Genomic DNA, 288,358 nt, shown 5'->3' with positions numbered 1-288,358 from the left:
GGTAACACGGATTCGGTGGCATGCCTGTGGGAGATCCACCGGTCCCGCACCTTCAGCGTACTCTCCACTGAATTGCTGCCAAAACCGCAGGGCCAGTGGACCTCCTGCAGCATGGCAGGCTGCCCCGTGCGGCTTGCAGCTCCAGGCACGTGCTTGCTGTGCTGGTGCCTGGAGCCACCCATGCTATTCATAAACCCAGTTGTGAAACTCTTGCTCACACTGAGTCGTACACTGACTCCATGAGCATTCCCCTTGCAATTAATAAGCCAGATCTGCCATGAGACCTCCATAGAGTTATGCCCATTTATGACCGCTGAGAATCAGGCCACTATGAGAGAGGAAGGCAGAATTAAGCCCAAAGTAAGGAGTTATTTTCCACCTTTTTAAAAATTATATATAAATGAATGTGACTCTGGGGGAAAATTGGACAGAGGAGCCTGCCAAAGACCCCAGCCAGCAGGAACAGAAAGTGAGGGGGTAAAATGGGGCCCATATATAGCCCCTTCCACTCCCAGCACCCTTTGGACCCAGAATTGTGCAAGGTAGACACCACACACACACTCTGGGGGCACAATGATCCAGGAGAGATACCTCACCACATGGACTTGGTGGAAAATTAGATATAGCCAGAGATGCCAGGCAGAAGGAACAGAAGCAGCCAAAGCAGGGACCTCTTTACTGTCAAACAATCCAGTCAAAGCTATAGAAAGTTCTGATTTTCTCTGCCCTGGGTTGACTGGCTGTTTTCTCCATCCCTTCCCCACACTTTCCCTCGCAGTCTCTTTACTTCAGTTATACTGAACACCTAACCCTCACCTGTCCTGTCACTTCCCTTTTCTTTCCAACTGATCCCATTCTAAACCAACCCCCCCCCCCAACACACATTAAAAATATTGTGGAACATACATGTTTGCTGACATCACATTGTTCATTCATGCTTCTTCTCCCACCCTGTCTGATCTGTGGATTTAGACAATTTTTCTCATTTCCTAGTACTTCTCTGTGGCAGTATCCATCTGTCTTTTATCTTCTACTTAGATAATAAACTCATTGGGGGAAGGGACTTTCTTTGTCTTCTGTTTCTACAGTGCCTAGCACAATCAGGTCCTGGTCTGTGACTGGGGCCTTAGGCACTATGGTCATACAAATAATAATAAATTAAAAACATCTTTCTCACCTTCTTCTTTCAGGATACATTGTGGAGATGGTTGGACTAATAGCTTAGATTTCTCAGGATATGTTTTGAAGCACTTGGATGTGAAACTATTTACAGAGCTTAGTCTTTCAGGTGGCTGTTTTAATCCTTCTTCTAAAAAAGGGATTCTGAGAAAATTCTTTTTAAGATTTGTTGTCTGAATAGGAATACAGTTATAAGTAGTGGTATTTTTTTCTAAAATAGGAGGGGCACTAGCAGAAGTCCTTGTTGGTTCCCATGAGGAAGACGGTACAGGTCTATCATATTCCTGTTGACAAAATAAATACATTATTAAACTGTCCACAACTAAAATCTGTCAACTGTTGTTTCTGCTGAGTTGAACCTAACTTCAGACCATGCTTCTACTATATTTTAAAAAATAAGAATCTGGGGTTAGTGAGAGATAATTGCATGGCTATGAATGTAACACAGTTATTTCAGAAGTTCCAGAAACCCTCGAGGATGTTATTCTTTTTATAAGATGAAACTTTTGGCATTTCCCAATGTTTGAGTACCTGACTACACAATGTTAATGCCCATTTAAGATAAGCAAATTCCAAGCAATAAACTGTTTGTTTTTAAAAAATAAGAGGTGGGGGAACCACAGATGAGCAAGGTCTTCATGGCTTCAAAACTCTGCTGGCTTACAAAAACTTGCAAATAGGTTGTGCAAATCCCATAAAATTAAACTATTTGGCCAGATATCACCAGATCCTTGCCAGTCTTGACCAAGGTCTCAGTCAGAGCTTAGAATTTCATATTTAATAGCCAGACACTTACTACCAGTAAACTATTCTACACTTGCCTATTTTATGCTAATACTTTCCCTGTTAAGCCAAGTCATTTCCATTTACCATCATTAGACTCATTCAGTTCCCTCAGGACATACTAATAATATAGCTTTCTCAATATGCTGTGAACCAGTCTAGTATATTATTTTATAAAAATATTTTAAAGGTATATGTTATTACTATGTACTATTTTATAGCATCCATGAGTCCGTTAGGTGGCTCACATCTAGCTTAGGAGAGACAGGTCCATTACCCAAAGAACTGGAAGAATTGATTCTTGCAATTGGATCTGTACTAGTATAGCTTGTGATGTCCATGCAGATCCAAGTACAGGGGCCATAAATTAAGAAAAGTTACAGACAAACTCCTCACTAAGTAATAAAATATTTTTAAAAATTGATTTGACCCCATATTTAATTCACATTTTATTGAACCTTGACCCTATGCTAAGCATCCATCATTTGGCTGTATCCTTAAGACACCTTTACACATTGGGCCAAGTTTATCCCCTAGGTTGCTCAACTCAATATCAGCTTTGCACAGCTGTCAATTGCACTGTTTCTCAAACTGGGGTCGCCACTTGTGTAGAGAAAGCCCCTGGCGGCCGGGCCGGTTTGTTTACCTGCCCTGTCTGCAGGTCCAGCTGATCGCAGCTCCCACTGGCTGCAGTTCACCACTGCAGGCCAATGGGGGCTGCTGGAAGTGGCAACCAGTATGTCCCTCAGCCCGCGCCGCCTCCCACAGCTCCCATTGGCCTGGAGCAATGAACCGTGGCCAGTGGGAGCCGTGATCGGCCGGACCTGCAGACAGGGCAGGTAAACAAACTGGCCCGGCACGCCAGGGGCTTTCCCTACGCAAGCGGCGACCCCAGTTTGAGAAACACTGGTCTATTGGCTGCTCTACAACTCAGAACAGCTGCAGAACAAAGCACTCCAACCACTTCCACAACCCACCCATTCCTGCACTCCTATCCTGGCACACTACCACCTCAACAACAGTGTAGGGCTACACCAGCTCTAAACTACTCCAGCACTGGGGCCATTCCCCAAGCGTTTGTTACAGACCATTAGCCCTGCAAGAGCAGAGCAGTGTAAAGGGGCTGCAGAGGTAACCAGAATCTAGCCCATGGAATAAATACAGCTTCATGGAACTGCAGCAGCCTTTAAGGAGGAAGGCAGCAGCCAACCAGCACAGATGAAAGGGAACAACAATAATGGGAAGAAACACTGGGAAGAAACAAGTACATGTCTCTCATGTTCTCTTTAGTGTTCACACAACTACCAGAGCACCAGAGTTTGATTCTGTTCTGAAAATAATCTACCTAGCAAACATTATGGTATTCACCATATCTATCTTGAGGAAGAAAACTTACGCCAAGCCTGACTAGAGCTGAACCCATGGCTAATAACATCAAACTCATCTTTAGACAATAATCCATCCCTGTTAGCAAAGCTCTCTAACTCCAGTGTTACTATCTCACTCTCATTTTCTTTAAAATCAAATTCTCTCTGCAAAAACACTCATATCAAACAATGCTTGACTCCAATGCCCTCTCTACTATGTCCTGAGAATCCCCCTGTGGGCTTGTATAGGCCAGCAGACCTACAGATAGGAGTGTTTGTAATGCTCCCACAGTGCTTTATGCTCCTCCAAGCTGCAGGAAGCAGATGATGAGCTGTAGCTCTTCAAATAACTGTACAAAAACTCTGGATTAATATACACAGGATTCCCCTCCACCTCCATTCTCCAGCCTGGAAAGGCAGATAAATATTAATATTTATCAAAACTTAGGGGACAGATCATAATCTGGTATAAACTAACAAAGCTGCAAGACAGTCAATGGAGCTACAACAACTGACACCAACTGAGGGTCTGTCATAAACAGATAGCTAAGGGTTAATGCCTCTTTTACCTGTAAAGGGTTAAGAAGTTCACCTAGCCTAGGTGACACCTGACCAGAGGAACCAATGGGGGAACAAGATGTTTCAAAAGGAAGGAGGGAAGTTTCCTTTGTTTAGTCAGTTTTCAGTTTCAGCCGGAGTGAAAAAGATCAAGGAACCAGCCTCTTATCAGAGTAGTAAGTTTTAGAAAGGAATAAATAGGTTTATGTTTATTTTCATTTATACTTGTCTTGGTGCAAATTAAGGGAATTAACAAATTTGGGTATTCTTGTGTGTATTAAGATTTTTGTCCAGGAGAACATCCTGTGTTTTCAAGTTATTGTCTGTGAGATTAGCTGATATGCTGTCTCCCAGAGTTTCTTTTTCCTTTCTTTTACCTTTCTTTTCTTTAATTAAAAGCCATCTTTTTAAGAACCTGATTGATTTTTCCTTGTTTTAAGATCCAGGGGGATTGGATCTGGACTCACCAGAAATTGGTGGGGGAAAGAAGGTGGGATGGTTAAATTCTCCTTGTGTTAAGACCCAAGGGATTGGATCTGGACTCACCAGGAATTGGTGGGGGAAAGAAGGTGGGATGGTTAAATTCTCCTTGTGTTAAGACCCAAGGGATTGGATCTGGACTCACCAGGAATTGGTGAAGGAGTCTCTCAAGGGTACCCAGGGAGGGAGGTTTTGAGGGGAAAGTAGACACTTTCCTTTATCCTTCTCTTGTTCCTAACATATTTAAATAGCCTCTTTTTACTGTCTTTTTATGTCTTTTGCTAATTGTAACTAATTTTGTGCTTTAGCTATTTTGATTTTGTCACTACATGCTCGTGCTATTCTTTTGTATTTGTCTTTAGCAAATCTGTCCATGTTTCCATTTTTTGTAAGATTCCTTTTTAATATTCAGGTCATTAAAGAGTGCCTACTGCAGCCATAATGGCTTTTACTATTCTTTCTAGCTTTCCTTTGCACTGCGATAGTTTGCTTTGTGCCTTTAGTATTCTCTCTTGAGAAACTGCCAGTTCTCCTAAACATATTTCGCCTTTGATTTTCTTCCCATGAGTCTCTTCCGACTAGTTCTCTGAGTTTGTTAAAGTTTGCTTTTTAAAGTCCATTTTCCTTCTTCTCTTGTTATCACTCTTTTTTTCCCCTTAGAAGCATGAAATCTATCATTTCATTATCACTTTCTTCCAAGTTGTCTTCCACCTTCACAGTCACAACCAATGACCCTGTTAGTCAGAATCAAGACCAAACTGGCTGCCTCCTGGTTACTTCCTTATCTTCTGAAACAAGAAGCTATCCCCAACACATTCTAAGAACTTACTGCATATTTTGCCATACTACTTTTCCAACAGATATCTCGGTAAACTCCTCCGTCACTACCAGGTCTCACTAAAAAGTAAATAGTTGAAGTAATATGAATGGATGAGATCACTCAGGGAGAGGGTTTAAAGAGGGACAGGAAAAAAAAGACGGGGGCCCAATGTGCTCGGGGAAACCAAAGGGAGTGGAAGAGAGCCCACTGAAAGAGGTGCTGAAGGCATAATCAGAAAAATAGCTAGAGAATCAGGAGAGTGTCAGGAGAGTGTCAGAAAGGAGGTCTGATTCCAGATGTCTATAGCAGCAAGAAGGACAGGGATTAATAAACAGAGGCTCTAAGATTTGGCCAGGTGAGAGCAGTTTCTGTGGAGTGCAGAGGATGGCAGCCCACCAGAGATTATACAGGATGGAGCTGTAGGAGAAGAACTGAAGGCAACATTTACAAAGCTTACATTCCATGAGTTTAGAGGTAAAAAGATATGGAGCAGCAGAAAGTAGAGGAGGACTTAGCACGTATGTCTACACAGCTCGCAGACGCAAGCTCATATTCCAAACCAGCAGGGCTCACACTAGTGCTCTTAAAAACAGCTGCATAGACACTTTGAAATTGCAGCTCAGGCTGCAGCTCGGGCTCTGAAGCCTAGGCTTCAGAGCTAGCATGCAAACTTTATTCCACCAAGTCTGTTGATCCAGGCTGGGAGGCTCACTTCCCCAGTATGTCTACATAGCCCACAACCATCTGAACATGCTACAGGATAAAGTAATGTAAAGATAATTACAGGGGCCACAACATCACAGTTGTTTGTTCTGGTCTGAGTATCCTTTTCACAGCCTATTCACAGGGAAACCGGCTCTTAACTAAGTTTCAGTCATTTATCTTGATTAAGAATTCCCTCTAAATACCTGTCTCTATGCTCCATAAATACCTGAATGATATATTACACTTCTCTGCGTGTTTATTTTATATCTTTATTCATGTAACAGTTTTGTAATTATATATATAAAAAAGGAATCACCACCTAATCAGGTACTACATGGTAAGAATGAACATATTGTAATGAAAGAACCATTCATTTCTCTTTTTTCCCTTTGACTAATCAATTGGAATTTTTTTTTTAAATGAGCTTTACAGAGGCCATTATAATTCAGTAGAACTGATGTGTTTTAAACATTTTCTGGGAGAAAGCACACTGGGCCAAATCCAGCCTTGACAGGAGTACAACTCCAGCTGACTTCAGTGGAAACAGAGTTAAGCCAACGATAAGCACTTTTGAAGATCCCAGCCTTAAGAGTCAGCAAAATTCAGCTAAGTAACACATACCCCAAATCCCACTTCCAGAAAGACTGGGTGAATCTCCCTAAACACTATAACTGTCCTCAGGTCTTGCAAGTATTAAGATACAGGGAGCACAAAGATACCTTCAAATACCTGTTGTGATGGTCATAGGGCTGCTCTGAAATACTTTATGAATAATATATGCGAGTAGGTTTATTGGGATGTTTACTCTATGAATACGTTGGTTTAGTTTAATAGGCTGTAAGGAAAACAAAAAGAATAACTCAACATAAACCACCTCCCAGTAAACACTGCAGAGTTATTAAGAAACAAAGGCCTGAGCTATTAACTGTGAAGATTCTATTTCTGTGTGCCATCCAACTTACATAATGTATTTTGCCACCAAGGGGCCAATTCTGGGAGTCAGCAGAGTAAAAGATCCATAAACAGTTTAAAAGACTCTCTATCCAGAGGAAAGGCACTTACTACTGAGGACCTGTTAAGATTAAATACATTGAAGAAGGCTGTCTGGTCACTATATTCAACACTTATCCCACACTCCTGAAGAGAAGAAATGGACGTGCTGAGCCCAATTGGACTTGCTGGGTAAGCATAGTTGTTAGACTGGGTACTGTAAGCCAGGGCCTGGTTTATGAGTGGGAAAACTGTATGATTCCACCCCAGTAGAGATAAAGCCACATCGCCTGACACCTGAGCTGATGGCTTCAGAGAGAACAGAGAGGGGACAGTGGAGTAGCTAGTCCTGCAACAGCAACACCTGTTCCCATCCTCCAGCATCAAGTCTCTGGCTTCCCACTGAGGACAGCAGGACTCAGCAACTCCCACCCCTCAACCCTACCAGCTCAGGCTGATGTGGTATTTTTAAATTTGAAAAGCACTTTGGAGCTTAAACCTGAGTACACAGGGGAATTGCAGAATACAGCTTCCTTACCTTCACCATCAGATTAGTTGATTTTGTGGAAATGGAAGGTTGGATTTTGAGCACTGACTGTAAGCTTCAGAGGTTATTTTCTGAAGAGGAGAAATTTGGTTAAGATAACCATGCTAACATAATATACTTACACTTCTGTAAAGTATTTGACTCATTACCACATAACAATTTGATTTTTAAAAATGTAGCATGTAATAAATTTATTAAAAAGCCAGCTAACTGAGACACCTCAAACTAATGATAAAATTGGGAAGTACCATCCAACAGAGTTGTTTCTAATAGGGTCATGTAAGGCTGCATTGTGGCACAATACTATTCAAAGTTTGTCAGTGATATGGAAGAAAGTAAAGAATTATTGTTGGTAAAGTTTGCAGATAGCAAAAAAATCAGTGTAATGGCAAATAATAAGGACATGTTGGTTCTACAGAGCAATGTGTAAGGTAGCTTCATTTGAACAAAATGAGTTTTAATACAGCTAAATGCAAGGTCAAATCTAGAAACAAAAAGTAGGTCACACAAGATGAAGGACTATTCTTTAAAGTGATTCTGAAAATAATTGAGGAATCACAGTGGATAACAAACTGTAAATGAGCTCCCAGTGTGAAGCTGTGGCTAAGAGGACTAATGCAGTCCTTGCACATATAAGCTGGGGAATATAGAAGTATGATACGTTGTATTACTTCCATATAGAACACCAGTGAGACCATTATTGGAACACTATAAAGGATGCTAAAGAACTAAAGAGAGGGTTCAGAAGAGCAAACAGAATGATTCAAGGTCTGAGAAAATAGTATCTTACTGTAAGGTAGTTTTCAAAGAACGTCAATCTATTTGATTTATTCAAGAGAAGGTTAAAGTTGACTTAATCACAGTCTATAAGTACCTACATGGGGAGAAAATTTCAAATAGCAATGGTTTTTTAGTGTAGCAGAGAGAGGTATACTGAAATCCAATGGGTAGAAGCTGAAGTTATACTAATTCAAAATAGAAATAATGCTCAATTTATTTATTTTAACAGTGAGGGCAGTTATCATTGGAGCAACTTACTTAGGGAAGTGGCAAAGTCTTTAAGATTGGATGTCGTTCTAAAAATATATGTTCTATCTAATCCAAACATTTGGGGCTTGATTCAAAAATGACATGAAATTCTCTAGCCTATGTTTTTGCAGGTCAGATATTCATAATAATCCCAGCTGACCATAAATGCTATGTAACTATGAAGCAACACATCTGTTGAGATGAGAGGTATTACTGGGCATTACAAGAGGGCAAGAGTAAGCTGCAGCAGATAATAAAACCAAATGCTAGAAGAGATCAAATGCCAACATAAGGGAGAAAACTGTCTGAATTAATCCTATTCTGGCAGAGAGGAGTGTGTTGCTCAGGTCTGTTGGGGAGGTAGCAGGCTATTGGGTCTCCTGAAAAAGACAACTAGTAGAGAGGAAATGGGAAAGGGAGGCTCACAGGGTGAATGAAGAGAGGCTCAGATTCAGAAAAACATTCCCATATCTGCATGTTTCTACAAACTGCATTTAAGTACGATACAAGGATATGGCAGCTCATAGTGCTGTACACACATTAAGTAATAATCTAGAAATAATTCCCATCTGATAGGGTTTCAACATCATCTCCATTTCTGAAGGCTATGAAGCATGAATATTTTTTAAGTTTTAAAAGATAAAAAAGTCTGCTACTTATTAGTGTGAGAGAGAACCAAAAGATTTTTTTCCATTTACTAAGTGCTATTGCAATATATGGAACAATATGCAAGGATATTTTGCGTCCTAGGCGAAACTTCCACCTTGTGCCCCCCTCCCACTCCTCTCCTCCCCGAGCATCGCTTATTATAAACTTTCAAAAATGAATATTGCATAAAGTGGCATTGTTCATTAGAATTAATACAGAGAGGGCGGATTTGGCCCATGAAACAATAACTCTATTAAGATGCGGCCTGTGAAAAAGTTTGAGAAACCTTGACTTAAATTTCTTTGGTGACATGATGTAATATTCAGTATTGCCAACCTCAAACATTCAGAGCTCATGATCTGAGCCCCCACAAAATCATTTGATATCTGATCTATCAGTCCTTTTCCTCAAAGGAAACCTGCAAAACACTTTTCAAAAGATGAGCCTGGGAGCTTGAAAGGGCCACCCAGAGGATTCAGGGAGCCTGGGGTCTTCGGTGGCAGGGGGCCCCCGCCGCTGAATTGCTGCCAAAGACCTGGCACTTTGGCGGCGGGTTCTGTGGCAGAAGGACCCCCCCGCCCCGGGTCTTCAGGGCACTTCAGCGGCAGGTCCTGGAATGGAAGGACCCCCCGCCACCAAAGACCTGGAGCAGAAGCAGCTCTGGGAGCCCCTGGAGCGAGTGAAGGACCCTGCTCCAGGGCCCCCAAAAAACTCTCATGGGGGCCCCTGCGGGGCCCAGGACCTGGAGCAAATTGCCCCACTTGTCCCCCCCTCTGGGCAGCCCTGAGCTTGAATTCAAAACGCTGCTAGATCTTCATAAAGATACTGGATTTATGGTTAATTACAGCAACTTACAACCCATTAATCTCCCCTTTTTGTCCTGGGATTACAAGGGAGTTAATGGGCTATTTCACCTTAAATCAGGCCTGCACAACTCGTAAAGCAGCAAGGGCCACATTACTCCAAAGAAAACAGCTGGGGGCTGAAACCCCCCAGCCCCGCGGAAACACCCCTGCCCCCAGGATCTCCCGGCCCACGGAAACATCCCGCCCCAGCACCATCCAGCCCTGCAGAAACAAACCCTTTTTCCCCAGCACCGCCCCACCAAAACAGCTGTGGGCCAAAAAGGAAGGTTGGGGGTGGGGAGGTGATACTTGATTTTAAATCAGTCAGGGGCTCCCAGCTGAAGAGGTGGCTGAGAGCTGTCAGGGGCAAATTAAAGGGCCTGGGGCTCCGGCAGCTGGGGGAAACCGGAGCTTTGCAGAGCAGGGCAGGGATTTAAAGGGTCCAGAGCTCCTGCTGCTGAGGGGAGCCAGAGCCCTTTAAATCCCAGCCCCAGCCCATCCACTGGAGCTGCCGCCGGGATTCAAAGGTCTCTGGGCTGCCTGCAGCCGCCGGGGAGCCCTGAGCCCTTTAAATCTCAGCCACGGCCGGGAATCTCTGCAGGCAATCCAGAGCCCTTTGAAACCCAGCTGTGGCTGAGATTTAAAGAGCTCTGACCTCCCTGCCGCTGCAGACAGCTCAGAGCCTTTTGAATCCCTGCCGTGGCTGGGATTTAAAGGGCTCTGGGCTCCCTGCCGCAGCCGGCAGCCCAGGGCCCTTTGAATCTCCGTCACGAGCAGCACTGTGAGCCACCGCGGGCCGCATGTTGTGCAGGCCTGCCTTAAATGGTCCCCTTGAATATGTGCTCACTACTTGTTCTAAACTATCTGTTAGATCTAGTGTTTAGCTGTGACACTGTTAGTACTTTTTCAGATCTGAAGAAGAACTCTGTGTAGCTCAAAAACTTGCCCCTCTCACTAACAGAACTTGGTCCAATAAAAGATATCACCTCATCCACTTTGTCCCTTTTAAATAATGTGACAGTACAAGGGATTGTGAAAAAATCATATGTTCCTGTAGCTAAACCCCATCACCCTAGTCTTTTTCAAATGTTCATAGCAATAAGTTCAGTAACTGATTTGCAGACCTTTGATATCTCTACTTAAAAATGACCTGACAACTTTCCAACAACTGATGAAAAGTGCTTTTTTGAAACGTTCTTTATAAAATAGGCCCCTCCCATTTGATTTCTTATTGTAAAGTTTGTCTTTAAGTTTAAACTAATATTTACGGAAACGTCTGTTTCTATTTGACATTGACTCCGCTTATGCATAATGTGTTTCTTACTTTACTGATCACTTCCTTTTCTGGGAAGCGTGAAATCAACTGTTTTGGCATGATTTTCCTAGTTTTGTGGCTGTGTTTTATAATCAGTTGAATTACTTTTTAAAATGTTAGCTACATTAATTTCTTTGTATGCTGTGGCTTTCTGAACAGTTTAAAGAGCAGGATACATCATTGCAACTGGAATTGTTTTCTTGATTTAAACACTGCAAATAAAAAAAGTTGGGGCATATTTTTGAAAGGTTAATGCAAATATCCAGTATTTAATCTTGTAACTTTTTAAATAGGTTGTTTTCTCATAGAAATCCCAGATTAATCCATACAGGGAAATACAACTAGAAAGTCCAGTGTTTTTTTTTAACAGTGGGGGGAAGGGGACCCCGAGGGGCTGCAACTTACAACTCCCAGGTTCAGGTCGGCGCTGCCAAGGTTTCCTGCCAAGCCAGTCAGATGGTGATGGTCAGGAACATTTCCCGGGAACCCCCACTCTGCCAGGTGGCCACGGTCCACAGTAGCATCCCTTCTAGTCCTGCGCCGCCTCCCGCTGACGCTCCCAAGGCAGGAGCCAACGCCAGGCTCCGGAGATCTGCAGGGGACAGCGGCGGCAGGCACCATCCGAGCGCGCAGCTGCCTCCTCGCTGGGCTCCAACTTTCCCGGCTCCCTGAACCACGGGGCCCAAAGCAACTTCCCGCCCCCCCACCACCCCCCGCTCCGGCTGCTGCTGTGCTGGGGAAGTGCCTGGCCAGGGGCACACGGGCTGAAGAGCGGCAGGAGTTGGAAAAGTTGGAGCCTCTGTCCCCCGCAGATCGCCAGAGCCATCCAGTAGGGGCAGTGGCGGCAGCTCACATGCCAGGGAGCTGCAGAACCCGAGTGCGGTGAGGAGGGGAACGGGGGGTGCGCCTGACTGGGCTGCAGCCCGGTGCCCCCCTGGGGGGGTCCTGCAGGGCATGGATGTGAGTGGAAGCCCTGTGCGACCCCCCCCCCCCAGCTCCCGCCTCGCCATGCTCAGGCTCTGCGGCTCACAGGAGCAGGCTCGGGGTCCCGTGCTCACATGCCCGGGAGCTGCAGAGCCTGAGCATGGCGAGGGATGAGCCGAGGGGGCACTTGGGGGCTGTCGCCCACATGCATCTGCTGCTACCTGCAGGAGCGGCGGCGGGGGAAGCTGGGCTGCAGCCTGAGCAGGAGCAGCAGGGGGGTGCAGTTGCTTCCTGCAAGTGGCTCCACTGCCTTTGCAGGGCTGCTGCCCACCCTGTGCTGCGCCAGCTTCTCCATGGCTGAAGTTTGCCGCTTTTTAGCGCCCCAGGCGACCGCCTAGTTTGCCTAGTGGTTGCACCAGCCCTGACAATATGAAATATTAAGTTGTAATAAAAGATTATGCAGATTTGGAAAACACATTTTTCTCTAAGCAATGTTTTGTCAATAGTGTAACAGTGCATTAATGGAAATTACTTCGTGTAAGTTTTATTGTAACAGTTCAAGACACTTGTTCCGCTGAATCCAGTAGCGGATTCTCAATTTTTGAACAGAATAATGTGTATGGAGAAGAAATCCTCAGCTTTGTAAAAGGAGATGTCTTTCATGTTTTCATCAAGGTGGGTACAGTGATGTATGGCTCAATGGTAGCCAGACTGAAGGGAGTCGAAGAAGAAGTTGGAGGAGAAACTGTCAGGACACTTGAACTGTGCAAGTACTTCCTTATGAGTATGAACTACTATTTGTTTTTTCAAATACAAGATTTGATTACTTTTTTCCTGAAACTTAAGCTTCCCAAGCATAAATGTTTTTTTCCTTAAAAAGTCATCTCAGAATTATAGCCCAGTGAAAACATGAAAGGAATGTGGAGTATTAAAAGTGAACTCTCTAACCCTTTTTAACTCACCACACTATGTAAGGCTAGCCAAAACCAATACTGCATTATCTCAAGGTAAATTTTGCAGAGCCTTTATTTCTCCTTTCTCAAAGATGTCCAGAAATATAATTTATTCCTTTATCTGAACAAAAAAAGTAATCCTGTTTCCTTAAGACATCAATTTTTCACCTCTTTCATGATGATTTATAAGGTTGCAGGTTTCCTTTTATTCTATCAGAGGCTTCTGTATTCTCATTGCAGCTGACCTCTGAATGCACCATAGGAAGTAGAAAAGTTTGATACATCACTGCAGGGCTATTTCTTGTGATTGAAACAACGACTAGTGGAGCCGCAGGATACTCAGCAAGAAGCCTCTTAATTCTAATCATTGAAAATATTTCTTCCTCATCAAAATGACACTGGAGCTCCTAATCCAATTCTTGAAAATGACTATGTTCAAGTAGCTACAGTCAGTCAGGGGAGCATTTTCATACTACACAAAATAGAGTCATTTTTCAGAGACAGTGTATGAAAACTATTTCTGTAATTCTTTAAAAATCAACCAGACTTTCTCTGAACTGTTGTTTCTACCAGGAATGACCTCTGGGTAACTGCTTCCTATTGTGCCATTAACTTTTACTAAAAAGCAAGAAATAACCTTGCAGTGTTGACATCAAGAATATTACTTCAGAGTATGTTCAGAAGTCAGCTATTGTGAGGATAAACAACATTCCATGATGGAAGTAGAAGCAGATCTTTGAGCAGAGGAATGAGTCCTTCCCTCTGAATAACAGTTCACATAAGACAGCTTTCATCTGGAAAAGTCTCATTTTACTTAATAAAAATATACAGTAGTTACAGTAAAATATATAAAAACATCTGGGATGTAAATGGTGTATTTTCCTCTGCCACTTTTGGCTGATAAGATGCTATAGTGGGGTGAAAGTTATGTTGCATAATATAAAGTGGTGTGGTCTGAGCACAGGACTACAAACCATTAGCTTCTAGATTTCGCACTTCAGCTCCGACACAGCTTCCCCTTGCCTTTGGCAAATTGCTAAACCTCCCAGCCTCAGTTTTCTCATCTGTAAAGCTGTTAAGAATAATAATCCACTATACAGAAGTGTTGGCAAAATTAGTTAGTATCTATAAAGCACTCTGCAGATGCTACAATGATAATGGTACTATAACTTTATTTTCCCCTTTACTAACTTGTTATATTTAAATATACAGGTGTGACACTATTGTTTATGTATGTGCACACTTACATTTTGTTTCAGTAGTGTCCATTAAATTCCGTAGTGGATAGCTCAATAACTATTAATGTGTTGCTGTCTTCTTTTCTGTGCAGTTCCAGTCCAAGGCAAACATTTGTTTCCCTAAATAAAAATATTTAAAGAGAATGTTGTGTCTTGTAAGTGAATGTACAAAATTGACCCATAAATGTGAAGTGAGCAGCCTGATGACTCTCTGGACTGTGTCATCGTCTCACAACTTCACTAAAAGACACGCTCGTGTGCGCACACACACACTTCAGTTTGCAATATTCCATGAAGTGTGCTGTTAGTCTGCTACATTTACAGGTGTTATTTTCTTCACAAATATAAGCTTTGTACTTGAAAGACAAATTTCTTAACTGTTAATTCATGTTCTTGGAAGAGATCCATTCTCCAAGTGCTATTTACAGTGAGAGAAGAGAATGCCCTCCGGCTGCTGTAGAAAAGAAGTAGCTGTACAGAGCTGTGAGAGAAGATGACATCTGGAAAGGCCACCCCTTGGAAATCTCCAGAACAATCAATTCCAAAACTGTATGGGCTCCAACAGCCACTTGAGAGTTAAAGGTATCAGATTAATTCATAACCACAAAAATTAAGGGTTCAGAAATAATACAGGAAAATACAGAGTCAACTGCAAATATTTAATCTCCTGGAGGGGAAAAAGCAGCACGAAAAATATTGCATGACCAAACACTGCCAGTGAATATTAAATATTGTCCATCTCAGATTGGACCTGGTTCCTTTCCAAGAATATAAATTAACAAGAAAGATAGTTCATTGGCAAAGAGAAATTATCCTCTGGTCCTCATTTATTGGTTATAGCTAGCAGTAAGCAAAGGAAAAAATATATTTTTAGCTGAGAGAGTGTCAAAAAGGTGCACCCAGATATACCTTCTGCAGGTACCCTTCTTCAGGAACAACTGATGCCTCCTCCCTACGCTAGTAGCATTTAATAGCATAGGTAGCAGCTGAAGCCATGAAATGGACTGAAGTGAAAAAATCCAGTTGCTTGGTTCCAATTCTTCCAAGGGACTATCTATACCTATTGTCCCTGAATGGTAATTCTAGTGAGACACAAGTGTGCACCTCCCATACGAAACACAATCGAGCCAAGCAAAAACTCCAGATACTGTAGGATGGTAAAGTCCTTAGCACTATGAGCATCCAGCATACCATATGGGTGGTCACATTAAACTGAACACTAACATACAAAGAGCAAATAAGAAGTTGAAAGAGTGAACTCCAGGAACTGTGTATTCCAGAAGTTGTCTGATTCAAAATGGGGATTTGACTCCCAAAGCATTCTGAGCAATCAGTCTTGTCTTGTTTTACTTAATTGCCAAGTACAGTGCCACAGTATGGACACACTTGAGCCAGGCATACAGAATTGATACTGAACTCAATCAATCCGGTAGGATTATGACAGGGAGTTTGAAACCAACCCCTACAGTGCCATGGGGATTATATCATCATCGGTGAGATGGGATGCCTTCCCTAGAAAGGAGGGGAAGAAACTGATGCATGATCAAGACACACATTCTATGGACACAGACCACCACCCAAGAAGCAGAAGTCCAGAAAGACCTTTGCCTCTGAGAATCCCTTACCCCAAAATACCAGAAGACTACAAAGTAACAAGACAGAGAGAAATGCCAATGATCCTGGAGAACCTGGCTCCTTCAGAGCTCCACTCTCCAGCATTGACCTCAAATGGGAAATACTGGTTTAGTTTAATTCCAGTGAGAGCTAGGGTGGCAAATACTGGTGACAATATGACCAAGTGGCAGTTGAGCAATGACCCCAAATGTGAAGAGACTACACAAACACTTGAACATTGCCTGATGACCTCTTTCAACCCCGAGGAACTATTTGAGGTGTTGGTTTCAGTTTGGGAGTGATAAACTAGATGATGATGACCATATGCTTCAAAGGAAGAGCCATGCCGTCATAATCACATGTTCGCTTTCTCTGGCTGTGTTATAAACAGATAGCTAAGGGTTAATGTCTCTTTCACCTGGAAAGGAGTAACCTGAAACACCTGACCAGAGGACCAATCAGGAAACAAGACTTTTTCAAATCTGGGTGGAGGGAAGTTTTGGGTGTGAGTTCTTTGTCTTGTGTCTTGTGTCTGACCCTCTCGGCTCTGAGAGTGATCTTTCTGTCTCCTGGCTTTCTAATCTTCTGTTTCCAAGTTGTAAGTACAAAAATAGTAAGACAATAAGGTTTATATTGTTTTCTTTTGTATTTACATGCGTGTAGTTGCTGAAATGTTTTAAATTGTATTCTTTTTGAATAAGGCTGTTTATTTTTTTTTAAGCAATTGACCCTGTATTTGTTACCTTAATACAGAGAGACCATTTTTATGTCCTTTTTTTTTATATATATATAAAGCCTTTTTTTTTTAAGACTTGTTGGAGTTTTTTTTTTTAGTGAGGACTCCAGGGAATTGAGTCTGCAGCTCACCAGGGAATTCGTGGGAGGAAGAAGTCAGGGGGGAAAATCTCTTTGTGTTAGATTTACTAACCTGACTTTGCATACCCTCTGGGTGAGGGGGGAAGTACTTGTGTTTCCAGGACTGGAAACAGGGAGGGTGGAGTCCCTCTGTTTAGATTCACAGAGCTTGCTTCTGTATATTTCTTCAGGAACCCAGGGAGGGAACACCCGGAGGGGAGAAGGGAAATGGTTTATTCCCCTTTGTTGTGAGACTCGAGGAATCTAAGTCTGGGGGTCCCCCAGGGAAGGTTTTGGGGAGACCACAGTGCGCCAGGCACTGTATAGATTCCTCGCTGGTGGCAGCTTTACCAGGTCCAAGCTGGTAACTAAGCTTGGAGGTTTTCATGCTAACACCCATATTTTGGACGCTAAGGTCCAGATCTGGAAAAAATGTTATAACAGGCTGTTTCTGGAGAGATAAGGATTTCTTTGTTGTTTGATAGAATGACCACCTTATCAAGGAGTATACCAAAAATTACCACCTGCTAATTTGTAAGTGGATAGAAGCTTTTTCAAATGCCCATTCAACTGTGCCAAGCCACAGCTATCTACAACAACCTGAGTTCAACACTATAGACTTTTCTGGGACATCCATCATTTCTAGAGAGGTGTCAGCAGTCAAAGATTACTGAATATTTGAGAAAAGGCAAGAAGTGAGAGAACAGGGAGGAAACTATAGCAAAAATAGATGAAAAAGAGCAATGAAGCAACAATAAGCTGCTACCAGCATTCTCAAATAAAAACAAACTATCAAAGCCACTGAACACATTGTCAGGAGTTTTGTGCAGCTACCTCTATTCTGCTACAGAGAGAACTTCTGGGACTTTCCAGATGGTGAACCTGAAATGGCACAATTCTCACAAACAGATCAACTACCTCCATTCTGCAACAAGTAGAGAGCACATCCATGTATATTCAAGGACAGATAGATGGGTCCTTAATAAAGAAATATTACGGTGAACATTTTCAAAAAATACCACTGATATTTAGGTGCCCAACATAAGACTTCCTATTCCCATTTTCCAAAATGCTGAGTACCCACGACTATCTGAAGAGAATGGGAGTTGGGCTGCTGAGCACCCCTGAGAATGAGATCTGAGATCTCAGTTTGGGTATACAAACACTAAGGCACATCACACCAGTTGTGAAAAAGGCTGGCCTTTTTATGCCTAGTTCATTTTAAGCCTCTGAAATTAGCTGTTTATCTGACTAGCCTGACTGACCATCAAACTATGAATTCAGTAAATGATTTAAGAACTGTGAACAATGATATGGAGATAATTCCAAAAAGCAATACATGTGTACAGCTCTCTCTGTAGTGAGATCCCAGCAGTAACGTATTTTTATGATTACTGGGCAACAGGCAATTCTACCTGCAACAAAATGAGTTTCCCCAAATAATTTTGTTAATAGGATGAGGGAGTCCACTATCCTCAGCTGCTACAGCAGATCTGGAGCCCCACAGATGCTGCAAAATCTGCATGAATCACAGGTCACCTGCAAAGGCAGTCCCTGGGCTCCTAACTCCTACATTAGCGAAACTCCCTCTGGAGCTGCACTGACACAGCCCCACTTCTCCCTTCCAGGACATCTCCATGGAAATTAAAACTTCCCCTCACAGAGACAATTACTAATGGTTCAACTACAAATAACTCTTAAGCAGATTTCAACTGCTTACCCAGCTTCTCCTCCAGGCCTGTACCTCTCAGAGTGAGTGATCGTTTACTCCATAGAGGGGTTTACTCTACAATCTGGAAGTAGGGGCTGAATGCTGTGGAGCCTCTACTTTTCCCCAGTGTGCAGGTTTAGCTTCCCATTTTGCTGCTCACCACAGCTGGATACAGCCCAATGGTTTAAAATCAAACCTCTTTACAACAATGAAAATATTACCTCTTCAGAGAGCATTATACTGAAGATAACGTACAGCAGCAGAGCATATTCCTTCATCTAGTTCTGGAAATGAGAAACAGATTAAAATACTTTCTTTCCCAACTGTTAAAACTCATCTTCTTAAGATTTAATCACTGTTTCCTTTCCAATTCACATTCATTATACTAAAAAGATTGAAACATACTAACTGTACATGATAATCTATCAGTCCATGTTGGTGGTATGACTTCAGTAAACTATTCAAAGCCTTGCTCTTGTGGTTTATGATGTCATCAGAATTCAGTGAAATCAGTGAATCATCACTTATGTAAAGCTGGAAGTTTTGAGCTGAGGAAGATGGCATGGTTGTAGCTGCTTAATCAATAGTTTGATTTCTCATAATGAGCTATACATTCATAAAACAATTAAGTTCAGTCTTCTTCTAAATTGTAATCATGTATAAATAAAGCTTAAGATCCCCTTATGTTAAATTGCTTATTGTATAATTGCTATTATACAATGTGAAGTGGCATTTAGTTCAAAACTCAGAAATATATACAGTGCAGATATATTGTTCAACATTACTTTTAATATAAGAAAAGTAAAGACATGAACACAGTATACTGCTTAGCTATCAAATCCTAAAATATACTATGCATCTTTCATACACATAATATTTAAATGAATGTTTGACCTGTTGCAATAAATTCTTTTTTTTCACACTTAATAATAGGCGATTTATCAGAACAAATGCATTGTTTTTGGAAAATGACATATATCATTGTAAGCCAGATCAGTTCAACATAAGATGACTTCAAGTCAACATCTACCAAATTTAATACATCTTTTGAATCAGATGTATCATTTAGTAAATCATATCTTTGTTATGTATAGTACGTGCAAAGTTGATGACTCACTAGATAAATTAGATAACAAATGCATGATAATATAGCATTTATTAAAATAGATCAGCGAGTCATTTAAGCTCAGCTCCTAGAACTTGACACATCAACTTCAGAAGAATTCTTTGGAGCTAGAGAAGATTTAGGAGAATGACTGCACCGCACATGAAGTGGGGGTGGGGAGGAAGGAACACTGTCCAGGCTTGCCAGAGGAAGGGTAGCAGTGCTTTACAAGGGGTGAGGAAGACATCAGAAACTGCTACAAAAGATGAGTGGAGTTCAGCTTGGTTATGCTGACTCATCCCCAGGAATATAAGGGTGGAAATTTTTAAAAAGTGCCAGACTGGGCCAAAGCAGTCTGGTGGGGTTTAGGGCTCCTGTGATGAGTATGACAGGGATCCAATCCCCCTTTCTTATAGCCCACCTTAATCCTCCTATGAGGAGGAGAAGGGGCATGGTAAGGTCCAAGCCATGGGTTAGCTGGGGGACCTGGATGGAAAATGAAGTGGGGGAGGGTGGAAGCCCTGAGTAGTTATTTGAATGAACATGGAGTTACCTGCACTGTACACACTTATCTGCTGGATAGTCCCAGACCTCTAATAATAAAGTTGCGGCCTGGTTAAATTCATATTGTGTCTCCTGCCCTCTTTTCAATATAGCCGAACAAAGGTGAAAGTCAGGTAAAATATACTAGAAAAGAGCAGAATGTGGCTACAATATAACACTATCACCAGAAAAAGAAATCTTATAGTGCATTGTGTTTTGGGGGGGGTGTATAAAATAAGAGAAGTAATTACTCCTCTGGTAGCTGGAGTTAGTCCTAACTGAATGAGTATTTCAATTCCAACACAGACAGCCAAATTTCTGAAAATTGAGACAATTAAAAGTTTGGAGAAATAAAACCTCTGATGAAAAGGCTGAACTGAGCATATTCATTCTATGACTGAGGTGAGGCATTGTGACTAGCTACATAATCTAAAGAAATAAAAAGTGAGTAAGTGTTCATCAAGAGCTCTAGATTATGTGCACAAATTAAAAACATACCAAAAAAGTTACCAGTGGGTTCAAAATCTCTCTCATCTCCAATTCCTACATAAAACACTTACCTCAAAACCCTTTTTCCCACTACACCATTCAGCCTCCCCAACTCCCACTTCAGGGAAGCCTTGAGGACAGATGCGCTTGAAGACATATAATGAAGGCTAACAAATCTAGGCTCTGTCAGACCTGAGGTGAAAAGTAGATTCATGAGCTTTGAAGTTAAAGGTAAAACAAGGCTGTAAATAGGACAGGGACCAAATACTTTCACTAGTCCAGAAGGATAAGGAACAAATATTCATGAGTATTAGATGTAGCAGGGTAAATGCACATTAAATATTTAAAAAAACTTTACAATGGAACAAGTTAGACAAGGTGGACAAGGTAATGTCTTTTACTGGACCAAGTTCTGTTGCTGAGACATAAGTTATCAGGACTGGTTCAACATTATCTTTAAGTCAACTATGAATTCCCTAGAAAAGTTCAAATCTTCACTAAAAACAAAGTCAAATGATTATGCTTCCAAAAATGACAAAAGGACAAAAAGTAAATTAATAAATTACCTTTCACAAAATCTACTTACCACCAACTTCTAAACGCACTGGCTGCCCCATTCCTCTCCTTAAATGGATGACATCTGAAGAAAACTGGTTAAATACCCACCTGTTTCAATCTCTATTGCACTGGAACGCCTCAACACAGGAGAAATAGGAGGGAAAGAGTGTCTGAAAAGTCTAAACATTTTAAAAATTAAAGAAAATAGCAGATAATGAAATGCATTAGTGTTTGTGAGTATAGCATAAAAGAACTGCATTTGAGAATAGTAAATTAAATAAAGGGATCTAGACTTTTCAAGAATGTTTGGAAGATGAGTGGAATGTTAGCCCCCCCTGGACTCCCAGAAGAGGAAATAATGGTGGAATTCCACTGAAGTATTATTGGTTCCATGTTCCTTACAGATTAGCTTGACTATAATTGAGCAGGAATTGATAAAGGATATCACTCCTCAGTGAGTGCTCTATTTATTTATTTTTGTGCCATTTTTGGGACTAATTGTGCCTTTGGGCACAGCTGGTGCATAAGCTGTACCATGCTACTCTCAAAGCAGGCCAGGAGGCACTATGCCTCTGAGCCACAATTCCTCTCTCATATATGGAGATATACCTATCTCATAGAACTGGAAGGGACCCTGAAAGGTTATCAAGTCCAGCCCCCTGCCTTCACTAGCAGAACCAAGTACTGATTTTTGCCCCAGATCCCTAAGTGGCCTCCTCAAGGATTGAACTCACAACCCTGGGTTTAACAGGCCAATGCTCAAACCACAGAGCTATCCCTCCCCCTTTTTGCACTAATGGTAGGTAGGGGAAGTATTTTACTGCAAGCCCTTAAAAGGATGTAATTTACTTCCTCCCTAACATGTGGCACTCTGACCACAAGTGGAAGGAACAGAGACAAGGGGGCTCTGCTTGTTCCCCACACACTTGCAGAAAAAAAAAATATCCTGAGAGCAGGAGTTGTGCTCACAACAGATCCACACCCAAGATCTTGATAGACAAAGCAGAGAGACTGGGCTTACTCCCCCTTACTTCCTTGCTTGGCTGAGTAAGACAAAGGCACAACCTAGGAATGAGACCAAATACTGAAGTTAGCCAGAGGTAACCTTTATGCTCAGTATTATTTTTTCATGCAAAGAAAAATTTATGTCAGAGGACCAGATTGTGACACCCCTTACACACACTAGTGAGCACTCACACAATGGAGTAGTCCAACTAAGTTACTGTAGCATGGTCATTCCAAATTTAAGGGACTCTTCTCTCCAACTTCAAATCCCTTCCTGAAACCCATTTCTTCCAGGAAGTCTCTCTCTTCCCCCACTCTCCCTTTCATCTCTACCACTAATCTCTCTGCACTGTTTTTATACAGTCAAAAGGGAAACAAATCTCTTAAAAAAAAGTGTAAGCTCTTTAGGGAAAGAAATGTCTCTTTCCTTGTACTTTGTAACCTATTCAACATCTGCAGCATTATATAATTAATACAAATAATTTACGCTGTTTACAATTTTTTGCAGTCCAATATGAGGCATTTAAAAGATGGTAGTGTCACACACTGTATGCAGAATTTCTGCAAAAGAAAATCATCATGAACAAAATACCAGAGCAACGGTGTGGTTCATATAGCTCTTTCTCCATATATAGATCCACTAAGCATATAGGCTTAAAACCAATCATAAGGAGTCTAATGTTTAAAATCCATGTGATTGTAGCCAAGGAATGTATTTCAGCATGATAGTCACAATGCAGACTGCAATCACAATGCAGACTGCAATCAATATGACCTTATGTGAGGAGTAGCACCCATAAAAAAATCAGGCCATTTTACTAAAGTGCCTAAATATGGCTTTAGATGCTCAAATTAAGTTTGAAAAACATGGCTGGGCATTCTTACCATAAGCCATATTATCTCAGCTCCACTATATTAAAAGTCAATGGGACAGTTCACATGACTGAATTTAAGCACAGGCTGAAGAGTTTTGTTAGATTGGCGAAAAATGGCTCAGCACCCTGCAAGATAGAATCTTTGATCTGTTAGAATATAAGATTTTTTTTTTAAAACAGTGGAAAATAACCTCTTAGAATCATAGAATTAAGGTCAGAAGGGATCATTATGATCATCTAGTTTGACCTCCTGCACAACGTAGGCCACAGAATCTCACCCACCCACTCCTGTATCAAACCTATATCTGAGCCACTGAAGTCTTCAAATCTCTTCTTCTACTCAAAATGGCCTGACCATTTTGGCTCCAACTTACTAACAAGCAACTTCACCTTTGGGCAGATACCACACCTGGGAAATTTTATCTTTAAAAGCGAATGTTTCAAAAAGTGAAAGAACTAAAACTAGCAGTTCAAAGAGAAATATGTAGGCAGACACAGGGATGGATTTAAGTGACAGGCTGCAATTTTTATCAACCGAACATTGGGTAAGGGTGCTATATACTCATCCCCTTACACAGACCAGGCATTTAACAGGGTCCAGTGCAGAGGTTGTATAACCCATATATAACCCATTACTCAGGATGAACCCTCTTCAGCTTGCTCCCTGCTCACTCCCAAATCCTCTTACCCTCCCCTCACAAGGAAGATAGAGGGTAGCAAAAGGGGAATTCAGTATGCAACAACTTCAGGTCTCCCCTTTCTCCACAAATTCCAGCAGCAAAATCCCAGGTCTCATTTACTTCGAGCAATTAAACCTTTTAGCCTTTATCTGCACTGGCTTCTGGAGGCACCAGCAACTAGTGCTTAATAGCTATTCCCAACCTGACCCATTCTCTCCAGGTCTCATATCAAATTATAGCCCTAGTATCTGACAAGTGCACTCCATCACCCCTAAAAAGCCCTGTATCCACATAGCATATAGATGTGACTGGGATCAGAGGTTCATTTACCCTTTTCTCCAGGCTTCCAGTAATCTGTACCCCTTTTTAAGGGCTTCATACCATTTTTCCAGTGGTTGGTAGGGAAACCCAGTTCCACCCCCTATCTTGGGCTCCAGTCCAGAGACCCTAAGACAGGAAGTCAAGATTCACTCCATCAGATTTCTTGATATCACCTCCCTGGACTTCTTACTACCAAGCCTTTCCATGGGTTTTCTCCTCATCCACAATAGCCATCTGAATCCTTACAGATCTCTTCGTTCTCTATTAGATGAGTAACTGCTGAGTTTCACCCTATAGTCCCTTTCTGCTCTAGACTTCCCCTGTTTATACCACCTAACTTCTCACCTGCTGAGTGTCATCATTAATAAGCGCTGACTCTGGCCCACCTGTCAGGTACAACCAGATGGGTAAATTGGCCTCTCAGACTCACATTAACCTTTTCACCAGCTGTGTGGAATAGACACCCCATCCCAAAAAGTTTTTAAGTGAACTGTACTTCTATACACTAGAAAAATATTTAAATGATTATCTTGTTTGTTTGCAGAAAATAGACATATGTAAATAAAAGATATGTCCCTTTAATATCACCATTCCTCTTTTTCCCCCTTTGAGAATTGGGAGCAAAAGGTACTGTGCTGCCCAAAAAAAGGGGTAGAAAGTAAGTAAATATTGCAAAGGGCTCTGATAGCCTCTGATAGCAAGTATTTCTAAAAGTGCAAAGTATTTTATTGTTCTTGCTGCGGAGCATCAAGGCTTTTATAGGTTTGTTTGCTTTAAAACCCAGGTTTTCATCTTTCTCTGTGTGAAAATGAATGACTGGGTAGAGATTTTTGCAGTACTGGGTAAGCAGACTCTGCCACATCTTACAGTATTATAAATAGGTGATAAGGGAGAACAATAGTTATCTCAATGGTTCCAACCTCTCCCAAATCTGGTATTTAACTTTCTGGAAACTACAGCACCAAGAATACAGTGAGAAGAAGCAGAAAGATGAAAGACAGGGCCCTAGCACTCTTTTTGACTGCCAATATGTCTCCCTATGTGTCTGAATTTCTCTCTCATTTTGCAATGTCTGTGTTATCTCTTGGAATGAAGCAGCTTCTATTAGAAAAGAATACATTCATTCTCATACTGTTGGAGTCACATTAGCCTTACATATCACAGTGTATTTTTAGCTAGTAAGATGCTGAGATGACCCAAGGGATATTTTCTTTTGACAACTCTTAAAGCCCAGTAACAGTGTTTAAGAGGCATAGGCTTTGTACAAGGCAGTTATACTGTAATATTCACTTTAGTCAATATCTTTTCCACAAATGTATTGTTCAGCCAGTTCCAGAATATACAGTAAATTGTCATCTCCAGACTGGTGAGAATTACATGAACAGGGTATTAGAATGGAGACATTTAGGCCAAATTAACAATAGCTAATTACCAGAATCAATGTCCTTCAGAACAAATTATTTGAATAAACGACAGTATAGGTATCAATATTGCTGATTGTGATACCTTAATATGCATAGAAGTTATGGTTTTATATTAGAGTTCATAATCAACTTTAATTTGTATCAATAACATTGTGCTGCTGGTCTTGGGTAATCACATTTTTTCTTTAAGCTGAAATTGTTGCATAAATAATTGTGATGAGATTGCATATGATGAAATAAAGGAAGTGGCTATTTAATAAGAATATTAATTGAGTTCATGTAAGTTTGGGAACAGGAAAAAAATTCGCCTCAGGTAACATCTAAACCTGAAGGTGTTTCAACATGTTGATCAATAAGTAGAATTTCCATGGTGAAAACAGCCACTTTGAGGGATCAGTACAAAGTCTGAATCATCCAGACTGGATTCAAAGAGATTTTATGAACTCTGGTCTGGTTTCAGTGGTTATTGTGGCAGATAGAGCAATATCCTTGGAAAATGTTAATTAAGTCCAAGAAGCTTTGGAGTCCATTATTTTAAATGCAAAGGTTATATATTATTGTGGGGCTGGTTATGCTTAGTTCTGGTAGGAGTCAATCCTTCAAACCGCACCAAGGAGTCTTCCCATGAAGGACGTTATGAGCTGATAATCACAGGAAAACCCCTTGGTGGAAACTGAAGGACTGACTCCTACCAGAGCCCTTGTTGGTTATGATCTCTGGTAAACTCATTAACATGCATTGTTTTCTCTGTACTGCTTTCACCTGAAGAATAAACATATCTGCTTAGAAAGCGCTGTGTGGTAACTTGTGACTGCTGGCAATTACAGTTGTTCACAGCCCTCTGAGAGAAAGCAAAGCACAGATGCTGGCCTATTTCATCAGTCTGGATTGCTGGTAATATCACAGTGTAGGCAGGGAACTGTGCAGCCAGAAAAAATCCTGGTCAGGAGGGAGAGGGACACAAGTCTCTGCCCAAAAGAGGAGACATCTGGGAACCAGAAGCTTTGGTGGACTTTGAGCAGGGGAAACAGGTGCAGTTGCCCTGAATGGTGAGCATCATAATTATGGCAATTACCCTAATTTGGATTTGCATATGACAGCCAAGAGGAATGCTATAAAACAAAGACCCACTGTGGCATAGAGAGAGTCATTTCCTTGAGACACATGATATCCCAATTTGAGACACATATAGTTTGCTGCTGTCAAGCCAGACCAGAGACATTTCTGGTATCTTAAAACCATACTGTACGATTTAAGTTCAGAGATGACCATCTCCCCTCCGCCCATATGTTGAGAAGAACCTAGATCCTGCAAAGATTTACCTACATGCTTAATTTTATGCATTGCAAATAAAGTGACGCACTTGTATAAGTTTTTGCAGGATCACAGCCTGGGCAAGGATATTTCCTCCCTCTTTTTGTTTTAGGACTTCACCTTTGTGTATCTATAATTTGTCACCAATATCTGCTTTAATTTAAGACGTCCTGAAATGCCTTCTGAATCCTATTGGTTGGGATGAAAACTGACAATGGATGTCTTGTAAAGAAACTGAACTCTGGCTTCAGAAAAGGCAAAAATCAGAAGAAAGTAACAAGGTATTGGTAATTCCCTCTTCAGTATAATGTTGGAAAAGGGCTAGTGAGTCATATGTGCTATAATATCACCTATTACCACAGCAATCTGTTGATTTTAGCATAAGTTTTGTTCTAACAATGTAACTGCAAGGTCTTCTTCACATTTAGAATAGGTGTAACTTTCTCAAAAGTGTCTGAGGCACCAAAGTTCCATTTTCAAAATTGCTTTAGGAAGCATACTTTCAAAGAGATATAGGGGTCTAAATCATTTTTGAAAATGGGATTTAGGCTCCTACATCATTCTTGGTATATTTACAGTCTGACATTTATGGTAGTGAGAATATTTTCCATATGACTATTAATTAATGCACTGTACATTTGGCATTTAAGTAGTTTTAATTATTTAAATTAACAAATAATCCTTTTACCAGGTGTATATTAAGAGAGAATAGCATACTCAGAGGTGCCCCGAATACAGATGAAAATGAAGTTCTTGTCCACTGGGTCTTATCCTTCAAAGGGACTACTAAACAATACAGATGCAAATTGCTGAGGATGACTAAAGGAAGCTGATCAGTGAATTACAGGTTTTTATGTTCTTTTTTAATAAGTCCCCCCCATAATTCATTTTATTAAATTACTACAAGTGATTCAGCAGAATGTAGTTCTATAAGGGAGATTTGTCTCTCATTTATATTTTGCTTTTTAAAATAACTCTATACTACATATAGATTAAAACATTAACAATCATGATTTAGCTGAGATGAAATATCACAACAACAGAGTCCTTAACAATTTTCTAACTGGAATAACTGCAGTACTAGCTGATGAAGTGACCTTGCCAAGTTTACAGAGTGTGCCAATAACAGAGCTAGGATTAGAAAACTGATTAAAATTTTGCTCACTAGGATAAAACACTTGAAATGAATCATCTCATTTTCCAGCATGTCCTCGGATTGCTGCAGGCACAATAAATTGCTGTCATATAATGGCAAACAAGTATAAAAAATTAGAGTTAAACATTTCATCATATAGTGTAACACCATAGCCTAAATTTAAAAATCCTCAATCTAGTTAAAATTTGATGGTCATAGATAATAAAATCTATGACAAGCTGTTTTCAGGGTGAAATTTCAGAATTATAGGCCTGATCTGAGTGTACTGAAGTCAATTGGAGTCTGAATAGACTCTGAATCAGACCTTATGTGCACATTTCTCATTAACATTAACTGTTGTTCATTGTCCCAGGTATATCCACTGAGAACATACTTGCGGCATTGTTGAATGTTCTAGTTATAACCTTGCACTCCAGTGAAGTGAATGAAATATTAATGGACAACAGCAACAAGCAGTTGAGTGGAAAGCTATCAGCAAATGGGATAGTAGAATTAGTGGGAGCTATGGCCTTGAGCATCATGCTAGAAATGCAATCTTTACAGACCAGTGTTTGTCACTCTAAGACTGTGTCTTCATTGTACAGTTAACACGGGTGATTAGCACTCAGGGCTGAGCATTCAGGTTAGCCTAAGCCAGGAGCAAGCGTCCCCACTGCAAAGCCCTAACCACATTATTGTTTTTGTACTCACCAGTGTGGGCCGGGGTGGAGGGGAGGGAGGCATATCCCATAGATCTTTGTGCTGAGCCACTCTAGGATTCTTTCATACTCAATTGTGTCAAAACTTGTCTCAACTTCAAGGGAAATTGTGAAAAGGGCACCGGAGGATTGTCAACACTCAACTGATTTAGCCTTTATCTTCATTGAAGAGTGGGTGGTTCCAGCCTGAGTTAAAGAAGACACCAGGTTCTAACCCACACCCCCAGCCAGGTAAGCCAGCAGAGGCTTAAACCTCCTCAAAGTACCCTTGAGTAAACATAACGTTACTCGAGCAAATAGTCCCACTGAAATCAATCTACTTGCCTGTGCAAGTGTTGATGGTATTGACTGTTGAGTCCTGATCTGGTCTGGGAGGATATATGGTTTTCAATAAAATATAATCTTTTGCTAACCATACATCTAGAAATAATAATACAAGTTATGGAAGTTTTAACTGCTAGAATAACCAAAATATATGCATTACAGATAGAGTTGGCTATAGATTTTAAGTATTAAACACTGAGGATTTAGAGTGAGACCCAGTAGAAGTTGGCAGTTGCATAAGCTAATATGAATATCAGGTGCTTGATCCAAGGTTATAAATTTTAGCAATATATATCTTTTGATGATTAGCTGATGTATTGTGTGTGATAAATAGGGAAATCACAAATGAATATATCGTGACATCTTAGGGTATATTTGCTATAAGGTAACCATGAAGGCTGACGCATTGAAACTATTGGGACATTAATTGACACAAATGGTTTGCATCAGTAATCAGAATCTTAACTACAGTTAGCCAGAATACCACACATATTCAAGGGCCCAAACCTTATCAAATATGGCCCCAGATGTGTGTGAGTGGTATAGGAAAAGGTGAATAAAAGATTTGGTTATCCAACCTATTGTTGGGACACTGACAGATGACATGGGACAGCTGGCTAGGCAGCCTGACCCAATGCTGCCCTCTTGGGATGACCTCTACTTTCTTTTCCTTTCATTTTTTTCTCTAATGGTCTCTTTCAAATTGTAAGTATGCACACTGTAAGACTAAGTATGAATAATGCAGAAAACCACTTTACTGTACTTGTCTTTTTCTTATACTTATGAATATTGATTTTTCCTATGATTTCAATTATATTTGTCTATATTAACTAAAGCTTAAAGTTTGTATGTGTTTTACCAATTTCATCTTCTAAATTAACTCTTAAGTAATCACCTGAAAAGGAATCTAATGTATGCATTTTGCACCCCAATAAATAATTTTATAATTGATCAGGCTGCAATAGTTTAGATCCAAACTTAAGAACAGCTTTAAAACTTTTGTGGAAAATACTGGGTCACCTACTCAGATGTTTTGCCAGTGATTCACTTAACTAAAGTGGTCTGCATATACCACTCTTTATAGTTAGTTATGTGCGATTATAATAGGTTATTATGTAGAGCTGTGTGGGAACAGGAATTTCCATCCTTCAGTAAATTTAGCATTTCAAAATAAAATAATAATAATGAATTTATTCCAAGTCACAACAGAAAGACAGAATTTTTCTGATTTTTTTCATTTCTGGCAAAATTTGTTTCAAGATTGAAATGGAATTTTTGGAAAATTTCTGGGTACCAAGTAGGTCCCCAAGCTGACTAGTCAGCTTGCTGGACAGATAGGTAGGCTGGGAGCCAGCCAGCCCATCTGCTCAGCAGGTAGCTGAGAGAGTTGGCCAGCCAGCCCATTCTCCAGGTGAGTGGCCCAGAGATTCCAAGAGCCTGGCACAGATCCACTCAGCCTAGTGGACTGGTTAGCAGGAAATCAGGCAGGTGAGAAATCATGCCTGCTTTCCATCAAAATTTCCGACATAAAAGACGTACCTGTGGACCATCAACTCCATGGAGTCAGCACTTTCCAATGCAAAACTGTTCTATCAGAAAATTTTCAGCCCTCTCTATTATTAAGACCATTAGAATTAAAAAACAGAATTCCTATGTATCAGTAGAATCAAAATATTCTTTACTACATTATCTATTATTAGTTGTTATTATTTCTCTTGAACTAGCCCCCAAAGGCCTCAATGATGATTGGGGTCTGATAGTGCTAGGTGCTGTACAAACACATTTCCCCTGAACTACCTTCCCTTTTCTCCACTAACACAGTGCCCCAGCCAACCTGCACCACATCATTGCTGATGCAAACACCATTCAGTATTGCATATTAAGCAGCTTTGAAACTATTTGAATATACATGTATGTCCAAATGCCAGGAACAGCCCAGCCATGAGACCAATGTGGGAAATTTTGTACTTTGTACAGTTAATACAATAATAAAAACGAGAGAACTTTTGCTGCAGTTCTAGAGGTGTCTAGTGTGTAACAAGTTTTTTTGACAACAGATTAATATTGGAGCCACTTATGAAGAGAAAAAAATTGTTCAGTAACCTTCTGAAATAGGAGTTGTGTCCTCCAGAAGAAAATCTCATCATACCGTCTCCACATAGGCCTGGGTTTTTTAAGGTCCCAATGTCTCTCATGGACTGCTGGCCTTGAAATATATCATAAAACAGTCCATCATCACTCCAGCAAATGGCTATTAAGAAAGAAACCAGATTAAGGTAAGTAATTGTTCTGAAAACTGAAAATCCAAATTCTGGTATAAACAGTCTGATATAATATCCTGTGTTATATGTTCATCACAATCTGTGGTCCCAAGCCTTAAGTTAATAGAGAAAATAAAAAGACAACAGTTTGTTTTTATTTTTCACTTTCTGTAGAGAATGTAAATTATTAATATTAATAATCCTCAGCTAATATCTCATATAAGCACAAACTGGAGCCGACTGCACTACTACTTCTCCTGAGTAGTACTATAGCTAGTGTGCTCTCTAGTAATCATTAAGACAACCACACTAGAGTTTCTTTGCTGGTTTTAAGATATCCTAACTAATCAATTCTTACAGAGAGCATTACAATTTTTAAGGAACCGTTCCCACAGATTCTCACCTTGGGAACATAGGATATAAGACTGGAAGGGACCTCCAGGATCATTAAGTCCCATTCCCCCTACTATTTCAGGTAACCACTTTACATAATCCATTCATAAACTTATCAACTCTATCTTAAAACTAGTTAGGTTGCTTGCCTTCATTATTCCTATTAGAAACAAGACACTCAGAAATAATGGTTCTCAGACCACTGTCTGTAATTTCTTGTTAGTAAGAGGGAATTTAATTCACTTGTCTATTACAAGCTAATTTATAATGGAAATGCACTTTATGAAAAATAAATATTCATAATACAAAATATCATGCATATTTTAACGTAACCTGTTTTTAGGTGATTGTTAGAATCCAGGTGTATTTTAAATGTTTTTGAATGCATAACTGATGTCACCTTTTTTCAAAATGTGGCAAGCTGTATCATCATAACGTGGAACCAATATAGTGGTAATTTTTTAGAATAAAACTACCAGATTATTAGCCTTTTAAAATGTGTTGTTGGTCTTCCACAGACTTGTTTATTTAGGAAGTTTCATTTATTTATTTTCCCTTTTAAAAAAGTCATCAGCCATTGTTATCATGCAAACAAACCTAGACCATCAATTCAATCCCAAATGGTCATTCAGCTAAGTACTAATCAGGCACAATCCTACTTAGCTTTGAAAATAGACAGAAAAAACAAGCCACCATTTGTTTGAGTTTGTTATTTATTAGCTTTACCGTATTATAAGTGGCTGTCAAGCTTTTCCTGGAAGTAACTGAAAGGGAGCAGTGTTTACCCTGAACAAAATATCTACATTTATAAATTTATAAACAAATGACAAGAAACTAGTTTGTTTAAAATAAAGAGTTATTTTTCCATTCCTTTGAAATTACTGTAACTCCAAACTGGAGATTTTCCTCATCAGTAATATAATCTGCTATAAGCTACCCAGAAAAAAAACACTGCTCAAAAATATAGTCAAGTCCATGTGACCCATCTCATCTTCCTACACCTATAAGAAAGATAAATAAGTTAATAAAGAGTGTCACATTTTGTTATATGCTAGAATCAGTAGGGAGTGCAAGATATTGTTCACTGTTCACACTAAGTAAATAGACATATCAAGCATTCAAGTCTCAATACAGGAAACGATCCCTATTCAGGATAGCACTTAACTTCAAACACATTCTTAAATCCCAGTGAAGTCAATGGGACTTTTGCACAACCATTTTTTCAAATATTACACACTCATTCTTGTACAAAAATTCACCTCAGAGATTAGACCAAACATGAGAAATTGTCGCTCACACAAGTAATTTGTTCAGAAAGCTAGGAGAGACAAGGATTCCACTTGCAATTACCACCTCATCTTATTCTATCACCAAATACTGAACTTACTTCTCCTCAAACAAACAAGTTTATGAAAGATAGAGCATTTTCTAACTGGAATCTCCCCACTTTACTCTTTTCCCTCCTGTCCCTCATAATTTGTGAACTTCCAGGACAAAAAACTGTTTGTCTCTAACAAACCCAGTTTGCTTTTTGGGGGGGGGGGGGCGGGGCGTGGTTGTATTGTTTTGATTCTATGGAGAAGAATTAATTCCCTTTTCTGAATAGATGTGTTTACATAGAAGAGACTGCTGTTAGCAGAAACACTGTTTTTATATGAAATAGTTTTGAGGGCTGAGTCTTTCACGGGTCACAAACATTAGAAATGAGGTGAGTTGTTTTTTGTTTTTTTAAAAAAAGAGGGAAGTTGATTAGCCATTAGAAAAAACTACCAAGGGATGAGGTAGATTCTCCATCTCATCAAAACAAGACTGGATGCCATTTTGGAAGATAGTGTTATTACAGTGCTTAGATGAAACCTTACTGAAGCTGGTGCTGTAATAATGCCTCTTCATTCAGGATAAATTTAAGCTCCTTTCTGGAATAAGATAGTGATCAATAAGAGCCACCACTCAAAACACGTGCCACACGCAAGGCCGGTAAGAAGCTAGGGTATGTGAGCTGAGGGCTTTTGCTGTGTGTCTGTCTGTGAGCAGAAGCATCCAGAAAACTAGGGGGACAACAAAAGAAGCACTTAGCGTGACCCTGAGAGAAAGCAAAGATAGGGTTTTGGGAGGCAGAATGTTGGCTGGAAATAGGCTTAGAACTGCAAGCAAAGGAACTGCCTTCTGTTGGATTCCTACTGTGTTTAGGGAAACAGGACAATGTGTTCATTCTTTTCTAAATAAAAAGGATTGCATCAAAGAAATACACGATTCCACCACCAATTTCTCCTCCTACTGGAAATAGCCCCTAAGATTCTGAAAATTGGCTAACTGCTTGGCTACAATGGGATAATAATGTGCTTTCACCAAACACAAGTTATAGGACTCAATCTAGGGAAAATGGGTGGACTTTGATGGCCTGTGTTATACAGAAGATCAGACCAGATGATCTAATGGTCCTGTCTGACCTTTGAATCTATGAAGGCATAAAAATTGCAAATCTAAGCCCTTCCTCCAAACCAGAGAGCACTGAAGGGAGCAGAACTGCAGCATGGAGGAATGCGTAAAACGAAGAGTAAAAGGCATTTTTGGAAAGAGGAAAGGCAGAAGAGTAGAATCTACAGAGATCCTCCTACTTTCCTCTCCATGTGAGGAACCAAATGAGGTCTGAAGTAGCCTCTGTAGAGTAACTACAGCCATTCTGAGATCTGGCCAAGAGATTCCTCTTCCTATTATGCAATTGCCTCATGCCATGCCCAGCTACTCAAAGCACACATGGAATTCAGGATTAGGCCTTAGTGACCTTTCTTTAAATGCATTCCTCTGGGAAACTCATGGTAATTCAGATTTTAAATAAATTATGCCATTAATTGTGCTTTAACACCACACAAAATAACCTGCATATGAACAAAGTCAAAAAATTAGTAGACTATATTGAAAAGGATAGCAAAATAAGGAGGAAGTTCTTATAAGTAATGTTTTCCCTCCGGTCTTTCCATCAAAACAAAAAGATCATCTCTTCACACTAATAGTTCTCTCTCTGGGAGCATAGATGAAAAGCTGATTCTGCAATCTACACCCATTTCAGCAAACTGGTAAGCTCCGCAAGAAAGGTCACTTACATTTTCACCGTCATAGAAGGCTAAGTGAATCACATCTATCTTTTTTGCAACGCTCCTGAATGTAATCCCTGGTGACGGGTCAGGCTGCTGCCTTGCTTTGGATAAATCTGGCAGTCTTTGACTTACAGTCATTCTGAAATACAGAAATGTTTTTTATCACCTACAAAAAGCCATTGAGAATGTTAGGTTGCTCATGAGGAAGACCAGCTCACACATTTTACAGTAAAAATCCTCCCCTTTTTGAACATGCTGTTATATGGAGTTGTATTAAACCCACCAATAGATTTTAGGGTCAAATGAGGAGTGCAGCGGTTGGCTTGGTGTTGTTTTATAGGGTGTTAGGTGTGTAATATCCAGACTGTGAAAATATCTGTAAGATAAGGCAATTCCTTTTTCCCCCTTCTTATTTTTATTTATTTATAGTAAGGCCTAGATGACCGCTCATTATTGTGTGGCCATTGTATTAGGTGCTGTACATACACATAGTAAGAGAAAGTCCCTGCCTCCAAATTTCTCATATTCTAAATAGATATGACAGCAAATTATAGGAGAGGAAGTGATGGGATACCGAGGCAGAGAGCAATTAAGGGACTTCTCCACCGTCACACACAAAGTCACACACCCATGGAAGAAAATTTAGAATTACACCTCTGTAAAAAAAAAAAAAGAAAAGAAAAGAAAAAACAGTAAAGGGCCAGGAGAAGAAGCAAGAGCTGGAACGCTGGTGGGTGGGTCAGGTGGCAAGTTGGGACCAGAGCAAGGAAGCAGGGCACGTGAGGAATCACAGACAGAACAGGAATCCAACCAAGGAAGGAAAACCTGAGGAGTAGGCTGTGAGTGGCAAGCTTTGCAACAGGATACAGATCTGTGCAGCTGTATAGCAACAACTTATAGAGCAATACAAACCCTATACAGAATTAACATTCTATGTTTTAAGTGGATATCACCTTGATAAGTGTTAAAGTAACTTTTCTCTGTCAAGATGAAGATTCCAGAAAATAAGTGGTTTGATCTATAGTCCACTTCCAAAACAGAAATGAGGCATTTTGCAGTAATCTTTCTAATTAGAAAATGGAGATGAAGATATTGAACATAAATTTGAACTTATTTTTAATTTTTCTGATGAATCAATGTTGAGTTGCTGGTTTTGTTGTTAGGGTTTTTCCAATTAGCCAATTTTCATATTCAACCTTCCCTAAACTAGTGTAATAATGTCACCTTAAGACCCTTCACTAGATAAGACCCTGCCAGCTTCCTCAAAAGTGATATCATGTATTCTGTTTTATTGGGGTGGGGGGAGGAAGGAAGGGAGGACATGGCTGTGAGGTGCGTCACAGACTTGCAGTCACTCTCAAAGGTATACAAGACACCAACTATTTTTAAAGTTGATTCTAAGTAAAAGAGGATCAGATTCAAACCTGACTGGACCATGTTGCCTGGCTCCAAGGCAGGTCTAAGACCTGATTTCTCCAGAGACCTTGGAGGGAGATGCTGCAAGGTGAAATAACACTGCTCTACAGCCAACATGCTTCTGAAATAAATGTAGTCAAAATTTACTAATTCTAGGTCACTGAGAACAAAAATGATGCTTAAAATTGTTGATTGGCTCTAGTTTCAAGATATGCTATTGAGTCAGTATATATGACCCTTGACTTGGGAATGGCGGAGGATAAGTGAGTTATAAAGGGAAGGGATCTCAATTTAAACCAGAAATGACTAAAATACATCTTTGACTGGATCTATGAATAAATCTATGACTGGATTTGGACAGTACTTGCTTTTTAGGCAAAACAATGAATGATGCAATCTGAAGCTGGTATTGCATCATACATGATATGAATTGCATCGTGTTATTCCTAGAAGTCATGGATGTTCCATGACCGTCAAAAGGATCTTGTCCTATTCTTCTTCATGGAAGGTGATCTTGAAGCCTGCAACAACATTGATGGTGTGATGGCAGCCCTCAACATCGTTCACGATCCAGATGAGAGGAGACTGTTCCTTGATTCATCGAAGATGAGTCTTAAAGCTGTTTTGCTGCATAATGGCAATGTTTTGCCATCAATTCCAGTTGGTTATGCAGTCCATATGAAGGAAGTCTATGACAACATGAAACAACTTTTGAGGTGCATAAACTATTACCAACATCAGTGGCAGCTTTGTGGCGATTTGAAGGTTGTTGCTCTCTTGCTTGGTCTGCAGACTGGATACACAAAGTACTGCTGTTTTCTCTGCGAATGGGATAGTCGTGCAAGAGATTCCCACTACATCAGGAAAGACTGGCCACACCGACAGTCATTGGAGCCTGGGAGGAAAAGTGTTCAGCATCCACCACTTGTTGAATCAAGGAAGATTTTGTTACCACCCTTACACATCAAGCTGGGTCTGATGAAGAACTTTGTCAAGGCCATTGACAAAACACAAGCAGCTTTCAAGTACCTCCGTGGAAAATTTCCAAGGTTAAGTGAAGCTAAGATAAAGGAAGGTGTCTTTGTTGGTCCTCAGATTCGTGAACTTCTTGGAGATGATGCATTTGACCATGCACTGCGTGGCAAGGAAAAGACGGCATGGAAAGCCTTCCAGTTAGTGGCAATAAATTTTCTCGGAAACAACAAGGCAGACAACTACAGGTTGTTGGTGGAAAACCTCCTCAAGGCATACAAAAGCCTTGGTTGCAACATGTCACTAAAGATACACTTTTTGCACTCTCATCTAGATTTTTTTTCCACCGAACTGCGGAGCAGTGAGCAACGAGCATGGCGAGCGATTTCACCAGGACATTGCAACAATGGAGATACGCTATCAGGGAAAATGGAGCCCATCAATGCTTGCAGACTATTGCTGGACAGTGACAAGAGATGCTCCATTTAATGAATACAAGAGACAAGCCAAGAAGCGCCGAGCAGACACTGAATAGGACTAAACTATGTATGTAATAGTTTTTTGCCTTTTGTTTTATAATAAATTTTATTTATATAACCCTTTTGCTGATTTTTAAAGTGTTACATAAACAGGACAGGTGAAATATCATCATGTAAAGCAACCATAAACACATGAAAAGACCTAGGTTTACAATTTATGATTAAAACTCTACTATCTACACAATATACGTAGACATAAAATGTAAAAACTTAAATATCTTAGAAACAGTAGCCAATCAGTTGTTTTAATTGTCATATTTGAATTCAGCACATCAAAATACATAATAAATAGCACATTTTATCTCTGAAGCAGACGACTTCTCAAAAATTGTAGACCAGTGTAAACTAAATTCACAAACTATAAGAACCAAGCGTGAGACTAAGCCTCATTTTTCAAGCCACCTGAGGAAAGACTGATATTCCAAACAGGCTACACCAGCCTTTGACCAATCTTCCTGAACCTGAACATCTGCTAGCGAGAAGTGTTTTGCCAGCAGAACATCACCATCTGACTCCTTCTCCAGAGTCTAGAAAATTGCAAGAGATGAGAGTTTGTGAAACCTCTGTAATCTTATTTTTCCTTTTTCGTGTTGGGGGGTGGGGTTAAGCTGGCAGATGTCCTACTGTCATTATATTTCAGCCTTATGTCTGAATGCTAGAACCTAAGATCTAGCAGATGAAACACATTCAGCATTTGGCTTTAAGTCATAGTATACCTGGCACTGCTGTGTATCTTAAGAGGATTGGTGCATCACAGCACTAGCAGCCTACTAGTTCACTTTTCCATCTACCAACTTGGTTTTACTGACCTGCAAAAATGAACCATGATTTTCCAAGTCCGTTATTTCTACAACTGTTCTGAATTTTAGGCTGGAATTCAATGTCAAAGGGGTGAGAACTAATCAAAGAATTTACAAAAACTCGGCACAGAACTTTTCCATCCCACACTGAGAATGTACTGCAATAATTTATGACATTTAATTTGTATTATTTTCAGTTCAGCTCCACTACATTCTGCATGTCCTTAAACCTTAAAGAGGCAATGTTTAAGAAAACGGAACCTTGGAAGGTTCCTTCATTTCAGAAGAGCACTTAAAAAAAGTATTCTCTTCATAGCATGGATACAATATTCAGAAAGAATGAAGCTTTGCCGTACTCATGTTCTTAGCCAAATTTTAAATCTCCCAACAAAGCACCAGCTGATTGTCAGTGGTGGTAAAGGCTATTTCAAATTTTGCTGTTTATATGTATCGTTTATACAGTACTCTGGGATCTTTCAGGATGAGAAGTGCAAAACTTAATGCAGACCTTGAAGCCTGAAAATTTTATAGAACACCCAAGTCAAGCACAGAGGTATGGATAACCAGGGAAGCTAGCTCACCTGCACAGAATCCCCTGGACAGTTCCTCTGCAAAGAGATCCCTGTAAGCCAAGAATCAGGGAGTACCAAGACCACTTGGAAAGGAAGCAGTTTAGTTAAGACAGTCTCACTAAACAACTTTACGTGAGACTGGGCATTTAAATATTATAATGCAGGTCCTGGCCAATTAAAAAATAGTTATGGCCTGATCACGTCATATTTACATGAGTGCTCCTTACTCTGGTGAGTACTGCCATCAAAGTCACTTATTCCTATGAGTAAGTGACACAGGGTTCAGCCCAAAGCCTATAATTTTCAAACCTGCCAAAGGGTATTGGTCACCCAGTTCCCATTAATTTTAAAAAGTAACAGTTATTTTAATGGTAAGAAGCGTGTCTAACTCATCTAAGTATTGAAGTATTGTTAAGACTTAAACACCAAATCAAGCCAAAACAAAGCGGCATTAGCATTAGTTTCAAAAGGAAGTGTAACAAATGATTATCTTTAGTTAAAATGTTTTTCTCCATTTCCCTCTCACTGATTTTAACAGACTCTCTTTGTGAAAAGAGAACAAAAATCAATGTCTATCTATAGCTGTACTACTGGATGTGAGGTATCATTTTAAAAGCTTCACTGGGCATCAGAAGCATATAGTCATACTTCAGATGATGTCCTTATTTTACACCACAGGAATGGCTGGATGAAGAGACTATAAAGCATAAGAAGCAAAACTCAAGATCCCCATGATATCGTTTAGAAACTGTCATCGTTGCACACAAGATTTTATACTATCGTACTGGATTCCAAATTTTACAATTCAATGAAACCTAAAATATCAGAACAAAAGATACAGATACATTATGCTTCAGAGCTTATTTACTTCCATTATATTGTCCTAGGAGAGGATCAAGGATGAGTTAGCTAATGTTAATAAAGTACTTTTGAAGTAGTCTTCTGAACCAACGTGTGTTCAATAGCCACCAAAGGGGGCTGACTAACCAGAGACTGAAGTGATGCAAATGAGATGCCAAGCAAAACTATGTTTCCCTGCCAAAGGTTTTCCCCAAGAGGTGAATAACATTTTCCATAAGCCTGTGGAAATTACTGAATTAGTTTGGTAATGAAATACTCATAGCTACTTTCTATGTATGATTCAACATTTCAGTTCTCTACTGAATAGTATGGGTTGCATTAATTACATAAGATGGAAATTCATATTTGTTATTCAATAAAAAGACTAACAGTCTAAAATACAATATTTTAATTCACTAGAGAATATTTATCTTAATGTTTAAAACATGAAATTTGCTTATTTTAACCTACTTTTATTCTGTAAGTCTATTTATATTACAGTGTAATTTTACAGAATTTCAGCTACATATAAAAAGTATTGGGTATATTTTGTATTAAGCAGTGCTAATTACAGTGACTGCTTTGTAATTAAAATTGCTTCACTGTAATTTTCATACAGTTTCATACATGGGCCAAACCAACAACAAAAAATTATCTACCCACTACTATTGGATTTAGGGACAGCATTTTCTTCTTAAATGTTGTTCTTTTCCCAGAAAGAATCTTTCAGGCAGCCAACTGTGTAAAAAATCTGACTCTTCATTTAGGGATCTCTGCTTTCCCCTTTGACCTCCCTCTTCATGCCTTACTGAGAGCTGCCCAGTCAAAACTTGAATTTATACTTCACCTGAAAGCCTATAATTAGAATAAAACTTAATTTGCCTTTTTCCTGAAATCCAGGAGTATTTAATAGGTTTGAAGGGTTACCAAAGTCCAAAATAACAGAGAAAAAATGGGGGTAGGGGAGATCTTAAAATGAAACTAGAAATGGTGCTGGCTCTAGGGGCTTTAATAAGCTGTTTCATTTCAGCTTTTTTGATCACTTTCATACTAACCTGCCTGCATATCTGAGCTTCACCTCTGAGGTTGACAATTCTACTGTTCCAGTGGAATATAGTGATCATAGGAGATTATGATCATGAAGGATAAAGCAGTTCCTCTGGCAGCTTGGGCCAGTCCCATGGAGAACTTTGAATATGAAGATCAAAACCTTGAATTTGACTCAGTATTCAACAGGGCATGAGTTAAGAGACAAGAGCGTTCAGATGATGTGCTCTCAGTGGACTCTGCTGTTAAGCAGATGAGCTGGGCTGCAGTGTTATGAATTGTAGTATTTTTATTTATTTAGGTCTGAGTTTGATTGCTACGGTAGACACATAGACAAACATAATCAAGCTGGTAGATTGCAATTGTGTGGATCATGGTGGAAATCCAACAAAAGGGATCATTTTGTCAATCCCAGAATGTGGCATTTGTAACAGCTATGGATATCTGGGTATCCAGAAGGAGCGAGGAGTCCAGATGAACACTAAGGCTAGGTCTTAGTGATCTAGGACAAATTACTTCAGTGGAGATAGATAGTATAGATCCAGCAAGTCCTTTGAAGAATCAAGACAGCATTACCTCAGTCTTGCTCCTGATTAGCTTCAGCCAGTTGTGCCTCATCCAGCGGCTGATATCAGTTCTTGAATCGCTGGAAGATTATTAATTGTTTATATTATGATTTCACCAAAGCTCTTGTAACAAGATATACTGGCTCTTTATGGTTCAGGAGGGGAACCATCTTCAGTCAGCCTAGAGATGCAGTGACTGTGGAAAAAGTTGTGGTCTTGAGGAAACCATTTAGGAAAACTCATAATGCTAACATTTTCAGGGGCCAAGCACAGAGTTCCATGAGCACAGTGAGCTGCAACTGCCCTCTTTATGCAGTGCGGAGAGACCAAGCTGGCTCATTGTGGTTTTGGCCAGCCTCCCTCTGCAGCACCAGGCCAGCATGGCAGTTTGGGAGTTGTACTATCCAAGGCACCGAGGCCTATAGTCCACGACTCAGACATAGCCTGCCAGGAAATGGGTTTGGTTATATAAAGAGTTTCTTTCCCAGAGAAGAGACCTGGAGGGAGCCAGAGAATCTTTGCAAGAAGTTCAGGAAAAGTTATTACTTTTGAGGCTTATCCCCCTCTATTTCGTTCTTTACACAACTATGTTTACTTTGAGGTAGATCTCTCTGGGAAGGGGCTGAGCCAACACCTTCTATAGTTAAGTTATGCCTGATCCAAAATCAATTGATGGCAGTGGTATTCTTGGTGTGATGACCCCCTTTTGGGAGTGGGTAGGGCACACTTTTTTCCTGACATCTTCCTTTAGCTACAGAGGTTGTTCTAGAGTTGGTCTGAAGAGGTGCTCTGTCTTTCCAGCTACAAATATCAGGGGCATAGTTTAGCCCTCCCCCAACAGTAGTCCACATAACACAGCAAAGTAGACCAATCCTGCAAATCCAAAGCATTCTGGGCCCACCCAGCTCGCCTTGCAAGACAAACAGGCCAGTAGTCTCTGAGTTAGGGCTGGATTTCTCTAACCCTAGTCAGTCTGAGGGGCCTAGCAATCCTGGGATCTAACACAGGAAAAAAATTTAATAAAGACATAAGAGCATAAGAATGGCCATATTGGATCAGATCCAAGGTCCAGCTAGCCCAGTATCCTGTCTTCGAACAGTGACCAATGCCACGTGTTTCAGAGGGAATGAACAGAACAAGTAATCGTCAAGTGATCCATCCTCTGTCACCCATTTTCAGCTTCTGGCACCCAGCATCTAGGGATACTTCAGAACATGGGTTTGCATCCCTGCCATCTTGGTTAATTGCCATTAGTGGACCTATCCTCCATGAACGTATCTAGTTCTTTTTTGAACACTGTGAAGGCCAAGACATTAACAACATCTTCTGGCAACGAGATCCACAGGTTGACAGTGTGTTGTGTGAAGAACTACTTCCTTTTGTTTGTTTTAAACTGCTGCCTATTGATTTCATTAGGTGGCCCCTAATTCTTGTGTTATGAGAAGGAGTAAACAACACTTCCTTATTTACTTTCTCCACACCAATCATGATTTTATAGACCTCTATTATATCCTCCCACTTAGTTGTCTCTTTTCCAAATGGAAAAGTCCTAGTTTTATTTTTCTGTCTTCATAGGGAAGCCGTTCCATACCTCTAATAATTTTTGTTGTCCTTTTCTGCACCTTTTCCAATTCCCATGCATCTTTTTTGAGATGGGGCAACCAGCTCTTCACCCAGTGGCATACCATGGATTTATATAGAGGTTCCTCTACTTATCCAGAGGATAAAGGCAGCAGAGCATCTTCAGCAGCCTTTACAGTCAGCATTCCCCATTCTGTGGATTCAGGGAGCTCTGGCTCTTTTTTCCCCCTCAGAGTACAACCCCTAACTGAGCTTTGTCCCTCTCTTTTAAGGAGCTGCCCTCCCCTAGTACTGCAGGCTTCCCAGGGGCATTGGGCTGGGGAGGAGCTCATTAAGCCCTTCTTGGCCAGCGTAGGCACTTTTCCCATATAAGTTTTTCAGCATGCTCCATGTACTTAATCATGTGCTTCCTTTCCCCTTTCAGACAAAATTAATCTGGCTAATTTAGTTCATTAGTTATTTTGTTAATCCATAATTTAGTGAGTTATTATACATGTACACAGTGCCCTGAGGGTAACAAGTTGTATTATAAAGCATGTCATTCAAGATAAAGATAATAATTTTTACACTGGGATACTACTGCCTGGTATAAGATCTGGGCATGTGCCACCCTGAAGTACAAATTGAGGCATCTTCATGGCTTCATATTCATTTATAAAAAATAGACAATATCAAAATAGAAATATCAACAGCAGCACTCTTCAGCTATCTTCATGAAATATGAAAGAGCTAAAGTAACTTTGAGCAATATCTCGAATATATGTGCTGAAAGCTATTCAAATATAAAATAAGCACCAACAAGTGGGCAACCTTGTCAGTTGCAATGCTAATAAATCAAATTCACCAAGGTAAGTTAGCTGCATTTTCAGTACAAGTGGATCTATCAAAGAGCTGATAATGCTATAACCACCAGAAAAATAAATGTGCTTTCTCTGACCTTGACTATAATTCACTAGCAGCTTGCCTTACTGTTTTTCTAATATTGAGCCCCTCTTCAAATGTGATCTAAAAAGAGTTTATATTCCTGTAGATGTGAACTTTCATTTGTGTCATCAGTACTCTATTTGATTTTGGAGCGTGAGTATTAAAGTAGTGTAACCCCTTTGGGGTTTAGAGAGCATGGCCCCTTTAAATCTTTTTCCTGGGAGGAGAGGGAGGGGCAGAAAAAGGGAGGGAAACACCAGGGGGTGGCTCTGGAGCTCGGAGGGAGGGAGAGGCAGCAGCCCTCAGGCCCTTGCAAAGGAAGCAGCAGAGAAACTGCCTGAAGCCTGGGAAGGACAGGGCGGCCAGTCGGGGACACCCCAGGACAGGAGCCAGGAGGAGCACTGTGCCGGGGAGGAATTGCCTGAGAAGGACAGGCCGGAGCTGGACCCAGTATCACTGCTGCCCGGAGCTGCATGGGGCTGTGAGTATTGGGGCTTGTGACTCTGCATTGGGAACAAAGAGGGAGGCAGCGAGCTAGTTAAGTGGGGAGGTGGTCTTTCCTGCTGGAAAGGTATAACAAGTGGGGTTCCGCAGTGGTCTGTTTTGGGACCGGTTCTGTTCAATATCTTCATCAACAATTTAGATGTTGGCATAGAAAGTACGCTTATTAAGTTTGCGGACGATACCAAACTGGGAGGGATTGCAACTGCTTTGGAGGACAGGGTCAAAATTCAAAATGATCTGGACAAATTGGAGAAATGGTCTGAGGTAAACAGGATGAAGTTCAATAAAGATAAATGCAAAGTGCTCCACCTAGGAAGGAACAATCAGTTTCACACATACAGAATGGGAAGAGATTGTCTAGGAAGGAGTATGGCAGAAAGAGATCTAGGGGTCATAGTAGACCACAAGCTTAATATGAGTCAACAGTGTGATACTGTTGCAAAAAAAGCAAACGTGATTCTGGGATGCATTAACAGGTGTGTTGTAAACAAGACACGAGAAGTCATTCTTCCGCTTTACTCTGCGCTGGTTAGGCCTCAACTGGAGTATTGTGTCCAGTTCTGGGCACCGCATTTCAAGAAAGATGTGGAGAAATTGGAGAGGGTCCAGAGAAGAGCAACAAGAATGATTAAAGGTCTTGAGAACATGACCTATGAAGGAAGGCTGAAGGAATTGGGTTTGTTTAGTTTGGAAAAGAGAAGACTGAGAGGGGACATGATAGCAGTTTTCAGGTATCTAAAAGGGTGTCATCTGGAGGAGGGAGAAAACTTGTTCACCTTAGCCTCCAATGATAGAACAAGAAGCAATGGGCTTAAACTGCAGCAAGAGAGATTTAGGTTGGACATTAGGAAAAAGTTCCTAACTGTCAGGGTAGTTAAACACTGGAATAAATTGCCTAGGGAGGTTGTGGAATCTCCATCTCTGGAGATATTTAAGAGTAAGTTAGATAAATGTCTGTTAGGGATGGTCTAGACAGTATTTGGTCCTGCCATGAGGGCAGGGGACTGGACTCGATGACCTCTCGAGGTCCCTTCCAGTCCTAGAGTCTATGAGTCTATGAGTCTCTCTGTGTGGCTTTGGAGAGAGCGGCAGAAGAGGGCACTGGAGGGATTTGTTGGGGAAAGTTCACTGGCACTGAAGATGACCAGGAGCACCCAAGACTCATCACTGGACTGGAGCTTTGCTCAGGACTCCTGAACTCTGTGTGCAGACACATTACTCGGTGTCTGCCCTTCCAGACTGTGCTACCACTGGGTCCATGGGGCCTTGGTTTGGATGCAACCCTGTTTTACTGCTCCCCCTGTATTTGCCCTCGTTGTATTTCTCCTCTCATCCCTCTGTAAATAAATATTTCCCTTTCTAATATCCATTGTACTTTTCCTGTGTGTGGGTGCATTCACCCTGGGGGTGTGGAACAGGTGCCTCTGGGGTGGAAGGGATTTTTCCTGCTGCATTCCTGTACGCGCCTTCTCTTGGCTAGAGCTGCCTTCAGAGCAGACTCCATCTTGGCTAAAAGGGCACTAAAGTTACAGTAAATTTTACAAAATAATATTTCAGGGTACCATTCTGTGAAGCTGCTTAAGAGGATTTGTGGTTTAAAAAAAAAAAGAGAGAGCGAAGGAAGGGTGATGACTGATCTGACAGTCTTTTAATAGTGTTCTGCATTGTACTGGTTTCCTGCTCCCTAGTCTGACAATGGTTGTGATTCCCACTGATCCTGGAAGAGGGGGAGTGCCCTGCAAATGTATTATTCTGTACTAAATCCGAGCTATATTCATTTGGAAGAATGGTGGCCTCAACACGACCTTCCGCATCAGGGGTGGAGGGTGAAAGAGTAAGGCAGTGCATTTCCAGCCTTCTTCAGAGTTTATCAGGGTTGAAAAGAGATTTCTTTTGTTCACTAAAATAGGCATTTTTTCTTAATTACTTTTCTTGTTGGTACATCAGTACAGGACAGATAAGCAGGCAGCAGCTCTTCATAGCTACATGGCAGAAACTACTACTATCACCAACAATCTCTGGCATCCTCCATTCATCCCTCTTTTTGGGACATCCTGATGATAACTGATACTTCTAGAGTGGACTTCAATGACACAGTGGTTTGCAACCTTTCTGAATTCATGACCAGTTGTCAAGGTATTTTTCCCCCAGTTTGAACTTTAGTGTCCAAAAGTGGGGACCTGCATGGACACTTCTAAGTTTAATTCCTAGCTTAGATCTGATAGCACTGCCACCAGCCAAAATATAGTGTTTGGCACACTTTCTGTTCCCCCAAAACCTTCCCTGGGGAACCCAAGACCCAAACCTCTTGGGTCTTAAAACCAGGAGAAATAAACCATCCCCCCTCCTTTCCCTCTCCCAGACTTTCCCTTCCCTGGGCTACCCTAGAGGCTCCACTGATCCAAACTCCTTGGATCTTAAAACAGAGAGGAATTAACCTTCCCCCTCTCCTTTCCCCCCACTAATCCCTGGTGAGTTCAGACCCAATCCCCTTCGGTCTTAAACAAGGGGAAAAAAAATCAATCAGGTTCTTAAAAAAGAAAGCTTTTAATTAAAGAAAGAAAAAGTAAAAATTATCTCTGTAAAATTAGGATGGAAAATGTTTACAGGGTAGTCAGATTTATATAGCCTAGAGGGACTCCCTCCCCCCCTAGCCTGATATTCCAAGTTACCACAAACAGAGGTAAAACTCCTTCCAGCAAAATACACATTTGCAAGTTAAGAAAACAAACATAAGACTAATCCGCCCTTTCTAGCTAGTACTTACTATTTTGAACATGAGAGACTATTTCAGAAAGATTGGAGAAACCTGGGTTGCACGTCTGGTCCCTCTTAGCCCCAAGAGCGATCAATGAACAAAACAAACAGCACAAACAAAGACTTCCCTCCACCAAGATTTGAAAGAATCTTGTCCTCCCATTGGTCCTCTGGTCAGGTGTCGGCCAGGTTTACTGAGCCTCTTAACCCTTTACAGGTAAGAGAGACATTAACCCTTAACCATCTGTTTATGACACCAGTAAACAACACACACAAAATCCCACCACACCAAACCACCAAATAATCATTGACCATATATATCCCATAATCCTTTACGGATTAGCATCAGAGACAGAAACAATGGGAAGGGGATTTGGATGCTAGGTGTAAGGCTAACATGAATGTTAGCTCTGGCTGGAATGCTTGTGCTAGGGCACTCACTCCTCCTCTCACTCTCTTGTCTCCTACTCTCCTCCCACCCACCCCCCAGAGCACTGTCCCTAAGACTGAAATTGGCTGCTCTTCCCCCTCCCCCAGAGCTGAACACTGTGTGGGAGAGCCCTATTGGGATTAGGTTTGGTATGTGAGATGGGGAAAAGAAACATCAACGAAAGCAGGGAGGATGATGTGCCTTCCCTGCACTCCCCTAGCTCCTGCTGGATCCTCGCATCCATACAGATTTACAGATTTGCTCCCCACTCTAATCATGGAGTGCAACCTAGTAGGAAACCCCCTTTCCAGCTCACCTCAGGAGCATGCCCCATGAGTTGAGAAACGCTGCTACAACGTATGCTCACATATACAGTAGCTTTGTGAAACTGCATTCACCTAGGGTGAATTTTTTTTTAAATAACTGAGTAAGATTATTGATATATTTATCATCATCCTTTGTGCCTGGGCCAGAAATATTTATAATCTTTTAGGAAATCTGTTACACACAAATCAAATATTTTTCCAAACCTGAATAACATCAATTACAAGTTTAACTATTTGATGGCAGAAAAGTAGGCTCAGATGCATGGGCGAGGCTATTAGAGACCTATCTTCTTATTCACAAGGTTTTTTAATTAACACTCCTCAATGTCAGACCTCAGCACCTTACAAATATTAGAGAATTTATCCTATCTTCACAACACCTTTTAGGCACAAGGAGGTAGGTAGTACCTTCCTTTTACTTACTTTCTCTGCCTCAGTTCCTGTCTGTAAACTGCTCCAAATCATAGCAGGGAACCTAGCTCTGAGTCAGAGTCCTCAAGATACCACCCCCAAATTTACTCATTAAGAAGTGCCTTCAAACCATTTCCAGGATAACTTGTTCTAAACTGGTATACAGGTAGGCAGAAAGAGATCTATCTGTCTTGGGGTTCTATACTTCTGCCCATCACTGTATTATGCTAGCAATAACAAAGTCCCCAGTGGACTTCATGGAGATCCTGGCACTTTTCCCTTTTGGGAACAAAATCTCTGCATGCGGTAGGGATTGTAGTTTTGATTTCTTAGCAATCACTGATTTACTGTTTTAGGTTGATATGTTTTATTTATATTATATTTTATATAAACAGAAAATATTTTTATTTCTGTACCCTCACAGCACTAGTTGGGAACAAATTAGATGTGTAGCAATCCCCCAAAACAGAGGGCAAAGACCTGAAGTCAGAAAATCCTAAGAGCAAATCCACTTTCTAAACCACCTCAGTGAAAAAACAAATCCAAACAATTTCTCAATGAAGACTTAGAGGCTAATACGGAAAAGCGGGAGCCAGGGCAGAGATGCAAATGTGGGAAAACAGAAGAGAGATGGAAGGAACTAAAGACCAGGGAACTCAGGAAAAGATGAGGTTAGCCAGAGGGGTGGAGATGGAGGAAAATTAAGAGATATGGCTAACACAGAATCCCTGTGGGATAAAACTAAGTACGCACTTTTGGTACTGATACCTTTTCCAATTTAATCTGTTGAGTACTGCATCGACCATCAAAAATAACCTACGTATAGTAGTGAGCTACTGCTGTTACAGTTGCTTCTATAAAACTAGAGCATCTGTACAGAGGTGAACCCACACCCTTCAGCGGCCATGCTGAGAGAAACAGCATTTCTCTGGCTTCATAGAGAGAATGATCTTTCCAAAAAGGCAGCTCTTTCTGACATATCTGGAAATAAATGAAATTGCAGAATTTACTTGGAGGAGCGGGTGGGTACTAAAATGGAGCTATAAAGGAAAGCTTGACCCACTTTACTTTGATTTTATGTTGCCTAAGAATCAAAAGTCAGGGGTGAGGCGGGAAAGGAAAGCATGCAAAGATCAGTAGTTCCACATGTGAAAGCAAACATCAATACTCTGTTATTAGGGCTCCTGGAATATGGTGAAGGATTTGATGCTAATTTTTTCTTTCAGTCACAGTTATATCAAAACTTAAAGCTCGTTTATGATCAGTTGGTGAGTTTTCCTACAGAATGGTCATGCTCACATTGCTAGGACTTTTAACTTGAAGTTGAGCAGCCACAATAAGAAAAAAAATCTTTAAAAGAACATTACTTTAAAAAACAAACAATCTTTGTAAATATATATGTATTATAAGTAAAGTACTATAGATAAAGATTCAAATAGCCTTATAGGTCAAGCACTCATTACCACAATGTACATGTTAGATAATGTAACACTGACCTTCATACTGAACCTCGAACATCACAATACTTCAGTTTTTGAATTACAGAAAAAAAAATTAAAAAACCCTTGTTTCAACTCAAAGCGTTAAATACCTACAGTAAAAACAACAACGAGTCTGGTATACCTTAAAGACTAACAGATTTATTTGGGCATAAGCTTTCATGGGTAAAAAAAAATTTCTTCAGATGCATTCGCTCCATGCATCTGAAGAAGTGGTTTTTACCCATGAAAGCTTATGCCCAAATAAATCTGTTAGTCTTTAAGATGCCACCAGACTCCTCATTGTTTTTGTGGATACAGCTTAACATGACTATCCCTCTGATACTTAATACCTACAGTAAACATTGCTCCAAGTTTTCTTGTACCAAACTACATGGGCAATGTCCTTCAAGGGCTATTTCACACAACTGCTCAATACTGACATTTTCTTTATTGAATTATGTACACATTTACTATTTTTGTATGTAATATTAATGTGTAACTAAGACATCTTCCAACAGTATGCTTCCTGATGCATACGCAATGCTTAGAACAGCATAGTGCACTTGCATTATTTATCTTTTTCAACCAACTTTCTATGCCATACCATAGCTATTATCAAATTTAACAACTGTATTATCCACAGAAAGAGAAAAATGGTCACAATTAAGGTTGTAAGAATCTTTGCATATCTACATTACCTTAATTTATTTCCAGTTTAAAATTTTGATCATATGTTTGTTTTATTAAACTGCATATTTTCATTAATGACTTGGATCGTGGACTGGTGAGTATGCTTACAAAATTTGAAGAGGACATCAAACTGGGTGTGGTTGCAAGCACTTTGGAGGAATGGATTAGAAATTCAAAACAACCTTGACAATTGGAAAATTGGTCTGAATTCAAGAAGATGAAATTCAATAAAGATAAGTGCAAAGTACTTCACTTTGGAAGGAAAAACCAAACCCACAACTACAAAATGGGGAATAACTGGGGAGGTGATAGTACTACAGAAAAGGATCTGCTGGGTTTATAGTGGATCCAAAATTGAATGAATCAATGTGATGCAGCTGTGAAAAAAGGCTAATAATCTGGGTGCATCAACAGGAATGCCATATTAAAGCTGGGGAAATAACTGTCCCACTCTACTCAGCACTAGTGAGGTCTCAGCTGGAGTACTATATCCAGTGTGGATGCCACACTTTTGTTAAGATATGCACAAATTGGAGAGAGTCCAGAGGAAAGCTACAAAAAAAAAAACCACACAATGATGAAAGGTTTAGTAAACTTGACCTATGAGAAAAGGTTAAAAAACTGAGCTTGTTTAATCTGGAGGGGGAAAAAAAGACTGAAGGGTGGGGGAACCAGATAGCAGCCTTCAAATACATTAAGGACCATTATAAGGAGAACTGTGATCAATTGTTCTCCATGTCTACTGAAGATAGGATAAGAAGTAATGAGTTAATCTGCAGCAAGAGATTTATTTCAGAATATTACGGAAAAAATTATAATTATCAGGGTAGTTAAATTCTGGAATAGGTTTCCAAGGGAGGCTGTGAAAATCCACATCACTGGATAAACACCTTCCAGCCATGGTCTAGGCTTACTTGATCCTGCCACTGCACGGTGGTCTGGACTTGACAACTTTGAGGTCCCTTCCAGCCCTACATCTCGGTGATTCTAAATTCCCTCACAAATGCAAGTTATTTACTGTACCAGCCTTAATTTTAATGAAGGATTTTGTTTAGGGAAATATTTTAGTTTAAAAAAGTATAAATAAGATACATTAACAGCATATGTTAGGTTCCTTCAGAACTTACAAGGTTTGAATGGATTCCTGAAAACTTTGGAGTGTAGCATATAAAACTTTATAAACTGAGAAGTCTCACTCCAAGCTCCCACTCCTACCCCCCAACATAAAATAAATCATGGATCTCCTTTCTGCAGTGCCTCTCAGAAGTACCAGTCCAGCTGAGGTTTGGCAGCTACACAAGGTTGGAGTATGGAAGGTCATCAGCACCAGTCCCTGGTATGAAGTGCAGAACTTGCAGTAAGGGCTGGGAAGTCAGTGGCAGGTGGAAGGACTGGACATTACTGAACTCCAGAAATCTTAAAATATTTTATACATAAATCTTCATAGGCTAGAGTCTTTATTTGTACAACTTATGTGAATTACACTGTCTATGGTAAGAGAGTTCAGTGGTAACAGTTTAGGTACATGAATTGAATTGTACCTAATCCTCCCTCCCAGCTGACACAAGCATGAAATCCTGGGTCCACATTCTCTCCCCACTGCTGCAATACACGTGAAGATGGAAAACTAACCGTTGACCAACACTGATCGTATAACACAGCATTGATCAGTTCCACTAAGCTTTAAAGTACTGTAATTGTCCTTGTGAATCTGAGAAGCATTGGATGGGCTGGGTCGGGGGAGAAGAGGGAGGGACTAAGGATCAGCAGCCTAGACTTGGTTTTGTCTGAATTGAGAAGTAGTGCTTTTTATCTGAGAGGTGACTTATAAACTGTTCAGCAAATGCATTGTGCAATGTGCGTAGGAGTCAACTCATGTAGAAAGTGGTTCCTTGATCATAACAGATGGCATGCTGGCAGGGTAAGTTTTAAATGGCAGAGTGTTAATGTCGAAAGATTTCAACAGCAGCTTCCATGACAGGGACAGAGACATAAATGAAAAATATGAAGATATTTCAATAACTTACTGGAGCATCACTTCTTGTTTAATATTTCTATCTCATCTTCCAAACTGCTAGATGGAGTTTCTTGGCTGCGGGTGAAATATTAGGTTACAACTCTGCAAGCCTGAGCCTGTCAGAAAAGAACTAATGGGGGATCTATTTTTAGGGAAATCAAGAGTGAAAACCAGGATTTTATCAGCTCAGGGAAGAAATGAGTAGGATTTTTGAATGGCATACAATAAAACGCCTTGCAGAAACCACTGAGCAACCAAAGGAAACTCGTCTTGACTTGCTGGTCTTATGAAAAGTTCTCTTGGAAGAAGGTCAGAGCACAAGCCTCTCTCTCGCTCTCTGAGCTGCAATTAAGACTTTAGTCACATACTTCTCAGTTCCTTAACTAGCCAACATGTGTGACACTATATGCCTAAAAATCATCCAGACACTCATATACAACTTTTAATCTGTAATGATTTCATATTTTATAAACTGAGGAAACTAGATAAAAAAACAAATAATAATTTTGGCCACCCAGCTTCCCATCTCTCCTGTTTTGTTCTCTTTTACTCCTTTCTCTTTCCTTATATACATTTTTGTTCAATATTTCTTCTAAGTATTTTTAAGAAGTTCCTATTGGTGTGTGTTGTTCTCTAATCATTTTCTCACATTCTTGTGGTCATCCCATCTTTTCTCTATTCTTGCAATCTTTCCTTTCACTCATCTTTCTTCTTTCCCAGCCTCAGGTTCGGACCCCAGTTTCCCCTACTTTTACATTCAGGCTCAGATTTAGGCTCCTCTTTCATTCCAAATATTCACTCCTGTGCCACCTTGTTTCTTCAGACTGCTTATTGCAGGGTGGCTGCTGCTACCACCTGGCCTTTCTTCCCCTTGCCAGGATCTGTGCAGCATAGAGCTCTCCCTGCCGCAGCTGTTGTTAGCATGGGTATAGCTGGCAGCCTTGCAGAGAACTCTGTAGCTCTGGCTGAGAGTGGAAAAGGTAAACAGTCCCTACTGCAGCAGAGGACTACACGAGGTGGTGGCATCAATACATAAGCCAACCAACAGTATTATGGAAAACCTAGGAGATCTGAATGTTTGGGGAACACTCAGAGGCAATGAGTGTTAATGGGGAAGGCTTTGTAGTGAAAATATTTTCCTCAAAAGCCAATCTTAGCAGTGTCCTCTGTGAATGCCTGATGGGAACAGGAAGGTTAGTGTCCCTTGGTAATTTCCATACAGAATGGGAGTGTGACAGGGAGTTTTGTTAAACTTATTCCCAGTCTTGAAAGCTGGTAAAGCACAAGGACCAAACCTGAATAGCAAGCAGATATAGAATCTCTGATGTTTTTGCTTTTATGGCTCCTATTCTCCATAGGTGATAAATGGCCTCTTTAGAGCCTGTCTTCCATGAAATAAGCCACAGCACTCTTCTTAAAAAAAACAAAAAAACAAAAACAACAACAAAAAAACAAAACCCACAACCATCAATTGTTAAGTCCAAAGCAGAATGTGAAGACTTACAAAGAGATCTCTGAAAACTGGGTGACTGGGCAACAAAATAGCAGATGAAATTCAGAGATGATAAATGGAAAACATAATCCCAATTATATATACAGAATGATGGGGTCTAAATTAGCTGTTACCACCAAAGAAAGATGTTGGAGTCGTGAATAGTTCTCTGAAAATGTACAGCATCAGTCAAAAAAGGTAACAGAATATTAGGAACCATTAGAAAAGGGATAGATGATAAAACAGAAAATATGATGATGATGATGCTATATAAATCTATGGTATGCCCACACCTGGAATACTGCATGCAGTTCTGGTTTCCCCACCTCAAAAAAAGATATTAGAATTAGAGAACGAAAGAATAGAGAGGGGCAAACAAACATGATTAGGAGTATGGAACAGCTTCCATATGAGGAGAGTTTGATAAGACTAGGACTGTTTGAGCTTGGAAAAGATGACTAAGGGAGGATATGATAAAGAATTATAAAATCATGACTGGTGCGGAGAAAGTGAAAGTGTTATTTACCCCTTCACACAACACAAGAACCATGGGTCACCCTATTAAATTAATAGGCAGCAGGTTTAAAACAAAAGCAAGTATGTCTTCACACAATGCACAGTCAACCTGTGGAACGCATTACCAGGCGATGTAATGAAGGTCAAAAGAATAATTGTGCTAAAAAAAGGAATAAAAACTTCATGCAGGATAGGTCCATCAGTGGCTATTAGCCAAGGTGACCAGAGATGCAATCTCATGCTCTGAGGTGTCCCTAAACCTCTGACTTCTAGAAACTAAGACTGGATGACAGAGGATGGATCTGTCTATAAATTGCCCTATTCTGTTCTCTCTCTCTAAAGCATCTGGCTCCTACCACAGTCAGAAGACAGGATACTGTGCTAGATGGACCATTGGCCTGACCCAGTATGGACATTTTTGTGTTCTTATGTTCTCTGCTTGCCTGATTAGCACTGCAGGAGTAACATCTTTCTATCCCATTGATATTAACTTGACACAAGTGAGCATGTTTAACAACTGAAACAGGAAGTCTTCTTAGAGGCTGATTACTAATGTTACTACTAAAGAATGCAATTATTCTAATTTAAAATGGCTACCAAAGGCATATATAGGCTTGTTGTTTTAATTTTGATGGAAGACATGGAACCAAAGAGTCAAAGGGTTAACATGACCATGTCACTGTTTATCATTAAACACTTTTAAGCAAAGTTCAGGGTTTGCTTTCCAAATACCTCAGCCTGCTTAATATCATGGCACAAACATAATTAAACATATTTTACCCTTTTATTAAAGATATAGAAAAGGAGATAAACCAGTTAAAGCATTTGAAGTGTAAGGTATTAAATTTTAATTTAATTTAATTAAGGTTTAATTTTAACAATATCCTTTATTTCCTTTCTTTTTAGCTGGAGAGAGTTTTTTAAAAGTAACCCCACTCCCTATTTGCTGGTCTCTTAAATGGTACTAAAAATGGTAAAAACTGTCATTTTGGAGGGAAAGAGAAGTTAGCTGAGATGGGCTGAAGTTGTTTTAACTTTTGTTTTTAAAGTCCAGTCCTGTTTCCTAAAAGTCAAAATGAAAAAACACCCACAAAAGGGGAAGGAAAATAACAGCAAAGAGAGAAAATGCAACTTCCATCTCTTGCATTGACTCTCACTTGCAACCTCACTGTAAGAGCAACACAGGCACAGCACATAGTCTTATCATCCACTTGGAGACGAGGTGAATTTGTACCAGCATTGGGCTGTTTAGAGCACTGCTTTTAGCTGTCTTTTTACACCAGTGCCATGGGCATGGATGTAGGCGGTCAGAGCAGTGGTGGTCATGTCTAGGGGTCAGAGCAGGAGTCAGGCACCAGGATCCAGAGGTCAGCAATAGACACAACATCAGGCATTAAGCTAAGGCCTGGGCTACACTGAGGGAGAGGGAAGGGGGCTGAACTAAGATACGCAACTTCAGCTATGCTATTCACATAGTTGAAGTTGAAGTATCTTAGTTCGACTTAAACCTGGCTGTACTCACAGCAGCAAGCTGACCGTCGCAGCTCTCCCATCAATTCTGCTTACTTCTGCCAAGGTGGAGTACGGGTGTCGATTCGGGGATCATTTTATCGCATCTAGACAAGACGCGATAAATCGATCCCCAATACATCGAACACTACCCAACATACCCTAAGGGTCAGAGCCAGAGTCAGGCACCGAGCTCAGGGTCAGAGCTGGAGTCAGTATCTGGGGTGAGGCATATAAGCTATGATCTGTACAAGGCAGGAGGGAAGGAACCAGGTACAGGACAAGACAGGAAGGCAGAAATCAGGAGGCACATCGGGCTCTGGAGGCAAGCAAGGCAGCAGGGATTCCCTTAGTTGCTTGGACAATTTCTTTTGCCTCCTTCTGGCTTAAATAGTGAGTCAGACAGAGAAAGGCTGGATGTCTCCTCCAATTGGGAGCTTCATGGGCGGTGACTATGATGAGCTGGGTCCAGCAGCCCCTGCTCCCTGCTGGTATCAGTGAGCTGCTGGATGGTGGCTGTTGTCTGAGGACTGCCTAGAGACCTGCGTTTGAGACCTGCAATCCCTCAATGCCAGTAGTCTTAGCCAGCTAAGTCACAAGGCAAAAGAAGAAGGATGGAAAAGAAAGCAAGCACCAAAGGGGAGTGGAACTTGGGGGAGGAGGGCACATGTGTGACAAAGTCTCACATCCTCATTGGTGGATGTGTGATGTTTTCTGGGTCCCTCTTATGGAAGTAGAGCAAGAACTGACAGGGAGTTGAAAGGGATTTCAATGCAAACAGTCTCCTCTGTGAGCAAGAGTCAGGCTAACTGTAACCCTAATAATGCGAGATTTGTAGAAGCGAGGAGTGTGTAAGGCAAGTGGGAAAGAACTGTGTGAGAAGTTGTTGCGACCTTGTGTAGATAAATATGGAATGTGGACTAGAGTCTAAATAAATGAGGAAAATAAGATATCAAGATGACCTATTGTGACAGACCCAGGCCAGTGTGATACAGGAGTCTGGTAGAGGGCAAATATACTAGTCACTGGCCCTGAGTGACTAGAGCAGGGGCTGCACTGGAGTAATCAGGAACCTGCTAGAACCAATTAAGGCAGACAGGATGATTAGAACACCTGCAACCAATCAAGGCAGGCTAATCAGGGCACCTGGGTTTAAAAAGGAGCTCACTCCAGTCAGGGAGGGAGGAGTCAGAGGAGAGGAAGTGCGTGTGATGAGCTGGCAGCAAGAGGCATAAGGAGCTAAGAGTGAGAGGCTGTGCTGCTGGAGGACTATGGAGTACAAGTGTTGTTAGACACCAGGAGGAAGGTCCTGTGGTGAGGATAAAGAAGGTGTTTGGAGGAGGCCATGGGGAAGTAGCCCAGGGAGTTGTAACTGTCATGCAGCTGTTACAAGAGGCACTATAGACAGCTGCAATCCACAGGGCCCTGGGCTGGAACCCAGAGTAGAGGGCGGGCCTGGGTTCCCCAAAACCTCCCAACTTCTGATCAGATACAGGAGGAGTTGATCCAGACTGTGGGGAAGATCCCTGAGGTGAGCAAATCTGCCAATAAGCGCAGGACCCACTAAGGTAGAGGAGGAACTTTGTCACACTATGTATAAACAAAATGCAGCTGTTGCTTATTATTGTATGTAACAAAAGGTATAAATGCTTGCCGTAATTGTTTACCTGTAGAGAGACCTGCCTAGGAGGGGGAAACCCTGTGTCCTAGTGCAGTCTCTTCCTCTATGCAATTGCTTGCAGGAATAAAGTATCTGACTTTGCTGCACCCAACCAGAGAGTGAGAACTGTGTTTTTCTCCGACACTTTCTTTGGCCCAGTTTGGTCAACAACAATGACATAATAATGTTAGGATGGACCCCAGGGTCCCAGGAGATGGTGAGGTGGCAGCCATGCTAAAGCAGCTCACTCTTCTTGTTCTCCTATCTTTCCATTGGGCAATTTTTCCCCCTCTTTTTGAAAGCCCTAGAAGGGGAAATAGTATCAGAGGAGTAGCTGTGTTAGTCCGAATCTGTAAAAAGCAACAAAGAGTCCTGTGGCACCTTATAGACTAACAGATGTATTAGAGCATAAGCTTTCCTGGGTGAATACGCATACGTCTGATGAAGTGGGTATTCACCCACGAAAGCTTATGCTCCAATACATCTGTTAGTCTATAAGATGCCACAGGACTCTTTGTTGCTAAAATGGGAAATGAGAGTGGAATAGCCCATCCCCTCATTATTTTGTCCACAAATTAGGCCTAATTTCTGACATACCAATCTTGATCCATTGATTTCTGGTCCCATACGTCTCATGTTTACCAGGCATGATCATACCACAATCCTTGAGTTATATCTGTAGGCTTTTTTGTTTAGATTAGGGCTGGCAATTAATCATGAGTTTACTGTGATGAACTCTGATGAAGTGGGCTGTAGCCCACGAAAGCTTATGCTCAAATAAATTTGTTAATCTCTAAGGTGCCACAAGTACTCCTGTTCTTTTTTCAAAAAAATTAATTGCTATTAACAAAAATTAAGCAGTTTTGATCACACTGAAATAGAACACTCATTGAAATTTATTAAATATTTTGGAATATTTTTCCACATTTTCAAATATATTGAGTTCAGTTACAACACAGAATACCAAGTGTACAGTGCTCACTATTTTTTACTGCAAATATTTGCTCTGTAAAATGATAAAAGAAATAGCATTTTTCAATTCACCTCGTACAAGTACAGTAGTGCAATCTCTTTATTGTGAAAGTGTCACTTACAAGTATAGATTTTTGTTACATAACTGCACTCAAAAACAAAACAATGTAAAACTTTAGAGCCTACAAGTCTACTCAGTCCTACTTCTTGTTCAGCCAATTGCAAAGATGAAAAAGTTTGTTTACATTTACACGTGATGATGCTACCTGCTTATTTACGATGTCATCTGAAAGTGAGACCTGTTTTAGAGTGCAGTTATGTAATAAAAAAATTTTTTTTAAATCTACCTTTATAAGATTAACTTTCATGATAAAGTAATTGCACTACAGAACTTGTGTGAGGTGAATTGGAAAAATACTAATTTCTTATAATTTTACAGTGCAAATATTTGTAACAAAAATATAGAGTAAGAAATACACACTTGGTATTCTGTGTTGTAACTGAAATCAATATATTTGAAAATGTAGAAAACATCCAAAAATATTTAAATAGTATTCAATTATTGTTTAAGAATGTGATTGATCAATCACTTGATAGCCCTGGTTTAGATTAATGCAGCCTGACTCCCTTTTGCACCTTTTCCCATCAACGTGTATTGTCGTAGGTTATCGTTACATTTTATGAATTTCTATCCACTTTCCCACAATTGAGTTCACAATTAGGATAAATTTGCTAGCCCAATTATTACAACAGGAAACACCTTTAAAATGAATAAACTAGGAGATTGAGAGTCTACATCTTCTTGACAGGGCAAAATATGCAGTCTCTTCTAGGAGCCATCATTAGTAACATTCCATAAGTTAATCTAAGCACATGCATCTGAAGCACTATCTTCCCTACCACTCTGGAAACATAACACAAAGCTACATACTCAATGGCCTACCTCGATTTCTTTCTTTGTGGGTCAATTTGTCAATTGCTGTCAAGGCCTGATGTAGTTTCTTGAACACAAATGTCTGATTAATACATTCAGTGTATGTATTTAAACACCACTAATGCCTGATTTATACTTAACTTTAAGTCAAAATAGCTGTGTCAGTCAGAAGTTTGAGAAATCCACATCCCTGGCTGATGTAGCTATGCTGATCTAACCCCTAGTGTAGAAGCAGCTTACCAGTGGAAGCTTGGAAGCCTTTTGTAAATGCAACTATCATCACTCGGAAAGGTGGCATTCCTACATTGACAGAAAAACCCTTCTGGCCAGTGAAGCCGTGCCTACACTATGGGGTTATGCTGGCATAGCTACTAAAACATAGCTATATCAGTATAGTCCCCACAGTGTAGACAAACCCTAAGTAATTAGAGGACATCATGCACAGAAGCACCTAAGCATAATAAATATCACACCACATATTTCGGTGCCTAACTGTGGATTTAATAGCCTAATGGTTAGGCAGATATGAACATTTGGCCTTTGTTTTCATTTCACTGCTCAGCTATTCTGTTCTGGAAATGAAAGCCTAGATTTTCAAAATGCAGTCAGCTTCTTTTCAGGCACAATCTGAACCCACAAAAATTACACATATTAAGTAGCTGAAACCAGAATATGATTTCCTTAATGTTATGCACAAAAAGCATTTCCAGCTAGATTCATGTAGCTTGACAATATAGTTTTATTTTCACTAATACTTTGTTTTTATGTCAAATATAAAAACTGTTTTATTGAAGTTAAATGGGAACTAGTTATGATGCTCTGTCTTTACTACTACAAACTGTCCTGAAAAGAAGCAAATTTGCTGAGCAGCATTTAAAGGTAGAATGGTGGGGGTCGGGAGGGTGAGGGGAGGGGGGAAGAGAGAGAAATCAGTGATGCCAAATAACTGCAGTTTACCACAAGGCTCCACAGTTTATCATGTGTTCATCTAACAACAATCCAGTTTGGCAAGGACAGTCTTGGGTTCTGAACTTCCAATCCAAAAGCTGGTGTCCCAGTCAGTGTCCTGCTCTCATTGCCAGATATGCTTCTCACTTGCTGCCAGAGTCAGGCCCCAAAAGCCATGAGACTTATTTTTTTAATTTTTTTTTTAAAGCCACCACATCACTTGGGAGTTCTTTTTATTTACCTTCAAGTTTCTAAACATGGGTGATCACCTGAAGAATTCACAATTACCAGTCTATAAGCATGCATGTTACAGGTAGCTTACAGGTAGCTGTACTCTTTGTAGCTTCACAGGCAGGCAGTGTCCATATCTACCTCATGTAGTGAAAGCACAAAGCAAACTTCTTTCCCTGTAACCACTGTCTCAGACTTTTGCATTTTGCATGAAAGAATGTTTTCCTTATTCAGTCAAAAAAGCTAACAATGTTGGAAATCATTAAAAAAAGGGATGTATAATAAGACAGAAAATATCATAGTGCCGCTATATAAATTAATGTTACACCCACATCTTGAATACTGCGTGCAATTGGAAAAGGTACAGAAAAGGGCAACAGAAATTACTAGGGGTATGGAACAGTTTCCATGCAAGGAGAGATTAATAAGATGGGGACTTTTCAGCTTGGAAAAAGAGAGATGACAAGGGGTGATATGATATAAAAGCATGACTGGTGTGGAGAAAGTAAATAAGGAAGTATCATTTACTCCTTCACATAACAAAAGAACTAGAGGTCACCAAATAAAATTAATAGGCAGCAGGTTTAAAACAAACAAAAGGAAGTATTTCTTCACACAACACACAGTCAACCTGTGGACCTCCTTTCCAGAGGATGTTGTGAAGGCCAAGACTTTAATAGGGTTTCATGGAGGTTAGGTCCATCAATGGCTATTGGCCAGGATGATGTCCTGAGCTTCTGGGAATGGATGACAGAGAATGGATCACTTGATGATTACCTGTTCTGTTCATTCCCTTGGAAGCTCCTGGCATTGGCCACTGTCAGAAGACAGGATACTGGGCTAGATGGATCTTTGGTCTGACCCAGTATGGCCATTCTAAAGTTCTCATTTGAACCTGGCCTTAGAGAGGCTGAGGTGTACACCATGCTTGGGGCAGCAGGTGGAATAGGGAGGAGGGGACATTTGCCGGGCAGGACAGCTGAGGGAAGGGAAAAGGAAAATAGGTATGTGTGCATGGGCCTTCCACAATGTGGGCTTGGAAACTGTCAACAGCTGGAACTTTAGCATGAGACAGAGGTCAACTGTCCAGCTAGAGTAGCCACCATTTTGGAAAAGTGTACAGGGTGGGGGAGCAAATGGGCAGCATGGGCCAGTGGAGGGAGGAAAGGAAAGAGAGAGGCTGGCAAGGACCTTGGTCTCAGAAAGGCTTCTAGCTCACAATCACCTGCAATGGCTGCAGCTGGAACAGAAGCTAGTATGGCAGAATAGCATAACAAATTAAAAAGTTACAGTAATTTAAACAAACAAACAAAAAAACACCTTACATGCCAAGGTTCCCCCTGTAGGATCAGCCTCATTCCCAGTCCAGGTTGCTGCCCGGCATCAATGAGGCTCACCTTCTGCCTGGGTGGCATCAGGGAGCTAAGAATAAAAGAGCTCCTGGCTTTCTGCGGAGATCTCTTTGCTGGCTTTCTTGTTCTCATCCCCCCAAAAGTCTTGCTTCTCATCCTCGGCAGAGATAGGGGAGAGAAGGCAGCCAGCAGGCTCCACAAGGGTTGGGTTTTCATGTCATTATCTACAATCATCTCCAGTGCCCAAAAAAACAACAACTGTCGACAGGTTACATGTCCCCTCCTGGGTGTTTTTCCTGTTGTCTCTCATTTAAATGTAAGTGGTCCTGAGTTGTTTGCTCTTTCTCTGGTACTGTTCAGCGTTTATGGCTGTTCACAGATAACTGTTTAGTAATGTCCACAAAAAGGACTTTATTCCAGTTGCTGGTCACAAGAGTTTCCTGCACTTATATTTCTCCCCAGCTGGTGATGAGATGCAAGGTCTCAGCACAGCTCCAACAGGCTGCTCAAGGCATGTTGTAGGGTTTCTGGAGCAATCACAGCAGTTGGGGGACAGTGGTATGGGGGAAGGGGAGAAGGAATGAGGAGGGAAGAGAGGACACATAAAGCCCTTTGAATGGGGGGGATGATGACAAGTATGGGGGTTGCAGGGAGTCCCTGAAATAGAGAAGGATGGCAGGATGGCACACAGGGAGCTGTAGGTGGGGAAAATGGAGCAATGTAAAGAGACCCTGCTATCAGCAATGAGTTCAGCCTACAGAAGCAACAAAACATGCAAACTTCTACTTATAAATATACTTCCTTATCATGGATTTTACAGTTGCATGTGAGACTGAGCAATTCTTTGATTGTTTCATTTCTTATTGACGTAAGTGTCTATAAGCTGGTGGTCTGTCTGACCAGCCCAGGAAGGATCGATACCCTGGCAGGGTCTGTTTCAGGCCATTGCCTCCAGGCACAATTTTTTGGGTAAATCGAAAAAGTAAGCATATCATCAAAATAAAACAACATGGACTACAGTTCCCAGAGACTTCTCTTTCCCTCTCTTAGCCCTTCTGGTTCCTTGCCTTGACCCAGGGACTCCTGCAGGAGTCCACCTTCTTCCTGCATTTCTTATTCCCCATGCTGTCTACTTGAGAGCTACCTAATAGCTGGGTTCTTTCACCTACCACAGAAACACTGGTAGCAGCTTTGGTGCCAGTGTTAGTGTTCTCTGGGCAGAGGCATTTTTAAGACCATATCAGGTAGCCCTGCCCACAGCGGTAAACCACCACCCATACTCATCTAAAACTACTAGTGCTTTCCCCAGTGGAGATGCATTTTTCTCAGTATAGCATCATGTTAGTGTAAACAAAAACAACGAGGAGTCCACTGGCACCTTAAAGACTAACGGATTTATTTGGGCATAAGCTTTTGTGGGTAGAAACCCCACTTCTTCAGATGCATGGAGTGAAAATTACAAATACAGGCATCAAATAGGTGCCACCGGACTCCTCGTTGTTTTTGTGGATACAGACTAACACGGCTACCCTTTTGATACTTAGTGTAAACAATGCTTTAGTGTAACATTGTGGGCTACATATTCCTTCTTCTTCCATAATAGTTTCCAAAGCACCACAGATTGTAAATAGTTTTACTATGAAATGGACAATTTAAAAAAATGGGCTTTTTCATGTAAAAAAAAAATTATTCCTCGGATATTACTATTCTGCAATCAGTATTTAAAAAAGCTAATTTAATAAGCAAAAAACTGCAGCCTTGAGCTAGGTAAAGTGTGCATCAATTTCTACACATACTCTCCAGGCACGTAGTCTATTACAAAAGAAGCCTTGTTCATGACTTATAGTACATAATAAGTACTTACAATGACACAATATATTGCTCTGATAAGATTATAAACACAATATCAGAAGGAAATCCATACAAATCTAATCAAGAACCCACAACAGGGTTACAAAATAAAAAGCTAAAGTATTTAGACTGAAGGTTTAAAATCATAATTAATTTTAAACTTATAACACTAGTGGTGGACCTAATTCCTGCAGGAATTTAATTTTAAAACTTTACTACTACATTCTGATTGTAATAGAGCTTCAAGGCCAAGAGGCTTTTAGTATTGCCTTGAATTTAATACAGATGTCTAGTGGAAGCTTAGTTCAAGTTAGCAGAAATAGAATGTTTAAGAGCTTATTGAAAGCTACATAAATGAACTACTATATGGAGTTGAGTCTGCAAAAAGCCTTACAGATACTACCCCTGAAAAATACATAACAGTTGAAGCAGAGAATATAGCTCACAATCAGAACTGAATTGTTTACAGCAGACGACATGATAATAGAATGGATTTGTCACTCATGGAGGGACCAGGGCATGGGAGGTCAATCCTAATGGTTAGAGTGCAGAGCCGGGAACCAAAGTCAGAGCCAGAGCCAGAAATAAAGCCAAGGGTCAAAGCCAGAGTTAGCACCAGGGGTATGGCATAGGATCAGGGTCGCAGAACAAGGGAGGAACTGGGAACAGAGGGGGTCTGAAGTAAGGAGAGTAGGAGATAGGCAAATAGGCAGTGTTCATAGTAGCAGCCAGCTAACAATTCACCTAGTTGCTCAGACACAGTTTCCTGTGCCTCTTTCTGGTTTAAGTAGATCTTATCAGTTAACCAGTGGGGCTAGACACTTCCTCCAAGCAATAGTTTTGTGGGCAGGATCCTTTGTGAGCTAGAGCTTCATCGGCTCCCTTCTTCACTAGTTCAGGTGAGTGTTTGGGTGGCAGCAATGGCCAGAGCACTATGTGAGGCTCTATAGCCTGGTTTTAGGCCTACAATCCCTCACATCATTCTGACAGAATCAAAGCTCACTACATCAGTGAGATCTTCTAGCCAGATTACTGTGATCACCAACTGATGCTCATTTTACATGAAGGAACCAAAATACATTAAAAATGAGAGCTAGATGGCTCAGGAGATTGGGGATGGGGGAAGGCCTTTCACCTCTAGGTCATGATTATGAACCCAGCCACTGGGATCCTCTCTCACTCCCAGCAGCAGCAAGGATAGGATAGCATAGGATGGCAGGGGAAGAGAAAAAATATCCCTTCTCTCCAAGAAGTATTGCAATTAACAGGAAAGATTTGTTTGTTAACCTCAGGTGCTAAGGTGTCAATCCTCCTGAAGAGTTGGTGATAAAATTCTCATTGAAAAGACTGGGTCCTACAATTCCATTTAAACAGGACACAAGGTTGGAAGAAATCCAATTCCCTCTTCATTCTGTATGGGAGACACAGAAACGCACTTTAAGGCCTTGAGGCTATACAGTCGCTGACAATAAGAAATGAAAGAGTCACATGGAAATCTCAAGAGAGGAGGCCAAGATCCGAACAGTGGATAGAAAAAGCAAGCAAAGGAGATGAGGGTAGAGAAAAGGTGGAGCATGTCCATGGAGAATTTTGATAACAAGAATTGTAATTTGAATTGGATTCAGAGATTGAAAGAGAGCCAATAAAGTTGACGATATAAACTAAGTCTGGCCATAATATTTCTAAATTTAGAGAGCTGGTTTAAAGGAATACTATTGAGAGAATGTGAGTTGTTAAGACGGAACTAATTAAAGCATGAAAAAGAATTTTAGCATAATTAGACTAACAGAAAGGCCAGGTTCTAACCAGATTCCACAACCATTGGTAGTAATAGGAAGAGCTGAAGAAAGAGAGGTGAGAGGAAAAAATGTTTGAGGTCAAGTGCGATACTATGATTTCTGGCCTTCTGAAAAGTTTGAGGTCCTTCAAGGTAAAAAGTCCTCTCTGCTCCTTGCCAATGATCCTGCTTATCACTCTTCTGAACTCTGACCTTATAATTAAATAAATTTTAAAATATTTAAATATGTATTTAATAGGAAGTTTGGGTGTGTTCTGGCAATGAGAAGAGACAAGATATAACAGAGAGATATCAGCAAAAAGAACAAGGAGTACTTGTGGCACCTTAGAGATTAACAAATTTATTTGGGCATAAGCTTTCATGGGCTAAAACTTCATTCCGCTGCATGCATCCGATTAAATAGGTTTTAGCCCACGAAAGATTATGTCCAAATAATTTTTTTAGTCTCTAAGGTGCCACAAGTATTCCTTGTTCTTTTTGCTGATACAAACTAACATGGCTACAACTCTGAAACCTGTCACCAAGAGAGATATCAGGTAATTTGGTTAAGGGGCAGTACAACTGGGTGTCACAATAGAGATGAAATCTAATTCTCCTCGTATTAATAGGTCATTCCCCTTTTCAAGTCAATGAAATGCAGCAGCAGAAGAATATAGTCTGTAACCTTTGAGACTGAAGCTGACACTTTCCAAAGATCAGAGGGGTAGCCGTGTTAGTCTGGATCTGTAAAAAGCGACAAAGAGTCCCGTGGCACCTTCTAGACTAACAGATGTATTGGAGCATAAGCTTTCGTGGGTGGATGCACGTCAGATGCACATATTCACCCATGAAAGCTTATGCTCCAATATGTCCGTCAGTCTATAAGGTGCCACGCTTTTTTGTCGCTTTTTACTTTCCAAAGAGAGGTCCAAATCCAGAAGAAGAGGACTGTGTTATACCATTCAGCCACTAGGTGGCACGGTGTGACACACACTGTATCTTATTTAAGCTAACCTAAACCAGACCTGGGAAAGTATTAAAGGATTTTACAAAAGACATCTGGTGTCTGTTTTTGGGAAGGAACCTCTGTAGTTAGTCCATATCTGATAGAGAAGCCTGACCTGCTAATAGCTATATACAAGAAATACGTGACATGGTGTCTGGAGTAAACTATGATTAGAAGATGGTGATATATACACTTCTATTCCACAGCAAATAAAATCAGAAAAACACTTTGGGGGGAAAAGTATGCACTCTCTCAATCACTTTTTGAGGCTAAACATCTCAGCAATTTCTCTCATCAAAATGACAAATGTTGGTAGACCACAAAATGGTGAATTGCCAAACTTTTTTTGGCGAAAAAAATCACCTGCCTAATGAATTTTTGCAAAATGTCTCAGCCCAGAGTGTCTAACTGAGGTACATCACCCTGAACAGAAGAGAATTTATCATGATGGTGATGTGACGATCGAGTAAGGAGTCTCCCCTATCTTGTGTAGCCCATGTAAGAGTAGAGAACAATCGCAGTCAGTGCTCTCTGGCAAGCACACAGACCATTCTGCAAACTGCTCTCTCCCTGGGCTCATGGCTCCCCAAAGGGGGTAGGGAGAAATATAGACTAGATAGAGCTATGGAGTCCCTCCCCCCACACACACCTGCCAGCCAGATCTGTGTGAAATATGCTGTACACTTGAAGCATAGCAGCTTGTGCACACCTCTGCATATTGGAGAGCTCCAGGAAACAAACTGCTTCTCTCATTTTCTGAAAAGTGTTTTGTACACTTGTGAGTGCCATAAAAGAATTAATAATCAGTATCTCCCCTATTCAGACACATGCATGCATTCACACTTCTCACCTCCATCCATCCACTCTTCATAGATACTTCTTTTATGGTACAACAGCAAATGGACAGGAGATGTATCTTTGCAGACTGTGGAAGATAGTATTGCATCTTCTTACACGTAGGTCCCATTTAGGTTTTCCTCAGAACCACAAAAACATAATTAATGTTTCAGGCCTTAAGTAATAGCTTAGAGTTTTACAGAAGTTGATACTCACCCAGGAAAGATTCCTATTCACCATGGGCAAGTAGCTTTAATAATTATTCTTAATTCAAAATAAGCTCTGAGTTTGGCATAACTGCTACATTTATGTGGGATTTAGATGATTACTTTAGAGCCTGCCTGACTTCACAATGAAGCAATGTTACACAAACTGATTTGTTCAGTCTAAGAAAAAAAATTAGTAGGAATAAGGTTTTCTTTTATATTTAATTAATGGTTTGTCATTAACTTGCTACAGCACTGCTTTATCCAAGCAAAACAGCATTCATATCAATATTTACTATCATTCTAATTTTCTACTTGTTTTCTTCATCAATGCTGCCACCTTCTGGCAGCCAGACAAGATTCTGTTCAGCTTTCTCAGTCTAATACAAGTAGGATTACATCACTCTGGATGGTCTCAAAATTGTACTATTATTACTGTCTTAGGGCTCAGTCCTACAAACCCTTGCTCACTTCTATAGGCCCATCAACTTCAGTGGGACTGCTCACATGCAGGATCAGCTCCTAACATAGAAAATAGTTAAATATCTATATGAGACCAAAGCAACTAGATCTAGTGATGGCCATCTGTTTCTCTCTCTTGGTTCTTAAATGGGCCTGCATCATCAACAGAACCTTTCAATGCCCTTTCTTCCTTCCTTGCTATAGGGGAAATGGCCTAGCTAATTGTGTGTGAGAGAGTGGCTATATTGTGTGTCCATACATGTGTGAAGGATTTACTGAGGCAAGGCTAAACTGAAGAAAAACGTTTTAACCTGTGGTCATTATTCTCTATTGTGAGAGTTAGTTACCTAGTCTAGATACAGCTCCTGTGAAAGTTCTGTTGCCTGAGCCTTCCTGGTTTGGCCAACTCTTTAATTGTTCCATCTATCCTGTGAGATCAAGGTTGTAGAGGGAGAATTCTCTCAGGTGGTTAGAGCCAATCCCTTGAAGAGCTTAGAATATCAGGACAGGGACCTTGAACTAGACTCTCTTTAATGGGAGCCTACCAGTTTCAGATTCTCCCATGCTTTTCAACAAAAAAGGCTTAATTCTGCATATTCACTGGCACAGTCCTCAGCACAAAACAAGCAACACTGACAATTTAATGTAGTTCCAGTAACATGGTTTGATCTGTAAAAGCAGCAGAGTCCTGTGGCACCTTATAGACTAACAGACGTATTGGAGCATGAGCTTTTGTGGGTGAAAATCCACTTTGTCGGATGCATGATGGTTTGATCTGAACTTTATAAACTAGTGTGTGCAGTGTAGTCCCATTTGGGGGCAATTAAAATAATATGAAGTTCAAAAATTAAGGAATTGATCACACTGCCTATAGACCATCATTAGCAAGAGCCCAACAGATAACCACAATAGTAGTAACTTCAAGTAGTCAGATTCCTCCCATTCTGCACATCAACGGACCTTTTCAACAGAATGAAAAGAGGTGGTTTTACCAGTACATAAAGTTAACAAATGAGTTCTGATTGACCAAATGATCCACCACAGAGACACCTGTACTGCAACTCCCCATCTTTTATGGAAAGAATACATTCCTACATGCGGAGCAGGCACAGAGTTCAGGTGTAGCACTATGTACAACAGAGCAGGAGCACAGAGCAGACCAAGGGTTTTGAAAGACTGGAGGAAATCATAGCAACTCTTGATTTTACCCAGACTATTTACATAGATATTTACATTCATCATCAATTATGCTGGCTCTGGCCATTGACCACTGTAAAATTGTGCAGGTAATGCCCAGCCAGTGTGAGTTATGTGGCCTAGGAGAATTTAGGAATTTTTATGGCTATTAACATACTTTAACAGACAATTCTATGCAATGGAACAAAGGTGCTCGGGTGCACCTATCAATTGCATGGTATCTTACTAACACGCAATATATTCTATAGATCTGACAAGATGTGCCCATCCAAAGGTTGGGCCATAAAAATGGAACAAAATTGAAAGGCTGTGTTCCCAAAAGGCTCACCAGTATATTAGGAACCACATTTTCAATTACTTGTGTTCATGGTTATAATACATGACCATGTGATAGGATCATAACCTGTTGAGCATTGCTACTGTGATTAATTTTTTTAATGATCCATTAAGGTAGTGCATTGTATTAGCTTCAGAGCACCTTGCAAAATCACAGCTGTTTAGCAATAAGGTGCAATATTATGGTTATTTGCTCATCAAGGTCAAACATGCTAAGTACACTAGGACGTCTGTCATACAGAAATTCACAAGCCAAAAATCTCACCGATAAGTCTTTGCTACCAGATATTCCAACTGGTTTATGACACAACAAATTATCATAGTTGATTAGAGCTGAATACTTAACTGATCTGTTCTTACAGGAAACTTTAACCAAGGGCCATGATGTAACAGGTAGGGCATGTGACTTGTGCCAGCTGCCTCATTACACTGAAAACTTAGAGACTCAGAGTTTCTACACACTACCATTGATAACTGGGGTTGCAGGATCAGGGCCTATGGTACTTTCAAATAGTATTAGTAACATTACTTTTAAGAATTGTGCCACAGATTTTTAATCAGAACTTCCCACTGAAATTATTGGCAAATTTGTTTAAAATTCAAAGGCATAATATAGCTTCTGGGTATATAAGCTCTCCCCAAATTCCTTTACCACCCGTATTTTAAATTTATTTACAAAGGACCAGATTCTGATATTGGGAAGAGACTGTCTCATCAAATAGTCCCAATAAAATAAATGAAATATTCACAAGAATAAGGTACTGTTCCACATGAATAATGGTTACAGAATCTAACCCAAAGGCAGTACAAAAGCAAATGTATTATCTTACTGGCCCAACACTACCATAGATAGTCCAAAAGAAACACAGGAAGCATGTGCATTACTATGTATGTCACTGTATATCAAAAAGAGCAGGATCCATCAATGTCCATCAGTACCAGATCATGCCCGAAATATATTAAAATGTATAATACTGGTAGGCAAACAAAGTGTGGCAGCCCTCAATTTGGAGAGCCAATTCTCATTCTCAAAGGATTGTTTTAAATATATGTAATTTTAGGATAGGTGACAGGGACAAAATTTAAACTGATGGTGTCCTCTAAACTATTTAAAGTTTATTTGTTTGGGGGATATTTAAATTTTTAGTAGTAAAAGGAAATAGCCTTGATAATGCAATGGGTGAAACCAACTGTAAAATGCTTTCATTTGCTTTTTAAAGTATTTCTTTTAAATGTACATTAATTTGTTTTATCCTTTAAAACATTTTGGGAGCACACTGCATTTTCTTTCCTTCAAGGAACATTGTTTTTTTCAAAAGATCCCTCTGAGAAACACAAAAAATTATACCAGACAAATAGCTTTGAGAAAGATGAACAAAAATTGACAGCTAGCAAGGAAGGTAAATCCTGCTACTGGAGGAAAAGGGGCTAAGGTCTGAGCCTGTGAGCCTTATTCATACAATTTATCTTTTCGCTACTAATCACATGTGGAAAGAGGAAGGATCTGCAGAAGCAGGATTAAATGTGAAAAAAAAACACATGATAAAGGGAGATTGGGAAAAGAATAAAGACTGGGAAAATGAGATTAGCAGAGATGGAAAGGAGACAGAATGAACTAGAAAATGGAGGGGCTAGTGATTAAAATAAAGATACAAGTTTCACACTACATCCGAATCAAGTAAAATCTCAGGGCTAGATTACTGGACCCCTTACTCACGTTGGTGATCAGTTACTTCCATAAGTAAACCCATCAGAGTCTATGAGAGTGCTAGCGTAAATAAACTAAGGTTTTCATATCTGGCTCTCTAAACAGGTGAGCCCTTAGAACACGAAATACACACTCACAGGATCAAAATATTGTCCGTAAATTGCATCTGTTACCAAAGAAATTACTAGTGTCTTAATATTCTACTCAGAGGGCAATCATGACCACTTCAACTCATGAGAAGTTAGAGTGAACAATCTGTCCTATACATGGCATGATTCAGTGAGAGAAAGGAGCCAGAACGGGATCGGATGAGATTCTAGCACTCTTCTGGCTGTCCCATACTTGCCAGTACAGACATAATCAAAGAAGCAGGGAAAAATCTAAGAGTTTGTACTCTGTTTCCTTCTAATTCTTTCACCAAAAGGCCCACCAAATTTGGATCTGCAAACGGCCAGAGCCTCATGCACAGATGCCCTAGTCCCCCAGAGCCCCTTTAGAAGAACATTTTTGGGATTTCCTTCCACTGCTGCATCCTGAAACTCCATCAGAAGGATTCCACAGCATGTAAGGGGAATCAGCACTAGTTAATGTTGACTTGATAAGCATGAACTTGTGTTGATTTGCCATATGGACTGAAGGGGGTAATGGAAAGAACGGAGCTGAGCTCCCCAGCTGCACCTATAGAACACAAATTTCACAGAGCAGCTTCTACAAGAAGTATGACACAGAGATATCACTCCCTCTTCTGTGCTCCCTGGACAAGGATGTACCACTTCAGGCTCCCCTCTGTTCTTGTAATAGGGGAACATTTGTCCCTATGCTTGTAGCCCTTATGATTGTTAAGAAAATCTTTCCAATATAGAACTGATGCAGTGCAGTCTGCCTGATTCTCCAGACAGGCTCAGCGAACTATAGCCTCATTCATTTCAATGGAGTGTTGTGTTGTCCTTTATTAAGTAGCAGTAGTGCACTAGCTTGGCGCAAAACACAGAAGAAACTTGCTCTCTGCCCCAAGGAGCTTACGGAGTTAATCGAGAACACAAAACACAATTGGGAGTGGACTACATCCACCCTGATCGAATTGGCCCTGTCAGTACTGGTTCTCCACTTGTGAGGTAACTCCCTTCTCTTCATGTGTCAGTCTATAATGCCTGCATCTGTAATTTTCACTCCATGCATCTGAAGAAGTGGGTTTTTTACCCATGAAAGCTGATGCCCAAATAAATCTGTTAGTCTTTAAGGTGCTACCAGACTCCTTGTTGTTTTTATGGATACAGACTAATACAGCTACCCACTAATACAAAATACAATGCAAGCAAAGGTGGAGACCAAAGCAAGACAATATGCGTGGCTAGGAAAGGGAGTAAGGAGATGGAATAAAAGATTTATTTTCTGGATTGAATTTTCGCAAACCACGTTCTCTGTGCCCCTTAAGGGGTTGACTTTGATTTTAGTTCACTTGTTCCTCTTTTCATAGAATCATGGAGTATTAGGGTTGCAGAGATCTCTGCCTCTCTTTCTTTTCCCATCCTCTCCCTCTCACTTTGTTGACACTTGCTGTATTTAAGTACACTCTTCCTCTCACCTCCCTGAGCTCGTTCCTCAGACACTGCTACTTGTATCTCCCAAACCTTGCACTGCCCCCAGCATTGCTGTGGCAACTGCCAGCAAAATCTCTGGGAGGAGGAAAAGCAGCATTCCAGTTACCAAGGCAACAGCCAGCCTTTGTTATACAGGGTTCTGACAAGGTGCAGCTTTGCTGCTGCTTCTACTCTTGTTCTATGGTGGAGTTCACTAAACAGCAGTTGCAGCTACCATAGGCAGCAATACAATGACTATTACTGTGGTAGGTGCTTTATAAATGAGTATTCAAATCCATCTCTAACCTCCTGATTTCTGAGCAAAGTTTACAGCAGGAGACAGGAATAGGATGGTCAAAGAATTAAAAAGTGAATGAAGAAATGTTTTTAAATGGTTATTGGAATAATTATATGGTTGTGTGTAATGAACAAGTGTATCTGAAATAGGGTAAAAGCAAATCCCATGCTGTGCCATAGAAGCTGATCACCACAGGGGTCATGGAAGAATAATTTCCCCCTTAGCTCCAATACAGTATTGTTCAATTGACCATGCACATGATCACTTGCACTGTGCAAAATTCCACACTTCCAGTTCATGAGGGTGGAGATGGGTATGGTTGTGTAGACCTCATTTCACTTCATGTGGGTTTTCATCCTCTTTTAGTGTACAGGCTAAGACAAAACCTCAGTCAAACCCACTGGAGTTTCTGATGCTTTGCACTAGAAACCATATAATTCAGCCCAGTTTCACTCATTTAACCCTCTGCAAAATTTTGGTGAGTATATTTTAATAACATCCAAACCCAGGAGGCTCTTACAAGTCAAATCATAGAAGTTTGTTACCTTCCTCTGAAGCTTTAGCTGTTAGCTATTTTATATCAGACTGAAGCAATGTAATTTGCTATTGCAAATCAGAAATTCTTATATTAGTAAACCAATGGACAGCATGAGCTCTCTGCTGCCATCTATTGATGAACTGGAGGAAAAGACCTTATTTGCATAAACACACTTTTGCCAAGGTGATCAATTTTGGGTTAAAATTCACTTATGTCTTGGCTGCAGGGGTAATGAAATGTTATCCTTCTTGCTAATCGATAAAGCTGAAATCACTGATAAGCTGGTCGATGGGGACAGTCTTAGACCTTGTTTGGAGACAGTGTTTGTGGTGAAAGACAAGACACAGGCAGTGGTGGTAGCAGTGAGGTTCCCTGTTACCCAGGTAAATCACTACAGCTGAAATCACAGAGAAATGAGCTAAGTGGTAGAACCTCCAAACACAGCATTGTGCCTAAAAGGTTGCATGGTGAGAGAGACAGCAACTTCAAAGGCACCCTCTCCCTATCAAGTCCTGTAGCTGTGATTACTAATAGCTGGGCTAAGTAGTCATGGTGCTGTAGGACATTAAACCAAGGACAGGGTAACAGCAGAGACAGCAGAGGAACCACTCACCCCATCCAAGTGAACTTACCTGAATGTGCCCCTGGACTCTGGGACTTTGCTGACTTCAGACAATACACACAGCAGCAGAGGGAAAGGAGGAATGGAAGAGGGAAACCCACAGTTTGGAAACCACTGCTGTAAGGGATGAGACTTGAGTTTTTGTGCAGAATACTAAACCACTATGCTCTGCAATTTATAAAACACCTTTAAAATAATCTTGTCTGTGGCTTCCCTGCTATTTACATCACCCACTGCATTCAAAATGCAGCTGCTAAAATCTTTGCCTGCTGTTCTGAACACATTACTCTTAATATCCCTCCTACACACACAGACTCTCTCTCTCCTACTTTTCCAACACATCAAGTTCAAGCTTCTTGTTGTCATGTCCAAGACCCTTGACATCTCTGCTCCCTCCTGGCTACTCAACTGATCTAGTATCTTATCACATCAGCCGCCCCTGCCCTCTGCTCAGCCAGCACTGCCAGCTTTAAATGTCCACTTGTCCCACAAACATGTCTGTGCTTTCTTCCATGCTGCCACTTATGCACAGAACCTGACCAACACCAGTCTGACCTGTAAGCCTGCCTCCCTCTCCTTCAATCCGCTCAAGACCTATCATCAACCTGATTACTACTTGTAGGTCACCTGTGTTGTCTTTGTATTGTAAGCTCTTTTGGCAAGGACTCTCTTACTATGTGTAGGAGCAGCACCTAGCAGAATGGGACTCCCAAACCTGAATTGGGCCTCTGAGTTTTCCTTCTGTGTATAATACATTTCAATGTAGATATAAACTATACTTTAAAGAAAAAAAATTGTCCATGTCCAATGTGGAAACTGTGCTTATGTTCCTGAGAAGTCTGTAGTCCCTATGTAAAACAATACAACTCCATATACTGGACAAAGTACTGAACCTTTCACTAAGAAATCTACTCCCAAAAATGGCCAACTAGGCAAAAACACAGACATACATTTATAGAACAGTACACTGGATTCTCCCCAATCTGTCTTGCTCAAGAGATATGAAAGGTGATTACAAAACCAATTTGATTGCATTTTCTGAAGGTGGCACTTTGGACCCAAAAGAAGATATCTATGTCCTCAGGTCTGCCCATGTATTTTTTCCTGACTGCTTAAGCAATGCGAATACATTATCTCCATAGTTTAGGTGCAAAATGCACTTCAAAACTTCCATGTTTAAGGAATTATTGGATAAATTATCAAGGAATGTATGTTATATGGAAGTATATACACGTACACACACCATTGTTTTCATTGTCGCTAGGTGCTTCAAGAACAGTTCTAAAAAATACAGCAACGTTTTCGCATGCTTAAATATGCATTCAATCCCAATGGGTCACCTGATGACAGCAAAGACATCATTTAGCAACTGTTTTCTGTAATCCCACAACACTCAAGTTACCATTCAAAATTGCAAGAAATGTCCATTACCATAATGCTTGAAAAGAAGGGCCCCTAACACATTACACTGAATACAGACTCTATATAATCTCAAGGACCATTAAGATTCTGAGGAGTCTATGGAAAAGATACCTGCAAACATCCTGGGGCTGCCTCTCTGGTTACAACGATACCAAAAATCAGCTGTCCTGAAAGGTTCATAGCGAGACAGTCACTTCACAAAGTAAGCTGAGTCATTACTCCCAAACCAAGAAGTTTTAGAAGCCAGCACCTCACGTGGATAATATGTTGCACAATGGAAAAGGTTGGGATTTCTCTGAATTTTTAGTCCTAGGAGCTATCTGCAAAACATCATCCCATATAAGAACCACTAAAAAATGGTTATCAGATGCTGGAATTATATCTTTTCCTGTAACGGTTTTCTGGGTTATGTGAAAACAAAGAGTTGTTTCTAAAAGTGAAAAGTTGATCTCACCAAGAAAAAGATGTTTTATTGCTCCTATAAGCCATTTTGTTTATACCATGCAAAATTGAAAATATTACAGAAGAATAGGGGAAAGCTAGTGGATTTTACCTGCTTTTTGCTTTCTCTGTTAATGAGATGTGACAAACAGTTTGCTAGAGTTCACAGCCTGAGAAGCATTTTTGACCTCGCACTGACTATTCCACATTTCATGGGATGTTACTCATTTTAGTCCCCATTCTATTGTTGAAAATTATTTACATCAGAAATAAAGAATTGTGAAGCTGAAGGCAAAGAGTGTTATTTACACTAAAGGAAGAAATCCCACAATGATTAAATACTTCACCTCTGAAGCATTTGGCAGTTGCTGTCTATTTGTCTGGAGTGACCTCACTATGGTGACTCATGCCTTTGTGATTTCTAGGCTAATTTTCTGTAATGTACTTTATCTGAGGCTTTCCTGAAGACTCATTCCTAGGTTTACTATTGCAGGATGAGACAGCACAACTGCCTTTTCCTGTGAAAGTGGATGACATACACTCTGAACTTATTGGATGCTTAGTGCGTACACACTAAGGTTTACAGCCTTAAAACAAAATTCATATTAATCTGATTCTCCATCAACACATTTTTCCAATTGAACCAACCTAACGGTGACAAACCCATCAAAAAGCCATGATCAATAGATGTTTAAAGTGGCCCTCATTTTGCCAAATTAGTCAACAGAGTAACTTGATGATGGTCCTACATACTGCTCAATGGAAGGGAAGTTTGTTTACTTTACAAAACTTTCCCAGGCCCCAGTTTGCTTAGAAAAAACTAAAGATGGCTGCAAGTGAAGTATATTATTGAGAGCCTCAGTCTGTTTCCTTTCTTTGGCAGAAACAGATGGAAATTTGATTTTCTCGCAATTTGTGAGAGCTCAGAATAACTAAATTGGTGCTATGGAAGTGGAAACGTACAACAAAATGCATAAAACTAACAAACAGTCTCACTGCTGAATTGTAGAAATATGGTTTCATATCCAGGCTCACCACAAATAGCACCTTACAGTAAATCACAGGATAATTCCAATGAGCCACATTATGGGCTTAGGCTAGCCTAGCCCTAATATTAAATTTGTGGTCTTTTGCTATTCCATTGTGCAACATAACACGGGTATAGCTTTGCATGACATATCACTCTGACCTGGTTTAAAACAGAGGCAACTTCTGTTAAGTGTTTTATTCAGTACCAGCCAAGTTGTTTTACCATCTTTTTAACTCCCCAAATCCTTCCTTTCAGCTACATATCTGTAAAACATTCAAGTTCTTCCCTGCTTTTTAAATCAGTTTTCCACTATCCATTCACAGACAATTACAAACTGTGCATCTTGCTTTTGGCATATCAATTGTTCTACTTGATTAAAAAGTGAAACTGTATCTGTACTGGGCCTTTCTTTGACAATTAATTCCACGTGTAGCACCTAGTTAGATATCACAAATCACTCCAATCAGTTTGGATGCAGTGTTGTTGTAGCAGGGTTGGCCCCAGGAAATTAGAGAGACAAGGTGAGTGATGTAATGTCATCTATTGTACTAACTTCTGTTGGTCGGCAAGAGATGCTTTTGAGCTACATAGAGCTCTTCCTCTGAGGAGCTCAAAAGCTTCTCTCTTTCACCAACAGAAGTCTGTCCAATAAACAACATTACATCACTCACCTTGTCTCTCCAATTAGTTTATACTTTAACTGAATGCAGCTCCATACATGTTTATTTAACAAATAAATAGTGTCCCACTGGGGAAGTTTAATAATAGTTATTTTAAATACTGTTAGGATTATCTGACTGAGGGGAATAAAGACAAAGGGGAAAAGTAATTGAAAAATTGAGAGATTCGTTACTTTTAGAGAGATCATATTAGCTAACCTCAAATTGCCCTACTATAGGCCTATATTAATGAAATCTTCAATAAGACATTAAGCCAAAATGCTGTGGATACACTAGAGTTTTTCTATACAGTCTCATCTTCTATAGTAGCAAGATCTTTCTGGATCAAGGGCCCTGAAAAGGTTCTCATTCTGGCAACCAGATTATTTGGAAATAGCTATTTCCAAACAGGACAAATATCAAGCTTGAGGTAACATCTAAATTGGCTAAAGTGGGGTTTAAGTTTTTGCAATAAAATGCAAGGAATCATATGGAAAGATTAATGCCATCCTAGAGTCCCCTTATTTTAATAACCTAAATTATAACTCATATACCATTTCCTAACTACAAGATTTCTCCATATAGAAATGGAGTTGGAAGTAGAAAAAATTAAACAGGACCGAATGGAAATTTTATTGGAAGGTTTTCCTCTTGAAACACCAGTCAGTAGCTTGCATTCCTGAGGTACCACGAGTTCCAATGCAAAATAAAATCTAGTACTGCAGGTGATATTCCTGAAAAGTATAATCAGATTTGTCAATATCTAGAAGCAGGGAGTCAAATTTTATTTGAGCCCAATTCCTTATATGCAAAGTGTAAGCACATAGTAAAAAAAAAAATCTGCCCTTTTGGGGCTCCTGAGGGCAAAGAGGTTTCTCAGTAGCTGGTGTGTCTGAGAATTTTTCAACTGAAGACCACTTCTCTCTCTAAAGTATTTCTTCACTTTTATTCTTCAACCAGAGAAACAAAAATGATTAAATTCAAGGATTGGGATTAGGTGTATTGGCCCTCGCGTTCACTCTCGTCCCTGTAGTTCTGCACCCTATAGCATGCATCTTCTGTGGTCCTCCTACCAACCACTCCTAGCAAGTCTGTTTTAGCTAATTTTCAGCCATTGTCTTGCAGTATAATATAACCTGTTTGGTATCTCTAGATGCACCAGTATTTTTAGTATTCAATAACAGTCACACTTTTTTCTTATAAGATGCACTGACTTTAGTACTCAGAACTTATAATGAAAATGTCAAGACTATTAACTAGCTTCCTAATCATACTTTTATGGCTCTTTTTACAAATATGTGTTGAGTTCAGTGTTGGCTCAGTTGTAGCTCTTGGTTACTCAGCCCAATTATAAAATCTCTAGTCAGAACAATATTAAACCCAGAGAGGATGACTATACCACAACAAGAATATTAACTTTAAATAGCCATAATCAAGAAGGTAGGAATCAGACATGAGTCATGTGAAAAATGTAAAGACTTTATGTGAATTATTTAATATACTGTATATTCTTTACGTTTATTTTACAAATAAACTAAACAGGATTCTTGTCAGAGATTTTCTGCCAGAACAATTTACACAGACCATCTGTCGTATGGGAGAAGCTTCCAGAATGTTCTGCCACCTCACCTAAATTCCTGAAGCTTCTCACATGCTTTTGCCAATTTTCATCCATATTATGTCTGTTTCAAACATCAGAAACCTACAAAAAAGTGATAAGTTTAGCAGAGGTACATGATTGTATACTGAGTCTCAATAATGGGACCAAAAATAGAAGTGTCACTGGGGATTAAAGGCCAAGAGCTGAATTCTTATTGCACATTATACTTTATAGCAAGAAGGCTACTGTATCAGCTGTTGGTTTACAGCACAAACTTGCTGTCATTTAATTTTAGTACAAATAAGAGATGCAAAACAGGGAGCCGGGCAACCTGGGCTCTATTCTTGCTCTGCCACAGCATTGTTTTGTGACCTTAGTCACTTAACCTTTCAGTGTTTGTTTCTGCATGTGTAAAATGGAAATGTTACTGCATGCAGAGAGACAAAATTGACTAGCCACATGTTGGGATCGTCATATGGAAGGTGCCACAGAAGTACAAAGAAAGTGGCAGCATTATATGAGTATTAGGAACTGAACACGCAGGCACAAATAATCACTGTCCGCCATTCCACAGGCACTATAAGCCATGATTCAGGAAAAGACTGAGTATATGCTTATGTCTAACTTAGCAGAGAAACAGACTAATAACATATATGAATAAATGAGTTCCTGAATCGGGTCCTTAAAGGCTAACTTGTATTTACTGTGTCTACGAGAAATTTCTCAGAGATAAACCTGCCCAGCCCTTTCAATATTTAAAAATAAATCTCTCAGTTCTCAAAGAGATTCAGTTCAGCTGTTTCTGTGCAATTCCATTTATGTTAGCCATCTGCTAAAATACACATATCTGAATCCAAATGAGTTTTTATTCAGTTGTATCTTCAACAATTTGTGAAACACTTTTCTGATAGTCCCAAAATATGTGCCTACGTTTATCAATGTCTCTGGCATGTGTTTTGGTTGAATAATGCCAGAGGTACTGATACTGACAACTGTCCAGTAAAGATTATGGAAGTGTTTAAACCACATAAGATTTAAATCAGCATCTTTCATTAGCTTTTCCTCAGCATTCACTTTCTGAACATCCCTTGCAATACAATAAATAGAATGATAGGGAAAATTTCATATACCTCTAGATTTTTTTTTGCTTTGTCTAATTCTTTTAAATACAGATTCCACATATTTAACTTTGGAGTGCATCATTCTTGTCTAAAGATTGTTTTAGCTTTAAATATTCTGACTGTGCATGCTTATGCAACTATGCAAAAAACTCATAAAATCTCTTAAAGATCTGAGAGTTTGCAAATAAAATTTTCCTTCCAGTTCTCCTCATACATCCTTTGACTTTTTATTATGAATGATGAATTGCCTCAGCCATTCCTTTGGATTAAGTTTTGATATTAGGAGCACCACCAGCTGTCACTCTTTGCCAGACACCAGGCAACATGCCAGACTTGCTTCACCCTTCCAAACACATTGTACAGATATGCCTGGGGAATGTAATAGTTAGTAGTCCCAGTTCTGAATCCTGCGTTGATCACTTCCACACCAACTGTTTAGTTGTCCCTCACCTTAACAGTATGTGTACTGGTTGATCTGTCCCTGTCTTCAGGTTGCTATCTCTTACTAATTTCCTTACTCCTATTCCTCAGTGTATCCTCATTACCTTCCCTCCCACTCAGTACTACAATTTCATCATGGTCTTCTTACACGTTGTCATCTGTCCTGCTGCTTCCTATTTTCTCTTTCCTCCCACATTCCCTCTTCTACCTTTCCCTACTAGTATCCCACTGTCCCATCTCTACTCCCACAAATTTTACCAGTCTGTGATGCCCTCCATTGTTGCTCCAGCTTCAGCCTACAGTTATTCTCTAATGTTCACCACTCACTCTTTTTTCCTTGCTGCTGGTGACTTCTCCCCTGAACCTTCTACCTCTTCTTATTCCTCCTACCTCTTTATAATTAAACACTGTTGCCCTTTACACTGGTTGTCAACATGTCCTGGGCTAGTACAACAGCCAGAATTGTAGGGGTGCAAGAATACCTGAGTAATGCCCTTTTGTTCCAGCACCTATGCCAGCAGTCAGGACTGGAGATAGTGTAAAAGCCACCATAATGGCTCTTCCTTCTATATAATGGAGATATTGAGGGGCCAGGTCTGAAAGGTGTATTTTGGGAGGCAGGAGCTCCCAGAATAAAATGCCATAGGACATGACATAGGAACCTAATGTTTCCTCTTAATCAATGTATCTTCTTTCTCCATTATCATCAACATGTTTCCCAACTACACTAGATTGCAACCTTCCCATCTTTGAGACCTCTGTTTCCTCCCCTGACATCCAGGTCCAAATGCTACAGTAACTTTCATTATATATCCAGAATGCACCTCTGTCTACCAAGACATTAGTTCGTGCTTTCACAATCCCTTGTCTTGATTGTTGCAAATATTTTTCCTGGATATCCCTGCTTAAATTACTCTCTTGCGCCTTCCTACACCTGCTCCAGATCATTGATTCCACTCCAAGCTCCCTCACTGCCTCAAATTAAGGAGAGCTCAGAGTTAATCAATTATCCTTCTATAAAAAGGCATTTGTATGTCAAACTGATGCATACTTCATGTCGATAAATGAAATTAGAGACAAACCTCCAAACTTTTGTGTAACTATAAACAGTGACTGCAGCACCTTCTAAACTTTATGTAACTACCATCTGTACTTCAGAACACATCAAGTCAGTCACTTAATTAAGTACAACTGAAAAACTACAGTGATTTTTTTAAATTTAGCTTTGAAATTCGCCAAAAATCCTTCTGAGAATAAATGGGAGTACATGATATATTGTAACAGATCGAAGCCAAAACTAACAAGATCTTTGCATGTCTTAAATAGTCCATTTTCAGGGAAGTCAGGAGTCTCCCTGACTTGTTACCTAGAAGAATTACTGAACAGTCAGCACTCATAAACAGATTGTGAGATCTGCAGTTTCCTAGGCAAATTTTTGTATTGCAATCTCTGCTGATTTTTTTCCTGTTGTCAGCTGCTCACTTCTCATACCAGCTGCTCCACCCACCTGTTTTAACTTAATATCTTCATCTGATATAAATTAGGGCAGACTGAAGCAGTGTAAACTCTCTGTGTAAGATGATGGCATAGGGTGACTCTGGTGGAGCAGAACATCGGGGAGCAGAATGTCTGGCAACAGTACAACCAGTACAAGAACTGGGATAAATCTGAAAAGATATGATGTTATGTGGAGACTGCTTCTGCAAGGTACTGAAGACTGTCAAATCCCATTGACTTGGTTGACCAGATGCGGGTCCTCAAGGGATCTCTCAGAATCAGGTCCAATATGATAGGCACCTTCCTAAGTCCATTTTCTGGAAAGACATCTCCAGGGTAGGAATCATTTTCAGTTAAAAAAAAATAAAAATAAAAAATCTACACTCCCCCCACCACACACACAACTTGCTCCAAAGTCTTGTGATTTGTTTTTCCTTTGCCAGAATTTTGTATTATTTATTGGTTTTCGCGCAGTAATATGACCTATTTGTCTAGTAGGAAAGACAAGTCAGTGCCTCAATCTGTCAACTGTAAGTTAGTATTGCCATTATAAAGCATAAAATCTTCAAAAATGAAGAAATAAGTGCACAGTATGTTCAAAGTTATCTTTGAATGATTTATTAGTTAAGTCAGAAGAGAAAATATTCATGATCTGGTGGTGAATTTCCTCTCCTCCCTCTCCACCCCCACAAGAAAAGCAGGAAGCATGGAATGTACCACCAATTAGTTCATTACTTTTAGATTTTGCATAGATTGATTTTACATTTAATTATGTATACGTTTTGCTTAGAATTTGGTGAAGATTCTAAATCTTGTACAAAAACTGGGAGGCATTGTTTAATTGTGCATTATCAGTCTAGCCAAATCCTGCTAAACTTATTCATGCAAGTAATCCCACTGCTTTGACTGGAAGTAAATAAGCAGGATTTGGCTGTGCCTCTATTGAGTGAAGAATCCATCTAAGCGTACATCTACACAGCAGCTAGGAGATGTGATTCCCAGCTCAGGTAGACATACATATATTAGCTCATCTTGAGCTAATGGGCTAAAAACAGTGGTGTAGCCACACCAAGTGGCCACCCGAGCACAATCCAGCCTAACCCCCTCGGATCCTACTCCAACCACCTGAACCACTACTTGTGCTTCAGCAGCCACACTGCTATTTTTAGTATGCTAGCTCAAGGAGAGCTAGCACATGGATCTTGCCTGGTGCTGGGCACCACGCTCTCATTTACTTCTGTGGGAGTCAACAGTATTCAGCACCTCCCAGCTCCAACTGTAAAGATGATCTCAGCTGAATATTTGCCGCGGGGGGAAGGAGGGAAGAGACAGGAGAGTTTAGTACTAGTGGTTTGCAAACTACCTAAGTTAAGCATTGGGTTCTAAAAACAGAGTCAGGAAATGTATGCAAAGGCAGGATAAATAGAGCTCATTTTAGAATAGTGGAAGCACAGAAGCAGAGGTACAGACAAGATGAGCAGGTGGTGTTTTTTAGGTGATATTAGCATACATTTAAATTAGACGGTAAAACATACGCTGTAAGGCAGAGTAGGGAGCATCTCAAGTAAAAACAAACTCATTTCCCCAATAGTTGTGATGCACACAGAGCAGCACACTTACTTTACAAGCAAAGAAAAACTATTAACACTGTATATGGGATTAAAACACATGCCAGCTCATTTCAGGCCTTTTCCTGTTCCTATTAAAGTCAGTGATGAGATTCCCATTTACTTCAGCTGGGAGCAGGCTTGTGCTCTGTGAGCAATATGTTTAACATACATCATAAAATCAAATTATGAATTAAAAATATTAACTCTCCATAAAAATTTAATCTTATATTAAAACAAACTTTAGGCAGGACTGAGGCATTTAGACATTCTAGCCAACATTCTCCAGACTTTTGTTTTACACCCATTTTCACACAGATGGGAATGCCTGCATTAGGTGCAAGAAAGGCCCCAAAACATTGACCTCCTACAGACTTTGGTTTGTTTTTGTTTTTTTGAGTGGAAGGTGGGAAACCTCCCACTGTCTGGGTTTTCTTTATTATTTAAACTAGGCTGCAACTTTATAAACATCACCTCATGAACAAGAATTTTTTTGCAGCAGGAGGACACTGATGTTATTGTATTCCTACATTTTGTAGCAAGAGCAATTTAATTTCAGAAAAATCTTGTTTATTTTTTTGACTTAGTGCACAGTGCTGTGTTTTAGCATTCTTACACCAGATGGCAGACATGAGCTCTATTTAAAGTAACAAACCCAGAGAGAATTTTAGTTTTTGCAAGTGAGACAAAATGTAGTCCTAAAATCACAGCACTTCATTTAAGATAACCAGAAAAGATAAATTACAAATTCCAGACAGTTTCACCATACAACATGCACTGAGTGGTCCCAGAAGCATCCACAACTTTACCCTGTTACAACATGGTTTTATCTATAGCACTAATTTGAAATATCAGTGATTTCACCATGGCAGTGACGTCACAGCTACTATATCATACCAATGGAACAGGTCTACAGGGGCCTACTAAATGTAATTTCTTAAATATAAGGCATGGTTTTGGAGAGTATTTTTTCTGTTTTATACTCAAGTCCCCAGTCCTTTCAAACACCTATGCACATGCTTTACTTTACTACTCTGAGTAAACCTGCATGTGGATACAGGTTTGCAAGATTGGAACTTAAGGTTTCTCATGCAATAACTTTGAATAAGTATGCATTTAAAAAAAAATCAAATGGCACTTGCCACATCCAAGCTCTGGTGAAATTTCATGATGATTGGTATCAGCACCATAGTAGATGAACATGGAACATGCAGAGTAGAAGCTGGCCAGCCAAAAGGGAGAAAAAGGTCCTCAAACTTAAAAGAGGAATAAAATCAGTTTAAAAGTAATATGGTTTTAGTTGCTGCAATTTTGTGATTTACTTTTGGATAGGGCGACCAGATGTCCTGATAAAATCAGGACCGTCCCGATATTCAGTCGTTTGTCCCACGTCCCGATGGATGTATGGTCGGGAAGCCATTTGTCCCATATTCTGGCTTATATATTTGCTTCGGCGGCGCTCCGGACCTGCCCCCTATGTGTCCCAATATTTTGTTCATGTAATCTGGTCACCTTACTTGTGGAGGCAAGCTTTTTTTTAAAAGTGTCTTTTTTGGCAATACAGTCCTGCACACAAGCAGGGCAGTCATGCTGGACTGGAACTCAGTGCTAGACATATTTTAGCACACTTTTTCTGGAACCACAGTATCATCTTCTGAAATTGACACCTGACTTAGATACATGAAATAATTTCATAATGATCTAACAGCAAAAACTGATGTTTAAGACTCTCTTTGCTGTCAGCTTGGCAAGAAAAATATAGGACAAGATATAGTTTAAAGCCTATTAACAGAGAATCTCACACTGCTCCTAATGACCAACATTGAGAAGGGAAAGGGAGGGGGAATCAGATATTTACCAAAATTATTTCAAATGTGGGTAAACATGGTGCAACTATGCCCCAAGTAGCTGGCCTTTTAGGGGCATTTGGCCCAGCTTCATCTGTGGCTGGTCAGCTGCTTTCCAGCTGAGAGGTTGGGGTTAGGTGATGGTTTGAAGATCACCTGGTCCTTATAAGAGTTAACAAGTGCTCAGATGCTTGAGATAGCACCTCAAGTGAACAAATCCAATCTGTATGCAATTCACAGAGTTGTAGTTATTTTTAAAAAAACAGTAGGTGCTAAGTGACTTGGAAAAACAAAATTGGAGCAAGCTAAAAAAAAGCTTAGGTGAACTTAACAGAACAAATGGAAACGTTTTCAAAATATGCCTTCCACATGCATCTCTTTAAAAATGTATGTATTTCAAGTGTATGTAAGTGAAACCCCGAAGACAGATGCACAGGTTTCAATATATGCATGCACATTCAACAAGAGGATGAAAAATCCCATGGGCAGATGGGGTAGAAATTGTGTATAGTGCACATCAGTTCACTAAGGGCAGATACTTCAGTGTATGTTTTTATAAAAAATTAATGTTTCACTCACATTCAGTACAGCTGACCTGCTCCCCTTGTAATGGACCTAGATAGCTATGTAACCCTTCTGCTAGGTGGAGCCAGCAGCAACCAGGGCCAGGTTCTATATCTAGGGGTTCTTTTCCATTGATATAACAAGGAATTGAGCTCCCACCCAGTAACCTGGGAAAATTACACACCACTCCTGGGCACCTCTGAGAGGCAATACTTCCTCACCCGCAAGCACAGAGTCCAAGTATAGAAAATAAACTTTTATTAAATGGAAGGAAGTAACTCAGAGTTAATTTGGGAAACCACCACAAACAGGGTTCATAAACATAAACCATGAGTAAAAGACTCACCCCCAAGTAGATCGGGCAGTGCCCTTTTCCCTTCAGCAACTCAAAAGTCCCTTTCACATGCCCAACCCTTCTCTGCACCCTATTCACAATTGCTGTCCTTGGTCAGTGCAGACCCAGAGTTCAGAGGTGCATCTCCAGAGTTCACCTCCCACCCTGGGTTGGGGGATAAAGAGGCATCTTACCTATGCCATGCCCCTCTGCCGGCCGCCCTGATACTGTTAGTCACCTTCTGCCTCTCTGCAGTAACCTCTACACATCAGTCTCTGATTTTTAGCTCTTTTGCAGGCTGGGCAGAAACACTGCCCCATCTCAAGAGATTTCAACTCTTAGGCAGGGCAGAAACACAGACCTCCATTGATCTGATATTGCAGTGCCTCAAGGACCAGTGCCAAGAAGAAGAAACTAGTTTCAACTCTGATTGAGCAATTAAAACAACAAGAGGCCCCTAATGAAGCCTATTTAGCTTATTCTTCTAACAATGGGGAAGAATAGGTTAAGCCTGTCCAGAGAAGACCCCAGTGGGTGGGGGCCAGGCTGTACGGCCTTCTGACCAGGACTCCTATCCCCATTTCTCTTACTTTCACAAGGCTCTGACATCTGAGCCCCTGCTTAACAACATTTTTTCAACTGAGGGTGCTGGTCCCCCCCTTATTTGGGAAAGGTTAAGTACAGTCCTGCTCTCCTGTATTCCTACAATAATTGCAACATTGGTAACCATATTTCATTACCCATGCATTCAGTACTAAGGTCATTTGTACCCAACAGCAGCCAAAGTTGATCCTTTGACACAGCTGTAATTGATGAATATGTAAACAGAACAGGAGCAAACTGTATTCACATAAACACACCCATAGTCTCTTCCCCTCCCAGCTAGCTGTCAGGGAAGCATTCATTCAGACCCTGCTTCAAATCACAAATAGCTGTGACTAATCCAGTGCCCCATGCTCTGCAGCAACAATAATGTTTAGGTTGTTCTATGAGTCCTCTTAGAGCATGAATGATATCAGGTTTAAACATGAAACCGTACCTTGAAATGTAGATTCATTCTGATCCTCTTGAACTTTGGCAATTACCTAGTGGAAAAGCACAGGATTTTGTTTTCCCTTGGTCTAAAGTACATGTAACCTTGAACTCTTGTTGTTAAATACACTATACAGATTATCGCCTCATAAGAGGACATTGAAAGCTTGGCTGCAATCTGTCCCTTGACATCAAGTCTTGTGCAGATATGGAAGGAGGGCCAGCTACAAGGTAAAAGTGATGCTGGCCACCTATCTACAAATAATGGACAAAAGCAACGCCATGTTTGCCCCATCATATTCTGTCCCTACCTGTCCATCCACCACATACTGGGGAAGGAAGGACACTGCAATTCCTTCAAATTGTTCCATGGGGTAGAATTTGGCCCCCTTCCTCTATGTAACTGGCAGGATGATCAGTCCCCCAAACCACCAAGTCCCCTAAATTAGAAATTTAAGGGGAATCCAGTTAAAATCCTCTTGCTAGAAGGGCTAAAGTGAGGTAATTTCATAGCTAGTCAAGAAAAACCTAAACCATTCACTGCTAAGTTCACCTTCCTCCTAGGTACACATCCTTGTTAGCTTTTGGGGTATGAACCCCATCTGAGGGGCAGACACTCAGTTGGCTTTTTTACTTAGTTATTTTTAAATAAAGCATCTTTAGCAGGTGTGTGCTGGGGATTACCTACTGAAGAGAAAGAACTCTTACCAGAAAAATATGGATGTCAGTATTGCACTTTTTGTTGTATATATAAAATGTCAGTGATTTAGCGTACACTAGATAGACAGAAACTCAATTAAACATTATAGCCAAAGATAACCCTTCTTGCTGTAACTAAAGCTCTGGCACGAACTAAAGGAATTTTTTTTTCTTAATTTGGAGTGTGTAAGGTTCAGATTCCGGCCACAGTGAAAAACACAACACAGAGCTCTCAGGCAAAAGTAATCCTCTTTATTTCACAACAGATGACTAGCTATTTGCTTGACTAAAAATACCAGAGTTTTCCTTGGGTAATCCACTAGCCTGTCTGGTCTACTTATTTCCCCACAACTCTAGGTCACTTGGATTAAAGATAGAAGCTGTACCCTGAATTCTGTGCTCTATGATCACACTGTTAAAAAAGAAAGTGGGGCCCCTAGAATATTCCAATTCATTTATTGTGTTTATCTTTCATTTGTTAGCATGTTTAAAGTTATGCTTTTATAGCCCATACTGTAAACTTGCTTCAGATGGTATTTTTACTCTCAGTTTCCTCACTTCTGAGCAAGTGTTGACATATTTCAATGCTATCTTCCAAAATAATTAGACTTGCTCCTGGCACAAACCTGGGGGACACCACGATGGCAGAATGTGCAATGTGGGGATTGTGAGAAACTGGCCACAGCCTCCCAACATTGAATGTTCTGTAGGGAGCCAGTGCTACCCAAAGTGGGTAGTCCTTGTTGCCAAGGAGGCATAGCAAGGGCAACCAGGTAGGTGCCCTGATTCATCACATCACCTTAGCACAGAGGTGGGCAAACTACGGCCTGCAGGCCACATCTGGCCCACAGAACCCTTCTGCCTGGCCCCTGAACTCCCGGCCCAGGAGGCTAGCCCCAGGCCCCTGCTCTGCTGTTCACCCTCAGCTCACCCTGCCGCCGGCACAATGCTCTGGGCGGCGGGGCTGCAGATCCTGGCCTGACCCAGTGGTCTGTGCTGTGCAATGGCATGGCTGTAGACCACCAGTCACCAGTGCTCCAGGAAGCGTGGTAAGGGGGCAGGGAGCAGGGAGGTTAGATAGAGGGCAGGGGAGTTCGGGGTTGTGGTGGATAATGCTGTCAGAGGGTGGGAAACGGGGGGGTTGAATGGGGGCAGAGGTCGGGGGGGGCAGTCAGGAAGGAGGGGAGGGTTGGCTGGGGTGGCACAGGGCAGTCAGGGGACAGGGAGTGGGGCGAGTGGATGGGGCAGGGGTCCCAGGGCGCCATCAGGGAACAGGGGGAGTTGGTTGGGACAGGAGTCCTGGGGGTAGGCCATCAGAGGGCGAGAAGTGGAGAGGGGGCAGATGGGGAAGGGACCTAGGCCATGCCGCACTCCCCTAACTGGCCCTCTATACAATTTCCAAAACCCAATGCAGCCCTCAGGCCAAAAAGTTTGCCTGCTCCACCTTAGCAACTTCTCTCAGCAGGACTCCTTTGGATCTCCAACTATAGTTAAAACTGCTGCACCCCAGCAGATGGTAGTACTGCCAAGCAGCCTTCCTTTGTGGTTCACCTGGCCAAGCAATTTTAGGGAAGTGTAATTTACATTGTCACGTGAGAAATTATCCAAGGTGTGGCAACACATATTTTAGTAGGGACAGTTGGATCAGATCAAACGACTTTCACTTCCCTCAGAATTCACTAAAGCTCACACAGAATTCATTTTGAGGCTTAATAAAAGAGGAAGTTTTGTTTGCTTTTGGTTTTTTAACTTTTACTTTTAGCAAGCTACCACAGGAACTCCTCCTCATGATGGATCTAGCTGGACTAGAGCAAGAAGTCTCATCAGAAGTTCTAGTTTCACAGTTTTGCAGATTGAAGTTGTGAAGAAGGTGCCCGTCCATATCCAAAAAACTGTTGTAATAATCCAGATTCAAAAATTACTCAATGTTGAGGTTTTCACATCACTAGAATCAATCCCCCCATCTTCCTTTGGATGTCTCATAGCTATCAAAATTATATATTAAATTATATTTAATAGAGGTTGTGTAGGGGAGGGAGGGAGGGAGGGAGGGAAGACCTCTGCCATCTAACTCTGCAATTTGAGAACCACACAACATAATGGACTTACACAGGCATGAAGTTATCTTTATAGAAGATCACATCAGGAATTAATTTAACCTACAAGGTTTAAAATTTTCCATTATCTCAGGAGTCTTTCTGGTGTAGGTTAATGGGGATAGTAAATATCCAGAATCTGTTCATTTTAAAAATACTTCCTTCTACATTGTTGTGACATTATCTGATTAAACTATGACCACACAACTCATTGTTGCTATCACTGTTCTATAACTGCAACAAATCTTATACAAAGTGTAATGTATGGCCAGAAAGGGTTAAGCATCTTGCAGGATAATTGATCCAGAATCAACCATTAGAGAGATGTTAGAACAGTATGTAAATGGTAATTAAGGCCATTCCATGGTAGATAGGCTAGAACTTTGAAGTGCACACCTGCATTGTTAAAGAATTAGAGGGGATACTAATTGTATGAGTTTACTTATATCTTGTAGATGTTAACCATGTAAACAGACAGTTCCTGTCACTATAGTTAATGAATCAAAAGGACATATTAACATTTAGATGAACTGTAAACATAGTAGCATCACTGTGTTTGTCTCTGACATTTACAGCAAATTACCTGAGAATGATGGAAAATGGGCAACTGCCTTATTTTAATCTGTGTGAAATAATTACCAGTGATGATTAGTAAATGGAACTACTTCAAAAGTCTCCATAATTGCCTATTGTTCACCAAAGGACTCTGAGCTGTCACAAGGCAGCCTGAAACTGTATAAAGATGCCTTGGATCCCAATCCTTTTAATCTCAGATCTGCTTGATGCTTCATGCAGGGGGAAGCTCAAACCCAAGACAGATCTCCAGTCTTAATCTGGAATCATCCTGAATATGAACATTGAATTATAATTTTATACCAACTATATTAGATCAGTAAAAACCAGCAGGATCTTATTAAAGGGGACAAGACAAAGATGCCACATTTATTACGATAACAATTTGATTTATGACTAATAACTAATATCTTAATTCTTATACACACACACTCACATTATACCTAATACCTATACACACACATATTCACACACACACCCACATTCATCAGGTGTTCTGCAGCTGTTGCATAGTTACCAGTCCAGAAGATAGCTTAAGTTCTTGGCTTGATTTTGCAGCTTGGGTTCGTAGCTTGTGGCGGCTAACTGGCCAGGAAAGCCGGGCACAAGGCAGAGCAGGATCTCTGTTGGGCAGACACCGATGTTCTTCCATGCTGGCAGCAGAATGTTACCCAGAGTCTCTCATCTCACCCTTCTTTTTTATAGGCTTTTAGTTTGGATTCAAAGTTTATAGGTTTTGCTGTGTCACGCTGCCTCTGGGTTTAGACTGATCACCCATCAATTGCAGGCGTGACTTTCAGCCTTGAACCTGGCTTTGATCTTTCTTCTGTTGTTCTATTGTCCTTTTCTTTTTAGGGTGGATGCTTCTTATTTTGTTTAGGGCTGTTGTCTAGGTCTTCAGCCATTGGTATTTGAACTTTATCTCATCAGGACAGGCTGGGGCTGGAGGTTGATTCAGTCATTCATACATAACTCATTCACACATCTAAACTAAACTAATAAGATCACAGCAGGGTTTGCAAAAATGAAGGTTGGAGGAAGCTTTTACAAAATGGAGTGAGTGTTTTAAAATGGGGTTTGAATTACAATATGGAACAGAAGTTACAGTGTAGGCAAGTGTAGTGAATGGTGAACAGAAGTTACATTAATAAAGTGAACAATTAAAAACAATTTCATTTATCAGTTCTACAGTAATTTATGGACTATTTCTGAAAGAACTCTTTGCAGCTACAAAGATCGTCTCTGCTATGAATCTTATCTCAAGAACTGTCTGTATTTTTAATAAATTTTACTTTAGTTAATAAGAATTGGCTGTAAGCGTATATTTGGGTAAGATCTGAAATATTCATTAACCTGGGAGGTAATGTGTCTGATCTTTTGGGACTGGAAGAACTGTTTTATATGACAAATAAGATTTTCAGTAATCCTCATCATATTTGACTTGGTGTCTGGGTGGAGGCCTAAGGCTGTGTTACTTTAAGGGGACTGTGGTGTTGGCTTCTGGGTAACCTGTGAGGTATTACAGAAGCTGTTTTGTACTGGTTTGGTAAATCTAAGTATTGGAATATCCACCAGCTTTGAGGATTGTCTTCCCCATTCTTTGCAGTTCACCCTAACTGAGTGACCTCAGTTTGTTCTCCCGGGACTCCCATCACAATTGTGTGTAATTTATTCTGAGTTTTTATAGATCATTTATACCTATACACTGAAGCCAACATTATAAAACGAAGTGGTTTGAATACCACACCACAGAGAGACAGTCTCAGAAATGAGATGAGAAGTCTCATACAGGTTCAGGGGAAAGAAGAAAACAGACACCAGTATTGTTTGTCTCATAGTAAATAGATATTCAGAGGGTCATCTAGCAAGATGCCTTGCCTGTGTGTATAGGATATGTTGCCCCTTTTTCTTCTCTCATACCTGATTACAGGTGATACTCAATGAATAGTGAGTCTGACTTCACATTAACATGGCAAGCAGAACTTGGCCTAATATTTGGAGGCAGGCAGTTAAAAAAAAAAACCAAAAAAAAAAAACCACACAAACCAAACACACACAGGTTTAGTATCACGCTGGCCTAAATTGCCAGAGAGCAAGTAGAATCTTACTTTTATTCATACCACTTTAAACTGCAATGTGCCATTTGCAATGCATCTTATTTTCCTAAAATATATGGGCTAAACAACTCTAAAATTGATAGAACATAAAATTGCTGAATATACAATGTTTGGGGAAATATTTTGTTTCTTAAATGTAGACAATATTAAACTTAAAATATCAAAAGTCTGCTTCTCTTATGCTACTTCTGAAATGGACCCAGGTGACATATGTTATGGTGTGTAGCTCTAGACTTCGTCAGTCACCAAACAGCATCATTTCTGAACCCCATAATCAAGTTATAATTTGTGGCAAAAGCTTCTCTCTAATAAAATGGTTTAGATGAAGTATTTTCTGCCCTCAAACGTTTTTATCTTAATTTGTTGCACCTAGTGCATTAGGGCTGCTTCTTTCTGCACAACATCTCCAATAACCAACCTTTCCGCTCTGCCTCCACTGACTATATTTTTCTCAAAGCCCTGACCACCTGTCTGCCCTAAAGTGCCTTGCCCCTCTTAAATTTGTGCAGTAGTAATCCAGCATGTATGGTAATTGTGGTAATTACAGAATGTGCACTTGTGGTTGGAGGAGTAGAGGGTTTATATTGGAAGGTGACTTAGGTATTCATTTCCTGGTTGGGGGCTGTGGGGGGGAGGGTATCAAACATGCTGTGTATGTTGCAAGCCTAAAGTACATGACAAAGATCTTTTATGTAATAATTGTCTAGAGGTGGGGGGTTTAGAAGAAGATTTGGATGAGATGTATGTAGACTTGTGGGAGGCATAAATGTAGGTGCTGACCAAGAATATTTTATCCTTTCCAGCTGGGCACTAACCTTTTTCTGTTGTAGGATAAAGTCTAACAGAGAAGCATACCTCTTGACAGAAAAGGTTTTACATGCTTACAGGCTTCTATCAAATCAACCTTGCATGCACCCAGCTCCAAGCAACCAATCAGGCTAATGCGCTGTCCATAAACTTTCAGTTACAATATAAACAGCTAAAAATAGAACCTAAATCCAATTTCAAAAAATTAGTGCACCAGATCCACCTCTCTACCAAGGTGTGTAGACAGACTATATTTGTTTTTTTTTAAATGATTTAGTCAACAATGAAAGCATAGGTGGCCAAGGAAAAGCTTCAGTCAGAGCTTAAACATTTATGAAAAGAAACTAAACCAAAATTACACTGAAAATTCAAAACTAGATCAGAAAATAGCACAGCATGAAAACGAACCTTGCATGAAGTTTCACAGTGATCAGCCATTGAGTTTGTAGAGAAAAAACAGGAATTTAAGCCTCATTTTAAAACACAACCCTGTCACAAGCAGGCCCCTCTAACTCTTAACTCTGGTAACAGCGACAGAGATCCTCTACTGGAAGGAAGGAGCAAGAGGGACACCATGAGTGGCAACACAGGAAGGTTGAGCAGACTACAAAGGGCCCTTACCAAGAGGCCTGTGGCAGCAATACCATATCACAGGGAATGGAACCACCACAGAACACACAGGGAGCCAAAAATACAAATAAAATAACATGACCTGTAGGCTCCCTAGAGGGTGGACTGCAAGGATAGATTCAAAGCTGTGATATTTACATTGCTTATTTCTCCCCGTTACAAAATAACTATTGCAAGACTGCATGGCTATTTTTGCAAGCTGTTAACTCTAGCTTGTGTAATGGATGACCTAGAGGAAAGCTAAATGACCCTTCTGGTAAATTAGCAGTTCGTAAGATTAAGAGACTGAAAGAGGAGGATGTTATATTGTTGGAGTACCAGTCATGGACCAGGCCTGCACTGTGCGAGGCGCTGTATAAACAGAACAAAAAGACAGTCCCTGTCCCAAAGAGCGTACAGTCTATGCATAAGACAAGAGACAGATGGATAAGAACATAAGAATGGCCATAGTAGGTCAGACCAAAGGTCCATCCAGCCCAGTATCTGTCTGCTGACAGTGGCCAATGCCAGGTGCCCCAGAGGGAGTGAACCTAACAGGTAATGATCAAGTGATCTTTCTCCTGCTATCCATCTCCACCCTCTGACAAAACAGAGGCTAGGGACGCCATTCCTTACCCATTCTGGCTAATAGCCATTAATGGACTTAACCTCCATAAATTTATCTAGTTCTCTTTTAAACACTGTTATAGTCCTAGCCTTTCCAACCTCTTCAGGCAAGGAGTTCCACAGGTTAACTGCACTGTGTGAAGAACAACTTCCTTTTATTTGTTTTAAACCTGCTGCCCATTAATTTCATTTGGTGGCCCCTAGTTCTTATATTAAGGAAACAAGTAAATAACTTTTCTTCATTCACTTTCTCCACACTACTCATGATTTTATATACCTCTATCATATCCTCCCCTAGTCTCCTCTTTTCCAAGCTGAAAAGTCCTAGCCTCTTTAATCTCTCTTCATATGGGACCTATTCCAAACCCCTAATCATTTTAGTTGCCCTTCTCTGAACCTTTTCTAAGGCCAGTATATCTTTCTTGAGATAAGGAGACCACATCTGTATGCAGGATTCAGGATGTGGGTGTACCATTGTCATAACATATTCCCAGATTTGGACCTTTGCGTCCAAAATATGGGTGTTAGCATGAAAACCTCCAAGCTTAGTTACCAGCTTGGACCTGGTAAAGCTGCCACCACCCAAAAAATTAGAGTGTTTTGGGGCACTCTGGTCCCCCCAAAAACCTTCCCTGGGGACCCCAAGACCCAAATTCCTTGAGTCTCACAATGAAGTGGAATAAACCATTTCCCTTCCCCCTCCTCCTTCCAGGTGTTCCCTCCCTGGGTTCCTGGAGAGATACACAGAAGCAAGCTCCGTGAATCTAAACAGAGGGATTCCACCCTCCCTATTTCCAGTCCTGGAAACACAAGTACCGAGAGAGAGAGCCAAGCCCCCCCCCCCACCCAGAGGGAATGCAAAGTCAGGCTAGTAAATCTAACACACACAGATTTCCCCCTGACTTCTTCTTCCCACCAATTCCTTGGTGAGCTACAGACTCAATTCCCTGGAGTTCCCCACTAAAGAAAAACTCCAACAGGTCTTAAAAAAGAAAGCTTTATAAGAAGAAAGAAAAATACATAAAAATGGTCTCTCTGTATTAAGGTGACAAATACAGGGTCATTTGCTTAAAAGAAATATGAATAAACAGCCTTAATCAAAAGAACACAATTCAAAACACTCCAGCAACTACACACATGTAAATACAAAAGAAAAAAAACAATAACCCCTATTGTTCTTCACAATCTGCTTTGGTCTTAACTATCTTGAACAGTTTAGTATCGTCTGAAAACATTACCATCTCACTGTTTACCCTTTCTCCAGATCATTTATGAATAAGTTGAATAGGATTGGTCCTAGGACTGACCCTTGGGGAACACCACTAGTTACCCCTTTCCATTCTGAGAATTTACCATTAATTCCTACCCTTTGTTCCCTGTCTTTTAACCAGTTCTCAATCCATGAAAGGACCTTCCCTTTTATCCCATGACAGCTTAATTTACGTAAGAGCCTTTGGTGAGGGACCTTGTCAAAGGCTTTCTGGAAATCTAAGTACACTATGTCCACTGGATCCCCCTTGTCCACATGTTTGTTGACCCCTTCAAAGAACTCTAATAGATTAGTAAGACACGATTTCCCTTTACAGAAACCATGTTGACTATTGCTCAACAGTTTGTTTTTCTATGTATCTGACAATTTTATTCTTAACTATTGTTTCGACTAATTTGCCCGTTACCGACGTTAGACTTACCGGTCTGTAATTGCTGGGATCAGCTCTAGAGCCCTTTTTAAATATTGGCATTACATTAGCTAACTTCCAGTCCATTGGGTACCAAAGCTGATTTAAAGGACAGGTTAGAAACCTTAGTTAATAGTTCCACAACTTCACATTTGAGTTCTTTCAGAACTCTTGGAGTTTATCAATTAATTCCAAAACTTCCTCTAATGACACTTCAATCTGTGACAGTTCCTCAGATTTTTCACCTACAAAAGCCAGTTCAGGTTTGGGAATCTCCCTAACATCCTCAGCCGTGAAGACTGAAGCAAAGAATCCATTTAGTTTTTCCGCAATGACTTTATCATCTTTAAGTGCTCCTTTTGTATCTCAATCGTCCAGGGCCTCACTGGTTGTTTAGCAGGCTTCCTGCTTCTGACATACTTAAAAAACAATTTGTTATTACAGACACAGGGGAATAACAAGGAAATAATGAGACAACATTGGCTAATAGACATGACAGACAGATAGGGGAACGGACAGGACACAAGCAGAGTGAACAATGTGATAGCAGCAAACGTATTAGTTTCATGTTTTTTCTTGATGGATTTATTTTACCCCCTTCTCCCTAGTGCAGCATTCCCTGCTTTGACTGCTGCTGTTCCCACTCTTGGCTGGTGTCTGCAGTTCTCCCCTAAGGCAACATGGTGGAGAGGCTACTGCTTGTGAATAAGACTGATTGACATCACTAAAGTCCCTCTCACCTTGCACAGAACAGGTTCAGTGAATGAAATTGCCAAAGGATCACAGTTAACTGCAACATTAATAGGTGCCCAGCGACCAAAAGTACTATCTGCTGAGAAGTGGACAGAGGCCGCAAACCCATCTCACACAATTAGCTGAAGAGCCATAATACATTAGTGACTTTACATAACTACCGAACTTGGCCAAACATGAAGTGTGTGATCTAATTCTTAACTGTTTATATGTAAAGTATCAGAGGGGTAGCCATGCTAGCCTGGATCTGACACCATCAGCTCAGGATTAAACAAAGACTGTGAATGGCTAGCCAACTACAAAAGCAGTTTCTCCTCTCTTGATGTTCACACCTCAATCGCGAGAAGAGGGCCTCATCCTCCCTGATTGAACTAGCCTCGTTATCTCTAGACTGATTCTCGCTTGCATATTTATACCTGCCTCTGGAAATTTCCACTACTTGCATCTGACAAAATGGGTATTCATCCACAAAAGCTTATGCTCCAATACATCTATTAGTCTACAAGGTGCCACAGGACTGTTTATATGTAGGGTTTTTTTAATAGGGAAAATTTTCAAAGCCACTGACTTTCAACAGGAATTGGGTACCTACCTCCTCTTTGTGCCTTTGAAAAGCTCCCCCGTAATCTTTATAGTTTTAAGAGGCAAGGGGAAAAAATGCACAGTTATAAAGATGCAATGAACATAAGCAAGGTAGTATTTACAAGCTCATAACAAAGACAATCTCATAACAGTAACACCCAATACCACCTTCTCAACTTGATTGTTAGATTTGGCTCTTTAATGCCATTGACTAACTGCTAAGACAACATTTCTGAATGTAATATTTATTACATTATGCAGAAACTCATAAAGTACCACAATTTTATCAATGCCAGCAAAAATATTAAACCAGTTATACCTATATTTTAGATTACATAATAGCAGTTTTGGATTGGAGCTGCTCAGATCTCATAAGGTAAACAGAGTTGGGCCTGTACAGTATTTTACAGATCTCCAAGGAAACCAGTACAACAGGAAGCAGTTGTTAATGACATTCTTCTCCAGAGTCAAGGGGCACTGTTATGTTAGAGGTGCAGTGTTTTAGATTACCACCTGTGGTTGTGCAAACCAATGGTATTATATAAAGTTCTTACCAGAGTACAAGGCAATTTTTGAAAGCCTAGAAGTGTAAGCTTCTGCATACTTGCCTAATTACAAGATGTATAATTATTTTCTGCTAAAATGTCCCATATAGTTTCAATGAGTTAACTTGTTCTTCTCTAGACAGCATGTATTGCTGCAGGAGGATATAATCCTGTACAAATGGCTGTGAGATCCACATTTTATGTTACACACCCAGCAGTGACATCCATGTAGTCAAATGCATATTTCACCACCTCATCTACACCCTGCCTACTAATCCATCTCTTCTATCAGTATTTGACATTCCAAACATGAAGAGTTTAAAACAGCCACTTAAAATCTTTACACTATTTTTGAAAAGAGGGATTTCATAGCTTTTTAATGGCATAAGCCTCTCACTTCTGTCCTGGCCTGCAAGATCGTAAGATCTTGAACTTCAAACCTGTTACTGGTATAGGTCAGGACTGCATATTGCCAGTCCAGCACCTCAAACAAGAATGAAGGACACCTGCCAGCCAAGTGTTTGTGTATGTGGTGGTGGGTCTTTTGCATGTGTTTGTTTTGTTTCCAGCCCTAGTTGATTACAAGATATTGATATTTAAAATTGATTTGTGCGTGTGTGTACAAGAGCTATATCAGAGGGTTTGTAGATTTGTTAAAAATCAGGGTACTAAAATAGGCTAGCTTTCCATGCAGGGGGTATGACAGAGCCCATGCAAGTTTTAGAAACTCAAAAACATTACTAAAATGGTTACCCTTCAATAAATAGAGCAAGAATACACAAAAACAGAAAGGATGATTGTGGATTATTCAGGCAATACCTAGATAATTAAACTAGTTTGATTCAGACTAATCAATCAGATTGAGACTAAATTTAGAAAGAGCTTTGATTAAACAAGGCTATCCTGGAACATAAATTGTATGGAACTTGTCCATGGTTTAAATAGAAAACTTTTCTAGTGGCTTTTTTTGGACATGCCTAGGAAACTGAACAGAGAAATATACTTTTGCTATAGAACTCTATAGCATGGTTAAAAAAAAAAACCTACAGAAAGAATCTTTTTATTAAACGGTAAATTCTTAAATTGTAATATATATTTTCTGATTCTATAAGCTTCCTGCTTAGCAAATACAAAACGCAAACAGTGTATGAAGTTAATTTAGTCTTGTGTTTGATGGAGGAGCTAGAGAGATGGTTATAAAAGAATAGATTATATAAAAGTATGTGTCTGCTCCCTGTCACCCAAAGCATTCATTTATACAGTTGTTGGCACTTCTGAGTGGTAAAGGCCTCTTCATAATTCTGTAGTAGAGGGGACAATGTTGTCTAATCTGTAAGATAGTAAGTGAATAATTGAACATGTAAAGGGAAAAATCCCATGTGATGGAACTTAAACAGCAAGGATGGCCGCCCTGATAATAGCTGACTGCAGCACAGAGACTACAGGGCCTCCAGCAACTGCTTGGGGTGCACTCGCTAACTCCAGCCCGGGAAAGTTACATAACAGTTAACTGCCTCCTCCAGTCCCCAGATTGCCAAACTGAAAGAGTGAGCAGAAAAACTTTATGGAGCAGCAATGTTTATAAAATTGTAAATCTATGTTGACAGTGTCCCTTTTAATCACAGGCTTTGTGAAACAAGACAAAATTTAAACCTGGTTATTCAGCTGGAATCTGAAGTGAAGTGATCAGTTGGTCCATTTTGCTCATTTATTTCAGTGTTTTTGATGTCCCTCCCACTGGACACTATTTAATGAATAAATTTACTCTTAAAACATATGGAAATGTATTCAGTGTCTTCAATGAATTCCCTAACCCCAAAATCCAAGCCCTTCCTCACTGAGCCTGACCACTCAGACCCAGATGCCTATCCAGTTCCAGCAAAACAGCTCTCAAACTATAAATGCCTTTCCAGAGCAACCCTCAATAGAAAGCAAAAGATCTTCTCGGAGATGCTTAGGGTCTTGCTTACATCCTACTCTCCACATCCCAGTGAGGAGTTCCAGGTGTGGTATCCATTCCCACATCTTCACCACTGGCATAAATGCCCTAGCCACCAGCAGGCCTTCCTGAGCTGTTTTTGAAGCATCTTGTATGCCTGGGGACAGGCCTTCACCCCTCTACCAGCCTTGCAGTGCTTTCCCTAAAGCAAAATGCACTATTTCCATGCACTCTGCTCTAGGGATAAGTGCTACATATTTTAAATTGTAATCATATTTAATAATTCTTGGCCTACCACCATACACAGGTGCTCTCCCCTAACTTGCCCTCAGTAATACGTCACCTAGTGGTAGATTTAGCAGTTAGGACAACCAGTGACACCCACAGATTGTAGTGCCATGCTCGATTTGAAAACAACTGGAGCTAGTAGCACAAAGAAATGACCTAGATCCTCCAATCACTCCTCTGGTTGTGTGTTTATGCAGCTGCAGAGAGTCTCTCTTTACCTGAGCATGCTACTACCATCTGCAGCTGCCAGAAGAGAGAGATGAGGGAAGGAGATGGAGAAGGAAGGAAGCCAGGAAAAGATAGAGATGAAAAGAGAAATACTATGGGCCAGATTCACTTGAGTTCAACTGGTAGAAGCTGGACCCTGGGAATCTGATTAGGGTTGCCAGGTGTCTGATTTTCAAATCAGAAAGTCTGGTCAAAAAAAGGGGACCTGGCAGTTTCCAGTCAGTACAAAAGTCTGTTTACCTCAGGGCAGAGGGAAGCACCAGGTCATTAATCCACATCAGCCCTTACTCAGCCAGCACTGCCTCCTACCTGCAGGCAGGCTCCTTGTCAGGCTGCAGTAGCTCCCCTCCAAGCCCTAGAACAGAAGGAGACTGGCAGGGGAGATGGAGGGGTGGGGAAAGAGAGGTGGAGATGATCCAGCATGACAGGGAGGGAGAGGATCGAGCAACATGGACAGGACCTTGTGGGGGGGAAGAGGTGGAGAGGGCGGGCCCTCAGGGGTTTCCAATTACCAATAATTAGAAAGCTGTTAACCTCACTCTGCCTGAACATTTGCTTTGCTTGCACATTAATGGAAGCCACCCAGAATCTCCTTTCTGCTTGGGACCTGAAGCCAGTAGGTTCCATTTCCAAAAGTGAGCATGGCACACCCACGCTGGCCAGAGGATACAATGGTTCAGTGCATCTCTCAGAAAGCTGCTGGGAGCAGAGCCCCAAATGGAATTTAAAGAAAGTTAAAACTGTTTTCCCAAGGTAGGAAATCTGTGGGAGACAGATGACACTACCAACCCCTTGACCTCCCCTCCAGTGCAGCTGCCCGTCTACATCCACAGGAGTGAATCTATAATTGTTTGTATTACCACAGTATCCAGAGGTATCAATCAGGATCAGAGACCCATTGTGCCAGGGACTGTAGATACACATAGTAAGAAACAATCCCCACCCCACTGTGAAGAGCTTAAAACCTAATTTAATTTAAACATGAGATGCAACAAGTAGATTTAAACAGACAGTGTTGGTAGAGGGAGAACAGAAAAAAAGCACATGGTTACATAGATTAGTGATGGCACAATTAACTGGTTTCAAGCCATTTAAAGTCTTGTTAGTTTAGACTCAAAAACTGAAAAACAAGAAATACGGATATCAATAATCCCTACTGGCCACCTGCCTAGCCATTAGGGTTTCCTGATTCATAGGGCTCAAAATTTGAAGTCTTCACAATTTTTCATTGAAGTTTTGACAAAATTTTATCCTGCTTTTCAACCATCTCTATTTATTAGTATTGCAGATCATACTCATGAAAAAGGAGGAGTGCCAGTAACAAGAAGCAACAAGGGATTGCTCAGGGACTTGAGAGTAAGAGGAAAAAAAATGGAGAAAGTCTTATTTAGTTGCCTTCCTATACAATCTCAGTTAATACTGCAGGGGAAAGAAGGGCAGACAAAAATGCAGAATGAATTAATGCAGCCAGAGCAGTAAGAGAAAATGAGTTGGGCCTTAACAAATGTATCGGGGGAAAGTAGTACTGGAGACAGAATATCTTTTAGTAAAAAAAAAAAAATAGGTGTTGAAGTCAATGAGGCACATCAAATGTGTGATACACTAAACTTCTTAAAAAAAAATCTGACTTCAGGAAGCAAAGTTAAAAAACTGGCAAATTAAGAAGTTGTGAAGACCTTGTAAGGAATTGTATTGACTGCAGGTAAGGAAAGGCTTGAAAAATGTGAATATAAATATCTGAGCATGACAGACAGGTTGAGTTTTTTTAAAAAGAAATAGTTATGGGTAACTGGCGAGATATCAAAGACAGGAAAAGGAGCAAAGGTAATACCATTTTCCAAAGAGAGACAGATAAGAAATCCTAGCATTTATTGCACAGTAAATTTAACTTTGATTTCTAGTAAAATAATGGAATCAAACATGAAGAACTTCATATATATAGGGATAAGTGAAGCATGAACAACAAACAGCATGGTTTATAACTATCTTACTTGTCTTTTTTTAAAGGGACTATTATAGGTTTGATAGAGAAATAGGTGGTAGATATATTTGGATTTTAATAAGGCACTTGATAGTGCCTCCTGACACGTTGCAAAATTAAATCAGATTGGCTTGGATATGCGCACTGCTTTGTGGATTGAAAACCAGCGATGGAAAGCAAACAGAAAGAGTAATCATAAATTAAGCTGCCATGTATTGAGCTGGGAATGTGTCTCAGAAGATACCATGGAGTTAGAGCCAAGCTTTAACATCTGATTGATCATTGGAGTTAGAAATGGAAGAAACCCATTGTATCCATCTTCATTAATGAGCCAGAAAAGCAGCAAAACAACATGATAATTAAATTAGCAGATGAAAATAAGTTAGATGTTACCAAGATCCGTAAGGACAGAAATGTAATACAAAGGACAACAAAGGGTTAAAAAATAAGCAGGAAATAAAATGAGATTCAGTGTCAACCAGAGCCAGATGTTGTCAGGGAACGTCATGGACAGAGTCACTGATTTCAACTCAACATACATGTATCAGTTATGGGTGTTCCCAATCCAAATCTTCTTGTGCAGTCTTGCCCTGACACCACTCCTCCTAGCTGTCACAATGAATGCCTGGCCTTCAGTCCTACGCTGCAACTTCCCCTGTTAGTCCAAGTGCCTACCCAAGCCCAGCTCTGCCAATGCATTTTGGGAACGTGATCTACAGGTTAGAAGATCTACTGGGAGTGAGAGGATCAGGGTTCTATTCTTGACAGTCATTGATTCACTTTATGACCCTTAGACAAGTGACATGCCCTCTTTTCAACAGGAAAGCAATACTGTATACAGTTTACATGTATTGTAGGAATTTAATGTAATGATTGCATTTCTATAGCACTCACTGCAAAGCTGAGTATTGTAATCATATAGCTAGTCCAAATGTCAATTTGAAGTGACTTCAGTTGGCCCTATTTCACTAAGACTGGATATTGCTTTTGCTTTATTATTATGCCATGTCCACTCATGTGCAACATCCATGTCTCCTTATTTGGCCATTTGTTTCCAGGGAAAAGAAAGCTGAAGTCAACATGACCAGAATATGACTGTTTTCGTTTATGTAAATAAAGTCATGACATCATATTCTTGCTTCCCCTTATGTGATCTAATTGCACAGTTTCAAGAAAGCAAATTGAAACAGAAGCTTTCAAAACCTCCAAGTCACTCTTGTCTACCATAAGAGGCAAAACAAGAAAATAAAGAGGGCAATACAATAGCCAAAGAACAAAAATCCCAGAAAGGTGAATCCAGCCATTTAATACCCTGAAAGGAACATCAGGATCAATTATCCTGGAGATACTATTATATCATTAATATTGAATGGAAATTTAAACATTTCTCCTTTACCTTCCCTCCTCATCTTAAAACAGCATGAGAGAAGAGCTCACTTTATCCTAGTACTGAAATGGGCCAGTAAGAATCCTGTTCTTTTAGACACTACTTTACTAAAAGGTACAGATGAGCCATATTTTATATATGGAGAATGAGGCACAGACAAGTTTGAATGATTTGCTCAGTACCACAATATCAGACAAGTGATAGAATTCTCATCCTTACTGTACTCCTGATTCTGTGTGATGTGGGTCAAGACCATTTCATCTTCCTACTTCAGCTTCACAACTTGTACAAAATGGGAACACAACCACTTATTTCACAGGTGGTGCTAGGGTTAATTAATGTCTGTATAAGGCTTTGGATACAAAGTGCTATACAAATGATAAGCATGAGTGTCCTGAATAGCAGTCATTCTGAGGGGAGTAGCCTCCAGTGTTCCTCAAATGGGAGAAGACTGATTCATTTCAATGGGACCAGAATTTTCCCCTTGATGAACATGGTAATTTTTTTGGTAAATGCCCAGATTTGTTAGAAGATGAAGATCACATATTAAAAATCTAGGCTTCTGCAGTAAAACCAGAATTCCAAAGCATCATTTCCAGTTCTGTTTTGCCTTCTGACTGTTGTATTTTACCATTACATATTTATGGTCTTTCCTCAGAGGAAAAACTAAAGTATAAAAACAAACCATTAGATAAAAACAGAGTGGATATGACAGATACTTTAAGCCGAAGAAACAGATGACCTTGCATTAGGCAGACACCTAAAACAGCTGAGCACCTTGTTAGGAATTTGGCCTTGCTATGAGACATTCTTTAAAAGTGCTTTTAATTCATATGCAATATGATTTTAAAAAGTTGACTTTGAAGACCAACACACAGAATGGCCAACACTAGCATCCTTATTATGTCACACAACATTGCTGCAATTAAGTGGTTTCCAATCCAGTTCTTTAACTGGATGTTTTTGCACTAATTCTGTACAGCTGTTTTCCAAGTGTTCCTATGCTATCAGATGTGGCTCTATTTTCATAATTTTCGCTTTGCCTTTTAGCAAGGACACAACTTTGTGACAATATTTTACCTCCGGGTTTTTGCTGACAGTCCTCTAGCATCAACATTCTTGCTTCAGCATTAGTTGCTTTCTTTGTAATATTTGCTACCAAATCTTAAATCCTTGAAGATATTTGCAACACAGCAATTCTTTATTTGCTTCAGTTGTCCTCACTTTCCCCAAAGTCATTTTTTTTTAAAAATTCTATCCAAAGTGTCATCTTGAAGCCTCTGAGGTTCCAATGGTCTCTAAGATTCTTTGGATCTATAGTCTGACCTTCTACCTCAGAAGTGTTTGGGTTTTTTTTCCCCCTTCCAGCCATGTTTTCTATTAGATGTTGAACAAAGGGTCAAAAATAAAATCATATTTCACTGAAGCCTAACTTTGCTTCTGTGCTGAGAAAGAGCAGATCTTTGGGATCTTGCAGGCGAATTCCCCATTTGAATCTAAAAATCAATGCCAGGTTTTTTGGTATCATTTGTTCATAGATAAAATGTATACCAGTCCTGTTTTCTTGAAAAGAGGTGGTAACAAAAGGCCCACAGACAGACAACCCCCTTCTCAGATAAGGCACCTCTGGCCTGTCCCCAGGAGCAGCTGCCTTGTACCTCCATCTCTCTCCAGGGCCCTACTCAGGTCTAATTACTTTACATACACTAGTCCTCGTTTTCTCCTTCAGCTCCTGTACGTTTCATCTGAGAAACTCCTAGTCAAGGCTGCTTACAGAGACCCACTGTAAAGACTTGTCTACAGGGAACAGTTATTTCTGATGAAAACCATGTGATCTTATCCCAAAATAAACCATTAGTAGATTAAACTAATTCAGAAAAAGGCATTTGTATTCCAGAAGAAGAGCATCCACACATGGAGTTAACCAAGAATAACTAGTCCACTTTAAATTCACACGCTACCTTAATTTCAATTTAATTCCCGGTTTATATAAACCATTCTTTTTGTACTAGTTGCTGTTCAAACACGTATGATCTCACCTGGGGCCTCTAGAGGTTTGTCTACACTGCAAAAATAACCCCTGCAATGAGTTTCAGAGCCTGGGTCAATGGAGTTGGGCTTGTGCTATGGGGCTAAAAATAGCAGTGTTGACATTCCGACTTGGTCTGGAGAGCCACTTCTGAAACCCAGCAAGAGAAATGGTCTAGGAGCCTGAGCAGGGAACATCTTCATTGTTATTTTTAGCTCAAGCTCAAGTCAGCTGAGCTTTGAGACTTGCTGCCATGGGTTTGGGGGAGGTGTTCTGTTTTGTTTTTTTTTGCAGTGTAAACATACCCTAAGTCAGGGGTCTGCAACCTTTCAGAAGTAGTGTGCTGCGTCTTCATTTATTCACTCTAATTTAAGATTTCGTGTGCCAGTAATACATTTAAACCTTTTTAGAATGTCTTTTTCTATAAGACTATAATATATAATTAAACTATTGTTGTATGTAAAGTAAATAAGGTTTCAAAATATTTAAGAAGCTTCACTTAAAATTAAATTAAAATGCAGAGCCCCCCAGACCGGTGGCCAGGACCCGGGCAGTGTGAGTGCCACTGAAAATCAACTCGCGTGCCAGAGGTTGCCTACCCTGGCCTAAGTGTTACTCTAATACAAATAGTAATAACACAAGATGCAAAGCTATTGTAGATAATTAAAGACATCTTCAGAGTAAAAATAAGCCACTCATATCTTCAGAGTGCTATTTTCCTGCATTGTGCACAACACATACCTAATCAATCAGGAATCAGCATTAGTAAGTGACACCGATGTTTAGCAGTGCTCTCAGCAAGTACCTTCATGGCATCCTTTTGTTTGACCTGTGCCACTGAGAATGAAAAAAGACAAAGGCCAGTTTCCGTTAGTACAGGTTGGCACACAGCCCAGGCTGAGGTTTTACGGATGCTAGAACACATTGGCCAGATCTTGCTCCATGTTCCAGCTGCTTTGAACAACTCTGGTTGTAGTGCAAGGATGGAACCGAACTGCTCCACTGGCCACCCTCTACCTAGACCCTGGTACAGGGGTTGTTCCCAGGAAGTGGGAGTAGACAGGGCATCACTATGCTGCAGTAACTTATGCTGGGGACTGGCCCAGTCTCCATTTAGCCCCAGAACTGGGGAAAGTATAAAGATCACACAACTCAGTGAAGGAGGAATAATGCACCATGCAGTCACCCTACTCTAGAAGGAAGTAACATTTTATATCCTTAGAGTGGTGTTGACAAAACCCATGAAGTTAGTGTAGTGGCAAGCCAAGGTGCAACTCTACAGCATACTAACTTGCCACACAAACTCTCCCTGTAGATTAGCCATAAGTGCTGCAGGCTTTAGGAGTCCAGGAACCTGTTTTTTTGGTGGATGGCCAGACAAATAATTGGCCATTCTTTGAATGTGAGAAAAAAAGCACCAGGAACACTGTAAGTTAAAGCCATAGTTCCGTAAATGAAAGAAACAGCAAATATGGAGAAACAATGTAGAAGCTATATGTGGAAGCTTATTAACTCGGTATGAACATGGTATATAGATAATGGTTCCAAAACTGTGGTCTGTGAACCCCTGGGGATTCATAAAATGTTACAGGGGGTTCTGGAAAAAAATTCATAATGGTGGACAGAGCCATCCCGAGGGAAAGCGGACATGGGGGGCAGCACCCAGGACATGGGCGGGGCCGGTGGCAGCTAGGGACCCTGCCCATGGTGGGTGGGAGAAGTTGGGTAGCATGAGGGGCAGAGGGGGAGCCACGCTGTACCTGAGGGGCCATCCAGACTAATTTTTCCCTGGCCCTGCAGGAGGAAGAAAAAAAGTCTGCACACTAAACCAGCCAGAACAAAGGTCATTGCAACCAATGTAGTGGCAGTAATGTCCCTCAATTAGTCAATACTCAGTCATTCTCTGTGGAGTGCTGTTTTGCTCCAGTGAGACATGCCTGAATCTTCTCATTTACTCATTTGTTCATTTGTTAGTGTTCTCAATGTGTTTTTATTTGAATGTTGTACACCCAAAAATGGACAAGTGGCTAAAAACTCGAAGTATAAAGACACGAGAAAACAAACATTTGACTTCAGCTATTGTTTTGTCAAGTCCAAAGTGTGGAAAATCTAAGTTAAATGATCATGATGGTCCTGGAAAGTCACTTCAGAAACAAAAAATGTGATGATTATATAAAATATGGCTTTACATGCTTTGGTGGTCAAGAGTGTCCAAAACCACAGTGTGTAATTTGTGGTGACATTCTAGCAAACAGCAGCCTCAAACCTTCTCTACTTCAGCACCGTTAGAAAGTGGGCATCCCACACAACTCGACAAGCCTGTTGATTTTTTTCAAGCAAAAATGAGCTGAGTGGAAAAGTGACATTACCAGTTTTGTATCCAAAGCAAATAGTGATAACGAAAATGCACTTGAAGCATTGTACTGAGTAAGCTACCAAGTAGCAAAAACATCAGAAGCTCATACTGTAGTAGAGAGTTTGATTGGTCCATGTATAAAAGGCATAGTTCATTGCATGTTCGGAGAAAAAGCTGCAAAAAAGATTGACACAGTATCTTTGTCCAATAATATGTTGTTGCGAAGAATTAATGACATGTCAAGTCATGTAGAGACCACAATTGTACACAATGAAAAATAGTCCTTATTATGCTATACAGTTGGATGAATCAATTGATGTTGCTACTGTCTGTACGTTATGTGAATGAAGGTATGGTTGATCATTTGTTTTGCAGACCATTGTACAACTGGAGAAGATCTCTTCAGACTGACTAATGCATATTTTCACAAAAAGGAAATAGATTGGTCTCATTGCCTAGGCATTTGCATTGATGGGGCCATATCAATGTCAAGGAAGTATACCAGATTCGTAGCCCAAAAAAAAAAAAAAAAAAAAAGGCTGCATCAAACATCTCTTGGACTCATTGCAGTATCCATAGACAAGTCCTCGCAGCAAAACGCATGCCTGAGGGACTGAAGAAAGTGCTGAACAATGCAGTGAAAATGGTGAATTTCACAAAATCACGGCCAACAAAATCTAGAATATTTCACATGCTTTGTGAAGAAATGGATAGCGTACACAACTGTCTGTTGACCCATACCAAAGTTAGATGGCTGTCACGGGGCAAAATCCTTTTGTGCTTGTTTGAGCTTATAATGGTAATCCTAGGTTTCCCCTTGTCATAAACAGATAAGTAAAAGTTAATAAAACAGAAGTACTTCATATCTCTTTTGTCTGTAAAGGGTTAACAAGATCAGTGAGCCTGGCTGTCACCTGACCAGAGGACCAATCAGAGGACACGATACTTTCAAATCTTGAGGGAGGGAAGTTTGTGTGTGTGCTGTTAGTGTTTGGTTGTTGTTCTCTCTGGGTTCTGAGAGTGACCAGACATGCAACAAGGTTTCTCTCCAATCTCTCTGATACAGTCTCTTATATGTCCAGAATAGTAAGTACTAGGTAGATAAGGCAAGTTAGGCTTATGTTTGTTTTCTTTATTTGCAAATGTGTATTTTGGCTGGAAGGAGTTCAAATTTGTATTTTGCTGAAAGGATTTTAATTTGTACTTGTATACTTAGGCTGGGAGGGTATTCCCAGTGTCTATAGCTGAAAGACCCTGTAACACATTCCATCTTAAATTTGCAAAGATAATTTTTACTGTTTTTTCTTTCTTTAATTAAAAGCTTTTCTTGTTTAAGAACCTGATTTTTTTTTTATTCTGGTGAGACCCCAGGGGACTGGGTCTGGATTCACCAGGGAATTGGTGGGGAGAAAGGAGGGAAGGGAGAGAGAGAGGTTATTTTCTCTCTGTGTTAGGATTACTTTCTCTCTCAGGGAGAGTCTGGGAGCGGGAGAGAGAAGGAGTGGGGAAGGTGAATTTTCCTCTCTGTTTTAAGATTCAAAGAGTTTGAATCACAGTGATCTTCCAGGGTAACCCAGGGAGGGGAAACCTGGGAGAGGCAACGGTGAGGGAAAGGGTTTACTTTCCTTGTGTTAAGATCCAGAGGGTCTGGGTCTTGGGGGTCCCCAGGCAAGGTTTTGGGGGGACCAGAGTGTACCAGGCACTGGAATTCCTGGTTGGTGGCAGCGCTACAAGTACTAAGCTGGTAATTGAGCTTAGAGGAATTCATGCTGGTACCCCATCTTTTGGATGCTAAGGTTCAGAGTAGGGAATAATACCATGACACCCCTCCTCCCCCCAACCACCGCCATTTCTACCTCAGCAGCTATATGGAAGATCACGTCTGGCTCCAGAGCAGGGATCGGCAACCTATGGCACATGGCATGCCAAGGTAAGCCCCCTGGCAGGCTGGGCCAATTTGTTTACCTGCACTGTCTGCAGGTTTGGCCAATCGCAGCTCCCACTGGCTGTGGTTCACCGCTCCAGGCAATGGGAGCTGCCAAATCGGCGGCCAGCACATCCCCTGGCCCATGCCACTTTCTGCAGCCCCCATTGGCCTGGAGCAGCAAACCGCGGCCAGCAGGAGCCAGGTTTGACGGGCCACGGGCCAAAGGTTGCCGATCTCTGCTCCAGAGCCTGGCTTATCTAGCAGACATTTTCTCGAGGATTAAATACCTAAAATGTCTCTCTTCAAGGCCTCAATATAACTTTTCAGTGTGCAAGACCAAGCTGAATCCATGATAAAGAAGTTGCAGTTCTTGGAAAGGTATTTGGAAAACAATCAAATTGAGTGTTTCAGTACTCTTCATGACTTCCTGGCAGAACATAAACTTCGGTTAGATCAGTGCACTAACACCAATATAATTGCACACCTAAAAAGGACTTTGTACAATGTTCAGGGAATACTTTCCAGCTATGTCAGGCCCTAATGACAGGATTTGCAAGCCCTTTGATTATACCACTTTCTTAACGCGATACTGAGCACTGAGGAAAAAGAGAAATTGATTGAGATCTACTGAAAAGGAGTTTCAGAAATCTGTCACTGACCAACTTTTGGCCGAGTTTAACAAACAAGTACCCCTTTCTGCCAAAAAAAATGACTACAGTTTTGTTATTGTTTTCGACAACATACTTATGCGGGAAAGCATTTTCCTCATATGCACATCTGAAAACCAAATACAAAAGCAGACTCAGTGCTGACCCAGACCTGAGACTTTATCTTTCTCCAGTGGTTCCACACTTCCAAGAGCTATGCAGCTCAAAGCAAGTGCATCCATCACACCGAAGCAATTTAAATTTCAAGACTTGTTATGAAAAATGGAAAGGAGGTGAATATTTTTTGCTGTTTTTAAAATGAAATAGGCTGCTAGTGTTTTTTAAATTATTATGAAGAACCAGTTTAAGCTTTGTTGTAGTCACACTTTGTTTGCCTGGACTGCCCAAGACCCAAAAGCTAGTGTAGAAGGAACTCTGTTTGAGTTGTTTTTTTTTAATATACCTTCATGCTGTTTCACATCTGATACTCCTTGATGAAACATAAGAGCCTTGTCCTATAACAGGCTTAATCACAGTGATACTAGCTACAAAAGTGAAATCTTGGAAGAGTGTTGCTGTTTTCATAATGTAATAAAATTAATACTATAATGACAAATAATAATTAATAAATGGTGTGTAATAAGCATGTCATAAAAAACAAATTTTATATTTCCAAGATCACTGCTTAGGTAAGGGTGACAATCCTTGGAAATATTCATTTTTAGGAGAGGTTGTCAAGATTTGACATGTTTGCGAAAGGGGTTCGCGGTTTGTTAAAGTTTGGGAACCACTGGTATAGATATATATCGTGTGATTTGATAGTTAAGTTGTTAAGCATTGCTGTAAGCTATTTTCTCTTTTTACTTTTGATACTCCATGTTTACAACGGTACTTAAACCCTCTACTGTATAATCACATCTATAATGCCAATTTTTAAACAGATTTGTATCTTAATTTTCCTTCTTCTGAGTTATAGATACAACCGTGGTTTAAAAAAAATTCTCCAAACTCTGTAATCATCCACCAGGTGGCAGTGCTTGCATCATATAATAGTCTCTATAGAAATTGCTACAATTTCTCTCCCTGAACAATAGGGATGACTGTTGGAAGATGGAATTTGTTCAATATGCAAACTCCTACCATTCAGCAATTGGCTGGTTATAATTTTGCATGCTGTGCTGTAATCCAGTCTTTAGTTTTGCAGCACAGTGACTTCAAGCTCCTCAGCTTGGAGAGGCAGATTCTAGTTTGAGTGCATTGTGAACATACTGAGCAACAGAATTTAAAAAGTTATATATTATATATAATCCTAGCTTCCTGCTCATTGAATCCCCTCCCCAGTACACAAAGCAATCTAGAGGACTGGTAAGATGATCAGTTCAGCTCTGCCAACCTCATCAACCTAATACAGAATGAGGAGGAATACTAATACTCAGCACTCAGTGTTTTTAAACCATTCAGATTTACCCACAACTGATCCCTAAAAAGTGAATAAATGTTTTGCAGATAGGGGAATCAAAGCACAGAAGAGATTCCTGAGCCTATTGTCAAACTGACACTGCTCTGCTGCTGCTCCCTATTCCTCCAGCCCTGATCTCTTCTACCTAATTTAAAGCTGGCACCACTCTGCTCTTCTTCTATCCCCTCATGGCTCAGATAAGTCAGAGCAAGATTGTTACTCTTACACTGTGTAGTAGGTTGAGGCCCTTAAACTGGCTTCTCCCAGCTGGCCCCTTTAAATTACCTTCACCTAGTTCCTCTCAGGTTGGCAGCAAAATCCTTCTGTTTATTTGAAACAGAACTTCATCACCAAGTCTTTTTCTCTCAGGCATCTCTGCTGGAGTGCAGCCTTCTAATCTTCCTCCACCATTTGGAGGTCAGATCAATCCACCTCAATACTTTCTCTCCTTGCTCAGGAGAGGTCATAAGGTAAGCAGTCCTTCTGCTATAACTTCTCACTCAGACTGAATCTCCTGACCTCCCAGTCTGCTTGGTTTCTGTAGTGACTTGGTCCTCTAGCTAAGTAGTTACAGAGAAAGTTCACCCCTCCCATGCTTGGTAACTCCAAAACCACCCACGCAGTCTCTTCTACCCCAGTCTCAAGCTGGACCCAGCCCCACCTTCCTGCAGATCTAGCTTCTCTTCTTAGGGTACGTCTACACTACCCGCTGGATAGCAATCGATCTATCAGGGATCGATTTATTGCGTGTACTGTAGATGTGATAAATCGATCCCCGACCGCTCTCCCATCAACTGCTGAACTCCAGCTCAGCGAGAGGTGGAAGCAAAGTTTACAGGGGAGTCACAGCGCACGAAGACGTGAAGTAATTTTAATTCGATCTAAGCTATATCGACTTCAGCTACGCTATACTCATAGCTGAAGTTGCTTATCCCACACCCCACCCATGCCAATGTAGACCAGACCTTAGTGACCCCTACATTCCCTTGAGTCTCTTCATACTTTCTATTTACATCAATTCCCAAGGCTTTTTGTATCTGTTCCCCGATTCTCCCAGGCTTGTCTTATCTCTACACCCAGATGGTCTGATTTAGCTACACAGTTTGCCTGTCATGTGACCTTGCTCATTTTCTCACCGGAGGCGGCCAGCTAAGTGCGTAACTGGTGGGATTAGACCCATCACCCTTTCAACAGTCAATCACCATGTCACTGGGAAAAGTTCACACGTAAGGTGTATTTTGATTTCCCATTCCCTTTAGCCTCTCTTGCAAAATGTTCTTATGATGGATATTCTAAAAGCAGAAGACAGAAATATTAACCTAAGTGTTTAAATAGGACAGGCAGAACTCTAAAAGAATCCCAGGTCTCCAGTAAGTAGGCAGAGTACAGGCAAAAGTTCTGGATTATGCCTAACAAGAAAAAAGTCAGAGGTCTTGTCATGGCATAATTCCCCACTCTGAACCTTAGCGTCCAAAAGATGTGGTACCAGCATGAATTCCTCTAAGCTCAGTTACCAGCTTAGTACTTGTAGCACTGCCACCAACCAGGAATTCCAGTGCCTGATACACTCTGGTCCCCCCAAAACCTTGCCTGGGGACCCCCAAGATCCAGACCCTCTTGATCTTAACACAAGGAAAGTAAACCATTTCCCTCACCCTTGCCTCTCCCAGGCTTCCCCTCCCTGGGTTACCCTGGAAGATTGTGGGAGACCTCGGCTACCCCTTAATGCCATGGCTTATGAAACCATACACGAGGAAATTTGAAAGCAGCAAGGAGTGGCTCAACAACAAGCCGAGCAAGTGCAGAATGACTGCTGAGTGTGCATTTGGTCATTTAAAAGCCCACTGGACTTTGCCGTTGACAATATTCCTGTGCTTATAGGCACGTGCTGTACGCTCCATAATATTTGTGAAGGGAAGGGTGAAAGCTTCTCTCAGGGCTGAACCTCAGAGGCTCAGTGCTTGGAGGCTGAGTTTGAACAGCCAGAGACCAGAGCTATTAGAGGTGCACAGCACGGGGCCATAAGGACCCGGGATGCTTTGAGGTAGCAATTTGAAGCTGAACGCCACTAATATTTGTTGTTATGATCAGGATTGCAGTGCTTGTAATGCTAGGAGGTGATTGGTGCACATGATGTAAGAAAGGGCCTTAACATAATTGTACGTTACTTTGCAGTGCTCTTTTTGCTTTCATTTAATAGAATAAAGATTGCTTTCAAACAAACAATTCTTTTACTGAAAAACAACCAGAGGAGAGAGTCAAACAAAAAAATTCATCAGCATGGATAGGGATGGGGAAAATGGAAGGTCTAAAGAGGAGGAGGGGTCCTGGGATGGCTACAGATTTCTGTATGTCCAGGGATCATACCCAACCTTCTCCTTTGGAGCACGATGCAGTGGGTGCTGTACTTCAGCAGGGTCAAACTGCACATGGATAGGTGTTGAGTGCAGCGGGTATTGGAGTCCACACTGCTGGACTGTGAGGAGGGAGGAGTGGAATGCTGTGGGTAGAGAACGGAGCAGGAGCTTGATAAGAGTGTGTTCGCGGGGGGGGGGGGGGGTGGAGGTGCGCATGGGAAAGAGTTTTGAGACAGCCATTGCAGGGGAGGGTGGGCATGGAGTTGCTTGGTTTGAAGAGCTAATATTGCCTGGAGCATGTCTGCTTGGGGCTCCATAACTGTTAAGAGTCGCTCCGTGGCTTCTTTCTGGTGTGCCATGTTCTCCTTTTGTTCTCTCTTCTCACTGTCCTGCCACTCCTTCAATTCCTTTTTCTCAGCAGCGGAGTGCATCATAACCTCATGCATAAAGTCCTCCTTAGTTCTTCTTGGATGCTTTCTAATTCTTTGCAACCATTCTGCACCCATAAAAAAGTGGGAGGCTATGCTCCCAAGGTTATCTCTGTAAAGTTTAAATGCAACATTTTACAGAAGCAGTATTGTTTGCAACACAGACAATACTGTTTCAGTGCTTTTAAAACACAGCCAGTAGTCACACACCTGGTCACCAACTGGCTGACACCAGGCAAGCACACAAGCCAGAAGATGCCCAAAATGGTGACTGGCCACAGGGGCAGTGTAAATCACTATTCCCAGACCCTGCTGTACACTGGGCATGTGACTCTTCGGCACTTGGAGAGAGCCAGCATGGGGGGGGCACTGATAATCATGCCTGTCCCCACACTTTCACCAGGAGGTGATCATTGGGGAAGATTTCATTGCTGAGGGTGAGCAGGGAATCAAGAGAGGGTCTTCTCCAAGCCTGCGGCTTCTGCCCTGGCCCCTATGGGGCTAGCCTGTGTGCAGCAGTGGTGCCACCCCCTCATGACAGAAAGTGGCACAGGAAAGTTACTGTTAATGGGGCAAGAAACAAATCAGCTCTGCCAAGGAACCTGCAGGTGTGGAGATACCGGGCAATCCTCAAGAGTTTCTTGGAGATCTCTGAGGTAGATTCCCATGAAGTGATGGAGTATATCAGCTTGTTTTGCCGCTCAAACTAGGCATGAGGGGGGAGACAAGCCTGCTTTCTGCAACCCTCCTGTCCCCAAACAATTCATTTCACAATTCCCAAAATTAAATCCACTTACCAGGCGCCTCCTCTCTTGTTTGTGTTTCACCAAGATCCGACTGCTGTGACTGGCTAGGCTCCTCCGGGATAGAAAAGAGCTCCTGACTGCATGCATCTCTGGCCTCTGAGCCATCCTCTGCCTCTGGTTCCCCCTTCCCCTCTTCATCCAAGATTGTCTCCTCCTGGCTCGGTCCACTCTCGACTGGCAATGAAGCCAACAAAGTATCCACAGGGGACTCTGCAGTGGAGGAGGGGTCACCACAGAGTATCATGTCCAGCTCTTTGGTGCTGCGCCCCCGAGCTGCTCATTCTTCAGAATGGCTGTTTGCCTCCCGCATCTTGTGGCAGGCATTCCACAGCTCCTTCACTTTGACCCTGCACTGCAATGTGTCCCAGTCATGGCCCTTTTATATCATGCATCTAGAAATCTGTCCACATATATAATTCGGACAGCTAGAACACAGCTGTGACTGTACTGCCTCTTCTTCCCAAATGCCGATGAGGTCCAGCAGCTCAGCATTGCTCCAAGCAAGGGATTGCCTGGTGCGTGGAGCAGGCATGGCCACCTGGAAAGATCCGCTGAGCCAACTGCACATATCACCGAGCAAACAGGAAGGGGACTGTCAAATTTGCAAAGGAATGTTTGGGGTGGGGCTGATAGTTGGTCAGCTGAGGACAGGGCAGTAGAGTTCAAACTGATGGCCAGAGGTGAGAACAGACATTGTGGAACACCTCCTGGAGGCCAATCACAGTGCTGTAATCACCACAGAGTCTACACCGGCACTGCAGTGCTGTAGCCATGGTGCAGAAAGCTCTACGCCTCTTGTCGAGGTGCTTTTTTAGAGCACTCCATCTGCGCAGTTTCTGCGCACTAAGCGGCTTGGCAATGTGTACACCTTGGAGTTACAGTGCTCAAAGCTGCTTTACTGTGCAGAAACTTGCCAATGTAGATGGGGCCTTACAATGAAATCCACAAAACCCAATATGCTAGGCTGGCAGCTGCCTAAATAATTTAGTGGGAGATGCTAAGGAGAAGGTTGTGTCCTAAGCCTTGCCTCTCTCATAAAGATAGGCACCTAAATCTGGGCTGAAGGGAGGCAATTATCTCTGCTAGCAATCCAAGAACCCCTCCTCTTGGGGTCAGGTGGCTTAGGAGCCTCAGTTGTTTGAGAGAAAGAAAGAATTAGACACCTGGCTCCACACAAACCAGCAGCAGGAGGATGTGGTGCCACCCACCTTATAATTTGCAATCCAGTGGTTAGAGCACCTACCTGGGATGTGAGAAATCATGGCTCAGTTTCCCCCTATGCCTAAAGGGGAGCGGGGGGGAGGGGGGACAGAAGGATTTGAACAGGCCTTTCCCACTTCTCAGGAGCACGATCTAACCACAGAGCAATGGGATAATCAGATGTGGTGCTCCCTTAATCTCTCCTATTGAAGCTGTTCCACCATATGTAAGTCATTGGATGAGAGAGAATAAAATAAATATGACTGTGCCCAGGTGGGTATCCTAGCCACCAGGTTAGTGGGAGATCCCAGCTCCAGTCCCTGTCCATCAACGACTCACACACCCAGGTGAGTAGTCTAACTACTGGACTAAAAAGGCTTATAACAAAGGCAACTACCTTCTGTCAGATTCTGAATGGGCCCCAACCCAGTAGACAGCCTCTGAACACGCCTACTGGATCAGGCCCAACATGCACATTAGGTGGGCAAATGCCTCTCTTCTCCCAGGTCATGGATCACCAACGGCGGCTCCAGGCACCAGCACTCCAAGCGCATGGCTGGGGCATCAAGCCAGGGGGGCGTCCTGCTGGTCCCTGAGAGGGCAGCAGTCAGGCTGCCTTCGGCGGCTTGCCTGTGGGAGGTCCACTGGCCCCGCAGCTTCGGCGGCAGGTACGCCGAAGATGCAAGACCAGCGGACCTCCTACAGGCAAGCCGCTGAAGCCGCAGGACCGGGGACCTCCCACAGGCAAGCCCTCAAGGCAGCCTGCCTGCCGTGCTTGGGATGGCAAAAAAGCTAGAGCCACCCCTGTGGATCACTGAGGCTTAGACAGGATATTGGACATGGGGACTGATGCCTGAGGCGGAAACTTAGCAGCAGTTGAAACTTGTAGGCACAGAGGGAGTTTAAGGACCCACAGCATTTGGCAGGAGTTTTGTAGCTCAGAGTGGAGTTTAAAACTGAAACTGCAGCACCCTAGGTCTGGGGTTTAGGCATCTAAATACATTTGTGGATCTGGGCTAGGCAGCTTACCAACCTACATGCAGAGTCAAGATGGGGCTTTCACCTGGAAACTCTTTAGAGCAGGGACCATGGCCCAGATCCCCAAAGCATTCCTCATTAACATTTAGATCACCACAGAATTCAGACTATGATCTTTAAGACTTGTGTGTCAAATTAAGCATGCATTTATGTGTTCACAGGATCAAGGCCTAAACTGGTCACTATTTCAACTTTGAAAAAACAAATGCAAGAGCCCTGTGCTGCTGCACATTGGTGCAAAGAGGTTTCCTTAACATTTGACTAAAGTAGGGTGTGTTTATATTAGCTTTTTACCAAGAATGCAAGTGGCCATGTGATTTTGCTGACTGAGGGGCCTGTATGCTGACCCACAACTAAGGCAGCTACAGGTAATCAGTGAAAGGCAGAGGGAACTGAAAATTATTTCCTAGTGAAAGATGTGCAATCTGAAAGACCCTTGTATTCAAAAGTTTGTTGTTGGAAGTTGTCAATGAGAATGTTTGGAAGAAAAGTAGTATTAGGAAGAGAAATGGGCACAGGCTTGGAGCCAGGGAATGACACCCTCTTACTTGCACAAGTTTCAAACCAGTGAAAGGCTGTTGACTTTTGTTTCCTCTAATTTCTCAAATAATAAGAAATAAAAAAAAAACCTCAGTGAATTTGCAAAAAAATCATATTTTCATGAAAAGGTTTTCAGCAATTTCACCCAGCTCTACTCCAGGGCATTATTATTTGCATGCCAACACACACCCAAGTTCATAATATTGGTTTCCCTTTTCTGAACGGTCCACGCTCCTTCCCCCATACTTTTTTAGGATAGGAAGAGTATACGCTTACAGTGGTGAATAGAATGCAGACACCTCACGCCCATCGAGCATGGATACAAATATCAGTGTATACAGTGAGGCACTGATTATGACACTCTATTCTACTTGCCTACACACAACTGAACCCTAGGATATATACCCTATATGGCTCTCTATAAACCCAAGTACCATCCCTGTCTACAATGGTAGAAAAGAAGGAAGTTAATGTGCACGTTGGGTACCCCTGCCCTAAACGCATCCAGTATCATATTTAACAACAAAATAACTTTGATAACTTTAAGTAGAGATTGTAATGTGTTACAAATGAGTAGTGCAATACAGTTAAAGAAAGGTTTCTGAATTTTCCAATTTTCTAGTTCATTCAGTTTAAGTAAAATATGACACTGCAAATTGCTAAAAAAAAAAAAAACCTAACGGTAGCATTGCATTACTGCAGTCCATCTAACAGGCAGACAAATAAAAACCCTGTACATGTTATGCTATATCTGCACACAAGTTAAAATAGGATACATTCTACATGCACATTAACTTCTTTCTTTTCTTAATAATAATGTGCTAGCACGCTTTGATAAATTGGATACTCTGAAATCCATGGCATATTTGTTTCACATAGATTGGATGAAGGTAGATAAATGTTCTGTATCTAACTCACAACAGTCCATATAGCAAAGGTGGGGTAAATTGGGTTTTCTGCCTCGTGGGAAGGGAGGATGAGAAGTGATGTCTCTGGACCATAAAAGGAAAATAAAGTGTGCTGTATATATTGTAGTTTCTGCTATACTGAGGAAGAGTCAAACATCTGGTGTGCATGTGGAGGGTAAGGGATGCTGGGGTCTCTTAAAAAGAATATGATACATTATATTCATACTTGCGGGGGGGACGACAATTGAGTGCCATCCTGCAAGAAACAGGGCCGGCTCCAGGCACCAGCTTATCAAGCAGGTGCTTGGGGCGGCAACTCGGAAGCGGGGTGGCACTTTTAGGTATTCTGCGGCAATTCGGCGGAGAGTCCCTCACTCCTGCTTGGAGCGAAGGACCTCCCGCTGAATTGCTGCGGATCGCGACCGTGGCTTTATTTTTTTTGGCTGCTTGGGGCATTAAAACCCCTGGAGCCAGGGCTTGTTCTGTTCCCACTGAAAACCTAAATACAATTACTAGCTAAACCATACAAAGCTAAGAGTTCAAACACAGATGCCTGGTCCCTAAGTACCAAAATCATATGTAGTTACCATCTCAGGTGAGAGGAAAAACTCCATTACAAGAGTGAAGTGTTAAAGAACTTGTATTTTCACAGTACGCCAAACCCAGGCACCAGGGAAACAAACTGGTAGTGCACACCAGAATCACATCCACCCCCACCTCCAGATGAGTCCATGTTTCCCAGGCTGCTCTAGTTTCACAAATTCAGCCTCACGCAGGAATAAAAGCTGTGGATTTTGTCAGGGGGTATTGAGTTCTGCAAGCAAAATGCCTTAGGAAATATAGTCCGAATGTACAACAGTGCAGTCACTAGTGTGCCTAGTTTCAAGATGCAACTCGTGGTCCCTGCACCAGACTTGATCTGCTGCCTGGAGTGGAAGGGTATAGGGCCATGGCCGTGCTCCAGCACTGTAGTTTAAAATAAATAAAGTGGCAAACTAATCTAAATTCTCTATTCCCCAAAAAGAAATGGGTAAACACCATATTCCTGAAATAAGACACAAAAACTCAGTTTACTCTTGACTACACTACTGCCATACCCACTTTATAGAATCTAGAGTTGCTAATATCACCATAACCGGGCATAAGTCTTATGCTGACCCTTTGTACAGAATAAATGTCACCCTCAAGTTCAAAAATTAAGGTTAGAGTTATGTTGCAGCAGTGTGACTACTTATTGAGCATCTCTTCATGGCCAGGGGTCACTTTACAGACACTTTAGCCCTGTTAGTCCCCTCTTGTAGACTCCTTATGCATACCAGAGTCTCTGTTATGTCTTACAGCACCCCTTTCTAGGGCTAGTTTAATATCAAAACAGTTCATACAGACCTCAAAATCCTTAACCAAAACAATCCTCATCATAAAGTCCAAAATCATAGCTCAACAGTTCATACTTAGCTCCATTTCTTCAGTCACATCTAGGGCACTTTGTCTTCCAGTCTGTTCCACCCAAAACCAGCAATCCCCAATGCTTTTTGGATAGCATTTAGCCCCGTGATCCTACTTCTTTCTCCTCACTGTTGAACTTCTCTCAATCAAACACACACATGCTTACGTCCTGATGTCTTTTATATTTGAATTAGCTGATTCCCCTCAGATGAGGTTCATATTGTAATCAAAGGCTTAGCCCCAAGCTCTCCAGCCCAAGGGCAAACCATCCTGTTATACCTTTGCATATCTGGTAAGAGAATCCTAGCCCAGTCACAAAGTGTTGCCAACCCTTACAACTTTAGTGCAAGTCTTATAGCATTTGATTATTTTGCTTAAAGCCCCAGCTATCAGAGGTGATTATGAAAGAATTTCAGTTTTCATTTAAAAAACAAAGTAAGTTTCTAACCCTCGTGCTTGTGGATAAAAGCCTTAAAACATGAACTGGGCATATCCTAATGGCTCAGAAACCAGAAGGCAAATAAGAGTAATCTAAGACTTCTTATTTTTAAAATTTCATGCTTAAGTCAATTTTATTATGAGGATCTCACTCATGATTGTTTAACACTTGAGGTTAGCAATACTGCTCTCTCACTCCTATTTGCATAGCACTGGGCTAGTCACTATCTAAGAAAATAAAGCATATAAATATATTATCTGAAAAATGTTTACTAAAGTCTCTAAGCCCCTTCACATTCTGGTATCTTACAAGTGTCAATCTAGAATGTGTTACATATTTCCCCCTGCTGTCACACACACACACTCATAACAGCTAAAATAGCACCCATAAGTCAGAGTGCAGGTAGTGAGCAATGTTTCCTGTTCACTTTCTTCTTGTGGGTACTTCCAGGGCATCTGAGCAGACAGCTAAAGCTTATTCTTCCCTTCTCTTGCTCCCACGTGCCTCTCAGTACAGTCCAGTGGAGAGGAATACAGGACAGCCACTTTCTGGGCCAGAGCAGCAACATATTTCATTCCCCAGAAGCAGCCATGGTATAAGAGGAGACAGGATTGCAAAGAAAAAAGGAGAGAAAGAAATGAGGATTAGATTGAACCAATGTGGGTAGACTGCAAAGGGAAAGAGGGTGGGGGGAGAGAAGGGTCAGGAGGCAGGGAAAGAGAAAGACAATAATAATAAATTAATTTTAAAAAGACTGGCAGAGGTAAAAAGAAAATACTGCAGGGACAAACAGGGATTGGTATGTAGACTGCAGAGGACTGGGACTCAGAACTCCTGGGTTCCATTCCCATTTCTGCCATTGACTTGCTGTAGATCTTTGGAAAAAGATCACATCACCTCACTGAGCTCAATTTATCTCTCTGTAAAATGTGGTTATAATATTGGCCTTCTTTAGAAGTAGATGAAAGCACTTTAATATCCTGGCATGGAAATGCAGTATCATCCTTAGAGCTCTGTGTCTGTCACAGAGGTTACAGAAGTCACAGATTCCGTGACTTTCCATGACCTTCGTGACTTCTGCAGCAACCAGTGTGGCTGACCCCAGTGCCACCCAAGCAGCTGACTTCAGGACCAGCTGCTCAGGTGGCCCCAGGGCCAGCCACACCCACCGCTGCTGGAGCAGCTCTGCAGTCAGCCACTCAGGCGGCCTCACAGCCAGCTGCTGCTCAGGCAGTCCCAGGAAGCTGGCCCCAGGGACCGCCTGAGCAGTGGCCAGTGTGACTGGCCCTGGGGACCGCCCAAGCAGCAGTCCCTGCGATGGCTGGAGCAGCCACTGCTCTGAAGGCCCCTGGTAGGAGTCCCCAGGCTGGGGGGAGTAGCTGCTGCTCTGGAGGCCCCTGGCAGCTGATGCCGCTGGCCCTGGACTCCCCCCTTCCCTGTAGCGCCCTCCCCCCCACAAGATTTAGTCAGGGGTATTTATAGTATAAGTCATGGACAGACCCGGGGCTGTGAATTTTTGTTTACTGCCTGTGACTTGTCATGACTTTTACTAAAAATACCTGTGACTAAATCATAGCCTTAATCATCATTAATGTATTGTTATATAGAAGGGACAGGCTAAATTAAAGAGGTTGTCCATTTCATATACTCACAGCCACAAAAAGGTCACTCAAGAAGCTTCTTAGGTCTTGATGGCTATGCTGCATTATTAACAGAGTTGCCAACTCTTGCAATTTTATTATAGATCTTGTCTTTTACAGGGGTAAAGCCAAGGTTTTTTTATTTGTGAAGGCTAGAGTTAAAAAATAATAACTGTTGAATATCACTTTAAGTAGTTGTGTACTATGACTAAATTGATCCACTTATCATAAAGTGAGATAATTGAGCTTTTGTTCTAAACTCAATGTTTTCTTTATTAATGCAATCCCTACATTTTTAGGCAAGAATAAGCCCAGTTGTCTTTGCCTGTGATTTAGTGTTTTTTGGAAGGTCCTGGAGTCACAGGATTCAGAGAGGATCTTAGCTTTTATTTTAAAAAGAAAGGACATGTCTAGTCTTCATGGTTTCAGAGTAGAGCTTAAAATCATGAGCTCTAAAGGCCCAAGAATCCAATTTTGTTTTTTTTGTTTTTTTAACAAACAAAATTGGATTCTTGGGCTTTTAGAGTTATTTTTTAAAACAAACAAACCACACTTTTAATCTAATCTCGTGATTTTGGAGGCCTGACTCATTATTTTTGAACAACTGGTGTTGACAATACCACATTAAGCAAGACTAGAGAAATGGTATTTTTTTCCCAGGAGCACACTATAGGGAGGAAACTAGTAAAACTCTCACAAGTGCAGTAAATGTAATAATTCCACCTTACAGGACATTTCATGGCAGTTAATGCCTTGCATGGAGGGCCTGAGAGCCTGCATAGTAGCCGAGAGGCCTTAAGCTAGTCATGATATTAAGTAACTGCCAGGAAATACCTGAATCAATGGCGATTATTGCCATTGTTTTGTCCCCAGAAACCTTTATAAGCTTATTATTGAGCTTTGATCATGCTACCTAAAAGACATTGCCATGGAGGTGTCTGTTTAATAATATCTGCTATGGTAACAATCAGAAAGTAGCATTCTGCTTTAGGTGCTCTGTTTATAATTATATTAAAATTGTTGTCAAACAGTGAACAAAAGGAACATTGCTATTTACTATTGGTATGGCAAAATATTTGTACAGGCTGCTTTGGAAAAAAATTAGGTAAGTTCTCTTCTCTGGGGAGTTTACAGGCATCCTCAGACAAAATCAGAAACCTGTATATGGGACAGCAGTGCAAAAGCAACAAGACATGGATGTATAATTAGTGGGATGATCAATCTTATCTTTCTGATGTATCGAATGTATATATTATGACTTGGTTTTGGTACCATGTGCCCTTTAATAGGAAGAAGTCCTCCTGTGCTTGTAAAAAAAATTACAAAAAAGTCTGTATTAAAGTATTTTACACTCAGAAAGGAAGAGTTGATGGGAATCTGAAGAAATCAACCACGTAACTAAGTTAAACTACATGTTCAAATAGTACACACTGAATGTACAGTGTACATTCAAACGTACACACTGAATGTACACAACACCACCTAATATATATATGACATGTGATTTAATACAGCAGTTATAACAACTACAGACTTTACAGCATTTTCTTCAGCAGGTCAGATTGCAAGTTTACCTATTCTTAACTAAAACTTTGCAAAACTTTACCTGCCAGAGTGAGTAACGTTCCTTGACAGGAGAGTAAAAACTGATTTGTTTCTTTGTCATTAATCCTTATAGAAAAAGGCAAATGAATAGACTGTCTAAACTATTACATTTTCAAAACAATTTCCCAGCATTGTTTAATAACAGTTTTGTGAGCACCAACTCTGGGGTGGTTGTACATAAATTATGGACAGAAGGATCCTGCAGACAGCCCTTTAAGAGTTCAGGGACGGCTGTGCCTCCATGCTTTATAGATGTACCTAAGTTGCAGAAATTAATAATGTAAGTCTTTTGAAAGCTGTGAATTTTTATAGTGGTTCAGCAGAGATATTTAATACAGATGATTCTCTAATTGTGATACACTGAGGTAATTCCATGTTCAGCGAGCACAAACTCATATTTCCAGCTATGCAACAAGTGTTAACTAACATGCAACATGTAGAAAATAATGCTGGCTAACTAAAGGCTAATGCTTATTTATTTACTAGCATTTTTCTGCCTGTCTATATGCACATATGCTTTTTTAAAGGCAATAGAGGGGAATATATTATATACACGAATTACAGAGAAAGTGATTTTAATGGTTGGAATAAGGGTCTTGGAGAGGAGTCAGGACTCTGGATTCTATTCTCAAGACAACAACTGACTGTGTGTTACTTGGCCAAGTCACTTAACCTCTCTGTGTCTCCTTTTACACATTGTAAAATGACGATAAGAATATCTTCGCATAGCACCTCAGGGATGTCCTGAGGATTTGATGTATTATTCACATTTATAAGCATGATAGATGAAAGTAAGTAATTACAAGAAACCATTCAAATTTAGGGCATTTAGAGAATCCCAATTTAGGGCATTTAGAGAATCCCAGGGGCTCTCCCAGGAACTGCAATGGGGAAAGGAGCTGAACATGGGGCCACCGGGCAGCCTCACATCTGCAGCTCCTCTGGTGTAGCTGTACCGCCCCCTGCCCTGTCCTCCAGCAGGGATGCTGTACAGGCAGAGGAGACCCTGCATGGAAGGGCTAGGGGCAGTACAGCTGTGCTGAAGGAGTTACCAGCATGGGGCTGCCCAGCAGCCCCATGTTCTGCTCCTCCTGTGTCTTTCTGGTATGCCATACTACCAGCTATAAGTATCTTGCAGGTATGGCATACCGTACCACACTGCCCTACGTGCACTGCTGGTAAAGGGCATGCAGAGCTTATTTTAAAAAAGAAAAGTAGTGGAGAATGCTCTACAATCAGAATTCTGACCATGTAAGCTTCAGAGATTTAGAGCAGGTCCTGCATGGGGGCAAATCCTATTGCCCAGAAGAACTTAGGATCAACTGTGCAAGGACCTCATCAAGTTGCCCACACCCTCCACTCCTTCTACAGATTTTAACCACCAGAGAGGGCAATCCAGCTCCACATTTATCAGTTCCCTTTGCTTGCGGTGCTTTCCTTTTACCAGACATTGCTAGATTTTCTCTCTTCAGGGCAGAGTAGAGTTCACCTACATCCTCCTAGGTCTTTCTTTGACATAGAGTACATCAAAGGTAGACCATATGAAACTTGGCAGTACATCCTCTTTTACACATTTACCTACCAGCAACAGTCTCTCTTGGTAACAAATCACTGACAGTTTTATTGCTATTTCAAAATATTAGCAAAGGAACAAACAACATATGCATGAAAATATGGGGAAACCAATTAAAAAAAAAAAGAACTGTTGAAACATGAAGATATAGGCACATTCTTGACCCTTACCAAAATCCCTTCAACTTCCTGATATGTCAAAATAAATGGTTGGGTTCTGAGGACCCAGACATTTCAGAAATTACCTCTGCTGCAGAGTGGATCACTGGGCAGAGAAGGGAGTCTCCCAAAGAAGTGCAGTTGGAAGTTGTCAAGGTTCCTTCCCCACTCTGAACTTTAGGGTACAGATGTGAGGACCTGCATGGACACTTCTAAGCTTAATTACTAGCTTAGATCTGGTATCACTGCCCACCCCCCCCAAGGATCCCCTTTTTCCCTGTGTAGTCTTGAGGGACTTCACCAATTCCCTGGTGAACACAGATCCAAACCCTTTGAATCTTAAAACAAGGAGAAATTAACCATCCCTCCTCCTTTTACCCCCATCAATCCCTGGTGAGTCCAGATCCAATCCCTTTGGATCTAAAAAAACAAGGAAAAATCAATCAGGTATTAAGAAAAAAGGCTTTTAATTAAAGAAAAGAAAGGTAAAAGAAAACCCTCTGGGAGAGATTAGCATACCAGCTACTCTCAGACAACAGATTCAAAACACAGAGGATGTTCGCCTGGGCACAAATTTAGTTACACCAAAAAAAAAAAATACTCAAAAACCCAATTTGATTCTACCTCAATTTGCATAAGACAGGCTACAAATAAATAAACAAACCTATTTATTCCTTTCTAAAACTTACTACTCTGATCAGAGGCTGGTTCCTTGATCTTTTTCACTCCGGCTGAAACTGAAACTCTCGAACAAAGGAAAAAAAACTTCCCTCCTTCCTTTTGAAACATCTTGTTCCCCCATTGGTTTTTCTGGTCAGAAGTTAGTTAGGCTAGGTGAACTTTTTAACCCTTTACAGGTAAAAGAGGCATTAACCCTTAACCATCTGTTTATGACAGAAGTACTTCTACACTCCTTTGGGCATCTCTGCCAGTCAGCAGTTTAATTTCCATTTGCAGAAGCTGCATCAGGGTTGTGCTGAATCAGACTGAGTGTCCTAATCACACACCCTTCCAACCAACATTGATGAGCATTTGTTTTATTTCATCTAGAGTTGGTGCAAACAGTTCACAGACATGCCTTTTGGCTTGGATATAACAATGTTACAACAATTGCCAATGGACCACACTGTAGAAAACATTGTACCTAAAGAATCAGTGCATAATTTATTTCTATATGTAAATATTTATTACAGTGTGTAACAGGGCAGGACTCACCCCTGCAGCCCTTCCTGCTAGTCTATAGGAATTAACTCTGATTCCAGCTCCGCAATGCCCTCTGCAGGCCAGTGTCCTACTTGCCGCTGGGCCCAAGTCCCTCCAGAAACCTGGTATCCCTTTCAGGGCAGGGTGCTGCCCCCTGGCAGTACCCCCCCATATCTATCCCCCCCTCACCTCAGTGGCTACTGCCAGTCAACATCTAGCCCCTGCTCACTGGGGCAGACTGTAATCTGTAAAGGCCACTCATTATTGGCAAGGGGTTTTTTGGACCTGTTGCTTCTGCCTGCCCTTGGGCTACCCTCTGCAATCCTAGTACCTTCTTTGGCCTTTAACAAGGCCTGCAGCCTAGGGGGTTTCTAGGTTGGAGCAGCCCAGTTCCTCTGGCCTTCCCCCAGCCCTGCTCCAGTCTTGGTTTCTGCTCAGCTTCCAAGCAGCCAGACCCTTTCCTCTCTACCACTAGAGAGAGACTCTGTGTGCTCCTAGCCCACTGCCCTCTTATAAGGGCCAGCTGGGAGCTGACTGGGGCATGGCCACATCTGTGGCTGGTTCCCCAATCAGCTGAGGCTTTCTTCCTTGCCACAGCCCTCTCCCCAGGCTATTTTAAGCCTTTTAAGGCAGGAGCTGGTAACCACCCTGCTATACAGTGTAAGAAATTAGTAAATTTTAGTGTACTTAGCTGTAAATACCTTTCAAAATACTAACAGTTATGTATTATATTTATAAAGTAGTAAGAGGACAAATTATCTGCTAGTATGAAAGGGTGAATTTGCATTGAAGTCAATGTAACTGCATTCATTACAAGAGCAGAGAATTTAATGCATGGTGTTTGAAATATACTAGGCAAAGTCAACAGAGTATTTTCATACACACACACACAAAATTAGGGCAATTTTGAACTGGGTCCTAAAGTGCATGAGGACTAGAGCTAGCTGAGTTTTTAAGAATAAGAGTAATGTGGGTGTGCTTCTTTGCACATATGAGAAGGTGGGTAACATTGTACCTAGATACTACTGATGACCATATTTAAAAATGCAACAAATAAATTAGAAAAATATTGCATATTCTGTAATCTGGACATCTTGGATTTGGGGAGGTAAGAGATATGTTATTGTCAAAGCTAGAGGAGAGGATTTCAGCCTATGAAGAATCAAGGCAATGACATCAGAATTTGCCTCTTCTGCAGTGTGGACCACTGGACAAATGCACCACAGAATCAGTGATATACCTGAGATACATTGATGAATTTTCATCCTTTGGACAGATGACTTAAACTCCCTCATAGATTTCCACCACAATTTCAACAACCACCCGTCTATTAAACTACAATTTCCTGGACACCGTGATCAGCCTCAACAATGGAACTCAACAGACAACTATATACAAGAAACCCATAGATCACCAGACTACCTTCATAGATCCATTAACCACCCCACACACACTAAGAAATCTGTTATCTACCACCGGGCACTCAGATACTACAGAATATGCTCCGAGGAGAAAGTCCAGATATATACCTGAACACACTCAAAAGTACCTTCACCAAACAAGACTCCACCAGAAAAGTAGATCAGATCATGGAATGAGCCACCCAAATACCCTGAGATAACCCACCTCACTACAGAAATAAAACCATCTTCTGACTGCATGCCCATTGTTGTCACTTATCACTCAATATTGGAACCCGTACAGGGAAAATCACCAAATAACTATAACCCATATTAATGGGGACCCCTTAAAGAAGTCTTTGCTGTATCCCCTCTTCCACCTTTCAGCCTCTCCAAGCTCAACAACAGAAGCAAGCTCCCCACAGATCAGGACACACCAATTCAAAGCAGCACCAGACCTGCCAGAAAAACAGATGCAAAACTTGAAGACATATCTCCACTGCTACAAGGATCAACAACCAGGGGCAGCTCCAGGCCCCAGCACGCCAAGCGCATGCTTGGGGTGGCATGCCGCGGGAGGCGCTCTGCCGGCCGCCGGGAGGGCGGCAGGCAGCCTTCGGCGGTATGCCTGCGGAGGGTCCACTGGTCCCGTGGCTTTGGTGGAGCCGCAGGACCAACGGACCCTCCACCGGCATGCCTGCGGGAGGTCCAACGGAGCCGCAGGACTGGCGAATGGCAGAGCGCTCCCCACGGCATGCTGCCATGCTTGGGGCAGCGAAATGTCTAGAGCCGCCCCTGTCAACACCCCTCTCCCACACACAAAATTCCTTTCATTCATAAGTACTACACGTGCCTAACACAACATGTGATGTACCTCATCCAGTGCCCTAAAAGCCCCAGTAACAACTATATGGATGAAACCAGACACTCTTGAATGAATTCACATAGGAAAATGATAAAAGACAAAAACACCATATCAACTATGGATGAAAACTTTTCACAAAGGGATCACTCTGTATCTGACCTATCAGTTCACATCCTCAAAGGAAACCTATGCAACACTTTCAAAAGATGATCTAAGGAGCTTAAATTCATAACTTTGTTAGACACTAAAAATCATGGTCTGAATAGAGACACTGGATTTATGGCTTATTACAACAATCTATAATTCATTAACAACCCCCACCATCAGCTACCTTCCTCCCTCTCATCCTCCCCCCAAACACTTCCTTTTCCTCCTGTGATTGGAGGGGTATTAACAGGCCACTGCAACTTGAATGGTCCCTTGAAATCTGTGTTAACTACTTATGCTAAACAATGTGTGCCATCTTGTATTTAGCTGTGACACTCTGCGTACATTTCCCAGACCTGAAGAAAAGTTCTCTGTAAGTTCAAAAGCTTGTCTCTCTCACCAACAGAAGCGGGTCCAATAAAAAATATTACCTCACCCATTTTGTCTCTCTAATATTCTGGGACCAACACAGCTACAACAACACAGCATATATAGAAACTTTAGGTGAGTCATACAGAAGTATTAAGTTAAAAAAACATAACTTGCAGAGAAATATAATTCCTGACATATTTCTTAAGGTAATAACAGAAGAAAAGAATATGTGTTTCTCTAAGATATTAACTTAGCTATCAATTTAGACTTTATTACACATGATAATGGAAGAGTGAAGTCACTGAGAACTAAGCACTCCTGGGTCTGCTTGAAAAATTAAAGGACTGAAAGAAATTCCCTTTAATATTTTATCTTCACTAAATTTTATTTAAACTGGACCATAATGCATCCTACGCATGTTAAATAAGTAAGTTAAATATAGATAAAAGCATCCCAGTCATATCTCTAGTGCCATAGAGTTCAGTCACACATAGCAGTACGAATAACCACCAAAATGATAAAAGATACATAAAGTGAAGGTCTTATCTCAACAAGGACATAAGAAAGATTTTCATAATATACTTCACTTTATTTATAATTGCATTAGAATGTCCGTGTATTCTTAGGAGACTCTCGTATTGTTTAAATGCAAGTATTCAATAACAAAGAACATCTGATTTTTGAAAGATCAAAGTGAATGTTTCAGTTGTGAGCCTTACCAAAAAAGTAATATTAATGGAATAGTTTTGAGTATAGTGCTGTACATATGTGAAAATGCTACTTTAACAAAGACAGCTAAGAGGTGCAAGAGAATACAGAAATAAAAGAAACAGATTAACTGGTTTCGGATGACGTTCTAACAATTTTAAAATTCAGGAAACCTTAAAGCTGCCATAAATTGATCAAAATATGCTTTAAAAGTAACAATTTGACAAATGCAACACCTGGGGCATGATTTACTAAGTACCAAGCAACATTAAAAACACCTGCTTCTCTTGAAAATGTCTAATGTAAACAAGAAATGTTTTTATTCATTTGACTGTCTCAGTATGTGCAGCAATAGGCTGCTCTCATTTGTTGAATATCCTTATCCATAAAAATATGGAATAAATTCAACACTCAACTCAAATTAGAAAATACTATTTACTGATTTGTAATTAATAAGCAGAGCAGATTCCCACACATATTTAGAGACCAGGGCAGGACTGGGTTGGATTGAGGCAATCTGCAGCCCTAAACACACCTGACAAGTCCTATCATTACTATATTACTGTAACTCCACCCCATACTTGGAATAGTAGCAGTGGGGGAGACCCTCAGCTCCTAGAGCCAGGAGCAGCAGTGGAGGGGGACACTTTTCTCTCTCCAGGAGTGGCACAGGGATCCTTTCTCCCTCCCAACAGGCAGCAGCAGGGCTCCATAGTATTTGCCTCAGAAGTTAGGGTATATCTATTTGTGTGGTGGTGGGTTGAGTCCTCTGCACTGTTCTCCTCTGTCATATCATGAGTTCTCTGGTGGAGCTTTCCTGAGATGTGGGATTTGGGGTTCTAAACCCCATTGAGATACATGGCGGAATTAACAAATCTTAAAGCTACTGTTTTAGACTGCACGCTTTTAAGAAATATGTTGCTTTTTCAAGGTTGTTTTTTGACAACCGTAAATATTAGAAACTCTTTTTAAAATGAAATCTTAGCTTGTTATGTAGTCACATGACTCCAGGAACTGGGGCTCTAGGTACTGGTTTATAACATAAATACAGACCTGATACTAAAATTAGTAACCTAGGTAAGGAAATGTTTAAAAAATATTAATATTTTATCCCCTCCTCAATGACAATATTTATTTCAAAACAGTAAAGAAACCAAGTAACCGGAAGCTAACTGGGCTGGTGACCTAAAACACAAAGGCCAAATTTTAAGCTCAATTACACTAGTAAAAACCCCCAGAATAATTCCATTGAGGTCAATGTTGTCACAATATTGTAACTAAAAGGAGAACTCAGACATAAATATTTAAGACAAATAAGTTCTGAGCAATATACTTTTTATCTAGATAGCTTGATTCTGATTTCACTTATACCACAGAAATACCATTAACTTACATAGATGTGAGAGCAGAATCTGGCCTCGTGTCCTTGTGACTTGAGAGGATGTTTTACCACAAGAAGGTAATGTATTTTCAACTATGTAATTTAATTTTCCTCCCCGACATATAGTAGGTGCATCAGCAAAACAAAGGAACACAGCAAGTGGGAGTGTGACAAGATCCTCAGTTCTGTCCTTGATTTTCCCTGCTTTTGCCAGGTTTGAGTGGCAGGGCTTGTCCTCACTGAAGTTAACTAGCTCTTACCTGGGAGCTGCTCTAACCTCCCTCCCATCCACACACACAGCTTTAATTCCCTGTGATGGTGCTTTACACACTAGCTGGCTAACCCCTACCAAATTCACAGTCCATTTTGGTCAATTTTATGGTAATAGGATTTTTAAAATTGTAATTTTATTTCAGCTATGTAAATCTGAAATTTCAGGGCACTGTAACTGTAGGGGCACTGACCCAAAATAGAGTTGTAGGATGAGTTGTGGTACTGCTACCCTTACTTCTGCACTGCTGCTGGTGGTGATGCTGCCTTTAGAGCTAGGCAGCTAGAGAGCAGTGGCTGCTGGCAAGCCAGCTGCTGCCAGCAGCAGCACAGAAGTAAGGATGGCATGGTATGGTATTGCCACCCTTACTTTTGCACTGGTGTTGGCAGGGCACTACCTTCAGAGCTGGGCACTTGGCCAATAGCTGCTGCTTTCCAGCCACCCAGCTCTGAAGGCAGCACAGAAGTAAGGTTGGCAATACTATGACCTCTTAAAATAATCTTGCAACCCACATGCAACTGCCTTTTGGGTCAGGCCCCCCTCAGTTGGAGAAACATTGTGAAATCTGTATAGTGTAAGGTAAAAACACACAAAAGACCAGAATTCATGATCCCTAAGGCGTTTTTTATGGCTGTGAATTTGGTAGGGCTCTAGGTACAAGCTACTGCCTGAGTGCAGTTTACAATGGGGTTGATAACAGGCAGCTCCTGCTCAAAGCCAGCTGGGCTCATTAGTCCGGGAGTTGGTGTTTGTCTAGGACCCGGGAGAAGCCCTCGCCTACCTCACACGCTGCATTGCCATTAACGCGGACTGGCTGGGTTGCAGTCGCAGCTCGCTCCTCCTGTCGGAGCCTCAGCGCCCGGTTATAGAAGTCGCCGGCATAGAAAGGCGTGGGGGGGGGGAAACGAGGGGGCCGGGCTTTAGCTTTTGCACAGGGCAGTTCCGCTAACAGTCTTCCCCAGCTGCTGCTCCTACACACTGGAGCTGTGCAGGGCGGGACCGCTGACTCGGGGGCTGTCTGCTCCCGGAGGAGCCTGGATTTGTGCTTCTCCTCTGCGCCTTGGTGGCGACCAGCAGCCGCGTGAGACATCCCCCTGCCTGCAATCCGCCCATGTGATCCGAGCCCCGCTGGCTCCCGGCGCGCTGTGGGAGGCAATTGGAGCTGGGCATTCCGGATTGGAAGGCGCTGGGAGCGGGCGGGAGAGAGATGCCTTCCCCACCCCCACCTCCTCCGCAGAGAATGGCATGATTGGGGACATCATGGCTAGCAGCATCCTCTTTATTGTGTGAGACTGTGTGGCCACAGCGAGGAGCTAGCAGCCCCCGCTAGCAACTCCTCAGCCTCCCGAAGTTTGTGCCCTGTGTCCTAGCTGCTGCTGCTGCTGCTGTGTCCGGCCGCGAGGCGCTGAGTTAGGCTTTCCTTAGGCAGGCAGCAGGGATGCGTTTGTGAGTGGGTGCATGTGTGTCTTACTAGGGGGGCAAAGATCATCCCACCGCAGGTCAGTTAGTCCCAAGGGCAACGTTGGCGCTTAGGAGTGTAAATACTGAGGAGGGTAGGTACAGCTCTCTCGCCAGATCCTTCCAGGCGGGGTGGCTCGGCGTGATGCTAAATTAGGTGTGCGCTGTATCTGCACGCCCTGAGCCAGGCTTAGTGGCAGGTTTCTGGGGACTCGGCCCGGGGGGGGGTCTGAGGCAAAAGCAGGGGGACTAGCTGTTGGAAGGGGGGGAGGGTGCAATAAATGGCCAGCAACAGGAGCATTGAGCTGGAACACTTTGAGGAGCGGGACAAAAGGCAGCAGCGCTTGGGGGCCCGCAGAGCGGGGACCGGCTCGAGTTGCAGCAGCAGCTCCGGGCCCAAGGGGAACGGGCTCATTCCAAGCCCCGCGCACAGCGCCCACTGCAGCTTCTACCGCACGCGGACGCTGCAGGCCCTCAGCTCGGAGAAGAAAGCAAAGAAAGCCCGGTTCTACCGCAATGGGGACAGGTACTTCAAGGGCTTGGTGTTTGCCGTTTCCAGCGACCGCTTTCGCTCCTTCGATGCTCTCCTGATCGAGCTCACCAGGTCGCTGTCGGACAATGTGAACCTGCCCCAGGGGGTCCGCACCATCTACACCATTGATGGCAGCAGGAAACTCACCAGCTTGGAGGAGCTAGTGGAAGGTAAGAGAGACACCTGCAGCTGCTGAGGAGTAAAATCTAGGCTGCACAGGAGGGTTGGCTCTTGAGAGGGGCATTGCTCAGGCTGGTCTGACCTGTTATTTTACCTTGTATTCCTGTAAGGTACCTTCTCTTGTTATTCCCCCAGTATGCTGTGCCTTCCCAGTCCCACCCTATCTACACAAGACATTCACCTTATCCTGTTGTGTTTTCTCTGTCTAAATACACAAGGCACCTTAGCAAGAGAGGAGTTACTTAAGGCTGAATTCTGTAACTCCATTGGCTTTAATCCAGAGTTAATCTGGATTTACACTGGTGTGGAATTTGGCTCCCTTGCATCTGTAGAGGTTTTCTTAAAAAACAAACAAACAAAAAACTAATGAATCTTTGGGAGGTAGGTAAGTATTAACTTTCTTTTAGAAGCACAAAGAGGACATAGGTGCAGAGAAGCTGCCCAGAAGCACAGGCCTAGTCAGTAAAAGAGCTGCATTTTTTGTTTTGTGCCTATTCCCCTACCTACACCATTCTGCTTCCTACCTATCCCCAGCCCCCTCTCACTGGTGTTTCCCTGTGGCTTACCCAGAGGTACCCTATGATAGTGTTTATTTGATCTGATGCGATTAACTAATTGGCTGACATTTTGTTTCAACTATAGGATTAGTAATACATTTTCAGGATGTGTTCCAGATATTTTTATTTGTTTGAGAAGGGAAATGTTATAATTTAACTCCCATAACATTGTTTTATATTAATATTACTGTTTCACCCATGGCAATTCAGACTTGTTCAGAACAAGAGAAAGCCCTTGCATTGTAAAATACTCTGAAAACAGTCATCCTGTAGGAGCCTTGATATTTATATTTTGGCATGTAAGGGACCAAACTGGAGGCTGTGAACCGGGCTTCACTTTTTCAGAAGTGACTTAGGACTAAGATCCTAATGACTTTCGGTGACACTTAGGATCTGATGGGCCAAACTATTAAAGGTGTTTTGAAGATGCAGCTTGGCATCTAGTGGAGTATTGAAAAGTGCCTAATTCCTATTAAAATTTATGGGAGCCAGGTGCTGAGGCACTTTTGAAAATCTCAGTAGGCAGCTGTCTGCATTCTAGGTGCTGAAATACATATATGGGCAGTTGCTCTTATTGAAGAAGACTCCTCTGATTTGTAAGGCAATGGCACTTGCTTTAAGCAGGGATAGGAGAATCTTGTGGAGTTCTTGCAGACTAATCCTGGTTTTTGCAAACCTTGTCTATAACATAACACCCATAATCCTCCTCCAATCTCCTTTTTTTAAAAAGGGACGATTCAATTAAAAATTCGAGTTAAAAGATACCTGTGCTGCATGTTTGGATATGCAGTAGGTAGGCTGGTATAAGTGGGTGCTCTTTGTATGATGTATAGATAGTTTCCATCAACATTTTCATTAGTTGCTTGCTCTCTACTTATTTTTTCCATTTTTTTTAATTGGACTTTGTTCCCCCTGTGGTCTCTTTTCCATGGTCTTGCCTAAGCAGAATTTTCAGTATCATTTGAGTCACTCTTTCCAACACCAGGAGTGAAATCCTGGCCCTGTTTAAGTCAATGAGACCAGAATGTCACCTTAGATGTTTAAGTGAATATGAAATTAGACAAAAGAAGTTTGCCTATCTCTAGTCTAAAAATGGATGCCTGGTAAAAGTGATCTTTTAAGTCGGAGTGGGAAAAGCCGGAGGCCACATCCTGGCCCTTCAGACATTTTAATCTGGCCCTTGAGCTCCTGCCACGGAGCAGGGTCCAGGGCTTGCCCTGCTCTGCACATGCCGTGGCTCCACACAGTTCCCAGAAGCAGCGGCATGTCCCCCCTTTCAGCTCCCACACGTAGAGGCAGCCAAGGGGCTCCACACGCTGCCCTCATCCCAAGTGCCACCTCCACAACTCACATGGACTGAGAACTGTGGCCAATGGGAGATGCAGAGGCGGCACCTGTGAATGGGGCAGTGTGCAGAGCCACCTGGCCACACTTCCATGTAGGAGCCGGAGTGGGGGATATGCTGCTGCTTCTGGGAGCTGCTTGAGATAAGTGCCTCCCAGAGCCTGTACCCCTGACCCCATCCTGCACTTCAACCCCCTGCCCTAGCCCAGATCCCATTTCTACCCTTTGAGCCCTTCAGTCCCAACCCAGAGAACCCTCCTGCACCCCCAACCCTTCATCCTCATCTCCAGCCCCACCCCAGAGCCCACACCCTCATCTGGAGCCCTCACCCTAACCCTCTGTGCCACTCCGGAGCCCCCTCCTACACTCTGAACTCCTACCTTCTGGCCCCACCCCAGAACCCTCACTCTGTCCCACACCCAAACCCCCAATTTTATGAGCATTCATGTTCTGCCATACAATTTCCATACCCAGATGTGGCCCTTGGGCAAAAAAGTTTGCCCACCCCTGTTTTAAATAATAGTTAAACAAATTTTTTTTGGCATTAAATTTATCTATTAAAGTGGTTTCATGAAGGAGGGATTGCCTGTTTTAGGTGGCTTTTAGTACAGTTATTGTTAAAACTGATTGATTCCTATCAGGGTCATTATAAACTTTCATCCATAGTATCTTTTTGTTTTTTTATCATGTACTGGTTAGAATCATCGGGACAAATTCTGCTTCTATACCTCTGCAGTCTTATTAATTTAGGTGGGGTTTTTAGGGTGCCGTTGAGGCCAGTATTTGTCCTTTTTTTCTGTGGCACCTTATAGACTAACAGATGTTTTGGAGCATGAGCTTTCGTGGGTGAATACCCACTTCCTCAGATGCATGTAATGGAAATATCCAGGGGCAGGTATATATATGTGTGCTAGCAAGCAAGCTAGAGATAACGAGGTCAGTTCATTCGGGGGGGGTGAGGCCCTGTTCTAGCAGTTGAGGTGTGAAAACCAAGAGAGGAGAAACTGGTTCTGTAATTGGCAAGCCATTCACAGTCTTTGTTCAATCCTGAGCTGATGGTGTCAAATTTGCAGATGAACTGAAGCTCAGCAGTTTCTCTTTGAAGTCTGGTCCTGAAGTTTTTTTGCTGCAGGATGGCCACCTTAAGGTCTGCTATAGTGTGGCCAGGGAGGTTGAAGTGCTCTCCTACAGGTTTTTGTATATTGCCATTCCTAATGTCTGATTTGTGTCCATTTATCCTTTTCCGTAGAGACTGTCCAGTTTGGCCGATGTACATAGCAGAGGGGCATTGCTGGCATATGATGGCGTATATTACATTGGTGGATGTGCAGGTGAATGAACCAGTGATGGTGTGGCTGATCTGGTTAGGTCCTGTGATGGTGTCGCTGGTGTAGATATGTGGGCAGAGTTGGCATCGAGGTTTGTTGCATGGATTGGTTCCTGAGCTAGAGTTATTATGGTGTGGTGTGCAGTTACTGGTGAGAATATGTTTCAGGTTGGCAGGCTGTCTGTGGGCAAGGATTGGCCTGCCACCCAAGGCCTGTGAAAGTGTGGGATCATTGTCCAGGATGGGTTGTAGATCCTTGATGATGCGTTGGAGGGGTTTTAGCTGGGGGCTGTATGTGATGGCCAGTGGAGTCCTGTTGGTTTCTCTCTTGGGTTTGTCTGTCCTATCTCGGGGACTCTCTTTCTGCCCTGCCACCCCCACCAACATGATACAGTTCTGTGGCGATCTGGAAGCCTACTTTCACCGTCTCCGACTCAAAGAATACTTCCAGGACAACACTGAACAGTGCACTGATACACGGGTGCCCTCCCACCAACAGCACAAGAAAAAGAACTCCACATGGACTCCTCCTGAGGGTCGAAATGACAGCCTGGACCTATACATTGAATGCTTCCGCCGGCGTGCACAGGCAGAAATCGTGGAACAACAACATCGCTTGCCTCACAACCTAAGTCGTGCAGAACGCAATGCCATCCACAGCCTCAGAAACCACCCTGACATTATAATCAAAGAGGCTGATAAAGGAGGTGCCATTGTCATCATGAACAGGTCTGACTATCAAAAGGAGGCAGCCAGACAACTCTCCAATACCAAATTCTACAGGCCACTTCCCTCAGATCCCACTGAGGAATACACTAAGAAACTACTGCATCTACTCAGGACACTCCCTACACTAACACCAGAAGAAATCAACATACCCCTAGAGCCCCGACCAGGGTTATTCTATCTACTACCCAAGATCCACAAACCCGGCAATCCTGGACGCCCCATCATCTCGGGCATTGGCACTCTCACTAAGGACTGTCTGGATATATGGACTCTCTACTCAGACCCTATGCCACCAGCACTCCCAGCTATCTCCGTGACACCACTGATTTCCTGAGGAAACTACAATGCATTGGTGACCTCCCAGAAAACACCATCCTAGCCACCATGGATGTAGAGGCTCTCTACACAAACATCCCACACACAGATGGAATACAAGCTGTCAGGAACACTATCCCCGATGATGCCACAGCACAACTGGCTGCTGAGCTCTGTGCCTTTATACTTACACACAACTATTTCAAATTTGATGACAATATATATCTCCAGATCAGTGGCACTGCTATGGGCACCCGCATGGCCCCACAATATGCCAATATCTTCATGGCCGACCTGGAACAACGCTTCCTCAGCTCTCGTCCACTCACACCTCTTCTCTACCTACGCTACATTGATGACATCTTCATCATCTGGACCCATGGGAAGGAGACTCTGGAAAAATTCCACCATGATTTCAACAGCTTCCACCCCACCATCAACCTCAGCCTGGACCAATCTACACGGGAGGTCCACTTTCTTGACACCACGGTGCAAATAAGTGATGGTCACATTAACACCACCCTATATCGAAAACCCACCGACCGCTATGCCTACCTTCATGCCTCCAGCTTCCATCCCGGGCACATCACACGATCCATTGTCTACAGCCAAGCACTGAGGTACAACCGCATCTGCTCTGACCCCTCAGACAGAGACCAACACCTACAAAATCTCCACCAAGCATTCTCAAAACTACAATACCCACACGAGGAAATAAGGAAACAGATCAACAGAGCCAGACGTGTACCCAGAAGCCTCCTACTGCAAGACAAACCCAAGAGAGAAACCAACAGGACTCCACTGGCCATCACATACAGCCCCTAGCTAAAACCCCTCCAACGCATCATCAAGGATCTACAACCCATCCTGGACAATGATCTCACACTTTCACAGGCCTTGGGTGGCAGGCCAATCCTTGCCCACAGACAACCTGCCAACCTGAAACATATTCTCACCAGTAACTGCACACCACACCATAATAACTCTAGCTCAGGAACCAATCCATGCAACAAACCTCGATGCCAACTCTGCCCACATATCTACACCAGCGACACCATCACAGGACCTAACCAGATTAGCCACACCATCACTGGTTCATTCACCTGCACATCCACCAATGTAATATACGCCATCATATGCCAGCAATACCCCTCTGCTATGTACATCGGCCAAACTGGACAGTCTCTACGGAAAAGGATAAATGGACACAAATCAGACATTAGGAATGGCAATATACAAAAACCTGTAGGAGAGCACTTCAACCTCCCTGGCCACACTATAGCAGACCTTAAGGTGGCCATCCTGCAGCAAAAAAACTTCAGGACCAGACTTCAAAGAGAAACTGCTGAGCTTCAGTTCATCTGCAAATTTGACACCATCAGCTCAGGATTGAACAAAGACTGTGAATGGCTTGCCAATTACAGAACCAGTTTCTCCTCTCTTGGTTTTCACACCTCAACTGCTAGAACAGGGCCTCATCCCCCCCGATTGAACTGACCTCGTTATCTCTAGCTTGCTTGCTAGCACACATATATATACCTGCCCCTGGATATTTCCATTACATGCATCTGAGGAAGTGGGTATTCACCCACGAAAGCTCATGCTCCAAAACATCTGTTAGTCTATAAGGTGCCACAGGATTCTTTGCTGCTTTTACAGATCCAGACTAACACGGCTACCCTCTGATACTTGTCCCTTTTTTGTTATATGCTCATTGAGTGTGCCCTTTTGTTTTATTCATCAGATGCACAGCAACAGCAATAATACCGCTATTGAAAAATCACTTTCATGGTTCTCTAAGTAAAATAAAAGGGAAAAAAAAATTCCCAATAATTTGCTCATTTATTTATGATCAACATAGCTTACAGGAATATTCAAAAAGTCCTTCAGCATCATGATTGGATTAGCATATGCTCCAATTAGCACACCAAATTTCACTAACATTAGTTTCTGTTATAGAGCTGTTTACCATGCATATAGAGAAGAGAAAACCCTGAGGCAGGAAGCATGGCGGGGCAGGGAAAAGAGTACAGAAAATGGCTCTACCATCTATAAGAGCCCATAGAAACCCTCCTTTGCAGTCAGGACTCCATCAGTTTGATGGAGAAAGACTTGTTCTTTACTTGCCCTTCCCTTCTGACCAAGCAGACTTGAATGGAAATCCACAGTGGAATTAATTAATCCTTCTAAAAGGACATTGGCAGTAGACTTGAATTGTCTCTGCACCATTAGTAGAGTTGCATATGTTGTAAATACAGTGGAAGGCTCTTGTGTATGGTAACTGATGGCCAGGTAGCAGAGCCAATGTAGCCACCTACCTCAGTCCTTCATGTCTCTGTTGGCAGGACAAGCTGTATGTACATCCTGGCCATTTCTGCTGCTGATATTGGAGCCACATTAGTTCTGATTTGTTGGCTGCAGCAGCAACTGTATCAGGTGAGCCTAAAGAGAGCCCCGAGCCTCTGTGACCAAGCCAGTAGGTGCTTTGTTAAGCTTGTCTCAGCTCAGAGTCACTCTTTACAGCTCTAGACAGATCCAGTGCAGATGAGCACTTTAAGGCAAATTTGCTTTTTTGTCAGTTTGGCATATAAGAACTGGCTGATCAGACTCTGTGTCATGATATTCTATATCAGCTAAATTGAGATGCTGCATGCTTTGTTGTGGGCTTGGGCACATACAGTAAGAAATTCTATTGACATTTAAAAAAAAATCAGGCACTACTGTTCTTGTTGTTTGTTTAATGTATATAGTGTGCCTATAACTTATCTATAGCCACAAACAAATTCAACAGCACACATCACAACAATAACCTAACAACTGCCACTTAAAAATTTCACATCCTTCAGCAAGTCTGGTTAAACATGCTTCGCATCATGTTCTGAAGGGTGTGCAAACTCATGGTCTGCTGAACCAGAGATGCTGAGCACATTCCACAGAGACTGGTCTGTTCCCAGCTCCAATAGATATAAATATCTCTGGATTGTCAATTTGACAACTCAGGTGCCTGCAGAGAATGTGAGGAGAGAGGAATCTCTAAGGTTCTGATTCTGCTTATGTTGGAGTTAATGGAAGCCGGGCTGTGTCCTTTAATATACAGGGCCCAAGTGTGCTTGGCAAAATCATCAATAGGGTGAGCTGTTGGGAATAGGGAGAATAAGATTTTATTTGGGATACACCCTCTTGCTAAACCCATGTTTCTCACCTCTATAGTATATATCCTTGTTTGAGAACAGCAGGATATTGTGTGTGTAATTTCTCCTCATCCTTCTGTTGATGTGATGCACACACTTAATATATGTGACACCAATAAAATATTCTTGGTTTGAGGTAACAGGATTCCCACGAGCATTTTTATATTTCACCTTTATATAGCCATAGTGGAACAACTTTTTTTTCTTTTTCTTCCTTCCCGCTCCCAATGATTAATTGGTTGAGTGTGGGACATAAGATCAGTTTGCAGAAATTGAGGTATATCTGAGATGTCTAGATAGGTGTCTAGTTTTTTAATTCATGAAATGACTTTATATTACCACTATGTTGTCTAGGCACTGGGAATGGGGTGAAAACACACTATAATTCTTCAGTGGCAGGAGCTGGTGCTCATGACTCTCTCTGTTTCGTTAGCATCTTCTGTTTTACTTTTTATTTTTTACTGACCATGCAGCCTCTCGTTATCACATACTTAGGTTTTTCTGGAACTAGGAAAATATTGAAGCTCCTTGGCCGTTTTAACCAGGAGATTTTTTTTTTTTTTGGACTTCTGGAATAACCAGGAAAAGTGGTCTTCATCACTGATGAAACAGGCATTCTGATGTGGCAAGTGATAGGATATCTTCAGTGCTCTGCCTAGCACAAATACTCTTAATAGCATTTGCTTTCAACAGTTATAGTTAAACCTCTTGTGGTGTGTCAGCACCACTGGCAACATACTCAAAGTTGTCAAGGATGCTAGGCGCATGTACAGAAGCCCTTTGGAAGGATATAGAAAGATTCTCAATAGGGCTGTCATTATCCATGGCAGGGAGCAATGTCCCAGGATATTGTTTTATCTATCCTCAGGAGATGGCTATTTCATGTTAGCAGGGAGCAGAAGAAAGCAAACATTGGTGGGAACCAATTAGTGAGTGATCCAAGTACTTACTGCTTTTGAGTATTATTGTTGCATATCACAATATCGGGTTAATCCTGTTAAAGTACTCAAGATTATAGCTGATGTATGCTTTTATCAAGTAGGTCAAGAACATCTTTCCTTGTGCCAGAACAACCAGATGCTAGCACCAGCTGGCAATGTTTATCTTCGCTGCTTGCAAAAGGCACAACAGTTATCTTCTTGCATTGAAGTCAAAAGCCAGGGCACCTCAGAAATCATAAAGATAAAGGGCAGGGATGATCTGGCTGGTATAACACAGGAAGGTAGATACTTTTTTTAAGAACAATGCTTCTAAAATATTTGCACATCTCAAATATATGTTAACTATATTGGTGAGCTGCAATGTTTTCAGTTTACATAGGAAATGTTAGTGCAATAAACTGTTGTGATATGAACAAAACCACCAATGGGAATCTCCTTAGTATGGAAAAAATTGTAATTTATGGGAGTGTTTCTCAGGGTAGGTGTCTACTTCTTGTGGGTAAGCCAAATGATAGAATCAGCAAGCTTGATAACCTGTGGCTGTAATCATGCTTTTCAGAAAATTCTCATCTGTACCCCCTTACAAAGTAGAAGGTGAGAGCACAGGCCAGCAGAGAAAGGACTAGGTGAGAATGAGTAAGTGTGGCATCCTAGCTTCTCAAAGGGTCTGTATCTGAGGAGTTTAAGTAGATTGAGGACAAGAACATGATCATTTGTAAGTTGTCCAAGGACTTAAGAAATCAAGAAGGAAGGAAAATGAAGTTTACTAGTGCTTTGGAAATCTGGTCTCCTTTTGGTATGAAGTAGAGAAAGGATACTCTAATGATTCTTTAAATTGGAAGGTCAGAGGGAATAGTCCTCAGTAGCACTACGAAAGAGTCAGGCAGAAAGAGTTTGAACAGGGAACTGTCTGCATCCTTATTAGAAGTAATGGATGCTGTGAGAATGAGCTGAGGCTTACAAGACAGGAACACGAAGGGCAATCAGATGCCTGCTTTGACTTATGTGCCTCAAAGTAGCACACTTGTGAAAAAAAAAATGGGGACTGATGGCTCTTTCTCTGGGGACACTCATAACTGTCACCTATTCTATTCTGTTGTGTAGTTTCTCACTGAGAAGCAGGACACTTTATCTCAGCCTCAGGAGCTAATAGAAGCCCATTAACATCTAACAAACGCAAACCAAGGGCCATATCTCACCCAAGATTCTTGTTCCAAAGCTATTGTTCAGAGATTGAGTAGAATACATTTGATACCTCTCTCATATTGTCATCTCCCAGGAGTGCACATAGGTGCACATTAGGTTCTTTTAACCTAATGCTATAGTTATAATTAAGAAGCATTTTCATTCTAAGCTGACATCTTAAGTGTCTGTACATTTGCAGAAAAAACTTACCTTTTGGGCTGCTTTTCATATTTGTACTCTGCTTAAAGGCAGATTATTTAAAAATTTCAGTAACTTTAGTTTGGCCGCTTTTGTTACCTGAACTTAGGCCTGAATCCACAAAGGGACTTGGTGCTGCATTACTTAACTTCTAAGTGCTTGGAAAATCACTGAATCAACAACTGGGATCCACAAAGCCTGTATTAGGTGCCTAGACTCCCTGACCTATACAGTACTTGGAGGGAGAGAGGTGTCCTAAGAGTGGGAGGCACCAAAACCAGCATAGTAGGCAGGGTAGGGCTGAAATTCATGAATGGGAGATGAGAGAGAGAGAGAGAGAGAGAGGGGTGGAATCCTGAGCCCCTCCCCACAGTGCTAGGTGCCTAAGTCTGTCTATCTCTGATCCACAGCCAGGGAACCCTTTTCCTGTAGCATGGGAGAGGGATAGCTCAGTGGTTGTAGCATTGGCCTGCTGATTCCAGGGTTGTGAGTTCAGTCCTTGAGGGGGCCACATAAGAATCTGAGGCCAAAATCAGTACTTGGTTGTGCTAGTGAAGGCATGGGGCTGGACTTGATGACCTTTCAGGGTCCCTTCCAGTTCTATGAGATAGGAGTTAGGTGCCTGCCTTGCTCTGCACAAACTGGTTGAAGGAGGTGGCAGAGATGGTAGTTAGAACTTTTAGCTCAGTGATTAAAGCACTCACCTGGGATGTGGGAAATCTAGGTTCAATTCCTCCCTCTGCTTGACAGAGAAGATTTGAACAAGGGGTCTCCCACACTTTTCAGAAGAATGCTCTGACTGCTGAGCTATGGAACATTGAGGGAGACTCAGAGTTTCTCCTCTTAAAGCTAGTTCACTTTGTAATAATAAACAGTGATTGGAGTAAGGGTTTTGGACCTCTGAAGTGGATACCGTAACCACTGAACTCTACAGAGTCATTCACTCTCTGGCCCAATGACTTTTGAAGCTATTCCACTGTGTTTAAATATTTAAATAAGAGAGATTGAGACCATCTCCTGCTGACATAATTACCACTGCTTGTAGGAGGTGGTTTAATTATGCCAATGGGAGAACTCTCTCCCGCTAGCATAGAGCGGCTACATGGGAAAATTTATAGTGGCACAGCTGTAGCATTACAGTTTGTGCTGCTGTAAGGTCTCTAGTGTAGACATAGCCATAGGTGCCCAAGGAACTTTTTACCCTGAAAATTTAGGCACTGAGTCAGTTTAGGTGCCCGCAGGATAAAGCAGCAGCTGAGCAGTTTTGTGGATCACACTGGGACTGAAGTACTTAAATCAGGGGTTTAAACACCTAAGGCCCTTTGTGAATCTGAGACTCGGTGTTCTCTCCTTGTGTGCATTCACCCACGAAAGCTCATGCTCCAATACTTCTGTTAGTCTATAAGGTGCCACAGGACTCTTTGTCACTTTCTACAGATCCAGACTAACACGTCTACACCTCTGATACGCTTCTCCTTGTGTTGGCATTCTGAGAACTCAAGCTCTTTTGTTTTAAAAAAATTAGTATGTCCTCAGTCCTCAGTCAGGAATGTAAACTTTATTGACTGAGAAAAAAGAATACATATTGAAAAATGGTATAAGCATTTGAAAATAGTAGAGTGCACATGCCCAATGTATCTCATCAATTTAAATATGGCTGTTCAGATATGCATATCTGATTTAAAAAATAAACAAACACACACACACACAGTTACCTGTGTTTATTTGAATGCGTCTAATATTTGGGTAAATGGACTAGCCTTTGCTCTATATCTGGAGCAGTTCAGTCTTGCATCTCATGTGATGATGAAAAAAATCTCTTAATTTAAACCAAGAAAGAGAAACATGAAAAGATCCATTATTGCAATATTCTGGTTGAAGTTTTAACTGCATTTAAAAAGGAAACTGAACTACCAGGGTTCTGGAAATTATGAAGAAGATTCTGATATGTTACCTTAATGTAAATCTGGTGTAATGAGAACTGAATCTGGCCCTTTCATTTCTTGAATTCCCTAAACTTTGTGTAATTAAAATTTCCATCATAACTTTATTACTGTACTTGATAATTGTTTATACTGTAATTTGGGGGCAGGAAAGAGGAATGCTATTAAATATTAGTGTGTATAAAATTGGAGACAACTTATGGTATCTAGAAGAACTAGATGGAAGCATCTTGTGATAGTGGATGCTGATTCATACTTAGTTTCCCACTATATCATTATGCAGCTTCCAACATATAGGAAGTATGGCAAAGCACTTACTGTAAACATTTTATAATGAGACCTCTAAAATAAACTCATTGACACTCCAGGAAGTACAGTGAAGTGCATTACATCTATTCTGAACTGAGATAGCTGAATGGAATCATCATATTTTGTGAATACAGAGGGTCAGATTTTGCTGTTGTTACTTGGGTAAAACTCATAGATTCCCCCAGACTTCAATATAACTGTAAGGCTGTGTTCAGAATGGCGAGGTTTAAGTGGAATATCTGCAAATCTTCCTTTGGCAAGCTGTGTTTTTGATCATGAGACATCAGAACACTTCTGGCTTGCTTCTTAAATGTGTAGCCAGTTGGCTGTGATGTATAATGTTCATGCCATGAAAGGCACTGAGATATTTGGAAACTACTTTCCTAATGACCATATATAATCACAGGTCACATACAGTTTTATTGTGTGGTGCTGTTCAAGATTCTTTTTTTTTTTTTTTCAATTTTTTCAACTGGCTACACATTTAAGAAGCAAGCCAGAAGTGTTCTGATGTCTCATGATCAAAAACACAGCTTGCCAAAGGAAGATTTGCAGATATTCCACTTAAACCTCGCCATTCTGAACACAGCCTTACAGTTTTAGATTCCCCCAGACTTCAACATGAGTTTCACCTAAGTAACAGCAAAATATTTATTAAATAAATTTATCTGCTTAAAATCAGGGAAATAGTATATCCCAATTTTACATGAATCCAGAAAATAGTTGGTCTCAAGAACTCCCTTAATTATCATAAAAGGACAGGACCCAGCGCTCTCATTTTTTCTCTAATCTGTGCAATATCAGTTTTTACAGCTGCATAGCCAAGAGCCTGAGATTTTTGTAGGGCGTTCTGAAAACTATTCATTCAAAAGGATCCAAAAAGCCTTGGATTAGGATGTGACAGGTTTTTCTGTGAAGAATAAAATATTGGGGACATTTTTAGTTTCCCAACCCAAGGGCAAACTACTTAGGAACTTGGGTCTTATAGGCCAGTAACATTTATTCTTCATGTATAACACTCCAAACTCTGAGGCAGAGAGTACGAAACGAATTAAATTATTTGATTGTATAATGGTCCAAAACGTCAACAGATGTTCAGTCTTTTTAAACAAGCATCATAGGCCTTATTTGGGGATATCTTATTACCAGGAGGACTTCTGCACAGAAAAGATGACACTTCTTGATTGTTGCAAACACTATTCTAATAAATCTTTGGATTTTACATATGCCCCATTGAAATTACAATGCCAACTTGTGAGGCGCTTTCATACTTCTGCCAAAATAGTTCTGCAGCCTGGCTGAGCTTCCTGCAAAATAGTTTGGCTGGATACAGAAGCTAGACTGTAACCTACTTCAGTCGCGCTCATATTATTTCCACCTAATAAGCCTCTTATTGCTTAACAAAATTTCCTTTTCATCAGCGTATAGTTTGCTTTTATATTTGTAATCAGCCATGCAATATCTATGTAACAAATTTCATATTACCATCTAAAAACTGGAGAGTTGATGATTTATGTTGAATGCCAGTGTTGTGCATCAGAGGTTCCCAACTTTGGGGGATTTTTGGTGGTGCCCTGCTTCAGAGAGTCATGTCCTATGTGCACCACACTTTTTCTAAGAGAGAGTATTTCCTTGGATGCCTAGGGTCAGGGAGTCCATCCTGGCTAGATGCCCAACTGCTCCCTGGCCTGTGAGCATCCCCTGCCTGGGATATGGAAGGTGGCCTCAACTGGATGCAGAAATCCATGCTGTGCACCTCTCCTCATACTCCTGTCCCTAGGATCCCCAGAATCATTCACAGGCCACAGGCTCCTCTGGTCCTGGCTCAATGACCAGTTTGCAGGTGCAAGAGCCTGTGTTGGTAGGCAGGAACTACCTCCCAAGGGGGTACATCTGTATCTGCCCCTACAGAATGAGTGACCTGGTATAGAATCATAGAATGTCAGGGTTGGAAGGGACCTCAGGAGGTCATCTAGTTCTGCCCCCTACTCAAAGCAGGACCAATCCCCAGACAGATTTTTTGCCCCAGATCCCTAAATGGCCCCCTCAAGGATTGAACTCACAATCCTGGGTCTAGTAGGCCAATGCTCAAACCACTGAGCTATCCCTCCCCCCTCCACCTCTGGCACAGGAAGAGGCCACCAGGTCCCCTTGCTCCTCATCCGTTCCCCATTCCTCCAGCCTGGCAGCAGGAGCTGGAGCAGGACACTCAGCTAGTGAGAGAAATTATGTTATCAACAATATTTTGAAGAAACTAGGGAAAAGTCTTACCCAGTTGCATGTCCCACAGTTTGAAAGCTACTTCTGTATACTAAAGACTCGTGCTTTGTATTTTCAGCAAGGCAATTGCTATATGTATATGCTATTTGTGGCTTTTACGCATTAGCTTAAAATATTTCAAACTGTAGATTAATGTAAAGTTCACTGAATATTAAAGTCAACAGCATATTTACATACACATAATAGCTATGTTTCCAAGTATGTGGAATCATGCTAATTCTCTAGGGATGATACATTTATGAGTGAATTGAAATTTAGGGTCTGATCCAAAGGATTCCCATGATTTCTGTGGCCTTCATATCTGGTCCATAGTCTCCAGTTTAGATAATAAATCTGAAATGGGAAAACCTTCTATAGGAAAGTTGAAAAAGCAGCTAAACTTGCATTACGTTGGGTGGAATTGCCTTTTTATGCATTTGTTACATTGTATTCAATGATATTTAGAAACTATTTCATTAATATGGGTTTAAATATAGATTGTAACCTTGGGGGAAAATATTTCTGCAGATCAATGTTTGTATTTAGTGGGAGATAATAATATTCACAGCATCAGAGGATTTTTTTTGTTGTTCAGGAAATCAAAACTTTGAGTTCAAATGGATTTAAAATCCGTTGGTGTAATGGTAAATATAGCAACATATCAAATTCACTGGATTAATACATACAGAATAATCAGTGTTCACATAATGTAAAATGCTTTCAATTAAGTCCCACTCTTTCTGCAAAAGAAAGATACAGAGACAAGAACGTTCTTGACACAGGAGAGTCACCTTGCTAGAATACATGGTGTTTTGTAGAGTGTTGTTCAAACATTAATGCTTCCCTGTCTGGATGGTAGTGTTTTTTTTCTCATTTTACAGATGTGGGAAATGGGTGAAGAGTACTAGAATTTGTTATCTTTTAGAAACTCCACCTGTCCGCCCAATGAAGTGAATCCTATTTGCAGGGCATTGCTCATTGCTGGAGTGAGGGGTTTCAATTTGCACTTACGTGTGCTAGCTGAAGTTAGTGTAACCTGCCAGTTTGCCCAAGCAAATCAGTGGCAGATCCAAGATTATTGTTTGAGAGTTCCTGGCTCCCAATTCCATGCGTAACCCATCAGAACATGCAAAATGATGTCTTAGTTGGTGTAATTAAATATCATTATCAGAACATTTAGCAAGGTCTCTGATGGTATTTAGGAATGTTGGTTGAAATCCAGGCCCCATGGAAGCCAATGGGAGTTTTGTCATTGAACTCTCAATGGAGCCAACATTTCATCTCTTCTCTTAAATTACTAAACCAAGCACACACTCATTTATTTTAAAGAGAGGATGTGAGTTTTTTCCATTTTTAAATAGTGTTCGTTCTCTCTCTTCTGTTCTTATCTTTGATCTTGCCAGATGTGTAGGCATGCAGGTGTGATAGCCCAGTCTGACCCCACGTGAAGAGAGAGCAGGCATAGAACTGAAAAACAATTGAAAAACAATCTACAATACACTAAGGTGACCGAATAATAAGCCTGTCAGGTATCAAACTGGCTGTTAGATCAGTGTTTGTGAACTATGCCAGTTTTTGCCTGTGTATATTGGCTATTCTTTCAAATTCAAGAACCTGCATGCAGCCTGTGTTTTGAAATGGAAGTTTGGCAAAGTAGAGCTAAAATATTGAATTTTACACAGTCTGAAATGGATTTTGTAACTTTAAAAAAAAATTTTAATTAAAAAAACCTCCCTACCCCTTCCTATCAAAGGAAGAAAATTCTAACACCCCAACTTGACCCACCTCAGAAGAAATCCTAATAAATAGACCCCATGACTTCCCCAGATGTTAGAGACTTGGCCTTATTCAAACCTTGGAAAATGGAACTGATTTAAAAAAAAAGTTTTCACTGCTCTGGTAGATTAATATAGATTTAAAATATTATAGGAAGACTCTGTGTTGTGACGAGTGTTCCATTATAAATCTGATAAACTGTGTGTCATATTAACTAGTGTAGTGTAAATAAAATATCCTATCATGATGAGCATCTGTAATGGCAATGTTGAGGTAGCATTGGGAAAATCTATAATGGTAACATTCTAAGAACAGGAAGTCTTTCTGTTCTGTTGTTCTTTAATTTCATTATAAAAATTAATACATATATTTCATCCGGAACCTGTTTCTGTCCAACATTCATTTTCTTTTCTCCAGACTCTTTAATTTAAGCCTTGGCCATCAGGCTTAACTTTGACTTTTGTTAATTTTTTAGCATTAGATACATGAATGTTTTTGAAAGGAAGCAAACATGCAGTGAATGTCACTTGAATTAGCATTTTGAAGCCAAAGGCCCTTACTCCGTTTCTGTTGGTTTAACCCATGTTAATATTGAAACCTATATCTTTCTTCAAAGCATCTGTCACTCAAATTCCAAGTGATTTAGAAAATAAAAGCTTTTTGGGTGAAACTTAATCACTAAGGTACTGTCTGCTTTTGGTACATTTGTGAAGATCTCATGGTGCTACTTCTAATTTTCTCTCTTTGTGCACTGTAGTGCAAGAGTTACATAGCTGCCTGACATACTTTAATCCAGAGGTTGCTGATTTCAGTGGTTTTGTGTAATATCACTTCTTTTGGGATATTGGAAATATTAGTATTTTTATAACTGTTACAAGATATCTACTCTATGATGTTATTCAGTTAAGGATAAGTTCCTTCATATAAAAAGTTAGGTGAACTGAACCAAAATGTGGCTCATAAAATATTTTCAAACTCGAATGCCTAAAGTTAGGCACCTAAATAAATGGGAGATTATTTTTTCTTCTTCCACAGAAGCTGAACTGGAGATAGTTCACTTTTGATAAACAAGCCACTTAAGTGCCCAAATATTGATTTAAGTGACTAAAATTTGAAAATGCTGGCCCAAGTGACTTTCCCAAGGTCACCTAGTAAACAATTTGCTGAACTGTTTAGAGAAGAAAACTGGTAATTGGGATTCCTGGGTTCTGCTTTAATCATTCAAAACATTCCCTCTCACGCAAAGTACAAATATTTCCTTTTGTCCCACTGTACTGTGCCCATTCCTCAGCAATTTCACAAAGAAATCTGCTCCTTTTTAAAACAATTTCCAGAAAAAAAATTAGTCTGTAAAATAAATAAATAAATAAATAAATAAAAAGGAAAAAAAAATGTAGTTTAACTTTTTTTAAAAAAAAACCTTCATAGTTATCTGCTAACATCTGTTTTTACAGCTCATTTAGAAGTGTGTTTTCCTTTAACTGTTTTGGCATCTATAATTTTAATAAGCCTGTTGGCATGGGTTAAGAAAGATCTCTCAAATCACTGGGTGTTTGGCAATCCAGTATTTAGAGACAGAGCAGCCATATAGCTCAGTAGGGTTCTAGCAGAAAATAAGCATGTACCCCTGAATCTAATAGAGTAAGGACTTTTTCCATACTCTGTACTGTCTTTCATTGTTTGATTATTGCTGTTTGTTTCTGCATTTTGTTTAAAACAACAAAGATATCGCAAACTTAATGTGAAAATATTGCTGGAAGAGAAGGATAATTCTTAAATAAGTTCACAGATTTCTTTATGATGGGTAAAATAGTGATCTGATCTTGCCAGAAAATTGATATGACCACATATCAGAACTCTTGTTATATCAGAGTCTGGATCTGCCCTCTGATATACCACACAGTGTTCTCATTAAAGTCACTGGAAGCTGCACGCGAGTATTCAAATGATGAAATAATTACACGGAAAAATGGAGAATGGGCCAGATTCTTTCCTGCAACCAAGCTGTGCTTGGCGAACGGCAAGGCATGGGGTTTCAGGGAGCTGGTTTTGGCTCCCTGATTCATTTACGCTCTCAGACTTTAAGGCCAGAGGGGACCATTATGATCATCTAGCCTGACCTCCTGCACATTGCAGGCCACAGAACTTCACTCCAATGACAGATCTATAACCCCTGACTCAGTACTGAAAACCTCAATTATGATTTAAAGACTTTGAGTTACAGAGAATACACCTTTCACTCTAATTCAAACCAGCAAGTGACCTATGTCCCATGCTGCAGAGGAAAATGAAGAACACCCATGGTCTCTGCCAATCTGACTTGGGGGGAAAATTCCTGACCCCAAATATGGTGATCAGTTAGGGCCTGAGCATATCTGCAAGACTCACTGGGCTGACACTGGGGAAGGAATTCACTGTAGTAACTCAGAGCCCTCCCCATATAGTTTCCCATCTATGGCCATTGGAAATGTTTGCAAGATTGTTATAACATTTTTCCCAGATTTGGACCTTAGCGTCCAAAATATGGGTGTTAGCATGAAAACCTCCAAGCTTAGTTACCAGCTTGGACCTGGTAAAGCTGCCACCAGCCAGGAATCTGTACAGTGCCTGGCGCACTGTGATCTCCCCAAAACCTTTCCTGGGGGACCCCCAGACTCAGATTCCTTGAGTCTCACAACAAAGGGGAATAAACCATTCCCTTCCCCCCTCCGAGTGTTCCCTCCCTGGGTTCCTGGAGAGATATACAGAAGCAAGCTCCGTGAATCTAAACAGAGGGACTCCACCCTCCCTGTTTCCAGTCCTGGAAAACACAAGTACTTCCCCCCCCCCCCCTTCACCCAGAGGGTATGCAAAGTCAGGCTTAGTAAATCTAACACAAAGAGATTTTCCCCCTGACTACTTCCTCCCACCAATTCCCTGGTGAGCTGCAGACTCAATTCCCTAGAGTCCCCACTAAAGAAAAACTCCAACAGGTCTTAAAAAGAAAGCTTTATATAAAAAGAAAGAAAAGGACATAAAATGGTCTCTCTGTATTAAGGTGACAAATACAGGGTCATTTGCTTAAAAGAAAAAAATGAATAAACAGCCTTATCCAAAAAGAATACAATTTAACACATTCCAGCAACTACACACATGTAAATACAAAAGAAAACAATATAAACCTATGGTCTTCCTATCTTTTTACTTACAACTTGGAAACAGAAGATTAGAAAGCTGGAGATAGAAAAATCACTCTCATAGCCGAGTGGGTCAGACACAAGACAAAGAACTCGCACCCAAAACTTCCCTCCACCCAGATTTGAAAAAGTCTTGTTTCCTGATTTGTCCTCTGGTCAGGTGTTTCAGGTTACTCCTTTCCAGGTGAAAGAGACATTAACCCTTAGCTATCTGTTTATGACATGCCCCCCAAATTGCAGACAGTGGGGAAGCTCACTGGTGTCGATTTCCTCCTAGAACTTTAAAATAAACAGATTAATACAACACATGCACCTTTACATATACCGCTAAGTATATAACTAACATACTTTTACATTTTAAGAACACTTTTTAACTATCTGCAAGACCCACTGGGCTGACACTGGGGAAAGAGTTCACTGTAGTAACTCAGAGCCCTCCCCATATAGTTTCCCATCTATGGCCATTGGAAATGTTTGCAAGATATTCTGATGATTGGTCTGCATAAGTACCAGTGGTGAGGGCCCTATCAAATTCACTGTCCATCTTGATCAATTTCATGGACAGAGGTTTTAAAATTTGGTCAATTTCATGTGTTCAGACTTTTTTACATCTGAAATTTTGAGTGTTGTAATCGTGGGGCTCCCTTTTCTGGCAGCGGGGACTCACAGCTGGGGCGCTCTCAGCAGCAGGAGGAGATTGGACCCACATCCGAAAACCTCCTCTAACGACAGGAACCTTTCGGGCCCAGCACTGGAGCTTCCTGCAGCAGGGGGATGCACTCAGAGGTGGGTCTGATCTCCCCCTGAGAGTGGCCGTGTAGGAGAAGGACAAGTCCTGTCCCTCCCCAGCCTGACAGGGACTTGCAGCTAGGAGCCCCCATCTGGGGTGCTCCCCACAGCCAGGGGAAGATCATATTTCATGGGGAACGGCTTATTTCACGTCCGTGGCATGTGTATGTGGGGGTATTGTGACTCCTATGAATGATATGGCAAGGAACCAACCCCCCTTTCTTATAGCCCACTGTAACCCTCCTATAGGGTGGGGAGGAGGAGTGCATGATAAGATCCCAGCAATGGGTTGGTTGGAAGACCTGGATGGAAAATGAAGGGAAGTGGGTGGAAGCCCCGGGTAGTTACTTGAATGATCATGGAGTTGCCTGCACTGCAGACTTTTATCTGCCAGGTAGTCCCAGACATCTAATAATAAAGTTGTGGCCTGATTAAATCCATATCAAGAGTTGTCATAAACAGATGGTTAAGGTTAATGTCTCTTTTTACCTGTAAAGGGTTAAAAAGTTCACCTAGCCTAGCTAACACCTGACCAGAGGAACCAATGGGGGAACAAGAAGTTTCAAAAGGAAGGAGGGAAGTTTTTCCATTGTTTAGAGTTTCAGTTTCAGCCAGAGTGAAAAAGATCAAGGAACCAGCCTCTTATCAGAGTAGTAAGTTTTTAGAAAGGAATAAATAGGTTTGTTTATTTCTTTGTAACCTGTCTTATGCAATTAGAGGTAGAATCAAATTGGGTATTTTTTTGTGTAGCTAAATTTGTGCCCAGGGGAACATCCTCTGTGTTTTGAATCTGTTGTCTGTGAGAGTAGCTGGTATGCTAATCTCTCCCAGAGGGTTTTCTTTTACTTTCTTTTCTTTAATTAAAAGCCTTTTTCTTAATACCGGATTGATTTTTCTTTGTTTTAAGATCCAAGGGATTGGATCTGGACTCACCAGGGAATTGGTGAAGGAGTCTCTCAAGGCTGCTCAGGGAGGGGAAGGTTTTGGAGGGGAAAGGGAGTGATCCAGACACTGAAAATTCTGGATGGTGGCAGTGATACCAGATCTAAGCTAGTAATTAAGCTTAGAAGTGTCCATGCAGGTCCCCACATCTGTACCCTAAAGTTCAGAGTGGGGAAGGAAGTTTGACAAGAGTTTTCTGTCCTTCTTTCGTTATAGCTGGTTAATGGGGCTGGGTTAGATAATTATTTAATGACAATAGACATTGAGATTCAAAACGTTAAAGCTTTATAACCGTTAAAACACAAATTGTCAACATCACTTATCAAAATATACTAAGTAAATATTTTTTAAACTCTGAGTTCTCAAGGAACAATTTTCTTTACCTATCTGTAAATTTGGATTATTATTGGTGTGTGTGTGTGTGTGTGTGTGTGTGTGTGTGTGTGTGTGAAATTCAAGCCTATGTATTAAATATTTCCTCCTGATACATTTCATAGACACGCTGCAGACATTGACTCTGACTTCTCCTCCTTTTAGTATGAGATATGGTATATGACACTTTTTGGTATTAACAGAGATCTTCAAACTGTCAGCTATAAAAGGACTCTAAACTGCAATCTGCCAATGCATAGTGTCTGATATGTTCCTGTTGACCACAATGGTATCAGTCCCCAATGACATCAAAGAGTAGAACTGGGTTCCAAATTATGCTGAACAAAAATAACTAATAACTTAATTACAACTTATTTTCTTCAAATATAGCAAGTTAAATAAGCTTCCTGGGAGTTTGTTTTCCAGTGAACTAGAAAGGGAAAAGTCACTTCAACTGGATTAAGAAAACGGACAAGTAAATTTCAAATCATAGTAATTCAAAGGCAATTTGTTTCTGCAACCTGTGAAGGAAATTTACAGTTTCTTTTGCTATTTGGGAAAACAATGCAACTTTCAGGCCAGGTCAGTTTTTTTTAAGTCAAAGTTGTAGGGGAGCAAAGAAGAGGATTTTGTAATGGAAATTAGTCTACATAAGTGTGTTAGCATATCCATAGTTAAGTGTAACATCATGTATCTAATTTTCTGCACTTTTGAATTCTCTACATGTAGCATGATTCTCAGTCATCATTTATTAATAAAACGATTAAATATTTACAAACACTTTATTATAGCTTGCATGTTCATTTCAAATTAGAAAAAGGCCCATTGGGAGCAAATTTAAAACCTAGGTTTCAGCAGAATATTCTGAAACCTTTTGAATAGATTTATTGAAAACTGACTGTTCTGTATCCAGTGTTAATTTAGCATACTAATACAACCCCAGAGAATTACCATCATTTAGTCTAGAGTTCTGTTACTGTTTCTTTATAACTCCCTCCAGCAGTTTTTCCATTTCTCTGGTGTGTGAAATGATCTAACAAAATTCTGTCAACCATGTGACACTGCAAAGTAACAATAAAGCATAAGAGTTGCATATATGACCTATACTTACTTTTAGGGTTTTTTCCCCCATGAATGATTAAATTCTGGAAACTACTGGACTTCCTTTGAATTTATTATCTTAGAGTAGGGCATATGTATTTTACAAGCCATATGCTGTCAATATTTTAACAGGAGACTGTTATAAAATTCCCGGCCCCCCCCACCCCGCCACCACAAAAAGCCTAGAGTGTTTGTTTGAGCTTCAAGAGAGGGAGGAAGGACTACATAATCTATTATTGTTTTCCTATTTACACATGTTTCCAATAATCTGAGGTGTTAAGGAGGCAACATCACAAAGCAAGTTAACTAATATTGTTGTACACTTTTTCTGCAAATTCTTAGGCTTTGTCTCCTGAAAATTAGTCAAGTATATTACTAGAATATCACAGTGTACAATTTGTGACTAGGGAAGCCCAGTTCCCCCTATTGGGTACATTCTACGGGGTGGCGTGAGTGGGTGTATGCAAGTTACTTTTATTTTACTTTATTTTTTGTGTGTCCCAAGAATGTAATATTCTGTAGAGATAATTCAGCAGTATGTAGAAAGGGAGCTCTGAGAGAGAGAGAGAGAGAAATCTCTCCAACTCTCCCTTCAGTTTGAGTTAGCAGAATTTCTAACAAGGGACTCTTGAGGCCCTTACCTAGCATATCACTGTGGTTTACATTGGAGTCAATTGGGCAAGTAGATTATATTTGAAACTCAATGCATAGCACTGCTTCAGACAAGAAATTGTCAGTTTGGAGACTGTATGGAATAGTTGAACAATATGTTTAACATAAAATCCTAAATCACAATGTCTTTCTCTCTCCTTCCCCCGCCCCCTTCAGGTGAAAGTTATGTATGTGCATCCAGTGAACCATATCGCAAAGTTGATTATACCAAGAATGTCAATCCAAACTGGTCTGTGAATGTTAAGACTGAGTCTGCTCGATCCTTGACATCTCTGACATCGATGAAAAGTGAAGTGAAGGAGAATAAAGATTTCATTAAACCCAAATTGGTGACTGTTATTCGGAGTGGCGTGAAGCCACGGAAAGCTGTGAGAATTCTGTTGAATAAAAAGACTGCTCATTCCTTTGAACAGGTTTTGACTGACATCACAGAAGCCATTAAGTTAGATTCAGGCATTGTCAAGAGACTTGTAACACTAGATGGGAAGCAGGTAAGAGAACAAACCATCTTGGGTATTGACTATTGGGTACAAATTAAGCTGCCTCTACATTTATATTCTGCTATCATTTTCAGTTTTTGTTAGCATCTAAGTTCTACCCTGCTTATGAATATTATATTGTAACATTTATTAATTTTTCCAAAGTCCTCCTTTATCGTCCCAGAAAAGTAGGTTTGCTATTCTTCAACCAGCAGATGTAATCACAATTTGGGAGGCTGGAATAGGGAAAAGCTAAAATTGGAGTGAGTGCATCCAATCCAGGGTTCCTGTCACCCTCAGCTCATTCATTTTCTGTCTCCAGTAAATTACTGCTTTCACTTATAGGATATTATAGTAGAAATTCACTAGTTGATACTAGTGTGTGCATGTGGGAGTGGGAGCCCTCAGGGAAAATGAAAATATCTTCTTGTAGTCTTGTTACCTCCTTCCCCTGCTTATTTACTTCATCCACCTGTTACCTCTTGTCTTTCACTTTGCAGGGTCTTTGGGACAGGGACTAGTTTGTACAGTGTCAGAAGTCCTATTGCGCTAATCTATTTCAGGCTGTTAGCCATTTCTATAATATAGATTATTAAAACTCCAGGGCACATTAGACCTCAGCATATTAGTGATAGGGATGGGAACATTATGGGTGGTGATATACTTACTGTGGACTGAGGAAAATCTTCAGTTCTTGGCCCTCTGTGGCACTGGGGAATGCTCTGAAACAGGGCAAAACACATTTGGCTGCTACAGCAACTCTTCCTCATGCTCCTGGGAAGCGGGTATGGCCAGGCTATGATTGGAGTGGTAGTGAGGAGGAAGCAGTAAATGTTCTCAGGCAGGGTAGGCAAACTTCTAGAAAAGCTTTCTCTTCAATCTGCTGCTTTATTCCTCAGCTGCAGGCCTGAGGGGAACTGTCACTGTTACCTCTTCGTTATTGTGCAGTTTTTTCAGCTGTGGAGAAGAGTAAAGATGGCAACTGCTCTATTAAGGGAGGGAGATTCAGACTGTTACCCCAGCACAGACTGAGAACTGCCCTACGGGGCAGTAATGTATTTAGATTGCTGGGGACAGTGATATCAGTAACTTCATGCTGAAATTCTGCTTCTTTATATGCATCTCCCTTTCCAAAATGAAGCTGTGGAAGCAGATATTTCTACGCAACCGGCTCATAAAAGCTCGCTCTCCTTCCCTGTTCCCACCCGCACAATATACATAAAGCATGGAGCAAATTAAGGTCTTGGCTAATATAATTGAATCTGAGTAGGCTTTGATCTATTGACAGAACTATCCTTCACAGTGCAGCATTCATTTTGTTTTGTTTTTTCCATTTTTACATAGGGACAAAGGCAGCACTGAGCCCAAATGCCACTTAACCAATTCCTGACTTCTTTGCAGGTGCTGCATTACATTGACTCATCATACATTTGAGGAAGAAATGGGGGGGAGAGGGAAGGAGTAAATTTTAGAGTAATTTGCTGTTTCCCAACAGGCAGTCATTCCTTCATTTCATGCTGTAGCAGTGTTTCTGCAAGCCTCAATTATTCTTTCTAGTGAGGGAAATAGCAAGTTGCCTAGCTATACTTCCACCTTAGTCATATTCTTGCTGATTAGCTAATAGTGTGGGTGGCTGCACAGGTAACTCTATGGGGGCTCTGTCTTCAGGCACACTGATTAGCAGAAAGGCTCCTTTGCTTTGACAGGTAACTGTTTCACCTTCCTAGAGGGGAGAGATGCTTCTGCCTTTCCTTCAGTAATGGCCTGACTCTCACACATATAACACTGTGTGTGTGCAGGGTTTTTTTTGTTTGTCCTTTGCTGGGTATACGTAGAGGCTGGCACCAAGGGCATTTGTACGGTTTGGCAGATGGAAAGGCACTTTGCTTGCAGTTAGCAGCTAATGGAGATTTCTGAGCCCATTTTCCCTAATGCAGTAATTACTTATTCTTCCAAATTTGCTAGAAAGTCAATTCTTTTGTGTTGATGTCCTGCTGCTGGCAAAACTTGAAAGGCAACTTTAAAAAAAGACATTTTACAATTACAAAATGAAACTGCTGTTGTGTGGTTGGTTGGGTGGTTTTTTTTTTTATCTTCTAGAAAATACTCTACTAACCTTTCTGGCCTCTCAAAAATTAAGAAAAGTATAAATTGTGCTCTGCTAATTTGGAATTGATATAGGATGTTTGTTTTAAGTAAAGGCATTCAGATATTATTTGCAAAATAATTTTCCCCACAACATTCCTCTTCATTTCAAAAGGAATCCTTAGTTCACTTGTTAGTTGTTTTATTTTCAGTTGAGAGATTCACACTCTGAGGGGAAAAGATCTTTAAATTAGTGATCTTTTGAGTAAACCTTCCTTTTAATTTCAAGCAGTACATTGGAAAGAAAAGTCTCACAATAATTGTCTAATATTTTTCATCTACACATCAGACTGTTATTCTTTTATTATAGCAACAACATGACTATAGTTATGTATTGAGAAACATTTTCTTGAGATTTTGTGTATTATGAGAGAGTTATTTATTTTAAGCTATAATTTATAACATCCAATTAAACATTCTTCATTCCTTTGAACACCAATGACCTGTAGTTATAACAATAAGATCTGGACTTTTAGATTGTTAGTTGTCCAACTCTCAACAGAATCTAATTCCTGTTTCCCAGATTCTGACAGGGCATGAGTGCAAGACAAAATGCTTTGGTAAAAGTACCATGGCCTAGACTTTCTTTTCCTTTATTCTGGAGGATTTGCTTGATGTCTTCCTACAAGCAGAGTGAGAGCTGTATCTTTTCTCTTCATTCATTTCTGGAATCCCTCCTTCCTACTCTGAAGTGAGGTGAGACAGACTAAACTTTGTTTAGAAAGTTAATCCTCTCTGCCCCAAATAAAGGATGGAGTGTTTAGATCTTGTTAAAGGAGCTCAAAGTAGTTTCCAGCACAGACTAGATATTGCCCTACAGGTCAATAATGTAGTCAAATGACGGGGGACAGTAACCTTGTGCTGAAATTGTTTCCTTATGTTCAAGAAAGCACATTCTGTTGCCAGCTGTATGGTATAGAAATAGAAAGCATGTACTGGTCACATAATGGACATAAAATATTGTTTGTCCATCCTCATCTTGACTCACCTCTCTTCCTCCTTCATAGCATCTGCTTGGTGGTTTTTATTAACAATTTTATTGGGAATTTCCATAACAATTCACCAAGACTAAAAAGTTGGGATCCTTCCCCAAAAGGTTGTCAGTACAGTATAACAAATTGTACTGATTGAAAGAACATGCCTCAAACAATAGGTAATGCTTTTAGCTCACGCTTGGTCCCTGAAAACCAGTGTTGTCTAGGTAGTTATCTCCATGCTGCTAAATTGGAACAAATTCTCTTCAATGTTCTTTTAGGCCAGCTCCACATAAGGATCCCATAATTTATTAAAGAGTGGTAAGTGACACTCTGTATGTAAGTAAATGTTTCTAGTGGGAGGCTTGTCTTGGGCCTTGCTGATGTGAGATTAGGCAGCATTTCCTAATATCAACAAGAAATGGATAGGCAAGAGCAAGAGAAATAGGATTAACAGTATAATTGATATCTAAGATCTGTTCCTTCATTTTTCATCATCTGGCTTCCCCAGAGAATCTGAGACCCCCAGTATAATTCCCATCTGACTTAGGTTCTGTGCCAAAGCATTAATCCCAATAAATAACCTTTCAGTTTACAGAACGTAGTGTAAAATTAATATTTTCTAGCTTTGTAAAAATAACGTTGCCTTATGAGAGGGGAAAAATGAGGATTTATAACTTTATGATGCAACTGTAATTTCAGCAAATACTGGTTACCTGTGGGTGAGGAGGGAACTGAACCAATGATAGTGCAGGGCTGTTTCTGTAAGACTACATTAATTTTTCAGTTTAAAAATAAACCTTTTTTATCATCAGTAATGCTTACAGTGAAGAAACTAGGCGTAAGTTAATATGCGTAGCACTGTTGTGACTCTTCATCCCCTCTGTATTTTAAGCATATTTTAATTGCACTGTTACATTGCTGTCAGATATTTTACTGCAGGTGTTAGAAATTACTGTAATAGAGATTTGCCTCCACATTAGCTGGTATTGTACATACTCAAAAGCTATTGAAAATTGGAATGCGTCCCCATAAAGAGTGCTTTATCTTTCCTCTTATGTTTCAGGCTCTAAGTCAATATTGCCAACTCTCTAAGATTTATTGTGAATACTCTAGTACAGTTTTGGCCCCCTGCTTCAGGCAGTCTCATGAAGATGCTATTTTGGAGGAACTGAGAAAGAGAGATGGAGAAACTCCCTCTCACATTGTCCTGTAGGCTAGAGCAGTTTCAGTAAACTGGAAGCCCAGAGACAACAAGTTTTAGTCCTAGCTATTTCACTGATTGCTAAGAGTTGTGAAGGGCACAGAAACTGTGTGGTGGTGATGGACCCTCATGTGGCTACTGTGGTATGGTAACTCTCACTCATCCATTTTGCAGATAGATGATTGCAAGCTTAGCTTTCATGTAAGAGGTGCTTCTGCTTGCCTGAGCAGCAAGGGAGACTCCCAGTCTGAATATGATCCATTCAATCTTAATGCAGTTTCATCACCGTGAACCTGCCACAAGGGAAGCTGGGCACACAGTCACACTTGTGGCTTCTCTGGGTGGTTGGTTGCTCGATGAGGAGACAAAGGTGTCTGAAGATAAGGTAGTAATAGACGTATGTAAAGTAGTGTGGGAGTCAGCCTGCAGAAGAAACACTGTTGGACCAGGAGAAAAATCTTGAGACTTTGTGATTGGTTCAAAGAGCAGAAAACATGGAGAGTGTGTTTTCCATTAAAAATGTTAATCATTTTTGTCAGTGTTTTATTACTACAATAGCACATTTAAAAATTGAAGGAGAATGGGCCAAAGCTTTCTGTTGAAATTGTGCCACAGTAACTTGCGACAGTGGAATTTATCCTGCAGCTGTCCAGTGTCGGATTAAGATTGGTTTCAACTGCTGTCAGATTCTTAAAGGGCCCTAATTAAAACTTTTCCACCAGTAGGGAAGCCTGCCCCTGACAAGGACTTGAACCTTGTGCTGTCATCTCTTACTAAGCCTCCCTTTGAGCTGTTAGCTACCTGGAACATGTATCACTTGTCCATGAAAGGTGCATTGTGGCCATACCTCAGCCAGGACTGTAGATTAAATTGGGAGCCCTAATTGTGGATCCCCTGTGCACTATATTCCAGAAGGACACAGTGTCATTACAGCTACATCCCCAGAATGGCTTCAGAGTTCTGCATAAACCAACCTGTGCAATTACCTGCCCTTCACCCCTTCATTCCCAAACTGCATGAGTCGGAGACGTGAGAAGGCTTCATTTCGCTTGAGGTACAACATGTTCTCACCTTCTACCTGCAAAGGACAAGATTGATTTGAAAATCTCTGACTTTGTTGCCATAGCTGGACCTCAGACTTTCTCTTATCTCCTCGGAGAGGATCTCAAAGTGGATCATGGGTTGTATCTTACTCTATCAATTGCCTCTCATTCCATCCCAACAAGGGGCCAAGTGCTCGTGCTACAGGAGCACAAATGACATTGATAGCATCGTTTCAGGAAGGGCCTTCGTTTGACATTTCTGAGGCAGCTATGTAGACTTCTGTCCATATGTTCATGAGACGTTATACTCTAGGACTGAACTCCACTGCTGAGACATCCTCTGGGACAGCAGTCCTTTATCTGGCTCTGCAACCTGCATCCTTGCACCCTCCACTACTTGAGTACTGCTTATCAGTTCCCAACAGTGCAATACACCTAGGGACCAGCACTCAAAGAGGAGGAGGAAGTTCTTACCCTACAGTAAGTGGAGGTTCTTTGAAAAATGTGGTCCCTCTCTCTATTCCGCCCCCACCCTCCTTCCTCTCTGCTTCGGACCTTGCTTGGATTCACGGTAAAAAAGGAACTGGAGACGTGGTCAGCCGACACTGTCCTTTTATCATGTTGTTTGGAGGCACAAGGAGATTCAGAGCACGTGCAGACAAACAGATACTGCTTTCAAAATGCTTTGATTCTGGGCACATAAAGCATATGCATATCCCACAGAGGCATTCAGATAGGGACCACACATCTCAAAAAGCTCCAGTTACTAAAAGGTAAGTAACTTCTCCCATCCCCCCTTTCTGTCACCACCGCTACACACGCAAACAAAAAGTTAGTGAGACATTATGGTGAGTGGGTGGTTGTGGGATTTTTGTTTGTGATGGGTTTTTAAGTTGTAAGCATTCAAAATTCAGTTACTTTAGGAACCCTAACTGTAATGTACCCTCTTTGAGAGTTTTACAGTAGACTGGTAATTTTATGAATTAATATTTATAATATGAGAACTGTGGTTGTGTAATGGTTGCTGCAGAAACTGTATCTTTGAATAGCCTGACTTTTGTGTATGATGCTCTTCTGAGAGGGAAGGAGGGAACAAATCTGCAAGATAAATTTATTTGAATTTGCAATTACTGTACTATACAGTGAAAGAAGCACATGTTGAGACTCAGAATCAGATGCATTGAGGAGGTTTTTTTTTTGTTTGTAGATGGTTTTTAAACCTTGAGTCATCCATCAGTCTTACAATTCGTAGGAGAACATCAGCAGTCTACACTAGATTCTGCAGAGGGTACAAGGTGTATAGATTATGCCAACATGAATCTTGAGCTCTGCGCATCAGTGTGTTTTACATTGCTAGAAAATTTGTCACCCTCTTTTAATGCCTATATAAGAGAATAATTTGTACAGTCAACCATTCTATTTATGTTCGGTAAAAATAATGAGTAATGAAAATTAGTTGGAAAATGATTTCCTAACTCCTAACTATTTTTATCTTAGTGTATATCAAAAGCATTAGGTGGAAATTCTCCAAGGCAAAATTGAGAGTTTGCCATCAAACTCCTACTAAAAGGCAATGGGAGTTCAGTGAACAACTCTTACTTGTGCTTTTGAAAATGATCTACCTTGTGCTCGTAAGGAATATGTCCAGGGCAAGTTTCTGAAGTTTTAAAGAAGCAATTTCTGTCATATTATGTGCAAAAATTTTAAGTGTCTGAGAATCTTTCTAACTGGTGGTTTTTTAAAAAAACAACAACAAAAAAACAAAAAAAACCCAACTGCTTATATTTGAATAGCTAAAAATATTAGTCGCTGCCAGTGCTGCAACATCCATGCGGATATTTTTAGCAAGCTGGCTTCCGCTGAGCTAATGTGAATGTGTCTACCCACATTGGGAATCTCATCTCCCAGCTGCAATGTAAGCCTACCCACAGGCTAAAACTGGAGATAGCTAGGCAAGGAAAGAACTTTTTCTTAAGGTGCCTCTTACAACTTTAAAAACACACTTGTGCAAGGAGGGAACAGACTAGAATAACAACTCTTAGACCTACAATGACAATATAAGAATGGCCAAACTCGGTCAGACCAATGGTCCCGCTAGCCTAGCATCCTGTCTTTCAACAGTGGCTGATGCTAGATGCTTCAGAGGGAGTGAGCAGAACAGGGCAATTTATCAAGTGATTCATCCCTTGTCATTCAGTCAGAGGTTATGGGATACCCAGAGCATGGGGTTGTGTCCCTGACCATCTTGGATAATAGCCATTATGGGCCTATTATCTATGAATTTATCTAACTTTTTAAAAACCAGTTTATACTTCTGATCTTCACAGCATCCCTGGCAGTGAGTGACTGCTGATGAATATTGAGCCATGACAATTCCAAAATCTCTTTTGTTCAGGTATATCTCCTGAAAGGAGAAATGTTCAGAGGAGTTAGGGTGCCCTTAAGAGGACTCTGTTTCTCTAAAGGGAAGAATTGGGCTTCTGAAATTTTTTTAATTTATTTTTTTAGATTGCAGGGGGACCCCAAACACCTAAAAGTGAAGAATCCGTTGAATGAGGCAAGGACTGAAAAGGATAGGGAAAATGCATTAGGTGCAAACTAGATTGTAAGCTCTTAGGAGCAGAGACTGCCGCTTTCAATCTCAGTTTTTACAATGATGCCCCGTTTCTGATTGGGACCTGTGTTACTACAGACAGTAAATGGGAAGAATAATCTTTTTCCTCCTCCTTCCTTACTTCCCCATCTGTAAGCATCATCATTAATTAATCTGGTTAGATTTTTAAAAAAATAAGCTCCAAGCGGGGCTGTATTTTTGTCATGGTGTGTTTAGGGAAAGATTGTCATAACAACGTCAAGTCATACAAACCATGGTAAAAATTAAACGTATCATAGTTTTCTAAAAAATAACTGACTTATGCAGAATTTACTTGTATCTTGGATGGTGGAGCATAGCAATTTTGTATACCTCTTACACGTTGAAGCCTCCCGTTTTGATTTATTCTCAATGCATTAGTGTTGCTCAGCTGTTGCTCTTGGTGGTTATATCATGCATCAGTAAAAGCATCTGATGTCAGAGCCTATTTCTCTTGCTGGCAACGGTGAACAATACTTTTCAAAATACTGTGTGCTTTTGTTTGGATGTAATGTGGAAGAAAGTTAAACTGAGCTGTTTGTGTACAGGTGTGTATTACACAATATTCATAAATGAATGTGCACATACTTGAATATTTATTTTGGGGGTGGTTAAAACATCAGTATTATGAGAATATTGCAGCTGTGATTTTTAATGCGGAAAGATTTATTGTTTTTAAATTGCAGTAGATTATGAAACTATTGTATTCCAGTTAGAGCAAATACATGCCTTTACATTGTACTGCATGGGGAAAACTTCTTTTAGGCTTATTTCCCACTGGAGTCAATGGGAGTTGTACTTCCCTCCTCCAGGACTGAATTTGGCACATCATGTTTAATATTAGTAACGCATGAAGTAATTGCATTTCCAGTAATTGTAAATCCTATTTTCTTGATATAATGGAGACATGAGACAGGCAACATGAAATAGACTAAATGAACTGTTGGGGTGTTTCTTTGATAGGACATCTATTGAACTGTTTTATCGAAAGCTGAAACAGTTTCACCAAGTACAGCATATTCTGCTTCACCTCCAAATATTGGGAAACAAATCTCAAAAATCACTTTCATCATCGTGTAGATAGGGGGGATTGATTTTTTACAATCCAATCCTCTTATCTTTCTGTGTAAGGACTGTAGGATTGCAAATGCTAGTGACAAAGGGAACAAGGACTTTTTTTCCTTTTCTAGAGTGATTCTACTTGAATGTGTCTCCCAGGGGCTCTCTTGGATTTTTTTTCACCTAGTTGCTCTGTTTATTATGATAGCCAAATAATCTAATTTTAGTCACATACCATTATTATTGAGCAGCACAGTATTTCATACAGACATTCTTATATTTCAAGTGCTAAAAATCATTAGATATTTAAAAACAGAATTGTATTGAATACTGGGTTGTGCAGTATGTATATTCACATATGGATTACTGCAGAGCCTGCATGTAATCCCAGAGTCTTGTTTTTCACTAATTGTTTGGATAAAAGCATTTATACCATGTTTCCAAACACTACACACAATGAATCTGTTTCTGTAAATCATTGGCCTCTGCCCAAGGGTTCCACGATATTTACAAGATACTTAGGTGACATTTGGTGACTTTATTTGCATTCTCCATTATGTGAGTAATGGTGAGTAAAGCCCTGAATGAATTAACTTGTCCTACTTTCTAGTTTCTTTTGAATTCAGTGCACTTTCCTGTGCCACTTCAGACCACTTCCCCCTCCCCCTTCCAGCTCTTGACCCTTCATTAGTAAGCTTTTGCAGTGTTTTGTGATGGGTAGCGCGGTGCTAGGCTTCCCAATGAATCCTGCCTTTGTAATGTGTTTCAGCTCTGCAAGACCATGGTCTGTCGTTTGGTACAGGCACCTTTGCCATCAAAAAGACATGACCATCCTGTCTAGCTGAGGTTGCCAACTTTGTGTTCAGTTCATTGTAGAATTTGTACAGCAGTCCCACTTTCCCTCTTTTTGATATTTTGTCATAATAAAGGACAATAAAAGTCCTGAAAAAAGAATTGCCTCGTGGAAGGTTATTTATTAGCACCATTTTATTCATTCGTTACCAACAGTGATATTGGAAGGGAAAAATTCATGTTCTCATATAGAAGCTGTTAGTGTGTATGCATATGGTTGGAACTGGTATGTTCATTTGAATGATTAGATGCTAAAATTGGCTGGACGCAAAATGGTGGGTGTCGTCTTCTCTCCCCTCAGAACATCATAATGGCCATACTAGGTCAGATCAATGGTCCACCTAGCCCAGGATTTTGTTTTCTGACTGAGGCATCTGACACTGGCCACTGAGGGAATGAACAGAACAGGGCAACTGTCATAACTATAAAGGGAAGGGTAACAACCCTCCTATGTACAATACTATAAAATCCCTCCTGGCCAGAGACGCCAAAATCCTTTTACCTGTAAAAGGGTTAAGAAGCTCAGGTAACCTGGCTGACACCTGACCCAAGGGACCAATTAGGGGACATGATACTTTCAAATCTTGGTGTGGGGAGGGGAGGCTTTTGTTTGTGTGCTCTTTGTTTTGGGGTTTGTTCGCTCTTGGGACTAAGAGGGACCGGACAACAATCCATGCTCTCCAAATCTTTCTGAACAAGTCTCTCATTTCACACTTGCAACAGCCAGGCAAGGCGTGTTAGTTTTATTTTTGTTTTCTCAACTTGTAAATGTTCCTTTTTGCTAGAGTGTTTACCTCTGTTTGCTGTAACTTTGAACCTAAGGCTAGAGGGGGTTCCTCTGGGCTCTTTGAATCTGATTACCCTGTAAAGTTATTTTCCATCCTGATTTTACAGAGGTGATTTTTACCTTTTTTTCTTTAATTAAAATTCTTCTTCTAAGAACCTGATTGATTTTTCATTGTTTTAAGATCCAAGAGTTTTGGATCCTTGTCACCAGGACTAATTGGTGAACCTACCCAGGAAAAGGGGTGTAAGGACTTGGGGGAGGGGGGTGAGGAAATATTCTCAAATCTGCCTAGGAAAGGAGGGGTTAGGGACTTGGGAAATTTTGCGGGGAAGGCAAAGTTCCAAGTGGCTCTCCCCTAAGATTTGAAACACTCTTGGTGGTGGTAGCTTACTGTTAACTTAAGCTGGTAAATAAGCTTGGGGGTCTTCAATGCGGGTCCCCACATCTGTACCCTAAAGTTCAGAGTGGGGAAGGAACCTTGACAGCAACCATCAAGTGATCCAGCCTTTGTCGTCCAGTCAACATCTGGTAGTCAGAGGCTTAGGGACGCTAGAGCATGGGGTTGCATCCATGACCATCTTGGCTAATAGCCACTGATGACCTATCCTTCATGAATTTATCTAGTTCTTTTTATGAACCCAATTATAGTTTTGATCTTTACAACATCCCTGGAAACGAATTCCACAGGGTGATTGTGCATTGTGTAAAGTACTTCTTTTTGTTTGTTTTAAATCTATTAATTTCAGTGGGTGACCCCTGGTTCTTGTGTTATGTGAAGGGGGAAATAACATTTCCGTATTCGCTTTTTCCACACTTGCCATGATGTTATAGACCTCTATCATAACCCCTCTCCCCTTAATCATCTCTTTTCCAGGCTGAATAGTCAGTCTCTTTAATCTCTCCTCATATGGAAGCTGTTCCAGACCCTTAATCATTTTGTTGCCCTTCTCTGTACCTTTCCGTTTCTCATATTGTTTTGAGATGGGGTGACCAGAACTGCATGCTGGATTCAAGGTGTGGGCATACCATAGATTTATATAGTGGCATTAAGATATTCACTGTCTTATCTATCCCTTTCCTATTGGATCCTACTGTTCTGTTAGCTTTTTTGACTGCTGCTGCACATTGGACAGATGTTTTCAGAGAACTATACACAATGACTCCAAGATCTTTCTTAATTGGTAACAGCCAATTTAGACCCCCATCATTTTGTATGTACAGTTGGAATTATATTTTTCCAATATGTATTAATTCACATTTATGAACATGGAATTTTATCTGCCATTTTGTTATCCAGTCATCGTTTTTTTTGATCTCCTTTTAACTTAGTTAAATCTAAAGACGACTACAATCTTGGGTAATTTTGTATCACTGTTTATCCTTTTTCCTTTCTTCTTTCCGTTGCAATTCCATAAACAGATTTTTTTTGTGTGTGTGGTCAAGTTGGGGTGCCCAGCCTGTGGCTGTACAGAGCCCACAGATCATAAGGCCTGTGACCTGCTTCAACACAATATACTAATGGTCGATTCATTAGCATTTTGTCATGTTTATATCATTTTAGTTTAGTTATGTGTTCTTTACTGTTCTTCCTTTTTTATAATTCTGATATGTTATACACTATGATTTTTTTAAAAAGTAGACAAAACTGTATATAAGTTCTTTATATCTAAATACATATGACACAGAATCTGCTTAGGTTTGTATCCTTCCTGTGTAATAAGGTTGAACACTTGTGCAAAACTGTTTTCCCATGAACAGCGAAACCAAAATATGCTCTTCTCTTTGGCTCTGCATAACTTCTTGTTAAGGATTTGTAAAATAAAATGTGCAAACTGATACTATATGCAGTGTAGTTTAGCTTTGTTGGTTCTAAAGAGCATGGTTTACCTTGCATTTTCTGTGGATGCTGAGAGTACCTTTCCCAGACCTGCCAACAAGCTTGTCTCTCTCACCAACAGAAACTGGTCCAATAAAAGATATTATCTCATCCAAACTGATACTGGACTTTCCGGAAATTTTTTGGAAAATGTTCACCATGGTTGGTTGGTTGGGTTTTTTTTTTTCCATATAAAACAATGTATACAAATCTATATTACAAGAAAGTTAAGGTTGCAAAAATTAGGAAATGCCAGATTAAGGTTGCCCTTGCAACCTTAATTTGGCTTTCTGAATTGAATAGATGCTTAATAGTGAGCACCATCCATCCTCTATTGAACGAAATGAGTGTTCTGGAAAAAGTAGTATGTGATTATGTAAATAAAGACTGTTGGCATACGTACATGCAAGGGGCCAAATTAAACTTGCAACTGAGCTGAGAGAGGCTTGAGGATGTTCAATGAAGACAGACTCTTTAGAGAGTTTGACTGATATAACTATAGCAACGCTGCTGAGCAGCTGAGCATGTGATTTTTCCCCGCCCACCCCAATAGGTTTATAGCATGCCAAATGTGGGCAGATTTTCACAGGGATGACAAAAGGCACATCCCTGACAACAAGGTTACCCCCTCTGCCAGATTTCAAGTCCCTGCTACAAAGCATGGGATGCTGGAGCACTTCAAATGAAAGGTCTCAATTTTTTTAACATTGGAAAAACAATGTTTTTCATTAGACTTGTTCTCTGAAGCAAATGAAGTGTTTTGGCTGAAATTTAAATTAAAAAAAAAATCAGCTGGAGGCAAACATCCAGCATGGAAAATTTCAGACTGAATGGTTAAAGTTTGGCAAACTTATTGGAAAGTGAAAACAGGATTTTGTAAAGGGAAGTGGCAGCCAAACTTAATTATAGGTGGTGCTGCCTGTGTATAGTGTGATATATAGTTGCTGGATAATAACTGTTTCTTTCTCTTGCTCCGTTCAAGATGTGTCATAAATTCTTGCCATGTCAGTTATATTCAGCTATTGACTAGGCAGCATCAGTTTCTCACAGCATAAACTTTTCTTGTTTTCCTCTGTAATCCAGTTTTGAAAATATGCTCTGTAAAGTAAAGCATGTTCACACCACAGACAGCAGTTTGGTTTCTGAAAGGATGTAATTAAGTGCATGACAATTCCATAGTGGGCAGACAAAGCTCTTGTGGACACCTCACTAACCCATCCACCAGAGGGTTGTGATGGAGTTTTTAAGGGGGCCTGATCCAACGCCCATTGAAATCAATATGAGTTTGGCCAGTGATCTCAGTGGGAATTTGTATCAGGCCAATGAAGACCCTGGAGCTATAAGGTCCCACAGAAATCATTGTTTTGTTTTGGGTGTGAGTTTCGCTTCACTAGTTTATTTTCTGTGCTTAGTTAGGTTGGGCAAAGGGAGGATGCACAAATAAACCTCATGAAATAATATGTTAGTTTAGCTTTTACTTTAATAGAAGTATTTTCATTTTGCTTTCAAAGCAAACAGTTTGAACTTCCAAAACTTAATGCTGGATATAAGCCAGGATTCATGGTAAAATCTTTGACTTGGGCAAATGATTGTGAGAATTCATTTGTGAAGAGCTGAATGACAAAATATATTGATAAGGGGACTCTGTGATGCATGCCTGACGATAGATGCATTTGAATAGTGCTCTCATCGATGCTAAAATTAGTCCAGTTTGCATTTATAATGTTGATCATTTGCTAACAGAAATACTAACAGTCATGGATACATTTTTTTTTAAGAGGAGGAAAAAATTGAATAAAAACAAGCTTCCAAGGGGAGATCATGTAGAGGGAAGATTAAATAGATTTATTTTTTTAAATCGCACAATTTGATAACAGCAAGGGACTCCAAAATGTGTTACACCACTGCATCTGTAAGTAGATTGGAAATCTGGGTATATAACACAATAATTGTTAATCATACTCCCCTTTATACCTTTGCACAAGCCAAGACTTTGATTTTCAGAAAGCAGTGTGCAAACTCAGGGCTGCTGTATTTATTAAATCCTGAACTTTAGGTGCACAGCCAAATTAAAAAAATGCACTTACTGTTACCAGTAACACCTCAGATTACTGTAAGTGAAATAGATCAGGGGAAACATGAACTTTCATTCTGTTTTCAGTATGTTTTACTTTCTGCATTTGCCAGCATTTTGTGTGATCATTTTCACCATTTCCCCTTTAGAGTCAGTTGGGCTCTGATCCTGCAAGGGGAAACCTATATAGGTGGCCCTATTGAATTAATTGTGGCTCGGCACTGGCATAGGGATTTGCCCATGCAGGTGTCACTTGCAGCACCTAGACCTTGGATTTTGTTTTATCTGGGCCTTTCACACAGCAATAGGATTAAGATATAGTCACAAAAATTGCTATATGGACTTCATGTATGTACATGAAGCTCCTTTTAACTGACTTGATGTAACTCATAACCAATTTCAAGGTGACAATGGTCCCTTTAAGTTGTATTTTCAACACTGCTGAAAATACTTAAATAATTTTAGAACAAAAACTATTACAGTGATCACCCATTAGCAATTTCAATATTGCCTTTGATAAAATTAATGAGGTATTCCCTACAGTTAGTGTAGAGAACATCTAGGAAGTTCTGAGTAAGTGCAGAAGGGAGAATGGGGGGCCCTAAATAGCCACACTTAACTTCTTCTGTAATACTATATAGCGTTGAAAATATTTGTAATACAATTAAAGTTTTATAAAAACATGCTGACATCATTCCTTTAGTTGGGAATAAACAGGCCATGAACATGCTGTGCCTCTGGGCTTTCCGATATAACTGCATTCAGAAAAAAACTGATTATTAGCTTTATAAAAATGGAAATCAGTATCAATGTGGATCCATAGCTTTCCACTGTAATGTTGCTCATGGGATAGCCTCTTTTGGGGATGTGGGGTTCCTCAGGAGTCATACAATTGTATTCTTAACCGTTTAATACACTGCAGACAATAAGTGCAGGATACTCCAAAAGAAGAGCTAGCAGATAATTACGTTCTGTACTCTGGAACTGGATAAGACCTAAGACTCTTGCAGTGGATCAGCTAAAAGAGTTAGTCTGGGGATTCTAAATGTAGAAAAAATAAATAGTCAGTGGGTCACTGATGGGGGGCCTCAGGAGATCCACTTCACTTAGTGACACTGTACCTAGAGCTAGTAAAACAACATGTGTTCTCAAAAGCTGCTTAGAAAGCTTCATTTAGGAGCTGGGCCTCTATAAACATAGTCTTAGACTTTGAGAGTAAAAATAAGTACAGTGGTAACCTCCTTAGGAAGGAATGGTTGTTGGACCTATCCTGATTAGGATAGTTACCAAATGAATTAAAGTTAATATTATATTAAACAAATACAAAACTTGCTGGAACTTAAAGAAATGGCAAGGCTTTCTCTGTGGGAGAACCTGAGAAGGGGGGGAGAGTATAGAAAGAATCTCTAGGTACAGTTGGCACTTAGATTTTGAGACAATTTGCTGACACTTCCCATATATACTATTTATTTTGGTACCCATTGGACTCTTTTAATGTAATATAACTTAAGCAGTATTCCCGTGTCTGTGACGAAAACAGTAAGTTGCTCAAAGGCATCCTTTTTCTGCTACCAGAAAACATTGCATACTTGTTGTCAGGACAACAGTCCTGGAATTTCTGTGTCTGATCCAAAGTCACTGCAAAATGTCATGTTTATCAATATCAAAGTGGCAAAATGGATGGATTTTCACAATGTACAGTATTTATTTACACTGTATTGGAGGGCTAAGTGTGTGTTTGCCCAACGTTCTGCAACATCTAGAGTTTGGACTTAGTTGTAGAAGACTCTGCTACATCCATGTGGTGTTAAGGTTATTAGGGTACCCTTGTGGGCATACTGGGCTAACAGATTAGAAACTTCAATATGTTATATAGCAGCCCTTTCTAGTTGAAGCAAAGTGGTATTAACAAGCTCTGAGGAACCTTATTTAGCTTGTGCTGGAGTGGGTGTGCTGCAACACAGGCCCTATACCTTTCTCCATGCACCGATTTCAGCATCCATGGAAGTCATTAGAAAGACACCCACTAACTTCCTTGGTAAGTGGATGGGGGCTTAAATATGAAGGCACTTAACTTCTCCTTCCCCAAATGAATCTTGATCAACTATAATGTGTTGGCTTGGTTTTTTTAACTTATTTTGGATTCCTTATGTTTTTGTTTCCATAAATTTTCATTTGGGTTGTGTTGGTCTAGCTGTACTCCCATTCTAATATCTTAAAGAACATAAGAACGTATAAGAACGGCCGTACTGGGTCAGACCAAAGGTCCATCTAGCCCAGTATCTATCTACCGACAGTGGCCCATGCCAGGTGCCCCAGAGGGAGTGAAGCTAACAGGCAATGATCAAGTGATCTCTCTCCTGCCATCCATCTCCATCCTCTGGTGAACAGAGGTTAGGGACACCTTTCCTTACCCATCCTGGCTAATAGCCATTTATGGACTTAGCCACCATGAATTTATCCAGTTCCCTTTTAAACATTGTTATATTATAGTCCCAGCCTTCACAACCTCCTCAGGTAAGGAGTTCCACAAGTTGACTGTGCACTGTGTGAAGAACTTCTTTTTATTTGTTTTAAACCTGGTACCCATTAATTTCATTTGGTGACCCCTAGTTCTTGTATTATGGGAATAAGTACATAACTTTTCCTTATCCACTTTCTCTACATCACTCATGATTTTATATACCTCTATCATATCCCCCCTTAGTCTCCTCTTTTCCAAGCTGAAGAGGCCTAGCCTCTTTAATCTTTCCTCATATGGGACCCTCTCCAAACTCCTAATCATTTTAGTTGCCCTTTTCTGAACTTTTTCTAGTGCTAGAATATCTTTTTGAGGTGAGGAGACCACATCTGTACACAGTATTTGAGATGTGGGCGTACCATGGATTTATATAAGGGCAATAATATATTCTCAGTCTTATTCTCTATCCCCCTTTTAATGATTCCTAACATCGTGTTTGCTTTTTTGAGCGCATCTGCGCACTGCATGGACATCTTCAGAGAACTATCCATGATGACGCCAAGATCTTTTCCTCACTCGTTGTAGCTAAATTAGCCCCATCATATTGTATGTATAGTTGGGGTTATTTTTTCCAATGTGCATTACTTTACATTTATCCACATTAAATTTCATTTGCCATTTTGTTGCCCAATCACTTAGTTTTGTGAGATCTTTTTGAAGTTCTTCACAATCTGCTTTGGTCTTAACTATCTTGAGCAGTTTAGTATCATCTGCAAACTTTGCCACCTCACTGTTTACCCCTTTCTCCAGATCATTTATGAATAAGTTGAATAGGATTGGTCTTAGGACTGACCCTTGGGGAACACCACTAGTTACCCCTCTCCATTCTGAGAATTTACCATTAATTCCTACCCTTCGTTCCCTGTCTTTTAACCAGTTCTCAATCCATGAAAGGACCTTCCCTTTTATCCCATGACAGCTTAATTTACGTAAGAGCCTTTGGTGAGGGACCTTGTCAAAGGCTTTCTGGAAATCTAAGTACACTATGTCCACTGGATCCCCCTTGTCCACATGTTTGTTGACCCCTTCAAGAACTAATAGATTAGTAAGACACGATTTCCCTTTACAGAAACCATGTTGACTATTGCTCAACAGTTTGTTTTTCTATGTATCTGACAGTTTTATTCTTAACTATTGTTTCGACTAATTTTGCCCGGTACGATGTTAGACTTACCGGTCTGTAATTGCCGGGATCAGCTCTAGAGCCCTTTTTAAATATTGGCATTACATTAGCTAACTTCCAGTCCATTGGGTACCAAGCCGATTTAGAGGACAGGTTACCTTAGTTAATAGTTCCACAACTTCACATTTGAGTTCTTTCAGAACTCTTGGAGTTTATCAATTAATTCCAAAACCTCCTCTAGTGACACTTCAATCTGTGACAGTTCCTCAGATTTTTCACCTACAAAAGCCAGTTCAGGTTTGGGAATCTCCCTAACATCCTCAGCCGTGAAGACTGAAGCAAAGAATCCATTTAGTTTTTCCGCAATGACTTTATAGTCTTTAAGCGCTCCTTTTGTATTTCGATTGTCAAGGGGCCCCACTGATTTTTTAGCAGGCTTCCTGCTTCTGATGTACTTAAAAAACATTTTATTACCACCTTTGGAGTTTTTGGCTAGCTGTTCTTCAAACTCCTCTTTGGCTTTTCTTATTACACTCTTGCACTTAAGCTGGCAGTGTTTATGCTCCTTTCTATTTGCCTTACTAGGATTTGACTTCCACTTTTTAAAGGAAGTCTTTTTATCTCTCACTGCTTCTTTTACATGGTGGTTAAGCCACAGTGGCTCTTTTTTAGTTTTTACTGTGTTTCTTAATTTGGGGTATACATTGAAGTTGGGCCTCTATTATGGTGCCTTTAAAAAAGGGCTCATGCAACTTGCAGAGATTTCACTTTAGTCACTGTACCTTTTAACTTTTGTTTAACTAACCTCCTCATTTTTGTATAGTTCCCTCTTTTGAAATTAAATGCCACAGTGTTGGGCTGTTGAGGTGTTCTTCCCCCCACAGGGATGTTGAATGCTATTGTATTATGGTCACTGTTTCTAAGCTGTCCTGCTATAGTTACCTCTTGGACCAGCTCCTGGGCTCTACTCAGGATTAAATCTAGAGTTGCCTCTCCCCTTGTGGGTTCCCATACCACCTGCTCCATGAAGCAGTCATTTGAAGTATCGAGAAATTTTGTCTCTGCATTTCATCCTGAAGTGAAATGTTCCCGGTCAATATGGGTATAATTGAAATCCCCCACTATTACTGGGTTCTTAATTTTGATAGCCTCTCTAATTTCCCTTAGCATTTCATCATCACTATTACTGTCCTGGTCAGGTGGTCAGTAATAGATCCCTAATGTTATATTTTTATTAGAGCATGAAACTTCTATCCATAGCGATTCTATGGAACATTTGGAGTCGCTTAAGATTTTTACTTCATTTGAATCTACATTTTCTTTCACATATAGTGCCACTCCTCCACCAGCATGACCTGTTCTGTCCTTTCGATATATTTTGTACCCCAGAATGATTGTGTCCCATTGATTGCTCTCAGTCCACCAGGTTTCTGTGATGCCTATTATATCAATATCCTCCTTTATCACAAGGCACTCTAGTTCACCCATCTTATTATTTAGACTTCTAGCATTTGTGTCAAGCACTTTAAAAACTTGTCCCTGTTTATTTGTCTGCCCTTTTCTGACGTGCCAGATTCTTTGTGACTGTTTATCATCTGATCTTGCACTTACATTATCCTCTTCTGTTCTCTGCTCTTGACTATAACCTGGAGATTCTCTGTCATCAGACTCTTCCCTAAGAGAAGTCTGTGTCCAATCCACATGCTCCTCTGCAGCAGTCTGCTTTCCCCCATCTCCTAGTTTAAAAACTGCTGTACAACCTTTTAATGTTTAGCGCCAGCAGTGTGGTTCCACTTTGGTTTAGGTGGAGCCCATCTCTCCTATATAGGCTCCCTCCATCCCAAAAGTTTCCTCATTTCCTAATGAATGTAAACCCCTCCTCTCTACACCATCGTCTCATCCATGCATTGAGACTCTGAAGCTCTGCCTGTCTATCTGGCCCTGTGCATGGAACTGGGAGTATTTCTGAGACTGCCACCATAGAGGTCGTGGATTTCAGTCTCTTCCCTAGCAGCCTAAATTTGGCTTCCAGGACATCTCTGCTACCCTTCCCTATGTCATTAGTACCTACACGTACCACAACCACCAGCTCCTCCCCATCACTACACATAAGTCTGTCTAGATGCCTCGAGAGATCCGCAACCTTCGCACCAGGTAGGCAAGTCACCATACGGTTCTCCCGGTCATCACAAACCCAGCTATCTACGTTTCTAATGATCGAATCTCCCATTACTAACACCTGCCTTTTCCTAGCAACTGGAGTTCCCTCTCCCAGGGAGGTAACCTCAGTGTGAGAGGCAACCCCAGCACCATCTGGAAGGAGGGTCCCAACTCTGGGAAGGTTTTCCTCTGCTCCCACTGACTGCTCTGCTTCCCTGGACCTTTCATCCTCCTCAACAGCACAGGGGCTGTCTGACCGGAGGTGGGACAATTCTACAGTGTCCCGGAAAGCCTCATCAACCTGCCTCTTAGCTCCTCCAGTTCCGCCACCCTGGCCTCCAAAGTCATACGTGTCTCTGAGGGCCAGGAGCTCCTTGCACTGACTGCACATATACGGCACCCGCCCACAGGGCAGGAAATCATACATGCTACACTCAGCGCAATAAACTGGATAGCCCCCACTCTGCTGCTGGCTTCTGCCTGCATTGTCTCCTAGTTAATGGAAGGGTGGTTTTAAGAGAGGGGTTTTGGAATATGGTTTGGATTATAGGTTTTAAGGGGACTACAGGGGAACAGGTAGGACTGACAAGGGACCCCCACTCCCCTTCCAAAATTCCCTGTTAGCAGCCCCTGGTCGCAAGCTCCCTGGTCGCTTGTGCACGGCTTTATAAAGCCCTGGCCTGAGTTAATGCCCTGCCCACTGATTAAGGCTCAGCCAATTACCAGAGGCTTCGAGCTTTCAAACCTTCCTTTGAAGCTCACGGCCTTCAACTGCCAACCACAGCACATGGTCCTTCAAACAACCAACAAAGAAAAATATTTGTCTTGCTTCGGTCTATCATTTATTTATTTAAATAGCTTGCATGCATCAAAATAGTTGGTTAGCTTTTTGTTTTCTCAAAAATACTAAAAACTGTAGCTTACCTTTGTAGGCTACATGCTTTAAAAAAGTAAAAAAAAAACTAAAATTGACAAACCTTGTAAGGGAAGCTGCCTACAATATTTTATTTCCCTAAAGCATTGAAAACTACATCCACATATTTTATTTGCCACTCTAACTGGAAAAAAAAAAGCTTAAAACTCTTTTCTAAAGAGAACAAAATATTTAGGTAGACAATTTATTTATCAAAATGCATTGATTTCGAATAGTCAGGCTATAAAACCTGGAAAATCCAGTGTTTATTCTGACTGCTCAGATTTAAACTACACTGCCCAAATCTTGGGGTTTCTGAAAAAGCAAAACTTAAGCCTACAGCCTTCTAAAAGGACCTAAAAACTTTCTGTGGTATGTTGTAGTGGAAGCAACATGTAGGGAAATGACGACAAAATCAATCACTTTAAAAAGCCATAGCATGGTTTTCAGATTGATATTCTAGTATGATCTCTTTTGGTTCACAAATATTAGATACAAAGTCAACATTCTGAAACTAAATTATTGGAAATGTCCAAATAAACCCCAACAAAGCAAGAAAAATGACAAGTCAGTTGGCTCTCAGTTCAGAAACATGGCTTTGATTGTTGTCAAGGCTATTGATATATTTGGTTGATTTGAGCCCTGAATTTGGAGTAGTTTTATTTTTAAAGCTTGTTTAAATTGACTACTTCCCCCCACCCTTTTATCATTTCTCTCTCCTCTGGGTGGTTAATGAAGATAAACTGTCAGGTCCCAGTTTTGTTGCTAGTTAGTTTCCTTTTGTGCTGCATCTTCACTAGCACAATAGCGTTGTTGATTTGTATTTATATTCTGCAGGTGAAAGCTGACTTTAAAAAAAAAAAAAAACCCTTTTCATTCAAATCAACAATTTGCAATTCCATTCATATTTTAATATCTAGATATAGGGCTGAACACACACGCTCAAGTGCTACTGTTCAGATGTGAGCAGTGACAAAAAATGATGACTTTACCAGCATTTTACATATTCCAGTGCCATGTTCTATTCTTTATTTTAGCCTTAAGTAGCCAGCGTTCACGTTTCCAATTTTTGCCAGAGATGAGAATTCTCTAGTTTCTATCTGTAAAGTTTTTGCTTGTTGTGTATTGAGTACAAAAGGTGATGGTGGTTTTTTTTCCCTTATTTCCGGATTTACTGATTCTCAGTCTGTAAATGTTTTATCGATGCACTGAAAATGGTGTAGATGTCCTGATAAGATCTGGCATATAGTTTCAGGCATGATGGAGATTAAGCATGATCAAGTGCTGGTGAACTGGTGAATTTTAACCTAAAAATTAACTAGTGTGTGAAAAGTGGTTGCTCCCCTCCACCCCTACTCATAACCTTTTTTTATTAAGTTTAAATTGTTTAGAAGCCTCAAAATATGTTAGATGTTAAAAATGTGTATATGAAACAACTGCCATTGGGTGAAAATATGCTTAGTGAGCTTTGACTTCACTGTCGCATACACACAAACTCAGGAGATTGTCAGTACAGTTATTGCCTCAAGTAGAATTTGGGGGAGAGTAGAATAAATACAATCATTAGAAGACAGGATCAGTCCAAGAATGGGCAAATGTAGTGGTCACATTGTTCCTCATGAAATGAAATTGTTTTAAAATTACATAGAATATGAATGTTTAAGTCTGAAGGGCCTTGTATGACGGGAGTAACTGTTTTCCATTTGCTCTTCAGTGAGTGTAGTTTGTTTTTTTTTTTAAATAGATATTTCTGAATAGAAGATAGTGGAAGACAGTAACAAATCTTACCGATATCACTATCAGAGTGTGTGCTGTTTTTGTGTGTTCAGAGTGTAGAACAATAAATGAACTACTTATTTTCTAGCACTTTTTCACTTCAGTTCACATAATGATGTGAAACTGAGCAAACCCAACATGACACATCCTGGTTCACTGCCTAACAGAAACATCTGAAAAGAACTTTCTTTTCATATTGGAGTGGAGAGAATTGTTTCTAAAATTTTCTCTTTTGTATACATCAACTGTTAGCTAGCTCTCTAGGTTTATTATCTTCAGATATTGATGGTTAATGATTCTCCAGAGCAGGGATCATCATTCTTAAGTGTATGGAAAGCATCTAGTACATAGTAGGCACTAGTGGTTTTAGGGGAAAAAAAAAAAAAGTAATTGCAGCCTTGTACCATATCTAAACACCTCTGAACTTCAGACAGATGTTTAGAATCAGATATTTAATGTGCTCGCAGCAACTGTATGTGGTGGGTTCTTTATCCAACTAGCTGTAAGGAGGCATTGTGGTTCTATAGGGGGCTTCCTCTGCAATTGGTGGGAGAGAGGGAGGATGGAGAAAATTTTACTTGGACAGAGCAGGAAGTGGCTGAACCAGATGTGGTGGGTGGAGGGGAGGGCACTGACCTTCTAGATGACTGAAGATGATGGGGGACGTACTGTGGACAGCTCTGGAGAAGCCCTGTCTTGGTACAGTCAGGCTAGCAATTCCCACTCTTGGAATCAGAGTAGGCTGGCTTTCTTCATGGTGTGCTATGGGCATTACACTAGTCGCCTTTATATTTGGGCGGCTGTGGGGGAGCCTGCTGCCAGACTGGCTGAGGCAGAATGCAGATTTTTGCCTTTCAACAGCACATCAAGGACACTTGGGGGAGTCAGGAAGTTTAGGTTAAAACATTGTAACTTAATTTAAAAAAGGTGCTGATTTCTAGTGCAGGCACTTGTTATAGATAGGATACAGTTTATCAGATAACATGGATTGGAGGAAGATTTAGAGGAAACCATCCCTGAAGGAAGGAGGTTCTGGGCTCCTAACAGCTAGTATAGCAGGGAGCCAACCCCCTTCCTTTTATAGCCCTCTTAGCCCTCAAACAAAGGGAGGGTGATGGGATCTGTGGCAAATTGCCAGTACTATTATGATGGGTCTCGTGCTTTCTCTTCTGGGGGGGGGTTGAGCGCTATTTCTTGCCCCTAAATTGGAATATTAATTGCCCCACTAGTGTCCTAGAGCAGGGTAGTGGAGAGGGAGGGACCTGGGCCCGCCCTCTACTCCAGGTCCCAGCCCGGGGCCCTGAGGATAGTGGTGAACCACTTGAACTGACGGTTCCTTCCCCTGGACTACTTCCCTCTCTTGCCTTTCAGCTTGTGGGGGGCTTCCTGCCCCCTCTCTGCACAAGCCAGGTGCCCCTTTCCTAGGGTCTAGGACTTCTTAGCCCACCACAGCACTTCTCCAAACTGTCCTCTGCTTCAACACCAATCCTTTCTGCTCCTACTCCCACCCTGTCTGATTGAAGCAGGGGTTTTTATCATGTGACTGACTGCAGGTGCTCTAATTGGCGTCAGGTGCTCTAGTTAATCTATAGCAAACTTTCTTCCCCTTACAGGGAATAAGACTTCCCTTCTAACCCTCTCCTGCTGCCCTCTGGCCATGCTGTATCACAGGTCCCAGCAAAGAGCTAGCTGTGACCAGCTTGGGAAGGGGATGGTCTGACGGCATCCCACCCAGGTAAGTGAAGAGGATTAAAGAGAGAGTGATGACGGGCACTATTGTTATTTATAAATTTTTGTCATCTTGAAAACAAGTTATTTTAAAGACTATATTTGATCATATATTCATGCCTAACCCGCACTTTGTGAAAGACACACATCAGTGGATCCACATCTCAAGAAGAATTCATTACTGGGACAATAATTCCTTTGTAAGGCTATGACTGGATATCCGGCTATGCCTTGGTTGTACATAACAGCCTACCACATACATGTATTAGGTATACCACAAATACTTTGGTTATATTGTTGAGTTATCTAAGTCAAATGACAAGCACTGTATTTGTGCTTATGAGCAAACTGAGGTGAAAGCATCATGATGAGCAAAACGAGGAAGGTGATGCATTTAGAAAATACCTGCTGAATACTCTTAGATTAGCCACCCAAGACTGAAATGCATGGAGGGATTTTAGAGCAGAGCTGCAACTTTATCAACTTTAATGACGGGGACTAACGCTGATCCCCAAAATATCAGTATGTACTTGGGTACTTTGTCCACTTTTCCCTATGGCCTAATAGCTCAACCAGCCATTTCCTTGGCTTCTTACTCTGAGAGCTGCTCCCTTTGAACATCTTCCCTGCATTAACTACAAGTTGCGACAAAATTGTATTTTTACATGTTTAAAATAAACAACCCTGAATTTTGTTTCAGGGTGCACAGCAAGCAAATGAAAGTCCCTGGCAGCAAATACCCAAACTACTGTTAATATTATGGTAATAAAAATGTAACACAGTTTAATTTAAAAATGACATTTGAAAAACCCAGTCCAGTTCTTAAAACAGAAGCAGAGAGATTGTTTGAGCAATGAGGTTTAGCATGCTCCTTTTTCCTAACTTGGCTCTTTTTTTGTAATTTGCAATACTTGTTCAAAAGGAGGACTAGGGTTTCTAGGAGTCATGGAAGAAGTGTGTTTTAAAGAGGGGCTGGCAGAAGCATAGCAAACCGCACTAGGAAAGAAGTTCCAGGCATAGAGCTGACACTTTTGTTCCTGCATCAGAGTATGAAAAGATGTTACTTCTCCCCTATCTCTGTAAATACATGCTGATTCATTTGTCTGCATGTGCAATCTTAAACATTCCTGAATCTTCAAATGATTTTATATGAGCTTTGCTTTCTCAGTTAAGCAGTTCAGAGAGTCCTAAAAGGCAGTAATTAGGATTGCTTAGTAGCTATGTTGCATGTCAAGGTGACAGAATGAGAAACTAATCAGAACAGAATTGATGAAATCCGGTTTATCAGGTACAATGCTTATTTTCTATATTCCCAATTTAATTTTCCTGTTTTTAAAATGTGTTAATCTAATGAACTGTCTGCAATCCCCATTCATATATGATATACAAATAGCTCAGTTTCAGTTATTTGGCTGCCATAGCGCATGTGACTGGCAGACCTGTACGCGCATGTGGTGTGCAAGTATACCTAGGGTATGTTTATGAGTATAGATTCATAGACTCTAGGACTGGAAGGGACCCCGAGAGGTCATCGAGTTCAGTCCCCTGCTCTCATGGCAGGACCAAATACTGTCTAGACCATCCCTGATAGACGTTTATCTAACCTGCTCTTAAATATCTCCAGAGATGGAGATTCCACAACCTCCCTAGGCAATTTATTCCAGTGTTTAACTACCCTGACAGTTAGGAACTTTTTCCTAATGTCCAACCTAAATCTCCCTTGCTGCAGTTTAAGCCCATTGCTTCTTGTTCTGTCATTAGAGGCTAAGTGAACAAGTTTTCTCCCTCCTCTTGATGACACCCTTTTAGATACCTGAAAACTGCTATCATGTCTCCTCTCAGTCTTCTCTTTTCCAAACTAAACAAACCCAGTTCTTTCAGCTTTCCTTCGTAGGTCATGTTCTCAAGACCTTTAATCATTCTTGTTGCTCTTCTCTGGACCCTCTCCAATTTCTCCACATCTTTCTTGAAATGCGGCGCCCAGAACTGGACACACTATTTCAGTTGAGGCCTAACCAGCGCAGAGTAGAGCGGAAGAATGACTTCTCGTGTCTTGTTTACAACACACCTGTTAATGCATCCCAGAATCATGTTTGCTTTTTTTGCAACAGTATCACACTGTTGACTCATATTTAGCTTGTGGTCCACTCTGACCCCTAGATCTTTCTGCCATACTCCTTCCTAGACAGTCTCTTCCCATTCTGTATTTGTGAAACTGATTGTTCCTTCCTAAGTGGAGCACTTTGCATTTGTCTTTATTGAACTTCATCCGGTTTACCTCAGACCATTTCTCCAATTTGTCCAGATCATTTTGAATTTTGACCCTGTCCTCCAAAGCAGTTGCAATCCCTCCCAGTTTACTCTTTTGAGTAGTACAGCATTCATAATTCATGACAGCATTCCAGTGCTGATTTTCTTTTATGTTTATCACACTGCCATTAGGTAAGAAGGTGAAGGGAACATCCCCAGGCTCCATTTTCCTCTTTCCATTCCTTACAATTCACATTTAAGAGAGCATCTTTAAATTTTTAATTACTTTGGAGGGGACTGCATACCATGTGAGTGGATATTTGGTAATTTCCATTTATTTGCATTGCAAAACTTTTAAGTGACTGTTATAAAAATAGAACTTCTTCCTGGGTTAAAAATGCAGCCATTGTGATGTTGGAATTTAAAGACAAAATTATTGATAAAGGAAATATCTTAACATTTACTATCAGAAAATATTAAAATGCTGAGATCCATAAAGGGCCCAGTTTTGCCACTTAGAGCAATATTACTCCATAAATAGTTCAATTGATTAGTCCACAAGAAATCTCAGTGAAAAGTACTACTCCCCATGGTTAAAAATGGCAGAATCAGAATTACATGTAGGGCTGCCAGTTTTGGTTGGACGTATTCCTGGCAGTTTTATCACATGACTTCTTTAATTAAAGATAAATCTTTAATCCCTGGAGACTTCAGGACAATCCTGGCAACTCTGAGGGACAGCATGGAGGAAAAAAATACATCCTGCAGCCTTTGCAGACCCAGCTTTCCCAATCAGGGGAATTTGAGGGGCAGTCTTGGGTGCACAAGGACAACAGCTGTGACTTGTCATTCCATATTCTTTATGAAAATATGCTTATGATATGAATGACACAACTGCAATACTTTATGCAAGATGGCTCATGTGAGATACCATTAGAAAGGTTATGATTTACTGAATGTGATTATCCAATGTGTATGCCTGTATCATTTCTTTATCTGAAGTTAGGAATATTGACTATGTATCTGTATTTCAACTATGCTGCTTTGGGTGATGCCCACTGCTAACACTTCAAGTACAACAATGGAAAAGCCAGACAAGGAGGATGGCCCATCAGCAAGGACAATAGACTGTGGAAAAACTTGGCCTTCCTGTGGACCCTCCATACTGCCACTGACTCATGGATACAGTGATCTTACAGGGTCAGGTGGTCTTGTCACCTGACACTAAAACATTACCTTGGAGGACTTGTAACATTCACTGTAAGGGAAAGGAGGGGGTCAAACTAGGAAACAAAGGACTCCTGCCTTATGCAAATCTTATTTAAGAGTGGGGAGTGAGTTAATCCAGGTCATCAGTTGTCCCTGCTACCTCACCCAAAATGACTGCTGGAAACAACTAAGACTGAATAGGGGAAAGAAATCGGCCCAGGCTGCAAGGATGTCTGGCCTGTGAAGAAGATTGTTAAAACCACATTTAGAACTTGCATGTAACCGGTTTCTTTATTATATTAAGCTTAGTTTATGTGCTGTTTTATTTTCTTAGCAGACAGAACAAGGAAGATTACTATCTCTTTAACTACTTAAAATAGACTTGTTATAGGTAATTAATTTCTGGTTTACAATATAACCCTGTTTGTGATTTTTAACTGGGGGGAGGGGCAAAAAGTTGTGTACACCCTCCTCCACATGGAAGGAAGATGCGAATTTCATGATATATCTTTGGGTCTGCACTCCAAGGGAGGTGGACATCTAAGTGCTGGAACAAGTCCCTTAAGTGGAGTCTTCTCAGAGTTGATCTGCAGCTGAGTGTGGCCCTGCCTGTGCATGTGTTAGAGGAGGTTTTAAGAGCCTGGCTCAGCAAGACAGGTTAAAGGGGGCCCATGCCAGCAATACAGGTAGACTCAGTGATACCTCAGCACATCGGGTGGCTTCCCAGAGCTTTGGCACAGCAACACCAATAGGATTTAAAGTATTACTTAACACCACGAAATCACCTTGGCTCCTGAACCTCCTGATAGATCTAAAAAAATAATTGTAGCCAAATTTTTATTTCTTTATAGGAATCTGAATATCCATTTTCTTGTACTCATTTGAATTTAGCAGATCAAATTGAAAGCCATAAAAATTAAACTTCAAAAAAACTCCCAGTTAATTGTAAAAATGTTACATTAACTACCTTTAAATGACAAAAGGTCTCCCTGGGTTTGCACCTCTTTTTTTTTTTTTTTTTTTTTTTTTTTCCTTTTGTTGCTAGTCTCATAGCTTATTCTCCTTTCTGTGCTGACCTGAACTAACCAATTCAAGGTTTGTATAACTGTATGGAGACACAACTTTGCTTGGAAAACCACTGTTTGTGTAATGTCTCCAGGGAGCAGTGTACGTTTGCAAGCCTCAAGTACTTAGTATGCAGCAGATTGTAGTGATGTTACACGTGCCACCTAAAGGAACTTGAAATCAAGTCAGCCAAGTTCATGCATACATGCTTTCATTCTTAAAAAAAAAAAAATCAGCTTTCACCCCCTGTTCTAAAGTACCTTGTTCTTGTTAAGGGCATAGGGATGATTATATGCCTTCCCTCCCCCCTCTTACTGTGTAGTATGTCGCAATGGTGTAGTTTAAGTTTGTCTTTTGGGGAAGAGAGATCTTAAATTTATGACTCCACTGAACTGTATGATTTATCTTTCTGTATTTACACATGCTTCATCTTTTAATTTTCTTTCTTAGTGTAAATAACTTATTCTTAGACTAGCCACTCCTGTAGTAAGATGAAATGTAGCTGTGCAGAGTCAAACACTGTTTCTTGATCTGCATTGGGCTCTGCCTTTACAGCACTTTTGGAAGTAATGTGTTGTGCTGTGAATTTTTTTCCAGATGTACTGCTGTGACTGAAAGTACATATAGGGAAGAACGAACACAATGTCTTGGGAACATCATGTTTTCTGTGACTTTTTTTTAATGGGAAATTAGATTATGATCAGAGCTACATTTTAATTCTCCACTTGTACAGTCTGCACTTGTTTCTAGGTTTTAGTGTAATTTTCAGTTTCCTTTATGGAACACAAGCTACTCGAAAACATGGTGTTAACTTTTATTGGAGCTTTAAAAACTAATACTAAAGAGAGGTGATTAATATTACCCACTACTCGAAAATAACCAGAGTTTAATTCTTTCCAGAGTATGATGATAAATTGGAGGGTTTATCCCAGATGATCAGTATTGCTTCAAATGTGAAAAATTGCAGTCTCCTTATAGAGCTGCAACTGGTGTAACTTCTAAACAGCTGCACGTGTTCATATATAATAAGCATTGCTCGCAGGAGGATTGGTGAATTGACCTGTCCAGAAATTCCTGTAATGTTTGGAGAGTTTGAGAGCCAGATATGCATAGGGTCACACTTAGAAATCTGTGTATTTTATTAGGGTTTGTTTTTCTTAATGCTACGCACAGCTATAGTGAGAGATAGTGTGTGCAATATACATCCTCCCATTTTCCACCCATGAGTGTTTGTGGTCTGGAGCAAGCTCAAAAATGCTTGCAAAATATGTATAAAATCATCTGTTTTAAATTTGAAAGAAAATTGCAATGTGAAATGCACAGTGTTTTGGCATGTATTCCTATTACAGTGTAGCTCTCTGAGCAGTGATGACCAAACTATTCTGCTGATGAAATCCTTCTGCATTGTCATAATGTATTAGGAACTTTTCTGGGCTCATTACCAGGCTTTTCCTGATTATCAGACAGCAGGCAACAAAGATTCAGTGTTTGTTTAATTTCTTACTCATTTATATTCCCTGCAAAACAGCAGGAGTTGTCTCCTCCCTTCCCCTGCTTTTCCTCCTCATGGGTATTAAAGGAAGGAGGTTCATTTTCTAATGACTGTAATAATGTGACACAACCATTGATTAAATAGTCACTCTGGAGACTTGCCTGGATGCATTATTCTCAATATACTCTTTGTTCCAGTATTCATCTTTTCTTTGCTTTTTTAAATTTTTTTTTTACTTGAGAATGAGACAATGGGCTGCATTCATCCAAAGAAGTCAATGATTACTGATTTTTTTTTTACTTTTAAAATATCTATTTAAGAAATAACTTTTTTCAAAATTAAATAACTGCTGAAAATTCTGTAGCAATAAGTCCATGAAAGTCCATTTTGACCATGGAAAATTTACAAGACTCCTTAAGACTGTTCCTCAGTAAGTCTCACTCACCTTTACCATGATGATCACAAGATGTAAGTCAATTATATATTTTGTGTGCATGCATGTTTTCATTTAAAAACAAACTCTTGTTCTATCAGGAAGATCATGTGGGTGAACTGGGTAACTGTTGTTTCTGAATCGTCTGTTATGTTCCACTTCAGCACCTGAGAACCAGAGAAGTGGACCACTGGCCTGATCCAGGTGGTTGATTTTATAGTTTTTGGGTGTGGTGTGTTTTTGTTTTTTTGTTTTTGCATTGTGCAGATAGATTTTTGTATCATAATGCTGTCATGACCAAATTAGTTACATATAATATAAAATCTTCCTTTTTGTGCTTCATCCTTTCCCTGCCAGTGAGACAGCAAGAGACATTTTCTAAAAGTTAGTTTTTTTTAACATAGTGCAAAATATTAAGCTATGATGACTTATCAAAGTTACAACAGTGATGCACATTTATCCAACATCTTCTTGAGCCAGCTCTGAGAGAAGACCACCATTTTTTAGGCCAGCATCCTGATTCGATATTATGTAACTATAACAGGATGCTCCATAGAAAAGCATCCTCATATCCACAATGTGATAGAAGACAGCTTTAATATAGGCCAGGAGGTTTCTCATCCTGTTCAGTGACCTTCTCCAAAACTTGAGAGGGGATACAAAGGAAATCTTAAATGTTAAGGGGGCAGTTACGAATTACCTTAATGAGAACTTGGCCAGATCAGCTATGTGATCATCATTAGTTTGTCTTTTGAAGGGCCCACAAGAAAGGATAAACAACCTTTGCATAATAGATTAAAATTATATACATTTCTGAAGTCCTGGTAGCTGTAGCCAAAAAGGTCCCCATGAGATATTAAGCCTATTTCATAGGGGCCTGACCAATTAAATGGCCAGAAAGAAATACAATATTTTTTCTGGAAACATGTAAAGCCATCAGTTATTGTATCCTTTTGCTCATTGTTATGATTTGGTTACCCATTTTTGAAGGAAATTCTTTGACAATTTCTTATTAGCAGTTAGATATTATGCTTAATCTGGGCCAGTGTAGAAGGATGTTAGGGGAAGAAACATGTTTGGTTAATTTGATTTCCCCATGTCCTGAAATACCAACCTAGACAGTATTTTCTTCCCCTGTCTTGTAGAAATTTTAACCTAATTCTGAGAGCTAGTCTGTAAATTTTGTTGATTGAGAAGTATCCAGAGGAGCTGAAAGAAGCCAGCAAGACTTCCTATTGGCTTTGAGTGTTCTTTGTGTATGTGTTCCTACTGACTTCACTGGAACTACTCACATACTTAAAGTTCAAATGCTTAAGTGTTTATTTCATCCATCTACAATCAACAGGGATAGCCTTTAATAGAGGGGTGGCAAACTAAGCCCCGGGGCTGCATCCGGCCCTATGGACATTTTAATCTGGCCCTCAAGCTCCCACCAGGGAGCACAGTCTGGGGCTTACCCTGCTCCGGCATTCCAGTTGGGGAGCAGGGTGAGGGGCTTGCCCTGCTCCTTATGTACCATGGCTCTGTGCAACTCCCAGAAGCAGTGGCATGACTCCCCTTCGGCTCCTACACGTAGGGGCAGCCAAGGGGCTCAGCATGCTGCCCCCGCTCCAGGTGCCACCCCTGCAGCTCCCATTGGCTGGTAATCAATGCCAATAGGTGCTGCAGGGCTGGTGTCTGCGGATGGGACAGCATGCGGAGCTGCCTGGTTGTGCCTCTGTGTAGGAATTGGAGTGGGGACGTGCCTCTGCTTCTGGGAGCTGCTTGAGGTAAGTGCCACCCGGATCCTGCACCCCTGACCCCCTCCCGTGCCTCAACTACCTGCCTCAGCCCATATCCTCCTCTTGCCCTCCGAACTCCTTGAGCACCTTTCTGCACCCCCCAGGCTTTCCCCCCTCCATACCCCAACCACCTTCCCCAGCCCAGAGCCCCTCCCGCACACTGAATTCCTCATTTCTGGATCTACCATAGAGCCCACACCACCCAGTCGGAGCCCTCTTCCCTTCTGCACCCCAACCCCAATTTTGTGAGTATTCATGACCCACCATACAATTTCCATACCAGATGTGGCCCTCGGCTAAAAATTTTGCCCACCCCTGCTTTAATGCCTGTGAAATACTTAGCTACAGTTCCTCAATTTTTAGGGGTCCCCAAACTAGATGGTGGCAGTTGTGGGCATTGGTGCCCTGTCGGCGACCAGTGTTGTCTTTGGACTTTGTCAGGCTCCCTTTCAACCAGCCACTTGAAGCAGCTGGTGGCCAGAAAATCTAGTTCTGGTTTTCATACTGCATACATCTGTTTTGCTAACATTTCCCCAAATCCTTAGGCTGACTCTCTTTAATGAAGTGATGGTGTTAGTTGAAGTTGGTTACTTTTGGGAGAGGCAGAGTTTTGCAATCCGACCCAAAAATTCTATGGCTGATTGTGTCTGTAGTCAAATGTCTATAGCATCAAAAAAACTAGTTACTCAAGATGAGTTTGCAGATGACTGCATAGATATTCCTCCTCTTGCCCTTTTTTTGCAGGCTTCCAGACTTGTCTGCCTGTTACACACTATCTTTCTTTCTTTTTTTACCTACTAGTAAATGCAATGGTTTTATTTTAATAGTATGGAACACTTTAACCCTGTATGGTCTTCATTCATTTAGTAGATTCTGTATTGTTAATGAAAAAGAAATGTTAGCAACTTCACAGCCCTCTTCAGATAGGGATAGGGCGAATGTTCAGCCACTTCCTGGTATACTCTGGCTATCAGTTTGACTGGTTTCTCATTACTTACTGAATCAAATTTCTGGATAATATTTCTTTGGTTGCTTTTAAGCCGATACTGAATCTCTTTTGTTGTGGTCTCAGTTTTAGCCGTTAGAGTTTGGAGGCTTAATGTTTAAGAACAATAATTAAACACACACACACCTCCTTTTCCAAGTCAGCTCGATTTATGAAAGTAGAGGCAACTGAATAAAGCTTTGAGGGTAAGCAAAGCTGTCATGTGTGAGGGATACCATTGCTCAGCAGGAAACAGTTGAAATGTCCTTTTCACCTACTTTTTAATGCTAGAGGCTGCCCAGAGGAAATTTTCCTATTTGAAGGACAGGTCTGTCCCATTGGTGGTAGTTCTGTAATAGAAAACAGGAGGCTGACCTATTTCTGTAGGAGTGCTTATCTTGCATTTTGCTCTTTCAGGCATCAGGAAAACCCTTGAACTGTAAACCTGACAGCTACAGTCATGAATTTTAATGTGACTGTTGGGATTGTGTTGAGCAGGAGGATGGCAATGTACTAGTTTACATGAAAAAAGAAACCAGGGATGATTAATGATATAACATATCCAGATAAATAGACAAAGAATTGTTGTGTTTCTCAAAAATGGAGGGCGATGTAAAGGGAAGGGTAATGAACAATGCAGCGGTGTAACTGCAATGCGTCTTGTTCAGAATGGAGTGGAATTGCCCAGCAGGATTGTAGACATCCATCATATTGGTTAGGGGGCAGGGGGAGGAGGATGGTCTAAATCAACACACAGAGTCCAACAGGTTATTGACATTTCTTTGCAGCAGTGCACGGAGAATGAATACTGCTTCACTGTGTTTCTGCTTCAACTGGTTGTCATTACTATTCAGTTTAAAAGACACACACACAATTCCAGTTATTACTGGGTGTGCTATCCACCGAGGCTTCCCTTTTGTCCCCTATGTCATATACTTCCTCTTTAGAATATTTATACCATATCCTGTTTTTTGTTTTTTTTGTTTTTATGCTGGCAGTGTTGAAGCTTGTTGGTATTGTTTAAAACCTGTGCAAACAGAATTTTGCTATATCCTTTCTAGCTTTGATGTTTCAATTCAGTTTGCAACTGAAGTAGAGGCTTTGTTTTCTTTTCCGTAGAAGCTTTTTTCACAGTGAAGGAACTGCTATCCAGTGCTTGTCTCTAAATAATGAAGTCCTGTTGCCCTTTCATTGAAGTGGGCCAGCCATGCTGAATGAACCAAATTGTGTTTACAGATCTGAGAGACTGCACTTTGGAAGAAGTATAGCTCAGAGCTGAACGGACAGTTTATCCACTGAGTCGCAGCTGCAGAGGTTTATATGTCTACAATTGTTTTAGAATGCATTTACTGGAATAAAACAGTTGATCTGTTTTAAGTTTGAATCATAAATGAGATTGACTGTGGTATCTTGTCCAAATAAAACATAAATGTATTTGAAAATTTTGAATTCTAAATCTTCAGTGTAGTTTAAAATGATAGATAAAACCTTTCTAGATGTCACAATTTCCAAGACTTATTTTTGCATGCTGCACTTTAGTGTACTGTACAGCTACTTCTGGGGTTAATTCACTATTTCAATGCTTCTTGTGTGAGCTGTTCAGCAGAAAATAAATAAGACTAAGATAAAAATTACCTTGACATTTACAATGCTGTGGAGTGGGAGATAAAATAGTGTTACAGATTTAGATGTACAGATTTGCCAAAGGGAGGGGGAGTGCTCATTTGGCTTCCTGCTTTGTTTGTTCCGTTGTCACTTTCTGCCTGTGATCTTTCCTTTCTTAAATCGCCGAGTGTCACGTACAGAGGTACACTGGATATGTAAGTATGAGTCCATTGAGAGATTCTGGTAAAAACATAAGAGCAGCCATATTGGGACAGAGCAATGGTCCATCCTGCCCAGTATCCCGTCTTCTGACAGTGGCCAGTGCCAGGTGCTTCAGAGGGAATGAACAGAACAGGTAATCATCAAGTGATCCATCCCCTGTTGCCCATTCCCAGCTTCTGGCAAACAGGCTAGGGACACTTCAGAGCATGGTTTTAAATCACTGCCCATCCTGGCTAATAGCTATTGATGGACCTATGCTCCAGGAACTTATCTAGTTCTTTTTTGAAACCCGTTATGACACACACTGTATGTGAAGACTATAAGTGGTCATAAGTGCATTCCTTAATGGAAAAAAGTCCTATAGAAATTTTTTGAAGCATCCTACAGAATAGAAAACTAAACCCTTTTTAATAGCACACTTCAAAAAACCTGGAGAGGTTAAATTCTTTAGAAATCATTTTAGAAATTTCTACAAAACTTCATTACATTTCTGTAGAATCCTACTGATCTAATTCCTATTAAATGCTATAGGATTTTCCCAGGAGAGAGAGAGAGGGGGACACTGAAGTAATATCCTGTGACTAGTGATGTCACTGGATGTTTCTCTGCAGCTCTAAGTTAATCACAAAGAATAGTTATTTGGCTCCTATTTTACGGACTAAACATCATTTTCTTGATCTTCTGGAAGAAAAGGCCAAGTCCTTTTTGTCTCAGGTTTAGCTCTAACACTATGATGTAGTTACAAATTATATTTTTCCCTTCCTGATGACACTGGGGGAAGGGATGTACTTAAAGGCAACAGGTTATATGTGCTGGCACTATAGTTTGATGGTTGTCATGCTGACTGAAGAAACTTCCCAGTGGGAGGCGCAGAATTCCCTAGTTTGAATGTAAACGCTTGTCAGAAATATTTGTTTTGGTTAGATATTTAGGCAAATCTGTTATATTTGCTTTCCTTTTCAAAATCTACACATTGGAGCATGTTACGTACATGTATTAAATGACTTGAGAGGCAGTAGTGTCAGTGTGTCTGAGAACTAGAGCAGGCAGCAGATATGGAAGAGACCTGTTGTTGTTCTTCCAGCTCTGCCACTGCCTAACTGATGTGTTTTTTTGCCCAGTTCCTTGCTTTCATTTCTCTATCTGTAAAATGATAGAAATTTTAGAGTGGTGGATAAGTAATATAAGTTGTTGTGCAAGTGCAAATTATTATTATTGCCATTAACAATGTTTTTCCAATTTCTGTTCTGCATAGCATATATTACTAGTGCTAAAAGGGAGTTTTCTGTATAGTGTTGTCTTTTTCATGTCCTGAGAATTTTCAGAATTTCTAGCTCATACTGTAATTAGTTCTGTCAGGGATCTGTTCAGCAAAAAAGTCAGTTTTGATTAGTTGGCTCATGGAGCCTCTTGCAGGCTTGTTTGGTTTAGCTGTAGTTAAATTGTATTTTAAGAAAATTAAATCTCTGGGTGCTGCTGTTGGGTCACGTCCTCTTCAATCTAGAGGAAAGCCATAGTCATGCCTTTCTTCTGGTCATCTGAAAGGTGTCCCCCACTTTGAAGTGATGTAATACTGATTCATTTTGAACCTGCTTAGGGTAGGGATATAAATCTTGGTTAAAAAAGAGAGCCAGTTAAACGATTAAAGTTATATTGTTTAAGCATCTAACCATTAACCAAGGTAGCTCCAGCAGGCCTGGGGCAGAAGTTTCTCCAGCTGGCCGCTAGGGCTGGGGCCTGCTCTGGGCAGCAGGCTGCTTGATGTGGTCGAGATTGGGGTCCATGTGACTGGTGTGGGGCTGATGGGTTAATGATTAAGGGTAACCGGTTACATTCCTAGCTCAGGGACATCTGTGATAAAATAAGTGAAAAGGCTCTCTGAAACACTTGATAGTCTGCTTTTTTTTGTTTAAAAAAAAACAACAAACAAAACTGTTGACTTTACTCTAAAAGGATTTCCAGCACTGGATATTTTTGCTTCTTCACACCACCATATTGACCTATTATGGGCACCAGGCTGAAAAGTCCAGTCTGTAGCACACAGCCTCTAATTCACTCTGCTTTGTGGGAATGCACGTTTTGAATAGAGGCAGTACAGTAGCACAGGTCTAGGGCTGTTGTTAGCTGTTTCCTCTTGGCATATTCTCCTCAGGGAAAATGGCAGAGGCAATAGCAGACCATGCACGACAGTGTCTAGGCTAGGCAAATTGATTATATTTAAGCATGTAGACAGGGTTTTAAAACGTAGTTAAAATGTGAACATGACCCTACCAGCTAATGCGTTAAAAGATGTTAAATCCTGTCTGAACTAGCATTTAAAACCTGTTATCTAACACATTTTAAACACTTTATTTTCCTAAGCCTAGGCATGACCTGTGAGGTAGACCATCCTTGAAACCTTTAAAGTGTATGTTTAAGTTCTTTTAGTGCACATCTCAATATTATTGATTATGATGATGAGCTCCTGTGCAGTTTTATGCATGTCATAGAAAATACTTTATAAAAGGTCACTTCTGTAGTCACAAAAAGAGCCTGCATTTTATTAAAAGAGATTAATTCTATCTGCTATTGTCACAACCATACAGCAGCTGGAGAAACTTTCTAAGATGACTTTCTACAAGGTCCCTAATGGAAATGTATATTCCAAATACTTGTATAAAGCCCTTGCATGTGAACTAGAAAACAGCCAGGCCAAGACTTTCAAAACTGACTAGTGATTTGAAAACTTCAAATTTTGGCTGCCAATCTAAGATATCTTAAAAGGGGGCCTGATTTTCAGACAGTGCTGATTACTCTTTAGGTGTCTCAGGTTAGGCATCCAATATAACTAATTACTTTTGAAAAAGCTATTCCTTGGACAATATTTATAACAGGCTTAATGAAAGAATTGTTACTTAACCCATGGGAGTTTTCAGTTTGCCAGCACATCACACATTGCTATGACTTGCTTATGTGCAGCTCTGTTGATGCCATCCATCTTCATTGCATTAAATGACTGCACACTGGCTGACTCTTCTGTTATGAAATTTTTTTTAATTGAAAACTTGTTTTGCAAACTTGGGTGTCGCTGAAAAACAGACATTTGCTCCCACAGCCAGACTATTATTCTAGTTACAGGTGTGCATTTAACAAATGAAATGAGCTAATCTAATCATCATATTTTCCAGAGCCAATACCATGTTCACAGACCACATTTTGGTGCTTAAATAATGTGAATAGCTGACATGCTTTTCATATTGGATTACTCACCAACACATTTCATTCTAAGGATTTCAGCATAGTAGATGCTGAGGAAACTGGGGAAAAGGGTATCTTTTAATAAAATCTCTAGGTTGAGGAATCTCCTTTTGAAACAGCAAATGGTTGAGATATAATTTAAAAAAATTAAACAATATATTTCACTTTTGGACCTTGCAGCATTCAGAGTATACACAAACCATTTTTTGACTTATCTTTCCCTCACTAGCTCTTTTTAGTCAAAATCACCTACTTAAACTCCTTTGTATTAGAAAAGTAAAAAATTTCTTCTGCAGGTGATGAGTTTATTTAGTATTTTTGGGGGGGGCGCTGTCTGGATATTATGGTGACAAGGGCCATATAAATAACTAGGTAGACAGAAAAGAAATTAGCCCAATTTTCCAGGAAAACAGGAGCATTCCAGAATTTTTATTTTAAAATGTTTTAGCTTTTAACTCACTATTTGAGCATGTGGCCTGAACAAGTGATACGACTTTAAATTCTTGCTAAATAAATAGTTTGTGTCTTTTCACGCTTTTTAAATTTTGTAAACAAGGTAGGGTTAGACCAGCCCCTTTGATAGGAGGAGAGGGGAAGTCATTATTCCAGAGAGATGTCTCAGCCATATGCTAACACAACAGTTCTCAAACTGTGGGTCAGGACCCCCCAAAGTGGGTCATGACCACATTTTAATGGGGTTGCCAGGGCTGGCTTAGAGTTGCTGGAGCCGGCAGCCCAAGAGCTTCAACTCTGGGCAGCTGGGCTAGTTTATAGGCCCCCTGCCTGGGGATGAAGCCCATGGACTTTGGCATTGCCCGCCATCTGGGGTGATGGGGCTTAGGCTTCAGTCCTCGCTTCTGGGGTTATATAGTAATTTTTGTTGTCAGAAGGGGGTTGCAGTGCAGTGAAGTTTGAAAACCCCTTTGCTAATAAATAATTGAAGCTTGTTACTTTGAATCTGTCACTGTTGAATTATAATATTCACCTGTGTAGCTGAATGAATATCTACTATATTTGTGTTTATGTATCCATGTTTGTAATTGTGACTTGATTGTGCACCTACCAGTGAATAAAAATAAATAATGTATATTAAAAGCAAAATTGCTGCATTGCTTCATTCCCTTCTGTGACTTACAGTTGGAAGCCATATAAAAGAGGCAGGCATCTGCATCAGACTCTGGCTCAAGATCTATAGCTCCCTGACCAAATACACAGAGGTGGAGTCTCTCTACCTAATTCCTGCATGACCCGGCGACCAGCAGTGTAACTGGCTTATGGTGCCATGCATGCTGCCACTGTTGCTGATCATTCCTAATCCATTCAGAGAGATGAGGGAATTCTGTTTTAACAAGCGTTAACCATTACAGAATTTTAAGGCCTCCTTCCCAGATAAAAAAATGGATCCCCCAACCTCTCTGATTTGTGCACAGAAGGGATCTTTCCATGTAGATCTTCCACTGTAAACAAGGAAGGAGAGTATCTTGTCTGTGTGGCACCAACACCCCACCCCACCCCACATACACACATTTCCCATAATCCTACAGAAGTCCCTCCACAGGGTTCAGGATCCAGATTTGGGGAGCCTGGCCCCTGGGGTGGGAGCAGGAAGATATGTGGTGTTCTTCTAGCCACTAATGGTAAATTTTAATGAAAAGTTAATGCAGCCTAGACTGCAATACTAGGAAGGAACTCAGAATAGGGGGGGAGGAATAGGGCCTCAGTGTGGATGGCAAAGTATCTATATCTATGAAATGTGAGGTTTAGGGTGTAAACGTCTATCCAATTGTGGGTGAGAGGCAGCTTGTCCCCCCAGGCCTGAACTGAAAACTCTGAAGGTTTTTCTTGCAGCTGCTCTTTCACCCAGTGCCACTTCCATATTTTTCTATGGAGGAATGATTCCCCCCCAGTGGGAAGGCTTTATGTTAAAGATGGTGGTCTCCTTTAAAAACATATTTTGTATCAAAAGTCTGGGCAAAGAAACAACTTCTACCTTTTGGCATATGTATTTATTTAAAAAGAGATAAGAGGAAAATCAGTCCAATCTTAAAACTACTTTCTGAAATATTCAGTCGTGATTTCAGGTGTCATTGCCTTTTCATTTAAACTGAAAGCATCAATATTAAGTACTGGTCAAATAGTCTCCAGTCGACACTAGACATTTATTAGTGTGATGATAAAGTAAAAATAAATAGGTTTTATCATTTGGTGAAGGGAGTGTTGTATGACTGAGCTTCATAATAGAATCAAACGAAGGTTCTAGACTGCATGTTTTAGTGTACTGAGAATCTTGCTGTAAGAGCAACATACCGTTATCACTGTTTTAGCTGCCATGACAACTGCACAGCTTGTGAATGCCTTGTTTAAATGATCTTGCAGGCAGCTGAGTCATTGATATTCTGAGTGGCTTTCTACTGCAGAAACCCTTCCTGTACATCATCCAATATTTACTATTATCACAGTGGCCAATATATGCAAACTTTATTGTTGGGCAGCTGGACCAGAAGGAAAAAGTCTGTTCTTTAGTAACAGTAGTTTTTTGAGCTCTTTATTACCAGTACAAAATTATTTTGGTCTTGTTAAATGGTTACCGCTCTCCTAGCTGTTGCAGGGTTTGTAATGTTAAAGAAGGACTTACTCTTCAGAGCTCTTCCCACTTTTCCTTTCTGTGTTTGTAAATAAACATTGCTTGGAGTTTCCTTCTGTGTTTTTTTTTAAGAGACCTTGTTCTCTGTCAAGCCATCCTCTCCTGATATTTGATTGTGTAATGAAGTCCTAATATTTGTATTCATAATACCATAGTCCTTTCCCTGCTAATAGATTGTGTTGCAATTAGTGCAATGATTTTATGTCCTGACTTCAGGATCAGGGTGAAGCTAAGCTGTGGAGGGTATGGGGAGACACTTCTTAAAGTGTTGAATTAATAACAGCATAAGGAATACAGAAAAATACTAGCCATGTAAACTTCATTTTGTATAAATGTTTGCTCTTAAATCTGTTTCAAAGGCTTTTCCCCCACCACTGTAATACTTAAGGTTGTTCAGGATAGGCCTAACTCAACTCACATTTAAGTCAGTGATTCCATTGATTTCAGTGGGAGCAGAGACAGACCAATGCTGAACACATCTGAAAATCCCTTCCTATATTTTCACTTGTTTACTAGATCTGATTATTAACCTCTGACATTAGGATTCAGGATGTGAGTGAAAGGACAGTATTTAAAATACACAGTAGCAACTTCTACAGTCCGAATGACACACATCATATAATGATTATAAGATTATCTAAAGAGAATACTCTCATGTGGAGTTGCTCCCCACTATAGATAATGGTTCAGATCCTTCCCCCATTGATATCAACAGGATCTTTACTTTGATAGAAACAGAATTAGACCTAAGGCGCCTGCATCTGCAGAAGAGCCTGTTGTCCTGTACCTACTTTGTCCACATGTATTTCTTGCACTCAAAAGTCCTTTTTCTTTCCCTCTGCTTATCAGGATCTGAAAGGGGCACTGGCTGGATGCATATTGCCATTTTCAATGCAATGGGCCATAGCTGAAGATTTGGCATATTTACTTTACGGGCATACATGCTATTAGTTTTTTTGTACTCTGTACCTCTATTATTGTACTCTACAGAATGTTTTGAAATACAGTTTATTTAATACAACACCTTCCACACAAACAGTATTTGTGTTTTGTGTGGGATTTTTCATACTAAATTGCATTGTTTAACAAATAGCTATTTATCTGAAATCTGAACAAGGAATAAAGTGTTTAGTACGAATACTGCTGAGAAATCTTAACTCCCTCAATACTTATTTACAACACTTTGTTCTTATAGTCAGTGCTTTTCATCTACAAATATCACACCGCTGATATTGAATTTTTTTAAGTACAAAGTTTCACTCGGTCTAACTTGTATTTATGATTTGCATATTATTGTACTAGTGAATAGATTTTAGTAAAAAGGAAACAATTTTTAATTTGTTATAACTATTTGATAAAAACATACTTCAATAATCTTTTATATTATTAAAATGCCACTCTGAAAACAAACAGAAATGTAGGGATACTTTGGTTATAATGGAAATAATAATGTGAGTAATTTTGGAAGAAGGATTTTCCTGTAAAGAATTAATTTGGAAATTTTAATATAAATGTCAGCTTTGACACTTCAATAATGTCTTATAGTCATTTCCATCAAAGCCATAAATATTTACACCCAGTTATAAATGATTATGTGTATGCTAGTGTCAGTGAAGGCTACTTGTTTAAAATTGGTGTAGTATTTTACATTTTTGCCATTTGAAGTTTTCTGGCTTGTTTACTTTAAGAATGACTCTACAGCAGTGCTTGTCAACTTTTCCAGACTACTGTACTCCTTTCAGGAGTCAGTTTTGTCTTGTGTATGCCCAAGTTTCAGCTCATTTAAAAACTACCTGCTTACAAAATCAGACATAAAAATACAAAAGTGTCACAGCACGCTATTACTGAAAAATTCCTTACTTTCTCATTTTGTCTGTATGAAATTTTAGTTTGTACTGACTTCGCTAGTGCTTTTTATGTAGCCTGTTGTGAAACTAGGCAAATATCTAGTTGAGTGGATGTACCTCCTGAAAGATCTCTGTGTACCCCCAGGGGGACACATACCACTAGCTGAAAACCACTGCTCTATAGTACTTGAAAACTGGTAAGTGTCTGTCACTGTGGGGAAAAAAACATATGATACTCAGTGTTGTTGTGAGTCACAGAACTGTGAAAAGAGCGCACAAATTTGTTGGGTTTTGTTGGCTGTCTAGCTATTGACTTCATCTTGGAAATATTTTGCACACTTTCTTACTTATTTTGGCTTTTAGGTTACCTGCTTGCAGGACTTTTTTGGAGATGATGATGTTTTCATTGCCTGCGGACCTGAGAAATATCGTTATGCTCAAGATGACTTTGTACTGGATCATAGTGGTAAGACTGTACTTTAAACCTATTGAAATGTTCAATTCTCCTTGAACTCCCTCGTTTTTTCCCCTTCCTGATTCAAAAGTGATTTTGGAGAAACTTATTGAAATAATTTTTCCTATCAAACATGTTTCTTTAATAAAATAATTTTCCAAACAATAGTTTAGCACCAGTCCATTTGTCAGAGTGCGTTTTGTAAACCTGGTTTATTCTTCATGGGCAATGGACCTTGTACTTAGAAGGATATGGTGAATGGCAGTGAACTTTGAAAAGGGTGCTTTTAATCTGCTCCAAAGGCCTGATCACTGAAGTCAATAAGAATATTTCCACTGACTTTGATGGGTTCTAACTTGGTCTCCATGTTCCTGTTTTGAGGTTTTTTCAAAAATCACATCTGTAGCTGCTGTTTGCAGACCTACAAGAATTATCCCATTCATTCCAAACGTCTATTAAAAACCTGCTGCTTAGCCAGTTTATATGAACAGAACTGATTTATTTTTTATTGTAAACTCATAGAGAAGAATGAACTTGTGCACTCATGCTTTCTTTACATCAGTAGATATTTATACCATGGCTCTGTATTAGCTGCTAGAAAGTTGTTTTCCAATAAAGAGAGAAATCCTATAATGTAAATTCAAAGGTAGAATTAGAATTTCTGCAAAGATTATTCAATTTGGAATCTCAAGTAATGTGAAATTATTTATGCTGAAATTTGAGGCAGATTTACACTATTTATTGCACAGTTTCTCCCACCAGCACATCTCATTATGCATCTTTAATATTAGAAATATTTCAAGTCTCATGGAAATGCGGTTATCAGAATCTAGGAGAGTACTGTAGCCAGATCCTGTGTCAGGCTGGCAAAGCTTAGTTTCTAATTATTTTTTCTCCTTCTTGTTGAGTGATCTGCCTCCTTGGTTCTTCCAGTGTATCGACACTGGTTCAGCTACTGAACCAAATAACCCTCCCTTGAATGAAAATACTTATGATGAAAGAGGATGCTTGGCATTGGTCTCCTTATGAAATGCCTACAGATCATTCAGGGAGTGTTTTAGGCTGTGTGAGAAACTTTTTTTCCCTCTCTCTCAATTTGTTTTTTCTATAAACACCTGAATTATTTTTGACAAAAATGAAAATGTTATTGTTGCGGGGAAGAAATTGCAACCAACTCTAATCTGCTGGCCTTCCTCATCAGCTCTGCTCCCAGACCTATGTGAGACTGAGCAGCCTGCACTGGTAATACAAAAAGCTTGAAGACGATGTCAAGATCTAAAAGGGTTTCCTCATCTCCACCCCCCAACTATTAGTCTTTCTTTATCTCAGTTTCATCTAATGCATTAATTCTGTTTCTCCTTGCTTTCCATTTCTATTTCTCCCTCTCATCTGAATTCATTAGGACTTGTCTGGACTTGGATTTGGGAAGTATTAGCTAACATGTATTAACAGCCTAGTGTAGACAGGGCTGCATGCCTTTAACGTGAATTGAACAGGTCGAGCTTGAAGCTTTAACTTCACACAGGCCTAAGAGGAGAGCAGACATGTTAACTAATATCTTCCAATCATAGTCTGGACAAGGCCATAGTTTACCTTCCAGTCCCAGTCCATCAGTTCTCCCTCTCCCGAGTACCTCTGGGCTATCTGAGTTGGACTCTTTGCTTAGAAGCTGCAGTAATTCTGGGGGTCTCAATGGAAGAGAAGGGGTAGCTCAAGGTCAGCAATAGCACTGAAGAGTCTGGCGTGTGGGCTGCGGGGGGGGGGGGGGCAGTCATTAATCCTGTCCACTATTGGTAGCTGGTCAAATCCTGGAGATTTGGCAGGAATCTGAGAATAGACCCAAAAGCTGGAGGTTAGTAATCTGGTGTTAGAACTAAGTGACTGTGTCTCCCTTGAAGCAAGTGGTGGAAAGAGTATAGGGATTCTAGTCTAAGCCCTGCCGCCCTTGCTTGGAGCATGTAAAGGGAAGCAGCTAAAGTCATGGAGAGGCCCTGTGAATTCGATCGATGCGGACAATCTTAATTGGTTTGGAGAGAAGTAGAATAGCCTGAGGATGGTAAAATGGGGGCACAGAGAAATGAAGAGGGCAGGAAGGTTTGAATTGATTTGGTAATACAGGAGGAAGGTTGTTTGGCATAAACAGGGTTGAATTTGTTTCATGGGGATTTGAATCATTTTGTATTTGATTTTTATAAATTGACCCAGTGGCATGTGTGAATTCATTTGTTGGTGGGTTGGGTTGAATTGATGGCATTGGTGGGAAATGGGGAGGAAAATTGGTCTAACTGAGAGAGATGGTGAAAGTTTTTAGTAATGAGTGTTAACTGCAGGAATGAAAAACTTCCCAAGAAGGCAATGTGTTTGTGAATATTAGTTCCTTTCATCTTTGGCTTCCCTTTATTAATAGATATATGTGATAGGTGGGAGGGAGAAGATAACTTTATTGGCTCTGCCCTTTGGTGCCCGCAGCATTTGTCACGTCCTCTGAAAATTGGTAGGAATGGCACTGCACTTCTGGCAAAAATAACCCAACGATCTTAGAGTTAGGCTAAAATGAAATTGGCTTGAAGAGGCAGAAGGTACAGGTTCCAGTCCAGTTAACAAGATTTCCAGTGTGTCAACATGTGCTCCAGCATGTGTGATGCTGCATTATATAGAACTGTCATTACAAACTACAGAGGTTGGTGAGGCATCAGAAGAACCCGTGTACCACTTCATCCACTTCACTGTCTCACATCTGTCTAAATACAAATTTGAATTGTACTATGAATCCAACTTCAAGGCATGGAGAAATACTGCATTCAGGATAAATATTTCAGTATTTGGCCAGCTCAAAACAGAATTTATTCAGTATGTGGGTTAAAGTTTTTTTGGATTCTTCTATAAATTAGTTTTATTTAATTTGGCAGAAATGTTTGGAAAATGTCAGTTTGTTTCGTGGGCAATAAACAGCTACCGTAGGTGGTCTGATTTAGAATTGAATCCATACACTTAAATATTTTCCAAACTCCATCTGTTTCCTTCCAGAATGTCGAGTTATGAAGTCATCATATTCCCGTTCACCTGGTACACCCAGACAATCTGGTTCCAAAAGCCCAGGACCCTCACGTCGAAGCAAGTCACCTGCTTCAGGTGCAATTATAAGGAAATAGCTGAATATTCAGAGCATATGAAACTTGTTATTTGTTGAATGGACTGATAAAGTGGAAATGTCATGTATTTCGTGATGAGGAACCTGAAATGCCAAGTTATGCCACATAGATTTTATACACTGAAATGCATTTATTCTGCACCCTGCAAAGAAGAGATTCTTTTTCATTACAAGCCAAAAAGGTTTGAATTTGTGAATGTTTACAGTTGCTTGTGCTAATTGTACATTTGAGGACAAATTTTCAGCATGGGGTTGGATTTGCTGAAGATCCCTATTAACTGAAATGGCATCGTCTGGTTAAATCCTCATTCATTACATTGAATATATACCCTTCTGTGTTTTGAATTTAGGGTTTTTCCCCTTTCATATTTGAACACTTGCAAAATATAGCAGTTTGCTTCTTTGAGCTGTTGTAAGTTGCCCTATGAAATTGCATGAACACCTTTTCTTCTCATACTTCCTCTCATTTTATAGTAATGTCCAAATTGTTTCTTCACCTGCTGCTAGTCTGACTGAATAGCGCATTTCCAAGCATTGGATATTTTTACTTGAAAATGAGAAAAATGGGAAAATTTTTGCTTTTACTCTTTACCTCACAAGTTACTGTGGTTTTCCCTCATCCCCACCCCAAAATACAGCAAAACTCAAATGGTTTTTCTCTCCACTGGGGAAGAGTGACACTGACATTGAGCCATTGAATATTAAAATATAGTGCCATGTTCTGATTGTGGTTATATGTGCAGCTCCTGTGTGCGTATGAAAGCCAGAATATGATCCTGTTTTATTTTCAAATCAATATTTACTGCCTTGCTAGAGTGATTTTCATTGTCCTTTTGTGTCTTTGTGTCACAAGTAAAAGTAGGATTTTTTTTAGTTTCAGAGAACCACTGTAACCATAAGAAAAAAAAAGGGCAGTACATAAAAGGCTCATTTCACAAATGATATACACATACATCATGCAAGCCTGTCAACTTCATTGGGATTGTATGGGGTGTAACTCTTCAATTAATTTAGTTCAAAATGTAGTGATTAGTACTAATATTTTCATTTTATGATTTATTTATACTCTAGTAAAGCTCAGAGTGTGCTAAGCAATGTCCACATATCCAAGTAGACAGGTCATGCACCAGAATTTTCAGTCTAAAACTTTATTCTGCTCAAACTTTTACATGAAAACAAAGAGGAGAAAATTTCAAAAGTGCTTTAAGTGGTTGAGGTGCCAAATGTCCTGTTTTCAAAAGTGACTTAGGAACCTCAGTCCTATTGCATGTCTTTAATAGGACTCTAGGTTCTGAAATCATGATTTGGACTTGGGCACCTTGATCACTTAAGTGATTTGAGAATTTTACCCCAAATTGTTTGGTATTGATGCTTATACTTACCATACATTCTCTTTCAGTTTTGGTGGTGGTTGTTGCTTGTGCATTTACCCTTCTCCCTTTGTGTGTATGCTGAGTAACTTCTCTCCTTAATGTCTTTCTCCTTTTTGTCGAATGAATGAGTGCAGTAAAGAGGGGTGGCCACTACTCCAGTGCTTATTCTACAGCAAAATCCCCAGGTGAGCCATTATTATTATGGCTTTATCTCACCATCATGCCTCTTACCTTTCCATTTATCCTTCTCTCCATTTCCATGAATGTATTACAGTTTGCCACACACATTTTGTGCTCTGGAAAACCAAAAGCACGTTGACTCTATCTTACTTGTTACTGTAGACCTTTGAGTGGGCAAGACATTGAGAGTGTGAGTGATTCTTGTAACTGCCAGACATCTGGTGCAGTAAAATTAGATTTATTAAGGTATAATTTGACTACATATAGAGAAGCAGCCTTCCAAGCCATGAATGTATATAGTCATTCTAGAGTGTGTGATGATGAGAAATTTTAACCAACACCACCAGACAAGATTAGCTGGAGCTGAGACTGAGAATTGCTGAAAATGTAGCTAAATTCAGAACAATGTGGGACTGATTTGCCACTAACTTACATCAGAACAAGTCAGGCCCTATATGTTTTCCAACTTTTTGTGAAGCAAATGAAATAAATATAGTTTTTCTTGTATCTCTGCTGTTTAAGTCCTAGATCTGCAATCTGACGATGTCTTTATGTGGAAAAATGGGTCAGCTGTGTCCTAAAAAAACAAAACAAAAAACAAAAAAAACCCCAACCACCTCTATTTCCCACGTAAATATATGTATTCTTAATTGGCAAGTGGCTTACAATATTGGACCACACTGGAAATTCAAATTAAAAAAATCTTTTATATACTAATGAATTGTGGCATTGCATATTCCATTTAAGGAACTGGGGAAAAGGAAATGTATTTATTTGTATTATAACTCATACTCAGAACGTGCTTGCTGTTGCCACACATCATATAGAAAGACACAAACCCTGCTCCTAAAGTGCCTACAAATGGAGAACTGATTTAGAAAGGAAAAGCTTTGTGTGTACACACAACAATCAGCAGCAACCAATAAGTTAGAAATACATAAAAGAATGACTGACTCTTTTTATTGAGAATGTCAAAGGAAGGTATTGCAGTTTCAGTTGGCAGCTGCTTTCCTCCTTTTCCTTTAAGTCCGTCCATGTGACATCTCCACTTCTTGGGAGCTAAGGGGGCTCAGCCTATCCCAGGATTGGGCCCTACGGATCTGTTCTCACTACAGTAACAACTATGTTGTAGCACTCATCCAGAGTGGTTGCAGAAAACATGGTTGAGATCTATCTGCAGGTCAGTCTCTTCTTGTGTTATCTCCAGCACAATACTGTGTAGCTACTAAACATCTCTGGGCACCTATCCTACACTGCCTCTGCAAGGGATTAGAGTTAGGGGAGAGCAGCATGCAGAACAACACCAGCAGCCCAAGGGGCAGTGTATTCTGGGATGTCTTACTTCACAGGTTGCTGGGAGGAAGGAAAACCAGTTGGCCAAATCATTGCACAGATCTGGTTAAGGATCCTTTCCGTACCTAACCTGAGTTTTATGAATGAGTTAGAGGGAGACAGCCATGTCCCAGCCTAGACCTCTGACAATCGCAAAATATGGTCAGTTGTCACAGTGACTAAGTGTTTACCACGTTGTGCATGTAATGGTTGAGACACAAATATGGTACTAACTGGTTACAAACCTAGGTAAAAGTTATCACATAGGCAAGGCTACCCAAACATACCAAGGCAGGCACAAGATTGTGAGCTTCCTATGAACTATGTAAAAAAGTGACAATTTCTGCTCCTATAGTATTACTTAGCTGATTTCAGGCAGAATTCTTTAGACAACCTTATTTTATGTTTACAGGCTGGTTTTTTTTGTTTTGTTTTACTGATAGAATTTTAAAATTGAAGTTCTATGGCTTTCCAGGAAGTACAATATAAAATAATAACTAACATTTAAGCCTTGTCATGCAATTTATGATGTTAAGGAAGCTTTATTATCCCCATTTTACTGAAGGGATGTCTGAGTAACTGAGAGAGAGGAGATCTTCCCAAGAGCCTAAGGGACATTCAGTGGGATTTGTGCTCCATGTAGATGTGTTTGAAAATCTTCAGAGTGACGTGTCTGGGGTCATAAGGTGCTCGGTCCTACTCTTGTTAAAGCCAATGGTAAAACTTTCATTGATGTTAGCAATGTAGGATCAACCCTTCAGTGATTCGATAGCAGAGCCAGGAATAGAACTGGGATGGTCATCCTATTCCAGGAAGACTGATCCCCTAGATAAATGGTGCTTAATTTTTAACCTAGCAGCATGCACAAAGGGAGGATCATTTGTTAAGACTGTGGAGCTGCTGTGTAGTCACAGTAACCACTGAGATCACAACTGTTCAAGCATTACAAAATAAAGTAGAGCTGTGTAGGAAGACTACTCAGTTCCCAGAGAAGTTCAGTATTGTATGTTGGTTGGCATTTGCACAGCAAAAAACAATGGTGGTGCTTAAAAGAGTAGTGCATAACCCATTAGAGAAATTCTTCACACATCTGAAAAAGTGTAGGTGGTTACTTGTGTTTCCATGGAAACAAAATGTCTTGCTGGCAGGTTCTTGTTTTTCTTAAAGGAGAACTTCCTCCCACTGTGAAGTCATGTTCTTTGGGGTTTTTTTGCTCTTTAGTTTCTTGATCAGTTTTTCCTCTCCTCGGGCAAACAAGGATTGGATGCAGAAGCAATACAGTGCATCATTAGTAGAAACTCCTTTGGTCAGTCTTATGAATGACACTGATTTAGCCCTTTTTTGGAAGAATGTAGGACTGAGCTAACTGCCCCTCAAGCCATAAGAGTACAGTGGAGGCTTTATTAGGCCCTGAATAATTAAAGGGGTTAAAATGTGTAGGTTCTTGACATCAGGAGTTGTGGGGAGGGAGAATTTTTCTGTCCTCTGAGAATTTTTTCATTGATGCTTATAGTAACTTCTTGAAAGTTCAAATTGAAATGTTAATTTTTTTGAAAATGTTTTTCCTACACCAGTGCTGTATTATTAAGGGTTCAGTTGAGAACCTATATTCTAGTACAGTTTGGTCCCCAAAAGACACACATTTTATTTTAAATGAAAACACACATCACCTATAAAGTATAAGTTGACTTTGCAAATGGGGAAGAGAAAAGGGAGGTCAAATTTTGGCAACCTGAATTGTATCTCTTTAATATTTTGTTATGATATCGCAATAATTATGCAACTTGAAGACCCAGTCCTCCTATCTTTGTGTACCCAAACCTCCCACTGGCAACAGGCAGACTGGCTCTCATGAAACTGGAATAGAAATGCAGTGTTTTGTATGTGCAAAGGATGCAGCCAATTTCCGGCCAATGGGAGTTGAGTGAGCAAAGGATACAGTATTGGACTTCATGATTCTTTCTGAGACGTTGGGGTGGCCCTGTCTGGTCTTATGTGAGTAAACTCAGATAATACCTCAGAGAGCCACATTATATTACACAGGTTATTTGCATTTTAATCTTTTAATAATCATTTCTTCCTCTTGGTTGCCTTTGTTGCTCTGGACAGTCAGTGGAACACCCAGCAGCCAGATATCCACTCCAAAATCTACCAAGTCCTCCCAGCTCTTCACCAACCAGCCGGGGAGCTTTCGTGGACTCAAGGTAGGTATTGCAATAGCTCGGTCTTTTGCAACAGAAACTGAAACTTTCATGCTGAGGCCTGGTCCACACTACAGCGTTAAATTGATTTAAACAGCGTTAAATCGATTTAGAACGCGGTACCCGTCCACACTACAAGGCACTTTTTAAATCGATTTTAAGGGCTCTTAAAATCTATTTCTGTACTCCTCCCCAACGAGAGGAGTAACCCTAAAATCGATATTACTATATCGATTTAGGGTTAGTGGGACGGAATCGAAGTTATTGGTCTCATTCTTTTACTGAACTACCCAGAGTGCACCGCTCCAGAAATCGATGGTAGCCTAGGACCATGGACGCACACCACCGAATTAATGTGCCCTAGTGTGGACGCGTAAATCGATTTTATAAAACCAGTTTTATAAAACAGGTTTTAATAATTTCGATTTTATGCTGTAGTGTAGACTTGACCTGATAACCAACCCCTTACTAATGGAACAAAGTTCTAGGTGGTGCTCAAGAATACAAATCAAAAGTATGTACATACCTACAAGAAATCAAAAACCATTTCTAGTCCATAAGCCATTCTTGCTGGTTTAATTATTGATTTAAGTTAGTTGGCAGATTTGGGGTGAAATTCTGTGATGTGCCTTTCCAAGAGGTGCAGCACAGAACTCTGAGTCTATTGGGACGGGGAGGGGGCGCTGGTGGCTTTGAACCATCTTTTTGCCTACTTCATCCCACCCTTCCCACGCAGCTTAGAAAGCCTAAAGCTCCAGTAACCACCCAGGGCTACTCTATGGGCTGCAACACTGCAAGCTGCTGCCCCACCCCTGGCATGTCCCTCTCACCCCTGGCAGACTCTTTCCTGCCCTTACTTCCCTTAGGGGATTCTCTGAGGGCAGCCTTACAGCTGTCAGGCTTCCGCAGAGCCTGCACCAAGAGAATCCTCTCTTAGTGAAACCATGGCTTTCCCTTTACCAGGGCTCTGGCCCTGTTACCTTATCTGTGGGGCTAGAATGGTGGTGAGACTTTTGCTACCTGTCTTTTGTAGGAGAATTTTCTAGTGACTACATAAATTGCAGCATTTCTGCAAGTGCACTAGAGGATTCACTCCCTTATCATTCTGTGTTGCAGTTCCCGTTGTTGAATGTAATGGTTGTAAAGAGGATGCATAATTTCATCAGACATAATTGTCTCAATTTAGAGAGCACAGAAATGACAGATCACAATTAGAGTGGTACTCAGGTTTGGGTTTTTTGACATACTAATTATTATTGAATCTTTGTCTATTTCGACTGCATATTGCACTGATTTCTGGCAGGCTTCCCCAGTGAGCCTGCTAGAAGGGAATTTTGATTGATGTGATGAGTTCCAGTATATTCTTAAATTACTTGGTTCTTGGTAGTAATTTTGTGCATCTCTTGCACTAAGGCCACAGTGCTGAGCTATACTAGTTCCTCTTCGCACACAGGCTTAGACTGATTTCTTGTTATGCACTCTGTCTTGAAAAAATGACGTGTGTGTAGGAGCAATAGCAGTTTTTACTTGTGAAAATGTGAACTGAGTATCTTAAATCAGAATTTGGCTCAAAAAATCTCCAGTGTTGCATCCTGAAGTTGCTTATGGTATAAAACACCATTATTGGTGGAATTGGGGGTATCTTATTTACAAGATTTTTCGGCTCCTACATTTTAACAATTTCTTGTTTTTATCTCATTTATCTCAATGGAATTACTAATGTAGAATTATAAATAATTACTATTCTGATTGCTTTTAATAGAGATAATTTCTGATAGTAATAAGCTATTTTTAATCAAGTGGAAAGTCCTCTCTCCCTTTCACTGTCAGTTTTACTCACGTAGCTTCTGCAGTAATTTTCCGTTTTTGAATTCAGTCGATACTTGGTACTAATGGATTTTCGTGTCAAGTAAGCCATGCATGCATCATCAGAGTTGAAAAATGGCAAAAACAAACTAATCATCCGAAAAACATAAAGTACCTACTGAAGTAGTAGCAACCTATCATTTTTCCCACTGGTATGCAGCTATTCAGAAGTAGACTCCAGCTGTGTTTTGGTCACTAGAGAGATGGGTATGCTTGGCTGGTTCATCTTGGGGTCAATGCCAAAAGGAGTTAATGTATTCTGTCATACTTGTTTCTGTTTCTGGGATGCATTCCCAACACTCATCTGTTTCTGGGAAGTATTCCAGCAAGCATGCATGAGGGTCAAAGAATTGATCTAAAAATAGTAAGAGGAATATTGTAACACAGTTATACCTGTGCTTTTTAGGGGGCCATTATATTTGTGATGTTTGGTTTGACCTATCCATCTATGAAAAAGAAAAATTCAATTTTATTATTTTGTAGGGCCTTTGCAGTCCTTGCCTTATCCCACTGGAGATGTCCCCTGTTGCACACTGTGTTCTTACATGCACAGGCTGGCTTCCTGCACTTGTATAAAGCTGCAAGGAATCGCTGTCCAGGAAGTGACAGGTTTCAGAGTGGTAGCCGTGTTAGTCTGTATCAGCAAAACCAACGAGGAGTCCTTGTGATACCTTAATAATAAATAAATTTGTTAGTCTCTAAGGTGCCAGAAGGACTCATCGCTGTTTTTGTCCAGGAAGTGACCATGACTGCAGCTGAGAAAAAATGCAGATGTTGAAACCATGGCAGAACATTTATCACATTGAAGGCACAAGATGATATGCAGAGGGTTGGTTTGTTTGAAAAGTTAATGTTTTGGCTGCTGATTTCATTGTAAACGTGTATTAATAGTAGAATATTAACAGACAAAATTAAGAAGGTATTTAAAAATTTGCTGGTGGTTTTATGTGTGTGCACGTGCAACAATTCATGCAGTAGCTCTCAGGAATTGTGTGCACGTGCAACAATTCATGCAGTAGCTCTCAGGAATTCAAAGGGCAGGGTTCTATGACACTTCCCTTCCTGTTTTTTTTAAGGTTTTTAAAAAACAGACCCAAATGCTCATTCTACTCCATAGTTTTAAAGAAAAGAGAAGTTATGGTTATTTATGAATGCTGTACCGCTGATGGAGCTCCCCTTTTCAATGGCAATTGATATAGAAAATAAACTGTCATTTCTTTGATTAAAGTGGATAACAATTCTGGTAACAGTGTCTAGTGTTGCATAATCATTGGAGACAATTATGATGAGGTCTTTTTGTCTGGAAGAAGAGAACAAATCAGGGTTGATATTCAACTTATTGAAATGATCATGCAGGAACAGCAGCTGCAAACACAATACCCTTGCAACACCAATATCTTCTCGATCTCCAGAGAAAAGTATATGGCAAATTAAGTACATGGCATATTTCACCACACAATTGAAGCTGGATAATAAATGCTAAAAACCAGGGCAGAGCTTACGTGATAATTCCAACCATCAGGGCAGAAAAATAGCAAATCATAGTGACTTCAGTAGCAATTTTTCTTTCTTGATCACAGACCTTGACCCTTGCATCATATTCTCTTCATACCACTTTTCCTTCAAAGCAAAATGAAGAATTATTTCACTCTCCAAGGATTTCCCTCTCCTCAGTGTATTGGATCCATGGAAATGGTACCTTCAGGGGCAGGAAACCAATCACAGGAAACAAACTCTTGAAGGAAGAACAGCTTATCTTTTTATGGAGGGGCTTTTTTCTGCCCTGATAAACTTTCATCTCGAATGTCATTGTGCTACTGATTCAGTGAGCTAACCGACCAGATCAGGATGCTGTGTTTGTTCAGGCAAAACTTGCACTGGAATCTGGGGGTTGATATTGAAGTCAGTGGTAATTTAACCTAAGTACAGATTGGAGGATCAGGGCCTTTCGTAAATATACCTCTACCTCGATATAATGCTATCCTTGGAGCCAAAAAATCTTACCTCATTAAAGGTGAAACCGCATTACATCAAACTTGCTTTGATCCACCGGAGTGCACAGCCCTGCCCACCCACAGCACTGCTTTACCGTGTTATATCCAAATTTATGTTATATCGGGTTGTGTTATATCGAGGTAGAGGTGTAGATGAATTTGTTCCTTGATGGAAGGAAAGTTACTGTGATGCAGTGCTTTTGTGAGGATGGTTTACTGAATGACTGGGGTACCCATGGAAACAATACATGCTATCACACACCACTGGATATTGGTATGAGTTTTAATTAGGACTGTCAAGTGATTGAAGAAGGTAATCGCATGATTAAAGAATAATAGAATACCATTTATTTAAATAGCTTTGGATTTTTTGACATTTTCAAATATATCATTGGTTTCAGTTACAATACAGTGCTCACTATATTTATTTTTGATAAATATTTGCTGTAAAAAAACAAAAGAAATAGTCTCTTTCAATTCACCTCATAGAAGTACTGTAATGCAATCTGTTTATCACGGAAATTGAACTTACAAATGTAGAATTATGTACAAAAAAAACTGCATTCAAAACTAAAACAATGTAGAACTTTGGAACCTACAAGTCCATTCAGTCCTACTACAGCCTGGTTTCCAGGCTGGAGCTCCCCAGCTCCTCTTGCCTTTCCCCAGCACTGTTCTATCTCTGGTACCCTGCTCCCAGGCAGCTAGGTCCTTCTCTCTCCACTGCTAGAGAGAGAGACTGCCCCAGCTCCTGGCCCCCAGCCCTTTTATAGGGCCAGCTGTCTCCTAATTGGGCATGGCCCCAGCTGTGGCTGCCTTCCTAATCAGCCTACCCTATTGGTTCCCCAGGGCAGCCCTTTCCCAGGGCTGTTTTAACCTCTTCAGGGCAAGAGCGGGGTGACTGCCCCACCACACACTGCTGTAACGTGAAATATATGGCAGAATGCGGGTAAAACAGAGTAGGAGACATACTATTCTCTCTCAAGGAGTTCAGTCAAAATTTAATTAACACATTTTTTTAATGAGCGTCATCAGCATGGAAGCATGTCCTCTGGAATGGTGGCTGAAGCATGAAGGGGTGTATGAATGTTTAGCATCTCTGGCATGTAAATGCTGGCTACAAAAGTGCCATGCAAACGCTTGTTCTCACTTTCAGGTGACATTGTAAATAAGAAGAGGGCAGCATTATCTCCTGTAAATGTAAACAAACTTGTTTGTCTTAGCAATTGGCTGAATCAGAAGTAGGACTTGTATGCGCATAAGTTTTACATTGTTTTGTTTTTGAGTATAGTTATGTAACAATCTGCATTTGTAAGTTGCACTTTCATGGTAAAGAGATTCCACTACAGTATTTGTATGATGTGAATTTAAAAAAAGGATTTACTTTGTTTATCATTTTTATAGTATAAATATTTATAATATAAACTGAGCATTGTACACTTTGTATTCTGTGTTGTAATTTAAATCAATATATTTGAAAATGTAGAACAACTTCCAAAAATATTTAATAAATTTCAATTGGTATTCTATTGTTTATCAGTGTGATTAAAACTGCAATTAATAGTGATTACATTTTAAAATCATGATTAGTTTTTTTGAGTTAATCGCATGAGTTAACTGTCCTAGTTTTAATCAAACCTCTGAACTATTTTCACATCAATTGGAAAATCATTGTGCATAATATGAGTGTTGGGGAGAGGCTTACTTTCATTTTTCAGTATAGATTCTGATGTGCTGAGTCATTCAGAAATTTGACAGTCAAACCATGATAGTGTCTTGGATAATGCAGGATGACTTAACAAGGAGGACTGTGTTCTTTTTATTCTTCTATAAGCTTATGACTGACCGTTGAAAAGTACAACCCTTCTGGTTGGCATCTCCAGTGACCCAGATATATAATGCTCTTAAAATACATGTTTTCTCCTTGGCTTCAGCAGATCCAACACATCTGCTGCTACTAGAGAGCACTGCACCATTTAAAAAAAAAAAAAAAAAAAAAGCAAACTCTCAATTTGAAAGGGTTAATCAAATATGTCAGAAGCTTTCATTTAGGGGAAAAGAGGAATAAAATACTTAACATTATGAGATTTTTAAGCATTAACATTATGGTCTTAGACTTTCCAATGCTCTCTTGTGTGTGTTTGGTTATTAATAGATATCAGGATTTGTGAAGTGTTATTGAAACTCATCTCAGACTGGTTAATTCAGCTAAAATGGTTCATTTTCCGTCTGACATTTTAAAACTGTTTTTACAATCCATGTGGTGAAAACCATAGCAGCAAACCAGTTTAGGTGATTGGTGTATCCAGCAGACGTGTGTCCAGCAGATATTTTGTGTGTCTCTTTTGAAATTAGGTTCCATAAAACCCAGCCTTGCTTTGTAAATTTCTGTAAATAAACAGGCTTTAACTTTGAGGCATAGTTTTGGAAACCTGAATAAGCAACTAAATGGCACTATGCTAGAGTGTGTGTTTCAATGTGTTGAGACCAAATGACTATGGTCAAATGGCATTATGGCCCTGATTCAGCAAATCACTTACGTGCATGCTTAACTCATTGACATCAGTAGGATTAGTCTCATGCTTAAAGTTAAGAATGCACTTAAGTTATTTGCTGGATCAGAGCCTATATTCTTGTGGGGTTAAATTTTTTTTTAAATTTCCCATTAATCATGTTAGCATGTTCAATTTTAAAAATATATACTTCCACAAAGTTGATCATTTTATTATCATGAAATAAAAATAGAGCTTGTTAGAGGAGTCCTCTAGACACTGCCTTCAGATATTTATATTTAGATATCTTTACTGCTTATGTAATAGATTAGAAAGATTTAGCCTGCCTGTGCTGGAAAGGGAAACATGAGCATGATACTTAGTGTAAAGCCCATTTACAGCTATCATAGATGGGCTCGGAATTCTGAACACTCTTGCTGAAGAGATTTTGAGCTGCATGGCAGTAATGTCAGCGTAGTTCTTCAACATTTCTAATGCAGTCCAGTCAAGTACTTGATATTGCAGTGGAAAGTGAAGAATTTAATATATAGTGCACCAGCCAAACGTGGGACTGCTGGGTCCCATTTATATCAGGCTCTCTCCCATTGAGTTAATGAAGAGAATTTGAAATCAAGCAGAAGACCAAACAAAAATAATGGAGTCTTTCACTGTAGCATGGGGTTCTGGGACAAGAACTGCAATGAGCAAGTAAATATAAAGCAATATGTCAGTGAGGACTTTGTCCAGGGACTGTCCTGGCTTAGAGCCTCAGTCTTTTGTCAGTTTTGTCCCATGAATCAAATTGGATTAGAGCTTAAGTGTGTAATAAGCTTTATTATTTTTTTTAAAGTGGGAAAACCTAAAATAACACTGTGGTGGCTATTTCACTGCCCCTTCTTAGTACCACGCTTCCGTACGCAAATGCTCACTCATAGTGGTTATCTTGTTACCTTCTATAGCAATGAAGACATGCTTGTAATATTCAAACTCCCTCATAGCCTTTAGCAAATGAGCCTCCTAAAGTTCCATGCTACATATTATCTATTTCAATAATCTGTTTCATACGTATCACATTATATATTCCAAAAGTTAAAATAGTCAAATACAAATAGTTGGCCACCAACTAGAGACCATGCTTTCTGCTGACTGTAGGTGCATTCCAGCTGTTTTCTAGTCACTTCAGGTAGATATGTAGGAGAATTAAATATATGAATAACACTTCAGATCCTCAGCTGCATAGTTAAGACCTTATCACTCATTTCTATTCAAGACAGCATCCAATTTGCATGTCATCTTCAAGCTTAAAGTAAACACCTTAGTTTCTAATACCTTTAAAGAAAGTTGTTTTATCAGTGAGACGTGTATATAAAGTTGCGGTACTTTTCTCATAGCCTCTTCCAAGAAAATCTAAGCTTGGTTTTTGGGTGAGGATGGGAGGAGAGAAAAGAAGGGTTTGTTTGTTTTTTTTGTCTCATCAGCAGACATCTGTTCATCTTATTCCACATATTGTCATGTTGGAGTGACTGACTGCATAAGAGACCTACAGTGCCGCCCGAGGGGTGGGGGGGGGGTGAAATGGGGCAATTTGCCTCGGGCCCCACAGGGGCCCCCACGAGAGTTTTTCGGGGCCCCTGGAGTGAGGTCCTTCACTCACTCCGGAGGCCCCGGAAAACTTGCAGAGCCCGGGCCCTGGAGCTGCTTCTGCTTCGGGTCTTTGGTGGTAATTCGGCGCTGCTTTGGTGGAACCTCTGCTGCAGGTCTTTGGGGCACTTAGGCGACAGGTCCTGGAGCGGAAAGATCCCTCACCGCTGAATTACCGCCAAAGCAGGGCCCCCCCGCCGACGATCTTAGGTCCCCTGAATCCACTGGGCGACGCTGGAGACCTATACCAGAATTAGATAATTACTCATAACTGGGGATGGGGGCGGGCTAGGGGAGTAGTGATAGATAATTTCATTGCAGCTGTCTGGCCCTCTTGTAATTCTGTAAGCCTTATTTTGAGTTATCTCAATGGTCCTTGGCCAGATTTGAAACAGCTTTATGAAGTACCACTGACTTGTTCATCACTTCCATCTTGTTCTGTCCTTGTACTGCTGTGGTAGTCATGCAGCTGACTGTTTGAAGGAGTATGGGGAACACTTATGTCTTTGGAAAAGACCTGCACTTGTCTTCACAAAGATGCTTCCTTTCCTTTATAGAAATAATATAAATATTTAAACTCATTAAGAATCAGACTGGAGAATATCAAGAGCTATGTAGTCTTGCAGACAACCTCAAAACAATATCAGCTTGTGGGAGTCAGAGGGTTCCTCTTAGGTCTTTTGGAAACATTCACCATTTCATCATAATAATTTTTATGGCATAGCTGCTGCCAGGGAAAGGAAAAGGATTTCTTGCATTTAAATGTTAAATTAAATGTTGTTCTTTGTACAATATTTCCTATGAAATACTGTTAGCAGATTTATGATATTGTAATACAAGTTATAAACTATAAAGATACAGACCACATCCAATTCCACGTGACTCACTTGTCTCCTGGCTACTGCAAATGATTATTTTAAATTCCTAGAGCCACTTCTTATGGACTTACAGTGGAAATATTCAATGTAGTATAATATGTAGAATGTAATCAAATGATTTCACTAGCATTAATTTGCCACAGACTATAATTGTCAGTATTAACTCAACTGCTAATGTAGTCATAATGTAATTATATAGTATAGTGGCTTACTAAACACTTTCTGTACAAGAAGATTTCCTTACGGATGAACTTAAAGAAACCTTAGTGGTGCAGAAATAGTACTATACGCTGTGGGTCCTATCTCTCTCCAATAAATAATATTTTACTTTTATAAGCTTAATTTTTCTGAGTCTTCAGTTAATTTAAAATTTCAGGTGATGAGCTTCATGATGTGACCAAAACTGACAGGTTTTGGGAAGCCGCTGTATTAGAAAAGAAATTGGTTCCTTTAAGTTAGTTTTAAAATGAAGTTTCCCATGCTTTGTACCCAGTAGTAGTTTCTGTGGCATGGAGGTCTCTCTTGACATTAATGAATGACTGGGAATTGGGTTGATGGCAAGAATGGTTAGCCATGCCATACTCCTTAGGCTAAATTAATGTGTTCCTTGCATCTTGTCACACTGAGCACCAAAATACATGCTTTAAATTCATAGGCACATCTACTGTGAGTGTCCTTGTTGCAAGGCCATATATCAGAATGTTACCCAACTTCTCCAGCTTTGTCAAACAGCTACTATAAAATAATTCCATATACAGAACAGTGTGTTGGATGTTTGTGAAGCTGTGGAAAATTAATACTCTTCCACAGAGGTTTTGGTTTTGCACATTTCTACCCGAGGAAGCTAAAACATTAGCTGGACAGGTTTGATTTTTAGAACAGATTTTGTGGGTGTTGTTTGTTTTTTGGCAGTGTAAGTGAGGCTTTGTAACACTATATTTGATTAGTTTTGTAAATCGTGTGTGTGTGTTGTAAAGTGTCTTCTGTGTGTCACTGAATGCTGTGTTGCTTTGGTTTAGTGTTGATTTTGCTCTGGATGTTATGTGAAAACATGAATTCAGGATGTGACTTGAGGGAAGGCAAAGGTGAAGATTGCTAAACTGCACCACCCCTCCCCCCCAAAGTGCTACCTGCCACTGTGTGCCTCAGTGGAGCATAGCTGAGAATACTAGATTCAGGACAGACTGCTGAGAAATAGAGCAGACTCACCCGTCATCTGGTGGTTATTCTAAACTTCTGTCTTACTACACTGGTTTAACAACAAGTCAAAAATGCTGTCTCCTTAGGCATTCCAACCCTTGCTTCACCACCCAGCCACTGGACTTTATAATGAGTAGTTACTGAGAACGAATTTAATCAAACAAAAGATTCTTCTAATCTCAAAAGATCAGCTACATACCCAGGTCAATATATAACTCACATCTTACGCAATCACTGTTGCCAGTTTTTTAGTATCAAGTATTTAAAAGTTTATTTATAAGAGAAAAGAAAGAGGAGAGAGAGTTAAAATAGTCGAAGAATTCATATACATACAATCATTACAAAGTTCTTGTATCAGGTTTGTAGCAGTGATGTTACAGACTGCTGGCTTGTAAAGTCTCTGGTGCCTTCCAGAAGATTGGAAGGTCCTCAGTCCATAGTCACTATGCTCCCTTAGTGTAAATCCATAGTCCAGAGATTACAACATTGAAGAGGCAAAATGGAGATGTTGGTTCTTCTATACCTTCTCCCATGTGGATGGAATTTTTACTGTCTGAAACAAAGTCCCTTGCTCAGTGTGTGGAAAAAGTACAGACACAAGATGGAGTGCCGGGTCACATGAGCAAGTCACATGCCATTACCCATATTCTAGCTAAAGCATTCACAGGAAGGCTTACCAGGCAGGGACAAGCTTCTTCTGTGGCCTACTGTGAGAGTTAAGTGGTGTTTAATGGGCCATCAATTGAATAGTCCATTCACAATGTGCAATCTGGCTCCAATGTAGATTTTATGTGGTGGGTGTTACGCAGGAATATAGCACATATGTAGGATGCCAGCACTAGGGTGACCATGTGTCTCAACTTCAACCGGAACACCTGGTCGAAAAGGGACACTTGCAGCTCCGGTCAGCATCGCTGGCTGAGCTGTTGACTGTCCTGTTGGTGGTACCACGCAGCAGGGCTGGCAGGCTCCCGGGAAGCAGCCAGTATTTCCCCCCTCCATCTCCTATGCGTAGGGGCAGCAAGGGGGCTCTGCATGCTGCTTCTGCCCCAAATGCTATCCCCACAAATCCCATTGGCCGGGAGCTGCGGGGGTGACACCTGCTGACAGGGAGACATGCAGAGCCACCTGGCCCATGCCTCGGTGTAGGAGCTGGAGGGGGAACATGCCACTACTTCTGAGAGCTGCTTGATGTAAGTGCCGCCCAGAGCTTGCACTCCTAACCCCCTCTTGGGCCCCAACCCCCTGGTCCAGCCCTGAACCCCATCCCGCCCTACGAACACCTCAGTACCAGCCTGCACCCCAAGCCCCTCATCTCCAGCTCCACCCTAGAACCTGCATCCCAAGCCAAAGCCCTCACAACTCCCCAGCCAAGAGCCCCCTTCTGCACACTGAACCCGTTATTTCTGGCCCCACCCCGGAACCCACACCCCCAGCCCAGAGTCCATACCTCCTCCCACTCCTCTAACCCCTGCCTCAGCCCAGAGTCCCCTCCTATAGTTTGAACCCCTCGGCTCCACCCCCCCAGCCCAGAGTCCCTCCTGCACCCCAACCCCTTCATCCCTCTTGCATCCCAGCCCACTGCCTCAGCCTGGAGCTCCCTCCCTCACTCTGAACTCCCCATTTCTGGCCCCACTCTGGAGCCCTCACCCCCTCCTGCACCTCAGTCTCCTGAGCCAACCTGGTGAAAATGAGTGAGTGAGTGAGTGAAGGTGGGGAGAGTGAGCAACAGAGAGGGGGGAATGGAGTGAGAAGGGGCAGGACATGGGCAGGGCCACAGAGGAGGGGTGGAGCAGGGGGGTGGGGCAAGGATGTTCAGTTTTGTGCAAGCAGAATGTTGACAGCCCTAGCCAGCGCATAGCCAATATTTATAACTTCAGATACAAAATTGATTCATGCATATAAACAGGATAATCATATTTAGCATATCATAACTTTGCCGTTGACACCTTACAGGATATACTTTGTATATGATGTGTTGCAATTGTTTAAATGGCAATATCAATTATATAAATGATCATATCTCAATCATACAGCATCACACTAACGTACAGTACTTTTAATTCATAGCAGAAGTCCTAGCTAGATACAGAAATGGAGCTTAGATTCTAAAGTGATGGATGTATTCACAATTTTTAAGAGACAAGATAGTTCTACTCTTTTAGTTAACAGCACAAGATTAAACTACTCCACTGTCACCCTAGGGCCAAATTCTGCCTTTCAGTATGAATTCTTTGACAGCTGTTGCAGAAATTGGAGAGCAGAATAGAGTTCTCTTGGCCAAATCCTTCTCCTCAGAGAGTATGGTCCCTGTGATTGTACTGTGTAAGAGGAACAGGAAATGGGGAGTTTGTGTGGGCTGGGAGTAGATGAGGATTTCTTCTCATTTCCAGGCTGCAAAATGATAGTATGTTCATTGTATTAACTAATATAATCTCTGAGTTTCTGAGGAACCTGCAGTAATTTTTGTGCCTGTTTTTTCCCTTATTACATAGAGAATGGCTGGTAGACTGGTGAGTCTGTTTGCAAGTCCAGTGCCTTGACTCTTTCCCCATCTCGTGTGCATTGTGGTGCAGGGAGTGCTTATGGAGCTGTGCCTGCCAACTTAACTAGGGGAGCTGGCTGCTGGAATTGTCCCTTAGCTCTTCACAGAATAGAAAAATAACTTTCTAATCTGTGGCAGGTTTTAAAAAATAATCTCTTTAACAAGACTACCCACAGTATTGCTATTATATCATGTTGTTGTATAAAAAGAAATTCAAGGGATATTGCAAATGCTGGTCATCTGAAAACATAAATATAGTTGCTCTGCTTTGTAAGTGTATGCACACAGACTATCTGCTTATATGTCCCTTCCCTTCCTCATCAATTTAGTGTCTGACCCCCTCACAGGCATTGGGAATTATTTCCCTATCTCACCAGAATGCTGCAAGGATTATTACCCCAATTTTACTGCTGAGGAATTAAGGCACAGAGGATCTGATCCACAGCCCATTAACTCCCGTTGATTTCAGTGGGTGGTGGATTAGACCTAAAGAGGTTATGACTTGCCCAAAGTCATGCAGTAAGTGTGGTAGAGCTGGGGCTAAAACCCTGAGTCCTAATCTAGTGCCTTAAATCTCTCACACCACCATCCTTCCTCTTGCCTTTCTGCTATTCTTGCCTGCATTTTTCTATCCCAGCTCATTATAGAGTAAGATTCTAGTACATTTTCACTATCCTGCATCTCACAAGGATAAAGCCATCTAGAAATGTGGATTGGATGATTTGCTATCTTAACCTATTATCACTTATTCAATGACATTTTTAAATCATAACCAAAAGAGAGATTAGATATTTTTGCTGATGACTCAGACTTTTTAGTTGTACAAAGATGGGTCAACATTATTATCCCCATTTTACATTTGGAGAAGCCGTAGCACTGAGTTGTTAAGTCACTGACTGACTGACTGAATTACAATCTTCTGTTAATGTCGTAAACAGGTCACCTGGATTCAGTTCCTAATCCTTTATAGCAACTAGATAATGCTGCTTTCGTTATGAATTAACTTATGCTGTTTAAAAGTTGTCAGTAGGAAGTGGCAACTATCCAGTTGCTGCTGACACTAACTGACAAGCAGCATTTTTTCTGTGGCTTCATAAAATTAAGTTGCATCATAGCTAGTTACTGTACCTTTAGCTGTGTTGTCACTTTAGATGCCACGGGAAACTTGAGCACTCATTAGCATTATGTGAGACTTTAACAAAATCTTTCTGCCAGTTCAGTTACTTCACTGACAGTAGTGCTAATGACTTAAAATATTCAGTAACGCGACAATGTTAGCTGAAATTGAAAATGCTGCACTTGCATTCCCAGGTGTTGTGCAAAGCCTTGTTTCAGCAGATATTGAGCTTAAGGCAGAGAAGCATTTTAATCCTTTGTGTGGTGAATGGTGAGAACTGTATTAATCCATGAAATAAGCGAGAAAAGGAAGCCCGGGGAACAAGTAGAAATATCTTGTAAAGGACGAAGGAGGGTGCTTTTAAATACCTATTAATTTAATAAAGCACCCATATGTTTTGAACTGAAATGGGAGCCTTGTAAAACTTAACATTCTAGTACATAAAACATTTTCACTGTTTGATTGCTTTCAGTTTATTCATTGCACAAGTCCCTGCCTCCTTTTACAATAACACTGCACTGCTTTATATATCACTGTGATGTATATAAAGGCAAGAACTTTTCTTAATTAGTTGTGAAGACCCTGTTAACATATAATACCTGTAAAATGGAATTACTGTGGGAAATGTCATCTTGTCTGAATTTCTCCTTAAAAAATTGTTTATTGTCTCTATATTTATATATAATAGTTATTAAAATATGCATTGTACAGCTGGGATGTAGAACAGTTAGGTGAATTCAGTTTCTCTTAGTTCTAAGCATTCACTTCAGTAACAGTATAAAAAAAAACCCACTCAGGGTCGACTCTAGCTATTCCAGGGCCCTATGCAGCCCCCCTGCGGGGTGTGTGTGGGGCCCCAGGCTTCTGCGCGGGGGAGGGCAGGCTGTCTTGGGGGGCGGGGAGGAACCACCCCCCTGCACTCACTGGCAGCGCAGCTGGGGCCAGCTTACTGCACTTCCCGCCGCTGGTGAGTGCAGGCCCAGCCCACCTGCAGTCCTCAGGGGATGGGGGTGGGGCTAGGGTAGAGCAGGGGTGGAGGCTTTGGGGAAGGGGTGGAGTGGGGGTGGGAAGAGGCGGGACAGGGGCTGGAGCAGCACGCAGCTGCGTAGGGCACCAGAAAATTTGGTGCCCCAAATTCTCTGGTGCCGTATGCAGCTGCATACTTTTTGAATGGGTAGGGATGGCCCTGCCCCCACTAAATTTAAAGCTAATTTTAGTGCTCGTAGAGGTGCCAGCCTGCCAGCCCTAGATATTGAAATTCTCCTTTAAGACATAGAAATTAGTGGTGGCAATGCAAGCCTCCCTATACCACCCTCCCAGCATGCCTCAGTGCTAATCTAAAGAGACTATGCATCAGGGTGAGAGGGAAGTTCTATTAATGAAACTACAAACAATACCAGTTGGGATGGTGGACTTTAGGTTATGGACTGAGACCACCGATTCGTCGTATATTGGCCTCTGAACTATGTTTAGCTATGACTCTTGGCTACTACAGGTTTTGAATCCGGCTTAGATGTGAAAACTTTTTCAGTCTTTACTGGTCCTTTGGTTTAGGGGAGGACGGAATTTCCGTTCCCCACACTGACCCTATAAAGCTAAAGTATCACTTCACAAAAGTAGAGGGAATGTCATTTGCTGTGATTAATGCCAGTGAAATCAGTGGTGTGACTCCTTTCATAAACAGGGCCTCAGGACTGGGATCCCAGTCTTTATGGGCAGGCCTAGTGCAAGGTAACTATGTTGAATAAGGATAAAAAATTAATATGTATAAAAATTAAATTGGGGAAGATAACTCGTTTTCTTATTATTCATTTTAGTAACTTTATTATCAGAAATAATGGACTTGTGCATATTTCCATAGATTCCTCCACACTGTGGCTCTTCTTCCATTGTGAATGGTGTGCCTGAACTATTCCATTGCATAAGTCCTGAAGGTAAGCATTTAAACCACTGTTTGCTACTAACCTTCACAAAATCCTTGTTCACCTTTAAGTGACTTTGTTAGCTCAGTGATACTAGACAACTGCTAGCAATCCATCAGATTTTAATCTTAGATCCTTGACATTCCTTAGTAGGTACTGACTGTTTGATAAACCGTTACTGCACTTGCTATATCAAGTTTGTACAGTGAGAGAGATGAATTCGATTCTAAATAATATTGTCCCTTTACCAAATGGTAGCAGATTTTTAGACCTTACAGGTCAGTTTCCCATTGGAAGAGAAATCACTGTCAGGCTATTATCAGTGTTTTATTTACAAAATGTACCTACACCTTGTTTCCTTTCAACAAAATGTCACAAGATGCACATAGGAAAATGCCTCTTTCAGAACCGTGAGCTGAAGCCACCACTGTCCTCCTATAAAGAGGCAGCTGTCTTGAGCCTCTTTCTCTTCTGAGTTCCCCTGGAATCTCACTGCTCAAAACATTGACTCAGCTCCCTGGAATTTACACCTGGGAAACCCTCTAACCCAAAGCTTGGTCACATGGTCTTGCAGTATGGCCCTTCTTTACGCAACAACACACAAGAATTTCGGAAAAAGTTTCACTGTCCAGAACATGCTTTAATCCACACAATCCCATTAATGACTGCCCGGATGCAGAGAGAGTTTCATCCAGAGTCCTTAACCTCAACAACTCATAACGTGCATGCCATAGCAATATCTTCATTAATACACTCCTCTTATAACTTGATTTATATGTTACAAGCAGCAGCTCTGGTCTAAAATTTTTCTTGATGTATTGACTTCGGGACTGAGGCTCCCCTTACAAGAAGATTTCTTTGTTTCTAAAGATCTGACCTGAGGTATTCAGCCTGCCAGCGTTCAAGGTTTTTCACCCAGTCCATCTTTATAGCATTATACTAGTCCATATTTATAATCATCTCCTTGCTCCCAAGCAACATTATCCCCAGCTTCAACATCACCAAGTCATTCTGGAAAAAGCTGTAGGATGCAGAATGAATAAAAAGCCCTGCTCTTCAGTCAAATCCCAGTGGGCACTTTAGAGTGATACAGTCAGCCCATTCATGGAAATTATGAACGTTGTGTCTATGGTGACCCCGCAAAAGTAAGGTGTTTGTAGTTGGATTGGAACTGTAGTCTTCCTCATGGTAGCCCATTTTGCTGCAAGTGGAGTCATCAGACCAGCCAGCCCCTCATTCTAAACTTACCTTTTCAGTTCTGTAGGAGATCATCTTATGGATAAATCTCTATGACCATTGTGGGAACTTTGTTAATCTATTTGTTTTTCATTACCAAATAAATAATCTGTTGAGAATAGGGAGGCTAGTAAAAAATTTATGATCTTGTTCCTACAAAAATACTTGCAAATTGATGTCTCTTAATGTGTGTGAAAGAGTGGTGGTAGTCAGGGTGGGAGAGCAAGACAAGAAACTTAATAAAGAACAGGTTTTAAGGCCATGATCTACTTTACTTGACGTCTATTTCCAGTGTAGATAGAAGTGTTGCTAGGATCTAAAACTAGTTCTTATCTCCTTTAATAAAGCGATTAAGTCTTTAAAATGGGATGACACTATTATACTGTAGAACTAACTGGTTTTAAGGAAAGATACAATGTTTTAAAAAAAAACCCTTAACATTAGCAGTTATAAAACTTATCTGTAGTTTGGCACTATGACAAGAAATTTGGTACATAGAATTTCAGTGCCAAATTTTCTAGACAACTATTAGCTCTGACTAGCTAACTTCTAGACCTGACTAGCTCTTTAATGAAACATATCAAAGACGATGAGATCCATAGGCAATATTGTCAGTAAAATGTAATGTCTCTTGAATGTTTTTGGTTTAATTTTAATACACAAGCAAAATGTAATTGCAGTCTTCAATATTTAGTTGGATATGTTGTTGCACCTTAGAGAAAGTCTTGGATAGGTGGTTTAGCCAAGAGACTTGTATGATAGCTGCTGTCTGTGCTAAGCAAGGAGGAGTCAAGAGTTGTTACTTTTTTATGGTATAAGAAGAGCCTCAAACAACATAAAATATGTTTAATTAGTCATCTGAAATTTTCCTCATTAGTTAAATGCATAAATAACTGTCTTTTTTTATTACCAAATTTTTACTATTTTTCATGAATTTGTAATTCCGTTCCTTTTTTCCTTTTTTTTTTTTTTTTTTTTTTTTTTTTTTGTGCTCAAGGAAAACACCAATGAAAACTAAATTTGAAAAAGAAGGCCCTCTTAATAAAAAGCTAAATGTGTCAGGACACGGCTGGAGTTAAACATTTAACTAGAATTTCTGTCACCTTTGGGATTTGTCAACATAGAAATGACAATAATATAAGAAAATGTTTTTCTTATATGTTAACAAGGACAAGAAGGTCACACAGCTCTGATTAAGCTTTAACAGTTCTTGTTGCTCTTTTGAAATAAAAACAAAGGGACAGATTGTACTGAACATAGTTTATTTTTACATTTCTATTTTGTTTCTAGGAATATCTACATTGTACTCTTGAACTCTGTGGGGATATGCCATATTGCTGATGTCTCTCTCCACCTTACATTATTGTCCTTGCTTTTTGTGCAGGTGTGAATGGAAACAAGTGCTCAGGGTCATCCACTATTCTTGAGAAATACAGAGTGGGAAAGGTGATTGGTGATGGCAATTTTGCTGTAGTAAAGGAGTGCGTAGAACGGTAAGCAAGGAAGTTGTTTAGCTATTTTTCAGTTCTATATCTTTTAAGCTTTTGATTTAATTAAACAGAATCCATTGTGTATGTCTCAGACAATGTGTATATACAGTATGTGGAAAATATACACATAGGTATACATAGTATAAATGTATGTCTATCAATAGTATGTATGACAAAACAAAAAAAATCACAAAAAGTCATGATAGTGCAATAATAAGAAATAAATATGGCTGCTGCTTCTTCGAGTGATTGCTCATGTCCATTCAATTTAGGTGTGTGCGCTCACCACATGCACCGCTGCCAGAAGTTTTTTTCCCTCAGCAGTATCCAGGGAGGACCAGCTCTGGCACCCTGTGGAGTGGTGCGCGTACGCTGTGGCATATAGGGCACCGCCGGCCCCCTCCAATCTCAGTTCCTTCTTGCCAGCAGTGACTGTGCATGGAACTTATGCTTCTTCAGCTAGAACTGTTGCTTTTTGTTCCTTTGAATTTATTTGCCTCTTGCAAATATTACTGCGTATAGTTTCCCTCTAGGTTAGTTCAACCTATTTGTTAAGTTAGAGATTTAGTAGGTCACTAAAGGGACTTCACCTTAGGAGGGGCATGCCCCAGTCCCCAGGCTTTAAACCCCGTGATCACTGTAAAAGGTCCAAGCCCATTAGCAATCCACATAATAGTTGTTTATGGTGCTTGGGTGAAGGTCACGTTAGTGATAAGTGCAGAATCTGCAAGTCCTTCAAGCCCAGGACAAAGAAAGAGCGTGACATTAATTTGAAGGCGCTTCTGATGGAGTCTGCCCTTACCCTGATGCTGGAACAGTGCTCCGATTCAACACCAAGCACCATGACCTTGGTGCACAGCGTCCCGCTGGTACCGTCTATGAGCTGGCACTGATCTCCTTCTGTGGCTCTAGCCAAGAAGCCCAGGAAGAAAAGAAGGTCTCCAGTTTCCCTCAAGGGAAAGGACAAGTCGGGGGTGGACCAAGCCCCTGTCTCTGGTGCCTCTTCGCACCCTTAGGGATTCCGGGCCGCAGCTCAGGTTGAGTGGTGTAGCCCAGCCTGTTCCCCGCTGGATAGCAGCAGAGGTCCTCGTCAGCTCTGGGTGCCATCCATACCAGAGGCCCTCAAAGCAGCGCAAGACATTATGTCCCTCCTGGTAAGCCAGCATTGGGACCACCACAGTCTCCACCTTTCTGGCAGCGCGCGCTCCGTCACGGGGGATGTCCCACCAGCGGTCACCCTCTTGCAGCTGACATGCTTCTGACTGTGATAGGCAGAAGTTTTGCAACCCATTCTGGTCTCTGGACCTTTGACAAGGGCAGAGAGGCTTGAGGCGCAGCTCATGGTGACTGGGCGCAGACCTTTGGAGGCACGTGCCCCCTGGCAGGAGTTTTGGTTTCGGTGCCCGAAATCTCCGTGGCATCAGTGCTGCTCCAGGGACAGGTAGCATCCCCCAGGGTTGCGTCACCACGTGCAGCTGCATCTTCATGATGCCAAGCCTACTCTAGTTCCCGAACCTTGCCCACATCCCAGTATTGCTCATTAAACGTGAGGCATAGATCGCTGGCCCGGGGCTGTTGCGGATCCGCCAAGCACTGCTTGTCACTGAGGCCCCAATCCAGACGCTCGTCAAGGTCAGCCAGATCCAACTCCGAGGGGGGCAACCAGTACCGATCAGGACAGAAGCACCAATCAGCCCCATCTTGATCACAAAGAAGCAACTCTGGCTCAGGTTCGAAGCAAGGTTCCATAGTGGCAGGATAGGCTCCAGCATCTACGGTGCAGACTATGTCGGCTGCACTGCAGCTGGGCTTGTGACCTCAGACTCTATGGCCAGCACAGTGGTATCCATAGAACCCATGGGGGTTCACTCAGCCCCCTCTGGCCACCTGCTCGGTGTCCAGAGCTTCAGAGAGACTGGCTACTGCCCCCCTTCCAGTCCAAGAGGCCTCGGCTGCAGGCACCCCACAGGCACAGGAGAAAGTGGGTGAGCAAGCCGCCAGACCACCTATCATTGCAGAGGACCCCTTGGAACTGGCTTCTCCTCCTTATTGCCAGACAAGGCCATAGTGGGGCTCCCTCCACCAGTGCCCCAGGATGATCCTAAGGCTCATCAGGAGCTGTTAAAGAGGGTTGCTGCCAACTTGAGCCTCCAGATGGAGGAGTTAGAGGAACTCTCAGATTCCCTCCTAATGTTCTCTGGCCCATGGCCCCAGCTAGGGTAGCTTTCCCCCTACATGAGGTGGTCACTAAAATTACAAATGCCCTCTGGCAAACCTCCTCCTCCTTGCCTCTGATCTCCAAGAAGGTGGAGCACAAGTACTTTGTGCCATCCAAGGGCCACGAGTACCTTTATACCCACCCTGCTCCCAATTCCCTGGTGGCAGAGGCGGTCAGCCACAGGGAGAGACAGGAGACTGGACTTGTTTGGACGTAAAGTTTATTCGTCCTCTAGTCTGCAGTTGCAGGTGGCCAACCATCAGGCCTTACTAGGCCGCTATGATTTTAATATGTGGCAGGCCATGACCAAGTTCAAGAGCATCCTTCCTGAGGCTTGTAGGAAGGCATTCCGAGTGATCCTGGATGAGGGCTCAACTGCAGCCAGAGCAGCTCTCCAGGTGACATCGGACACGGCAGACACCGCTGCCTGTACCAGGGCACTGGCCATCTTGTTGTGTAGGGCTTCGTGGCTGCTCCTCTAGTCTTTCCTCGGAGGCTCAACAATCAATGTAAGACCTCCCTTTCGATAGGCACACCCTGTTCGCAGAACAGATGGACATTAAGCTCCGTGGCCTGAAAGATTCCCTCACAAGCCTGAAAACATTGGGCCTGTACATCCGTGGCCCTGCCTGCAAGCAGTTTTAAGCCACAGCAGCCTTAGAGCTAGGGGAACCACCCTCGCCAGGAGCCTCCCCACAAAAGATCCAGGGGCTACAAGAAGCACCTTGGCCACCAACCCCCGTTTACATCCCAGGCGGGCTCAACTCGCTGTAAGCAGATGGGCTAACAGCCATTTTGAGGGTACATCAGAGGGTGACCTACTGGACTGTTCCCCAGATCCTTCCTCCCCTCTGTTTTGCCAACTGTCTTTCTTTCTTCCTTCCTCCCTGCGTGGGTGTCTATAACATCAGACCAATGGGTCCTCAATATGATGGTGCAGGGTTACAGTTTTCAGTTACTTTCTACCCACCCTCCCTCCCCATTCCACTTCAGGGACCCCTCTAATGAGAATCTTCTCATACAGGAGGTAGAGGGTCTGCTCCAGCTGGGAGCAGTGGAAGTAGTTCCTGTGGAGTACAGGAACAAGCAGACATGCCAAACCTGCAGAAAAAACGCAGAAATTAGGCTTGTATTTGTCTTAATTGGCATTTGGGTTGCTTGTGGGCTAGTTTTTGGCTTGTAACTTGTTGCCTTTTTTTTTTTTTTTTTTTAATAGGCTCCAGGCAAGCAGGGACAAGTGTGGGGGAGAGACACTGTGCACAGCAGGCCCACCACAATCCCAGACTGCACATGGTGGGAGGATCTAGTCACATAGAGTTTTGGGGTTCTTGGGGATTGTCTTGTTTTGGCCTTGTTTTGAAAGGGATTAGCTTGATGTTCAGCTTATTGTGAAAGCTGGCAACTGTAGGAACAAGGGGTTCTACTCTCGATACTTTTTAATCCCCAAAGCCAAGGGCAGTCTGCGGCCCATACTAGACCTGCGGAGCTTGAACTGCTACTTAGCGAAACTGACATTCCGCTTGATCTCCCTGGCTTCCATCATCCCCTCCTTAGATCCAGGAGACTGGTAAACTGCCCTCCATCTGAAAGATGCATACTTCCACATTGCCATCTTCAAAGGAGGCAGACGCTTCCTCTGGTTCACAGTAGGTCCTGACCACTATCAGTTTGCAGTCCTCCCATTTGGCCAAGTGCATGTCAGTGGTGGCAGCTTACCTCAGATGTCGGGGTATCCAGGATCTATCTGTACCTTAACAACTGGCTCATCAAGGGCAACTCCAGGTCCAAGGGAACATCGCAGTGCTGCTAGCCACGTGCCGTCGCCTCAGCCTGTTGGCAAATGACAAAAAATCCACATTCGTTCTGGTACAGAGGATAAAGTTCATCCGAGTGGTGCTCGACTCGACCTGCATCAGGGCATTCCTGCTGCTGGAGAGATTCAAGGCACTGACAGACCTCATTGTGGAAATCTCTGCATTTCCCCTGACTATGGCCAGGGTTTTCCTACGCATACTAGGTCACACGGTAGCGTGTACATATGTGATGTGCCACGCCAGGTCCTGGATGTGACCCCTGTAGCAATGGCTAGCAACTGTCTACTCCCAGTCCAGGGACCACCATCCCTGGAGAAGGTCATCACCATCCCTGCGTTGGTACTTATCTTGCTGCAATGGACCAACCCTGGGAAAGTCCTGGAAAGAGTTCCCTTCATCAGCACTCCTCACTCAGTCGAGGTTGGTTTCAAATGCCTCAGACCTCAGAAGGGGCACGCACCTCAGCACCCTCCAGAACCAAGGTATGTGGTCCCCAGAGGAGTCAATGCTACACATAAACATCAAAGAGCTCAGGGCAGTATGCAGAGCATGTGTGGGCTTCTTACCTCACCTGTTGGGCACAGTGGTCAGAGTCCTTACGGACAGCACAGCCTCGATGTTCTACATCAACAGACAAGATGGAGCATGATCTTTGGCCCTTTGCCAAGAGGCACTCATCTGTGGGACTTCTGCATCAACCATCTAGAAGCGTGTCACCCTTCAGGTGCCAGGAACATGCTAGCAGATCAGCTAAGCAGGGATTTCTCCTCTCACCATGAGTGGGTGCTCCACCCAGAGGTAGCCGGCATGATCTTCCTGAGGTGAGGAACTCCCCAAGTGGATTTGTTCACCAGCAGACAGAACCAGGAGGTGCCACAGGTTTTGCTCCAGACAGGGTCTGGGCAGGGGGCTCCCTCTCCGATGCCTTCCTCCTGCCGTGGGCAGGAAGCCTGATGTATGCGTTCCCTCCAATTCTGCTCATCAGCAAAGTCCTAGCGAAAATCAAGAGACAAGGCTCAGCTTATCATGCTCGCCCCGGTGTGGCCTCGCCAGTGCTGGTTCAGGACACTATCAAGCTTATCTGCTGTCCCTCCCTGGCCCCTGCCAAACCGACCGGACCTGCTGTCACAGGATCACAGCTGACTCTTGCACCTCAAACTCATGTCCCTCCACCTTACAGCGTGGATGTTGTGTAGTTGAACCCGGATGAACAGGCCTGTTCAGAAGGGGTCCAGAAGGTCCTCCTCCAGAGCAGAAAGCCCTCAACTAGGCAGACCTACCTGGCAAAGTGTATGAGGTTCTCCTGCTGGGCGGCTGCACAGGGCATCTCCCCTTCACATTCTCCGGTGCAGTCAATCTTAGATTACCTGCTCCATTTAAGAAGCAGGGCCTGGTGCATTCCTCTATTAGGGTGCAGCTGGTGGCTATTTCAGCCTTTCATCCGCCAATCCAGGGGCAGACAGTGTTCTCCCATGACATGACTGTCAGGTTCCTTAGAGGGTTCAAGAGGCTCTTTCCTCAAGTTCAATTCCCGACCCCTCAGTGGGATCTCATCTTGGTTCTGTCCAGGCTCACGGGTCCGCCCTTTGAGCCTTTGGCCTTGTGCTCCCTGTCTCACGTATCATGGAAGGTAGCTTTCCTAGTGGCAGTGATGTCAGTGAGGCGAGTCTCCGAGCCCTGACCTCAGAACTACCATACATGGTCTTCTATAAGGACAAGGTCCAGCTCCGGTCTCACCTGGCCTTCCTTCCCAAAGTGATGTATGCTTTCCACATGAGCTAGGACATCTTTCTTCCAGTCTTCTGCCCTGAGCCCCATGAGACTAATGAAGAGAGGCATCTTCACACTTTGGACATAAGAGAGGCCCTAGGTTCTACTTAAACTGGACAAAACCTTTCGGTAGGTTGACTCAGCTTTTCATCTCTATAGCTGATAAGATGAAGGGCCTCCCAGTGTCCACAAAAAAGATTTTTAATTGGATCACATCTTGCATTTGGAACTGCTGCGAGTTAACAGGAGTCCCTCTGCCGCTGATCTTCAGAGCCCACTCAACTAGAGCGCAGGCATCCTCAGCGGCTTTCCTGGCACACGTTCCAATCCAGGACCTCTGTAAATCCGCGACGTGGTCCTCAGTATGCATGTTCACAGCCCATTATGCCTTCATGCAACAGGCCAGGGACGATGCCAGGTTTGGCAGAGCTGTATTGCAATCTACATATCCGTGAACTTTCTACCCACCTCTAAGGGTACTGCTGGGAGCCACCTAAGTTGAATGGACATGAGCAATCGCTTGAAGAAAAGGCCATTATCTTTTTCTGTAACTGGTGTTCTTCAAGATGTGTTGCTCATGTCCATTCCACAAACCGTCCTCCATTCCCCACTGTCAGAGTTTCCGGGGAAAAAGGAACTGAGGGTGACGGGGGCCGGCAGCACCCTATATGCCGCAGCATATGCGTGCCACTCCAAGGGTGTCAGAACTGGTCCCCTATGGATACTGCTAAGGGAAAAGCTTGTGGCACCAGTGCATGTGGCGAGCACACACACGTAAGTTGAATGGACATGAGCAACACATCTCGAAGAACACAGTTATGGAAAAAGGTAACTGTCTTTTATAATGTCTACAGCAAAGAATGTTTGTGGAGAGAAAAAAATGGAGAGTGAAAACAATTCAAATAAAAAATAAACTGAGATAGCCCTGAGACTGTTAGTTATCCATATACTGTAATAGTCTGTCTTCTGATCACATAGATATGTTTATACTGTATATAATGTATTGGAAGAAAATTTCTAAGCTTTAGTTTATGAACATGAGAGAGAGAGAGAGAGAGAGAGAGAATATCATTCAAAACATTAGAAGAAATTAGGTAAGCAAGAACTATTTAGCAAGTTTGTCACATGTAAAAAGTGTGTGTGCATCCATCCATCCATGATTGCTAGTGGAGGGAGCACTCTCTCAATTGCTAACAATATTTCTTAGAACCATCTGACACTGGCCACTGTTAAAACAATTACGTGGGTTTCTTTGATTAGTACTATTTTGAAGAGTCTCCAGCTTTGTCCATAGCAATGGTTTTTGTTCCAGCAAATGCCTGTGAGAGCTTTGGGGCTCACGGAAACAATTTTCATTGTTTAATCCCTATTTGTAGGCTTATTTTTAAGAATTCATGGGAGGCTTTATATTCAGAAGCTCATGGAGCTACTGAGTCTTAATTATGAAGTGAAATGTGTCTTCATAGTCTCATCAGCTAATGAGAGAACTTTCGAAGATACTTCTGCTGGCTAAGTCTGAGTCTGACTAATGTAGGGAAATGTCAGAACATGATGGCTACCACTGCTGAACTATTACTTGCATTCTTCTCTTCTTGGATTCAGGTGTGTTGATCTTAAAAAATGACCCATAACTCTGTTGCCACTGTTATGGTTTCCCAGGAGTCTTGTTTCTTGTTGCTATATCCCATTAATTCCTCTCTATTAACCAAACAAGTACTGGCAGCCAGGACACCAAAACCCTTAGGACCTTTTCAGCCTGATCTAGCCCCCAAAATAGGCAGTGACTACTTGCAAATCCTCCACACTTCCCAGTTAGCTTTCTCCGCTTTCCAAAAAAGCTTTTAATGTAAATGTATTTGGAGTCTCAGGGCTTTTCTCTGCTCAAAACTTTCTCTGCAAATGCAGAAAACCCTCAGGCAATGAAAATGAAACCAAAAACTGGCAGACACTAGTAATAAATGAAGCTAAAAGGCAGAGCCAAAGCACACTTTTGCCATTGTGAATTTCTTCTCTGTCATGTGATGGGGTGATGCCCCTGAATGACAATTTCATGTTTAGTTTTAGTGCATAGTATTAAGTAACTTTCTGTTTTCTGTTTTTACTCATCAGGGAACTCTATTGTACAAATATCCAGGCTTGTGCGTTAAAGAATAAGAGTTAGAGGACTTCTGATGGAATTACTGGAATTACTTCCTAAACCAACCCAGATAGCTAAATTTGACCCTCGTGTGTATAGTTACTACTTTAAAGGAGCTTTTTGTAATGCACTGAAGCACATTAGGGTTAATGCTATCTCTCAACATTAACATCTCAATTCTTGAACACTTAAAGAACAATTTTTCCAAAAGCCTAGGTTTTTAATAAGCTTTACTAGCTCAGTGGGGAAATCTGTGTGGTGCTGCTCAGAAAGCTTGAGGCAAATATACAATCCCAAGAACTTTTAAAATTTATAAAATGACATAGCCAATCTTCTAATGACTAGATTTCCATCCAGTTCACTTGGCAGGAACTACCCATGAAAGACTTGGGTCATAATAACTAGACAATGGTGTGAAGGCACAAAATTGCTGTACTTGATGTACCCTGAATGTGACATTTCAGTGTCTGCACATAGATTCAACAATACTTGAAAAATGTTTTGAGATCTCAGGATAAAGATTCCTGATTTTTTTTGCAAGTGTCTAAATTCCATTTTCAGAATCACCTACATCATCGTGCAAGTCACTTGGACTTGGGCTCCTAAGTGACTTAGTGCTTTTGAAAATGGGTCACAAGCTCCTAAGTGATGTAGACACTTTGCTAATTTTACCTGAATTCTTTAGAAAGCAAGGTTCAGATAAAAGAGAGAGCCCTCTGGTTATAAAGGAAATAGTAGCTAGAAATAAACTGTTTAAAAAAAAAAAAGGGGGAAAAAAACCCCCTACATTTTTTGTATAAAACTCCTTCCCATCTAGTGTCTTCAGTCTAGTGATTAGAAATATTATTGAAATCATCTGCTGATCAAAAATATCCAATCTGTAATACTAGTGGGAAAGGAAATGGTAGTTCATATCATATATATGGAGATATACCTATCTCCTAGAATTGGAAGAGACCCTGAAAGGTCATTGAGTCCAGCCCCCTGCCTTCACTAGCAGGAGCAAATACTGATTTTGCTTAAGATCCCTACATGGCCCCCTCAAGGATTGAACTCACAACCCTGGGTTTAGTAGGCCAAGGCTCAAACCACTGAGCTATTCCCCCCTACCCAGGTTATAAACACTCATCTGTTTGCTGTTTTATTATTTGTATTACATTGCACCTAGAAGCCTTAGTCATGGACCAGGACCCCACTGTACAAGGTGCTGTACAGACAAAACAAAACAGTCCTTGCCCCCAAAGAACTTAGTCTCAGACAACTGATGGATACGGAGCATGCAGTGCAAGGAAATAATGAAGCAATATGATCAGCATGATAAGCAGTGGTATGAGCACACCAGTGGGCTAGCCATTGTCAAGGTTATTACAGGTATCATGACAGAGGAGAATTTTAAGGAGGGATTTGAAGAAGGGTAATGAGCTAGCTTTGTGAATCTCTACAAGGATCTACTCCGTTATATGACAAACTCTGAAAATTTTGCACATATCTTAACTGGATTTTCCAGTGTGTTTATCATCAGGCTTTTGGATAATTTACTTAATGTATCATCATACATAGATTGCAATTCTGAATTACATGCAGTGCCCATAATACAGTTTTACATGGCTTTATAGTGAATATAAGAAGATAGTATTTAAATGTCAAATGCTGTTCAGATGGAATTTCTTCTTATGTGCTACACTGAATCAGGTTGTAACTATGACAACCTAGCAGACAAAGCTGCACTTTTAGAGCAAAGGTGCTCTTAATACACTGCTGTGTTTAGTTGGGAACAGGTTTAATGTATGAAATGTAATTCCTTTTGTGGGACATTAGTCTTTATTAGCTGTATCTGAAACAAATTTTTTTGTTGGCTATAGTTAACTATGAATTTAATTATCAGAGGGGTAGCCATGTTAGTCTGGATCTGTAAAAGCAGCAGAGAGTCCTGTGGCACCTTATAGACTAACAGACGTTTTGGAGCATGAGCTTTCGTGGGTGAATAACCCACTTTGTTGGATGCATGTAGTGGAAATTTCCACGGGCAGGTGTATATATGCAAGCAAGAAGCAGGCTAGAGATAACGAGGTTAGTTCAATCAGGGAGGATGAGGCCCTCTTCTAGCAGCTGAGAAAATCAAGGGATGAGAAACTGGTTTTGTAGTTGGCAAGCCAGGAAGAAAAACTCCACATGGACTCCTCCTGAGGGTCGAAATGACAGTCTGGACCTATACATAGAATGCTTCCGCCAACATGCACAGGCACAAATTGTGGAAAAACAACATCGCTTGCCTCATAACCTAAGTCATGCAGAACGCAATGCCATCCACAGCCTCAGAAACCCTGACATTATAATCACCCTGACATTATAATCAAAGAGGCTGATAAAGGAGGTGCTGTTGTCATCATGAACAGGTCTGACTACCAAAAGGAGGCCGCCAGACAACTCTCCAATACCAAATTCTACAAGCCACTTCCCTCAGATCCCACTGAGGAATACACTAAGAAACTGCACCATCTACTCAGGACACTCCCTACACTAACACCGGAACAAATCAACATACCCTTAGAGCCCCGACCAGGGTTATTCTATCTACTACCCAAGATCCACAAACCCAGAAATCCTGGATGCCTCATCATCTCGGGCATTGGCACTCTCACTGAAGGACTGTCTGGATATGTGGACTCAGACCCTATGCCACCAGCACTCCCAACTATCTCCGTGACACCACTGATTTCCTGAGGAAACTACAATGCATTGGTGACCTTCCAGAAAACACTATCCTAGCCACCATGGATGTAGAGATTCTCTACACAAACATCCCACACACAGATGGAATACAAGCTGTCAGGAACAGTATCCCTGATGATGCCACAGCACAACTGGTTGCTGAGCTCTGTGCCTCTATCCTCACACACAGCTATTTCAAATTTGATGACAATATATATCTCCAGATCAGTGGCACCGCTATGGGCACCCGCATGGCCCTACAATATGCCAACATTTTTATGGCTGACCTGGAACAGCACTTCCTCAGCTCTCGTCCACTCACGCCCCTTCTCTATCTACGCTACATTGATGACATCTTCATCATCTGGACCTATGGGAAGGAGACTCTCTCTGGAAAAATTCCATCACGATTTCAACAGCTTCCACCCCACCATCAACCTCAGCCTGGACTAATCTACATGGGAGGTCCACTTCCTAGACACCACGGTGCAAATAAGTGATGGTCACGTTAACACCACCCTATGCCAAAAACCTACCAACCGCTATGCCTACCTTCATGCCTCCAACTTCCATCCCGGGCACACCACACAATCCATTGTCTACAGCCAAGCACTGAGGTACAACCTCATCTGCTCTAACCCCTCAGACAGAGATCAACACCTACAAAATCTCCACCGAGCATTCTCAAAACTACAATACCCGCATAAGGAAATGAGGAAACAGATCAACAGAGCCAGATGTGTACCCAGAAGCCTCCTACTGCAAGACAAACCCAAGAAAGAAACCAACAGGACTCCACTGGCCATCACATACAGTCCTCAGCTAAAACCCCTCCAACGCATCATCAGGGATCTACAACCCATCCTGGACAATGATCCCACACTTTCACAGGCCTTGAATGGCAGGCCAGTCCTCGCCCACAGACAACCTGCCAACCTGAAGCATATTCTCACTAGTAACTGCACACTGCACCATAGTAACTCTAACTCAGGAACCAATCCATGCAACAAACCTTGATGCCAACTCTGCCCGCATATCTACACCAGTGACACCATCACAGGACCTAACCAGATCAGCCACACCACCACCAGTTCATTCACCTGCACGTCCACCAATGTAATATACGCCATCATATGCCAGCAATGCCCCTCTGCTATGTACAGCGGCCAAACTGGACAGTCTCTACGGAAAAGGATAAATGGACACAAATCAGATACCAGGAATGGCAATATACAAAAACCTGTAGGAGAACACTTCAACCTCTCTAGTCACACAATAGCAGATCTTAAGGTGGCCATCCTGCAGCAAAAAAACTTCAGGACCAGACTTCAAAGAGAAACTGCTGAGCTTCAGTTCATCTGCAAATTTGACACCATCAGCTCAGGATTAAACAAAGACTGTGAATGGCTTGACAACTACAAAACTAGTTTCTCCTCCCTTGATGTTCACACCTCAACTGCTAGAAGAGGGCCTCATCCTCCCTGATTGAACTAAGCTTGTTATCTCTAAACTGATTCTTGCCTGCATATTTATACTTGCCCCTGGAAATTTCCACTACATGCATCCGACGAAGTGGGTATTCACTCATGAAAGCTCATGCTCCAAAACGTCTGTTAGTCTGTAAAGTGCCACAGGACTCTTTGCTGCTTTTATGAATTTAATAAAACATACCTGGTAATTCTTATTGAGATACAAAAGCTGTTACAAAGCAGAATTTGTATAGCAACCCTTACATTGGGTCAGATCTTGCCTGGGGCTTCCAGGTGCAATTGCAATACAAATAATTAATAATAGGAATGGGCTTATTGCATTTCCCTTGCTATTTTTAACCTGTTAACTGAAGGTCATTCGCAAGAATGAGAAGCAATATTTTCTTTATAGACACCAAAACAGTTTGTTTTTGTTGCTTTTTTCTATTTCCTGTGGAGAACATGTTTAGATCTGGATGTGGGTGACCAAGTGTAAAAGCTAGAGTAAGCTCCTACCTTATGGGAGGAAAAGTCCTCTCACATATACTAGAAAATGATCATCTTAGTCACTCTAGGTTTTGCAGAACCATCCTGTAGAATTCTGTCAGGTAGTTCTAAAATCCTATAGAATTTAATAGCCACTGATGTCTGTTGTGTAGTAATTGCTATAGAACCCTATAGTTTTCTTCCCTACTAACTTCTATGGAACTTTTTCCAAAAAAGCCATCGATATTCCTGGCTGCCTTCTTGCTGGTCATCCTATACATGAGCTGACCAGCAAACCTGCAGTCTGATCTGTTTTCAAAGTGTGGTTACAGGCTGCCAGTTGAACAGAGCTACATGAAGGATTTAGGGGCAAATTTTGCATATGGAAGTAGAGTAATGGCAGAGTATAATATTGGGTCACTGCTATGGTCTGGGATTAATGCACACAATAAGCAAGGTAATGGTAGTCAGGGAAACAGCAGGCAGGACTGTTACTTGGAAAGAGGAGAAACAAAATGAAATCATTTCTGCCATCTTTCTGTCAGCTGTTCCCCTGGGTGAAAAGATTATATTACGATTACATGTATTCTTACAGATAACCAGAAATTGGACTGGAATTTCTGGCATTAATGAATGTTTGTTTCTCCAATTTTTCTTCTTAGAGCCACTGGAAAGGAGTTTGCACTGAAGATTATAGACAAGGCAAAATGCTGTGGAAAGGTAGTGTACACTCATTTACATGTGAAAGGAGTAAAAATAGCATTCACAGCAGTTCATTAGTCAAAGTGATGTGTGTTGGGGGGGGTGCGGTTGGGTTTGATAGAACTGTGGCTGCTTTCAGAAATATCTGTGTAGTATTAGCAGGATTATTTTCTATACAAAATGCAAACAATAGAAGTAGTAACTGTGTTAATCTAGTAGATAGTGGAACAAAAACAAACAAAGATTGTAATTTATTCTGTTGGACTAACAAAGAAAATGTGCAGTATTTCCACAATTGTTCTTCCTTCATTGGGCCAAAATGGAATAAAAAGAGAAATGCGGAAGTACAGCATAATGACTTTGATTGTAAAATCTTTGAAGGATGAAGTGTGTGTGTGTGTGTCCCCAGCACCTAGCATAATGGAACCCAATACTGATTATGAAAGCAATTCAAATTATAAAGGCTCCAAAGTATGTCATGACTCACATCAACAATAGTAACCATTGTAAGCAAAGTTAATATGGAATAAATTCCTACGGTCCTTATTCAGTCAAAATATCCTATTCTTTTTCAAGTGCTTGCTCATGTCGATTCCATTTTAGGTGTATGTGTGCCAACATGCACAGTTGCCTGAGATTTTTGCCTTAGCGGTATCCGTAGGGTTGGCTGTGGCACCTGCTTGAGTGCCGTGTCCATGTGCTGGTATATAGCCGCCGCTGACCCTATGCCCTCTCAGTTCCTTCTTACCGCCCATGATGGTTGGTCGGAGTGCCTTGTCTTGCAGTTGCAAGAGCGTTAGCGATTCTTCAACAGCCCATTGTCTGTCATTTTTGTATATAGTTTAGGTACTTAGTTAGCTTTTAAGTTAAGAGTTAGTTCGTAGTTAGAGTCCAGGCTGGGACTTTGCCCCAAAGTGGGGCATGCTCCGTTCTCCCAGATTCAAACCATGCTCGTCATACAACAGGCTGATGCCTATTAGTGACCCCCATGACTTTTGTCTGAATTGCTAAAGAATAAGCAGGCCGACCGGCACTGTAGGCACTGCACCAGGCACCAGACTTGGTGAAGGCCCCAGTGCCTAAGGGCAAGCTAGTGACGGGACTGCTCCATAAGGCAGTGGAGCACTCTCGGTCCCTGGACTGCAGATGTAGATGCCCATCTCCGCAGACTAGGACTCTGGCACTATATTCCTGGTCTCCAGTCAAAAGGCCCAGGTCCCCGATGCCATGTTCTCCCACTACGAGACATGGAACACCGGGGTTGAGGCACTGGTCCCTGTATCACCGGGACTAGCGAGCTTCTCATCAAAGATCGCCATGGTGCAAATCATCCTTGCCCAGACGGTCTTTCAGTCATCCATTCCCACTGGGGCAGGATTTCTCCCGGTCATGGCACCAGTCTCCATCCTCCCGGTCCTGCTCACTGGGCAGGCACCGATCCTTGCCTTGTCGGTCGCCGACCAGGGTCAGCCGGCAGACTCATGCATCAATGGCTCTGTCCTGGTCACTGGAAGGACTGGACTGGAAGTTTAGCCCCTCGCCAGGAGGGGTGATTCGCCACCGACCTGCAAAGCCAGCACAGCACCTGCCACGATGGCATGGCAACAGGGACAGTGGCCTGCTCAATGGCTGTATGGGAACCCATGAGGTGTGCCCATAATATCAATCCTGTATTCCCACCAGTCCTCCCTGGCAACCTTGGACAAACTGTCCCCTGGGGCCCCTGGCACCAGAGTTGGAACATGGTGCCAAATCCAACACCGGGCCAGCACATCGGACTCCAGCACCTAAGGAGTCATCCCTTCCCCGGCGGTGCACTTGTCCTTGTTGTCTCCAGACAAAGTGGTGGCAGGTCCCTCCCAAACGGGCAAACCTCTTCTGTCCCCCTTCTCCCCCCCAAATGACTTCAAGGAGCACCAGGCCCTTCTTAAGAGGGTGGCTACTAACTTGAACTTAAAAATTGAAGAGATCGCAGAAGAGTGACTTCTCTAACATATCCTCCTCCAACAAGGCCCAGATTGTGCTGCCCGTCCACCCACAAGTCCTTAAGATTGCCAAATTGCTGTGGCAGACCCCCTCTTCCATTCCGCCTACTTCTAAGAAGGTGGAAAATAAGTATTACATCCCTGCAAAAGGGTTCAAATACCTGTATACACACCCTTCAGCAGTGTCACCGGTCGTGTTCACTGTTAATGAAAGGGACAGGCAAGGCCAAGTCAGTGGCACACTGAAAAACAAAGATGCCTGGAGACTGGACTTATTCGGCAGAAAGATTTATTCAATGACAAAACTGCGATTTTGGGTATCTCACCACCAGGCCCTGTTAGGCAGATACAGTTTTAACCTGTGGGACTCCCTTAATAAATTCAAGGAGGCTCTCTTGCAGGACTGAGCCTATGGGTTTGCTGCTTTGGCGGACGAAGGCACAGCATGGCAAGGGGCGCCCATCAGACGTCCTGGGACACTACTGACTCAGCAGCCAGGGTGGTTGCCTCTACAGTGGCCGTGAGGCACAGCTCCTGCTTGCATTCGTCTGGGTTAGCCCAGGAGATGCAGGCCACTCTATAGGACCTCCTGTTTGAGGGGATGGGACTCGTCTCCGAGCTCATGGACTTGAGACTCCATGGCCTTAATGACTCCAGTGCCATCCACTGCTACTTGGGCAGCCATACTCTGCAGGCTAGGGAGCTGTTATGCCCTCATCACCTCCACTTCCGCAGTCCGGCTCTTGGGGAACTCCCCGGGTGGGCACCTACAGGAAAAAGGATAGAGACAAGGGGCCTAAGTGGCGACACCCGTCGTCTTCCCATTCTTCTGCTCATCCTGGGCCTACCAGAAGCCAAGGAGGCCAGAAGCAGTCATTTTGAGGATGTGCTCGAGGGTGACACCCCAGTCACTTCCTGAGATCCACCCTCCCACTCTTTCCTCAACCACCTCCATCCCTTCCAGTCAGTCTGGTTTCAGGTGACCTCGGACCATTTGGTTTTCAAAGTAAAATCATCATGTTTCACCCTGCAGTTCGTGGTCCACCTCCCTTTCCTGTCCTCCTTCAGGGACTAGTCTCACAAGCAGCTCCTCATCCAAAAGGTCAAGAACCTCCTGTGCTTGCGGGCAGTGGAGGAGGTCTGTCGAGAATGAAAGGAAAGGAGTTCTTCTCCCATTACTTCCTGATCCCAAAAGCAAAAGGGGGCCTCAGGCTCATCTTGGACTGCGTCGTCTCAACAAGGTCTCTCAAAAAGTTGAAGTTTTGCATGGTCTCCATCATCCTCTCCCTGGACTGGGGAGACTGGTACGCTGCCCTCGACTTGTGCATATTTCCACATTTCCATTTTCCTGGGGCACAGGCGCTTCCTTCATTTTATGCTGGACTAGCACTATTTCCAATTCATGGCATTGCCATTCAGTCTCTCATTTCTCCACGAAGTTCATAGCACCAGTGGCCGCTTACCTGAGGCAGCGAGGTGTTCAAATTTACCCTTACTCCAATTACTGGCTAATAAAGGGTCAGTCCTGGGATCAGGTGCAGTAGCATCTCAATCTGGTTTGTTCCACCTGTTGTGACCCAGGGCTGTTAATAAACAAGAAAAAGTTGACCTTAAGTCCAGTGCAATTCATAGAGTTTATTGGAGCAGTCCTCAACTCTACTCAGGCCAAAGCCTTCCTACCTGAGACTTGGTTCCAAGCCATGGCAGACCTCATCTTGTGCATTCAAGCCCACCTCCTCACCACCGCTCACACATGCCTGTGATTGTTGGGCCACATGGTGGCCTACATTTATGTGATCCGACATGCACGACTCCATCTGAGGCCCCTGCTGGTGTCAGTCTACATCCCCAACAGACACAGCATGGACTGGCTGGTCAGGGCCCCAGACCATGTACTGTCATCAGCCACCTGGTGGCAGAATCCAGCACTGATGTTGGAGGGGGTTCCCTTTGAAGCTCCATCACCATCGGTGATCCTCATCTCTGATGCTTTGGATCTGGGGTGGGGAGCCCACCGGAGCTATCTCAGCACACAAGGCCATTGGTCGAGTTATGATTGCTCCCTGCACTTTGTCAGGGAGCTCAGAGCAGTTCACCTGGCCTGCCAAGCCTTCCTACTTCTCATAAAAAGCAGGCTGGTCCAGGACCTGATGGACAACACAACTACTATGCTCAAGCAAGGCAGAGCCAGATCATCTGCTCTTTGCGGGGAAGCTCTCAGGCTCTGGGACTTCTGTGTATGTACAACACAGCATCCATCTCATAGCCACACATCTCTCTGGAGCCAGGAACACTTTGGCAGATTGCCTCAGCGGGTCCTTCTCGTCTTGCCACGAGTGGTCCTACCGTCCAGAAGTGGTCAGCATCATCTTCCAGAGGTGGGGGCCTCTCCAGGTGGACCTGTTCATGTCCAGGCAGAACAGGACATGCCCTATTTTCTGCTCAATTTGGGGGACTGACCAAGGCTCCCTGTCAGACGCTCTTTTACTTCCGTGGTTGGGGGCTCTGTTGTATGCTTCGCCCTCCCACCCCCTCCCCCAGCACAGTGTCATTAATTCACAAGATCCTCATGAAGATCAAGCAGGACAGGTTGAAGATGATCATCATAGCGCCGGGCTAGGTTCAGCACGCTTCTGGACCTCCTGGTGGCTGCTCCGTTACAGCTACTGCTCAGGCTGGTCCTGGTGGCCCAAACTATGGCAGTTTTCTGCATCTGAACCTGGTGGCACTGCATTTGACGACTTGGCTGTTGCATGGTTTAATGCAGAGGAGCAGGAGTGCTCAGCTAGTGTCCAACAGGTCCTGTTGGGCAGTAGAAAGCCTTTCACCAGAGCGACCTTACCTGGCCAAATGGAAGTGGTTCGCTTGTTGGACCTCGGATAAAGGCATTTGGCCCGAGCAGGTCTCACTGCAGTTAATCCTTGGCTACTTTCTGCATCTCAAGCTCCAAGGACCATCCCTTTCATCTATCAAGGTCCACTTGTTTGCTATCTCGGTATTCCATCCGTTGCTCAAGAGTAGGTCAGTTTTTGCCCAGGACATGACTGCCAGGTTCCTCATGGGCCTCAAGCGCCTCTACCTGCACATCAGGAGACCCATCCCTCCATGGGACCTGAATCTTGTCATGGGACCCACTTCAAGCCTCTGGCTTCCTGCTCTCTTTTCCTCCTTTCCTGGAAGGTCATGTTCTTGCTTGCAATAACATCTGCCCACCAGGTCTCTGAGATTACGGCACTTACCTCAGAGCTGCCCTATATGGTCGTTTACAAAGATAAGGTTCAGCCTCACCAGCTTTTCTGTCCAGGATGGTCTCAGTTTCATATGGGCCAGGACATTTACTTACCTGCCTTTTTTCCAAAGCCACATAAGTTGGAGGAGGAGCATAGATCACATTCCCTAGATGTCAGGAGGGCGCTAGCCTGCTACATTGAAAGGATCAAGCCATTCTGCAAGTCAACGCAATTGTTCATCATGGTGGCTGACAGGAAGAAAGATCATCCAGTGTCTACTCAAAGAATTTCTTCTTGGATCACTGCCTGCATTCGCTGCTGCTATGACTGGACATAGGTGCCACCTCCAGCGATGGTTACTGCTCGCTCACCCAGGGAGCAAGCCTCTTCGGCAGCTTTCCTATTCAAGTGCCTATCTAGGACATCTGTAGGGTGGCCACCTGGTTGTCCATCCACACATTCATGTCCCATTCACACTTACCCAGCAGGCCCAGGACTATGCTGGCTTCAGTAGAGCAGTACTGCTAGCTGCTACCACGGGTTCTCAAACTGGATGTCGGGACCCCTCAGGGGATCACAAGGTAATTACATGGGGGGTCGTGAGCTGTCAGCCTCCACCCCAAACCCCACTTTTCATCCAGCATTTATAGTAGTGTTACATATATAAAAAAGTGTTTTTATTTTATAAGGGGGGATCACACTCCTAGGCTTGCTGTGTGAAAGGGGTTACCAGTACAAAAGTTTGAGAACCACTGCACTAGACTGTGAAATCTGAGCCCACCTCCATTGATACTGCTTGAGTCACCTAGAATAGAATCAACATGAGCAAGCACTCGAAGAAAAAACGGTTACCTACCTTTTCATAACTGTTCTTCAAGAGGTGTTGCTCATGTCCATTGCATTCCCCACCCTCCTATTCCTCTGTCAGAATTGCTGGCAAGAAGGAGCTGAGGGCGCATAGGGTCGGCAGCGCCTGATATACTGCCACATGGGCGCGGCACAAGGGGGCACCAGAGTCAACCCTACGGATACCGCTAAGATAGAAATCTCTGACTGTGCATGTAGATGCACACACACATAGAATGGAATGAACACGAGCAACACATTTAGAAGAACAACAGTTACGAAAGGTAGGTAACAGGTTTTTTTCTTCTTTGGGGTTAAAGACTATCGGAGTGGGCCCCCAGTGATTTGGAAAGCATGGAAGTTTTAAAATAAATACGGGACAAGGCAGAAGTTTTAGGTAAAATAGGAAATATAAGGAAGATGTCTTATTTTTCCCTCTTGGTTGCAGCAACCCCTTCCTTGACCTATATACAGCTGGACTTTTGAAAACAGCATTTTATTGCCTAGTGACAACACCTTATCTCTTACAAATAACGTTTATTCTAAAATTGTTGTTTAAGCTTTAAGTGGTGAATTTAAAAGTTCAGATTCAGTCAGCTGGGAAACGCATCAAACCCCTTTCCTGTCTTATTCCCAGGTGTCACAAGCAAATGTTATAGAATTGAGGCCAGTATCTTTATGAGCATTGCAAGCAGAAATTGGGAGGATTCTCTTGGCTGCTTTCTCTTCCCCACTAGGATGGGAGACTTTTTTGGGAGTTTCTGCTGCTATACTGATGCTACCCAAGATCTGTTGATCTTGCTGTCATAAACAGATAGCTAAGGGTTAATGTCTCTTTCACCTGAAGCACCTGACCAGAGGACCAATCAGGAAACCAGATTTTTTCAACTTTGGGTGGAGGGAATTTTGTGTCTGAGGTCTCTGTCTGTCTGCCTGCTTTCTCTGAGCTTTGGAGAAGTACTTTCTGCTTTCTAATCTTCTGTTTCTAAGTGTAAGGACAAAGAGATCAGATAGTAAGTTATATGGTTTCTTTTCTTTGGTATTTGCATGAATATAAGTGCTGGAGTGCTTTGATTTGTATTCTTTTTGAATAAGGCTGTTTATTCAATATTCTTTTAAGCAATCGACCCTGTATTTTGTCACCTTAATACAAAGAGACCATTTGTATGTATTTTTCTTTTTTTTATATAAAGCTTTCTTTTAAGACCTGTTGGAGTTTTCTTTTCTGGGAAATTTCAGGGAAATTGAGTCTGTACTCACCAGGGAATTGGTGGGAGGAAGAAATCAGGGGGAGATCTGTGTGTTTTGGATTTGCTAGCCTGATTTTGCATTCCTTCTGGGTGAAGAGGAAAGTGCTTTTGTTTCCAGGACTGGGAACGGAGAGGGGGAGTCACTCTGTTTGGATTCACAGAGCTTGTGTCTGTGTATCTCTCCAGGAGCACCTGGAGGGGGGAAGGGAAAAAGGATTATTTCCCTTTGTTGTGAGACTCAAGGGATTTGGGTCTTGGGGTCCCCAGGGAAGGTTTTTCAGGGGGACCAGAGTGCCCCAAAACACTCTAATTTTTTGGGTGGTGGCAGCAAGTACCAGGTCCAAGCTGGTAGCTAAGCTTGGAGGTTTTCATGCTAACCCCCATATTTTGGACGCTAAGGTCCACATCTGGGACTAAGTTATGATACTTGCCATGTCTGGTTGTCTAGTGGGTAAAAAAGAATAGTACACAGGTGTTTCAGACTGAAGCATTATGAACACCAGCCTACAGGACTGATTGTGGGACAATTCCTAAGCAGGAAGGCCTGAAAGAAACAATCTGGATCTACAAAAAGTTATTGGACTGAATTTTCAAAAGCATAGATAATAATTAACTATAAATAAAACATTTCTGGGGGAGCAAGGCTGGCCCAGTGGTTGCGGCACTGGCCTGGGATATGGGAGATCCAGGTTCAATTAACAGTTCTACCACAGACTTCCTGTGTGACTCTGGGCAAGTAACTTAGAAAATTAAGAAGCAACAAATATAAAACAGTAAAGAAGTTATTTTTCTAATGCAATATAATTAACCCCTGGAACTTGCTGTTGAAATCTATCAAGTTTCAAGAAAGTTTTAGACACTTTTATTCCAAATAGTGTACTTGCTATTCTTATCCACATAAAGATGTCAGTCTTCAAGCTACAGGCACTGATCATCAGTTGGAGTCAGGCAAGAATATACTTAAGACGTAGTATTTTGGATAAATGACCAGATGCATGATGGAAGCTGCTTACCCTTCTCTGAAGGCAAGAAGTATAGGACCCTCTCACAGGCAGGAGCTGGGGCAGATAAAATGGTCTGTTCTGGTATGGCAGCTTTTCTGTTTCTGCAGTGTTTGCATAAGTAGCCCATTTTTTATGGATTGTTGCACAAAACTCTTTTTTAATGCAACCCTATCTGAGACTGAAAAATCCAGGGATATTTAAAGAGATGAGCTATAGTACAATGTAATTATAAATTGCAAATGCTGCATATCATATTATGGTGTTCTGCGAGCGGTTTAGATAACATTCCTTCTGTTAGGCAGGAAGGTAGCAGCTATAACACTGTACATGTCAATGTGCATTACCTGCTTAATGCATTACCTAAATTGTCTGTCAGGAGCTAGGAGTTTAATCTGGTCCCTACCCCATTAAATAGACATAGAGAATATGAGTTAATATGAGGTGACTTAATGAATGACCATGAGGAAAACCATGCTCAAATTGCTTCTCTGTGCTGAATGTATCCGCACCCATTCCCACGTTACAAGCCTTAAAATCACCATCTGGCCCAAATATGCACAACTTTTGCATTGAGGATGATCACTCCTGTCCAGCACAAATTTACTGTTCAGCAATTTGTATCTTGGGTGTTACAACTTTTTAACCAAACTAGCTGACCTTTTCTCATCCATCAGTATACATATTAGTAGTACAATCATTTCTACTTAAATAAATCTTTTCAACTTAGACTAAAATCTATTACAGCAATTTCCCTGAGGAAGAGGTTGAGGTAGCTGTGGAAACGGATATATTTGAAAAGTTTAATGGAATACAGCAAGGACAAGATGATTAAAAATTAATAATCATAAACAGGTCAGTATTTCACAGGACATGTATCAGGACAGTGATGCAAGAGCATTTTATAACCTTTGTATAAAAGGTTAATTGTTACTTAAACCTGTCTAAAGAGAACAATTTAATGGCTCAGATGAGGCCAAGATAGCATAGATGGTTCTGTGCTGCTAGGGTCAGAATTAAATAGTGTAATTAATTGATTATGTTGGCTATTTGCTCCTAAAGCTGAGATCTTGTTTATAGTAGGATTCCAGATTTCACTTGGTTCCTTGGCCCTGCTTTATTTAGTTTTTTTTTCATGAATCACAATAACCAGCATTTTACAATGGCTCCTTTCTGTGCGTAAAGATCAACCTTTTTAAACAAAATTGTTTCGTTTGTTTTTCTTTTCTCCAGAGTACGTTTGCTTGGAGCAGACTTAAGTTAGTTGCTGAACGAAAAATTGATGTTCTTGCAAATTGGGTTTCAAAGGTGCAACCCGTTTAACCAATATATGCTGCACCATTCTCAGAGGATGAGATGCGTGCCTGGTATGTGGGTTCTGGGAAATAGACCCATTAATTCAAATTAATGAATTACACAGCCATGTGACTGAGCTTTGAGCAGAAAACAAGACATCTTTATGTAGCCCTGCAGAAAAATGGTGAAATAGTGTGAGGTTTTCAGTCACTGCTCATGTACTGTCTGTCATAATATGTACATATCTACTTCCAGTAATTCTGTTCACAAATGCACGAGGTGCGTGTTACTAGTCAGTGTTATTAATGTGAGCAAGTTCAGACTCCCAGTGGGGTGACTTATTTCCCAAAGTACAAATAACCTCTTGTTTTACACAGAGATGGTTGTTAGATTTACAATGAACCAAAAGGTCCCTGTGGAATGTTTTCAGATATTTTAAAAAGGGAAAAAACAAAAACATTCATGAATGAAAGGGAATGTGTGACTTCCTTTAATCTCCAGTATGCAGTTTAGTGGATGGGTGTCTTGAATTTAAAACAAAAAAGGGGGGGAACCCTAGAATTAACTTATTTTAAAGACTTTTAAACTCCATGTGATTTTATGAAAATATGCTAATGAGTGTGAATATAATGTAACTGGAATATGCTTCACGCAAAAGATCTCTTGTAAGGTATCATTACAAAGCTTATAATCTACTGAGTGTGATCATCCTATTTGTATAAATGTACCACTCTTGTATCTGAAACTAGAAATATGAAATAACTCGGAGATCCTATTGTAATTATGCAAGCGTGGGCCATTAAGGGTGGTTTGGAATCTTGATGGCTCCCATCAACCAGGACAGTAGGTTGTAAATGGCTCTGTTTACTTGCAAGCCTTCCTGTGAGTCAGGCCAGGAAGAATGAAGGCTTATGGTGTAACTTGGTACTGGAATCCATCTTAAACCTGGTGCTTTTCCATTTAGGAGCAGGGTGGGGACCCAGAGAGACAAAAGATTCCCGCCTTGTGCCAAAGCTATATAAGGGTATGGAACAGAACAAAGGGGTAGCAGTCATGAGAAATCCCTTAGCTATCACCTGAGCTGGAACAAGGACTGTATACCAGGGGAAAGGATTGGGCCCAGACTAGAAAGGAGTCTAGTCTGTGAAAGAAGCTTATTCGAACATCTGAGGGTGACATTTCATCTGTAATCAGTTTCTTAATGTATTAGGCTTAGACTTGCGTGTTTTTGTTTTATTTTGCTTGGTAACTTACTTTGTTCTGTCTGTAATTATTTGGAACCACTTAAATCCTACTTTTTATATTTAATAAAATCACTTTTGCTTATAAATTAACCCAGAGTAAGGGGGAACAAACAGTTGTGCATATCTCTCTATCAATGTTAAGAGGGTGGACAATTTGAGTTTACCCTGTATAAGCTTTATACAGAGTAAAATGGATTGATTTGGGGTTTGGATCCCATTGGGAGCTGGGTATCTGGCTGCTAGAGACAGGAGTACTTCTTAAGCTGTGTTCAGTTAAGCCTGCAGCTTTTGGGGAACGTGGTTCAGACACGGGTCTGTGTTTCTAGCAGGCTAGCATGTCTGGCTCAACAAGACAGGATACTGAAGTCCCAAGCTGGCAGGGAAAACGGGCTCAGAGGTAGTCTCAGCACATCAGGTGGTAGTCCCAAGGGGATCTCTCTGACCGAACCCATCATAGGAATGTTTTCAGATATTTTAAAAAGGAAAAAAGCAAAAACATTCATGAATGAAAGGGAATGTGCCTTTCTTTAATCCCCCACATTTAGTTTAGTGGATGGGTGTCTTGAATTTAAAACAAAAAGAAAAGGAAAGAACCCTAGAATTAACTTATTCTAAAGCCATTGTACCTTCATGGAGGAGTGGGGGCAGGAGAAGGGAGAATAAAACCTAACCCTAGCACAATATCAAGCTGTTGGAGCCAAAATAATTTCCATACTTAAATGAGTAAGTAGTTTTCAGGTTCTAAATATAAATATCAAACCAAACAAAAAATAAAACCCATGAAGTTGGCAGCTATTTTGTAAGAGATCAGGTCTGGAAGAAAATACAGTGGTATTAAGTGAAGGTTAAAATGTCATTTCACCACAATAATATAGTGAAAGGTGTGTGTGTGTGTGTGTGTGTGTGTGTGTGTGTGTGAGAGAGAGAGAGAGAGAGAGAGAATAAACAAAAACAGGAAAGCTATCACCTGGAAGTTTTACTGGGAGTTCATTGTCAATTAAAATAAACTTTCCTCCTTTTCCTGACTAAACAGGAGCATCTGATAGAGAATGAGGTATCCATACTGCGCCAAGTGAAACACCCCAATATTATCATGCTGATAGAGGAGATGGACACTCCAACAGAACTGTATCTGGTAATGGAGTTAGTTAAGGTAAGACTATTTCAAGGAATTTTCTTTTTCATTTATCTATACATAATGTGAAGTCTAGGAAGATTCCAATATCACACAGCTCTCAGAAGACATAATCAGATGAGCATTTTGATGAGAACTTCCAATTAATCATGCAAATACTGTTGTTAAATTCCATTAAAATGAACAATTGTTATAATAAAAACAACAACGAGTTCGGTGGCACCTTAAAGACTAACCGATTTATTTGGGCATAAGCTTTCGTGGGTAAAAAAACCCACTTCTTCAGATGCATGAAAAATTACTCCATGCATCTGAAGCTCCACTTTGCTGGCATTGGAGAGTGATACTGCTCTCTTGTGAATTACCAAGCCAAAGGCATTATGAAGCACCTCCATAGAAACATGTTCATGCATAGCATGAACATGTTACACAAACCAGGGTTTTTTGGCATATTACTCTTGGCCAGTTTTGTGCCACTGCGCAAGTGCAGAATTAACGTCCCTGGCAGATTTTACTCTTTCCCCACAGGAAAAATTGATTCATGCCCCCGTCCTGGGCAGCGGTCAGGGGGCAGGAGGGAGTCTGGTTTGGCTGTCAGGAGCAGCAGGGGGAGATGTAAGTCACTGCCTTGGGGGCTGGTCTCTCTCTATCCCTCTCGCTCGCTATCAAGGAGCACCCAGAGCCAGGAGGGGCAGGAGTAGGGGAGCCTGGGTTAGTGGCACCTACCCTGTACTGGATTCCAGCTGCTAATCCCAGCTGAGCTGAGGGAATTGGACTTCCTCTGACTCTGCATGGGCCAGGGCCAGGGCCAAGTCAGACCCATCCCCAGGAACTTCCCTGGGCTTCAGGAAGCTCCTCCCTGCCTCCTGTCCTCATTGTTTTCCAGCCATGGGGGAGGGGGTCACTGTACAGAGAGCTGCTTCCCCAAATGCCCAACCCCCAGGCATCTGAATTCCTCCCCGCACCCAGACCAGTCCCTGCTGAGTTGCCTGCACTCAAATCCTCACTGTGCCAAGACTCAGCCCCCTGCGCTAAAATAATTGAAAATGGTGTGATTATAATGTTGTTTTGACAAAATATGCACTATTTTGCAGAATTTTTAATTTTTCGGTGCAGAACTCCCTCAGAAATAGCATATATAGCAGCAAAGAAGGCAGAATGACTTGCAAAATTGTTTAAAAGAAAACACCTGAAAAATATTATATAGAAGAAAAATAGATTCCGTTACAATACTTAGCATATTTTTCCCATCATAAAATAAGAAAATATATAAATATACTGAAACAATCCAGAAATTTCTATGTGACATAGGTCTGATATTTCTTAGTTGCCTGTTTTGTGACAAGATAATGAATAATTTGAGTGTCTAGGCCATCTGAGTTAGATTTATAAACCCGTATCAAATCTGAGGCTTCTCTCACACATGCTTGCACACAAATGTACATTCTTATCTCTCGTACAGGAACGATAGCAAACATGCAAACTAGTCGATATGTTAAAACAACAGCAGTAAACCCAGACTATATCAGCATATTGGATAAAAGTATAAATCAACATTTCAGAAGGTATTGCTATCTAAAAATTTTACTGTACTCAAGAACCGTTTCCGCAACATCTGTTTGCTTGAAACCCCCTGGTGAAGGTCTGTAGATGCTGGCTCAGTACCACTGCTTCATTTCTGGCTATCTCTAGAAACAGTTTTTATGTGGCAGATGGCTTTTTTGTTTTTAAGATGCAACTTAAAAAAAAGGGCAATCTTTGAATATATATCCTGAATTGCTGCTGCTTTCACATGTGCTACAATGCTTGGAATTCCACCCCCCAACCCAGCCAAGTCACTCCACACTTGTATCCAAGGTAACCATCATAAGGGCACACAACTTACATTAACTGCAGCAAGTGGAAATGCCATATAAATTAACATATTTCTTTACTACTGTTTTTAAAAATGCTGTTACATACCCCTGAGCTATAATGGATGCTGGTAGGATATTGCACAACAGGTATGCTCAAAAAACACCAGGCAGACTCTGCCATATATTGCATGGGGCAAATATGCTGTAGAATGCAGGACTGTTATCATCCTGCCTCATCCTTATTTATTTTCACTTTTCATAATGTTTGCACTAAGTATTTCTAACATGTACTTTATTATGTAATTATTATTATTTGCATTACAGCATCATCTAGAGGCTCTAGCTGCTAGGCACTGTACAAACAAATAGGGCTGTAGTACCCTGACAAGTTTATAATGTAAATAGACAAGACAGTCAAAAGCAGGGAGAAAGGAAGTGGTGGTATCCTCCTCTTACTCCTGGGGAACTGAGGTGCAGAGCGGTGAAGTGACTTGCCCAATGACACACACAAGCCTGTCGAGTATAGAACCCAGATACCCTGAGTCCCAGTGCCTCAGACTACAAGTTCATCCTTCCCTACCATGATAGCTGTTTCCAAGGGCTTGTCTACATCAGGAAAAAGGCTGCAGTAGCTGGTGCACTTTGGAAATGTACTAAGGTAAACCACGTGAGGTCACTCTTAGTACGCAGTAAGTGGGTCCACACAGAGAGTTAGTGAGGAGTTGCTAGTTTGCTTTAAACTCACACCCTAGCATACTGTGCACCAACTTCTCCATGTAGACAAGCCTCAAATTGTGCAGTGTATCTTTCCTGTATATTGACAGGTTTTTGTGCATGCCTCTGGTGCAAGGATGTTGAATTATGGCTTTCTCTGACATCTTTTCAGTAGTCTGACTAGAGTACTGACACCTGACGATTTTTCTTGTCATTGCCTTTAATGTTTTCCCTTTCTTTAGGGAGGAGACCTATTTGATGCTATCACTTCTTCAACAAAGTATACGGAGAGAGATGGTAGCGCAATGGTCTATAATCTAGCCAGCGCACTGAAATACCTCCATGGTCTCAACATTGTGCACAGAGACATTAAGCCAGAGAATCTCCTGGTATGTCACTTGTTTTGTCATGCTTTCCATTGCTTCATCCCTCACAAATGTAAATGTTTGTATGTAAATGTTAAGATGCCAAGGAGCACAGACATAGAACATGAATTTAGAATGACTATGTGCTTAAAATAAATCTCTTCCCATTAAATATTAATAGACATAGGGAAAGTGATCTGTGCTTAATGTGCACTAGACGCTAGACCTATCACTTACATTTTGATTCCTGGCTCTGACTTGGATAAGCACACTACAGGGTTTAAAAATGTGTTAATGAGTTATTTACAATCCTAGTTTCAATTTAAAACAAGGGGTTTTAATTGCTTTCTGAAGATCCCAGCGTTATTTGAAGTAAGATATTTCCTCTCCCATCGCCACATCTGGTAAAATCTTTTTGATTTCTCAGTATCCTAGCTATAAACTCTGAGAGTACATTTATTTCCTCAGAAGGAAGTATATTTAATTTCCATTAGTTCCCATCAGGGACATAAATATCTGTGCCTGATAGCAACAAATATTGTGGATTCTGTTTTACAAACTCGAAATGGAAATTGGCAGTGGAGTGAGTGCATTATTCTCTGCTGCTTTGTAGCTTATATAGGCAGAGTATGCAAAAGATTATTAAGTCACTGACAGCAGAGGTAGTGTTTAACACCCACATTGCACACGTGTAAATAACTACCTACAATGCATGGCACTGGACAACCAAGTCCAGAATCCACATCACAGGCACGGGGTCATCAGTAACTGGAAGCCTTATGTTAGTTTATTTAAGCTCTGTTTGTTTGTCAGTCCTGTTAATGGTGTAATGAGATTACACCAAAGGGAAGCTGATAGAAGGGATTTATGTCTCTTACTCCAGCAGCAGCATTTGAACAAGCACAAACAGGGCTGGAACTTGCAAACTCTTAAAATATGGCTATACTATTCATCTTTTAGCAATATGGCTGTGCTATTACAGCGCTGCCACTAAAAGCCGCACAGTGTAGCTGGTCTTTGTTGGCCGGAGAGAGCACTCCTTCCAATAAAGTGCTTTTCATCAGTAAAACTTTTGTTGTTTGGAATGGTAGTTTTTTCTTTAACACCCCTGAATGACAGGTTTTGCCGACAAAGTTCCAGTGTGGACAAACCCTTACTAACTTAGTCCTTTCTTACCACAGCAGTCTCAATGACAACAGTGAGTAAGGATTTCTGGGACTTGGTCGTTCCTTTAGGAGTGAAATTTGAGGGAAAAAATATGTATTCAGACCTTACTTGATAAATTTTTAGTTGCAAGGTATGTGGACATTGGGTTGTTGAGCTGTGGAAACAGGGATTCTAACATGGGGTTTTTATTATTAATTATTATTATTATTATTATTTATTTGATACCCTTTATTTTGGGCGAGTATTGCTATTCTTTATGGATGACACTGATTTAGTATAATTTTTTTTAAATGTTACTTTATGTGAAGTGGCTAGAATGTTGTATAAACACTATGCAGTCTAAATGAATAGTGACCCTTTAACAATAGACCTGAAAATTTTCTGGCAAAAAAATACCTTGGCAACTTTGAGGTAAGAGAGAGAAAAACAGAGAAGATGGTGGTTTTATCTTCAAATGTATCTCAAAGCTTAGCCACTCTGAAGATTGCATGTTCATGCTGAATTAATTTCAATATAGTGTGCTGGTCCAGAAGCAAACAAGAGTGTGCACAGTTTTAGAGGCATCCCGTGGCATGCCATAGTTGAGCTCATTCATTTTAAAATAATGTGGTGACATCAGGATCTTGGGTGGATTGGAGTTCTGAGGCTAATCTGACATTTTAAGCCTCCATTAGTAATCGAATCAGGTATAAATAGGCACAAACACCCTTTTTGCCTAGAAAGCTTATCGAGATTACTCAACAGTTGCACATCTTATTCATTGTGATTGACATTGGCATTGATGTTAAGATAACATAATAGAAGTGCATGTAAATGTAAATGTGTCAATTGCTTTTATACTAATCAGTGTTTCAATTCTTTAACCTGAGATCATCCAGATGTCTGATTGGTAAAAAGAATGAAAGTCACACACTCATAAATACAACCTGTGTTGTCATTGACACGTGAAATTATGTCAGGGAGCACAAGGGTTTCCATTAGAGCTGTGAATTATAACAGAGTGATGACTAAGGCTATGTTTTAGTCATGGGTATTTTTAGCAAAAGTAATGGATAGGTAATGGGCAGTGAACAAAAATTCACAGACCATGACCTAAATTCCTTGTGAACTGCATGACTATGCAGCAGCCTGTTTAGCGCTGCACAGACACTCAGGGAACCTGCCAAGCTGGGACCTGCTGGAGCACCTCTCCCCTGTCCCCAACTCAGCCCCAGACCTGCTGCCGCCAGAGCAAGGGCAGCCCAAACCCAGCCCTGACCTGACCTGGATTGGTCCAAATCCTCTCAGCAACTTGGGCACTGTTTGATTTGTATTCTCATGCCTCATTGTGGAGAGGACTCTGATTGGTTTAGAGCCGTGAAGGAGTGCAGACTATCAGGCACCTCCTGCTGGTCCGGCCCGCCCACTCAATGAATAATTCACTAGGAGGGTAGTGAAGCACTGGAATGGATTACCTGGGGAGGTGGTGGAAACTCCATCCTTAGAGGTTTTTAAGGCCCAGCCTGACAAAGCCCTGGCTGGGATAGTTTAATTGGTGTTGGCCCTGCTTTGAGCAGGGGGTTGGACTAGCTGACCACCAGAGGTCTCTTCCAACCCTAATCTTCTATGATTCTGTGATAATGGATGCTGGGACTTGTAGTCTGTGCTGGCCCACACGCCCTGGCTCCAGAGAGAAGACTTTGTGATTGGTTCTCACTGGGCGATGAAAGGTTGTTGCTAAGGTAGAGGTGCCAGTGGGTGGAACGGCCTCCCCTCCCCCAACCCAAACTCCAAACTCAGCTCTGGCCTGGACCTGCTGTGACTGGGGGAGGGGCCCCTATCCTGCTGCCCCAGCCCTAGAGCTGCTGCGGCAGGGAGAGACACCTCTCCCTCCCAGGTGCTGCTGCAGGAAGAGAGAGCTGGGGGGAGTCCTCTCTCTCTCTCTCCCCATAGTAGCCACAGGGCACCCTCCTGCACCCCAGACCCCTCATCCCCAGACCCACCCTGGAATCCACACCCCCAGCCAGAACCCTCAAACCCCCCCACCCCACCCCCACACCAACCCTCTGCCTTGATTCTAAATTCTTAAAAAAAACAGGTATCACTATGAGAATTTTCAAACTACCACTTTTGTGAGAATTTTATAACTAATGTTTCTGGGCCTTTTGCTGGCTCTGCAAAAACAATTAACTAATGAATACTATTCTCAGACTTGTGCTGACAGTTGGTGATCCAGCTGTACAAAACTGGAAAGAAGCAAAACTTTTGCTCAGTTCTGAACATGGGTGGAAAAAAACCCTCCTCCATGCTTGTTAAACTGAAAAGGACAAAATGGAAAATATTTATCTTCAAATCTATAACAAGTAATTCCAAATCATGGGTAGCTGTGTTTTTTTAATAAAAATCCCTTGACAATATACTTAATAGGATCTTACTGATCTGCTTGCAAGTCTTCACTGAAAATCTGAAAATAAAATGTTCTCCCAGGGAATCTCTCTCTCAATTTTGCAGAATTGTCCTCTTGCTACTTCCCCCCCCGCCCTTTTTTTTTTTTTTTTTTTTTACTGTCACAAATTGTCTTCATTTTGTTTGTTTCCTTCCTCCATGCACAGGTATAGCATGTGTCATTGTTGATGCTAGTAGGAATATGTACCCATCAGTTGCCATTATTAGAATCCTTAGATTATTTAGTCAACACTAATATAAGAAATTTAGTAATTTGTAATATATGTTAGTAAGTGGAAAATATTGTGTGAGGTTATTGGAAAATGAGTGGGTTTTAAAACACACTATGACTTTGCAAATAAAAACGTAGTTATATAAGAAAAGGTTGACTATGGCATGCTAATTTAACTTGCTCTCTTCCTCAATTGTTGACATTTTTGTTTTTGTTTTTTTTTACTGTAATCGTATTCACTAGTGCAAGCAAACAGGAAGTAGAAGATCAGGCATAGTTATTACTTACAAACAATGAGCCCAGTTCTGGCCACTCTTGCATAGGTATGATTTCTCTCTTATGCTCCAGCCCTGCTAACACTCTCATGTAACTTTACCCACATGAGTTGTTCCATTGGTTTCAGTAGGAGTAGTTGCATAAGTAAAGATATGCACATGTGTAAGTATTTGCAAGATTAGGGTTTTAGTCAGACATTAGTCATTATTACTGCTTACATCAGTGAAGAGAGGGAAAAATTAGGCCCAGTTTTTAGGAAAAACCAATAGACGTTTTGTTAAAATACGTAAAGCAATAGTTCACACTTCAGCTACATAAATATGGGGAGGGGTGTTATCCCTAGCCTCTGTTTGCTAGAAGCTGGGAATGGATGATGGGATGGATCACTTTATGATTACCTGTTCTGTTCATTCCCTCTGGGGCACCTGGCACTGGCCACCTTTGGAAGACAGGATACTGGACTAGTATGGACACTCTTCCAACCCTAATCTTCTATGGTTCTATGGTGATGGATGCTGGGACTTGTAGTCTGTGCTGGCCCACACGCCCTGGCTCCAGTGAGAAGACTTTGTGATTGGTTCTCATAGGGCGATGACACAGTATGGACACTCTATGTTCTCAACATCCTGTCATCTGTAACAATATTATCTGTGCTATAAATGGTAGTACAAGTTTCTAGGTAGAGACTTTTATGTCCTATCTGGATCAAGAATAGGGCTAAATTCTTTAACCTTAGAAGATTTTTATGACTTTTGATAATTCAGGGATAAAGAAATGTACGTTCAGCTCTTGTTGTAGGGGCCATAGAAGCCAGCAGTGTATTTCATTAGTCCCAACCAGAGTAGCTCTTATATATATGATGAGCATCAGTAGTTAGAAATGCTTTATTGCTGCTTAATTTTAGCCAAATCCCAAAAAGAACCCTTCAACATTATAAGGCTTATTATACATTCCAGAAATCTGTGTACAGAAATGATCAGAGGAACTACATGCAGGAATTTGCTCAGAGGCTGAATGTAATGAGTAGCTTTAAACACCAATACTTCTAAATCAGATTTAAGTGCAATTTATAAACACTATGGGCCAATCTCTATTTGAATTTACTCTGGTAAATTTGTTATTTACAGTAACTGAAGACTTACTCCATTTAAATTAAAGTAGTTACTTGAGGTTTACGCTGGTGTAAGTGAAAACAGCGTCTGGCCCAGATTATTCTCATCTGCAAGAATAATAAAGTGTCACGGTTGTGCCTGTATATTTATTCCAGTCACTTTGAGAAGTTATTGTGTATTACTGCCTGAGTGACTTGGAAGATTTACAACAAGCAGTAACAATCCCTGTTTTATAAATCAACTGTCAGCAATCCAGAGAGCAGTTCTAATAATGCTCCAGAGTGTCTGTATACAGTGTAATGTGTTTGGGGCCCCTCTTTTCAAGGAGTCTGGTAATAGGTTTTTCTTGTAATTTCGAGTAGTGATTTGAGTGTTGTGGATTACATAAAACAGTTACTAAATGATGTCTTTGATACTGTCTTCAGGTGACCCACTGGGATTCAATGCATATTAAGCATGCAAAGACTTTGCTATATTTTTAGAAACGTCCTTGAAGCATCTAGTGCAAATGAAAACATACGTGTGTGTGTGTACACATTTCCACATAACATACATTCCTTGATAATCTATCCAGTAAGTCCATAAACATGGACGTTTAGCCAGGCATTTTGCACCTAAACCATGAAGATAATGTATTTGCATGCTTTAGTAGTCAGCAAAAAATACATGGGCAAACCTGTGGACATAGATCTCTCTCATGTCCTCAGTAGGGCCTGCATTCCTAAGTGCCACCTTTAGAAAATGCAGTTAAATTGCTTTTGTAATTACCTTTGGTGTCCCCTGAGCAACAGAGAGGGGGGGAGAGTACAGTGCATTGTTCTCTAAATCAGAGGTTCCCAAAGTGGGGGATGGGCCCCCTGGGAGGGCACAGAATGTATTGTAGCGGGGCGTGAGAAGCTTTAGGAAAAAGAAACGTACTGCACACATTTTACCCACAGCAATCACACAATTTTTTGTGGGTTAGTCATGGCATAAATAGCAAATTTAGCAAATGTGTTACACATCTGTGAAATACGCTGTTTATGCCATGACCAACCCATGAAAAATGTTAGATATCTGTGCCGAGTTTCTCAAACTAGGGGACCAGACTTGAAAGGGGGTCAGAAGCCTATTAGAGTATTGTGATATTGCCACCCTTACTTTTGTGGTGCTGCCTTCAGAGCTGGGTGCCCAGCCAGCAGCCATGGCTTTCTGGCTGCCCAGCTGCAAGAGCAGAGCAGCAATACCATACCACCCTTACTTCTGTGTTGCTGCTGGTGGGAGGCGCTGTCTTCAGAGCTGGACACCACTCTCCGCTCTGCCTTCAGAGCTGGTCCATAAAGACCAGAATTCACAGGGGAAAACGTATTTCACATGACATGATTTTCCTGGTAGACCCCTACATATCGAGTCTTCATCTGGCACTATGCATTTGACTCTAGATGGCAAATTCTGACAGACTTCTGTTAAGCTTGCATAGCATTATACAAAGTTGTTGCCATCTGTAGTTTAATCCACTTATTACGACGTGGTGTGCACACTTAATTGAAGGTAGAAATGGATCTCTGGATAGCTGTCCCAAGCATCCAACCCAGGAGGGAATTGCTCTGCTCCCAAAAAAGGCACACCCATCACACTAGTAACAGTATTATGCAAGTAAGCAGTATCTTACTTAAAATTTACATTACTATATATTTAACTGGCTCTGTTTGAATCACTGCATTAAAGTTTTTAATGTTTAGGGAGAGTTGCATCTTGGTTTTATCATCGGTATAGGTACTTGTGTGGCAGGGGAAGGGCATAAACTATTACCAACACAAAAAAGGGGGACATGATCAAATAAGTCTGATAACCACTGTTCTTAAATGTATCAGTTTGTGTTTATGGCTGCTTTTTGGGAGAGTTTCTTTTAGGGAGAGGTTCAGTACTTTGGCAAATATGTGAAGTTGTGTTGCTTGACATAGGGAATACAGACTTCTGAGAGATCAGCACAGAGTTTCCATATTGGATATGGACTCTTTAAAGAAAAAATATAGTTTAAATACCTACATTTAAATATATTATACACAAAAGGAAAACAGAGGCCCAGTTCAGGATTGGGAGTCAGCGTATGGTAGGCACTGTCCATACACATAATAAGAGACAGTACTTGCTCAAAGAGTTTACAATCTCAAGACAACACAGATGGCATACAAGTAAAGAGATCAGGTTGATGATAGGTCTTGAGTGGATTGAAGGAGAGGGAGGCAGTCTTACATGTCAGAGTGATTGGGAGAGGTTCTGTGTATAAGTGGCAGCATGGAAAAAGCACAGACGTTTGTGGGACAAGTGGACATTTAAAGCTGGCAGTGTTGGCTGAGTAGAGGGCAGGGGCGGCTGATGTGATACTAGAACTGTTGAGTAGACAGGAAGGAGCAGAGATGTCAAGAGCCTTGAATGTGAGGACAGGAAGCTTGAATTTGGTGTGTTGGAAAAGTAGGGAGCAGTGTGTGTTGTGGGGGAGAGGAGATTGAGAGTAACATGGTCAGAACAGCAGGCAAAGATTCTAGTAGCTGCATTTTGAATGCAGTGGGTGATGTGAATGGCCGGGAGGCCACAGAGAAGATATTTGAAAGGAATTTTATAAAAGGTAGAGCATAGTGGTCTAGTATTCTGAGGAAGAACTCCAGAACTCTAGTCCTGTCCATTACACTAACTCTTGCTCTGGCCTTAGGCAATAAACACCTTGCAAGGGTGTTATGAACATTTTAATATTTAAACCTTCATTTACAGTGTAATCTTCTCCAGGCAGGACACTGTCCTCTACACTTGTCCTTCAGCATGAGCAATACATCATTCTAAAGCATGGAAAACACTATGTAAGTGAATACTATTACTAAAAGCAATAGGAAATGGGTTCTAGATTTTTAGGAGTAGGTGGGGAAAAGATCTATCAAGAAACAGAGCAAAATCTCTTTTAAAAATCATTTCGATGTATTTCCTTTCTCAAATTGAGTCTAATCCCATCAAAACTTGCCAAGAGAGAATTAAAGCTCCTCAAGCACAAAGATGAATTATAGCACTGGAAGTCCAAGCCTTCAAGAATTCTGGAGCAAAACCAATGCAGTGGATAGCTTAAGGATCTCTCTTCTCATCACATTATATCATGTTCAGCTTTGCTGTTTTACTCCCTCATGTATTGGAAAAATATCCTTCAATCCCTGTTGTGTTTTTGCTAACCCCAGGTATGCGATTATTCAGATGGAACAAAGTCCTTGAAGCTTGGGGACTTTGGACTGGCCACAGTGGTTGAAGGACCCTTATATACAGTCTGTGGCACCCCTACATACGTGGCTCCAGAAATCATTGCAGAGACAGGGTGAGGATACAGCAGTTTTGTCTCCTAAGTTGGTGTGTGAAAGCATGTGTGCAAGGGCCAAATTTGACTCCAGTAAATATTTAATTTCACTGCTCTGTGGGTGTGGGTCATTTAAACTGGTCTTCAGCTGCTTGTCTAATGAGTGAATATATCAGCCTCTTCCATATATATTTCCTCTGATACCACCCTGCAAAATATTGTGTGCACATGTAACTTAGATAAGAGATGCTGCTACAGCTAACTGCTTAATTGGGAAGATGGCTCTGGATCCTGGAAGTAAATTACAGACCTCTTGGGTGAGGAGGAGGTGATAGTTGGCATGAATAATTTGGATTTTCTAATATCAGATTATTTGATGCACTGCTGCTCTTGCACAGCGCAATTGTTGAAAAGTAATTTTGAGAGCTGTGAGAGACCGAGATGTCAAAGGGCATTTGATCCACCTGCAGAGCGAGAAAATGTGACGTTTTGACCTACAGTATTTGTATTCATATGTTTAAAAAGAAACATCCTGGTTTTTCATCGTAGTGTTACTCATTCATACAGGAGACTCAAGACCTGGAAGCTTGCTCCCCAGTTTGGCAGTGTCTGGGGATGATGCAGAAGTAGTTTGTCCACTGTGGCAGGAGAGGGGAAGGATTTCCCCCTTTCTCTCAACAATATCCTCCTTTGATTATTATGGGCTAGTGCTGAAAAGAATCTGAATCAGACCAGAAAGCTATTGACTGTTCCATGGAGACGGGGGGATTGTGAACTAAAACTCTGGAGGAGGACAAGAAAAAGATTGACTAGATGCCCCTCTTGTTATACTCCTTGGTATTAAGTAAAGGACAAACTCCATTTCTATGAAATGCTAATATATCTGCCTTTGGCAGACTCTCAGTATGTATTAATCTAAAAAACAACTAACTAGAGGTGACACATTTTGGAAGCTTGCACAAGTAACACATTCTCTTATTTTACAGCTATGGCTTAAAGGTGGATATTTGGGCTGCAGGTGTGATCACATACATACTGCTTTGTGGATTCCCACCTTTTCGCAGGTGAGTTTTTAGTTCCAGGTCAAAGGGAAGATAGTAAAGAATTAATTACCCAAAGAATTGTTCAAATAGGGGGGAAATCTGATTCCCCCCGCCCCGCTCAAAGCAATAGTCAGCTCCAGCTGTTTCTAAACTGTTGTTTTTCCCCCAAGTTTTTCTCTCCTTTTCTAACTCGCTTAAGCTGCTCCTAGTTTAGATATCAACCTGCCCTTTTGCCAGCTGTCACTTTTTCAATATGGTTCTGTGCACAAGAGAGAAGTGCAGTCCTGCATTCCCTGCACCACTGTGTAGGGGTGTGTTACTGTGAGAAGCCAGCTTCCTCTGTCCCTTTGACCTCCAATCCTATACTCCACAGCAAGAGCTCAGTGGAGTGAGCATGTATTGTACACCCTCTAGTGTCTGCAGCTGGCAAGTTCAACTTACTGTTTTTATCTTGGAGAAGTGGTCACAGGTAAATGATTCCAGTTAGCAATGTTCATTTAAATATCTTATTTCTATTAGTTGAGCTCTGTAGATGATAACTGTTTTCAATCTCATTACAAACTTAGTGTCCATCATATGAAAGAGCTTGTAATCAGTGAAACAAAAATTTGTTATGGTTACTCTGCATGTCCAGCATATAATATCCATACTTAGATTGAATATCAACACACTTTTCTTTTCTGTGATAGTTTGGGATGGGAGTAAAATAAAGTAAAGTAAGTGGAACTTTAGGAGAGAAGGAATCAGAAACCACATTTTAAATCAGGAAGTATCTAATTTTTATGATCAAGTGACAGAGTTATCCATTATATATCATTGTCTGTGTTTTTTCAAGGGCACATTTAGATTAGCTTTACTAAAAGTTAAAATTTGCCACTCTCTGTGGCTATGTTGTTCCTCCCAGGTTATTTTTAAATAATTGTGGAAAGGCAGAGAAGTTGTCGTTTAGTTTTACAATTTGTTTTTCAGACATAGTTGACTGGTTAGCAATGTTTAGCTCACGCTTCAAAGATGTACCATCTCATTACAATTATTCTGCCATGCTTTTGACTGCAACAATCAGGTGTGAACAAATGTAAGAGAATCTGAGCAATATTGTTAGAGATTTAAACCACTAATCAGAAGTGAGTACAATTGTAAAATTGGTCCCATCTTATTCAACAGATCTGCTGTGTGTGTGTGTGTGTGTGTATTCTGTTCCTGCCCACCACCCCTCTTTTTGGCACAATAGGGGCTATTTCTTTCATTGTTATGGATTATGCAAATGGTGCAGGTTGTTAACTTTAGCATGGATTGAATTTATCCCAGGTTTTCCTAATCCTCTCTGTGTATTTAAAAACATTTGTCGGATTGGCTCACAGGAGAGGATCAAGTCAGTGCTGCTGGTGTGCCTACACACATCACTTGCCTATTGTGGCGGGTCCTCTGGAGCCATGGGGATGCTCAGTCAAAAGAAAAGACTAACTTGATTTACTTTTCCTCCCCAGCACCAGCAGCAGATTGTACCTTGTCTGTTACTGCACAGATGATTGTCCTCATGTTACCAATGCAATCTCTACTTGAATGGAAGACTGACTGAGGCCTTTCTCCTGTGCATTGCCTCCCCACCCCCACCACTACTGACAGGATAACTATGGTGTAAAACTGCCAAATGTACACTCCTAGAATACAAGGTGGCAAACTGGGGCAAACTTCTGTAATAGTTGATGTGAATTTTGCTTCTTCACCACCTCAGAAATGTAACTTTAATGCCTTTGTGACAAAAATTACTTTCTCTTCCATTGTTGTTCATCCACAGTGAGAACAATCTTCAGGAAGATCTCTTTGATCAGATCCTCATTGGAAAGCTAGAGTTTCCCTCTCCGTACTGGGATAACATCACTGACTCAGCTAAGGTACTGAAATAAGTAAGGAGCCCAGGGCTTCAAGCTGTGAAATTGTTTGACAAGCCAGTGGGAGCATTGTGCCTTAAGAGAATCTATACTATTGTTGACTATATTCCAAACCATAATACTCTTCAAAGCATGGCAGTGATGAAAATGCAGGTCTCACAACCCTACTTTCTGGGTGAACGATTGCTCACTGAATGTAATCAACATTCTGTTACATTGCATAGTGTTTGGTTTCTTTAATGATGAGGGTTATACTAGGTTCAGTGCTTCAGCTGCAGTGTAAGTATCTCTCCAGATTTCCCCCCTTCATGACCCTTTTGAGAGAGGGCTGCTTGCTACATGTACTGGACACTGTTCATTTCACCTTTGGACTAGAGGCATTAAACTGGCTAGAGCTCATTCAGATGCAAATAGCTGATTTGCCAGTTAAGTAAAAATGTATTAACCTTTGATTTCATAAATTCAGTCATTTAAAGGCAATGTTTGAAATTCTAACCCTAACTCCTGTAGAGGCTCTAGTTAGCCCTACCAATTTCATGGCCATAGGGTTTTAAAAATTGTAAAGTTTATGATTTCAGCTATTTAAATCTGAAATTTCAGTGTTGTAAGGATCCTTGACCAAAAAGAAGGTGTGTGTGGGGCCGAGGGGTTGTTGCAGTACTGGCGGTGGTGGTGCTGCCTTCAGAGCTGGGCAGCGAGCCTCTGACGGCCGAACCATTGCCTGCGGCAGTGCAGAAGTAAGGATGGCATGGTGTGGTATATCCACCCTTACTTCTTTGTTGCTGCTGGTGAGACTCTGCCTTCAGAGCTGGGCACCTGGCTACCAGCTGCTGCTCTTTGGCCACCCAGCTCTGAAGGCAGTGCAGAAGGATGGCAATACCATGACACCTCTCAAATAACTTTCTGACCCTCCTGCAACTCCCTTTTTGGTCAGGACCCTCAATTTGAGAAACACTGACCTGGCCCCATAAAATCTGTATAGCATAGGGTAAAAGCACAGAAAAGACCAGATTTCATGGTCCATGATGCGTTTGATATGCTCGGCCATGAATTTTTTAGGGTCCTAGCTATTTGTAGTGTGCCTGTGAGTGATGTGTGAATGACTGACTGTTCATAGGATTCATCCAGAGTCCAGGGGCACATAGGTGCATTGCAGATGAAAATCACAGTTGTTATTGAAAGAAAGAAATTGGCTCCATTGCTCTCAATCTCCTAATGGTCAGTGGTTAGAGTGGCATTAATAGTAGCCTCATAAAAAACCATAGGTTTAGCTTAAGGAAGAATTAGGACTGTCTTGCACTGCTCTGAGAGCCAAAGCAACCCTAAAGTCTAGCTCCAGCCTAGGAGCGCATTTACACAGCTTACAGTTTTCATAGCTGTGTCTTCCCCTTTCCTGGCTGTTAGTATATGAAGTGTGGCCAGGGGTTCCCAGTTTTCAGCTGCCAAAATGGTTCCTTCCTCAAATCAATTGGCAGTTGACAGCTGCTTGTTTGTGCAAAATCAGCACCAAGCAGCCTCAGAGGTGGCCCTCCTGCTCCACACTTGAACTGAGTACAATGTGACTACCCTAAAGCATCCCACCCCCTATCCCTGGCTTGTATTCTTGCTGGGTAATTTGCTGAGCAAGTCATTTTCCAGAACTTGGAGGGTGAACAAAAGCCTCCTAATTGCACATGTATTGTTTCTCCAGAGAAGTTGCTGTCTACTAGAATAAGTCTCATTGGAATGTTCTTCATTAGGACATAAAGTAAGAGACAACCCTGAGGCTACAGAAACTTTCCAAAAACAAATGGGGCAGTTGAGTTTTAATAATGGAAATTATTTGACATTAATTAGTTTCTTCACAAGTGTTGTTTTGTGTTTGGAACCTGCATCTGCACCAGTAAGTTAGTTGCCAGTTGCAAAGGAGAAACTTGAATTAATAAATTCAATAAAAGATGGAGATGAAAAGTTACACCTAGGGTTCATAACTTCCTTCACTGGCCGTCTTTTGTGTGACTAGGCTCTTAAGATTTACCATGGCTATAGACCCACTTGTGACAGTACTAAACAGAAGTGCCATAGAAATATGCAGTGAACCTAAGGCCATCTATTGTATAGCCTCTGAACATTTCAAAGGCCTTGATTCAACAAAGCAGTTAAGCATATACTTACAGTTAAATGTATGGTGAAATCCCAGTGACTTCCAGGAAACATAAGCACATCAGCCCTCTAGACAATGCCCCCTTTTTTCCTGGCCTCTGTCTGGGGATTCCCTTTTCAGGGCGGGAGGGATCCTTAGAAGATTGGTCAGGCTGGCTAATGACCCCTTTGTGCTTCTGGAGCAACACAAAATAGCCATACCAAAGCAAAGAATCTAGCCCATAGTACAGATGATTAAAATTAACTTAACTAACACTGGGTGCTGTCAGTCATTCCTTTTTAATAGAATTCTTAAGTGCTCTGTGCTGATGGGCAGCTTTCATTTTCCAGCTGTAAAGGAATGGTATCATCATCAGAAATGTTTACAGATGGTTCTAGTGATAGCGCTTAAAATAAAGAATTTATCTTTGTGTACCAGTTTATTCTCTATACAGTTAAATCATCCCTGCTAGTAATAGCTTTAAAATTCCAGCCTCATAAATGCACGTGGCTTTTGGTACAAGCTGGTGCTCGTGGCAGGTGCTTTCTGCTCTGCCATCCTCCTCATCCCTACTGAGCCCCCTTCAGCAGCTTTATCCTCTCTCTGTAAATTACTCAAACACTGTGCCCTATCACTTGATGGTTACAAAACATTATGGGACTTTCTTTTTGCATGAGGGTATCTGCATATGTGCTGTACTCAGAGGGTTTAGGGAGGATGCAATTCTATTCTGTCCATGCTGCCTGCATGAATGTACAGAAGAATACATTTTATATTACAGCTGCAATTTAGAGTGTGAGGGTGAAATCCTGTCCTCATGGGAGTCAAATAGGAGTTTTGCCATTTACTTCAGCAGGGCCAGGATTTCACCCAGGTAGTGGAAAAACACCACTTTGAATGCTGGGAAGAATTCAATGCAAAAGCTGCTTCACGTTTTAATATTAATGTTCTCTGTCTCTTCACTATTTTGTTTTCAGGAGTTAATTAGTCTGATGCTACAGGTAAACGTAGAAGCTCGATATACAGCAGCACAGATCCTAGGCCATCCCTGGGTGTCCGTGAGTAAATTCTGCATTGTACTTGTCCCTAATTAGATATTTAATATTAAGCTCTAACTGTAATAGTGCTGTCAGAAGTAGTGACAGAACTCAGCTTGCCCAATTCTGTTTATCAAGCAACTTCGATGTACCCCCTCAACAAAGAATGAATTGCCTATAAATGACACTGCAGAGGGCAGCTGTACGCTGAAGTCTACCCTAACAGAGGTTATTGTGGGCTGTCTTTGAAGCAAATGAAACTGAATTTACAAAAAAGCTCACAAGAATAAGGGATGGAGAGCATTCAACTGGACAACTTCTTTTGCTAACATGATTCTTCAGTGAACATGAGGATGTTTTAGAGACACAGCTAGTATAGATAGCCAGTATGTTGGCGGTTTACTCAATAGCATAGAATTTTATTCTATATCGCTACATAAGGAGGTGGGCGTCAACTTTATAGTCAAGTGGAGCAGGGTGAGGGTTTTTTCCTAACAGAAAATAGGTTGGAAGGCATTGGGTAGCTGCTCTGATCCCCCTCCGTAGCACCAAAATTCCCAGACAGGCATGCTTGTGGCAGAGGGGTCTTATGGATAACTCAAGTGCCTGTTTTTGAAATTTGGCCCATAACCTGGTGCTCACAAAATACATACATGGCAGCAGCAACACCTGCTTTGGTGTATAATCTGTAGACAATGACATACTTTCCATACACAGTTAATCTGTGTGTAAAATAGAGGCACACTGTGGGTCCCATTTTCAAAAATGTAACTTAACACTGTTTTTGTGTCCATATGGAGAGATTTCCCTGACATCCATCTTTTGTGATCCTAATGTAGGAGATTAGTAATAAATAATAAACTGATCTCACCTACCAACAGTAATAATCAAACGTTTATTTTCAAATTCATTTCACAGTTAAAGAACGAGGAGTACTTGTGGCACCTTAGAGACTAACAAATTTATAAGCTTTCGTGGGCTAAAACCCACTTCATCAGATGCATGCAGTAGAAAATACAGTAGGAAGATGTGTATATACACAGAACATGAAAAAATGGGTGTTGCCATACCAACTCTAACAAGACTAATCAATTAAGGTGGGCTATTATCAGCAGGGAAAAAAAACTCTTGTAGTGATAATCAGGATGGCCCATTTCAAATAGTTGACAAGGAGGTGTGAGTAACAGTAGGGGGAAAGTTAGCATGGGGAAATAGTTTTTATTTTGTGTAATGACCCTCCCAGTCCTTATTCAAGCCTAATTTATTGGTGTCTGGTTTGCAAATTAATTCCAGTTTCTCTAGGTGGAGTCTGTTTTTAAAGGTTTTTTTGTTGAAGAATTGTGACTTTTAGGTCTGTAATTGAGTGATCAGGGAGGTTGCAGTGTTCTCTGATGGGTTTTTGAGTGTTATAATTCTTGGTGTCTGATTTGGCCAATGTACATGGCAGAGGGGCATTGCTGGGTCATTACACAAAGTAAAAACTATTTCCCCATGCTAATTTCTCCCTACGAAAGCTTATGCCCAAATACATGTGTTAATCTCTAAGGTGCCACAAGTACTCCTGTTCTGTTTGCTGATGCAGACTAACATGGCTGCTACTCTGAAACATTTCAGTGTCATTCTGTGAATTTTCAGGCTTCAGCATTAAGCAAAATTGGTGCAATTTACCTTGAAAGAGAAGAACTCCAATTAAATCCTGGTTTTCTGAGAATATAAGAGGGGGAAAAAAAAGTGTGTTGCTGATGAATAACTGCCCCCATTTGTTTAGCCATTTAATGAATATTGTATGGATATAAATGTATGGAAATAAAGATCATCATTAGGCTTTATTTAAATACTCTTGGGTCATCAGCATTTTAATGGCTGTTACTAGCAACATTGCAAAGGAAAAGTGTGTAAAAACATACATGTTAGCAGGTGTCCTGTCATGGCACACTCATACTATAGTATCCTCCTTTAACCTGAAAAACAAAATGCCACATTTTAAGCCAAAGTTTCTCCTTCCATATGCAGCTCACTTGAGCTCAATGTAAACTGTTTCTCAGCAGCAGAGGCCTTTAAAAAGAAAAAAGGTTGAATCTCTCTCTATGCAGCCCAGCAGTTAAATTCTGTATCCTCCTTAGCATAAGCAGGGATCTCAGGATGAAGAAAAATTTCTTCTGTCAATTTTATTTGTAATTTTTCTATTTCCAAACCCTTTCTTTTTTTTAACCCCAAACCTGAGGAGTTGTGTGTGTATATCTTGTTTACACAGGATGATGCCTTGCAGGAGAATAATATGCAAGCTGAAGTAACAGGTAAACTGAGGCAGCACTTTAACAACATGCTACCCAAGCAGAACAATACAACTGCTGGGGTCTCTGTCATCATGGTAAGCAAATGCAGCATTTAGATATGACTTTATATATTTGTCTAAAATGTATAAAAAACCCTATCAGACAACAATGAGCTGTGTGGGTGAGCTCAGCCCAGCTCCATTTCCTAAGAAATACAGGCACACATCACAGTGCACCAGTAAACTTATTACTGACTAGTCATCACTGAAGTGCTCCAACAACTATGCAGACTGAATTATGAGTTACAAGTTCTCTCCCCTGCAAGTGGTTGTCCTTTTTTTCCAGTCCAGGGATGGATACTATGCACAAAATGTGTCTTCAGATACCTAAATGACGTTATATTGCACAGCTATATATTTGCTATACTGAATATGCCACTGGCAACACAGCACTTACAGTTGATCAGTTAATAGCCAGAGAAAATGATTTTTTCCACTGTATCAATTATATATGATGGCCTAGTAAGTGTAGTGTCACTGTCCCACTTTAATTAATATTGGTAGTTGTCTGCATGTGGAAAAATTAAATCTGCCCACTTACATTGTTCATTACATATATATGAATTGGTGACAAGTTCAAAAGTAGGGATTGTAGTAACATCAAAATACTCACAAGAGTGAAGACCATATTGATTTCAGGCTGATGCTGTTATCTACATTTTGTTTGACAGTTTGACTTGACAGTTTGAGAGAGACTTCAGAGCTTCATTCTTTATACAGTTGAGACTGGATAAGCCTGAAGCTGAAAGCTGGTACAAAATTCAATAAGAGCAATTTTAATTCTAACTCTCAGCCCCTCTCCAATTTGCATGCCACGTAAGCTTGTCTCAAATCTCTGACACAGTACAGCATCTCACTTATTCTTGGTGTGGGTTTTTTCTGTTACCTATGTAGCCAATGAAAACTTATTTTTGCTTATCTCCCTTTAACAAGTAGTAAGGAAAATTCATATCTGCCTAGCTCTGTAACTGAATATGCAGGGAAGACTTGGGATAATGTCTGATTCATCTATTAAGATACTTAGTGGAAAAAAGATCTTTATAAGAATTTACTCCCAAACCTTTTTTCTGCCTCATCTTTGCGCTGGTTTATCTACAGTTCAGAGTTTGTGATGCTACATTACTTTTAAGGGACTTGATAACACAAAGTCATATCACTTTCTCTTTTATGTATGAGGAAACTGTTCAATGAAAACCCTCTCTAGCATGATGTAGCCACTTAGTTCTAATTCAGGTTCTTTGAAAACCTTAGAGATGTTCAGCCACATTTAATGCAGATGACACCATGTGGTAGATAAGTGAAACTGCACAAGAAATCTGGTTCCTGCTACCTTCAACAGGGAAAGCACTATTTCTGCTGCTAAGAATGTGTTGCTGTAAAATCCTTTTATTTACAGACTTTTTTAAAGAATGTTTTATTTTCAAATCTAAATTTGTTTCAATGATGATAGTTCTGCTTAAAAGTAAGTGTAGTTTCTATCCCTTGCTTCTTTCCTTTTTCCTCCTTTCCCAATGCCTGCATTGCTTTCCTCTGAGTAGGTCCACGGCAATGGTATGTACTAATTGCAATGTTTTGTTATGCTGCACAAACTACATGTTCTGAGTTTGACAAAGAAAAAAGGAGAAACAACAGCTATCCTGAAATGGGGAGAATTTTAGAACTGCATAAAAGTGAAAGAGCATCTTCCAATGATGTTCCAGCTAAATATTTGCCATTTTACTTGGTGACTTTGTATCGCTGAAAATTTTCTGCAAATCTAGGCAGAGTGGTTATTTTTCACCTTGCAAAACATCAGCTTTTGTGAAAGGGAAGGTTGGAGGCAAGATGACCCATACTGCTGCCAAGTAAATGGTTATCTTTGAAAAATGTGTGTGCCTTCGAGCTTGTCTACAAATTAAAGCTAGTTCAGAATAAGGTAAGTGTGACTTTAACTATTCCTGATTTATTCTGGACTAACTTTCACAAGAGGGCTTGTGAAATGAGCAGTGTTATCAAAAACTCCCCAAGCCACCCAATTATAGCTTTGGGATTATATAGCAGAATGTAGGGCAGGACTGAAGTGGGCAAACATGAGAGTCAGCACCCAGTAAGCTTGATCCTGTCAGGCACCATTGATGCTTATGGCCTCTGTGCTGCTCATAACCAGTCATTGGAGTGATCAGCAGTATAGAATAATCTCCCTCAGGAAAAACAGCATTAAACCTGCTGAGCTGGGCCCCAGCCAGTTGCAAATAGGTAACCAAATATACTAAGTCAGTATTGAAGCCTAACTGAGATGCTCTTTTCTCCAAGGACCTGCTTAGGGACAGGCCCTCCAGTTAACTTGAAGGTACTTCTGTAAATTAAACTTTTAGTTAGTTTGATTTATCTTGCAGAGGTGTCAGGTACTTCACTTTAAAAAAAAAAAAAATCATCTCAGGGCAGATACTCTACAATTCCCCTAGTGCATCTTAATCCCCCATGCTTCCACTGCTACGTTGTTAATTATCCAACAACTATTTTCAGTAAAATGCACCTTCATGCAAATTTAACACCCATAACAAAGAATGAGAGGAAGAGTGTTATAGCTTAAATGAGGAAACAAATTCCCGAGACGTCCATTGCAAGCTCCTGTGGCTACCTGGGATTTGTCATAGGCTTATGAAACGTGTGTGCTCCTTGTTAAAATATTGGCAGCACAGTCACACTCTGAATTTTGGTGAAAATGAATCCTTAGAACTTGCTCCCTATATGGTGGTGTAACTATGCCTGCCTGCTTGTCCACATCAGACTTAAAAAAAAAAAAAATTAAAACTTTGTATTACAAGTACTTCATCAAACGTGGTTCTATTAATGACCTGCTGTAGCATGCATAGGAGATAAGTTATCCCTCTGATCACCAAAACACCCTCCAATTCATTCTGATGTTTCTCCTTTTTCTGAGTCTAATGCATGCCCCAAATGTGTGTGTGGTGCAGTGTTTTAATGGGGCAGGTAGTATGGGTCACTGATGTAATTCTTTTTGTCTTTTACCTTCCTTTTTAGAACACAGCTCTAGATAAGGAAAGTCAGATTTTCTGCAACAAGCACTCTCAGGACTCTAGTAGAGCGGGTATGCAGAAAACTTCTGTGATTATTGCTGCAGCTCAAGATCCTCATGTGGCTGGGTCCAAGAACCTCTTCCCTGCTGCTTCTGAGCCAATCAAATCCCCCACACAGCCTGACTCAGCATGTTATGAGAATGCTGGGGAACAGCTCGCTCTGTAGAAGTAACTTAAACCAAAGCCAACTTCTAGGCCAGTAGACTCCTTCAACTTAATGAACATCCATCACATGTGGTTTGCTCCCACTCTCTTGTGGCAACCCCTAGGCAAACTGTCAATAAGTGAGTGGATGAAGTGTATGCTATAGCTTTGAGTGCTCTTCCAGCCTTTGGATTCTGAACATTAAGAGGAGGGGAAGAAATTCTGAATGTTTAGATTCGTTTTTATCATTGGAGTTAGTTTAACGAAATACATTTCTCACACCCTAGGAATCTGACTAGCTTAATCTAACTTGTAGTTAAACAAGAACATAATATGGATGAACAGTTACAAGGCCTCATGTATGCGTCAACAGAACTTGTTCCCAGAAAAGGCCTATGACCACAAAAAGCTGTATTTTCTCTCGTGGCTACAGTGAGTTGAGCTAAAGAGGCATGTTTCCATGAAAAACTTGAGTGGATTAACTGAGAAACTTGTCCTTCAATATTGTACAGAGAAGGGGTCATTTTTCTTCAATACCAGACTTGAAGTTCTTATCTAAACACTATTTTGAAGTGACTTTGGATATAACAACATGAACTCTGGTATTTATTGGTCTGAAGACTGCAGTCAAGATAGATAGCTTTTTCATTCTAGCTATTGTGTATCCTCGCCCACCAACTATTAAAAACAATAAAACATCTTTGAATGGAAAGCTTGCTGCATGTTACATAAGTTAGGATGGAGCAGTTCCTAGTTCTAGGGCAAGCTGACTAATAGAAGAACTACCACTACCCCCCATAAATAGCTATTACAATCTCCCTCTTCATCTAGTGCAGGAACTGGAAACCATAATGGGGGAGACACTGATCTGCAGTCCAGTCAAGGATAGTGTTTTATCTTTATCATTCTGCTGGGTTCAATAGTGTATGTACTCTGCTTATTCATTTCCTCTGCTTGTTGATGAGAAAAATTGGTCCTAGTTCATTTTCTTTGTTAGCTTTTACTAGCATTGTAACAGACCTGGCAATAATAAACTTTCTTCATGAAAAGAATAATTAGTCATTTATTCCTGTGAGAACTCAATTTCTGAACAAGGCTGGCAGGGTGAGTGGATCAGTGAGGAACAACTGTCCCTCTTAAGGCCGCTAGCCCAAGAGCAACTCAAACCATTCACAAAAGAACCATTGGCACACCTACTGATTGACTCAAGATATACTAGTTTTCTTGGGAGCCAGTCACCTATGCAGCCCTCTGTTTTCAAAGGTAACTGAGTTTAGGACACAGTATGGGATTTGGGTGCTTATTGCTGGAAAGGATTAAAGTGTTGACTGGTTAAGCTGTAGATCAGCAGCAAAGACCATATCTATATTTCATTAAAATGTATTTTTGTTACTGGGATAAGGTGGCCTGGACTCTGTGTTCTAACCTCATTTTTAAAAAAGGCCTGGATTAAAGCACTTCTACTAACATGATTTGACCCTGTCCAAACCCTTGTATTACACAAAGTATACATTGAAGATAACATCTCCGCTTCAGAATATAGAAACTAGTCAAACACCATGCAGACAGCCATGTTCGGTATACATCTTGTAAATTTTACATGGGTTGGATATAATGCAATGTAGGGTGTCTCTAGCAGAGGGGGCAGTATGCTGAAAGTGACAGACAAGTAGGACAAAGCGAATGAATTGGGTGATTGTGCAGAGTAAGCCAATAAAGGGATCAGAAAAGGGCTAGACAATTGGAGTAGCAGGGTAAACCCAAAGTGGTAAGGACCTAGCCAGTTCACAGGTGTGGAGAGGACCCACAGATGGGTTCTGAAGATAGCAACAGTGTTGAAGTGGCAGAAGTTGTCTTCATAAAAAAATGACATTAAGTTTTGAATGATAATTGAGCTGATCAGGGGTAAAAACTGTAATCATTACTGCTGAACTTTGATCAGGCTGAGCTTGAGTCAGCAGTGAAACATTCAGAAACCAATATTAGGGAGACATATTGGAAAGGTAAATCAGTCTGTCATCATTGTAGTTGAAGCCATGCAACTAGATGGCATTGCCAAGGATAGAGTCCTGAAAGAGAGAGAGAATGACCAGATGTGTAGTGTGCCTGAAATTCAGAGAGGATAAGAATAGAAAAGAGGATTGAGACTACAGCTGGTGCCAGGTTAAAATTGGTGGGTTTTGTAGTGTTGCCAAGGGCGATAAAGAGGCGATATTCCTAAAGGATTCAAATTGAAACAAGACATACCCTGAGAAAGCATACGTCTGAGGTGAACTCTCCCCCTTATTCTTTTCCTATGTGATTTCTTTGTAGAAATATCAGTGGCAGGAAAAAGTATAGAATTTCATAGAACAAGCTTGTGTACAGTGTTGTAGATATATCGGTCGCAGGATATTAGAGACACAAGGTGGCTGAGGTAATATCTTTTTTGAACCAGCTTCTGTTGGTGAGAGAGAGAAGTTTAAGCTTACACAGAGCCATTCTTCTGGTCTAGACCTTGTGTCTCTAATAGAACAAACCTGGCCTACGTGCTGATTTGTCCTCTAAAAAAGGTATTGCAGTAGCATCTATACAGTGCATACATTTGTAAGTTTATGGTTTCAACAGATGTAAGTCCTAATTATCATTTCCTAATTTATCAGCTGTGGGTATTAGAAGTGATAGTTAGCATTCCTATTCAAGTACATTTAAAGGCAGAAAAATAATTCTGTAGCCTGACCTATAGATTCTGTATGATATTGAATACTTAAGAATTCCCAGTTGTCACTCAAGTTTAACAGGTTCTTGTCCCAAGATCAAGCCCAGTATTTTAAAATTATTGTGTAGTTGGGAACCCTGATGTGCACAGTTGCCACACACACTATAGGAACTATATTTACAATAGTTTAACCCATAAGGTAGACAGAAATAATATACATTTGAAAATGATATACTCACCATCCCTTGCAGAACAACCCGAAATGTTAGCCATTATCTTCCTCATCACCAGTAACAGCATTCTGGCACTTCCCAAGGGCTACCTCTCTCTCTCCTCCTGCACACAGGCTGGGATAACAACTTTTATATTTTGCTTATATAGTACATATTTAGTAGGGGTTTCTTATTTAAATTTCCTCCCCCTACTAATATGGGGGTGTCCTCCTTCTATAGGTTAATACATTAATGATTTCACCTATTATCATAGGTCAATTAGTTGCCATGGCACTCTTGTGCTTAGACATTTGAGAATGTTCTAACCAAAAGCTAGTGGTGTTATGCACAAAAATCCCCCTTACACAGACTATTTTCAGTTCTCCCAAAACCTAGTGCTGTCCATCGGCCATTTATCTGTGCCAATGTTGATAGACCTCAAGCCGTATGCTGACTGCTGAAGTGAATATCTCACAGGTCTGTAGGTTCCTTACATTATTGCTGAATAAAATACATGCTAGAACTAGCTAGCTCTATGGACTACAACCCTTCAAACTTGAACAGGTGCACATATGAGTATCTATATGTAAAAACTCTTCGCCTCCAAAGTGAAACATTCAGGGGCCAAATTCTCAGCTGCTGTACGTCATCATTACTCTGCCTCCAGTTGAAACCACACTGATTTAAACTTCCTGAGAATCTGGCTCCCATTCTTTAACATGAATGAAATTAATTACTGGTAATATATCATTAAGATACAAGATGATTTAGCTACCAGTCACGATTGACTCATGCCTATCACTATCCAGTAAGTATTTCAATAGCCTAGTAAACACACTTTTGACATCTTATTAAATGTACATATACACTTTTCCATTTCACTGAACCACTGATGAACAGAAAATGGGAAAAAGCAATTGCTAAAGTTAGGTATTCAAAATTAACAGATGTTTAAAGCATCTTATCCCTTTGCACCTTCCCTAGTTTGTTATAAATTATGCATTAGAAAAGTAACAACTTACCTATTTTTTTTAACTCCTGTTCCTCATTTAGATTCAGATGATACAAGGCTGTCAGCCCCGCTAGTTTCATGTTGATGTACACTTGAGACTGGAGGAAACTAGCATGATTATGCTGCTTCTAGAGATAAAAGCCAAATGACATATTGCAGAACATTCTATAGCAAGTGTTCTAGATTGTCTGGTGACTAAACTGTATCCTCATGGTGAGGCCCTTGTGAAGCTCCCAGACATTTCTGAATTAATTATACATTCATTAAAAATCAGTGGAGAGGTAGCATGGGGTGAACTTCTTCTGTATACTAAGTTGCTATCAAAGACTAATTGTGATTTCATTGGGGTACTTTGCAGAATAAACTGAGCTGACATATAGCCTTAGAATTTATTTCTCTTGACCTCTGGGGACTCAAAACAGTTGCAGAGTTCTGAAGTTAATACAAACTCATTGTAGAAGAAGTGAGACGAGCAAATTGCATCATACATTTTTTTTTCTACTTGTGCCTGGCACAGAGGGGTAGGGCCTCAGGGTGTTTCTGGGGCAGGCCCGGCCCAGCCCTGACTGTGTCAGGGTCAGGTGCAACCTCACTGCCAAGTCCCAGTACTAGGGGACATGGGGGCTTCAGGGTGATCTTCCACCTCATTGCAGCCAGTGGCCTGTGCTTCCCCCAGCCATGCTGGAGCTACATGTATTGGCAAATAAAAATTGCAGAATTTTAAAATATTGTGCACATAATTTTAAATTTTTTGATGCAGAATTCCCTCAGGAGCAATACAGGCTCACAGCATGGGTCTCACCCAGAAACAGATGCCCCTGTCAAAGCCTTCTATCTTTGATATGACTGACAGGCAGGAGGTGCATCTCTTGAAACTCTTATGAGGTTTGGGCCCTGATATTGGCCAAGTGAGGGTTCAAAGGCCTTTGGGACACAGCCAGGTTATGTATGCTATGCTCTTTTTTAACTCTCTACACTATTTACAAGAAAATAATAAGCTAAACTATGGAAGGTGTAGGTTGAAGACATGAAAGCGAGTTCCATTTGCTCTCTGTGCTGGTACAGAAGGAATGGAGGGCAATCATAGGGGTCCAGTCCTTTTATACAGAGTAGGTGATAATGTCACTCTCATTCACCCCCAAAAGATACAGCTTTTAAAGACATTTACACAGCCCTATGCCAGGGTTGCTTTAAGAACCAAGGTGGCATGCAATAACCAGTGGGTAGGGTGGTGCTTCTACCCACAATTGTTTTTATTCTTAATTACAAAATCTATTAGAACCTGGGGAGTTCTACTTGAGACAAAGGAGTGAGAATCCTGTAAGATATTACCTTCAGAAAAAGCAGAACAATGCAAATAATTCCCCCTTTCTTTTCAAGAGTTTTAGTTGTCATTATGAATGAGAAAAGAGGAAGCACACTGGTTTACACGCCATTTGGAAAGGTCACAGACTTTGTTTTTCACATAGCCCTATTCCTTTAGCTACCAGAACTACTACTTCACCTTAGGGCTTCTGCTCTCATAGGCTTCATGTGAACTGCAGGAGGTGATCAGAACTTTGCTGAATAAAGCCTTAATTTTCTTCCCCTCATCCCAGTTCATTAGCTCACATCTTTTGCATAATAACCCCAAAAGGTATGTTTCACATTAGGAGGGTTTATGGTTACCAGATGTCCCGATTTTATAGGGATAGTCCTGATTTTGGGGTCTTTTCCTTATATAGGTTCCTATTACCCCCCACCCTGTCCTGATTTTTCACATTTGCTGTCTGGTCACCCTAGGTGGGGTGTGCAAGTCAAATTCAACTTGCAAAAGTTGGCCTTGATGTGAACTTTGCCCTCATGGCGCTCAGTCCTGAAAAGCACTGAGCCCTCTGCCCTGACCCAACCAAGCACTTAAGCACATGCTCAAACTTTAAACATTTGAGTAGTCTGTTAACTGTTTTGCAGGATGAGACCACAGAGCTCAGCACCTTGCAGAACTGTGCTCAGGATATACAATGCACACAGTCACAATGAGGAGGAGAGGGAAAACAGAAAATCCAGAAGAAAATGGTGAATAACCTAACCCAAAACTTGTTCCCTTAGGCAAACAGAAAATAACAGGAAACAAGCACATCTGTTCTTTTTACATTCCTGTATAATGCTGTGTTGTTGCCAGAGAAAACCATGTTGGAAAGTTTTTAATCTGCTGTGTTACCTGGGATGCCATCATCAATTAAACATGTATTTTCATATACTGCAAAATTTATAAGATGTAAAAACTTCTTTGTATTCCATGGGCATCAATTCTTGTGGAGAATGCTAAGTACAAAGGCTGGTACCTGGATAAACTCCTTTTACCAAAAAAATTTATTCCTAAATTTTCCCTATAAATTTATATTTATTTATAAGGCTTGTTAGTGCCATTAAAATATTTCTCTAAAATTTACACACATTTATAGTAATAAGTCTCATCTACAAATAAACTGCTTAGAACAGAGAATTTGTTCTTTTTGGATCAGCTTTTCAGTTTCCTATATTCTACCCCTTGCTTTTCCCACAGGACAAGCTGTACTTCTTAAATTACAGAGCCTTAGGCCATATGCAGTTAAATTTCAATCAGCATAAACAAAAATCAAGAACAATCTCCTACAGTTTTTGATCCAGGGCTTTTACAGATCAGCCGTAGATTATGACATATAAACAAACAATGATTTGAACCTTCAACTGTATCAGTTTCCCAAGTACACGCTAAATTAGGTACACCCCAAAATAAACGATTTTGCATTCCATAGTAACACCATTACTATACAGGAATTGATGAGGGTATTCAGTTGAGGACTTACAAGATTTCTAACTAGACATGCCAAATCTGTGAAAAAAAAAAAACCACTGAAATTGGGCTTGTTTTTTGGCTTAATTGGCTTGTGAGTTGCTTGTTGGCTAGTTCATTTTTTTGATCAGCTCCCAGCAAACAGATGCAAGCAGGGCAAAGGAGTCAGGGATGCACAGCAGGCTCACCACAGTCCCAGGCTGCACGCCGGGAGGTACTAGTCACAGAGTGTTGGGGTTCTTAGGGATTGGCCTGTTTTGAAATGGGATTAGCTTGATTTTTGGCTTATTCTGAAAGCTGGGGTGCTTATTTACTGAGTGAAAGTTGGCAACTGTGGTTATAACCTGTCTTGGGAAGTCCTCACTGACCTACAGAAACAGCACACCGAGGAATCTTAAAATACACACCCTTTATAAGTGTGATTTTATTCACCTAGAATGTAGCCAATTTCCTAGGCATTGAAATAAACCATAGTGTTAAATTATTTTTACTTTTCTTTTTAAATTAAGATAAAACAAAGCAAAGCAGATATGTCAGTAACAGAAGCACCCAAGGCATCATCACCATCTGGATCAGGGGTCTCAAACACATGGCCCGCATTTGCTGTGGCCCACCAAGCTCCTGATGGACCCCACGTTATTTCCTGCGGCCGCCAAGCTCCTCTCACCTGCCACCCCTCCTTCCTCCCAGTGCACTGTGTCCCCACTTCTCTGCCGCCTCCAGGCACTTTCTGCTGCCAAACAGCTGTTTGGCGGTGCTTAGCGCTTTCCATGAGGGAGGAGGCGGAGAAGAGGCAGGGCAGGCACAGGGATTTGGAGAAAGGGTAGGAATAGAAGCAGAGAGGGGGTGGAGACTTTGGGGAAGGGGTTGGAAGAGTCGGGGCTGGGCCTTATGGAACGGATGGAGTGGGAGCAGGGCCAGGGGCAGTGGGTGTCAGTGATGCAGCCCTCGGGCCAATGTACTAGTCCTCATGTGGCTCTCATAGTCATTTGAGTTTGAGTTCCCTGGTCTAGATATTCACCATTTCTATGTCATTCTCAAACAATATGTCTAAATACAGAAATTAATAAGAGGTATGTCCCAGCCAAAGTCACAATGAACTACATTCCTTTCTGTATACCTGGTCTGGAATAACTCAATTTACTTTTTCTGCTAAGAAAGAAAGAAAATTTGATTATCAGTCTGCTGACACCAGCTGGTGCTTGGAAAACCAGTCTGCTTTGTGCACAGATGTAGAAGCAATGGAGCAGCCTCTGTTTGTTTGTTGGAAACCCTCAGCTTGAGCTGTGCTGAGAACACTACACCACACAGCAGGAAGGAATCTCCAGAATGTTTCCTAATAAAATACCAACCTGAACACTTTTAGAATTAGAATGCTGAACTCAACAATCATACTAATTTCCTACTGAGAAGAGCTCTAATAAGAATTTTCATGCTACTAAGACAACTTCAAGTTCCCTTTTCAAAGTAAACCATAGCTGCTTTTAGTGGAACATAAAAATCACTGATTAACTTTTTTTTTTTTCCCCAACAATAGCATTGATGGGCCCCAAGCAGGTTAGGGATCTGGGTGCTATACAGACTTAATAAAATTTCCTTCCCCAAAGAGACTGCAATCTTAGATTAAGACAAAGCACTATAGTAGGTGAGGCAGACAAACTGGAGGAATGGCAGGGACAGGGTAACTGCAATACAAACATATTTTTCATAGACTAGCTGAATGTGCAGTTTGTAGACAGAGAGGTTCTTTTAATTATATAATGGAATAGTTGCTGACTGCTCAGGAAAGGCTCTCAGTTTGGCATTACATTCACTTACCTTTGAACACAGTACATTGCTTCAGTACTCAAACTTCCTCTAACGAAAACAGAATTCTATCTAAAACATAATGGCTACTCAAATACTGTAACATACAGGCCAGGGGTTTAAAGGAAACATAACTGATATGAAGCCACTGAAGATGAGTATTCTAAAATAAACTGAAAATCTCAAACTTATTTCTAATCATTCTCAGTGTTACTGGCCTTCCTTTCATCATTAGTTCATATAAGATATTGGTTGGGCTAAGTCAGAGATCACATCCATTTCTATGAGAAAATATGTTAATATGAGCTTACCAGAGTTTGAGAGAGTCTGTGAACCATGCTTGATCTTTCTGAATTTAAAAGTTGTCTCTCTTAGCAAAAATGGAAACTCCCTTTCCACCTTGCAACAGCTCCCTTGTCCCTCAGCTGTGTTCTGAAGAAAAAAAATAAAAAACAAACCACCACCTCAGAATTGTTTAATTGTAGTTTAATCTCTGGCACCTGTTTACTAAACTGTGTCTAATCAAGAGGGCTAACACATGCTTTTCATTGATTACACTAATGGATAAATAGTATTTTGGAATTTAACTGTTTGCACTCCATATCATATTGGAGGTTAAAGAAGAGTGTACAAGAACCTGTATTAGGCAGAATTAATTCAACCAAGCATAAAACTTTCTCCCCTAGCCCCCACCCCCCAGTGAAAACATTTGGTCTGGTCACACAATACAATGCCTGAGAATTAAATGTGTAATCTGGTACCCCCACAACTTTGACACAGCCTCCTCTGCCAGCTGGCCCATG

The 288,358-nt window shown here is 41.1% G+C and overlaps 1 protein-coding gene and 1 long non-coding RNA gene across 6 annotated transcripts; one reads left to right on the top strand and one right to left on the bottom strand.

Moving 5' to 3' along the window:
* Positions 1-83,011: 83,011 nt before the first annotated feature.
* LOC115652111 lies at positions 83,012-86,059 on the bottom strand. The gene is made up of 3 exons (XR_004000550.1): positions 85,891-86,059; positions 84,900-84,902; positions 83,012-83,021 (listed from the first exon to the last, which is right to left on the bottom strand). It is a non-coding gene; the product is annotated as an uncharacterized LOC115652111 (long non-coding RNA).
* A 49,783-nt stretch (positions 86,060-135,842) lies between these two features.
* DCLK2 (doublecortin like kinase 2) lies at positions 135,843-280,182 on the top strand. 5 transcript variants are annotated; one of them, XM_030564331.1, is made up of 18 exons: positions 135,843-136,278; positions 159,571-159,905; positions 203,894-203,996; positions 207,012-207,116; positions 208,643-208,693; positions 212,130-212,224; positions 227,816-227,888; positions 230,497-230,605; positions 243,871-243,928; positions 255,796-255,915; positions 258,710-258,856; positions 267,247-267,380; positions 268,346-268,423; positions 270,201-270,297; positions 273,394-273,474; positions 275,708-275,824; positions 277,301-277,339; positions 278,813-280,182. In XM_030564331.1, exons 1-18 carry the CDS (start codon positions 135,858-135,860, stop codon positions 279,032-279,034), a joined length of 2,385 nt encoding a protein of 794 aa, XP_030420191.1. In that variant the 5' UTR covers positions 135,843-135,857; the 3' UTR covers positions 279,035-280,182. The 5 variants fall into 5 exon arrangements, with proteins under 5 accessions (XP_030420191.1, XP_030420189.1, XP_030420186.1 ...); XM_030564329.1 differs by having other exon boundaries at positions 277,327-277,339; positions 278,813-278,924; XM_030564326.1 differs by lacking the exon at positions 277,301-277,339 and having other exon boundaries at positions 278,813-280,181.
* The last annotated feature ends 8,176 nt before the right edge of the window (positions 280,183-288,358 follow it).

This window comes from Gopherus evgoodei, chromosome 5 (genome assembly GCF_007399415.2).
Source record: "Gopherus evgoodei ecotype Sinaloan lineage chromosome 5, rGopEvg1_v1.p, whole genome shotgun sequence".
Classification (NCBI taxonomy): domain Eukaryota; kingdom Metazoa; phylum Chordata; order Testudines; family Testudinidae; genus Gopherus; species Gopherus evgoodei.
Note: the sequence above shows the minus strand (reverse complement) of the source record. Positions and strands in the feature narration are given on the sequence as shown.

Bases quoted from the DNA above. Each gene is read 5' to 3' on its own strand.
- DCLK2 (XM_030564331.1), top strand. From the start codon at position 135,858: ATGGCCAGCAACAGGAGCATTGAGCTGGAACACTTTGAGGAGCGGGAC. The intron at 212,225-227,815 runs GTAGGTATTGCA...ATATTTCCATAG, and splicing joins GGAGCTTTCGTGGACTCAAG to ATTCCTCCACACTGTGGCTC. The intron at 230,606-243,870 runs GTAAGCAAGGAA...TTTTCTTCTTAG, and splicing joins GTAAAGGAGTGCGTAGAACG to AGCCACTGGAAAGGAGTTTG.